The 288,358-nt window shown below is 37.4% G+C and overlaps 1 protein-coding gene and 1 pseudogene across 1 annotated transcript; both read right to left on the reverse strand.

The window, feature by feature from the left end:
• Positions 1–61,107: 61,107 nt before the first annotated feature.
• On the reverse strand, positions 61,108–224,297 carry LOC150089171 (inhibitory POU protein pseudogene; annotated as a pseudogene).
• Positions 224,298–249,523: 25,226 nt separating this feature from the next.
• On the reverse strand, positions 249,524–249,913 carry LOC150089172 (protein ZBED8-like). Its single transcript, XM_090389652.1, has one exon. It carries the CDS (start codon positions 249,911–249,913, stop codon positions 249,524–249,526), a length of 390 nt encoding a protein of 129 aa, XP_090245778.1.
• Between the last annotated feature and the right edge of the window lie 38,445 nt (positions 249,914–288,358).

Below are 288,358 nucleotides of genomic sequence, written 5' to 3' on the forward strand. Positions count from 1 at the left end.
GAATGTTACTGAGAATCGTTAAAAAAGGAACCCTCCGTTAGTTGTTCCAGTGCGGAGCACACATTCTCCAATGTTTGGCTGATTTTTGCCCGTGATTAACCGTGAACTTTCGGTTTCGTTTATTTAATTTTGTTAAATCCCATGAGTCATTCATTCTCTATGAGTGATAGTGAGGCTCCCCTTTTCTTTTTTTTTCTTTCTTTCTTTTTTTTTTTTTTTTTTTTTTTTTCGAAAGAGGAAAGCCTGGAGCACAGGATATCTGTTGCAAAACACAAAACTAGTAGTTATAATTTAAGCACACTTCATAGGATGACTACATTTAATAGGAATGCAGCTACAGCTTCTTAAAATATACCTCTCGGAGAATTCTTCAAAAAGAAGTTAAATTAGGTTTTCCATACTTTTTGAAGTGATGTTGACTCTTTTGTGAAAAAGATGTTTTGAATTCTTATTAAATGTGTTCGTTATATGCAGTGAGCCTAATATAATGGTGTATAGCAACGTTGTTGTGACCACGTCGTTGTAACTAAAGCAGTCTTTATTCTTAGTGAGGCTTGTGAGCCTATAGTTTCCTCCTCTGGGTTCATGGTATATTTTATCTTTGTTACGCTATGCATATAAAATCCATTTCCTGTTGTTGATATTCGCTATTTTTGGGGGTGAACGGTGTGACAATGTTTAGTGTAAAAATCGGTGCTTTTTTTTCCAATATATTATATTCTTTGACGAAAAAAAGTATTTTCGCTAAACTTTTCGAATGTCAGGTTATAGTAGTTATGACATATCCGTCATGATGAGCTTTAAGCTGTTATTTAAATAAGAACTTCTACCATAGAAACTGAAAATACAACTGAAAATTTTTAAGCGTAATGTAAGAGTTTTTGGTCGTAGTTTTGAGAGGTAGCCAGTGGAAATAATAGCTACTAATTGAACAAGAGCTATTATCTATTTTAAACATTTGATTACGTTCATTAATAATAATAATAATAATTTTTATTATAAAAATTAGCAAATGTATTAATATAGCTATGCGTGGTCCAAAGACATATTTTTCTTTATTCTTCGCGTTGAAATTTCTGATAATGTGCTCCCATGACAACTCGATTAAATCATTTGCACATACTTGCAGTGTATCAGTTTCTCAGAAATTCATTTATTCTACACACTCCTAAAAGATAAGGGTAACAGCGACGGAAACAGACTTAACTTTGCAATTTTCATTATCTGATGGACGGGATGAGTGTGGGGAAATCGCGCGCAACAGCTGCCTACCTCGATGGCAAAATGGCCTGCGGCACACTCTCGGTGACATATTATACCACCCAAGAGGCCATCACTCTCCCATTCCTACTGTTATACTCACCGATCATACATGTATTTTCCCCTCCCGTCCCTCTTCTCTGCAGTACTTTCTTGCCCTTCACGCTGGGCAAATACTACATGGGTTCTAAAGAGGTCGTCCCGGAGCGCGAGCTTTGTGTCGCAAATTAAAAATCGATTTTTCCGCTGTTTCCGAAACTTTGACGGCGCCTACTTGTGATGCCCATTAAAACCTGCCCCGCTCTTGTTACGAGATTAACAATACAAGCCAATTGAGCTAAGCCTTTACTTACCTTTTTGATGTCTCTTGACACTAGAGCCTTCAAATCTGTGTTCGCACATCACCGGCTCTCCCCCCATCAGGCTTTTCCCACCCACGGATAACCCCATTATGATTTAAACATAACAAAAAAAAAAAAAAAAAAAATGACAACCTTTAGTGCGCTCCACTAAAAGAGAAAGGGAATTTCCTAAAGAAGAGACTTCTTTTTTACTTGTGTCTGAACAGATTTTAAGAACTACTTCTTTTAGGAATATCCGACCCATGCGGGTAAAAAAGAAATGGCATTTCAGAAGCTTTGGCAAGTTCTGCGGCTGCAGGTATGTCATTGCGGGGTCGAAGACGCAAAGAAGAAAAATCACCCCTTCAAGTTTCTTTAAATCCAATAGAGGGGAAGCGTATCTGTCCTATAGATAAAATGCAAGGTTTCTTTTAAGCCTCTGTCTGTTTTTTTGCCTTTATGTGCTGCTGCTGCTGCTTCTGTCCGCTTTTCTTTTCTTCCTTCTCTTTCGTAACTTTTGGTTCTGAGAAGAAAATCAATCAGCAAAATTCCGTAAAGAAACAGATGATAAATATTAAATTTTCAGATTCAATTTTTATATTTGAAGGCAGCTAAATTATTGTCTATAGGTTTTTCCCTTCTACGCGCACTCTTTCTGTACCTAACTGCTCACCTATGTATGTTGAGATACTTGCCAACCTACGTACGAGAGAGAGGCTGTTCTTGTCTGACTTTTATTATTAACAAAGACTTGTTTAAGAACACATTAGTTTGAAAATTATTTCTCCTCAGTTTCGAGTGGAGCTCTACCGAGGCATATACTATCTCCTCTAGTTCGACTGAAATTTGAATAAATTAGTCCAGGTCTGATTCTTCTCATCAGCTGGACGATCGTTTGAATTTAAATATGTAGTTGCATTGCTTTGATAGAACTATTTACAAATTTCGCCCTAGTAAACAGTGATAAAATTCTAGAGAGGAAACAAATATTAAACTGTATAATATATTTATTTATAAATCTATAGTACAAGGGCAAACTCTAGCTAACAACATAGACACATAAAATTCAGTAATAGTGCAAATATAATGCATATCCCAATAATTTACCAGTGGTGCCTTGCATTTTAAAGTAGCTAAGAGAGCTGATTATTTATTAAATCTAGATATCGTATCAGATGACTTAAGAAAATCTGTTTTAAATTCGGGGAAAACAAATGTGAAGTGGGTTCTGACGTTTATTTAGGGGATTTTGAAGTTACTTTGCTCTAGTAAATTTTTCCATCAAATAATGCAATTATTTGATGGAAAAATTATTTTAAAAATAAATAAAACTCCCTGGATATCTCAAGTTTTAATTAGCAGCTGGTTGTATATTTTAGAAAGCACATTATACTGACGTCTTTTTAAGTGAGCTGTGCATGGAAATATTAATACATATGTGTTATAAATGTTTGTGTGTTTAAACATGTATAAATACAGTTTTATTGGTGAGAGCGGTTTGAATATCGGTATCGCATTGTTCTTAATTATCTTGGAATAAGATATTTCTGGTTGGGGGAACAATACTGTATCCTAGTCTTGATATTGGGAAAAGCAGCTTTCTGTAGATAGTGAAGCAAACTTCATCACATGGAAAGGTTTTATCATGCCTAAAATCGTTTAAGTATGATAGATTACATTGCTCATAATTGAAATTGTCCCACTTAGAAAGAATGGATGGATTTACGTGAAATTTTGAATGCATAACTTTAGTTCATTGGATGTGAACGATTAGCATATCAAGTTTGGAGTTGCTATGAAACCGTGTGTAACGTTAGCAAGCAAACAAAGCGATTAGCGAATGACTGTCTAAGAGTGTGTAATGCTTTTAACACCGTATGGTGACTTTTCGTACAGCTGACGGACTTAGAAAAGAGTCGGACCATTATGTTGTCAGAAGCTGGATGAGCAACTATTTTTCACAGATCAATTCGAAGCGCACATCATCTAGTCAACGTCCATTCACTTTTCGTAAAACCTTGCCTCTTTTTCATTTATCGATTCTTCTTCCTGAATTTCCTGAATATTACAATCAAGAGAAATTCGAGTCCATCACCAAAAAATAACTGTTTTCTCAACTTTCGACCTACCTATAACCATTAGGGGATTACTCTCGGGGGGGGGGGGGGAGTGTCAGAAAAAGCCCCGAGAAAGGTAACTACAGTTTCATTGCGATAAAGAATCGAGGCATCCATAATAAAATAAAATTACAAATTAAACGAAAGATTCTACTAATCCATCCACCTTGTTCCTCTCTCGTCAGAAACCACACGTTCTCGTCTGGTTTCTGAAGCGAAAGGAAGCAAGTCGCATAAGAACCACGTTACCCGGCTGAGTTGGATTAAGAAGCTGTGGTCCTATTACAGTTCCATCCGAGAAGAAACAACCAGGAAATGACCTGAAAATATAACGAAGGAGAGCATTAAAGGAGGGGGGGGGAGAACCTGTACAGTCGAACATTTCAAATCAGGCATTGAGACCGGATCCAGGCAAAAAAAAAAAAAAAAACCCAAGAAACAAGAAAAAATATTGATTTCTGTTGTGCAAGTGTGTCCTATAATGAGAGAAAGTTACAATAAAATATATACAAACATATACTTGTACATATATATAGGGCTGGATTATCATCCATTGGCACAATGAGTACAGTGTTCAGAGCTTACAAAAAGAGTTTCAGATTCCAAAAAATCTCAGTTGACTCAAAAAACGCAAACTTATTACTGTAATTGCTTCAATTGCATCAATTGCAGAACCTCTTCATTACATCTGCAGTATTCTATTTCTTCTTCTAGTGAAGGGTCAGATACAATATATACAAAATGGTAAGGAGTCAGAAGTCTGGGAACCCATCTAGCAGACATTACTCATAAGCAACTGTTGAAGAATGATATTTTCCACAGACCCTACACTAATTTGGAGCTCTGCATCTAGTTCTTTGACGCTAATTTTGCGATCTTCCAGGATTAATGTCTATTTTTGCAACTCGCTCTCTTCTGTTACAGCAGTTGCTGGGCGTCCTGGGAGTCCTTCTTCATGCACTGAGGTTCTTCCACACTTCATTTGTTTATGTAAATGTGTAACAACACTGTAACCTGGGCAATGTTGTCCATAAACAGCGACCATTTCTTCGTGGACTGCTTTGAGTGTTTACCTTTGCAGAAGGAGGGAACTAAATCACTGATTTGTATTCCACTTAATCCATTGTCACACTTCACTTCACTTCACTTTACTTCATTCAGCGCTGCAAAGAAAAGAAAAAAAAAATGAATTGTCAGATCGAAACCAAAATGTGTGTGGTTGCTATAGAGATTTCAAGGTATCAAACAAACAAAAAAATCGTCTTTTTATGACAATTACTTCTGGGTGAATACAAATATTTTTGAACCGCCCCTCATACATCTACATACATTGAAAACCTATGATATTATATTATAGGACTCATATATTTTTGTATAAATTTAAATATTTATCTCTGAATCTATCTTGTGGACCGACGATTATGATAGTGCCCAGGAACCTACAAAGACTTTAATTCAGCCTTGGTACAAGCAGTTGAACTAACACCAAAGGTTCACAATTTATTCATCAAATTTTCACCGTTAAGTTTCGATAACTTAATTGTGGAACTTTGATAAGATAAATAGCACTGGTCAACGAAATGAAGATATTTTCTTTTCATCAGAGATGTGAATACACTTTTATAACCTAGTTTTGTGCGCTGATTTCAAATACATTCCGTTTTTTTTTTTTGTTTTTTTTTGTAGCGCTTGTAATTTACATAGTATGACTGTTAATAAAGACAATTTATTCACTACACACGTGAGAGTGGCTACAGTTAATTTTTTTTCACTTTTATTGTTACAAAATAATGCACTTTGTATACACAATTAATTAAAATAATAGCGTAGACTATGGCGCACTATGGCCATGGATGTCGATGCGCCTAATAAATCCCCAAACAAACAACGTAGACTATTGTACAAAAGATATGTACACTTTAAAAATGTTGTGAGGATGGTATGTTGTCCGGCATGTCGTGGTACGCATCCAGAAGTAGTCCTCCAACATACCTTTGTTCCAGAAACCTTAGGAGCGATTTGACTTAATGCCTTGATGGAAATGCTCGTCATTCACTGTGCCAAGAATTCAGGAACGAAGACAGAATGGAAGTTCAGTGATGTCCTATTTCTATATATGCTTGGAGTTTATAAATCCATCCTTTGGTTTTTTTGTTTTTTTTATAAAATCTCCAAACACGAAAGGTATTAACTCTTAGTACTGTGCCTGGGTCGAAGTCTGAGAAGATGAAAGAAGATACTTGTTGACATTAGACTTGAATTTCTGTAGTTTTTTATGTTCGGGAAACACGTGTGAAAGGGAGATTGTTTGATAAAACTGAAGTTGAAAGACCAAATGAGGAAGAAGAAAAATTTGTTCTGTGAGTTCGAAGTTGGACAATAAATGGATGTTGACGTTGAGACACGCGTTCAGACTGGTTTGGAAGAGAGAGGGGGGGGGGGGGAATTATAGAAGCCAATTCAGAAGAACAGTGCCTATGGAAATACCAGTAGAAAAGGCATTCAGTAGAAACAGAATATCTGTGAGACAGAGAGAGAGACTTTGTAAGATATGTCATTAATTAACTTAACTGACTTTCTTTTTTTTTAATTTAATTCAGATAAAGCAAAAGTTACATTGACCCCTAGACAGCAATCAAATGCTAGGAGGGTTTTCTTTTCAATGGAGTCTAGAAGCATGAGAGAGAGGTTATGAGGGGCACCGCTCCAGATGTGAGAACAATATTCCATGGTAGGGTGAATTTGAAATTTGTACAGAGTAAACTGTCTAGAAGAAAAGTAACGCCCAGAGCTAAAGGGAAAACCGAGTTCTTAGATGCAGAGGAATCAGTATTTGTGATGTGCTTATACTAAGAGAGATTAGAATTCAGGGTAATCCCTAATACAGATATGTGATCTTGTCTAGAAATTTGAGTGTCGTCGAAGATGAGCATAGGAGGAAGAGAATCCTTTTTGCGAGATATAATACAGGACTGAGATTTAGAAGGATTAAAATTAACTGAGTTATCTTTACCCCACTGAAAAATTAACTGGAGATCATCATTTAAGAATTTGGTAATGGATGTTTGAGAAGTTGAGGCTGTTTGTGTAGGACGAGGTTTCTCAAACTGGAAGGTAGAATGACATGTCCTATCATCAGCACATCAGCAGAACTATTGATAGGATTTCCAATCGATGGAAAAAATAATTGAACCATAGGAACACCAGCATTAGTAGAGAATTTAGAAGATAGAGAGCCATTTACTGCTATTCAGACTGAGAGGTCAGAGAGAAAAAGCTGGATGCCCATTTTCCAAAAAAAAAAAAAAAAAAAAAGTGAACAATCCATAAGATGGAAGCTTATTTAGAAGACCTTTATGCCAAACACGGTCAAAGGCTTTTGAAATGTCAAGAACAACTGCATGAGTTTCACCAAACTTTTCCACTGAATTTGTCCATAGACGTGTAACATATGCCAATATATCACCAGTGGATTAGCACTGACAGAATCCATATTGGCAATCATTGATCAGATGGAAAAGGTTTCAAGTTGGTTTAGGATTTGGCAGTTAATGGATTTCTCCATTACTTTTGAAAGACTAGAGGTAAGTGCAGTGTATTACCGTTTGTAGGAAGTGACTGGATATGAGCTAATTTCTTAGCAGAAGGAAACACTCCAGCGGAATAAGAAAGTGTAAAAGACGTCACAGAACGGGAGTAAGCTGAGGAGATCAGGTTTTTTCCAGGTCCTGATGGAAGGATAGCATCAGGACCTCGAACTTTCCTGACATCTAGATTGTTCAAAATTCTTCTAGCATGCGCTTGACGGAAGACCACAGGAGGCATTTGAGTGCAGTGTATACTGGGCATGGTAGGAAGTGGTTTACCAAGAGAGTCAATACAAGAAGAAAAATTGGATGGCAGTAAGTCGGCTTTATCTTTAGCTGAAGTGGCATTAGAATCATTAGGTTTAATCAGAGGTGGGAGTACAAATGGGCAAAAGTTGCGATCAGTAGCTTTAGAAAGAGACCCGAATGCTCGAATACCGTTTTAATTAATAAATTAATTATTAGTTCTAATACATTGTGGCATTTTTCAAAGCTTTTGTCCTGTTGATGTGCTCTGATTAGATATCCTATAACGATTCTCTCTTTCACTTTCGCGACACTAATAAATAAATAAATTTTCTGTTTATACTCCGGAACGACCACATGAAGTCAGAGAAATTCACAAGGTTAAAGAGAATACAAGGACAACTCCGTATTTAGTAGTAGTCATGCGGTTTCTTTGGAATTTTTCATTTAATTAATGAAATTCTCTTGAAGTCATCTTACCCATCGCTTTCACAAACTCTTCATTAGACCATGTTTAATGTGGAAAGGGGAAAGAAAACCTTCATTGGATCCACTAATTGAACGTACTGAATACTACTGATTCCTGGTTGATATATACTTCTTTGAGACCAGTCACATTTCATATAATGGTTTGCGGTAGAACGGCTATCCGATTGGCATAGTAAACGACAATATTTTGTGAACTCTCTTTGCATACCCGTTAATATACTAATGACTGAGTCACTAACATAAAAGAAAAACTGAGAATGAATGTTGAGAAATGGAAATAAAGTCTCTGAGAACAGCAAGGAACGACAAAGCCCCGTCTTATGGAAGATCCACCTGCTTATAGATATATGTATCATTCCAATAAGAATACTTTAAAAATATTTCGGATAATAAAGGCAAAAATTAGCTGAAGAAGTGGTGCAGAAATAAAAAGTCTCGAATAGATACAAGACTGGGGATATTATTGCTGAATAAAACGCTGCTGAGATATCAAAAAGAAACAGTGACCATTGTGTTTTTGCTGCCAAGCCTGAGACTAGTTGATACAGAGCGAATATTTGAAATAAATAAGTTTCACTAGATCACTTGGGGATATTATAATGTAGGGTGGAGGTTTAGTTGTATAAATATGATCAGTTAAAAGTGTCAGCAGTAGTTTATCAAGAATTTTAGATACAAAAGTGAAAGCACAAATGTACTCAGAAAGGCTGTTCGGACGAGTACATTTCGAAATTATGGAATATTATGAGAGATCTAGTGGTATATTCAAATGATCATTAGCTAAGTATTCCTAAATGCCTGTTAATTTGAAACCATCCACACCCCCACACTTGCCACTTGTTTGGGGGGGGGGAAACTTCAAGTTATTGTTCCTCATATTATTAATGCTTCCTGTTTTAAGAAAAAAAAAATTAAACCAATAGATTAATATTTGTTGCGGTTACACTGATTTATGAAATAATTCTGGGAAATTATTTCTTCAATAATGATTATAAAAACAGGAAACGGTTGATTTAACATAATTTTAATAATTATATATAATACGGCATATTGCCCTTCGCATAATTTGTAAAAGAGGATTCAAAACTAACGGTTCAATTCATACTAACGGTTAAAAAGTCGTTAGTGCAAAACGTTAGAACACAAAGGGACCTTGACCCGACTTGGAATGACGGGCTTGCTTTTCAGGACCACTTTAATAGAGTGAATAAGCTATTCTTCGGAGTCACGTGGGCCATCCGACAGAACTGGTGGGATTGAGTCACCCAGTGGTTATATTGCAATATATTCAACAATGTCTGTTACCAGTCCCTACACATGTCTTTATTGCTCTGGTCTCCTGACCTCATACTCACTTTAAATATAGTTTGGAACACTGAAACTTGAGTTGGTTGAAAAGGGTCACGGAGAAATTCCCTCTCCCACACCATCTTTAAATGGGTATCTATATCAAGGGTGTCAAATTCAAAAAGTTCTCTCTACATTAGTGCACACAGCACACTAATGTAGCATTCTAGCATTAGTGAATGAAATATATTAAATACGAGCATTTTTACGTATCTCCCTTTGCACAAAAATTCATGAACTCTTGCTCAGTAACATTTATGAAGGTTCATAAATTTTGATTTTATTTAACAATCCTTTCACTGTTTACCATTATTATCATATAGATTTAACACTATTTACTTTTGTGAACATTGTAAAATTTTAACCTCTGTTAATCTCTGTTAAATTTTACAATGCGAGGGGTACAACAAACGTTTAAGTGCCGCCAGTTTGATATGCCTACTCTACACCGGCCGAGGATTCATGTTCTTTGGACAGCTATTGGAGACAGAAAGATGCACACCCTCACCCAGCTCGCTACAAGATGAATGGATGCAGAAACGTTGAAAGGGTTATCGACTGTCCCCTGCCTAGTGGGGGGGGGGCAGAAATCCGAGCCCCTTACGTGGAAAGGCGAGTTAGCCCGGTGAGACTATGAGCTCCAGGGTCCCTACTGGCTCTCGACCCTCTTGGATGGATGCATCTGAAATTTGGATCATAATCTCCGGCCTTAGGACAGCACGCAGAACCAATGGTAACCTGCATCTACCATTCGCTAGCCTAAAAAACATGTTTTCGGGGAATATTCTTGATCTCTTCAACATCGAGAATTTATGCAAATATATAAATACTGCGAGAACAGTATATGCAGGTCGCAAATACCAATAGAAACGTGTCCCCTGATACACTTTTATGAGTTTCATTTCCAGTGTGCGATCAAGAATTATAATCCCATGGATTATTTTCTCGTTCACCCCGAGATGACCGTCGGTACCCTGGCTGTCATTAGCTGCAAGCAATGGGCAGCAAATGAGCATCCCACAAGAGCGTAGACCGGTAATCATTAACGTTAGTTGATGGTTACATTACAAGCCGTGAGTAGTTTGCCAAAAATAACCTGTCTGTGCCCTTTTTAATATTGCTGGAGCTTTAGTTTTCTCCATTTTTACTATTTGTGCTGCATACCAACCAGTGTACATCTTTCTAGCCGTCTGGGGGTAACCCTAGTTCGTAATAAATTGATATGATAATAATATACTATTAATGTGGATTTTGAATTACCGTTCTAGATCTACACTCGTGATAATTTTTCCCCTTCCTATACGAATAAATAAAATTACCACGAATGCCTTTTCTGTATTATTTGGACTTCAAACTAACAAAATCGTTTTAGTGACAAATGGGCCTGGAGTACTGGGGTCCATAGTTTAACAGATATTTATTTAAAGTATACCCAGTAAAATAAAATAAAATAAAATAAAATATTTCCAGAAGCTTTCGGAACTCTTGTCCCTTTCTCAACTGACAGAATTTTTAAATACATTACAAGCAAACTGTGGCACGTTACTCATTCGTCATTGTTGTAGCACGGACGTGTGCTGCCTTGCGCCAGTGATCATCCATCAATAAAACGGTTGTCTCCAGGATTGGATGTATACGCATGCCTTTCTGGCGATTTAATGCCTTAGGGTTGTTCATTATGTTTAGTGACTCTAGCCATAGGCGGTGGCGAAAGTGTCGCGCGTGGTCCACTATCTCAAAGTCGCGCTTGGGGTCAAGATCGTGGTTGGTAGCCCAAAAATGTTCTGCAAGCGCGGACTGGTCAGTTTCGGCAAGCCGGATTGCTCTGTCGTGTTCCGTGAGGCGATCCTGGAGACGTCTCGATGTCTCACCTACGTAGCAACTGTTACAGGCCCTACAGGTGATACGGTACACTACATTGCTGCGTAAGACAGGTGTGACAGGGGTCTTCACACTGGAGACAAGTGAACGTAGGTTCCTACCTGGTAATTGTACACATTTTATGTTGTAACTTCTCAGGATCTTCGAGATACGTCCTGACACTCCTGGATAGTACGGAATGTAGGCGGATGATATGCCGACTTGCTTCGGAGGTCTTGGGTTGGAAGTAAGCTCTTGTGCCTGTAACAAGCATCTGTTTAGTACATGGGATGGATAACCGCATCTGGTTAAGTCCGCCTTCACACGGGAGATCTCGTTACGTCTAATTGTGTCGGTGCTGGAATGGCTCCAGGCCCTGGAGAACAGGGTGCGGGCAGTGCTATTGAGATGGCTTGGAGCGTGGCCGGACCCGTAGTTGGTGAATTGACCGCACCACATGGGTTTGCGGTATACTGAGGTCTCTAGATGTGGGCCTACGCGATGCACTAGCACGTCCAGAAACGGGAGCGAACCGTCCACCTCTGATTCTACGGTAAACTTGATGAAATTGGATAGAGAGTTGAGGTATTCTAGTAGTACCGTTTCAGAACCACGTGGTATTATGGTAAAAATATCGTCGACATATCTACACCACGTTGTAATAGGTGTAGGTGGGTTCTGGTGTATCTGCTTCTCCAGATCTTCCATGGCGATGTTAGCTACTACGGAACTGACAGGGGCACCCATAGCAGTGCCATGTACTTGTTTGTAGAGTGAGTCTTCAAAGGTGAAGATGCTGCTAGAGAGGCATAGGTTGAGGGCGGTACAGATGTCATCAGTGGATAGTGACGTCCTGGATTGGAGGCTTAAGTCGCTCTCAAGGAGCCTTCTGGCGCAGTGCACGGCCTGTTGGACGGGAATCGAGGTGAATAAAGAAACCACGTCAAATGATGCCATGACAGAGTTATCAGGGATTGAAATGTCCTTAATGGTGTTAATGAATTCACTGCTGTTTTTAACGGTGTGAGATGTATTACCTATAAGAGGCGAGAGGAGGCTCGCGATGTGTTTGGACAGTTCATACGTTGGGGCACTGCAGCAAGACACTATAGGTCTGAGAGGAATACCCGGTTTATGGATCTTTGGTAATCCGTAGAATTGTGGTAGTTGACAGCCAGTACCACGCAGAAGATGGTGAGTCGCGGTCGGGATCTTCTTATCTTTAAGCCATGCGTGGACAAGTTTATTAACATTTGCTTCCAGACGTTTCAAGACTTTAACGGGAGGATCAGGTAGAGGTTCATATACGTTAGGATCGAGTAATAGGGCCAAGGCTTTCTCTCGGTAGGCTGATCGGTCCAGCACAACAGTCCGGCGCCCTTTATCCGCAGGAAGTACAACGATGGAGTTGTCTTTTCTTATAGATGACAGGGCGGCACGTTGGCGGTGGTTGAGGTTTGAGCACGTTTTTCGAGTGTTGCGGAGGACTGCGGCAGTCTTGAATCGGATCTCGTTGGCAGTTTCTTCGGGAAGGTTGGTAATACTGGCTTCTATGCCCATAGCGAGCTGTGTGATGGGAGGTTTCGATGGTATAACGGCGAATTTCATACCGTTTGATAAAACACTCAGCTGCTCGTTGGACAGTTGTTTGTTACTTAGATTCAAGACGAAAGAAGTCGTGTCGTCTGAACGAGTGTTCGTCTTTAAGGAGTTAGTTTCTATGCTCAAGTTTATGAACTTGCGCTGTTGGCGTAAACGGTAGGTATCCGAGGTCTGACTAGCTCGATGGCAGATGGTATGTATAAGGTTTGTAAATACAATAGGCGAGACCTTACCTTGTATATGTTGTAACAGTCTGGACTGTTAAAGACGAACACTCGTTCAGACGACACGACTTCTTTCGTCTTGAATCTAAGTAACAAACAACTGTCCAACGAGCAGCTGAGTGTTTTATCAAACGGTATGAAATTCGCCGTTATACCATCGAAACCTCCCATCACACAGCTCGCTATGGGCATAGAAGCCAGTATTACCAACCTTCCCGAAGAAACTGCCAACGAGATCCGATTCAAGACTGCCGCAGTCCTCCGCAACACTCGAAAAACGTGCTCAAACCTCAACCACCGCCAACGTGCCGCCCTGTCATCTATAAGAAAAGACAACTCCATCGTTGTACTTCCTGCGGATAAAGGGCGCCGGACTGTTGTGCTGGACCGATCAGCCTACCGAGAGAAAGCCTTGGCCCTATTACTCGATCCTAACGTATATGAACCTCTACCTGATCCTCCCGTTAAAGTCTTGAAACGTCTGGAAGCAAATGTTAATAAACTTGTCCACGCATGGCTTAAAGATAAGAAGATCCCGACCGCGACTCACCATCTTCTGCGTGGTACTGGCTGTCAACTACCACAATTCTACGGATTACCAAAGATCCATAAACCGGGTATTCCTCTCAGACCTATAGTGTCTTGCTGCAGTGCCCCAACGTATGAACTGTCCAAACACATCGCGAGCCTCCTCTCGCCTCTTATAGGTAATACATCTCACACCGTTAAAAACAGCAGTGAATTCATTAACACCATTAAGGACATTTCAATCCCTGATAACTCTGTCATGGCATCATTTGACGTGGTTTCTTTATTCACCTCGATTCCCGTCCAACAGGCCGTGCACTGCGCCAGAAGGCTCCTTGAGAGCGACTTAAGCCTCCAATCCAGGACGTCACTATCCACTGATGACATCTGTACCGCCCTCAACCTATGCCTCTCTAGCAGCATCTTCACCTTTGAAGACTCACTCTACAAACAAGTACATGGCACTGCTATGGGTGCCCCTGTCAGTTCCGTAGTAGCTAACATCGCCATGGAAGATCTGGAGAAGCAGATACACCAGAACCCACCTACACCTATTACAACGTGGTGTAGATATGTCGACGATATTTTTACCATAATACCACGTGGTTCTGAAACGGTACTACTAGAATACCTCAACTCTCTATCCAATTTCATCAAGTTTACCGTAGAATCAGAGGTGGACGGTTCGCTCCCGTTTCTGGACGTGCTAGTGCATCGCGTAGGCCCACATCTAGAGACCTCAGTATACCGCAAACCCATGTGGTGCGGTCAATTCACCAACTACGGGTCCGGCCACGCTCCAAGCCATCTCAATAGCACTGCCCGCACCCTGTTCTCCAGGGCCTGGAGCCATTCCAGCACCGACACAATTAGACGTAACGAGATCTCCCGTGTGAAGGCGGACTTAACCAGATGCGGTTATCCATCCCATGTACTAAACAGATGCTTGTTACAGGCACAAGAGCTTACTTCCAACCCAAGACCTCCGAAGCAAGTCGGCATATCATCCGCCTACATTCCGTACTATCCAGGAGTGTCAGGACGTATCTCGAAGATCCTGAGAAGTTACAACATAAAATGTGTACAATTACCAGGTAGGAACCTACGTTCACTTGTCTCCAGTGTGAAGACCCCTGTCACACCTGTCTTACGCAGCAATGTAGTGTACCGTATCACCTGTAGGGCCTGTAACAGTTGCTACGTAGGTGAGACATCGAGACGTCTCCAGGATCGCCTCACGGAACACGACAGAGCAATCCGGCTTGCCGAAACTGACCAGTCCGCGCTTGCAGAACATTTTTGGGCTACCAACCACGATCTTGACCCCAAGCGCGACTTTGAGATAGTGGACCACGCGCGACACTTTCGCCACCGCCTATGGCTAGAGTCACTAAACATAATGAACAACCCTAAGGCATTAAATCGCCAGAAAGGCATGCGTATACATCCAATCCTGGAGACAACCGTTTTATTGATGGATGATCACTGGCGCAAGGCAGCACACGTCCGTGCTACAACAATGACGAATGAGTAACGTGCCACAGTTTGCTTGTAATGTATTTAAAAATTCTGTCAGTTGAGAAAGGGACACGAGTTCCGAAAGCTTCTGGAAATATTTTATTTTATTTTATTTTATTTTACTGGGTATACTTTAAATAAATATCTGTTAAAATCGTTTTATGTAAATTCACTCGAACGTATACTCGTAAATGCCCTTTTAAACAACTTGAAAGCTAGCTATTGTGCTTGAACTGTACATATGTAAGAGCGGATTTGCCGTCCTGATTCTCTGCCTTAAACAGTGCGGAGTTTCGAAGAGGTCGCTTGTCACTGCGGCAGGTCGGGCAATAGGACTCCACAGGGGTTGGGCTCTGCCTTTGCTTTCATCTTGTTGACAATGATGAAGGGACTGTTGTGGTTGTCGCGAGGGAAGATGAGGTGCTACGCTATCCCACCTGTCTCTAAGGGGATTTTGTGGATCTCAAGGGACCACAGAGCTCTAGTGTGAGGGGAGTACACGTGCATTTGTTTGATCTCCCGCGGTGAGTTTCTGTCCCGATTGCTAGAGGCGGTTTGGTGTTAATAAATGGGAAGAGTAGGAAGACTTATCATTATGTAGTTGGGTTAAATATACTTTGTTTTGGGTGCATTGTTCCGGCTTTTCGCTATGCCCTTATACATCCTTCTGTGACCGTAGTAGCAATCGTTTATTCCTTTGGAAATAATATTTGTAAGTGAAAGTCGACTTTTAGATTGTATAGCATTCTTCGCTGAATAAAATAGTCATCTGAATTGTGCGATGCATTTCACCCTTTTAATTTTGATGACCAGAAAATTTTCATCTGTTGATGGTTTTTCTCTTTTATGCAGTATTGTTTTTCGAGAAAGCTGTTTCTGGAAGAGATAACTTATCATCTGAGCAAAACCATGAATAGCAATTACATTTGGAACGATTTTTTTCTTTTATTTTCCATTATCTACAAAAATTCTTTTGGTTTGGTTACTTTAATTTAGTATAGGTTATGGCATTTATGGATCTCAGTGAACTTTTGTCTCCATTTCCTTTCCATCTGGCTTCTTCCGTTACTCTCCTCTTCTGGATTCCAGATGTTTCAGCATCGTTCCTCATGGATCTTCAAATCTCTTCTTATGTGTTCTGGTTTCATCATGGCAATTTGATGGAATAAAAAGATTGCCAATCCATTTGGCAATCTTTTTATTCCATCAAATTGTTCGTGGATTTCTGTTTTTTTTTTTCCCTTAATTCGGAAAACGCCAGTTTGAATAACGTGTGTTGTTTCAAAAATATTTTTGAATATTTAATTTTAAAGTTTTGCAGCTTTAAAATTTTGTGTGCAATAGATTGGAAACCCATTGCTCAGGTCTGTGATCCATATGTGACAACGAGTTATTAATCGTTGGGTATAACTAAACTTAGATTATGGTCATGAATCTGTAGAGTTGATAGATTTAACACTAACAATACCTCAATTGGCAAAACCTTATTTCTTTATTTCTCGCTCATCTGCATAAAATTACACGAGAATCTAAATAAAATATCTTGTAAACCGTAACATAAAATGAATTAAGAGTTATCTAAAAATGGCTAAATTAAAAAAAAAAAAAATTAAAACATCCTCAAAGAGGTGAACTGCACTCCGACCTTGAATCTTTTGCCGAAATTAAAAGTGGAATAGGAAACGAAGTTTTTAGTTTTTGATATGTTTTTTTTTTTCGGAACTTTAAAACGTTAAGGATTTAAGCAAAAGAGAAGAAATAATGGTGTGAAGAAGCAGTATCTGAAGATTTAGGAGTGATAAGAAGAGCTTTACCATTTATTGTATATTAGAGGTAGATAAAGAATTAACTAAGGAGAAATTATGAGAAGAATTGTGGTTTAAGGCTTTCATATTTTTCCTAATAGATTTCCTAAATCCGACACCTTCGGTATCCGACCCTTTCCAGATTTTGGAATTATCCGGATTTCGGATGATGATATTATAGTCATAAGAATACTATCATTTGTATACTGCAATGTATTGTACGAATGTATTGTTCAAGCGTAGTCTTCCCTTTTCAGAAAGAAATGTAACATAGGCATTTGGCTGAGCTATAAATTCTGCCTGCTTCTGCCAGATTGCCGAACGATCCCCATGTGCAACCGTACAAAATCAGTCTCCGACCCCTGATTCTTCGGATAACCTCTGGAGTGGCAGACCAAGCGGTATAGTAGTTTCGCCACTGCATACGGTACTTGGAAAAGCACTGAAAATATTACAAAATTCAGCAAATATGCAGTAGGTGTTATACATTCGCGTTGAGGGAAATGGACCATAATCTGTCACGCTGGTCCAGTGCGGGTTGGCAGATTGACTGTATTTAACGGTCAAGGGCTTGAACCCCGGTCTACTCAAAGAGCGTGTGCTACTACGCTCCCGCTGCTGACCACTCGGCTACGGAGGCCGTTTTATATTGCAGAAAATAATTTTTAAAAGATATTATACTCTGTGCAGTAGTGGTCCTGTTGTTATAGGGTTTCAGGCGCATCCTAGGTCGTATTGCGCCTATGTACTATATGTCTGTCAATTTCATGTGTTCTGTGGTCGATTTTCCTATTTCATTGGGGGGGGGGATCCCTAGTTTCTTGGAGAAAATACCATACTCTCCTCGCCCGAGATCGACTAACTCAGCCACTCAGAATAAGAAGAACACCCATAAAAATTGCTCGCATCATTAACGCAATTCGTTTTATCTTATGAACTCTTCTGACCTTATGTGGTCGTCCGGAGTATAAACAGAAAATTTATTTATTTATATTTTGAAAGAGAGAAAACGAAAAATTTCGCACAGGCGCTTCAACGATGTCTCAATGTCAAGGGTCATTAACAATACGGTGCCTCCGTAGCCAGGTGGGAAGGAGCAGCAGCGCGTAGCACACTCTTCTTGATTAGACTGGGGTTCGAGCCCGTCACCACCAAATACGGAGGATGCGGAAAGGTCAGGGAATGACCACCGCATATTCCCGGAGCAATATGGCCTTAGTTGCTAATACTCCTAAAAACTAAATAATTAATAATACTGTACAACCGTTTCTTTTTTGTGCCACTTCATTTTCTTTTAGGTGGCATATGGGCAAATAACAATGTTTGAAAGTTGCTGTGTCACTCTTGTTTACCGACAGCAATTGGTGTAAAAATTCTGAAAACATTCGCTAAACAAAACTACAGTGGCGGTTATGTAGAATATATTATTAAAATTTATACCAATATATTGCGCATTGTAATTAGACTTGTGTACTGTAATGTGTAGAAAAGTAAATAAAATGACGTTGTTAGTGAATCTCTACTTAAGTCTTAATGCCTCATGTAAAAACTGGGAAAACTGTGACTAATCCATCTGTTATTAATAATGAGTAGTTAATCTTGCTCAAGAAATACCCGTTAGACAATTCAGTGATCTAACAAATTTCTCGATGTTGGAGCGAGGCAAAAACTTTTATGGTTCTGTGATGAAATCCTTAACCCTCTGCTTTGCAAGATGTTGAGTCTAAGATCTGAGTCTTCCGTAACATGTTTCACTCGATTGGAAAGGTCTGGGTTCGAATCCCGTCGGAGACTGATAGAACTCTTACAGGCTTCTTCATTTGGAGATGTAATTAGCTATTTTCAAGAGGCGAGAAGGAGAGCAGAGTCCACTCCGCTTGAGTTTTTCCGATTTTTCAGCCTGCACAACATGTAAACCGATCTGTTAACACTTCTACAGAAATAATATACTGGAACAATACCGCTTAAGATGCTAATGCATCATGAAACTAACAGCGGCAACCGAGAAGTTAATTTTCCAGTTTTCAGCTGATTTTCCGGATTCGCCCGTGTTCCTAAATATTGCCAAAAAATAGGTGGTGCTGGATAATGGATTTCTAGATTTGGGAATTCGACTGTATAACGTTTTCTACCACGCATTAATAGATTGTTGGCCTCAGGTGAGAAATACGCTGTTACTTTTTTTGAATAAATATATTTTTGTGTATGACTACAAAAATCCCACGACTTCTGGTATGATAGGAGGAAATAGAAATGCATATGATTTAAAAATTGTTCTATTAAATCGAAGTTTGTAAGCGATTTTGTAAAGACTGGAGAATATGAAAATGAATCGATGTAGCTCTCTTACTGGAGATTTACAATAAATATGGTAGGCTCATCGGATTTAATTGTGACGTGTCGAGTGCTCAGAGAAGAAAATAGTTTCGAAGCAATCGTCATTAAGAATTGCAGTGGTCTTCAGGAATTTTCCAAGTTGTTTGTAGTTGGTAATTTTAATAAATACAATTACTTATTATGGCCTATGTTGGCCAATACCAACATAGGCCATAATAAGTTCGTAGTAAATCACTGAAGTAGATGAAATGGCATAATTTTTGTTACATCTCATATTGTGAATGCCTTCACAATGAGTTGCCTGTTATTGTGCCGCCTCGAATAAGCAACGCTTCTCCAGCAGAGAAGACTAATGTTACTTATTCTTGGCGGATACACCATCCACACGGCACCTTTTCAAGGCTTTTTGAATATGTGTGGGATAATAACTCTATTATCAACTTGTCCCTATTAAACCTAGAAAAGCAAAAAAGTAGAGGAAAGGGATAGTAGGAGAGGAAGAAGAAGAAATGGCGTCGTAAAATGAAAAGGGCAGTAATTCTTTAAACTCGCGTTCACTCAACTCAAACTCCTCGAATAGGCAACGCTTCCCCATTATGGCAGCCTGTTGCTACCCATTCTCAGTAACTTCGAGAAACATCAGGCTTCCCCAGACGGCACCGTTTCGAGGCTTATTGGCAACTCCTCGGTGGGCGGGATTGGTACCTTGGTGATACAATGAGTGACAACCCAGTTATGAAGTTTAACTTCACAATATGATAGATGCCAGGCGGTGTTCGATATGAGATGTAACAAAAATGATGCTATTTCACCTACACATCATTTCATCTTCGGTGATTTACTACGAACTAAAATGATGCTTTGCACGAACTTGTTCGTCTAGTATATTTCCCGTAGACTGAGACTTTGAGCACTAAACCCTTTTTAGTACTTTACTATCGCACACCGTTTGACATCTCTCTCGTATTGTGGAGTTAAACTTCATAACTGGATTGTCACTCATTGTATCAGCAGGATAGCAACCCAGCCGACGGAGGAAAGGCAAATAAGCTTGGAAACGGTGGCGCCTGGGCGGTGGTACCGCCGATAATAAGTAACATTAGTCTTTTCTACTGGGGAAGCGTTGCTTATTCGAGATAGTGCAATAACAGGCAACTCATTATTAAGGAGTTCCAATATGAGATGTAACAAAAACAATGCCATTTCACCTACTTAGGTGATTTACATCGAACTAAAATAACATTTTGCATTAATTTGTTCGTCTATTAAGATTTTTATACCAACCAAAGGGCATTTGTTAAAGTCAACACCAAAATAGATGCCAAAAGAACTGATGGCAGAGAAGGAAGGAAAGTGTATGGGATAATTTTGAACTTTCAGGGATCCTGAATCCTACAATAAATATAAATTGCCTCTCGAGGGATTATTCACATTTTGACAAGTCCTTTGCCAATGATATTTTTTAATACAAGTTAAAATTAAACTCTTCTCAATATTGATCAAAATTCTTCGTTTATTGGTTCTAAATAGTAATTACAAAATTGATCCAATTAATTTAACAATTCTGTATAATATGACAACGTTTCGAAACCCTCTGGGACTCGCTTTCAAGTCAAGAAAATTCGGGAAACACTTCCCTGACTTTCAACTTTTTGACTTAGCTCATTATGGCCTAAGCTGCGGATGCACCATAAAAAAATCAAATAACCAACCTCCATCTTCCTCCAATCCTTTGAAAGTCTGAAGTAAGCACAATGTGACTGACTTTCAGAGTTAGATTTCAGATGGGGTATCAAAGTCAACTTCAGCGATGGGGAAAAGAAGGGCTGGCTATGCTCCTGGGGTAACCTGCGCGGACACAACTTCGCTCATTGCGATATCGATCCCTTATACTGCCACAAAAAGTGCCTAACTTACTGTTAGTTGGTGCGCTGCTATGTCGTCTATAATGACTGATATATTAAGGAGTCCTTATGTGCTGTGATGTAATGACTAGCTATATCTACGATCTAGTCGTCTACAATAAAACAGTACAATAAAGTTATAAACGCTCCAGGCTTCAGCCGTTCAGAGTATAAACGAACATTTTTTTAAGCTAACTCAGTTCAAATTAGTTTTATTCAAGGCATAGGTTACAGTACTGTAGTCCGAACAGTCAAGCTTAAAAAATGTTGAACATCATAAATAATTTTGAACTCTTATTGCATAAATTAAAATAAATTGCTTTTCAGTTCTGACGTATATTAATTTTAATAATGACTAATCGTTAACAGCAGGTGCTAAATCAGCTTAGCAGATTTTTTAAATAATTAGTTTTTATTACTCAGTTCTGGTTTTTATTCAGTTTCACAGGATGTGTTCCGAACTGGAAGAAGTGCTTAGAAAAGTTACGGTTTCCCAGGAGCACCCTCTAGCGACAAAATACATGGGCAACTAGACAAGCATGTGCTGCTAAATTTTTATAAGTTGTCATCGACAAGTGGTACATGCAGTGGTAGTCGAGATTAAAATTTTATCAGTCCAAACAGTAACATGAGAGCTGTGTGTCGAATAGTCCATTATATATGAGCCTTCTGCCGTTGCTTGTAGTCCGCTTCAGTGGAGGTGTTCGTGGACATGCTAACTTAACCAGCGAGCCTTATTTAAAGCCTAAAATACCAGTTTGAAACAGTCTGTCCACCAGCGCCCTCTAATTTTTATCGTATGTGTAGGACAGTTTTCAGAAAATGTTGGTTAAAATATACGCATGTAGTTGAATACAGTACAAACCTAAAACCAGGGAAGCTTTAGAAAACAATAAAACGCAATTTATTATGTTTATGCAATGCAAAAACATACTAGGAATCCGAAAGAACCGAGCCTAAAAAGATGTGCAGTAATAATAAAAGTAAAAAAATCCGTCATATTTAGGAACCTGGAACTTACAGTATATTTATAGCGAGACTAATTTTCTGTGCGATAATTGCATGCCAACGCGAGGGATATATTCCCCACGACCGTGGTCCTGTAGAAAATTGGGGATTTGGAGAAAATAATAAATATGCCAATCAATATATAAAAATCACGGTAAATTTCATTTACCTTTTATACAATACAGAAACCATGAAAGGTTGACAATACAATTAGAAAGAAAGCATGCACGTTGATGGAATAATATATTTACATACACAAAATCTCGAATATCCACAGCAGTATCAAATGAAGGTGCGTTGCCCTGAAACGTGGTAATCTTCAAAGCATTATGAAAACAGGGCCAAATTACGTCCAGGAAAAGCGTAAATAGGTCAAAAACACGAAAATATACAGAAAAGCTACAACACTCTATGTATTTGGTTGGACGAGCACGTAGTTGAGAGGCACCTACTATCTGAGTGGATTCCAAAATATATTCTGGCATCTTAGTGTTTCGCGACTTTCTTGAAATGTGCCATAAGATGAGGGAAAACTCCATTGAGTTCCATGGAAATCATTCGTTATATGATGCGAATGTTGCATCGTTTAAATCTAAGTGGCTCAATGACAAAGCTTGGGGAACCACTGGAATAGAGCGTAAACAAATCCATCTCCCTCTCTTTTCTCTCTGCACTACCTGCAAAACCCACTCCAATGATTTAAGGGATGCAGGAGCAATAGTTTTTGTATTCTTTTGTGTGAAGAGACTGGATTGAACTGTATATACGTAAAATTAAAAAAAAAAGTGCAGAATATAAAATTGTGGTATCCATTGATTGTGAAATGCTTGTGATGTGATACGTAATTCGAGAAGGAATAGAGCTGTAGCTGACCGATAGCAGTGTTCACAACATGACACCTCAGGATGAGGTTTGGATTCAATTTCCTCCTCCAACTGATATCGTGAAATATTTCTTGTTCGGATGAAATTTTTTTGGGCTCTTCTTACGTCATGATCAAATCAGTTGGTGTGTTTGGGAAGGGGGTGCATCGTTTTTATTCTCCTCTAAATTTGGGTTTTTCATCTTACAGTCAGATTACTAGATCACACGTAATTTACAATATACAAGTATAAAGACATACAAGACTCCATACCGATACCTGGTGTACTTAATTTCCTCTTCATAATTTTTTTTCGCTGATATTTTAATTGTATGAATATACAGGATGTATGAGAATTATCTTTACAACTTTGATTGTAATGAAATTTTAATCAGAAGTAGCAGAACAATATTGAAGACCTCATCTTATAGAAAAACTTTCGAAGTTTCACTGATTACGCGAGATGGTAGGGTTGTCTGTAAGTTGTTGTTGTTGTTATTTGGTTTTTTAGGAGCATTAGCAACTAAGGCCATATTGCTCCGGTGCGGTGGTCATTCCCTGACCTTTCTGCATGTTCCGTATTTGGTGGTGACGGGCTCGAACCCCGGTCTAATCAAGAAGGGTGTGCTACGCACTGCTGCTCCTTCCCACCTGGCTACGGAGGCGCCTTGTCTGTAAGGAATTTGCAATCGACATGCTTGATAGGGTCGACAGGGATAACGAATTTCTGAAAAAAAAAAAAAATCATGTTCACAGATGAAGCCACATTTCAGGGACAGTTAACAAACAAAACGTACGAATCTGGGGATCTGAAAACCCACGCGTCATGACAGAGCACATTAGCACATCGTGTGATTCGACCCTTTTTATTTGTCGAATCAACGGTCAACTCTAACATCTACGTAGACACGCTCGAAAGCTTTGTCTACCCCACAGCTAGAAAAACTGCAACCTGGTTTCTTCTTCCAGCAAGATGGCGCCCTGCCACACTAAGGCATGACTGTGCTCGAGTCTCTCAACGAGGAATTCCCGAACCAGTGGATTGGGCGTGGTGGTCCCATACCTTGGCCGCCTAGTGGTTACCTGCCTCCACGGGGCGAAGTGCGGGCAACGCTGGGCCTCAGCTGGTGTCCAGCGGCTAAATGGCTAGAGGAACAACGGTACATAACATAACACACTCTCATGATCCACACACTTTTAAATCTCTGGCCTTCCCAGTGAACTGGTACACTCACAATGAAAGCAACGCGGAAATGGGGGAAACCCCTGGTGCCGTCAGACACTTAACACACTTTGCACCTTGGCAGCCTAGATTACCAGATATCACGCCCTGTGATTTCTTTCTATTGGAGTGTGTTAAAGACCTTGTGTACAAAACACATTCATTGAATATTGAGCACTAAACATTAAAAGTAAATGGTGGCCCAACACCATAATGAATATACTTGTCACAAGTTTTTCTATTATTTTGTCCACCTTTGTATATGAATAAGCAGTGCCGAAAACACACTACTTCTTAAGTTGTATAGGGAAAGGGAGAATTAGAAGTTGAAAAGGTAATACGTCTGAGATATTGGGTAGCAGGGTGGAGAAAGATACGATTAGTTTTCCAACAGTGCGATCGGCTTTTAGCAAGCCGATCGTGTGGTTGGGGATAACAATTTGTTATTCGAAAAATACATTTTTTTTTTTAAGTTTAATTTTTGAACTGCTATTATTATTATAGAAGTTCTGGAAGAATTGTTAAAATCATTCCGTTTTCCACAGAAATTTACGGCAAGCAGTGTTCGACTATATTCCTGGAGCAATATGAGCAGAAATGTCAAATTCAAATATGGGCAAGAGCAGGTGGAATGGATATTTTCCATAGACAACTTAGTCGTGCCCTCTGACCAAAGTAGCTGATGCACAAAAAAATTCCCAGGCTCAGAATTCTACATGTCTCATTCTAATATTTTTAATATGAACTTTCCTGAAGAAAATTTAAATAAATACCGGATTAAAAAAAAATGAAGTACTAAGGAAAGCGCTGTATATTTGACATATCGTGAAATTATCCTATGGTATTCCAATACTTTTAATAGCATCGTGTATATTAATCAGTTATGATATGCCAAGTATGCATGATTCTCAAATGTACATCACTATAGCTATAGTTGAATGGTCAAACGCGTGGGTACAGTATTACACGGGTTTCTGGAACCATACTTCTCACCCACGTGACTACTAAATAAGGTACTGTTCTTGTACTCCCCCCCCCTATGTGGCCGTAGAAACAGTATTTTTGAATTAGCTACATTTTTTAATCTGTCATTATTATACGGACAGATAAACTTTAAGGCACTAAAGTGAATAAAAAAAATCCTTTTCGTGTAATATGGGTGCAACTTCACTATCTTCATTACTACCCCTTGGACTCTTAAAATGTGGAATTTTTTGGATGTCTTCACAGTAGTGGTTTTCACCATTCCTTGAGTAGCAGAGCACTTTGGAATGGTAAGAAATTGGTGAAACACCAATCTCTATAAACGTTTTTCTTGTTCATTTGCTTTTTAGCTGATAACAATATCCGGTTTTGAACAACTGCAAGTAAACGACCTTGGATAGCTTTGTGAGTAGAATAAAATGCACTCTAAAGAAGACAACACGTTTGATCATTGATAAATTTCCATAAGTTTTTCCAGTAAGTTGATCAAGCATTACTGGTCCTTTGTTGGACACTGTGGATTTCTAATGCGTTGCTCTTTTCATGATGAAAACTATTAATACAGTAGTTCTTTTTTTAAACGAACCTTACACGCGTACAATGCTAGTATCTCTGTTACCCACAATTTCTGAACCCATGGATCTTTTAGGATATTATTGATTTTCTGTTTTTCAGGAAAGTCATATTGACACATAACTACTAATATTTTCTTAGTGCAGAAATTAGATCTGTTTGTTCTTTTTTTTTTTTTTTAAACTCTCTTGCATTTTTTATGATAGTCATAAAGATCAGAACCCAGAGAGTGGGACATTGAAAGCAAATTTTATTTATCATATCTTACTGCCTTTAAAATTTATAATAAAGTAAATATTAATTTCTATATTTTTTATTTAATTTCTACCACAATCGTGCACTTCGTTTGATTTCAGAAGGAGCTTTTAGATTGAGCTGCTCTTCATTCTCTGCCATCGCTGAATCCCATACGACGCCCCGAGCCATTTCTGAAACTCGTAATAATACAACTCCGCGAAATTAACCAGTAAATGGGATTAATGGATTACTTTAAGGCTTAAGCTTGTTTGTGTCGAAGTCCTTCCTTGGGCAGATTGCATGAAACGCAGTTTCTTTGATTACTTATCATAATCTAATATTGCAAAACATGTATGCAAAGCCACACAGTGATGCATTATGGAGTTTACGAGGACGAATTAAACAATAATTGTGTACCGATCGAAACATGAACTTCACGTGCTCTTTCGTAGCGCCTTTGGTTCTTTTGAGTAATTATTTGCGTTTTGTTGTGTTTATCTGGAAAATATTTACAGTGATTAGCATAAATATAGATTCTTTTATTTCGTTTCATTTCATATTGATTTCCAACATCAAGTTGGGTAATCCGATTGGTGACCCCTGTTCTTCCAGTCAAAAAACTTGCTCTTTCTGATAGACGTTGTTTCTGATTACAGTAGCTATTCGTCGGGTTAGCGAGTCGAAATTCAGAACTAACTGCAGAAAATTAGAATGTTTGTGGGCGTCTGCCATTTAAAAGTTTCTGTTTAGGCTTCAGGTCTGCACGGGATAAATTTTCGAATTTAACTAATTCAAACATGTTATTCATTCTCGAACGAAATCCGAATTGCTTTTCTTTTTTCTTTTCCCCCCCCTTCTGATCGCATTCAGATCTGAGTTGATTTTTTGCGTTATTTTGAATTTATGCCGAAGAAAGTGTGGCCATGAGGCTTCACAATATTGTGAACGTAGGCCACATGTCTTTTGCAGTCCGTTTGGCTGTTTCTCTCGAGCTAAAAATAGACTTGGCGGGGTGGAAACATATATCCGCCGCCCAAGACCTACTAAATCGCCCACGACATGACAAACGCCTATGAAAGTTCCTCCCGTCGCTGGGTTCGATTTCCCCTCACAGTACTCCAATCCGGGGCCTTTTTCCACATGGTGTGAAAGGATAGTCATCATAACCACTTTGCAAACGGCAAGAGCATTTCGTTCCGAAGTGCTTTACTATCCGATTTAAGTATGCCATGGAAAAAAAAAAAAAAAAACAGCAGTAATATCTTTTTAAGCATTAACTTAAGTTTCTACTTGATTTAGCTAATAGAGGTTTATAGAAATTTAAAATATTCAAAAAAGAGCAATACAGTACGTTTGCCTTAAACGTGGCCTTGAATACAATGAGAAATCCTACCAAGAGTGGTGCGTATTCTTTGGGCTTGAAACGCTGGAAAAAAGAAGAGATAAAGCCGACTTACTCCTTCTTAACCAACTGTTAAATGGTACCCGAATTGTCCTCACCTCGTCTCACAAATAAATTTCAACGCACTGACAAGAGCTTTAAGAAACTATCCACTGCTGAAACCATCCTATGCAAGAACAAATTATGGATACTACAACTTCTATTAACAGGACTGCAAGATCAAAGAACAAAGCAAATCTGGAGATATTTGATACCCCTGGATACTTCAAGAGGTAACTGAAAATAACTAACCTCTTCCGTTACCTGAACCTTAAAATTTACTCTTGTTGCAAGCTCTAAGACTCTGATTGTGTAATGTGTGTGAAGAAATACCAGGGCTCCTGTTCACTTAAATAGGACGGATCAGTCCTATTTTTATTTATTTAGTTTGTTTTTTTTTTTTTTTTTTTGTAGATTTCTATTTACTGTTTTGTGTTCTCTTTATGTACATTTACTTTTCGCTGTACTTTGGAAATGTATACTCCAACTCCTTGGAAGTTGTGTAATAATGCTTTGTAGCTGCACCATCGATTGCTGTTTTGTAGCTGTTAATAATAATAATAATAACTTATAGCTGTATATGCGCTGCTAACGAACCCAGTTCTGAGAAAGCCAAGTCGTAATAAACAACCTTGTTTATTGCGGCTTGAGAGTCTCAGAACTTCTCATAGTCGCAGTGGATACTAGAAATAGAGGGAGTAACAAAACCATACTAGCACCATCTTAACCCACCAAATCGACGAATGTGATACAGGCAGAAGCAGCCCTAGTGCAGTTCAAAGCAACTGGTGGCGTCCTCATCGAACCGTGCGGTCTGCGATCTCCACCCCCTTGGTCAAACCCAAAGGGTAAATGCATTCTGAGGTTTTTAGCACCCTAGCGACCGCTTATTTGACTACAGTATATGAATTCTCCGACCCCCGATCGACGAGAGATCAGCAATAATGTCCTCCCTTATTAGCTTAGTGGACAGGAATATGTTTAACGGATGATGCATAAGTACGCATGCCTGTGAGTAACCGTGGTTCAAGTCACGTGACTACTAAATACGGTGCTGCTCTTTGTCTTGTGAACTCCTCTGACCGTGTGGTTGTCCCCGGTTATAAACAGAAAAATTATTTTTAATTTATTAGAAGAACGCTAATAATCTCTTCTAATAATGTAATAAAACAAATTTTACCGCATTCATAGTTATATAGCGAAAGGAAGGAGAGATATACTTGTTTGTCTTAGAGACAAATAAGTGGGTACTGTTGGAAAAGATTGAAAGTACGTTTTGCACATGGATGTTTTTAACGAATACTAAACTGAAAACTATAATACTCAGTGTTCACGTTTACCAACATACATAGTCTCAAATATTTTTTGCCAAAATAAAATTTTCAAAAATATTTTATTTGCCAAATTAAAGATAAGAGTAATATAAAGATCAAAAATAAGGTAATATCACTTCGTTCAAATATGCGTAAAAAAAAAAAAAAAAAAAAAAAAAAAAAGAAAAAAAAAAGGGCAAGGACAGTTAAGAGGTGGGGTGGAAAAAACGAAACGCCTACTCTGGATTTAATCACGTATACCCAAATAATGAAAACACACCTGGTTAGGTTCTTTCGCATATGCCATCTTGTGAACTCCCCTGACCATTTGGTCGTCCCGGAGTATAAACAGAAAATTTAATTTAATTTTAATATGCGCCTGTTGTCTTCACCATGTCCGCCCGTCCTACCGCATGTAACAACTCAACTCCCAGTGGACAGATTTTCATGAAATTTTATGTTTTGGCCTTTTAAAAATATTTGTTGAGCCGTTCAAAACTTCATAGATTAAATGTAGTTTAATATATAAGACTTGTGAACAGATAAAATATAGATACAGAGAAAAGAGACTTATAAAAACCAGCTCTTTGTTGTTTTTGATGTGAAGACATCTTTGGCGACACCTACTAAATTTTGGACTGAAGTAAAACCAATTTGCCACAAAAATGCGACGTGGAAATGACGCAAATTAAGTCACTTCCATTAAAGTTGATTCGGTAGAGTAAGTAACGGGTGTGAGCATAAAACGTTATATCGTTCATAACTTCGGTTCTAGTTCGATTTTAAAACTGTTCTGATTTTCGTCAAAGATATTTTCACATAAAACATCTTTCATGCGTACAGGGTACACACGTACTTTTTTTTCTCGCGGCTGATTAATGCGAGTTGTGATTCGTAGTTAATGCGATAATGCGCGTGTTCTGTCGATTCGTTTTATTTATTTATTTATTTTTAAATGAAATGGTCACTTATTATTTCCTTACTTCAAGTGATTTCTGTTTATACTCAGGTACGACCACACAGTCAGAGGAGTTCACAAGATATAAAGATTTTGCAAATGACAATAAAAGCAAATGTTTTAATTAATAAATGCATAAAACATATTGTTTTGATTTCTGTTTACAAACTTGACATGCAGTTACAGATTCTAGGATCTTGACCTGTATATTGAAGTGCTAGTGAGCCTCCAAACCGATCCATAGTTCAGCTTCCCACTAAGAGAGATTCAGTGTAATCACTTTTGGGACGTTTAGCGTATTCTGTACCTGCTGGCAGATTGAACTGTTTACTATTCCCCTAGTGCTTAACGCCAATTATTGATTTCCATAATCTGTGAAAGATGCTTTTGTAGATATGCATGCGTCTTATGTATCAGTGAGAGGAAGACAGAGAGATTACTGGATATTCCATTGCGTGTTGCAGTGCGCAATTGCAAACCGGATTATCCTGGAGTTAGCTGCGAAACATTCGAGATAAACATGCCGTTTACTTTCCCAGATATTCCTGAAATGATGTGCTTGCATTTCCCGGTTTGAAATATTCATACGATAATATAGGATTGTCGAGGTGCTCTCCGATGCCTGTTTCCTTCATTAGATCACCATTGGTTTGGAAAAGGTGCGTTCTCTCCATTTTCTGCAGTTTCCAATGTCCAGCCATCTCTTACAGTTTGCATCATCTGAACCCATGCAGTGTTAAGGGAATACGAACGGACTTCAGAAGCATTTGGTATTGTCTGTATACAGCTTGATTTAATGAGAGGAAATTATGTAGCCTTCTGTTTATACTCTGGCACAATCATGGATACTCTTGAGACGCAATTTCACCTGTATGGAGCCAATTTCCAGAGTGTATAGTGAAGCATATAGCTTTAATGAGTATACAGCTTTAATGAAGCATATACCTTTAATGAGTATATAGCTTTAATGAGTATATAGCTTTAATCAAGCATATAGCTTTAATTTAAGTGAAGCATATAGCTTTTAAGAGCGTTAGTATATATGCATAAAGCGCCTGTTAAGATCACCACGTCCGTTTGCCTATCTATCTGTGTGTGGAATTAGACTTTAATGGATGGATTTTCATAAATTTTTAGATTTGGATCTTTTAGAAAAAATTGCCGAACCATCCCAAATTTCTTTAAAATCGTACCTATAAAAACTGGCAATTATTATTTCTTAGTACGTCCAGTTATTACATGCGGACGTCCGTCCGCATGTAATAACTAGACTTTGTCGATAAATTCTTACGAACTTTGTTATCTGGTCATTTTATAGCGATTTGTCGACCTATCCAAAATTTCATTAAAATCGGAATTAGTAGAAATGCGGCAATTATTATTTCTTTCTCCGTCTTTCCATACAAATAACTCAATTCTCAGTGGAGGGGGAGGGAGTTTTATGAAATTTTATATTTCATGAAAATCCATCCATTTCTAGAATGATCCGCATTTGATTAAAATTGGGCCAATAGAAATCTGCCAAGGTGTTAAGGCCCCAATAGAAATCTGTCAATTATTATTTCTGTTTTTAATACAATCTCACATAAGCTAGCCATATAATGAGTATTCTAACTGAGGTACTGGATGTTGATTGTCGCCCAGCACATAAGGAAAATGAATAGAGAATATGGTGGATACACAGAAAGGAAATGCCTCTGGTTCGCGCATAAAAGTCGTTGATTTTTGCTCTTTTTTTTGTTATAATTATGTATATTTACTATTTCTAAGGTGTCTGAAATGTAACTCACTGCGCACGTTAACTAACTTGTTGCTATTCAATTTGAAATAGGATTAACAAGAACTGTGTTAGTTTATTGATGATTGGTTTTACTAGCCACTCTCTCCACCAGGCTGGAGGAGTCTATTGTTAGGATCTCTTGATAGTTATGGAGTAGCATGTTTACAACATACATGCAGCAGTAGTAAACAAAATTGTGCCGCCAAGTCTCATCGATGCCCTTTTTGATAGGTTAATAATTATTTTATTTAAATTTCCCTATGAAATAGTTTTAATTTCTTTAAATCTATTTTTGTGGGACTTTTTCGCAACGTGGCGCGTTAGTTGGTCTCAGAAGAGTGCTGCAGTTTTTTTTTTTTGTTTTGTTTACTATGCATGATGGATCAAGAGCCTCATGTTGTTGACGCCAAATCCGTACACGACCATTCAAGGTATGGAGTAAATAACGTGACTCATCCGACCAGCACACCTTCCAGTCTTCTAACGTCCAATTTGCATGCTGTTTGCACCAGGCGAGTCTTTTACGCCTATGAACCTTGGTTAGGAGAGGATGCTGTAGGGGTCGTCTGCTGGTATAATCCATACGTGCGAGCGTGCGATGCATGGTCATGCCAGATATTGTTCCGAGTTGGTCCATGTTGTATTGGGTAGTCGACTCTTCAACAGTGCTGCGCCTGTTCGCCTGTACGAGTCGTCGGACCCGGAGCTCATCTCTAACATCAACCTTTCGCTGACCTTTGCAGTTTTGCCGTTGGGTCGTTGTTTGACCATTTTCACGCCAGTCCTGGTACACTTTAATTACGGCCACTCTCGAACACCCCACCAATTCAGTCGTTTGGGAAATCGAGGCACCAGCTCGTCGAGTACCCACAATTTGTCCTTGATCAAAGTCCGATAAATTTTTCCGCTTAACCACCACGCTCGGAATTTTGGCTACCTACTGAACCACTGACACTTTTATCTATGCTACGTAGGTCGACTAACTCCACACTCTCGTACCTCACGTGGTCAACGGGTTGCATTCAGTTTTCACAGGGGTGGTTATAATTCAGTGATCACTCAGTGTATAGCCTCTTGCGTCGCACAATTGGTATGATCACCGTGCTTCCCATACTGGGCGTAAAAGACCTGAATTCGAATCCCGTCAATGACGCGAGAAGTCGTGGCGAAGATACCATGGTTTCTCTCCTGGAACATTGTGTTTTTCGTCTATCAAACAGCAAATTGACCACATTACGTACGCAGGTCCCCAGACATATTATATATGGCGCAATATGGCCTAAGTTTCTGATGTGCCTGAAACCCTGCAGCAACCAGCCAGCTCACATATGCACTGTAGCACTTTTAAATGAATGGAATCAAATAATTAGCACTCGTGAGTTGAATGGCGGTTTGGCAAGCGATTGTAGACACTGTGTGAAAAAAAAAAAAAAAAAAAAAAAAAAAGGTAAATGAGAGCTTGGAAGATTGTAGATGGAAGTGGAGATCATTCAGATTAGAATTGAGAACACTTATATTTCTGAAATGAATTAGAAAGTTTTGGAAGGTGTTCTTTTTGCAGAAAGTTTGTTCCTTTAGTTCGTTTATCAATCAGTGTACATGAGTAAAATTTTGGAAAGATTTTAGTTGATGAAAATTTTACATATGGCCTACATACAGAAATATATACCCAGCTTCCTAACGTATTGCTGCAGTTTTGTTCTCTTCATTCACTAATCGGTCTCCCATCATCACAGTTGGCAGAGTAACCGTTTTTAAAATTAAAACCGTTTTAAAGATGATCCTTCAATACGTAAGGAACATTGGATTTCGTATGATGCCGTTATAATTTTAAAAGTCGCTATGAATGCCCTTTACTGCCGTCGGGTCCGCTCGGTAGCACAGTGATTATAATCACTGTACTCCCTACACTGGGTGGTAAAGGCCCGGGTTTTAATCACATTAATAATGCGAGGAATGGCCTTTTATGACTTTTTCTCACCCCATGGTTGAGGTAGTCAGTCTCAGGTGTGGATTGCAAGTTCCCCCACCCCAGAAACTCAGGTTTTTGTCCAGCGATCAGAGAACACATGCAATTTATGACTTGTTACTGATATAAGATTATGTAAAATTCTTGGGGACGCCAGCCAAACCAGAAATGAAGCTTGAAAACACTCAGCTGACTGTTTGTTTGTTTGGTCGGCGTCGACGAGAATTTTACATATACATGACCCAGCGTACTTGAGAGAAAAAGGTGGAAGGTTCTGTACTTTTGCTGTGGAGACAAAGCGTGCTAAATAAAAAAACAGAGAGAGTAGAGAAAGTCACAAACATCAACTTTTTGACTTTCTTTCATTGAAATTGACTTCTTGCAGTAGGACTTTCATGATAACAATAATAAAATGACTGATGAGTGGTCGTTGAGGCATTATTGGATTTTGTGGGAAAAAGTAAGCGGGTGCTTATAGATGGAAATGGAGATTCATTGAGATTAAAACTGAAACATTGGGCTCATTCTTCATTACTTCAATCTATTCCAATTTTCCAACTATCCTGACCAAGGATTCCGAGTCCCTTGCATTCACTAATGATCATTCGGAAATTTTTAATTTGCTTATCTCAGGCGGAAGGACAGACAGTAATAATGGATTTTGATTTTTTTTTTTTTAATTTACCTTCGTACTCATTGAGTACCGGAAAATCCCAGCTGATACTGCCCTTTTTTCTTTCACCAGTAAAACACGTTAAAGCGTAGAGTTAATGTCAGTTGGCTTCTGGATGTTTTCGTAGTTAACAAAGTAGTTATGGGCTGTCCTAACACACCGTATGAAAAGGTCTGGATTCGAATCCTGTCTTCACGGGAAGAACTTATGTCGCTTTTTTTTCCCCGCTGAACCTGGGCAAGTTCGTCGGTCTTGGAGGAGGGTGCCTTAGTTTTATCTCCCGGAAATTCGAGTTTTTTGTCTCGCTAACTGACAAACCGCCCGAAGAATACAGACTATTACAGACAGTATCGTGACGTCTCATAACCTTAAATTGCTTTGGCGCTAAAGGCCGACGGTACTCTGTGTACCTCAGACCACAGCTTGCTGATTCTGTCTTTTATGTTAAATCTCTTTCCCACGGCCATTTCTACTCTTCTGTCCTCTGGCATTAGAACATTGCAAAGTGGGATGTGCTGCGCGATTTCTGTTTCTTAAACTACTTTTGAAAGCTCTTTTTCCTGATACTTCTTTATCTTTAAGTAATCCTTGGTTTTCCAACAAATATGATAAGGCTGTTAAGGATAAACATAAAGCCTACCACAATAACCAATTGGCTTGTATCAAAATCTTCAGCTTTATTTTCTGTACTCATTAAATTTGTTAAAGTTTTCGGTAGTTACAGATAAGTTATTAATAAATTAAAACTCTTTTTTTAAAACAGGAAGAAACTTGACTCCTGTTCAAATGGCAATTCGACTTTCTTGTTCCGTGTTAATGCCATGGACCATAATTTCTTTCCGTTATGCTGATTCTGTTTCGTTTTCTGATACGTCCTCGTGGGTAGCACAGTGGGTAGAATCACTGTCCTCCTCACAACGAGTTGAAAAGACCCGAGTTCGCGTCCCGTCGATGATGTGAGGAATTTTTATGGACCTTTTTCACAACGTTGCTGAGTTAGTCGGTTTTAGGCGAGGGTAGCATGCTTTTTTTTTTTTTCTCTCTCCCTGGAACTCTAGTTTTTCGTCCAACAGACAGAAAATCGACTACAGAACACAAGCAATTTACAGACAGTATACACTGAGCAATTTGACCTTAGTCGCTGATGCTCCTAAAAACCTGTTACTATTGCTAATATTATCTTCTTATACATCTAGTTTTTTCTGCTTCCTGTATTGATAATGTTATTAAATTTTTTCTCCTACTAGGCTGAATACCAACCTAAATGCCTCCTTTGGATTTTGGTAGAATGAGATTAAGAGAGTCCTGAAAAATAATAAAATCAGCACGTCTCCAGGTTCTTTTCTCTGGTTATTCCTAAAACCTGTGCTCCAGAGTTAACTCATGTTGCGTCACCATGTAAATTTGCCCTTATCCATTCAATTCTTAAGATTGATGACAGTTCCGTGCCGTTTAGTTTCGTATCATTTCCTTTCTTGAATCCTTTTTTAAATAAATTAAAAAATAAATCCAACGGAAAGCAACCCTTGCACCATCTTGAAACCTTCCAGCTAATAATTGACGATCGCTAAATCGATTTCGTAAGTGTCCATTCACAAGTGGTATATTGTTTCCGGTTTGAACAAACTGTGTTCTGCACAGAGAGCTGTAGTTGTTCCAGCGTCCACTATCAGTATTTTATATACTGAACAACTTAGGTGAGTTGCAAGCGCTGTCGTACTATAATGCTTGATCTTTTCTATTGCACATAAGCGAAAAAAAACAAACCTGCTGTTGCAGTTATAGTTGTGTTCCACACCCTGACCCATCACTAAATGACTAAAAATGACAGGAGTGTCCCACGACTTTAATTATAAGACACCCCTTATCATGCGAAAAAATCATGGGACGCTCCATGACATAGACCCACAACTAAAATTAATTGGACATCTCTCCAACCCCTTTGAATTCAAGAAGTCAATGGTATTGCGTCGCAAAAATATTAGAAACACTTCTTCACTTTTTATTGGCATAGTGCAAATGAAATATATTCAAATTGGAGAATCACCCAACGTGGTATGGCATGTCAACGTTGATGCCTTAATTACTGTAAGCATGGTCAACGCCAGATATATCAGATTTTCAAAAGGACTTAATGTTGGTGTTTAAGTAGCTACAACTACAACAGAACTATGGAAATCAAAGGATTGTCAACACGAAATATTTCGAATTTACAAGTGGTGGGCAGATACGACTTTCACTTCCGGAAGGAGCATCTGTGGCAAATGGAGAAGAGATCTCAGTGATCTACTACAACCGTGAGTCGAATCACCGATCTGCTCACCAGCATGGAATACTTTGTGGAGTACGTTCATCTAGACCCATTTCTTCTCTAACAATGCAGAGAGAGAGAGAGAGAGAGAGAGAGAGATGCATTATGAAGTTTGATAGTTGTTGTCCACTGATTTAATTCAAAAATCGATAAGATTTAAGGTACAGTGCCGACCGGGCTAACCGGGTGGGTAAAGTGCCTGCCTAGCAACCCAAAGGTCGCGGGTTCGAATCCCGCCTCGGGCTTGGATCAAAGTACTGCAAAAACCTTGGGAGGTGCATTATGGCCACAGAAGCCGATGTGCCAACAACTACCAAAAAAAAAAAAAAAAAAAAAGGATACAGTGGCGGACAAAAAAACTGCATCACCTTAAAAAAAGTAACATTTGTAGTGAAACGTATAACATTTTGTGTGATTACAGTAATTTGGTTTGTCGCAAAGCAAAGGTATTGAGTCAGATAACGCTTCTATTGCATCAGCCGTTTCTATAAATACGGCGTTGGAAGGCTATACACGCTCATTAATATCCTCTTTTGCGGAGGTGTAAGCATGGCTCCATATGTTCAGTTGACACCAAGAAAAAAAGTGTAGCTGTTGCTCTGTCCCAGGAAGTGTACTATCGCTGATAAAATAGACTGCCACCAATCAACAGTATCCCAGGTGCTGAAATTAAAGTATGAAACCGGGCCGTAAGAGAGTGACTACGCCTTCCCAAGATTGATATTTGAAACGGCTATGCTTTCGTAATCGCCATGCTAGTGCTCCTGGTATAAAACTGGACCTTGAGATGGCCTCTGGTGTTGAAACAACTGCACGAACTATCCAAAGACGGCTTTCGGAATGTGGTCTGCATGCCTATCGTCTCAAGAAGAAGCCTCTGTTGACCCAACAAATAAGGTAGAAGCAACTTGCTTGGGCTAAAACGCATGTTTCTTGGACAAAAGAGCAATGGGACATCGTCATCTTTTCTGACGAATCGAAATTCTACCTGCATGGCTGGCTGGGATGGGGAGCGATATGTATATGTCAGAAGACGAAAATCGGAGGCATACCATCCTGACTGCATAACACCGACTCTAAAGTTCCCCGCCGGTCAGATGGTCTGAATATGCATAGCAAGCAAAAGGGTGTGGCGAGTTAAGGAGACGCAACAGCAAAATTGGTAAGTTTTATGCTATTTAGATTTAATGATGAGTTTGTCTTCTTGTCTCATAAGGCTTAAAGCATACTTACACCAAAGATTTCCCTCGTTTTTCTACCTTAAGGTGCAGTCATATCTCAGAAATGCTGGCATTACAGTGTTGGACTGGGCCGGCAACAGTCAGATTTGAACCCTATTGAAAATTTCTGGTACATAATGTCGTCTAAAATTGCTCAGAAGCCAGCAAGTAAGATTCAGCTGCAGGAGAGCATTGTAAGGGTGTGGTACCACGAAATTGGGCAACCATATATCCAGAAGTTGATTAACTCTATGCCAGATCATTGCAAGACTGTAATTGCAGCTCGATGAGGAACAACAAAATATTGAGGACTTATTTTGCTGATTTACAGTACATAATCCTAATACGTTAACTTGGAATTTCAGTTTGTACACGTAAATGCAATAAAATGTATGTTTGGTTGTCATGATTGTCATTTGCATGATTTCTCATATTTCCATTAATTACGCATTTTACCCTTTGGGAACCTATTTATGGCAAATAGGTATATCAGGTGGAGTCTCTTTATTGGATTTCATTCACAGAGATATATATCCCCATCTAACAAATGCATTTCCAACATTTCTGCAACCCACAATACAGCGCATCACACATGATTTTCAAAATTCACAAGTGATGCAGTTTTTTTTTGTCCGCCACTGTATGTTTGCGCCTACATGATTGGACGTGTAGAAAATTCTAAACGGCTATTACAGCATGATGAATCACTATTTACATGTTTTTGCACAAACATCTAGGCTAGAGTGTGTTGGTGACCGTATTTCACGTTCCAGTAAATTGAATAATTGTGTGGGGTTATTCTCATTGCATGGATTGAATCTATTAAAGAATTGATGACTGAGTCTATTGAGTTTATGAAATCGGATCATGTACATCCTGCAGTTCTTCATTCTACCACTGAATGAGATGGCCCCTAGTATAATAATGCGACAGTTCGTGGCGGTTGGAAGAAAATCGTTATAATTCATTTTCTCCCTTTCCAGCTCAATCTCCAGATATGAGCTCTAGAAAATCTATCGAATTAGAAAGTGGTATATTGGAATGCAGTCTGTAACCTATAACTATCACTGTAGGAACTAGAGGAGACATTACACTAAGTTCTCTAATTTAATCCCTTTGCTTACTGTATGCTCGTAATAGGGAATTGTGTACATTAGTAATATTAGTAGTAATGGCAAATGATGCAAGAAAGCAAGCTTATATAGCGGCAGCAAAAAAAAAAAAAAAATTCTACACAGTTCACTCATCAATACCCTCCAAAAATTTATCGAGTTCTGCCTTGAATTTATTCAACCCATCCATTTTCACAACAACAAATGGAAGCCTGTTTCAACAATCAACCACACGCTGGCTGAAGGCAAACTCTTTGCATATATATCTTGCAACCGTCCTTCCTCAACTTGAATTTATGCCCCCTCATGTGTGCGTGGTCTCAGCAAGTGGAAGAATTCCGTTAACATTCGGTTTACTCAATGCACTCAGGGCTTTAAACACCCAATCAGATCTCTCTGCAAGTTTCTAGTCTCGAGACTCTGCGATTTGCAAAACTGAAGGCTTTCTACTTAAAAGCCTTCTTTTGTTCCCTTCACCACTTTGGTTGCCCTTCTCTGCACCCGTTCCAGCAGATCTACATCGTTCCTAAAATGACCTCTAAGTGACCCTAAAGTGGCCTCCTGACCTGTATACAGTACTCAAGATGCGGCCTTATACAAAGGGATAATTACCTCCTTATCCCTGCTGGCAAAGTTTCTGTGGATCATGAACAAGAACCCGTGAGCTGTCCTGGCAGCATGTCTGCACTGCTCAGAGAATTTCATGTCTGACTGCACAAATACTCCCCAGGTTTTTTTTATTTTTCACTACCCTAAGTTTAGTACCACACAGTTGGCACGTTACTCTGTGTGTTACTGCTACCCATTTGTAGTACCTTGCATTTGTCAATATTAAACTTCAACTGCCATTTCTCAGCCATCGACCCAATTTTTCTAGATCTTGTTACAGTATCTCACCCCCTTATGACTGTTGTTAATCACCTTGCCAACCTTTGTGTCATCTGAAAACTTGTACGGCTGTAAAAAACATCTATTTAATTTCATTCCACGTCGAATTAGAGCTGTAAATCGGAGGTTTGGCTCCTGAAATTTTAACTGAGCATTATATCCAAGGCAATACCTCAAGGTTCTCTAGGGTATTGCACTAAATAGTCTATTACCTCGCTCACTGTGTGTTGTAAGTCCTAGGTTCGATTCACTTTCAGAATCGAGAAATACTTCCATCGGATGCGAAGGAACATTCTGCGAATGTTTTTTTTTTTTCCCTTCTCTACGCCGTCATTTGATTTGGTGAGTCAGCGGCTTGGGACGTATGCTTTATTCCCTCCTCTCTCTCTCTCTCTCTCCCGGTGTTTCATCTCGGACAACATTTAAATCTCCTATAGAATACACACGATTTGCCCACAGAATGCCGATGTCTAATGGCCTACGTTGCCTCTCGCAGATGCAAAAGAAATCGAAACCCAACTCAACTTGAATTGGCTACTTTTAAAATATACATTTAAAGTGGGCTTTATGAGTTTAGTACCTGAGTTAGTCGGTCCAGCCAGGGTGTTCCAGGCTTTTATTTATTTATTTTTCCTTTAGAAAACTGTAATTTTCTGAAACTCTCAGTTTTCAAAAATAGAAAACCAGAGAATACGCGCAATTTATAGACAGAATGCACTGACGCATCGTGGCCTTAGTTGCCTTGTCACATAATCAAACAAGAACAACAGCACTTGTTGACAAGTGCATTGCCAACTAGAGTCTTTGGTTTCCTGCTCCTCAACCCGTTCAGCTTAGAATGAATTTCTGTAGGCTGCAGTAACCTTTCGTGTTGGGTTCATTTTAAAAATTAAGTTTTCGCTCAATGATTTTTTTCTAGACGCGTTTATTTCCTTGGAATACAATACTAAGTTCCATAATTTATCTCTTCTTCCGGAAAATAACACCCACACAACAGTATTAAAAGTTTTCTTTTATGTTATATTGCAATCCATAAAAATCACGAAACATAGAAAGTGATCGTAATTGCGAGGAGTTAGGAAACCGCTATTTTAGAATAAAAAGGAAATGCACACACACACACACAAAAAAAAAAAACTTATAATGTGTATTCCTGTTCAATTTTTATGTATGATTTCATGTTCATGGTAGTTTCCTGTTATTGTTGGGGTCTTCAACTTTTCTGCAATATCCTTTTAATTTTGTCCCTGGCTGCTTTCCTGAATCGACCCAGGCCGCAGGAAATTACATTTGTGAGGCTGCTGGCTTTCTAGACCTTGCATTTTATGTTTTTCCTTCTCGCTTTCAAGAACTTGACAAATGACATAAGTGAAATAAATCTGTTCTTCAGTTGTTTTTTTTCAGGGTAAATAAATAAAAAAAAATAAAATAAAAACTGAAGAACTTTTCAAATTACATTTATGTACAGTTTTTGTATAAATTTTCTGGTATTGCATATTATACCAATTGGAGTTTGTTACTGCAGTGGTTTCCGAAGTGGGGTACCATATTCGGAGTACAATTGAAAATACTATACTACTGTCGATTTACACTTTGAAAACGTATATCCTGAAATCCTGAAAAGTTTAACAATCAATAAACCATTTGATTTTCAAACTGGTGTTCAAAGAAAGTTCATCATCCAAGAATTTCACATTTCTAACCCTTTCGCGACGGTATGTTACATTAATGACTAGCATCACAAATAGAAATATAAACAAAAGATATTTATTAATAGTTAAGGCAAAGCTAAGTAATATTTGACAGGTGCTCTCAAAATAGTCCAAAATGAGCATTTTAAACTTTTATACAACAGCTGACAGGAACTGTATAATCAACATACTACTATTCAGCAGAAGTGCCATAACAAAACCACATCTTTTAATGACACTAGGATGGTTCAACACTATATGATGGTTCATAAGTCAATCAGCTGTTTAATAAATGAACACACCAATTCAGTGCAAAACTGAGGATTTAAAACTGGTGGAACATCCTATTTACGAAACGTTTCGGCTATTTGGATCACTCTGCTGTAACTCTCAACTTGGAAAAATCTGCCTAATATTACCTTATCAGCGAAATATCAAGAAATATTTTTAAGTCACACCTACAGAACACCTTACAGACTCATAGTGAATCCAGTAGATAGTTATTTCCTATTGCGGCTATGAGTCTCTCTCCATGACTGCCTTCAGTATTGCAGCAGATTTTCCTGTTGATGAAAAATCCAACAGGACTACAAGGTAGATGAGCAACTAAGCGCAATACCTTAATCAGACTTCATCTGGTACTACATGAAAACTGCAAACATCCGCTAAGCTAACTTCGTGCATTTTGATAGTTGTTCAACCTCGAAGTTAGGCCAAAGAACTGGCGCCTGCCCAAATAATGGTTTACATTCTGTTATGTAGACCTCTCTCTCTTCAGCTTAACCAATTAACTTGTAATGGTTGTAGGATCCCAGATTCTTGGGCTAATGAGGCCGCGATGGGCTTGCTAGGAAAAAACTAATAACTCAGCAATAAATGTGTATTTATTTCATTTTATCTGTGTTTACGATCCGATAGAACTAATTTTACAGCACAGCGAGGTACTGTAGTGGAGTATGTAGAGTCAAGTTATGACTTTTCTAGTCTCATCGCCATTTCCTTAGAATGGACAAAAAAAAAAAAAAAAAAAAAAATAGTCATATTAATGGCACCCGCGAATTATTTCATCTACCCGTGTGCATTATGTCTGTAAATTGTGTATTTTCTCTGGTCGGTTTGCCTGTTTTGCTGGACGAAAAACCTGAGTTTCCCGCGGAGGGGCGGGCGGGGGCCTTGTTATCCTCGCCTGAGACCGACTAACTCCGCTAAGGAGTGAAAAAAGTGCCCAGTGTCATTGAGGGGATTCTAACCTGGGCCCTTTTCACAGTGTGGGAAGGACGGTGACTATAACCACTGTGATACTTGCGCAAACTCCTTACAGCATACAATGTAAATTATTTATATTGCTATGCACTCCATTGCCCTAAGGATCCATAATCGATAATAGGCAGCAAATCGAAATTGTAAACAGTGTGTTGTAATAGGGATTAAGGATAATATATTTTGGATAGGGGTTAAGGATAAAATATTTTGCAGGCATTTAAGAATCCAGAAGCAGTTCTGCACTGCTGAAAATGATTAAGATCGAAAATTATATGAATGTAAATTAAGTATTTTCCAATTTTTTCACTGTTTTTTTTTCCCAAAGTGCTGGAAATGGTTACGTCTATTCTTTAGTTCTCGTGTGGTGCAGTTATTTCATTTAATCACAACTTAAATAAGTTTTTTAGCTGAAACTAAAATAAGTTTAAGCGGTTTGTAATTTGTGAAAGTTTGTTAAAAAGTTTTTAAGGTGGAATTTAAGCTCAAAGAATTGCATTCATTCAAAGAGATGCACTTATCAGTTGTACTGATATGTGTGGGTATGTGAATAATAAAGGGATGGAGGTATTTAAGAAAAATAAGACACATAAGCAGCAGAAAAACTCATATAATTACAATTTTATTAAATTTTCTTCTGAATAAGACATGACATAAGTTGAGCAACACGGCAACCAGTTAGGCGCCGAAACTTTATCCCCTTAACAACCTGTACAGTATAGAAATCAATAATCCTTATGACGTCATACACAGCTGGTCGTGAGGCTGGGGTACATGACATCATTTGAAATATTTACAAAGCAAGTGACATAAAACAACATTTTTTTTCTTTTCTCCCCCTTAAATATCAATAGGCCCGGAACAAATGGATGTGTAAATGACGTGAATAAAATATAAGAGAACGCTAAAAGGCTTGTGAAACATGGTGGACCGCGCGTTAAGCATTGTCGCTAATTCATTGAACATGCTATATCGGCCTCAGAGAAACAGTGCTTAATATAATTTAAAAGATATTAAATTGTAATAGTAACATACCTTGAATAGTAACTACAAGAAATTCATGAATAAAATTAAAATTCCTAATTGAATTATATTTTTCTTGGTGAGACCAGCCCCTCTCTAAATGAACTTCACTTCTACGTGAATAGGTAAAATTGGTCAAAAACAGATGACTGTGATTCTTCTAGAGCTTTTTTTTTACTTGAAATTTATTAAAACTGTGAAGACATTCAATATTCTTATTACAGAAACATTAAAATAATATAAGCTTGCATGTCGTGATAGAATTTTAATGTCAGTTGTATTGTTTCAAGTCATTACATTGCTTTTATTTCTTAAATACTCGCATCCATTGCTTAAGTGGCTGTAAAAGGTATGGAACAGCCTAAAGAAATAGCGAGACAGAAGTAACTGACAAAACACTAGATACCATGTTAGACAGAGTAGCAAAAATTTAATGATCGTGATATTAATAATTAAAAAAAAAAAAAGGTGCAGTTTCATGTATTTAATTTTTCCCATCAGGAATATCTTGATCCCTTCTTTAAAGCCGCGTATTATTATTATTTTCCTCCATTTGGCATTTATAAAATAAACAGAAAGAGCAAATTAGTAACCCATTAAATTGGCAGTTGGAAAAACTGAAAAAAAAAAATCGGTCTGTCTGGTTTCTGAGAAGCTGCCTCATCAGAATCGCTGAAAATAATTAAGGAATGTAATCGGAAGTAGCCGCCGTTAAAAATCAGATTTGAAAAATCCTGTAATATGAAATAGAATGTTAATGTATGCACGACCCTAATTGACTGATGATCGGCTGTAGCTTTACCGAGTTATGCATGTCATGCCACAATTGGTAAAATTCTTGAAAAATTTTACCATTTCTTGCTGTGATTCTACTCTTCTGATCCTGTCTGTGTCATCACGGAATATAAAAAGAAAATCAGTTCATTTAAAATTTTAAGGATTGTTTGGTGCTAGTGCAACTGTAGATTACAATCACTGAAGAAGTGGAGGAGAAAACATCCTCGAAACATATGATTGTCAGACTCTATTAGTAACAAATACAACGAAATGAAGGGCTTTCATTTCAACTAATTTGATTAAGCTAACCTGTGCAACATTCCGTTTATACATTATATTAGTTTAAGAATTCTCAGGAAAATTTTCGTTCATTCTGATATCGAGACAGACCACTCCAATTAATACCCAGCAAAGTTTCTCCAACTTATTTTGCTGTACAGTTCAGGGATGTATTTTTCTTAATACAAGGTGTTCACACTAAACAAGATATCGAACTAAACATTAAAACAAGACTGGGGGGGGGGGGGAAACAAAATTAATAAACATAATAATCACTTGGCAGTCGGACATTGGAAATAATCAAAAAGGACAAATATGATTACTCCGGGTGAAAAAAAAATCATTAATCAAATAAACTGGGCTATTTTTAGCTGCCATAAATATAACAGCAAAGAAATTAAGCGATGAACGCTTTTTTTTACATTTAATGAGCGTTAGAATTATATTTTTATAATTCTTAATATTTTTGAATTGATACTTTTTAGCATTTACTTTTATTTGATTATTTTTGTGTATATAAACAGATGAGCTATTATTTTTTGCTCTAATAAATACTTTTAACTTTAATAAATATCCTAAGATATTTATTAAGAATACTAAGATGTAAATAACCGAAGTAATTGTTTAGAAAATGTGAAATTTTATTGAAATTTTGTAAGAGTATTTCAGCATTTTTCATTTATTATTTTGGTAAGTAAAGATGTAAATCTGTATAGAGTATTGAAAATACCTGAAAAATTAGCGTTAGCAACTGACAGGCGAGTTCCTCAGATTTGGCTAAGAGTCCCCTGTTATATAGCATATTGGGAAACAACTGGAATGATTAAGAAGGGTTCGGTGCTGGGCCCATTTTTGTCTTCTGTATTTATTAATGATATTGATGAAGGTATTTCAGGCTTAATGTTTTATTTTGCTGACGACAAAAATGTTGGCAGGGTGGTTAACGACAGTATGCTACTGGAACAAGATCTAGAAAAATTAGATAAATGGGCTGAGAAATGGCAATTGAAGTTTAACATCGACAAATACGAAGTACTGCATATGGGTAGCAGTAAACCCAGAGTACAATTGCGTGGTACAACATTCAGGGTTTACATATCTCGAAAATGAAAAATGCCCAGAAGTAATTGCGCAGTCGGATATGAAGTTCTCTGAGCAGTGCAGATAGGTTGCCAGGACAGCTCATGGGGTTTTGTCAATGATATATAAGAATTTTTCTAGCAGGGATAAAGAGGTGATTATCCCATTGTTTAAGGCATTGGTTAAGCCTCATCTTAGGTACTGCATATAGATCTGGAGGCCTCATATTAGGAAGAATGTAGAGCTGCTCGAACGCGTACAGAGAAAGGACCGAGATTAGGGAGGAAAACAAAGGAGTGCTCTTACCAAGAAAGGCTTCAATTCTGCAAATTGTAGCTTTTGGAGACTAGGCACCTGGGAGGTGATCTGATTGAAGTGCTTGAAGCTTTAAATGGATTGAGGAAGCTTAATGCTGACGGGATTCTTCCTCTTGCGCACACACGACGGGAAATGAATTCAAATTGAGGAAGGATGGTCGCAGAATAGATGTGCGGAAGTTTGCTTTTATTCAGCGGGTGGTCGATTGCTGGAACAAACTTCCATCTGTTGTTGTGGAAGTGGATATCTTGAATAAATTCAAGAACTAGACAAACTGTGAAGGAATGGATAGGTGAAATGGAAGGTGTTGTGTTCTTTATTATTTATTTATTTATTTATTTTTATTTTTATTATTATTTTTTGTCTGATGCTGTTTAAGCTTGCTTTCTTGCATGATTTGCCACTACTAATACCAATACTAAATTCTGTGGCTGTGGTTGCTGTACGTGGCAAAAAATAATAATAAATAATAATAATAATTAAATAAATAAATAAATAAAAATTAAACTTGTCCGCCTCATATTCCTTTCGTTTTGCCGCACTTTGGTACAGTTTCGCTGGTATGGCTTAATATTAAGTATATATTAGTTGTGGATTATGAATAATAAATAGTAACCACAATAATAAAAAGATGTTTAATAAATTATATTCTTATTTTAAAGATATTAAATCTGGCATACGCAGGAATGTTTATGTATGTGAAGCTGAAAGGTTCAGGTTTTTTTTTTTACAGAATTTTGAGTTTCCGGGTCTTAAGATTACATTTTAAATGTTGTAATCCTGTTTATTTAAGGCTTTTTGAGTCTTTAAAAATTTCACTTGTCTCTACTTGCTAATTAACCATGATAACAACCTACACTAAACGTTTTTTTTTTTTTTTTTTTGAAATATTTTTACAGTTTAAAAATTGCACACGATATTGCACGATATCCCGACCTCAGTTTATAGAGAATGCTTGGGATGCTTTCGGAAATGTTGTTTTGCTGTCTACCAACTTTCTCTACCAGGTGTTTAGATATGTAAATAATAATAACAATAATAATAAAATTCACAACGATGTTGCATACTGTTGATAGAGGTTTGTATTGTAATCGGAGAAGGGAGTTACTATACCACTAATTTACCATCAGCAATTGTCATGACATTCACGATTTTAATCTTGAGCAGTATATCTTCTTCCATTATTTGTTGGTGTGTATTCATTGTAATTGTACCATTATAAAATATATATAAATATTGTTATTAGCAGCCCCAAGCGTGCGCTTATCCCATCGGATTCCATGTCTGTAGTGGTGCGTGTTCACAAGCTAATTTGCATGTGTGCGAGCCGAAAAACTTGGACTAACTCACGGAAAAAACACCCTATCCCCGAGACTGACTAAGTAAAGCTTCGAATGAAGAAGACTTTAAAAATTTCCAATCGTCGACGGGGAATCGAACCCTCTCTAAATAAGTAGCAAATAGCGATATACGATCTCGTATCTGCTGAAAACTGGCACGGAGGACTATCACTTTACCATTGGTAAACACAGAATGATATTAATTCCATTTTCTGTTTACCAATCTATAGTGTATTCATTGAAGAATGGTACAACAGGAATCCCTCGCCAACCACAGGGTATACATTCCTGGGGAGGAAAAAAAAAAAAAAGAGAGTTAAAGTTCATTTTCGATTGGTAAAATATAAAAACGATGAAGTCTGTTGAGTACTTTTTTTATTCTGTTCCAGTGCCACCGTTACTTTCCTTGTTCTTTTTACTCATTCACTTTCGGCACATATCGAACATTCGGAGGCCGTAATAAAGAGTAAAATAATTTCTGATTTACAACAAACACGGTAATGTTCAAAGTGTTGCGAAAACCAGCCAAAAATATAAGGTAAAAATGAACATTATTGAAAAATACGAAACCCCTCTGCAATACCTACTAGTCCCCTACCGCCATGAACTTCGGAAGGCGGGTTTGGCGAGGGATTACAATATGGTAAACTAAACTTATTTGCAAAGTTGAAGTAGGATATTTCGACGAATTTTGGAAATATGTTTCTCTTTCGGATTGGATTATTACTTTTTTTTTTTTTTAAACCAGTAATCAAGAAGAGTTAATTAATTAAAAAATGTAAATAAAAAAAAATAAAGATAAAATAACAGCTTAAAAATATGTTGAGGAGAAATATTTATCTCCAGACGAAAGGAAGCGGATGAACCAACCAGAAAAATCACGGAAAGAAATATAAGTGGATGAAAGGAGGGGGACCCTGTAAAAGATGGTGGAGAAATTATACTTAATCATATGTGCTAGAATAGAGTTGAGAGAAAGAGAGAGCGCAGAGGAAGGTAGAATATGGAAATGGATGGCTTCAGAATCCGATCCTAGACTATATCTGAATAAAGTTTTTGAAAAAATTAACAAAGAAGGCCGGAGAAAAATATATTGGTCACGCCTTTGAAAATGATGTAAATTAAGAAGATAATTTCATTATCAGATATAGTAGGCGTCTGGTGATGAACCATTAAGTAAGCTAGCCTCCATAAATAGTGCGTATAAAATATACTTTTAATACAAAATATGATTAGCAAACTGTTCACCTCGGTGACAAATTTTACCAAACAATATTGATTTTTTTCCTCTCCCCCCTTTTTTTTCCTGTCAATGCATATAGCCATCGATCTTGAACATCATTATTCTCTACAACTTTACAAGAAAATCTCAATATGGAATCCGATGGGCAAGAACTTGACACAGTAATGCGCGATGTTCTTTTGTGCTGCAAAGAAACAAGAAAAGTCTTTTCGAGCTTTTTTGATAAGGGCAGACAGTTAATATTAAAGATGGCCAAGTAACGCTAAATATACAGTGTAATTCGATGTTTTCAGAAGTTGCAAATTTAAATTTCTTAATCCGGAAAACATTTTAAGAAAGGGAAACTTGATTTCTTTACATATCTGGGAAGCAAATAATTCAAACTTCTTTCGCGGTATAACATCTTAAATAGGATGCCCATGAACTGGTTCAATTATACTTAAATTTTCTTATCCAACCCCCCGAGCACTTGAAATAGGATTTCAGCTATTTAAATTATTCGCATATTCTCACTGGCTCGTGTTCATCGGCTATCACTAACAGATTGATAAGACTGAATATTTTCCTCCCGATACACCGTATTTTCAATCCAAAGGGTGCCATGGACCCATACTGTCACTAGCAGATTGATAAGACTGAATATTTTCCTCCCGATACACAGTATTTTCAATCCAAAGGGTGCTATGGACCCATACTGTCGATAGCACCCTTTGGATTAATACCTCAAATAAATTCGGTCGGTCTAGTGCAAAAGAATTTGTTTGTTGTTTCAGTAATTTTCAAAGATTTCTAGTGGTCACAAGAACGTAATGACTTGTATACTTTAAAACATTCTAGGTGAACATCTGAACTTTCTCAATGTAGGACGTAGTCGTTTGCTTTTTTTTTTTTGTATTTACTATCTAAAAGTAAAACGGGAAATCTGAAATTCCTTAATCTTTCAAAAGCAGCCATCTCCCCCTCTATTGTTCATGTACACTATCCATGAAAGACCTTATTTCTTAAAGAATCGTCTCTTCGCTATGCTATATGGAGCTTTTAGAGAATCCAGGCTGTAATTATAGATAGATAGGTACAGTGCCTTAACGCAAATTTCAGTTGCAATGGTAGATAGGCTAAAAGATAGAGATAGAGAGATTAAGGGGATTATTAGTTGTAGATGAGCTCTTTAGTAACTGCTTCCGTACGCCGAGCTTGCAGCTTTAATCCCACATTTCGTGGAGCACGAAATTAACTGCAGAAATTAGCATGCCATAAACCGAAACGATCCTCGCCAGCCTACCCAAGACAGGAAAGAATTTTAAAGTAGTCTTCTTGAGTCGAGCAAGGAAAGCGGCTCAAGAGAAACGGGCGTGCGACGCAGTCACACAGCCACGTAACATACGCCTTAACGCAAACCAGCGACAGAGAGAAGCTCCTTTCCGTTCGATAATTAAGTACAGCCTCGTTCCCAGACAAATATGTCATTACCTGATTACAAATCCAATAAGGAAGCGCTTCTTAAATTCAGCTGTCTGCTAACAATGAAACGATTCTGTCATTGTGACGCGAGCTCCCTCGTGACGACACAGATGCTCCTAATCTGTGCAGACGGCAGGGAACAGTGCGCCACATTAAGGGATGATAAGTATACATTATGTATTTAGTACAGAGCTCCTTCATTAATACTGGATGCGACATCTGAATAATGTATGTGACTTTCCGTGGTATTACGTAGTCGAAGATCTGCTAATCTCACTAAGCAGCACTTTCCTCGACTCTCCAACGGACCTCTGGTAAGCTCCGTAAAAGACGGGTTGAAAAGACGAGCAGGATCTTTGTAATTGCGACGGCTACGTGGGGGAATGAGGGGAGGCATTTGTTCTTAAAGAGATTTAATTGTGATATGCTGGTGAAAATATGAAGTAAATTATGCACAGCAGGTAATTGCGCTTTGTAAGGCGGCGGAAAGGATAGATTCTTCGTTAAATAGCCTACAAATAGGGCCGGACAGTTCCGGGACTTCTACAACAACTGGACTTTAATCACCGTGATTTCTTTTGTTAAATTTCTTGAGCGCCTTTCTCTTAAATTTTATTTTTATTATTTTTTTTTAAATTCCTTATAGTTAAGTACGTAAGAAGTGAATCCGGTCAACGTTGTCGTAAAGCGCCTATCTTTCCCGAAACTTATAAAACCACTACGTAATACCTTATTGTTATTCGCAGTAGGGATCTATGATTACTCCGGAGAAGGGGGAATGAGGTTGAAACACTGAATTTTCATGTGGTTCTAAATAGACTTAGTGGTCTTGGCATAAAGTCAAACTTATGCTCGTACAGTAAAATAAAAGGAGTACTCAAAGTACCCTACCTGTACGTGTCCTACTAGTAAACAAAACTTGTAGACTGTGATCTCTCCCTCAGCTCAGCTATTGGAAATTGTATATATACAACATAGCTCTACTCCCTCACCACGAGAGCTCAGCAGCTTCCACTTGAAATTAATAATCATATTTAATGTAGTCTGCGACAACTGCGTCAGGCTGCAAAATATAAAGTTATCTTTTACACTGCAGAAATAGTTTTCTATAAGCTAAAAATTATCTTTCGGAAAGAAAAAGCGGAAATTACTGCAACCCTCAAAGTTCTGAAGCTAAACAGCGTCTGTTCAATAGGTATTCTTGGTGGTGGTGTTATTTCCGCCCCCACATTCAGTTCGTATTTCCTAATTAGTACGTTATATTCCCGGCACACAAGAAATGGCCTTATCAACATCTGAGTTGCGTCTCTCTCTCTGCAATACAATCTTAGCCACAGGACATTCTGTATCCTATAAGGTTTCTTAAATAGTTTTAGTTTAGTTGACGTTCACCTGATCAGTAATCAGTACTTCTGCTTAATGAAGATAGCAGCGCCAGGTCAATTCCCTTTCCCGCTGGTGGGCAAAGTGTAGAGAGATATCATATTCAATCCTTGGATAAAAATTTTAATGTACAGTACTTTCCTTCTTGTCACACAGTTGATCGCGGGACCATAATTCCCTCTAGGTAGAGCTTCAAATTTGAACGCAACGCAATTTGGAAACAAAAATTTCCTCAGATATTTTGAGGATGTCTTCAGCTTGTCTGTGGTTAAAGTTAGGTTAATGTTCCACACTCTCCTGTAGAACTCCGGTTTCATTCGTCGTTACACATTACAGGCAAATATGAGTGTTTGAAAAGAACGGAAAAAAAGTAGTGACGTTCAAAGTAATGACATTCTATATGGGTTATGCGTACATGAGTGATTATTATTATTAGCCATATAGTACAAGGAAGCCTGAGGCTTATGCTGCACCAGCCAAAAATAAATTTCTGACTTACCCTGAGAGAGAGAGAGAGAGAGAGAGAGAGAGAGAGAGAGAGAGAGAGAGAGAGAGAGAGAGAGAGAGAGAGAGAGAGAGGTAGAAGGGAGTCACGAAGAAAGAGAAGAATGATGATACAGATGTGGAAAATAATTATTTTCATAATGCAGATAAAATTTATATATATCTATCCCTTCTTTTATATCTCCTTGCTTCTGTAAAACCCTATGCCATGGTTCTGCCAACTTCCGAATGCCTTGTTTCGATCCGCTAGTTTTTATTGATACTGGAACTGCACAACTTCGATGACTTCAGCACTATTTTCAGTGTGCTAAACTGGCCTATGAGGGGAAGGAGGAAGAAGCACCTATTCTTGCAGATTCCTTCCTCATAATAATCATTGTTACAGCTGTTGAGTTAGTTTAAAACCAAAAGCATCTGTCCACCAAGAGAATGACTTCTGGCATTCTCTTGGTGGAAAGATGATTTTGGTTTTAGACTTTGGCCTTTACTTTTCAACTACAATGTTGGCTTTACCTTATCCCTCATTTACTTTCAGTAGTAATCTACATTAACAATTTTCTTTTCCGTCAAGATACGGAATCCGTTTGCCACGTTTTCCCGGCCTCATTGGAAGTTTTGCACGCGATTATGATAAATATTCCTCTTCTTATTCATCTTTATGTCTAGTCAAAATCTTCCCATGTTAACATTTTGATTCATCCAAAACTTGTTAACAGTGTTGCGCAACAGAACTTGGCACTCCCCTTTTAGATATTACGCTTATTACGGGTTAAATTACTCTTGCATTGCCTGCTATTGCTGAAATTACACTGCCACCGGATTATGGCATCGTGGCTGCTTAGCATCGCAGTTTCGTTTCTTAATTAGGCGGGGATGAAAAAAAAATCTCATTTATATCTGAACCGCATTGTATAATGTATGTTGATCTGTTGTTGTAGTTGAAAAGGATGTCCTTATTCCTGAAACTCTATATCGTTTTAATGGTGCAAAGAGAGCCTCAAAAACGTTTAAGCTTGGATTAGTTGTGACGATCCCTGTTCTTTAGTGGAATACAAATACCTTTGTTGTTTCATATATTCCTAATAAACTGGCCAATCTCCTACAAGGCCTTGACACTGGAAGTCTAATTAAGATATCGTGAACTTTCTTTTTGTTTCCTTCACCTCAAGTTAAACATCGTTCTTTCTTACTTCCTTATTCAGTAGCTCTTTCTTTGTCTTTTTCCTCGTCTTAATCTGATGATTAATCTGAAGCTTCTGTAATTAAAATGTCCTGCAGGGAATTTATAATTAAACCGTCGCCAAGGGCAACCAACAACTGATGAACACTTACAGTTCCGTACGTGCCTTCCTTGCTAAGACAGTATAAACGAGATTTTCAAGACCATTTAAGTAACGAAGATTTTTTAGTTCTTTGCTGAGTGACGGTTGGAATTTTTTATACTCTGCATTTTCTGAAAGAGTCAGCTCACTGAAGCGTAATGCTGTTTAACTCCATGGTTGCATCAGAGACCAAGTCCGAACAATTACGTATCTTGATTTCGAGATGTGTTGTTATCCGATTATCAGAAAGTTCAAAAGAAAAACCAGTAAATTCACGATTTGCCTCTTATTAGACTCAAGGTTTTAGAAGCGGTGATACGAAAATGTCCAGTAAAAAACGAATAAGGAATGTAAACTTCAGGATTTATAAATAAGATTTAAACCTCAAATACCTCTTTAAAAATGAAAGTGCTTCCTGATGTAATCCGTTACTGTTCTTACCAAATTTCACAGTTGATTCTTTGAATACACTAGACTGTAATAAGGCAAATGTCACTTGTGCGGGTTTGCAGGAACGGCTTCCACACTCTTAAATAAAAATCCACTGTGAATAAACGAAAAAATTGGATTGACATACAATAATAAAGAGCTATTAGAATTGAAAAAACATCGATGGTTGGTAACGTGAAACTACAGTATGCTGCGGAAAGAAGAATAGACAAAATGAATGTCAAACTGTCTCATTCGGCAGATAAAATAGGCGTAAAATCACCGAATTGAAACAGTTTATCTGCCGTACGAATTTGTACCAGGTGTAATTCATTGGGAAGAAGAAGAAATGAAAACATTCACTTTATGAATAAAAGTGTTCATCTGCTTCAGAATCGCAGTCATCACAGCAACAGCACAAAACTGCATAAACTTGCATTCCGATTTACCTGACTCTCTGTATTAACTGTCCTCCTTTATCTTACAAATTAAACCGAGGGCATGTCAATGCATATCACTCATAATATATTCTGGGATAAGGAGCAGCCTATATTCATTATTTATTTATACATTTAATTTCAAACAAGCTGGTTTACCTATTCAGTAAAATTCAGATTTCAGAAACCTCACATTGAAATTCCGCAACTGCTAGCTCGCTGGAAGACGACTGCCATTCGTAAGCAGCACACAATTCATAACTTGTTCCTGAATGCCATTTCAGAAGATTTGTTGAAAGAAAATGATATATGGTAATTCTTACATTAGAACAGCTCCTCAGCCAAAAGTACTTTGAAATAGTGAATATTTTTGGTCTCTAGAGATTTTCATTTATAAACTTAATATTTGGTTACTCTATTCAGACTCAAAATGAAGCTAAGCGATAAACTTTTTAAAAAAAAACTATTTTTATTTATTTACCCATTTTGAAGTGTACATTTTCATCCCGGGATGAAGATGTACAAATGCAAACGGAAGAGTGAAATACATACAATGAATTAGGTACAATATAAATTGACATTTTCGGGGCGGCAGCACCCTAGATGTAACTAGGCTCTCTAGGACTATAGGCCGGATCCATCAGCTGGTAGGTTTGCTGAAATATATATGACTTTAATTATGTAATTTTTCATTTTCTGTAATTTTTTGTTTTCCGATTCATATATTTCAGCTCTTTAGTTTACTGAAAGCGATTTTTTTAACATACAAAGTAATATGTGCACAATCATGTACGTACACTTTGTTATTAAAAGTATCGGGATACTAACGAATAATCAGATTTTATGCAAATTATTGGTTATGCATATATTACCGAGGCAAATGCGGAAGTATAAGCATAAATGAAACTGCAGGATATAGAAATGTTATTTACAGTCGACATGCCACGTACAAACGGGGCCTCGGTTACTTATGACAAATTTTGGAGAATCTCAACGTTCTAAAGACCCTCGTCTGAAACAGTGTACACAAATGGAAAGTAGCTGATTTTACCAAATTTGATTATTACATGTAAGACGGCGTACTTTGACAAGAAAAGCTCTGCTGATAGCTGGTCGGGTTTCTTGGAAATATCACACCCAAAGTTGCCAAAGTGTTACCCCAAGCGGTCCGGAACGTACAGCAGCTATTAGTGTCACTAATAGCTGTGGCAGTAGGGGATCGAAGGACAGGTTGCCTTTCGTCATGCAAGTTGACGTACATATATGGGTACAGTAATGTTATGCTCGGAGGAATTGGTTCCCGGAGAAGAAAAAAATATGCCATGGAGTGTCGTATCTCGATGTACACTATTTTCATCAGATGGAAGAACTTGTCTGTGGCGACAGCTCGGAGAAGTTTGATTTGTTTGTGCCTGCTTTTTGTGATATGATCTTGGACCAGTTGTTTTCGTACGTGTCTTTTCAGGAGGATCTTGAGAGATATTCGATAACGTTGTTTTTCTAACATTTTTGCAGTTTTTGGTTCCGACCCTTAAGTTTTTAAACAGAGTATTGTTGCCTGTCTCAAAGTTTGATATATAGGAAGCTTGGTTTGGGGAGAGTAATCAGACACTGAAGGAGTTCTCCACTCAGAACTCAAATCAAAGTCCAGTGAACCATTGTAGGACGAACTGGAAAGACATAATAAATCAATATATTTTCTGTTTATGCTTCAAGACGGCTAGACATAGTCAGAGGGGTTAATACATTTTCCGTTTACAGTCCTGGACGGTCACAGAGGATCTTACGCGTTCATAAGATAGAGACTACCATAATATTATTTTCGTTGCAGTATCACGTGAATTTCAAAACTTAAGTCTGTACTTGAGCTGACTACTCTATTAATTCATATTTGGAGGGAAGTGATTTACAGTCCAGGTAAGCTCAGCAGGTCTACATGAATGGGGACTACTGAGGGAAAAAAATAACGTTTCTTTTCGCAAGTAACCTGGCGTTCTCGGACTAGAATGCCATTATTATCGAAGAACTCTCCAGGTTAAAGAACAAAGAAAATAATTCCTATATCAGTTCATCAGTTTATTTCTTTCTGTCTCTAGCATTTAGGTTGTGATGGGCTTGCCTGTATTCTTTCTGGCAATAAAATGAATGTTTATTTATTATGTGACGAGTTTTGTGTGAATAATAACTCTAGGTGTTTCACATTGTAAAGCAAAATCATTTTGTCTGTCGTAGTTACTGCTAAAAGCGAATTGCTGATATAGCAATGGTATAAAGGGGCTGCTAGTTAGGTTTTATTGTCACAGAAATGTATAAGAACAATCGCGACTACTGACAATTTAACGTACTGTTCTGAGGTCCGCTCTTTTCTAATGACTTCTGCAACGTGATCACTTAGTTTGAAGCGACTGGATCTCTCATCGAAAGAAGGGTGCTAAAGCTATTTATTGAAGGAATCGCTGTAGCAGTACAGAACCAACAGACGGATAATTCACATTGAGACTGCATTGAAAAAAGGATTTTAATGTATAAATAGCAATTAGGAAACTGTAGGGCTACCCATACAAACTCTTCAGCACCCAACAGTTATCAGCAAAGAAACAATCAGCGTCCACTAGATTAAGCGATGCTGACTGGTAACGTAACATTGTATTGCGATGTAACACATTTTCTCTTAATTGGTGCGATGGGCCCATGGATAGGATCAAAAACATCATCAGACCTTTTTCTGCAATGCAAGCGAGCCCTTCGTTGCAATAACGTTAATGCCTGGAAAGCAGTTACTTCACTGTGTATCATGCAATAATTCAGTTTCAACCATTACTCGTATAGCGACTTACCACAAAGCAGTTGGATCCCTAATTAGCAGCTTCATAATCACATCTTGACAAGTCTTAGCACTTTTTTGTGTACTTCTGAATAGTGCCGGTTTCACATTTTCCAAATATCTTGTGTCTCCGCTGTGTCGCTTGTTCTGTAAGAGTCTCAAAGTTGGTTTAATTTAAATTTGTTCACTTGTACAGTAATTCAGAAAAATCACTGAATTCTTGAATTTTAATACCCTCGGGTTGTATTTAAGTGATTTTGAATGATTATTGTTAATGTATTTTAAATAGTTAATTAGTGCATTTTTGTTGTGTTAGTATTAGTACTAATTGAGACAAAGTGATGCAGGGTTTGGCATCAACCTTAAAAAAAAAAAAAAAAAAAAAAAAAAAAGGAAAGAAACGTTACTTTGTTTCATTCAGGTCCCTGTTCAATTATTCTTTAAATTTTTTAAATTAAAGTTCTTTATCGGTAAAAGATTAAGTGAAAGTTGTTCCAACGGTTATAAGCCCTTTGGCATAAAAAGTTTCTTATATCCTCCAACAACTCTCCTTCTTTAATTTAATTACAGGTATTCTGTTTTGTCTTGCCTGAGAAATAAAAATATATTCCCATTATTTATTGAAATCTTTGAGGACTTTAAATATTTCTATCAGATCTTCACGAAGACTATCGAGGCTCTGCAACCCACTGAACTGAAATTTCTCTGTAGGAATACTTCTTTATACTAATAACTAACCTCATTACGCTTGGCTGAATCTTTCACAGCAATCCACATCTTAAGATGTGGATTGCTGTGAAAGCCTTCATTTTCATTAAGAAATATTAGAACTGATAAGGGGAATCAATAACGAATACTGCAGGATCCGCTCGTGACCTCCATCCTATCCACTTAGGGCAAATTAGCCATTTTAGCTAACATTTTTCGTCGCAGTATGGTGGGTTTACCTCTTCTCACTCGTGTGGAGAGGTTTGTATTCAAAGTCATGGACATTCTTAAAAATCTCTCAGTTAAGGAAGTAATTAGTAGGGCTATACCCCCCTGAACTCCGTGTTTTTCAACTCACGTAACATGCAAATCGGTTTGTGAACATGTACAGATACGACAATCGGTAAAATTGTATATGAACTGGCACCGTGACCAAAACAGTTGATGCAGCAAAAATTGCTAAACAACAGCAGCTTTTTCTTCTTCCATTTAATTAGCCTTTTATTCTTTGTACGAGTAATATCTGCCCCCCCAATAGTGCACGATTATGCAAAAGGTGTTGATGTAGACTGTATCAAAACTCCTCTCTACAGTCTGGAAATACTGTCAATTTTGTAAAGCAGTGCTATCGCAAACGAAATCAAACATTTAGCATAAAGGGCATTTTATTTATTTCATGAAGAATTCTGACTGATTATTTATCCCCCCATAGTCTTGCGAATTGTGTGTGTAAATTTAAGGAAAATCTGTAAAAAAATCTAAAATTGGACATGTCTGTAAAATGTTCAAGTGTTTTAAAGGGATTTATATGCCTGAGAAATTACGAAAATTAAACTGTTTCCTTATAGTCGACAGTAAATATACAGGGTGGTTAAGATGATGAGATTTTATGGAATTTAAAAGAATCTTTTAATGGAAACGAGTCAAAAAATTAAACGAAATGATAAATAAGCACTGTGATACATTATTTTAAGCGTGCACACTCCAACTCGTTGGAATGTGCACTGCACATGATTAAGACCTACATCCCTCATCCTCTATTATTTTACCGATACTTCAGAGTTCCTAACTGTTAATTACAAGCAAGTATCTGGAGGCTAAATATTTCTTTTCGTAATTTTTTTTTCAAAAATTATACCGGTAAAAAATTTAAAAGGTTGCATCCTTCTTTCCGTCTCTTGATAATAATTGTTAAAACATATCCGTTAAAGCTTTTAATATGAAACTCATTAATGGTCATTATTTTTGGAGTGGTGTCTCTTTTTGGAGTGATTGTTGAATACTTTTCAAATCCTAAATAACTGCATTAATTATGTTGAAGTCGTATTTCGAAGGGTTGAAGGATAAAGCCGATTGAGACAAATGCATTTTCAGAGGATACTGCGTTCCATACAATTCATCCAACTGCAAAAGCGTATAAATTACCAAGTATTTTACGTAATACTATAAATACTGAATGTTAAAAAGCCAAATCGTCTCCTAGCAGTGGATATTGCTTTCTTTAAAAAGTATTCAAGATTTAGTCCACCCCCGCTTCTATTCTCTTCAGTGTTTCTATTTTTAAAAACTTTCTCGCAGGGCTTATCCACTCTGCTGACCTATTTTAATTTACACGTGTAACTTAATTTACATTATATATATATATATATATATATATATATATATATATATATATAGTATGCATGAATAGGAAATGTGAAGAAAAAGAAAAAACAGGATACAAAAGTATATGGATGAAATTAGAAAGAATTAATAGAAAATACAAAAAAGATGGAGAAGTATTTAACACAAGGTGCGAGCCTAATAGAAGAAAAGCAAGAAAAAGAAAAGAATGAAAAATATTTCTCATTCTTATCTTTTTCTTACTTTTCTTCTATTAGGCTCGGCACTTTGTGTTAAATACTCCTCCATCTTTTTGTATTTTCTATTAATTCTTTCTAGTTTCATCTATATATATAGGCCATTTAAATACCGTATTATTTTCATCACGTGCATATTAGCAAAAATGGAGGAGGATAATAATTCCAAAATAATTTTAATGTCTCCTCATATTTGTTTCTCACCGAGATGTAATCTATAAGTGTACTATGCAAGTATTAATGTAAAAAAAATTACTTTACGATAAAATTTCCATTTTATATGCCGAGTTCGCTTTTTCTCTGTTGTATATCAAATGAATCGTTTTGTTATCAAAAAGAGTTCAGCTTTTTAAGAAAAAGCTTTAAATTCTAACACCTTAATTTTAATGCTGAGGTTAGAAGTATAAGTAACGGAATAAATCTGTTGCAGCTACTCTGAATAACACGCCCTGAAATTCCTAGTAACGTTAAAGTCAATCATTCACTTACGTGACTCCAATTTTTAACCTTTTATTAGTAGTCTCTATTTATCCTTAAATGAAGATCGTTAAAGCAGACGCAGATCAATGAATGCCTCGTTGGCTTAGTACTGGATTCATTCTACTTGGATGAAAAATTATTATCAATCGATATTTTCGAAGTCAAGACTATATCGTATTCTGCTAGAAATTTCCTTCTTCATCCTCGAATTCTGATCATCCGCATCGCATATATTCAGTATCAGAATTTGCAGAAGTCTCGGCTGAATAATTTCATTCCATAAATGGCAGATCTGATTGGAAACTGAGACACAATCAAATATTTTAAAAGGGTAAAATAAATATACTCCAGGGAGACGAATTATCTCAGTTATTTGTTATTCGGAAAATTAAAAATAATTACAATAATATCATGGAACGTTATAAATGCCGAATGGAAGAAGAGAGGGATAGAAAGAGAAAAAGAACGCATCGAAATCATTTCTAAATATTTAATTTTGTTATCAGTACTTTAAAGAGCCGAAACATCTTTGCTCGTTATTATCTTCAATAGAACACGTGCCACAGATCAAAGGTCACAATTACGTGGAGCACGATTCCGGACGGGGTTGGGTGGGGGGATACTCATTCAGAAAATAATGCATCTACGATGACAGGCCGCGGATGGAGAAATGCCTGCTTTTCGGATAGTTTCCTCAAGAGTTGCCTTTTATTTGTTCCACAAAATGACTGGATTTGTTTCGTTTGGTGTCCACAGCTTCACCGCGGATTTGAAGTAAACAATAACTGCCACAACGTCTTTCAGAAAGTTAAAGCGCATGGAAATTACTACTCATTATCACTCGCTGGCGAGCGACGTGCTGCGAACACAAATAATGAAAGGAAAATGTCACTGCTTAAACAAAGAAAGAAGCCGATGGAAAGTTTTAAGTGTTGTGTCGAAGGTCAAAGGTCACAATGTTTGTACTCGGGAATTATACGACGGTGACGGCAGCAGAGTGTGGCTGGGCCGAATATTTCATTCTCTTTTGTTTCTGTCTCTGATTACAGAACCACACCCGCACTACATTTTTCTTGAGGTCAAGCTTCTCCGCAATAGCGGCAATTTTCTCCCCCGATGGCCGAGGCTGAACGGCGAAGTAGGCCTCCAGCGAACGCTTCTCCGGTGCGGCGATGGACGTGCGCTTCCTCTTTTTCTCACCGGTCGGAAGCACGCTAAGACCGTCCTGCTCTTGTCGCTTGTTCTTGGCCTGTGTTTCGGCAGCTTCCAGCCAAGCCTGCAGGATGGGCTTGAGGGCAACCATGTTGTTGTGGGAGAGGGTCAGGGACTCAAACCTACATATAGTGCTCTGAGACAGCGACCCGACCCCTGGCAGCTTCAAGTTAGCGAGAGCCTTGCCGACGTCTGCCTGAGTCACTCCTAGTTTGATGCGTCGCTGCTTGAAACGCTCCGCGAACGCTTCAAGTTCGCGGGGATCTGTGTCGGCGTCGTGCATCGCCATCGAAGGATGCGGAGCTAGCGGATGATGAGATCCCATCATAGTACTCATACTGTGCGAGTAGATAGGAGCATGTAATTGCGCGTGCGAGTGGGAACTCACCGAATTTGTCTCTGTCGCCATGGTCAGCGGAGGGAGCGAGGAAGGGCAGATAGGGTCAAGGAGGTCCATGGCATCCATTGCAGGATGGGCCATCTGTGTGTGGTGGGGACGGGCGTTTGTTGCCGCATGACCGGTGCCCATGCCTGGATGATGTGCGTACATCATATCGTGCTTGATGTGAATTCCCGGGCCACCTCCTGGCGCATGTTTACTTATGTCCATCGCCGTCAGCCCGTCCGGTCGACCCATTAGATTGTCGTCGAAACCAGGGAACAAGTTGCCCTAGAAAAAATAAAAGGATAAACAATAATTAGAATGGAGTCGAGCAGTAAATAATCTTAAACGATATAACGCGATAGTTCAGAATAATAATCAACGTATATATGTAAAAATGTTTCAAGAATGAGCAGATATTGCTGAAATATGCACAACGGTCATGACCTTCCACTGTTATTAACGATATTTCAGTATGCGATCATTGGTGGTATCGGATCTATTCAAACTGTACGGCAAGGATCTTGTTTATTTTTTATTTTGACATCATGTAAGCTGTGTGCGATAATATTTGATGCGATTGTTATGGTAATACAGGAACTGGAACTTCAAAAGTTCTCTCCTTTTCAAAAGGGTATTGAATTATGAAATTTTCAGCACTATTCGCATAATTACGAATTATGCATATTTTAGATGCCAGATTTGTCTAAGCAAAAATATTTCTGGCATGATCTTTGAGTGCCATGTTTCGCAAGTATAATTTCAGTGGGGGTTTAAAGTTAAGAAAAATGGGAAAAGGACAAGGAGAGGAAAGGAGAACTCATTGGCAACTCTCCCTTATCTTCCTTACAATAAGTCATTAGTTGACTGTATCACTGTACGATGTTCTCATCGCTTTCTGCTGATAGTGATTGATATCTGTTGTCACTCTTAAGTATCATTACTGACAACTGCAACGAATCAAACTTTATATAATAGATTTCAAGTTTTCTCACCATTCTAGGAAAGCCAACCGTATTAATAGCATTAAGTATCTTAGTTTATTTAAAAAACTAGCTAGTAATCATCCTATTTTAGGTAACCTAATTATTAAATGAGGTTATATTACCCTAAAATGCAATAAACACTAGGTAGTTCTTAATTAAGTATTTATTAAGTAAGGTTAGATTATCTAAAATTATCATTATCCAAGATTGTCAAGACAGTTTGATTGACAACGGTTGTCAGTCATGATCATTTTAAAACCAATGAGAGACGAATATCATGCAGTGAGATTGTCAAGCTATTGACCGTATGGAACTTATGGGAAAAATTTCGATAGAGTTTCCGTTCTCTTTCTTCGCCATTTTTCAAAAATGGTCATTCTTTCTACATTACAACAAATTTAAAAATTTATATGAAATATAGTGAAATATTGCATTGAAAAAGAAAAAAAGTATACGTTATTATTATTATTATCCCTTACTCTTCTACTCATGTGTTTTTTTCTATAACCATAAGTAGAAGAATATGGTAGCAGGTGCGTGAGGTGGTTGTTATTCCCGGTTACTGTTATTGGCTGAAAAACTCTCTGACTAGCCTACATGTGATGTGGATTTCTGGCATTCTGGAGTTCTTTGTGGGTGTTCTCTGGGAGGCCTATTGCTACTCTTTGGCACCATCTGTTGGCATAAGAAACAAGTAACGACCATCCCGTTTACCGTGGTTAACACTGCGATTGGGATGGTCGTTATTTGTTCCTTATGCCACATCTCTTTGATTTCCTGTGGAAGATCTGTGTACTCAGAGAAAATCTATATTGCAACCTAATTACTGATCTTCTCCTCATAGGTTTTCTGGAGGTTGCTGGTGTTAGACACTGCTAAGTTGATCAGGTAGTTGATCTTTTCCTTTCTGTCAGCGAGGTTGATATCCGGTGTATTGTGGTGAGGGTCTCTAGTACATCAGCTATGCCTGAGTTTCTTGCTTGTAATACGGTATACTTTTTTGATCAACTGGTATTCCTTCTCTAGCTTCTGATGTACTCTCCTGGCGAATTTGTCGGGTCCGTCTGGCTGATCACCCTGCATCCCGCGGTGATGTGCTGGATTATTTTTGGGGCAAGGTAGTATCGTCAACATGTGTCGACTGTCACTCTGAAGTCATTGGCGAGGTATTTTTTGTAGTTCTTTGTGTTGATTACCTGATTTTGGATAGAGAGCATGGGGTTCAAGGAAGAGCATCCGCTCGTGAGCCATGCGTTCTAAGCCATTTTATACATTTGATCGTGATTGGAGTGTAGTGTCTTCCATGGACTCCCTGCTTTGCCCATCTTTCTACCTTCGTTTCTTCTATCTTTCCGGGAGGTGTCTCCGCGCCTAGGTTGAGCATGCCGCTTGTCTGTCTGTCTTCCTTATGGCCTGGTAGAGTGGCTCTGTTTTTTTGGAAGTGATTCTTCAGGTTTTCAATCGCTATCTTTTGTTGTTCGATGAGGTCCATCAAGCCCGTTGCAACCTTTTTCTGGCTATGGTCAGTCTGTGCACGGCAGACTTCGGATGCTGTTGGCGGCTCTTGGTCATCATTGTTCTCGTTATTCTCATGATATCCTCTGATTTATTCTGTGTCTATTCAGTATTATTATAAAAAAAACCTTTTCTCCTTTATGGGTTTTTTTCGCCCCATGACGGGTACAAGGTGCATGGGGGTGATTGGTTGTGTCCGGTTATTATTATTATTATTGCTCTTATATTATTTCTCCCTGATTGGAGGTTCCACGTCATGACGGATATTGCTACCAAGTACACAGGGTGGTTATTTGTTATATCTGGTGTTACTGTTGGTAGAGGAACTCTCTGACTATCCTACAGGTGTTCAGGATTGCGACTTTCTGGAGTTCCTTGTAGGTGTTCGCTGGGAGACCTATTGCTGCTAGGCTGCTATGTAGAGTCTTTGGCACCATACCTGTGGCTGACACGATGATCAGGATGGCCGTAACTTGTTGGATATGCCACATCTCTTTGATATGTCTTGTTATTATTATTATTATTGTTGTTGTTGTTGTTGATATTATTATTATTGGTAGAGTGGCTCTGTGTTATTGTTATTATTATTAAAATAATTTATCACATACCTAATACCGTGTTGTGCCACTGTTCGCATGGATAACAGCCGATATTCACCTAGGAATACCATGCTGCCTGCAAGGCTTTCCACAGTGTCCATAGCTTCACTTCCTGTTCCAAAGCATCCCACAGGTGTTCAATTGGATTGTCGTCAGGCGAATTTGGAGGTCATTCAAGATGGGTGATAACTTCTGGTTTCTTCGAACCACTAGCGACAGTGCCGGCCTTATGATACGGCTCATTATCTTCTTGGAAGATAATGAGCCGTATCATTAAGATAATAGCTTGCCTCCTAATCGCTGCCGTTAAGTCTTGCCAGTGAAACGTTGGGCCATAGGCACCAGGGATCCTAGTTCTTGCGAGCAACACATGCCCCATATTAAGCAAACACCGCCATCTGCCTGAATAGCCACCATGCACGATGGCTTCATGGACTCGTGTTGCTTGTGCCACACATGAAGGCGTTTGTCTGCGTGTTGCACTAGGTATTTGGACTCATCCGTCAAGCATACACATTTCCAGTCCTCCGGTGTCCAACCAGCTTGTTGTTGACAGCACGGTATTCACCGTCGACGGTGATCAGCGGCAAGGAGACGGTGTCGTTCGAGTCGTCTGCTGTGGAATCCAGTCCGAGTGTCGCATTGTCGTATGGAATGGTGTTCTTGCATTCCTATATTGTATTATGATGTCAGCTTCCCACAGTAACCTGCCGTTGAGCTCGTACAGCGCGTTTTGTCCTTCGCTCACCATTAACAACCACTTCGCGTAATCCTTTCAGTTCTGTCGGCGGGAGGTGGTTTGACCCATTCTACAACCTAATGCAAATTACCGATGCCACTGCGAGCTGTGAGCCATGGTTCATATCGGATGGAGTTGTGACAATTCAGTGATCACTGAGTATGTTTGGTAGAAATAAAACACAAATTTGCTCTAACCCAGGAATAAGTCTTCATTTTCTTAAATTTAAGAGTGTAGTATTAGTATTATCCATATAGTGCAAGGAAGTCACAGCCTTTTGCTGCACCAACGCAAAAACAAGTAGAAACATTCTAGAAAAAAAAAAAAAAAAAAAAATACAAATTATGTGCTCTTCTCTCTCTCTCTCTCTTCACGTACATCTTTGAATTTCTTCAAACCTGTTAGCTTCAACTGCCTGTGGAGGCAACTTATTCAAGTAATCAACGGCTAGCTAAAAGAAAACTTCCTACAATCTAGTCTAAACCTCTTTCCATGTAATTTAAGTTTATGATTCTTAGTACTGGAATACTTAATAACAGTGAAAATTCCGCCGTCATTTATTTTAAGCCACTCTCAGAGCCTTATAAACCTTAATCAGGTCCCTTATAAGGTGCCTGGTTGCTAAACCCTGTAGCCCACATAATCGAAGTCTTTCACATCGTACGGTCGCCCTTTTGCCAATCTCACCATGCGAGTTGCCCGTCTTTGGACCCTTTCAAGGCGCTTAGTGTCGTTTTTCGGATGAAATCTCCATACTTGGACAGAGTATTCCAAATGCTGCCTTACAATTGCTTTATTCAGTGGGATTATGACCTCCCTATCTGCACAGGCTATTGTTCAATGAATCATCGATAAGACACCATGGACTTTCCCGGCTGCCTGTTTACACTACTCAGAGAACTTTATATCTGCCGGTATCGTAACTTCCAGATTATTTTCCCCCTCTGCTCTTTTTAATTCAACTCCGCCAAGTGTATAAGTTATCTTGGGAAAGAGCAACCGGAGGTGAACACTCGGGGTTGCTATTCCACAAGCATTCACCATTCTTGAAGTTTGTTCAAGTCGTCCTGAAGGAACGCTGCTTAAAACTGATCATTAACTAATCTTCCGATCTTTACGTCCACTACGAATTTTGATATCAAGCCCTTTTTTGATGTCGTTTATGAAAATCAGAAACAACAGTGCTCAAAAAACTGGTCCTTGGGGGCCCACTTCGGATGTTACATCAAGGTGAAGAATATTCAGTAATCACAACCTTCTGCTCTCCAGCCACCCTGCAATTCATCTTACAATCTTTCCCGTAATTCCAACATATTCCAGCTTATACAATAACCTCTCATTTGGGACTGAGTGAAATTCCTTGCTAAAATCAAAATAAACTATGTTGAAATTGTTCGTAGATCCAGTTCAACTGCGCCCAAATAAATTGCTAGGTTATTAAACATTATTTTATATTTCTGATATCTTGAATGAAACAAAAATACTATCTAAAACTATTTAAATTATGGAAAAAAAAAAAAAAACTGCCTATATATGTTACACGACTACACATAACAAAATGTGCCTCCGAGGGCTTTAAACCTCTTATTCGTGTTATGTGGGTGCGCCTGTGTCGAAACCGATTTGTGCACTGTTCTAATTATAAAGTAAAATATAAGTAGGCTATGGCATGCATCAGCTAGCATAATGAGTAATGATTTTAATTATGTATTTTTGAAACATTGGTAACTGTGTTGGTAAGGGAGCTAAACTTACCCTTCCTTTTTGTATAATTAGTGATATATATAAAAAAGCTAAATTGTAAATACGTACACTTGGATAATAATATTTTAGCTGATTTATCGAACAAGAAACATTTTGTAAGATAACAATTCTAAAGAATAATTAAAGTGCATTAATATCCCGTCCCCCTCTCAGTCATGGAAATCTTTTAATTTATCATCAGAATATTCAGATTTCTTAATAGCATTGGTAAAAACCACATGAAACAGAAAACGATTCGTTTTTTTTTTTTTTTTTTAGTTGCGTGATTTCTATGCCTTAGTACTGGATGCAGAAGTTTTTACTCTTCAGTATCATGCAATCAGAAAGGTTCAAAGTTCTTTGGGAGGTGAATTACTCATATTATGACACTGTGATTTATATTTGGCTTGCCATAGTTTCTTTATTCCTTTGAAGATTGACCTGTTGAATTTAGTACTTTAAATAATCGGATCATGATATTATACAATTTTCCTCCGTTTACTTTAGATGCAATTCAGCAACTTGAAATGCCGATGCTAATATCGAATGTGCCTCTTACTACCCTTCAATAATTATAGGATAGGTAATGTTTAATTTGCCCAGGTATTCCTTCTTTTCAGTTTCACAGTTTTGTACATAACGGTAGTTTTCTGATAATTACTGGTTTTAAATTCCCGCTCCCTTATGCCTACTAGCAGATTTGAATGTTCATAACCTTGAAATCCATTCACGCGGACAGCCGTACAACAAATAAAAAATGAACATAGTTATTATCTTCCTTCTTAATAATAGACAACACCTATTTTAATTTTCTTACGTGTACTTCATCAGCAATAGTTTTTCCAATCTGTTCATCTTTGCTTCTAACTGATACCTGGGAGGAACGTGAAAACCCTTTGACTAGCGATCACTATCAAGTGATTACTACACTAACAACAAAAACCGTTTGTGCGCCTAACAGACCTACAGGTTTGAAATTAAAACAGTCTGACTGGAACACTTAAACTAAACTGGCCCAGTTCGATCCAAACCACATTCACTGTGAAACAAGAAATGATGCAGTGAAACGCGTCCTGGAGGGAATAATACAAGCTGCAAACCGTAGAATACCGAAAACATCGACACGTTTTTTTTTTTTTTTTTTTGTATAATTTGCTGAAAGCCCTTATGGATGCCGGAAAGTACCGAAGCATTAAATGCAAAGAATAAGGCATGAAGTTGTTTTCTCCGATATCCTACCAAATAAAAACCTAAGGGAAAAAAAAAAAAACACGAGCGAAAGCAACATATGACGCAAAAAGTTAGAAAAAATATCTGGATTGCATTTACTTGAGTGATCACCTGATCTACCAGTGTAGGTGCAGTTTGAAACAAAATCCTTGTAATGACTGGCATATATACAAATCATCTTCACCAGTATTACAGTAAAATTACCAAACAATCGATGAACCTATTGCACTTGCATATGCTCTAGTATTTGCTCGCGTTTCTGCAAAAACTTCCTATTCTCCAGACTTTCTTCTGGTAAAGAAAAACGTTTAAATTTTACTTTGATGGGATTAGAGCCATAAGGAAAAGATAATTGCAGATATTTGTAGCTCTAACCTCTCAAAAGCGAGAGCTGTTGGACCAGATAGCTTTCATTATGGCATCTTAACGCATCTCATGATGTCACTGTGTGAACACATCCCCAGCTGTAAAACAGGATATTTATAGAATAATGTTTTCCAGACTCCGGACATAATAGCGGTAGTCCTGGCATTTCCAAAACTAAGCAACTTACTATTTTCGATAATTACCCTCAAATAGCTTTAACTATTTGCTTATGTAAAGTCGTACAAATAACGGTGAACGTACAGTTAACTTCGTACTTAGAAGAATATGAACGTTTGATTAATACGCAATGTGGTTTTAGATATGGTAGATTTATTCTTGATCATCTGGTGAGAACAGAAACAGATATACAAGAAATGCGTTTTTATTCTCAGTACATCTAGTGTCTGTCTTTTTTAATATAAAATGGCTTATGGCATAGCATGGAGAAATAGAATCTTACGAGATCTTTACAAAATTGGATTAAGAGAGGTCATCTCTCTCTTTTTCTCGTTTATCAGTAACTTCCTATTTGATAGGGTATTTCAAGTCTTTGCGAGATCTCACTAGTCTCGAATTTTCAATCAAGAAGGTGTTCCCCAGGAAAAGTGCCACGTTAATTGAATACGAATGAACACGATTACTACGCAATTACCGCTATCCATATCTATCTAATGCAGTTTACAGATGATTTTACCTCTCGTGCCACTCCTGCAGTGAGTGAGACTAATAGAAAAATAGTTGCGGATCGTTATTAATCATGCAATGAGCGTTGGATAATCGTTACAGAATATCAACACTACAAACGGTCTGTGTCCACTTTCGTTGTAAAAAGGAATCTTCATTCTGATTAACAGTTAAAACTTGACGGGAAAGCGATTCATGCCATTGTAAACGTAAAATTTCCCGGATTAACATTAGACCGCAATTTAACATTTCTCGGACATATCAATCAAATAAGAATACAAGAATTATCTGCACGAAAAAACTCAACATATTGCGAGTTATCAGCAACTTCTTGGGGATGCCGATCGATGGACTTTTCTTCGCTTGTATCGAACCTTATTCGTTCCAAACTCGACTATGGAGTCCCTATCTATGAGTGTGCCAAGAAAAGCGCTGTCTGGTCGTTGGATCCGGTTTCCCATAATCTCCTCAGAAACATATTTTACAGTTCTACATACGAGTGGAGATTACAAAAGCATATTTCTTTTTACTGCCTTCCTTTGAAAAATAATGTTTCCTGGAATAAACAAAATTCCCGCAGACTGTATCAAAGTGCCCATTATTGCACTGTGTGGGATTCGAGTCTCTGGAAGTGCGACAAGATGAAGTAATATTAGCACGGCTTAGAATAGAATACAATAATTTAATACACTCATATTTCTTAAAATCAGAAGACCTTCCCACATGTACCTCCTGATTTGTACTTTCTCAACGTAATACAGACCATACTTGTAGAAAGTGTGGTTATGATTATAACTACGAAGACAATACTCATATAAAATTATATTGTAATTCGTAACCTTATGGTTCAGGCATTAAGATTGTTAGTTTTATAGACAGCCGATACCTCTGAAAATTTTTTTTGCCTGCCTGACTTAAATTTAAAATAATAATAATAATAATACAGATATAAGCATGGAAAACGGTGGTCCACTTTAATGGTATCGACACGTAAATTTACTAAAAACAAGTACCACCACCATAGTGGGGGAGGGGATGCCGACGGAGATAGCTGCTGCTAGAAGCAGATCTGCAATTTACTTGCTAGACTTCCTGATAATTCTTTAATGAGAATTGTCATTATTTACTTAATGGTAAATAGTTTTTTTCATTAAATGTTTTTTTTTTCGAAAAAGAAATGAAGTGCATGTACTGAATAAAATTTTATACGGATATCACTAGCTAGTTCTGTACTTATAGCTTTCCAAAGTTCCATGAAATGATGGAGAAAATACTAGTTTTTAAAATGTAGTTGAAATTTGCACACAACCCGTTTTTTTTTTTTTGTAATGATATTTTGGGGAACCACCCTGCTCCTGTAACGCGTTGTTACATTTTGTTTGATCTCGATCAGATTTATTGTTGTTTTTAAAGTTCTGTATTTTTAGCGTTTCAGATACTTTGGTTACGGTGAACCAGTTCCTGTGGTCTTTATTATGTCTGTATAAGTGTGCGTTCACTAAAAGAAAGAGTGGTCAGTTGCATGCCATACATGCTGAAAACCAGGGAATAACTGAGTGGCGAAAATCCATACCTCCTTACCACAAGATTAGATAACTATAGACTCTTTTCAAGAGAATTTTAAGGATCATTGAAGTGTCTGATAGAGTTGAATCCTCCCCTACACCTTTGAAAACTGTAAAGTCCACTTTAATGTTGAGAAAACTTTTGCAAGGGTTTGCAAGGGTTCTCGAGTCCTGTCAGAGGAGCAGAATTTTTAATACAGGGCCGAATTAGTTGGTCTTGGACACGTGCAGCACTGTTTTTGATTCACCAAAACAGGCAAATTGAACATAGAATACAGGGTGCATCATTAATAGCATTTTATTAAAGTTATAAAAACACTCTTCTAATATATGTATCATATTCAGGAATTGGAATACCATGATAGCTTTCTGCTGTTTTTCCTTTGTTTTTATGACCAAATCCATGGTTTATACTCAAAAATGAAAGATTTCAGCGATGAAGGAAAACATTCGCAGTGCATGCTTTCAGATCAGATTTTTTTAATGACACCTTGTTATAGTAATCGTCCTTTTTCTATCTTATTTTAATTTTAAAATTAGAACTAAATTAAGATGTTATACAACTACTTCTTAAAGCAGATAAAACCATTTTATATAACATAAAAATACTATATGCACTGTGTACAGGTTTAACAAATTAAATAATGAAAACTAATCTTGAATATTTACAGAAAAATAGTGCTTTCCCTTAATCTTGTCTTTAAAAACGAATACCAGAACGAAGTCACTATGCAAGTATTTAGGTAAAAACAGATTTCGGCAGATATGTAAATTGAATCGCCTCTCAAACATAAAAAACAACATACTTTAAACCTTTAACATGCCCCGCAATTAATACATGTGATCCAAATAAGTTAGAAGATGAAATACGCGATATCACTAAGTTATTCAGGAATAAAAGTTTTCCTGAAAATCGGAAAACAAACAATAAACGAGTACAGGGAAAAACATAATCCAGCTAGTTCAAAATCCAATAGACACGATGATTCTAACAAATTCAAGAAAGCACTTACGATTATATGCATTAAAGGTGTCTGTGAGGAAATTAAAACAACAAACCTATAAATCCTGTGAACCTTTAAATAAAGGGGGCAACATTGTTTCCCTCGTGGTTAGCACCGTTGGTATAATCACCATCCTCCCCCACACTTGGATGGAAAAGACTTCAGTTGAATTCCACCAATGACGCGGATAATTTTATGGGCCATTTTTCACAACGTGGCTGAGTTAGTCGGTGCCAGGAGAGTGTAGCATGTTTTTTCCCCCTCCCGGAAGTTGGTGTCTTTTGTCCAGCAAACAGAAATCAACCATGGAACACACGCAATTTATAGACATAATATATGCGGCAGAATATAGTATAAATCGGTGACGCACCTAAAATCTTACAACAACTAACCAACCAGCAGCGTTGTCAGGGAAGGAACACACAATACAATCACACACACACACACACACACACACACACGGCATCATATTTTCAAAAATAATTAGCATAGCCGAAACTGGCAGTGGACTAGAAAGCATGCATACGAGCGTGAAGTAAGATTAAATAACAATTTCAATATTGTGGATGGGAGGAAAGCGATTTAACAGGAAAAATTAAGAGGCCATGTACATAAAAAAATTCAGTAATTGAAAAAAATAAATAAAAATAATAATAATAATAAATATATAATAAATAAGGAAGTTGATTATTCACGGGTTCCTGACCCTAATGATGTTGTTTGTTACAACGAACGACATATAACAGAGATGCTTTGTAACCGTGTTTAGTTATCTTGCATGTAATCGAGAAACCGGTTTGGTTCTGAAATGTTATGGTTTTGAATAAATTGTTTTATCGCTGAGGAATACTCGTGTAATTGATTTAGTCAGTTCTTAATGGGCAGCCTTTTTTCAATTGTGATTTTTCTATGACCCGATTAGAATTAAAACAAAAAAGCCTGATTACCCACCTTATATCAGTCTGCCATGCGTCACCGCATTCTGTACAGATGCCATATTCTTCTTCCTCCGTCTCCAAGACTTATATTGATATTCTATAAACCATCTTCTAACAGGCCAGGCTATCACTTTTAGGCTCTTAACCATATTAAAACAAATGAATCTACTTGTTTTGTGATCTTTTTTGTTTTCATATCATGCCATTTTTGTGCAAATGCACTATTTATTTAGAAAAAAACTATTTAGGGGCCATTTGAGCTTGAGGTCCTGGCCAAACCCTCCCCTTCTCTCATACAACTTTTAATTCTGTCATAGATATTAATAACGCAAAACGTTATTTTATCCGTGACTTAATAAAAACTCCCCGTATTGCTGGAAGAAGTCAAATGGACACAAGGCTTCCGCTGAACATCAGTTTCAGCAACCTCAAAGGTCTGAGACGCATGTTCCCAGGAAACACGGTTGATTTGATAAATAGTGTAACCATCGACCTGGATAAATTCTGTAGCACATCTACAGACGCCAGAAACTAATGACATACACAAATCCCGTTATGACTCACAGGAACAACACCAGAAGGAAAATATGGACAGACTCAACTAAGGAAATACCTTTTTGTACATACATTTCACGTTTTGTCCAGCATGTTTCATCAAATATACGGCTATGGCCCGATTAGAATACTATTAGAATTGTGGAATACTACTGTATTCCACAATTTTCAAGTATGCAATTAAATAATTCTGTAAATACTGTTCCTTTCAGGTTAAGCACGCATGTGGCTCCATCTAACCGCGGACACATGTCCCTGCCTTTGAATGTAATAATCACCCCTCTATTATTAATACAATACAATACAATTTATTTTTATCAAGAGAATTTGTTTACAATAAATGAACTTGTTAAGAAAAGTACATTTCTTGACAAGTTGTAATTCTTCATTTACAGCAAATTTTGCATACAAATTTGTTATCTAACAGAAAGATAATGAAATCACAACACATAATACATTCCGCACTGCAAACAAAGATAGCAATTCTAATCTACTGTATCATTGAGTATCAAATTTTTTCTTATTAAGAATTTTAATTTGGAGCTAGAATAACTTCTCCTGAGCCTGAAGTCTACACTAGCCAACAAGTTGTTTATTATATTCATTGTATGCCTATCTCCAAATAATAATAATAATTTTCAAGAACAGAATGCATGTGGGTACTGCTGCGGTAAATCATTGCAATGTGCTCAGGTAACCAGAAACTGGGCGGTATTCGCAATAAGGTTAAATCGCAACCACTAGTTTACAGCGCAGACGATACAGTAGAGTACCCGAAATGCATGCGAATTGCTCCCAATTTTACTGTGTAAAAAAACCTGCCATATTAGGGCCACTCAAGAGCTGTCTTATGTGCCCAAATGTATTATGTCCATGAATTGCGTGTGTTTTTATTTGTCTCTGGTCGAATTGCCTATTTTTCTGGACGAAAAACCCGAACTTCCTCGGGAGGGGAGGGGAACATTACTGTCCACGCCTAAGACCGACTAAGACAGACACGGAGTAAAAAGAGAAAAAAAAAATATAGAAGTCCTCGCGTCACTGATTGGATTATTTGAGCTCGGTGTGGGGAAGAGGTGTTTATAACCACTGTGCTAGTAGCAGCGTATACCGTTTCAATGCGATAGTGAAACTGGACGTAATCTAAGTGAGCAGAACTGACGAAAGTATTTCCGCCATCCAGCGGTTGCCGCACATTTTCTTGTAGGATAACGTTAAACAGCTATTCCACTTTGGTAGGTTGCAGTGATGGCATCGTCGCATGCAGATTGAAAGTTTGGTGCACTGAGTATGCATCTTGTTCTCGAGAATATGGTTTTGGGCACTGCCACTTATGGCATAAATTAAACTGGTTCTTCATTACCTTCATGAACGTCATCATCAGCCATTTTCAATTCACTGCTCTCCAGCAGCTTTGCAGTTCCTTCTGTTTTGTGCAATGGCCATCCATTTACTACCCACGAACTCTAATTTCATCTGTCCATCTCCGTTATTGTCTTCCTGGTTTTCTTTTAGCTCCTCTTGGGTACCATGTTAATTTCTTAGTCCATCTGTCGTTATGTCTTCGAGCTATGTGTCCTGCCCAAGTCAATTTCAATTCTTTAGTTTTGATAAGAATGTCCTTTACTTGAGTTTGTTGCCTAATCCATGTGTTTCTCTTCTTATCCAACAGTCTGAATCCAAATATAATTCGTTCCATTCTTCGCTGTGTAATTTTCAGCTTCTCTTCCATTCTTTTGGTGTGCACTCACTAAATTATTTTACGCTTCAGACAAATTGGAATATTGCTCCTCAATACGTGACTATATTTCCTGAATGCTATCCATCTGAAATTTATTCTTCTCTTGACTTCCTACCATTTATCATTATTACAACTATTGACTTTTCCAAGATAAATATATGAATTCACCTTTTCAATTACTGCTTCAATCATTATATCCCTTTCTGTGGCATATTTGTTCGTCATTACTTTTGTTTTTACCATATTCATCTTTAGTCCGAAATCCTTACTAACTCTGCATAACTAATTAAGATTTTCCTCTAATTCTTCGGGATCGTAGCTTACAATCACAATGTCATCTGCAAATCGTAAATGGTTTAGATACCCTCCATTCACATTGACTCCTTTCTGCTACCAGACCAATCTTCTAAAAGGTTCTTCAAGGGCAGCAGTAAACAACATTGGAGATATTGTGTCTCCTTGTCGAACTCATTTCTCAATTTTAAATTTCATGTTGTCTTTGTCTAGTCTAATAAAGGAGGTAGCGTTCTCATATATTTTCTTCAAAATCCTAGTGTATGGGATGTCTATGCCTTGTCTTTCCAATTCCCGAAACATTGCCTTATGCTTTGTGGAGTCAAATGCTTTTCATAATCCACAAATGCCAAGCATGATGGTGTTTTATATTAATTTGCTTTTTCCATTAGTTGTGATATTACAAAGAGTACTAGGAAAGTTTTGCAATACAGCTTTGTTTATTTAATTTTTTCAAAGTAATTTCCTCTACATTCAATACACCTCTCCATCCTCCGAAACCAATCTTTAAACCAGTTCTGCCAAGTTTCACTAGGGAGTAAAGCACACTCGTTGTCCCAAGCCCGTAGAAGGTCCTCATCACTGGAAAACCGCCTCCCTTTTAGCTTCATTTTCACATGCGGGAACAGTGCAAAGTCGCAGGAAGCAAGGTCTGGCCTGTAGGGAGGGTGCTCGAGAAGTTTCAGTCCTGTTGTGGTCAAATATTCGGTGCAGGCTTTGGCGCGGTGAGCTGGAGCATTTTCGTGATGGAGGTACCAGGTGTCCATTCTTGACTTTGGCCGCAGGTTCTTCATAGATCCAATGACTTTAGGCAGGCATTGTTCAGTATACCACTTAGCTGTGACTGTCTTCTGCGTGTCCAAAACGACACGTTCCACAATTCCACTCGATTTGAAAAATACAGCTATCATTTTCTTCTTTACAGATCGGGATTTTCTGACAATTACGGGTGTGTCGTCATCATCAAAGACCCAAACTTTGTTTTGAGCCTTGGTCGGCAGATCGTAATAGTACAGCCAAGTCTCGTCACCTGTCACGATGTTGTTCACATACCGAGATTGTCCCTTATCAAACTTTTTAACATCTCCCGGCACCAAGTCACACGTCGTGTCATCTGCTCTTCAGTCAGTTGATGCGGCACCCAGAGAGAACAAAGTTTCTTCACGTGCAAATGATCTTGCAGAATCGAACGAATTGCTGGTGCATTTAGGCCCAAAGTATCCTCTATCTGTTGGTAGGTCACTCGCCTGTTTTCGTCAAGCATTTTCCTCACAGCAGTAACGTTTTCCTCCGTAACTGACGTTCGTGGCCTTCCCGGCCTCTCAGAATCCTCCAGAGTGAAATTTCCCCTTTGGAATTCTCTATACCACCTGAATATCGTTGTACGATGTGGACAATCATCATCTAGTGCAAGAGTCATTTCTTCTAAGCACTGGTCTATGGTTAAACCATGCACGAAATTATACCGCAAAACTGTCCTTATCTCATTTCGTGACCACGATGCCATCGCAAGCACTTTACACTCTCACTACTAATGAATAACTGAGCCCATCGACTTGGCGCGGCAGCTACTATGCACGTATGAACATGTCTCAACATGCAGCAACAAGCAGCTTCCTGTGATTCATTGTTGCGTCATATTGCAAAACTTTCCTAGTACCCTTTGTACGTGAAAGTGATCCATAGTTGAGAATTCTGTCCTAAAGCCAGCTTGCTCTAGCGGTCGATTCTCATCAAGTATTCTTTCTAATCTGCTAGTAATGACCCTTGTGAACACCTTGTAGATGTGGGATAACAAGCTAATTGGTCTATAATTTCTAATTTCTGATTTATCTCCTTTCTTATGCAGCAAAACTATGATTACATTCCACTCCTTAGGCGTTAAGCCTTTCCTAATGTATTTTGTCAAGAGTCTTGCTAGTTTCTGTGCCGTGTCTCTTCCTCCTAATTTTAAGAACTGTACAGTAACTTCATCTTCACTTCGGGCTTTTTGATTATTCATTTCTTCAATGCATGTTCCACCTCAGGAAGGATATCGGGTATGCTGTATGTATTTCTAATTTGTGACCCATCTTCCCCACTGCTGCCATCATTCCCTTGCTCCTTATATAATTCTTTATAGTAGTCGTTTTCTACTTGAATTATGCCTTCTTTGCTATTTATAAGTGCACCATCACTATTATTCAGTTTCAATATCATTTGTCTTTCTGTATTACTGCTCATGACTGCTGATTTAAGTCTTTGTTTTCCCTTAATGCTTGTTCTACTTTTCTTATGTCTTTCTAAGCCTCTTTCTAATGGCTTTGCATAACTCAGTATACTAAATTTTGTCCTTGTCAGTGTTTATCTTGCTCTTCATTTGTCGTTCTTGGTTCATCATGACAAGTGTTTCTTGACTAATTTTTTCTTCTTTTAATTTCTTTTTACCTACAGGTTTCTTGGGCTTTATCACTTTCAGAAAGTTGTTGTATTCCGCGTCGTTATCTTGGCTCTGAAATGTCTGCAGAAGCTAAAACGTGTTCCTAAGTTCGAGTACATACTGCTTTTTCTCCTCTTCTCTTATCTCAAAGACACTCGTATTATTTACTCGAGTCAGTTTTTTCCTTTCTTTTCTTACATCTATATCAAATGTGCATCTTACCATTCTGCGATCATTCAATATTTACTTTGTTCAGGACGGTAACATCGTTCACAATATATCTTCTGTTAGTGAGGATGAAGTCAATTTGTTAATCCATTTGAGCTCTTCCATGTCCACTTTCTTTTCACCCATTTCTTGAAAAACAGTGTTCAATACTGACATTCCTCTACATTCTGCAAATTCCACAAGTCTTTCACATCTTTAATTTCTTTCACCATTTCCAAACTTTCCTATAGTTTCTATTTGTGTGCTGTTTTGTCTCTTTCCACCCTTACCATTGACACTTACCTTACCACATCATGCACATTGTGCATGATTTGTGCATGATGCCTCCTTAGCCGAGTGGTCAGGAACGGGAGTACAGCAGCACATGCTCTTTAGCGGTGATGGGAGAAATCCCAGGTGCCGTCTGACACGAACATACTTAGCACATGCTCTTTGAGTAGACCGGCGTTCAAGCCCATGACTGCTAAATACGGTCAATCTGCCAACCCGCCCTGGATCAGCGTGGCAGATTGTGGTCCATTTCCCTCAACATGAATGTTTTAAATTTTTATACACTGATCGACAAAATTAACAGAACGAAATTTTTTTCATAAATATTTTATTGCACACAGTGTTGCCGAAGGCGAATATTTGATATAAGAGGCAGCTTGACATGCAAATTCTGAGTATCCAATATAAATCGATCTGCATACCTTATAGAGCTACACATTGTGCAAATTATTCATGCCTATAAAAACACGGGTAGCAAGCACATCACTTCATTCCCGTTTTTTGGCATGCTCAGTGGGATAGTCACATCTCCAGTTTTCAGCATAGCAAGTCAGCCCTGGTTAGATAATTCTTTGAGACAGTGTACCGTTGGACGATGAATCCGGGCAGGCGGAAGTGGTTTTTGCGGTTTCTTGAAGTTTTTGCGGCTACAGGTGAAAACATTTCCAACCGGTTTGTGTTAAGAAGGCTCAATTCAAGTGGACTCTACACAAGGAAGTCAGTAGTCTATATCCTTTTAACATTCTGTGTATAGGGGAACCCTGGAAACCACCATACAAACAAAAATACCTTAAATCCCATTAACCTCAAACTACCGCACATCTCGTCGAAATTGGTGCCATGAACATGTGACTAGGAGCCCTGACAAATGGGGGTTCGGTTCTGTTCTCTGATGGGTCTCGTTTTAGGCTACAAACAGATTATAGACGTTATTTCAACTGGAGAGAATGAGGAATGCGGTACCATCCCTCTAACATCAGAGAAAGGGACACTTTGGGTGGAGGCGGTGTTGGGGCAAAATAATGATCAACGGCCGCACCCCTTGTCATGATTTTAATAGGGGAACCGTAACTGCACAAACCAAATTATGATATTAGGGTCCCTCGTAACTGATTACATCTACCCATATATTTATTTTGTCTGTAAATTGCGTCTGTTCTCTGGTCGATTTGCCTGTTTGCTGGACGAAAAAAACCCCAGTTTTTTTTTGGGGAGGAACCTAGCTATCTACGCCTGAAACCGACTAACTCAGCCACTGAGTGAAAAAAGCCCACTAAAGTTCCTCACGACGGGATTCGAACCCGGGCCTTTTCCACCCGGTGTGGGGAGGTCGGTGACGATACCACTGTGCTACCGCGCAGACACTGTACCTGCACAGAGGTACCGAGAACAGATCTCGAACTCTATGTTCGACTTTTTAGGGGTACCGTTAGCCCAAATTTTCTTTTCATGCACGACAACGCCACTGCACATAGAGCTCAAGGTGCAAGAATATCTTTAAACTGAAAATATCGAACGACTGCTGTTGGCCATCAAAATCATCACACTTAAATCCCATCGAACATGTGTAGGACATCCTTGGGCATCGCATTGCATGCCAACAGCCCACTCCTTCGTCACTTGGTGAGCTAAGGTCTGCGCTGATGGAAGAATGGGATTTACTGCCACAGAAACGACATTGATGAAGGGATAGAGGGCGTGATGTCTAAATTTGCAGATGATATTAAAATTGGAAGAGTAGTTAATGATCACTGTCAAGCTGAGCTTCTTCAGAGAGACCTAGATAGACTTCAGGAATGGTCAGAAAAATGACAGCTATGCTTTAATCCAACAAAGTGTAAGGTATTACACCTGGGAAACAGTAATCCGAAAATAACTTATTCACTTGGTGGAGTTCAACTAAACCCAGTACTGGAGGAAAGGGACTTGGGTGTTACGATACGGTCAGACATGAAATTCTCTGAGCATTGTAAACAGGTTGCAAGGAAGGCCCATGATGTCCTATCGATGATCTATCGAACTTTTGCAAGTAGAGATAGGGACGTGATAATCCCATTATATAAGGCTTATGTTAGACCACACTTGGAATACTGTGTTCAAGTATGGAGACCGCACCTAAAGAAAGACATCGAGCTTCTTGAAAGGGTGCAAAGACGGGTAACTTGCCTGGTGAGATTGGCAAAAGGGCGTCCTTATGAAGAAAGACTTCGAATATGTCGGTTGCAGAGTTTGGAGACTAGACACCTTAGAGGAGATTTGATTGAGGTGTTTAAGGCTCTGAGAGGCATCAGTAAAATGAATGAGGACGAAATTTTCAAGATTATAAATGATGTTAGAACTAGGGGACATAAATTCAAGTTACGGGGGGAAATGTTTAGATTGGACTGCAGGAAGTTTTATTTTAGCCAGCGAGTTATAAATTACTGGAATGAGTTGCCTTCATGGGTGGTAGAGGCCGACAGTTTGGGGAAAATTCAAAGGTCATCTGGATAGTACTTTCGGGTAAGGAAAGTGCATAGGATGATAGGTTTAATTTCCTTTTTTTTTATTAATTATTATTATTTTATTTATTATTTATTTTTTGTTTGGTTTTTTTTTTTTTTTGGCTGGTGCAGCATAAGCAATAGGCTTTCTTGCACCTTGCGGCCATTACTAATACTAATACTAGAATCTTGTAGACATCCTTATATCGGCCATGGTTCACCGCTGTTAGGCCTGTTTAGCCGTTGGAGGGGATCATACGCCGTACTGATGTCATGTGACCTTTTTGGTAATTCTTATGCAACCCCTGTAAATGTCTGTTATACCTGTCCGAAGTTTCTCGCTGTCCCGTCATTTCGTCGCTATTCTATGATACTCACCATACCAAATTTTGTCCCGCTTCATCGCAAGCTGCACGAATTACACTACGTTTTCTACGTGTCCTGTTATTTTTTTCGAGCAGTATATTTGTGTTGCAATACACACACATACACACACCTAACACTGCTTCTGGTGCCGTAAACATAGAAAAATAGGTTAACTGCGTTAGCACACTGCCTTTGAGTTCTTTATCTGATTTAGAATTTCTGCTTTAAATAGAAAAGGTCCGATCTTTCAGCTCGGACCTTTTCGAGCTAATGAAAATTAGTTCGAAAAGGACCGAGCTGAAAGATGGCTGAAGATTTTTCTCCCAAAATTGCCGGTGTTTCTGTTGTCATAAAAATGGTGTGTATCGTGTGTTCTCACTCGGTATGATCTGCTCTGACAGTTTACCATGCCAGGTGCTGGCTGTGGGTAGTCTTTTTGGTACCCACCATATTTGATCGATTTGATTTAGGAGTGGAGTGTGCCTGTCTCGTTATGAGTTCGTATTCACTGCAGAAGGCGTCTCTTCCAATTCAAGACAGTACAGTGATTCTGTGGACAAGCAGCGCTGTGCTCCTTGATCTAAGTTATCGTTTAGAATTCATTGTGAGCACATTACTTTAAACATTAATTGGCCGTGAATAATTGTTCCCACTCTCAGAATTCATGCATAGCCAGAATGCAATACGCCGCACTGTGACTCACTTGTTTTCTAAAAGGGCATCAGCTTAGCAATTGTTTGCGCTTTATCATGTTACCTGAACATGAACATACAATCTATTGGCAGCAATCAGATGAAAATCCTGAGTTTCCGGGAGATACAAAGCCTGCAACTCTCACGTAACTAATTTTGCTGAATTCTTTTTTTCACATCGTATAACTCAATAGATTTATGCCAATAAAAGTTCCAGCTCTCTTGATGGGATTCGACCGGATCGTTTCTACATGGTATGGAAGGACAGTGATCGTATCCATGGTGCTACTCCCAAGTGTAACACTTGTTCGTGATGAGATCTTCTTTTGTTCTCTGCAAATAACCTTACTTCCTCCCCACACCGGCTGGAAAAGACCCTAGTTCGATATCCGTAAATGATGCGAGACATTTATTTATTTTTTTGGTCTTTTTTGTAACGTGACTGAGTTAGTTGTCTCAGGCGAGGGTGTCGTGATTTTTTCGTCCAGCTAACATCACATCGACCATAGAACAATCGCAATTTACAGACATTATGTACGGCCCAGTATGGCTTAATTTGATGATGCGCCTAAAACTCTACAACAGTCAACCATAATGCGCGAAATTAAATCAGTGCCGCGTCTCTCCATGATAACGGTTTTGTCATACTGTTTAATTTTTCTCTAAAATAGTGAATTCCAGAACATCATTGAACTATTTTCCTATATAGATAAATGATTAATGTATTTCAGTTACATTAATGTCATGGTGAACATGACCACCCTGTACGGCTCACAGGCCAGATGGGCTTTTATTATGTTAAAGTAAAAATTTTAATTGTAGCTGTAAAGTGTTCATTATCAGCCCATCTGGCCTGTGGGCCCTGCCATAAATCTAAAAAATTGCAAATCACATTACGTTCACATATTTCGTAGAACATAAAACTGACCCTGATTTACCTGCTTAATACACCTGTCGAAATACGAGCTATTACACTCTCGTACATTTTAAATATATATTACGAGTATACATTTACACATATAATATTAATGACATATAAAATTACGTATCAAGTATCTTTGCAACTACAAGTCAGAAAGTATTGTTAGTATATCAAAAATATAAATATATTCAAAAGCAAATTAACTTTGTGTTCATTTCGATTATTTGTATTAAAAATAAATGGATGTTCGCAGTTGGATTTGAATTCGAAGCAAATATAAAATAAATAAACAGAAAGGACGCATACTTTGCCATTGAAAAACCCGACTATTTGCAAGCAATTGTCCAACTTTTTACTAAGGTTTCGGCTGTCGGTTTTTTGTACATTATTATATTGATCAATTCGTATTAAACTTCTTAGGATTTTTTGTTTAATCTACATAATTCAAATGTCCATTTAAGACCTTTTGCAAAAATACCGGCGCAAACGAAGTGCAGCGGTCTTGTTGCATAAGGGAAGACCATATTTTATGATAAGCGCCACAAAGTATATCCTTCCATATTAATATACACGAGATGCAAGCACTTTCTTTAATGATATATACCCAGTAATCACTGATTTATGACCACCTACTTAATACGGTGCTGTGCCACCGTTGGCACGGATAACAGCCGCTATTCACCTAGACATTCCCTCCATCAGATGTCTGAAGACGTCCGTAAGGATCTGCAGTATAGACAGGTTGTGTCCATATGCCACACTTCCTATTCCAGAACATTCCACAAGTGTTCAATTGGATTGTGGTCACTCGAATTTGAAGGCCAATCAAGATAAATGAAATCTTCATTGTGTTCCTCGAACCACTCATGCACAGTGCGGGCACGTCGCATTATCATCTTGGAACAACCTGTTTCTTACCGGTAAAATATCTCTCCTAAGAGCGGCTGGTGGATCTCACCAGGGGTCCTAGTTCTTGCCAGCAAAACATGCCCCATATTCACAACCACCATCACCTGCCTGGATAGTGGGCACCATTCACGATGGGTCCACGGACTCGTGTTGCTTGCACCATACACGAAGGCGTTCGTTGTCATATTCCATTAGGTATTTGGATACATTGACCAGCACGCTCGTTTGCAGTCCTCCATTGTCCAACCAGCGTGTTGTTGGAACTACCCGACAATGATAATAAGCAGTGAGGAGTAGGTGCCTATCGGGTCGTCTCCTGTAGAACCCCATACGTCTGATAAATCGCCTGATGCTGGCCACTCAACACAACAAAAATAAATAAATAAATCACACCTTTACATATTCCAGCACTACCAACAAACGGCTGGCGATTGCGCTTCCTCACCACAAGACAACAAAGCGGCGAATGGGGGGGGGGGCCTAGAATCCCAAAAAAAAAAAGCACTAACAATAATAATAATAAATACGTCTGAGCATGCGGCTCATCGTCATTTCTGGATATTGTTCTTGCATTCCCTGTATTTATATAATATCGGTGTTTAGATACACCATAGACACTCTTAAAAAAACTACAAAGTAGTTGTTGTGGGCATCATTTGCTCTTTCTCATATTGTGCTCTGCCTTCACGACGAGTTGCCATGATACTGCACTACCTCAAATAAGTAACGCTTCACTAATAGTGAAGACTATTGTTACTTATTCTCAGTGAGTACCACCACTCAGACATGTTTCAAGGCTATTGGCCTATCATCAGTGGGTGGGCAGGTACCCTAGTATTGCAGACATGACGACCCAGTTGTGAAGTTAATCGCACAATATGAGTGATGCCAAAAGGTGTATAAGATAATATTTAAAATAATTTAAAATAAGGCATCTCGTCGTGAAGGCAGAGCACAATATGAGAAAGAGCAAATGATGCCCACAACAACTACTTTGTAGTTTTTTTAAGAGTGTCTGGTGTATCTAAACACCGATATTATATAGATACTAAACTCTTAAAGTATTATGCCATGTGCATTTAATTATTTTAAATATTATCTTATACACCTTTTGGCATCTCTCATATTGTGCGATTAACTTCACAACTGGGTCGTCATGTCTGCAATACTAGGGTACCTGCCCACCCACTGATGATAGGCCAATAGCCTTGAAACATATCTGGGGAGCCTGGTGTTCACGGAGTTTCCGAGAATGGGTAACAACAGTCTTCTCTACTGGGGAAGCGTTACCTATTCGAGGAGTTTGAGTTTTTGAGTGGTGTGAGTTGAAGGAGTTAGTCCCTTTCATTCTTCTACATGTTTCTTTTTCCTCTTCCACTCCTACTATTACTTTCCCTCTACCTTTTTTGCTTTCTAAGTCTAATAGGGACAAGTGGATAGTAGAACTATTATCCCACACATATACAAATAGCCTTGAAACATGTATGGGTGGTGGTACTCACTGAGAATAAGTAACAATAGTCTTCTCTATTAGTGAAGCGTTACTTATTTGAGGTAGTGCAGTATCATGGCAACTCGTCGTGAAGGCAGAGCACAATATGAGAAAGAGCAAATGATGCCCACAACAACTATTTTAAGAGTGTCTATGGTGTATCTAAACACCGATATTATATAGATACTAAACTCTTAAAGTATTATGCCATGTGCATTTAATTATTTTAAATATTCCCTGTATTGTATCGTGATATCAACTGTGGCACAGTGATTGCCGTTGAGTCCGTACAACACGCTGCATCCTTCGGGCCCTCGTGGGTAGCACAGTTGGTAGAATCGCCGTCCCGAGTTCGAGACCCGTCAATGACGTTAGAATTTTTATGGGGCTTTTTCACAACATGGCTGAGTTAGTCGATCTCATATTAGGATAGCGTGGTTTTTTCTCTCAGGAATTCGGATTTTTATTCCAAAAGACAGAAAATCGACCATAGATACCTGCAGTTTACTGACAGTACATATGGAGCAATAATGCCATATTCGCTGATGCTTCGCATTATTTATTTGATTTATTAACATGCTGATTGCGAGGAAATGAGTAGTCAGCTCCTCTTTAAGTTAATCTTACCGGGAAAATCAGCAATGTGTAAAGTCTAATTTTATTCTCTTTCAATTCGTAATACTATTTTCTTTAGTATTACGAATTAATAGCAGAGAAGTAAAGGCATATAAAGACGTTTCGAAAAGAGAATTCTATTTGGCATTTTTTTAAAATGGCGGATAGGAATAATAAAATTTGGAGAAAGTGTAACTTTCTTTGACTTCCCAGGAAAATTTTGATGTGATTGTTGACAGTTTAAATTGATAATGATTGATTCATAATTGTGATAGCGAATTTCGGTTTATATCTTATGACAGTATAACGGTTTAGCCCCTTGCTACTCGTTTGGAGAGGTATGGGTTCAATTCCCATCGATGACTGGAAGAATTTCTCAAGTCTTCTTCATTTATATTAAGAGGGAGGAGTTTTTCCTGGAGTTTTCATATAATAATGTTTCAGTTTGTTGTTCTTTATTGGAAACTATTTATAAAGCCAAATCTAATTCAAGTTAGATACAGTCAAGAGGCCCTTTTGGTGCCAAGATTAAAAGGAAAATAGATCCAAAGAAGACTAGATACATAGATTCTTAATTGTTTGATAATTCAGTTTCTAATGGTTACTTTGTTTAACTAGATTATGCTAAGAATGAACAAATGTTGAATTCCAGACTCCTTAGATTTAAAATGGAAAATCTTTAAAATTATTTAAATATACACTTTTCTGAAAAAAAATAATGCAGGATTTTCCAGTTATGAAAAAAATCTAATTTATATCTTACTCTTTCTTTCTTTTTTAATCTCTCGCTAAAAGAAGTCAATGAAATGAGAATAGTAACTTTGTATGCAAAAGAATACTAATAAGAAATAAGAGTTAACTTGTATCTCATTAATGAAAAAAATGAAAATGAAATTAATAAAATGAAAATTAAACTTAAAAAAATGTTCATCGTGGATAAAATTAGTGATACTTCAAGTTAATATTCTTAAAATATTAATATAAGGTTACAGCTGATGGAACAACAATTATTTAACAACAGTTATTTATACTTGATAGTCGAATAACAATTTTGAACATCTCACGATAGTTCAAACAGTTACTCGTATTATCAGTACTTTGTTACAGATCCCTTATATAAAATAAGAATTTAGTTTTATCTTTCAGAAAAGCACGTTTTGTTTTACACTCAATTAAATTAAAGATGAAATGCTTGAGAAATCAAGTAGAAAATAATTCGCTTGAAACGATATCTTACAGTATCAAGCGAGGTGTAAGGTGATCAGTCATAAATCTCTGATTAGAAGATTTATGACTGATCACCTTATACCACACTTCAAGGCAATATTTGAGAAGATTGAACAGGGTATTGAAGAATTTTAAATGCACTTGAAAAATGATTGGAAAGATATTTATGAAGAAGAATACAGTACTGCAAATGCAGTAAGAATCGTAAGTGAAAGAAACTAAGTTAATTTGAAATGCAAGTTGACTTAACCCGGTTTACCGCCTTATAATATTTTTAAAGCACTGTCTTGTGATGATTTAATATGATAATAAGTATTTTCGAAGCGTCTACTGTATTTGAGAATCCGACGAATGTCTTGGAGGTTGGTTATAAAGGTCAAAAATAAAGTTCCAGTTTAAAATTCAGCGATTAGTTTGTTTAATCAGTGAATTCCCTTCTCTGTAGTAGGCTTTTTTTTTATTTATATCTGCATTCATATAACCTCGTTTAACGTTCTGTCAAAATGGCTAAGGGCAAGGGAAAAAATGTCTCATATATATCTGAAGTAATAAAAATGCACGTTCAAGGTTTAATTTATCCATTGATTCAGCTGCTATCGTTGTGCTTATAATGTCATCCTGATTTACAATGCCAGTTAGTCATTGGCCGCATCAGTTACTTGATTTTATTATTTAATTAAAAGTAAGTTGATTAAAATTTGGTTAATATCGTCAATTTGAGTCCTAGTTGAAGCTTTTCGCAGGATATATGATTTTTCTTTATAGATGTAGAGCTCGAGGCCAATCTTTTGAACAAACATTTATTCAAGAACGGTTTTGATAATGTGTAATAGATTCTTCTGGCCCTTCCCTGCAAAGATCAGACAAACCACGGATGAAGGTAAATGAAAATAAAACGAAGTTTATGATTACAGGTGGGAGGGAGGTAGAGACAAAGCACCCAACTGATCTGTGAAACAGCGAAGCATAGTTTCAACAGAACAGAATCCTTCAAATATCTGGGAACTATGTTTCAACATGATAGTAGTAACACCCTAGAAATTCAGGCTCGTCTTAATGCTGGTAATAGATGCTATTTTTCCCTACAGAAACACTTTCGATCAAAAAGCCTGCTATTTTCCCTGCAGAAACACTCTTGATCCCTAGAAGAACGAAATTAGTGTTATACAAAACAGTGGTACGACCTGTCGTGACTTATGCTAGTGAAACATGGATGCTTAAAAAGAAGGACGAAAAATCTTTAAATGTGTGAGAAAGGAAGATATTAAGAAAAATTTTTGGCCCCGTAAAAGTCGGGGAAAAGTTAAAAATAAGAACAAACCAAGAGCTGAAGAACTGTATGGAGAACCCGATATAGTAGAAATGATAAAGAGCTCAAGACTTAGATGGGCAGGCCACATGATACGAATGGATGAAGACAGGTGTCCAAGGAAAGCAATGGAAGGGCAACCGAGAGGAAGACCGAGAAGGAGGTGGGTGGGTGGGTGACATAGAGAACGACCTACGACACTTAGGGTGAGGCGATGGAGAACAGTGGCCAGGGAAAGAGACAGCTAGAGGAAAATTATTGAGGAAGTTAAGGTTCTACAAGGACTACAGCACTGTGGAGTAAGTAAGTAAGTAGTAGATTCCTATTAATCTGTCTATTTATGCATCAAATCGGAATGGTGCATCTAAAAGATGCACCCATGCCTTTTTAATTAACAAAGATTTTAAAATCTTCAGCAGTTTTATGATAAACCGTTTAAACAGTTGAAATAGAGTATGTGAGCAACAGTCTTTATAAATCCTAATGTTTAGCATTAAGATTCTTCAATTTTTCAACTTAATTAATTTGACACACGAAGATAGATTCCCTACTGCACGAATTTATGTAGATTTAAAATCGTTTCAGACTTCAATCAGTTTTAAAGCATGCACACCCCTGGCTCTTCTCTGCAAAGATCAGACAAACCACGTATAACTAAAGAAATTGAATGTATTATTATTGAAAGAGATAAATCTTAAGTATTTTAAGAATTTTCTTATTAAGGTTTTTCTCACTGTTGTACGCACAAGCAGTTAAGAAATAAAAACAATACGCTGTGAAACTCTATATTGATAATAAAAAATAGTTCTCATAAAAGAAAAATGGAAAATAAAATTCTAACTATTTCATTAATAATAGAACTTAGCTTCATGCTAGTGGTCATTATATCTTCCTTATTAACTTCTTGTAGGTGAAAGTCAACAAAATTTAATTGCAAATAGATTTGCCAACATTTTTACTGATTCTTTGTAAGTATAAGAAACATTTCTATAATATTTCACTTGTATTAAGTAGCAGTGAATTTCATTCTTAATTCTTGTATGATGTAATCTCCGGTTTCAGAGCTTATTATCAATATTATTGATAATCTAAAGAAAAACCGGAGGTTAGTTAATTGACCTTTATTTTTTTAACTAAAGACAATTATGTTTATTCCCATATCCCTTTTTTGGTTGAACTTATACACAATATTATCATCGGGTTCCTATCCTCTCGCTTTCATGACATTCTGAATTTATGCTTATCACAAACAATGTTCTGACTGACTCTTCTATCTATAGACCATTTAGTTTGCTACTTTGTCTGTATCAGCCCGAAAAGAAAGTTTGACAACGTTCATTTGATGAATAAGAAAGAATGAGAAAAGATTTTATTCCAAGAAAAAAAATTGAAGGTTCAACTATTTAAACAAAAGTTAGTAAGAAACACAAATACGGCAGTTGTCGTTGTTGGGTTTTAGGAGCATCGGAAACTAAGGCCATGTTGCTCTGTGTATATTGTCTGTAAATGTGTAGGAAAGGAAGATATTAAGGAAAATCTTTGGCCCCATAAAAGTCCCCATGGAAAATAAGGATAAACCAAGAGCTGAAGGAACTGTATGGAGAACCGGATATAGTAGAAGTGATAAAGAGCTCAAGACTTAGATGGGCAGGCCACATGATACCAATGGAGGAAGACAGTGTGTTCTGAAGTCGATTTTCTGTTTACTGGACGAAAAACCCCAGTTTCCAGGAGGAAAAACCATGCTACCCTCGCCTAAGACCGACCAACTAAGCCACACTGTGAAAAAAGACCTATAAAATTTCCTCCCGTCACCGACAGGTTTGGAACTCAGATCTTTTCTACCCAGTGTGGGGAGGACAGCGATCCTACCAACTGTGGTACCCACGAGGGCCAAATACGGCAGAGGCAGAGTCAAGGATAGAGTTCGCAAGCACGTTCTTTTTTATATCATAAGTAATAATTCAGTTTTATGTGATAATCCACGTATGTAGAACAATATATAAAACTGTGTGCTTTGAAGAGCTGTATGTGAAGTTGGTTGGTTTGTTGGTTGTTGTAGGCTTTTAGGTGCATCAGTAACTTACGGCATATTACGCTTAGGGTGTATATAATATGTTTGTAAATTGCGTGTGCTCTGACCACACACATGGTCTGTTTGGTTTTTGATAGACTAAAAACAGTGGTTTCTTGGAGAAAAACCATGCTACCCTCTCCTGAGACCGACTAACTCAGTCACCCTAAGAACAAAGACCTAAAAAAATTTCTAGCTCCATTGAGGATTCGAACTCAGGTCTTTTCTTCCAGTGTGGGAAGGATGGTGATTATAGAAATTGCTGCCTACTAGGGCTGTATTGTTTTGAAGAACTGTCAGTGCCATGGAGGCTCATTGAAAAAGTTTGGATGTTTTAGTTTCCTTTTAGAGGATGCTTATTCCGACAGGTCTGTGCTTTTGTAATTGAAGCCACGGAAGTATTAACTGTGCTTTTCGCCCGTGCTGCATTTCTGTATGGGTGTACCCCGTAAATTCCTGGGAACCGGATTGTAAAGACTTAGAAAAGTCGACATTTTAATTGATAATTAATCTAGACTAGCGATGAGTAGATGTTTTAGCATCAACCTAGCAGAAAATTATAGAGAATAATTTATATTTCGTAATTATGCTCTAAACCAGTGTTTTTCAATATTTTTGGAATAACGGAATGGGTAAGAAATTTGCGGAATACCATATATATATTTATTTAGTATTGGATGTATTAATTGAAATTACATTAAAACATTGAAACTTGAATAAGTATCAATTTTGGTGAAACATTTCATGAAGTATTTGGGAAATTTTTACACAGCATCGAATAAAAAACGCAGCTCCAAACCGCTTGTTAATATGGTGGAACATTTCACGAAGTATTTGGACAATTTTTTTCAGAACATCAGATAAAAAACGCAGCCCCAAACTGTTTCTTAATATCTCATCAAGTCTAACAATAGGACATTTGTTCTGAGAACAAGTGTTCTATTTTTTTGATTTATGTGATCGTTCCCCCAATGAACAAAACATTTTTTTCTGACTGAGGAATTCAAGATGGCGCTTAACTACCGTAGAAAAAGTAAATAACACTATATAAACAAGATTGTAAATAACACGCCATTCTGGCACACAGCCTTCCCAGGGTGGTTTGCATTTTTGGATAAATAAACAGATAATGAAGTAATATTCCTGATTGTTTGGGGGAGGGATTCATATCTCTTTTTCCTCGTTGTACCCCTGAATGAAATCTTTCAGATCTTTTATAGATAGATACCCTGTATATATACAAGTTATATCTGTTATTATTTTGTTAAAATAATAATCATACTTTATTGGAAGTTTTTCAAACTCTTCACCAATGAAGTATTTTAAAAATTAAGAGCTAGTTTGATGTAATTATTGACCCTTTTGGTTGGAGTTTCGCTTGCCTACTTGGTTGTTTCGTTGTCCTATCAGTCACAAATAAGAACTTTACGAATGGGAAGTCTGAAAGAAAGATAATTCTACCTAAAATTAGAATGACTAGCTTAAAATTTGTTTTTCATTTCAGTTAATACTCCTGCTTACTTAGAACATTCTCAATAGCTCTGTATATCTCGCGATTTTCATCATTGTAGGTATTTAATACATTAAATTCCTGCAATGATGAAGATCTTTTCTTTCGAAGAACACATAGACATAGACATAGATAAACGTTCAAATGTATTCTCGTTTTTCTCAAGTATTTAAGCTGAATTAATATATCTCACTTCTGATTGTAAGACCATGGAATATAGTAAATCTTTCATAACGTGAGAGTTTGTATTCTTGCCTTGTTTATGGATCTCATGAGATCTATTTATCTATATATATATATATATATATATATATATATATATATATATATATATATATATATATAAGAGGTAAGCTCTAATCAACGAAAAATTTAGTGAATATTCAAGAAATTGATGGTTGGTAAAACGTTTCATATTATATAATTAAAAACATTAACCTAACTAATCAAAAACTAATTAAAAAATTGAAAATAATTCATGATTTAAGACTAATCAAGAAGTTGATGGTATAACAAGTTTCATTACCATCAGCTTCGAGAGAAGTACTTCCCGGAATTCGCTCTGGTCCTACAATGCACAACGCCTTTGTAAATTATTTGTTTAAAGTTGTATACTGTTATACGATTATCGTCTATGCAGATGATACGATATTCTTTTATACATTGCAAGAAATAACATTGAGCATATGAATGTTTGTTTTCACAGACACATTCTATTAATATACAGAACTGAGCACATAATAATACGCTTTCAGTAGGCAAATCAAAGCGAAAATATTACTAAACAAATCTCTGTCAATTTATTCCTTCGTAAATGGTAACGAACACTTGAAAACGTCTTCATTTTGCTTTTCCATTTGGAACTACGTGCAAAATCCTAACAAATACGATTTCAATATAGCGAAGAACGAATAAATTCCGGTTTGGAAAAACCAAACCGGAATTTATTCGTTCCGGCTTGGTACCGAGAGCATTCCCAATCGTAAAATACGGCTAAGGAAGGGATAGCGAAACGAAAACGAAAAAATATAAGTTTGGAAAAACCATGCTCAAATCTATTGCTTTTATCCTTCTTTATTTAGTGGTATCGCATTCGTTAGCACCTTTTCATTAAAAAATAAATAAATAATAATAATAAAATTAAATCCGATGGCGTGTGATGATGCACTCCATGAAATGACCAAATTACTTATGGATACGATTCTTTTTTTCTCTAGAGGAAAGAAAAGTATTTCTCAAATGGAAGAAACAAATGTAAGTTTGGAAAAACCATGCTGAGATCTATGCTTTTATTCTTCTTTATTTAGTGGAATCGCATTCGTAGCAAATATAATACCACAACGAAAGAGGCCCATTGTTTTTGTGATTTCATGTCTTTCTCTAGAAACATTTCTGAAGCGATCCACTTACATTTGACAAAAAAGGGTTTGGAATTAGCAATCCTCCTTGTTCAATACAATCTGAAATCATGCATTTTAGATTGCACTAAAGTTGAATTTGTGTATTAATGTGCAAAAAATAAAGTGAACATTGTAAACAAAATTCAATGTGTTAATATGTGAAAATTAACGATAATATTAACAGAAGTAAAATTGCACTGGTATACATAATTTTTGTTGACTGAAAACTGTGGGGACACTTTTTCCCCCTGCCTGATGGGATTGCCTTAAACCTGTAACGTTTTACCGATATGTCAGAGTTTTCAAAAAATGGCATTACAACATTTTCTGTGTCGCGCCCAGTTGATATGTATTATAAGAAGAAGAAGAAGAACTCTTTATTGTATATACAACACTATTCACGCTACAAGCTAGAGGTTTACATGAATAAACAATATATATTAAACATATACTAATAAATACATGAATAAACGCAATACACAAAATAAATACAATACATGAATAAATAATATATAACGAATTGTATTTTCTACTAACGAAATAAGCGTTGTGGGTGTTTTAACTGTTAATTTATCATTAATATGGATCATTATTATTAATGTAACGCCTATTTTGAAAGGCGAAGCCAAAAAGGACTAATCTCACGCTTCGAAGCAAAAATATCATCTCGTATTTCTGGGACTAATGAAACAGTTTGTTGAGGCCATGCATAAAGAGGAAGGCTGGTTTTCGTTACGTAGTTTAAAAATTTCCTGAGATTTCGACGGACTACAAATCATAGAACTGCTGAAAGATGATAATTTCACAGCTATGTCTCAGAAAGAAATGGAGGCTGTTAGCATCCATGCTGCAAAAAAACTTCAAATTGAAGGACTACGAAAAAATTGCCATCAGTCTTACGAATTTCAAAAACCAGGTTGCAACGTTATTGTGAGGGTCAATTTTCGGCAGAGCCTTGAGTACTTTCCTTGGTGCTGTGTGCAGAGCAGGGTAGAGTGAAAGGTTGCATCGGGGGATCAAGAATAGGGGGGAAATAGATAAATAGAATGTGGCAACAATGGCAAACTTATCTTGTTGTTTGAAAAGGGAGATCGATGTGATGAGCGCAAAGGAGCCTAATAGAGCATAAATTCATCTATGGGCAAAACGAAATGTCTTGCTCCTAAATGAAGCATTAATTGATTTAGTGAGATGGCTGACCTGTGTACATTACATTTGTTTCCTGTACTCTGTACTGAAAACTGTCTGCCGAATATTCGCAATTTTTATCTATTTTACTATAGGTAGTACATTTTTTTAAAGTTTTCCATTCTGTTCAAAAAATTTACGTGATAAAGTAAAATCAACTACAGATTTGGAATCAGCACCTAAAAATTAAAAGTTTTCCTATTTGCATTAAAAACAACGTTTTTTTTTTTTTTTTTTTAATCTTGCTTTTTAATGCGAATAAGGGAACTACTGTATTTCTTATTAGGGGAATTATTGTATTTCTGATGGGGGGAAATACTGTGTTTCGTTTAGGGAACTACTGTATAAGTGAAGGGAAAGGCTAAATTCTAATTTTTTTTTTCTTTATTTTACTTTATTTTTATTTATTTCTTTTTTGCTAAATTTGCCATACTATCAATTTTTATTTTATTTTATTTTTATTTTATTATTTATTTTTTATTTTTTTATTTTTTTTTTTTATTTTATTATTTTTTTTTTATTAAAATTTTGTTAATTTTTTTTTTTTTTTTATTTCTTTTTGCTAAATTTGCCATACTATCAATTCTTATTTTATTTTATTTATTTATTTCTTTTTTTCTCATACATAAATATATTACTGTATTATTATAATATATTACAATGGATTACTTTTATTATTATTATTATTATTATTTATTTTTATTTTTTTTTTTTACAACTTGCACCACTGGTAGTTTTTTTTTTTTTTTTTTACAACTTGCACCACGGGTAGTTTTTTTTTTTTTTTTTTTTTTCTCTCCTCTCTTCCCTCTGGAATGGGCCCCCAGAGGTTCCTGGCCCATCTGCTGACAACAGCAGGTGGGTCAGAGTCTCTTTCGAGACGGTACGTGTTTTACTGGGACTGGCCCACCTTCCCGTGGTGTGGACGAGTACCCAGAATCATCTATCCAGGTGACTGATGCTTCTGGGTAGCCAAGAGGCCAGAACAGAACAACAGAACACACACATAATACACACAAACCGACGTCACACACATCTGGCCCATCTGTAGTGATACTGTTCTTCACAGAGATACGAGGCGGAGTTGAACAAACGTTCTAGGTGCCGCCCTTACATATACACATGTCCACATGTCCATGTATTTCTTATAAAAACTCCAAACTGCACGTTTTGTGTTGAGCGAAAGAGTGAGTATCTAAGGCAACTCTGCATAATTGCGTCTATTCTTCGGTCGGTTTGTTGGACCAAAAAAAAAAAAAAAAAATCCCTAGTTTCCGGGAGGGGAAAAATCATGCTGCCCTCACTTAGATAGACTAACTCCTCCATGTTGTGAAAAAGAGAGTATAAAATTTCCTCGCGTCATTGAGAGGTTTCGAACTAATAGCGTTTCCGCGGGGTTGAGTGTAAGCACTGTGCAACCGCAAGGGGAACAAAAACGTCTCTGTATGCGTTTACTTATACAAAGAAAACTTGTGTATTAGTATTTTTGCAATGCGTATGTTGTCGTTTTATTTATTATTGATTTTAAAGTCTATATTTAATTAAAATTTAATAGAAATTACTATTTCAATATATGAGCCCTCGTGGGGTAGCACAGTTGCTAGTATCGCCAACTTCACATACAGCTCTTGAAAGCACACATATATTGTTCTGCATACGTGGGTTATCACATAAAACTGAATTATTACTTATGATATAAAAAGGAACGTGCTTGCAAACTGTATCCTTGACTCGGCCGTATTTGCCCCTCGTTGGTAGCACAGTTGGTAGGATCGCTGTCCTTACCACACCGGGTGGAATCTTTTCCAATCCTGTTCGAATCCTGTCGGTGACGGGAGGAATTTTTATGGGCCTTTTTCACAATGTGGCTGATTTAGTGGGTCTCAAGCGAGGGTAGAATGTTTTTTTTTTCCATCTTTGCTTTACAAGATTCTCTGTTTTAAGATATACAGTAGACTGTCAAAATAACGGCACCCCAAATAGCGGCACATTGAGATCGGATCTATACATACAGGCAGTGCCAGGAAAAAGAAAACGGCAAGTCACGTGATTACGATATTTGTTTACGTTCGTCATTTTCAAAGTGAATTCTGTACTGATATCATGGATTATACTGCTGTTTTACATTTATTTTAAATTAAAAATCCCTCACTGTGACTCCTAAAGTTAATAAACCTCATACAGAGAAGAAAATAACAACATTAAAGCTTAGTGACAAACTTGATATAATCCAAACTATTACATTAGGGTCTCCCGGAAAGTTAATTCCGGGAGACCCTAATGTAATAGTTAATATACTCATGTGTATTGTGTCTGTAAATTGCATGTATTCTCTGCTCGATTTGACTGTTTTGCTGGACGAAAAACCCCAGTTTCTGGGGGGAAAAACCTTGCTTTCCTGCCTGACACCCACTAACTCAGCCACAGAGTGAAAAAGCCAATAAAACTTCCTCACGTCATCGATGGGATTCGAACCTGGGCCTTTTCCAACTGTTGTGGGGAGGAACGTGATGATACCACTGTGCTACCGCGCTGACTAAACTTAATATAATACAGAAAATATAACGGGTCGTATGCAGAAGTGTAGTATTAATGGCAGAATAGAACATAACATTGGATCGTCAACATGTTTTTTTTTTTTTATGTATAGTTAATAAATTGCATTCCTAATCTTTCTATTTCTTTTTTGGCCTCATTATTTCTGCATTAAATACATACGGAAAAAATCGAAATAACGGCACCTTGAATCCCCGAAGGTGCCGTTATTCTGAAAGTCTGCTGTAAAAAGAATCAAATGATGTTCATGATAGGATCATTTTTCCAATGGCAAGAAGCTAAAGTTTAGCAAGAAGCTTGGCATCGAAAATATGAGTGACTTCGCCTCCAGCGCATGGATGGATCAGAGAATCTAAACAAGATGGATCTTGTTTAGATTCTCCTTTCAGAGTCATCTGTCCCCGTAAAGCATATTCCTCTATTTTATGGCCCTATCGATGCTATTTTGTCAAAGATCATCACCAAACCTGATAACTCTAACAGTGTGGCACCCTCCGCAGTCAGTGGAACCGATGAAATATCACAGTTTCTGGTAAAATGTCAGCCACGTCATAGTTCAGTCCCTCAGGTCAATCTTCAACAAGATATTTTCAGAATACATCTTTCCTACTAATTGACACAGTTATCGAATGAGGCCGTGGCCCAAATTCAAACTGCCAACTCCCCGAGTATGCTCAGACCAATTTCCACTCCCTTAACTCTTCCAACGAAAAACTCTTCCCTTCTGGAGGCAATCGAAGAGAACTCAGAAATGGCCATTACGTATGTCGCATTAGGCTGCGTTTCATGCTGTTAATATCCATTTGTATGTGGATTTGCTTGAGCATCACTTCTCTGTTCATAGCGACCTTCTGTGGGTTTTGAATACGTTCTTCCCTGAGAGAACTGTTGTCCTGAAATTTGGCGACTGGACAATAACCAGAACCGTTAATGTACCAGTTCCACACGGCGATGTCCTCTCTGGTCGTGGCCGCAGTCGTCCCAGTTATCTATGAGTGGCGTCTTGTTGTGTCATACTCTGATGATCGAACCCAATTCTTCGAGTGTGGCAACTTTAAGCCTGATTAATAGTACGCTTGCTGGCCTTCAGAACTGCCTGTCTTCGTTCAGCCTCTTCATAAATCCAGATAACTCGCACAAGTTGTCTATTCCCTCTAACTGGATGCAACAAATCTTCACATCCTGATTGGAAAGTTATTCCAAATGGGCTAACCTCAGATTGTTAGGCTTGTACAACGGTATTTTTCAATCTCTTCTTGTACAATCAAGAGTATTTATTTATGAACATAAAATGGGCACGAACGCCACACAAAGCAGCTCGTAAGATATGCATGGCATTCGGAGAAGTTGCTGTAAGTAAACACAATACTCAAAAATGGTTAAAAACCTGAAAGCAGGTGCTGAGTTGCTTGATGGCATGCCCCTTAAGGGACGACTGGCTGCCATTGGTGAGGAAGAACTGAAGACTGCCGTTGAGTCGGATCGAAACCAAACAAATGCCAGATGCTTTGGGGAAAGATTTAATGTGAGCAATGTAACCGTTTGTTTGTATTTGCGTCGAGTGGAAAACGCATGCAAATTGAGCAAATGAGTTATACATAAACTCAGAGCCCACTGCAAACTTCAGAGACTCAATTTTTGTCGGTGCTTTCGCGTCAAATAATGAACCTTTGGACCGGTTGTTGACTTGCGATGAAAAGTGGCTTACGTACAACAAGAGAAAGGTTATATCATCCACTGCAAGCTTCTGTTCCTCTGGCCGAATGATCAAAGGAAACATAAAGTGTTTTTGTTAATTTTTTATGTACGTTTTCATTCATACAAAAAATCTGCACGAATGTTTTCAGTTTGAACCAACTGCACTTGTACCGACGAATATCTGAACCCTTTTAACTGCAAGGTTATTGTAGCAGGTCAGATTAAGGCACATGTGTCATTCCCCATGGATATAAAGAGAATAATTTTATCTTAATTTTCTTTTAAGTTTGTTCCATGAACAATGAACTTTTATAATGTATTGTAGATGTATCTTTAATGTAATAAGATGTAACTTTAATAATAATATCAATTATAACAACATATAAGGGTCATTACTAACAGATTAGAAAGAATACTTGATGAGAATCAACCGAAAGAGCAAGCTGGCTCTAGGACAGGATTCTAAACTATGAATCACCTTCACGTAATGTCACATACAGAATTCACCAACCTCTCTCGTTCACAAAATTTAAGTTTCTGTATAATATATATGGAGAGAAAGTAAAAAAATATATCAAAACGTATACTACTTACAATAATAATATAGATTTACTTCTTTGTGCACATATTACTGTAAGGGATCTAAACTAACTATAATATTGATTTAATCATTTGTACATTACTTAATCATACGCTAGTGGACAAAAGAGTAACAGTGGAATCGACGAGGAATATTACAACTTTCTGAAAGTGATAAAGCCCAAGAAACCTATACGTAAAAAGAAATTCAAAGATGAAAAAATCAATCAAAAAACACTTGTCATGATGAACCGAAGATGATAAATAAAGAGCAAGAAAAACGCTGACAGGGAGAAAAATTGACTATACTGAGTTATGCAAAGCCATTAGAAAGAGACTCAGAGAGGACATAAGAAAATTTAACATATAAAAAAGTAGAACAAGCATTAAGGGAAAACAAAAGATTTAAATCAGCAGTAATACAGAAAGACAAATGATACTGAGACTGAAGAATAGCGATGGTGTACTTATGAATAGCAGAGAAGGCATAATTCAAATAGCAGAAGACTACTATAAAGAGTTATACAAGGAGCTAGGGAATGATGCCAGCAGTGGGAAAGATGGGTTGCAAATTAGTAACACATACAACATACCTGATATCCTTCCTCATGAGGTCGAACATGCGTTGAAGAAAATGTGAAGAATCATAAGGCTCTGGGAGAAGATGAAGTTACTGTAGAGTTGTTAAAATTGAGAGGAAGAGACATGACACAAAAACTGGCAAGATTCTTCACAAAATGCATTAGAAATGGTGTGGCGCCTAAGGAGTGGAATAATACAATCATAGTTTTGCTGCATAAGAATGGAGATAAATCAGAAATTGGAAATTATAGACCAATTAGCTTGTTATCCCACATCTACAACGGTCATTACTAACAGATTAGAAAGAATACTTGATGAGAATCAACCGAAAGAGCAAGCTGGCTCTAGTACAGGATTCTAAACTATGGATCACCTTCACGTAATGTCACAGCTAATGGAGAAAGCAAATGAACATAAAACACCATTATGCCTGGCATTTGTGGATTATGAAAAGGCATTTGATAAGAAAAAAGCATAAGGCGATGTTTCGGGCACTGGAAAGACGAGGCATAGATATCCCATATATTATGATTTTGAAGAAAATATATGAGAATGCTACCTCCTTTATTAGACTAGACAAAGACAGTAATAAATTTAAAATTGAGAAAAGAGTTCGTCAAGGAGACACAATATCTCCGAAGGTGTTTACTGCTGCCCTTGAGGAAGCTTTCAGAAGCTTAGACTGGTCGCAGAAAGGAGTCAATATGAATGGAGGGTACCTAAACCATTTACGATTTGCAGATGACATTGTGGTCATAAGCCACGATCCCAAAGAATTAGAGGAAAATCTTAATCAGTTATGCACAGTTAGTAAGGATTTTGGACTAAAGATGAATATGGCTAAATCAAAAGTAATGATATGATGAACAAGTATGCCACAGAAGGGGATATAATGATTGAAGTAGTAATTGAAAAGGTGGAGTCATATACTTATCCGGGACAAGTCATTAGCTGTAATAATGATAAATGGATGGAAGTCAAGAGTAGAATAAATTTTGGATGGATAGCATTCAGGAAATATAGTTACATACTGAGGAGAAATATCCCAATTTGTCTGAAACGTAAAATAATGAACCAATGTATACTCCCCACCATGACTAATGGAAGTAAAACTTAGGCACTCACCAAAAGAATAGAAGAGAAGCTGAGAACTACACAGCGAAGAATGGAACGAATTATATTGTGAATCAAACTGTTAGATAAGAAGAGAAACACATGGATTAGGCAGCAAACTCAATTAAATGACATTCTTATCAAAACTAAAGAACTAAAATGGTCTTGGGCATGACACATAGCTCGAAGACATGATGACAGATGGAATAAAAAAATAACAGAATGGTACCCAAGAGGAGCTAGAATAAAACCTGGAAGACAACAATGGAGATGGACAGATAAAATTCATGAATTTGTGGGTAGTAAATGGATGGCCATTGCACAAAACAGAAGGAACTGAAAAGTTGCTGGAGAGGCCTTCATCCTGCAGTGAATTGAAAATGGCTTATGATGATGAAGTGACAAAAGGAGAAACAGTTTTTGATCAAAATAATTGATACACGTCAGTGAAGTACATTATGTTGTGCAAAACCAGTACCTACGGATATACCTACGGATAAAGCGTGTATATACCTACGGATAAAGCGTGTTATTTTGTTAAAATGTGAATTAATCATGATTACCTGAGAATGAATATATAGATATCCCTGAGAACCAGGTATTTCTCACAACAAGCTTTATTGCTGTGAATTTTTAAGAAACCTGGTGGTATTGTAACTTACTCTTCCACTTGAGTGTTTATTATTCGTACGAGGTTCTGAGGTGGAAATCCGATTTTTACTTCCTAGATCAGCTCATACATTCCCAATAGTCTCACGTTTTAAGAGTTCGGTAGCCATATCTTTCGGAAAATCCTCAGTCTGCAGAAGAATTCTCCACCAGTTGCGCAATATGGGTGGGAGCAAGGATGTACTGGAGGGGCTCTTAAAGACGACTCGTACGAGCCCCTTGTTAAATTTCTGTAGATTATACGAGCACCTTGTTAAAAATTAATTTGATAAAATTTAACAGACTATTTTAACTGCGGATGATCGGTAGCTGAAATTCTTGAGGAGCTCCCTCTTGTTAACAAATTGACAGCACACCCATGGGTGGGAACATAATCGTCTATTAGAAGGAACTGAGGGTCTACTGCTCGTAAAACGTTTGGCATAAGATTGTAGAATTTAGTCTTCCTAACTCCACAACAGTTACCTTCCTCATTCAGAGTTGTGAAACTCCAAACGGATTTGTTATGATTTACCCAGACCACCTTTTCACTGGACTTTTTTTCCCTTAATATTTCAGTTTGCGTTGAGTCTCTCTCTCTCTCTCTCTCTCTCTCTCTCTCTCTCTCTCTCTCTCTCTTTTCTGACGCATTATACAGAACGATATAGCCTTCATAGCCGATGCGCCGTTAAACCCAAAAACTATAACAATTTCTCTCTCTTCCCTCCACCTTCCCTCGCATCCTAGTGGGCACTGGATAGAGCCCGGTGGTATCTTAGCCTATTCATATTTCGTTTGGCGTATAGGACCAGATATTGGTCATCTGTTGATGTTGTCCTTGGTCGATCTTGTACAGCCCTTCGGGATACTCCTTGTATCTTTTGGAACCGCCTCTGCTTGCTTACTTTTTTGTTGCCAGTGAGCCACAAAAAGAGAAAAAAAAAAAAATCTGAATGTGCTGGGTGATGCACGATTAGACCGCACTATTTGAAACAACCCAAATTTGCATATCAGAACGATATGCACATGTTCTCATATGCAGTTACATCAATATGTATGTCTACGTGCTTAATTTCAGTTCTATTTACATAGCTTAATTGTATCTCAGATCTTGTTCACTTTTAAATCATTCCACTATTAATTGTACTCTTTACTTCAATTCACTAAAATTTTCATTCATTTATTTATATTTTTGAGATTTAAATGTATCGGAATGTAACCTCATTTCTTAGTGGTGGTCAATAACGAACATTTGGACGGATAAAGCAATCCGAAAAAGAGACTCAAATAATTAGAACTAATAAAATATAAACTGTAATTATAAACTAGAAATTCAAAAGAAATGCCAATAATTAGATTCAAATAAATAAATAATAAAGTGAAACCTTTATAAGGCAGTCACAAATCTAGTATTGATACTTCTTTGCACTGCAAAGATATGCAAGGTCAAGATGTAATTCATTTTTTTAATTACGATTACGAATAGAATAATTTCTTGTTCTGCCTGTAACACCACACCCGTGTCTCGTGAAGTGAGTTAACACCCTGTACGAGCAGTATGCACAGGAAGGTCAAATGACGGCACTGGAAAGGGCGCTGAGATAACTGACTCTGCGTGCGAGTGACGATGGTATTCCTAATGTGATCGTGTCATTCCTTTTCTTTGTCTTAGTTGCTCTTAGGCACGAAGTGAGCTTCGTGTTATTGTATTGATTCGTACAGCGTGACACGGGATTTAGTAACTACGATTGGTAATAAATATCATAAAGCTTATCCCCGAAGTAAATATTATTACTGAACTACTGGTTTGTGTTCGTTTTCTTTATTTTGTCCCATATCGGATAATTTATTTTTACCAGATGTTCCATTAATGTGCAACACAATCTCATCATCATGTTATTATTGTTAATATTACTATGACTTTTTCTCCTTATGGGATTTTCCATCCCGTGAGAGGTACTTGTACCAATGGCATGTGTTCTGTTACTATTATTATTTTTGCTATTGGCCGAGGAACTCTAACTATTCTACATAGGTGTTCAGAATCTCGGCTTTCGGGAGTTCCGTGTAAGTGTTCTGTGAGGGGGCCTATTACTGGTAGGTTCTTATGTAGGCTTTTTGGCACCATGCTGGTGGTTGCAGTGTTCTGGATGGTCATTACTTGTTTCATCGCATTTCTTTGATTTACAGTCTTAGATCTGTGTACTTCCTGATCTTTTCCTCTTAGGTTTTCTGGAGGTTGCTGGTTGGGCACCGCTATGTCGATCAGGCAGGTAGCTATTTCCTTCTTCTCGATGAGGGTGATATCTGGTCTGTTTTGCGAGATCGTGTTGACCGTTATGGCGCGATCCCAGTATACCTTGTGAGTAGGGGTCTCTAGTACCATCTGGAGTTTGTACTTGTAATACAGTATTTGGTATGTTTGCGCTATATTTTGATGTATTATCCTGACAAGCGACCCGCGGTGATGTACTGGATGGTTTCCAGGGTTGGCCCCAGAAACAGTTTTATTTCTTCCCCTCCCCCCCCTTATTCTTCCTTTTGTTCTTATTTCTCCTTGATGGGGGTTCTCACCCCTTGAAGGGTACTGGTACCAAGAGCGTAGCAGAAATAGGCCTATCAGAGAACACCTACAAGGAACTCCAGAAAGTCGATATCCTGAACAAGGATTGCGACTTTCAACATAACAACCAAGTGCAGAGGGTGGTTGTTATGTTTGACTGTTATTACTGTGGGTCGAGAAACTCTCTGGTTATCCCACAGGTGTTCAGGATTGCGACTTTCTGAAGTTCCTTGTAGGTGTTCTCTGATAGGCCTATTTCTACTACGCTCTTGTATAGGATCTTTGGCATCTTGCCGACGGTTGACACAGTGATCTGGATAAAGGTATTCATTTCTCCTGATTGTGATTTTTTGTAGAGAATTCAAAGTCAACTTTCTGTGGTTAGGTGAAGCAGTTAAATATTTCTTCGTGAGAAAAGGCTTATCCTCTAAACAAGATCAGCTTTAGTGCGAAAAAAACTGTTTCATTGATATATGAACTAATGAACTGACATACCTTTCAAAAAAAAAAAAAATAATAATAATAATAATAATAAAATAACAAAAAAGAAATAAAATAATAATAAGAAGAAAAAAAATTTTAAAAATAACAATAATTAATAAATAAGAGAAAAGGAAATGGACAACCTAAGCATTTCGCTCCTCCCGTAGGTAATTGTCCAGTTGACCCTTGAATTTCCCCAAACTGTCAGCCTCTTCAACCCATGTAGGTAACTTATTCCAGTAATTTATAACTCGCTGTCTAAAATAAAACTTCCTGTAATCCAGTCTAAACATCTCCCCCCCCCGCAACTTAAAATTATGGCCCCTAGTTCTAGAATAATTTATAACCGTGAAAATTTCGTCCTCATTCATTTTTCTTATGCATTTCATAGCCTTAAACACCTCAATCAAGGCTCCTCCAAGGTGCCTAGTTTCCAAGCTCTACAATCCACATATTCGATGTCTTTCCTCATATGGACGCCCTTTTGCCGATCTCACCAGGTGAGTTACCCATCTCTGAACCCTTTCAAGAAGAACAATGTCTTTCTTTAGGTGTGGTCTCCATACCTGAACACAGTATTCTAAGCGTGGTCTAACAATAGCCTTATACAATGGGATTATGACGTCCTTATCTCTACTAGCAATTGTTCGATACATTATCGATAGGACACCATGGGCCTTCTTTGCAACCTGTCTACAATGGATTGTAGTATGACCGTATCGTAACACCCAAGTCCCTTTCCTCCACTACCGGCTTTAGTTCAACTCCGCCAAGTGTATAAGTTTTTTTTGGGTTTACTCTTCCTCAGGTGCAATACCTTACACTTTGCTAGATTAAAGCATAGCTGCCATTTTTGTGACCATCCCTGAAGTCTATCTAGGTCATTCTGAAGAAGCTCTGCTTGGCGGCGATCATTAACTACTCTACCAATCTTTACATCATCTGACATCACGCCCTCTATCCCTTCATCGATGTCATTTATGAAAATCAAAAACAACAGTGGTCCTAATACTGATCCTTGGGGAACCCCACTTTTTACATCAACCCAATCTGAGGAATAACCATTTATCACAACCCTCTGCCTCCTGCCCAGCTATCCGTCTAAGGATTTTCCCTGTGATTCCAACCTGTTCCAGCTCATGTGGGACTGAGTCAAATGCTTTGCTGAAATCCAAATAAACAATGTCGAAATTATTCCCTGAGTCCAGCTCTTGAGTGACCCTGTCAAAATAGCTAACCACATTAGTTAAACATGATTTTCCCTTTACAAAACCATGCTGGGTATCCTTCAGAATTCCATTTCTATCTAAATGATCCTGAATTTCAACTTTGATCATTATCTCCATGATTTTCCCTACTGCTAAAGTTAGACTAACCGGCCGGTAATTTCCCACTTCACTCTTAGAACCGCCCTTATGTATTGGAAATACAGTGGCACTTTTCCAATCCAACGGAATCACTCCCGAGTCCAGTGATGCTCGCATAATTAGCCTCAATGGTTCAATGCGCTCACTTGCCGCCTCCCTTAAGATTATAGGGTATATGCTATGTACAGTATATAAATTACTTGTACAGTATTGCAGTGAGTCCGGTTGCCGTGAAAGCTGGCTGGGACCTCCTTCTTTAATAAATAAATAAACGACCTTCTCTCTTAGATCTGTGTGCTTCCTGATCTTTTCTTCATAGGTTTTTTAAAGCTTATGTTGTGCAACGCTACGTTGATCTGAATGCCTGTAAATGAGTTGATCAGAATGCCTTTTCCTTCTTGTGGACGACGGTTATATCTGATCGTGTGTGCGAATGTACTCCGTCTGACTGATCACCTTGCATTCTACGGTGATGCGCTCGATTGTTTCTGGGACCTAATGGCATCGTCGACATGTGTCTTGATGGAGGTCACTGTAGTGTCTGCCATGGAGTGCCTTCTTTGCCAATTTTCTATCTTCGTTTATTCTGTCTGGGAGGGAGGGGTCTCCTTGCTTAGATTGAGTGGGGTATGCCGCTCGTCTATATCCGTTATGGCCTGGTAGAGTGGTGCTGTGTTTTTTGGAAGTAATCCTTCAAGTTCTCAAGCGCTTTCTTCCGTTGCTTGTTTTTGGCTGATGTAGAAAAAAATATCTCTATTGCATCATTCAGCTTTAGTAAAATACTAATACTAACATACACCACTGATTGAGCAATAGGTAACGTATTTTTTATTTTATTTTATTATTATTTTTTATAATATTTTCAATGTTATTTCTTGATTTCTTTTGACTTCCAATATGCAGAATTATATCAATGCATAGCTTGAGAAAGCTAAACAATGAAATTATTTTTCTTAATTCATGCCTTTCATTTTGTTAATTACTTGGAATTAAATGCTGAATGCCTTTTGTAGTGCAAGAGATTAATACAAATAAAAAAATTTGATGTTTAAAAATAAAACAAATAAAAATACTGATGTTTTCTTGAGACATACTCATGTACACTTTAGTTTCAATGGTTTATGATTTTTTGAAATTACCATCGGAACTTTACCCACGAAAGATTTTATTGCAGATCTTCTCTCCTTACATGTAAATAGTTTGCTTACTTGCTTTGTGGGGAGGGAGATTTTCCCTGTGATTCAGGGAAAAAAGTATGTACTGTATTTAAAAAATAATAAATAAATAAAATAAAATTAATCTGTAGCATTCATGACACTTCCAGAATTATAATATAAACAGAGGATAAACTCAACCCGCCTGTTTCTGTTTTAAACGACATAACATGCATATAGCACCCCCCCCCCCCACACACACACATAATGTATCGACAAGCTACAGTGGCTGACAAAAGAGCTGCATCATCTTAAAAAAAGTAACATTTGTAGGAAACGTATAAGATATTGCTTGATTACAGTCATTTTGTTTGTCGCAAAGCAAAGGCATTGCGTCAGATAACGCTTCTATTGCATCAGACAGCAATTGTAAGGTATTGCATCATTCGTTTCTATAAATACGGCCTTGGAAGGGTATACACCCTCAGTATCCTCTTTTGCGGAGGTGTAAGCATGGCTCCATATGTTCACTTGATACCAAGAAAAAAAAAAGTGTAGCTGTTGCTCTGTCCCAGGAAGGGCTTTCTATGCGTGCTATCGCTGATAAAATAGGCTGCCACCAGTCAACAGTATCCCGGGTGCTGAAATTAAAGCGTGAAACCGGTAATGTGAAGAGAAGACTCAGATGGTCTGAGGATGCATAACAAGCAAAGGGGTGGGGCGAATTAAGTTCATTAACGGAACGGTGAATGCAGAAACCAACACTGCTATCTTGGAGGAGGGCCTGAAACCCGCCCGTTATTAGGGATCACCACACAGATGTCCAAAACTGCATTTTTCAACAGTTTTGTTGAAAAATGTTTTCAACAGTTTTTCAACAACCTTTCCACACAGTAAAATTTGTAAGTTTTATGCTATTTAGATTTAATGATGAGTTTGTCTTCTTGTTTCACAAGGCTTAAAATATACTTACACCAATGTTTTCCCTCGTTTTTCTCCCTTAAGGTGCAGTCATACCTCAGAAATGCTGGTAGTACAGTATTGGACTGGACCGGCAACAGTACAGATTTGAACCCTATTGAAAATTGTATGGTACCACGAAATTGGGCAACCGTATATCCAGACGTTGATTAACTCTACGCCAGATCGTTGCAAAGCTGTAATTGCAGCTCGAGGAGGAACAACAGAATATTGAGGACTTATTTTGCTGATTTACAGTACATAATACTATTTACGTTAATGTGTCATTTCAGTTTGTACATGTAAATACAATAAAATGTATGTTTGATTGTCATGATTGTCATTTGCAAGATTTCTCATATTTCCATTAATTACGCATTTTACCCTTTGGGAAGACATTTATGGCAATTGGGTATATCAGGTGGAGTCTTTTTATTGTATTTCATTCACAGAGATATATATCCCATCTAACAAATGCATTTCAAACATTTCTGCAACCCACAATGCAGCGCAAAACACATTATTTGCAAAATTCACAAGTGATGCAATTTTTTTGTCCGCCACTGTAATCCCAATGAACTTACATGCTGTGACCTAAAGGTTGTTGAGGAGCCAATCATCCAATGAAATAAACTTATAAAATTACCGCTTCAGAATTCAGCGAGATAAGCTGCTCTGTTACTTTTTTGTGCTGTTTCTTTAAATTGAAGATTATGTTGTGTTTGAGGACACCATTGCGAATATTTGAAATTTATTCTCTAGATCAAAACAAGAAGGTTTGTTCGGTACGAAATATGCTAAATTTTGGCATCATTGGACTGATTCCTGTTAAATTATTCTGAAGATTTTCTGTCTCCATTGATCAGATGTAGTTGTTGTTGCCACAGGAATTTCTTGAAAATGGAAAGACTGAGTACGTCTTGTAAGGTGGTTTTAAGGCAAACGAAAAAGCCATCCAATGCCTTCAAAGAGTGCTTACTGACAAAGAAATTGAAATTTGTTCTTTTCACATTACAAAAAAAAAAAAAATGTTTGCCAGAGGCTGGAATGTCCCTGAGTGGTAAATGGCAAAAAAAGCCAGTTATTTCATGTGGTGCAGAAGTGATTGTCGTCACTCTGAATCCGTTGACCAATCACAACTTGGCAGCAGGGATCATAGCGTTCCATATAGAAGCAGACGTGACCAGTTATTCCTTAATTCATTATGAATAAGATGAGAAAGATTCATTATTTCCCATAATAAGATACATGTGATACAAGAATGTACCTAAGCTTGTCGATCTCCGTGTTTGAGTTAGCCGTTTCCAACTCGTGGACACAATACACATGGGCAGTTAAGAACATTCCCGGGTGGCTTTAATATGACAGTTTTGTTTTAATCCCTTAGATGTTTTCGCGATTAGCACAGTGGTTATAATCACTGTCCTTCCGACAGTGATTATAACCGCTAGTACCTGGTGGAAAAGGCGCGGGTTCGAATCCCGTCAATTACGCGAGGAACTTTTATGGCCCTTTTTCATTCCTTGACTGAGTTACTTGATCTCATGCGAAGATATCAATGTCTCTTCCCTGGAAACGGAGAGAAAATGTCGGGTTTTTCGTCCAGCAAAAGAGGAAAACCGAACCACAGAACACAGCAATTTACAGACATAATACATACGAGTAAGTGAGATAATTCTTGGGTTTCCCTAATAGGATTTTTTTTAAGCCCGCTATGTCTTCGCGTGTAACACAGTGGTTATAATCACCCTCCTCCCGACGTCGGGTAGAAAAGACCTTCTTTCGAATTCCATAAATTATGCGATGGGCATTTTTCACAACGTGGCTTAGTTAGCCGGTCTCAGGCGAGGGTAGTATAGTTTTCTCCCTGATACTGGGGTTTTTCTTCCAGAAAACAACAAATCGACGACAGGACACACGCAATTTACACTCATGTTATATACGGCGCAATATGGTTTTGATTCTCCTAAAATTCAACAACGTCCCGCTGTAATGAAATCTAGTTTGATGCGCGTATTCATCTGCGATCCTTAATTTTTGCGGATGCCGTATTACAGAAGCTCTCACATTTCTCTGAAAATATATAAGAGAATATCTGTCAACATGTACTATTGCACGCTTTCTTTAAAGCGATGTGATTTCTTTTCTCCAACAGCTTCGATTTATTCATGTATTATCTTTCTATGTAAGGTGGTTCGTAGCATATCATTTTATGCGAGGTTGTTGCAACGATGGTGTATTGCGAATGCCTCGTCTTCTCCGGATTTAACCCCCGTGGCTTTGCTGCGGAACACATTTGAGGGACCACGTCTACCCTGCTGACATTACCGCTAGTACCATCACTCATCATAAGACTGATGCAGCTCCCCCCTTTTTCCGCAGGTGTTGCAGTAGCTGAGGTATATGTAGAAAGGATCCTCCCCCACACATACACCTCTTTAACATAAAAATTCTGCTTGCAATTAAGTAGCGACTACCTTTTGGCTTTCCTACTAGGTACCTTTAAAACAATTTCCATTTCCACTCTTGGAAGCATGTAGATTATAAATTTGAGTTTAATCTGGTAATAGATCTTAAATTATGGATGACATATATATCCAGGAAACAATTTAAAATTTTGCTTTGTTATATTAACTTTTCAGATCCACTTGTTTTGTTTGGAAGAAATAAGGCACTTCGTATAAACTATATGCTAAATGTTTTCATTGAACAACAAGATATTGTAAAGAATATCAATCACATTTTACTATAGCTTGTATTTCCCTTCTCTCTCTCTATTTAAATCCACGAATAGTTTTGCTGCTGAATATAGTAAGTAAATTATTGAAAATTCTTCCATCATTAAATATTGCTCGTTGTCCAGCAACTTTTCTCTCTGTTGTTTGTGGGGACTTCAAGTTTGTTTGCAGTCAAATCTGCTGCTACTCAATGGCCTGCATTTTCTATGATTTTCTTTAAATCGCCCATCCCACTGCCATTCATTTTTTTAGCGCACTCGCAAACATTACCATAGCATAGACCATTCCAGCATTAGAACGATCAGTCATGTTGACAATGGTAACTTCCTACCTCTAATACTTGTTTATGAAATACCGGTCTAATATATCGTTCATTTTTATGTTTCCCATCGCCATTCATATTTTATAAAAATTGTTATGGTAGTTGAATTACATTTTGGAGCATTATTTTGCTTTGTTCTGGTTTCTTTTCCATTTACAAAGCAGCACTTTTATCGACTTACATTCGTGATGTGGTTACTAAGTATAAAATTTCAGAAAATGCGTCAGTTTATATAAAAACGAAGTATTCAGGGTTAATCAGAATGAGTTGCGCATTAAATTGAAGAACCATTATAATAGGCATAAAAAGGATATGCAAAGGTTATCACTTCAAAATGGCTTTGTATGGATAATGTTTGAAGTTAAATATTCTTTAGCGGCATGGTGCACAAGTAGATCAAGAACTGGAAATTGGTGAAATAAACGAGCACTTAAACCTGCTTTGAGTGTATTCTGCCTTTAATTTCTTAAAGAATTACAGATTTTTCTCAGATGTTTCGTGGTCTTTCTTGTACCATTCCTTCAGTGAATTCCTGTAATGCTATCCTTATCGAGGCTGATGGTATCGTAAGAATTTAAAACTTTAAACTTTAAAGACCTTAACAGTGTTAAACCTATATTCATATAGCTTTAACGCTGTTAATTTGCGAAACTTGGAGGGCCGCACTACAAACAAGCCGTCAGTTTGACATGCCCGATATATATATATTTGTGAAAAATTTTGCTTTCTAAACCTTGACAAAGTTTTAAAACAATTTAGTGTATGGATGAAATAGCTATATATTTATTAGACTGAAAAATGTTGCTTTCTAATATTTTGACAAAGTTTTCAAACAATTTAGTGTATGGTTAAAAAAAATATTATTAGGCACAAGTAGCTGAAAAGTAGGCAGAATCCGCACAAATTTTAGTATTAGTAGTGGAAAATTATGTAAGAAAGCAAGCAAGTTTATAAAGCATCTGTCAACACAAATGAGAAACGCAGATTAGAAATAATCTAATTTTTCCCTAACAAGCTGCTCTGAAACTTTTTCTCAAAATTAGCAATGATCACAAAAAAACTACCGTTTGAACTACACTTGTGGCGCAGTTGAACATAGAAATTTCAAACCGACACTGATAAAGGGAAAATTTGCAGAGAAATCTAATTGTAAGAATCAATATAATTTATTAGGCATACTATAGAACTAATGCGAACGAAAATTGTGGGGAAAAAAAAAAAACTGGCGCATAATATCAATCAACGTTGGTCATATGAGGCGTGAGTGTTCTTTTTATGGTCAGCGTTTAGCACCGGTGCAAGCATTGTTCTTGAAAGTCCCAAGTGAAACGGCCCTGTGGTTCAAAGCAGGCAGCCTAGGTGACAATTCATTAGTGAAAATTGACTGATAATGCGCTCATTGATGATGCTTCAAAAGCAATTGTGCGAATCAAGAGGACAACAACTTGCATAAAATAGTCATTTCGAATCTTTTTTTTTTTCTTTTCTTGTGTAAACGACCATCGGCAAAATATTGTGGGGGGGACAGGGACTACTATAATATGATGAGCCTAATCTATCTTTTCTCAACTTAAACTCGTATAGGGACTACTGTTGAGCCAGACCTAAATTTAAAATGCGTACTGGGTTGTGATTATTGTCAAAAGAATTTTTGCTGAGTTTATTCGTTTGCGCTACTTAAATTTTTTCTCAATTACTTTGGGTAGAATAATTTTTGTTAGCTCATTTACAATGAAATTTGGATAATTTTTAATGTATGAGAGCCATCTAAATTGTGCGTTTTTAACATTGCTCATGAATATATGATTCCTGGCACAGAGTTTAGCGTTGATGTATGAAATTAAATCAACCGTGCGCTTAATTGCTCTTTTAAGGTAATGTCGTGACTTTTATTATTTTCGAAAATAATGAATTCAGATCACAAACCACAGCACAAATTTCTGTGTTGTTTTTTTACGAAACAATTACAAACACTTTAGTTCAAGAAATGATTGAATTTCCCTCAATATTTCCTGTGAAATTGAAAAGTAGTATAAGAGTTGCTCTTAGGTATTTAGCCTAATTCTGCCTTTTAATATCTCCTGAATTCTGCCGTCGGAACTGAATAAACAGGAAATAAAGTCCATCTGGAAAGTTACTTATTGAAGATAACGCCCTTAAAGATATAAAATACGATTTTCGGACATATGAGTGGATGTCTGTGTATTCGGAGAAAAAAAGGAGTTATTATCTTCCTTAGATGAAACGATATGTCGTCCATATATCGTCATCAATCATAACACGAATGTCACTTTGAGTTATCCGTATTTTTTGACATATTTTAGTGATTATTGGGTTTCTTTTTCTGCCTTCGATTTATAATGCGATCTTTCTAATTTATTGTGTGCCTGTGTGATTTTCCCGACGCTTGTGTGTTATATCTTCTGTACTAATCTTTATAATCACCAGTTTAGTTGGAAAAGAAATGCTGTCTAAATTAGTTTTCGTGATTGCATTGGATGTTTCGAGTTTAAGGCAGAATATTTTACTCTGAATGCACAGCGCAGTTTAGCCTGAAGAAGTAGAGGTGTAATCTTGAGAGCAAATAAATGCAATTCACTTTGGAATAATGTGTTACTTCATGAATTTTTCTATTAAGACAACAATAAATAAAATCGGCATTAAGTGCAAATTTAGACTTCACTCTTTTGCCCACGAATTGGGAGGTCAGAGTCCTTTATGTTGAGAGTTTTAAAGATTTAAGAAAAAAACAAATTAAGAGTGAAGTAAAAGTTACTGAAAGCAGTTTAGCTGGAATCTTTATGCCTTATTACTTTATAAAACCGTTTTTACTCTGAATCGATCTAATTCCAAGTGGAGTCCGAAAGATTCGAGACTTGCTCAAAATGTTCGCATTTTAACTGTTAAGGAATTAACACATCGACTTTAAATTTTATGTGCATTAACGTCTATATACGTGGAACTGAGCACCACTTTTTTTTCTAATGGCTTCTTTCACATAGGCATCTGTGCGAAGTATATCTACAAATGACCCAACATACATCGTATCATGGTCACAAAAATGTTTTGATCCCCTGAGTTTTCTCATGGAGCACATGAGAAAGTAACTGGAAAATACGGTGTTATTTAAGAGTCAATTTAGACTTGTGGGCTGGCATTGTATAATCTTCTGTTAACATCTTCACACAAATATCGATGTAAAAATATATAAAATTTCTGTTATACCCCGGGGCGGCCACATTGAGTCATAGAAGATCACACGATACAGAAAGAGAATATAAGAACATCATAGTATTTAGCAGTCATGTGGACTTGAGCCACGGTCAACTCAAAACGCATGTAATATTGTATCCTCGCGTTTGACCGCTCCGCTATTGCCCTAAAGAAGATAATCCGTATTACCTGAATATGAAGTTTAGCTAATATCCTTAGTAGTCAAAACAGGGACATTTTGAATGACCGTAAGGTATTTAGCTGAGTAATATATGTTCATATAAAACGACTAGATGAACTATTATTATTATATACACTCCTAGAAAACATGGAATTAAAGAAGAAAGTAATGTTTCTATTAAATCTTAATACAAATGAAGGATAAAGTATCGTACTTGGATAGTTTTCTTTTCTGGACACGGAAGAAGAAAGCCAGGCCAGGAATGTACCGATGACGATGACTAAAAAAAAACAAGAACAAGACGAATATTTCCAAAATCATCCTTGGCAATCCAAATTCCTTAAGAGCTATAACCTATTTTAACATATATTACTCAGATCCGCAATAAACATAACCCCAAAGTTCCCCAACAGACAAAATTCAAAGTTCTCCATTAAACATGTTCTCCAGTTAATTGTAATACGAGGCGTTCTTTATTACATTTGCACGCGCAGCTTAAACACGATTCAGAATGTTTATATTATTTTCCTCAATATGTATTACGACTATACACTCACGAGTGGGGAAATTATGAGGCTTATCACGCGACAAACTTACCATAGCAACAGCATGCCCACATACCTGTACTTGCCTATATGTCATGGGAAACTGGCATTCCTGTCAAGTTCGTACTTCTCATTCTGTTCAGTGATATGCCAATGTCCTACTGGCATAATTGAATTCAGTATACCCGGAGGACAAAGTTGAAGCTTCAGATAACTTATGTGCACACGAAAACGCACTTTATTCTAATTCATATAACAATCTTCATCCTGTGCATAATATTCAAGCCTTTATGAAATTTTCTTAAAGTTTTCTAGAGCTGATCGCAGTTGGATGTCCAGACCGAGTTCTGTTTTGGTTTTAGTGTTTCGAATATTTATGGTTTCGTTATGGTTCACTGAATGGAAGGAATCTATGGTATTAATGTGGAAATTTCTTCCCAAACCACAGGAGAAGCATAATTGCAATGATGTCCCAGCAACTGAATATTCTGATTTCACTTATTTATACGAGGGAATTTCAGAAGTGAACGTAATTTGCATATTAAATACTGGTAACATGTCACAACATGCTTTTGTGGACGTAAAGCGTGCTATACTGAGAAATTTAAACAGGACATTGGGTTGCAATACATTTAGTCTCTTCGTTCGAATATGTCATCTGTGCTTTCATTTTGCACTATCGGCCAGCGAATTATTACGAACTATTACGTAAACCGAGGGGTGCGAGTGGGTCGGAAAACAAGTTGTTGACGAAGAATTCGTATTGCAGCATCGATCTTTGAAATGATTTAAAAATTGAAATTCAAACATCAGTTCACCGTATAGTTCGTATCTTGCCACGTTTGAAAATTACCTTTTTTTGGAGCGCGCAAAGAAGCATACTTGCACACAGATTTTCAGGTACTGAAGAGGTAAAAGATTCAGCGCATAGTTGGATTATCTTCAGGTACAACCGGATGCCTTCTCTGTCGACAGCATCAGGGAGATGGTGGACGATGTAAAAAAGTGTTTAGTCAGAAAGGAAATATCAAAAAAATGTTTTTCATTGTTTTTTAAAACAATATATGTTTATATTTTATATCGCCTTTACTTCATGAATTTCCCTCATATAGTAATAATTCAGGATTCATGATAAAAAAAAAAAAATAATAATAATAATAAAGCAACGACTTTTATGCACGAACCGGAACATTTAGTTTCTGCGCCATATTGCTCATTCTTTCCTCCAATTAGGGCACAGCAATAAACATAATTTCCAGTTAATAATCTTCAGCTACAATATATGGTATAGGAATCCTATGTGATATTTTACTATTTACTGTATAGCCAATGTGATATTTTACTATTTACTGTATAGCCAATGTGATATTTTACTATTTACTGTATAGCCAATGTGATATTTCACACATTATGTATTAAAAAAAGTAATTGCCGGATTTCTGTTGGTCCGATTTTAATGAAATTTGGGAAGGCTCCACAAAAGTTCTAAAAGCGTCAAATATAAAATTGCATGAAAATATGTTCCACTTGGAGTTGAGTTATTACATGCTGAGGCATGGACAGACAGATATAATGAAGGCAATATGCGCTTTACGCATATAAGGAAGTTATTTCTTATTTGCTTAAAGAAAGTTTTTCTCCTTGTCGCCTAGATTTGTGGGTAGTGAATGTATTTGGTAGCAAGAATCTTTGCTAGTGCACATTACTTGGAAATAACTCATAACTCAGAAATTTTTCCCCAACTTATTGCGGTGTACACATAATTTGTAGATGCCACAAATTTAAGTGTATTGTATACAGCCTTGCCAGCATAGAATTTTCCATCCAACGGTTTCCCATGTCTGGAATCATTGAAAATGTTTCATAAACGTGTTAAATATGCGCCCATAGTCACGAATACAAGAGTGCGCTCATTTTACTTTCCCTCCCCGTTTCTGGAGAACTGTATGAATTGCTTGAGCCAGATCTCTCTCTGCTTGATTTAGTTCTTTAAGATGTTTGATAATGCGTATTTTCATAACGTACACTTTAGCTTTGACCTAGCACTACAGGTGTAAAGTCAGGGGATCGCAGTGACCACTTAACCGTTCCGTGCTTTCCAGTCTGATACAGAATGAACCTAGTCATTCTTTTACTGTACAGCTGAATAAGCAGGCGCGCCATCTTGCTAGAAATATTCTGGATTAGTACAAGCACATGATGCAAGAAAGCAAGCTTATACAGCATGAGCCGAGAAAAAAAAAAAAAACTCTTCCATTTTAACTTTTTTTTTTTTTTTTTTTTGGCGCATCGGCTTCTGTGGCCATAATGCACCTCCCAAAGTTTTTTTATTTTACTCTGATCCGAGGCGGGATTCGAACTCGCGATCTTTGGGTTGCCAGGCAGGCTTTACCCACCTGGCTAGCCCGGTCGGCCCTATTTTACTAATCCATTCATTCCAAATGTTTATCTAGCTCTGCCTTGAATTTATTTAAGCTATCAACTTCCACAACAACAGAAGGAAGTTTGCTCCAGCAATCAACTACCCGCTGGCTAAAGGCAAACTTCTGTATATGATATCAAAATTATTTTTTGCCTCAGTTCCTTTTGGACCACATCATAGTATCCAATCAAATTGGTCAGACAAGACCTCTTTGATAAACCCATGTTGAGTCCGAGCTGTAACTGAAGTCTTGTGTAGATGATCCTGCAATGCCTCTTTAACTAGTGACTCCATTTCTTTCCCTGGACATAAATCAGACTAACATGTCTGTAATTACTTGTCACTCTTTGTCCCCCTTTGTGAATTGGAGATACATTTGCACATCTCCAGTCCGTGGGGACTTCCCCGAGTCCAAGGATGCTCTCATAATTATGGCTAAGGGTTCGCTAACTTTCTTTGCGACCTCCTTTAATATAACTAGATAGATCCTATCTACCCCAGGTGCCTTTTTTATGTTTAACTTCAACAATTTCTCCTCCACTTTGCTCTCGGTTATTACAAAATAATTTAACTCCCTGTTAGAGTTCGATAAACATCTGGCCCTCTCCTCCTTGAATAACTACTCATGTGTGAATTTAGATGCAAAATACTCATTTATTTCGGCATTCATACAGAGATGGTTAAATGGTTCTATTCCTATGCGAATAGAACTATTAGTCCACCTGTTAGTCCTTGTATATTGTTCTCCTGCTAGCCTTAGACGTATACTCCATAATCTTGTACTTTTATTCTTGTGGTGCTTCAACGGAGAAGAATAAATAACGTTAAAAAGAACAAGTTTCCAGAATTTTGCGTATCGCTTTTCGGTCCAGGTTTATAAGGGTGGTTTTCTAATAACTGTTGAATGAAAACATCAAAATTTAGCTACTTTATACTGTTATTTTTTTTTTAAATAAAGCGGACATTCCTGTAAAGTCAACATACTGAGTAACTTATAAGAGTTAATTTATGTACGCTGTGCGTTACATTTCAGGCGTTCGATTTTTTTCTTAAATTAATTAATTTTTTTTGACAAATAGAAGTTAAAAGTAAATATAGTTTTTTCCTTATCAATTAATTACTAAGATTTTAACTTTATAGAACGCTAAATAAAGCTGTATAGTTTTATGTTCTCTAAACTTAGCTGTTCAGTTTAATTACAGTTGGATAATATTTATTGCTATCCTGCCGTATACTCTTTTTTTTCCAAGTCCCCTTTCTCTCGATGTATACAAGGTGTGGCAATAAAGTTCCCGAACTGGGGCTGTTGCTGTCATGTTTGATTAGTTTGAAAATAAACGGAAGTGGTATGTTGTAGCTCAACTACTTCCAACAGATGGTGGTACACAAGTTGCAAATAACAACCAAAGTAACAACCAGTTTCGTTAGTGGCATTAACATTCCGTGTCACGATTTAGCAGTGGAGCAATGAACTAATATCAAATTTTGCTTTAAACCGTGAAAATATGCAACAGAAACGCATGAAATGTTCAAAATTGTTTTTTATGATGAAACGTTAAGTTGTACCAGTGTAGTTAAATGGTATAAACTGTTCAAAAACGAACGGACTTCAGGATGTTTGCGATGACCAAATTAGTGGACGACCGTCAACCTCTCGACATGAGGACAGAGTTGCAAAAGTTCGGGAAATTTTGACAAAATATCGTCGTCCGTTAGAATGATGGCTGATGAGTTGGATATTAGTAAGGAGACGATTCGTAAAATTCTGCATGAATATTTAGGGTAGGGAAAAGGAGGGTTTATGCTAAATTTGTGCCGCACAGCCACGTGGATGAGCAGAAGCAAAAAAGAGTGTCGTCATGCGAAGACTTCATCCATACTTTTCGAGACAATCTTAATTTCCTGTATTGTACGAGGGGTTATCAAAAAGTTCGTATTCGTTCTCTACATATTCAATAACTAACATGTGAAATTTCATTCCCGTAGGTGAACGCACACCAGAGGTGGAGCCCGGAATCTGAAGAAGGACAAAGTGTAGTATCGAGCAGTGATCAAGTTCCTTCATTTGCAGGGCAAGAAAGCTCAGAAAACTGACGAAGAAATGAAAGGTGTGTATGGGCAGAATTATCCATCCTGTGATGCTACTATAAAAAATTGGAAACGGGAGTTCCAGTGCGGTCGTACAAGTCTTTGACGAGCCAAGAGAAGGAAGGCCATTCACATCCACAGACAGTGAGACGGTTGCAAAGGTTGAGCAGCTGGTGATGAATGACAGACGTGTGACAATTCATTTAATCGCAAATGCAGTGGGAATTAGTTATGGGTCTGCCCACAGCATTTTACATGACCATCTGCATATGTCTAAGGTCTCCGCACGATGGGTTCCAAGATCGCTGACGCTTTTACAGAAGCCGTTGACACCACCAACTTTGTTGCCCAGTGTGGGTTCGAACTACTGCGGCACCTATCCTATTCTCCTGACCTAACGCCGCCAAACTTCTTGTTTCGAGAAACGAAGAAACATCGCGTGGTCGCCGATTCGATTCGTCTCAGGAAGTCATTAATGAAGTGTAATCGTGGTTTCGGCCAAAAAAGTGCAGACTTCTATGATCAAGGCATTAAACAACTGATCCATATATGGGAGAAATTGTTACTATACATGGAGAGTACATAGAAAAGGATTAAAGTTCCTGTGAAGTTTCACCTTTCTAGGGCTATTATTTCTAGGTAAGGGTACGAACATTTTGATACCTTCGTGTTATCACTGGATATGAGTGTTGGGTGTTTCAGTACGATCGAGGGACGAAGCTTCAGAGCATGCAGTGGACTTCAAAATCATCACCACGGCACAAAAAGTTTCGTTTACGGAAGTCCAGAATCCAGGCGATGCTGATCATGTTGTTCTACAAACAAGGTGTGTGATTTGTACCTGAAGTGGAGAGAAGAGTCAGTGCGCATTTCCTGGGTAAGGCCACAATTTAGCGAGAAGAGCAGCTGGTTCTTGTTATCCCACAATGCCCCCGCCTATCCTACAATTGTTGGGAGACGTTCCTGACGAAACATAGCATTGCACAGATCAACCATCCACCCTAATCTCCCCACCTAGTACCAGCGGACTTCTTTCTTCTCAACTGCTCTCAAAGGAAAGAGATTTCAGGATGTTGAGGACATGAAGAAAAATGTAACCGGCCAACAGAACATCATTTCTTTGGACTCCTTCGTTGACTCGTTTCAGAATTTAAAAGGTGTAATAAGAGCATTCAATCGGGTGGTTATTACTTTGAATGAAAATATAACCATTTTTGAGCTATTTCATTTTGTGTTCTTTTTATTACACCACTCCTCCTTGAACTTTATTGCCATACCTCGTATATATACCTCTTCAAAAGCGATACCAGAGTTACCAGTATTGCATAAAAATACACGCGAAGTGTTCATGCATTGTCAAAAGCTAACAATACTGCATCAGAATTACATTTCTTTCTATATATTAAAATAATTCCCCTCCTAGTGATATTCATTCAGCCAATGGGAGAAGAGAGTGCGAATTACGTGCAATACGTAACAAATACAAAAATACGTAACAGAAGCTTGTTTTACTGTGGTAAAACAAATTTCTGTTTAAGCGTGGTCACGCGCTATGTTTATCTAACACGGCCACGCAGTACCATTCTTGATTTCCATATGTTTTTAGATAAACTAAATGCAACAAGGCATAATATTCTAATATTTTATATCTATATAATATCGGTGTAGATACACAATAAACAACTCTTAAAGAAAAATTACGATCGTAGTGTGAAAGTCACCCACCGATGAAAAGCCAACTATCTTTGAAACGGTCCGTCTGGATCGTGGCAGCCAACGAGAATAAATAACAATAGTCTTCTCTATTAGTGAAGCGTTACTTATTCGGGGTAATGCAATACTTGGTAACTCGTTGTGAAGGATGAGCACAATATGAAATAAAGATGAAATGATGCCTTTCACACTACGATCGTAGTTTTTCTTTAAGAGTTGTCTATGATGCATCTACACCGATATTATACAGATATCGTATCGTATTTATGTATTCGTAGCTGAGGAAGAGACACACATAGCTTCTGTATTTTATTTTATCAAAAGAAGCGAGCGCAGAGAGCAGGGTTCGGAGCCCCCCCAGCAATCTATTAATTTCTCTTTCCCGTACAGTTTGTATGGAAAATAATACTAATTGCCAGATTTCTATTTGTCCAATTTTAATGAAATTTCGAATGGCTCAGCAAATATTTTTTAAAATGCCGAAATATAAAATTTTTGATAAAAATTCGTCCAGTGGGAGTCCGTCCGCCGAAATGGTGAAGACAATATGCGCATGTGCATATATGTATGCGAACGCGCCTAAATGAAAGCGTGTTTTTTTTTTTTTTTTTGCAGTAGGTAACAAGCCCATTAACAGTGAGAAGTATCTGAGCATGTACAGTTTAATATTTCTTCATAGTCTAATTCACAGCATAAATAATAATTTTTTAAACTCCATGCGATTCGAAACTCGTCGGAATCCATATTGTTTTATTTTATCCTGTTGGTGTAATTTTAGTTTATCTTTGTCTGTTTTGCATATTTATTCATATTATTTTATGTTAGATTATGTTGATACTGTCTTTATTTATTTTCTAATGCACACCCCTGGCTTGTAGCCGTAATGAGATTTGTGTGCTGATGTACTAAACGTTCATGTATACAAATAGAATTATTTATTTGTTACCTTTTTTTTGTTAACCCTACCTGAAATGTAAAATTGGTCCGTAGTTTCCGTCTTAAATATAAAAGGGGTTCCTATTTGAGAAAAGATTGGGATCACTGGTACACACAGTAAGGCTAATCTATATGTTGAGTTTAGATTCGAGGCAACTAAAGTCATAAGACTTTAGTATATTGTCCGTTAATTGCATGCATTCTGTGTTCGGTTTGCTTATTTTTGCTGGACTAAAATTATAAGTTTTTCGGGAGCTAAAATTTTTAATCCCTCACTGAAGACGGATTGACTGGGCTGTTTGACTGTTACTTATTTGTAAAAAGCCATTGAAGTTAACCAAAAACGTTTATAGGGAATCGAGACGAGGCCTTTTCCCACGACGTCGATAAACATTGGTCATAACCTCCCCGTTATCCTAGAGGACGTCCATTGAATTCCTTGTATATCAATTAAATCTGTTACATTGAAAAGTTCTTTGAAAAAAATAAATAATATAAATTACATTCGTGCATTTGCTTAAGTTTAAAAACTATGTAGTTTAAACATATTTGTTCTATCTGGCTTAGCGAATTTCTCATCCCACTTTTGTCAATCGTTGTCTTCGTCTGTAATCGAAAGCATTCTCGAGCTGCTTTCCGACTGCCATTTCACTTTAATAAAAATCGCCAGCCCTCATTTGTGACACTGATAGATCCCCTTTAAGTGAAATCCTAATGGTCCGAGATCGTACTGAACGTCACAAATGATCAATCGCCTATGCATCTACTCTTCCTTAATGTCCTATGTAGCCTGCTAAAGTCAGCTCAGTGTATTATGTAGTTGCATGTGCCAGGATATATAACGTCATTGTGTCTAATGCCTCAGAGTAGACTGCACTTCACGTTAAAATGAGCTACTTTTAAAATCCAACCTTGAGCAATATATGAGGGAGACACAGAAATGGAACATTTGGAACAATTAATAAGAGGGATTCGAAACGACATTACTTCTACTGGATACTGCAAGTATTCCGATGTGATACGTGCCTATTACTCGATGAGAAATTCCATTTTTTTCCCCATGGGCAGCTAGACCTCGTCTTCGAAATCTGATTTCAAGAACTGGCTATAAAGATTCTATACGAATATCAAAGTGATTAGGAAATTTAAAATAGGCAATGGAGTTCTCGTATGCATCACAAACAACTATAAACTATTTAATATTTGAAAAATCCTGTTATTCCACTGATCACAGCATATTTTACAAATAGTAAAATAACTTCTAGTAGCGTTTATTTAATATTCTTATTGTTTATATTCTAGTAGCATATTAAATAATTCATGTCTTAGTGGACTCATCAGTATTAGTCCACTAAGACGAACTATTTAATATGCTGCTAGAATATAAACTAGAGTATTAGTATACTAATCACTAATACTGTGATTTGTCCACTAAGACATGACCGCAATTCATGACAGTAGAAGGTTGAAACAAGGGGACTCTTGCCTTTTCGTTTAATAGGATGCAGTATTACTTCATTTGAACGATACCTTTTGATATAATGATAAGAAATGAAAGATTCTTGTAACAAATGGCTTGTCTCCCCTTCCTTCCTTCCAGAACTCTTTACAATATTTGTTTCTGCCCTGAATACGGCAGTGTACTACATCGGAGTTGAAATAACGTTCAAGGAGCCGTCCTACGTAAGACCCAACACATGTCAACATGTCTTTCTTATACCGTAATTTATCGACAGATTTTACAATTTACAAAGCTTACAGATTTTATTAGCTTCACCTTTTTAATTTGCCCATCTAGCCATACCCTAAAAGAAGAGGTGTATTTATTACTACTGTTTATTAAAACGAGACTTTGCAATGTGTCGCTGAATAAGGCTGTTTCTACACACGCAGATGCGGCATGAAGTGGATGTTGGCAGTGCTTATTGACCCAGCCAATTAAAACTAAAGACCTTTCACGCCTCTTTAGTTTTGTTAAAAGCAACCTTTAAGAAATGAATATTCTTGTTTGCTAGCAATCAGGTCTTGCGATTTTTTAGGGAACTGAAACAGATAACACCATATCATTCACTGTTCTGTAGAAATTCAAGGTATTATTGGTTAATGGGACACTTACATTTCGGCAGATGTTGTTTGGTCTACTTTGTGCAACTAGAGATTTTAAATTTGGCTTCGTTAACTAGTGAATGTAATCTCTTGGGTATTTGTGTCTATGTTCTCCTAAAGATGATTACTGAAAGCATGCAACTACGATCTTTCATGTTTACTGAAAACTGAAAATAATTCGAAGCAGAAAAATCTGAAATCGTGCTGCTAGTAGAAAATAAATTCATGGCTTCAAAAATGAGCATTTGGCATATTCAGTGACGCTGAATATTCGAGTAAAAACAGTAATGGCGAACAAAAAATTAACTTATGGAGTTCTAGAACGTAATTATTGAGAAAGCAATGTTTCACCCTGAAAATAATGCATTGTTTCAAGGGCGAAAATATTCATAGGCCTATATATAAACCTGTTATTTATAATACAGATCTATCGTCCAGTATGTCAGTCGTCAAATAAATAGTTCGTGTTCTCATTTTGAGCCAAAAACTTGTGAATTAATGATATTTGGAGCAATGTGAAGATTCCTAAACGAAGGACTTTAACTGCATCCTCAAAAAAAAAAAAAAAAGAAAACCAAAAAAATTTTCCATCGCCAAAAAAGCCATTATCCAGTTCTTCTTTGAACTTCACCACCTTCCATTCTGACGCCTATTACCTCGGTCGCGTGCGCAGTAATTTATTCCAGTAATATACAACATATCTTACTCTTCAACGCTCCAAAATCCTGGAAATAACTATGCTGTCTGTCTTAACGAACCAGTTGCTTGGAGATAACCCTCCACAGATCCACTACGCCACCCGAAACGGATCCACGATAAGGAACCTCTTGCAACTACCCGTGCTATACGAATATTGTCTGTTTTTTTTTTTTTTAACTGCATGAGGAATTCGCTATCACCTACCTAGATATTGGAGCTTCCTTTATTGGCATCATCGTCTCGGCACATCTTTGCTTACTTGAACCCCCACTGTCTACGTCAGGTTAATTAGTTGGTTTAATGGTTTTATGAAGCATCAGCATCTAAAGCTCTAGTACGCCATCTAATCCAGGGTAATATCCTTTGGTTCATAGCATCTCCTGACAGGGTATTATAGGTTGATATTCATGGGCAATCTCATGTGTTGTTCTCCTCCCAAGGAGGGGAAAAACTATCTGTCCGGCTTATTATTTACCTCCGTCATCGCACCTCTTTCTGGTTATTATGAACAACCAGAAAATCTTTTCTTGCCCATACGATATAAGGATTCTGACACCTATTACTCCCAGCAACAACCTTGAAGCCACCACATATATATATATATATATACAAATATATCTATGGCATCACCTCATACCTCAAGCAATATGGATTGTCAGAATTAAACTGGTTTCAGAAGTGTGGGCATAAAGAAGCCCATCCTTGCTTCAGAGTTCTGGCTCTTTAAATGGGCCATCTGGATAGCTTGCCTCCCACTACAAGACAGAACAATAACTTCAGCTACCTTAATAAGTATGCAATGCCTACCTGATATTATTGAAAATCAGCGCCTAATAGCCATAGTTAAATTGGTCACAGACCAGATCTCAATACCTTCCATATGGGATTCGTGTTACTTGCGAATACCCCAGCCAGAACTCTGGACACCTCCGATGCCCTGCACGAAGATCGGAGACACATCTATTAGGCTGCTTCCTCCCAAACCAAATTCTAACTCAAGCACAGCACCTTGATGCCAACTTGAATAAGTTTGTAACCTATAAAACGTACAGGAAATGAATCTTAGTATTTTCTCATCGCAGAAGTAAATAAAAGTAATGACGTGCTCTCCCCTTTATCACCAGCCAGGTTCTCTGTGTGTGCTATTCTCATATGCCATACTTATAAGTCAGCGAAAAATAGTAACAACAGACTAACTGCATGTGCCATAATGTTGTATACAGTCACGAATGTTCTGCTTTGCTTGTGCCTTATGCATTAAGTAGTACAGGATAACACTTCACCTCTACCTGACAAGCGCTAACCATGATCCACGCTGAAATGCAATACTGTGGTGAGCCTTAGACAATGTTATTGTTGCTCCTGGTACCAAATTTGTTTGAATCTAGATGAAATCTCACCATATCCATGTTGATCATGGGTATTGTCAGGTTTTTCATCATGTAAATATAACCTTACGTGATGCAGAACTGTAAATAACACAACAATAGTAAATACTTAGCATCATACGAGAATCATAGCATATTAATTCTGTTCTACTTTTATTAATTAATGCACTTAATTAATTCTGATGTGAGCCTTTGCTTCTGGCCATGATGGGACAATTGCAATACCAATCCTGTGTTGTGTTCATCTAGTTGCAATAAAGATTCTCTCTCTCTTTCGTGTACAGGGGTTAAAACTGGATACATAAATAAGATCCAGCTATTTGTTACTCCCTAAGATTTTATATTGTCTCTAGGTTCTTGTCTCCCCTCTCAGTGAGACATATATCTCAGTCATTCATTTTAATGATTTATTTATTTTTTTGTTGTCTAACTTCGTAGACCTCATCTTCAAATTAACGTCGATTGGCGCTGCTCACCAATCTGGCGCCTTCTCTGAACCTTCTCTAGAACCTCTATCTCTTTTTTTTAAATCTTTCTCTCTCAGATCTGACAGTATTTCTTATATTTGTTCCCAATATCGTTGGGTTCTTTTAGAATATGCTCTGAGGCAAGTAAAATATCACTGTACCGTGTCTTTAAACTTCCTACATTCTGTGGTTTATTTGTATGTTTTTTCAGACTGAAACAATGGAGAGAGAGAGAGAGAGAGAGAGAGAGAGAGAGAGAGAGAGAGAGAGAGAGAGAGAGAGAGAGAGATTGACTAACTCCAGTACAGAACAAATTCTATAGTGTGGTTAATCAATGCATCGTTTTCTTTGAAGGCGACTCAGATGTTTTTCAAAGCTTCATCGATACTATCCTCGACGTAGTTCCAAAAGCTAAATGATTGTGGAATATGAACATTTCGTCATAATCTTATGAATTGATGGTTTTCTTGTGCATTTTTTCTCATTTCTTTAAAAAAGAAGAAGATTATTAAAACACTTCCGCTTTTGTTATATCTCCGCGGGTAGTCCAGTGGTTAGAATCACTGTCCTTCCACAACGAGGAAAAAAGTCCCAACTTCATATCACATCAGAGCTGAAGGAACTATTATGCGCTTTGCTCTCACTGTGGTCGAGTTGGTATGTCTCGTGAGATGCATCGTTTTTCCTTCCGGTAACGCAGATTTTTCACCCAGACAAATCGTCCACATAAAACCAGCGATTTATAATACAATACCAATTGTGTATCGCCTTAGCTGCTGCACGATTCGTAAACACTAATGAACACTAACAACCAGCTGCTTTCGTTAGGGAATACTTTTTTAAAAACAAAAAAAGTTACGCATTCTGAAGGTTAATGCTGAATAATGAAATGCAAGTTGAAGTGCTTATTTGAAGTTTAAGTTTAAACATGAGAAAAATTCTTTACATGATTGATTTCCTATTTTGGTAATTTCTTAAATACACCACGCCTTCCGCAAGTGACAAACATGCGATAGGGTGTTTACTTTTCAAGTTAAGTACACATATTGATAGTTGTTTTATGTGTTATTTGCTTTAAACGTCATATTTCACTTCAAAATTTCAAAGTTAGAAGTGCATATGGTTAGAGTTACATACGGTAGAAGTACATTATGGTTTTCCAACCGTTTTTTGCAATTGGTTATCCAGTTTTCTCTCTGACCGCTCACTGAGGGTGATAGTCGATGGCTCTCTATCTTCTAACTTCTCCACTAATGCTGGTGTACCCCAAGGTTCAGTTCTTTCTCCCACCTTTTTCCTCTTGTATATTAATGACCTTCTATTGACCGGAAATCCTATCCATAGTTTTACTAATGATAGCACACTGCATTCCACTTTCCAGTTTGAGAAACCCCGCACTGTTCAATCAGCTTCAACTTCTTGAATATCCGCTACCAATTCCTTAAATGCCGATCTCCAGGTAATTCTCTAGTGGGGCAAAGACCCACTAGAGACTTATATCTCGCAAAAAGGATTCTTCTGCTCCTATGCTTATCTTTGGTGTCGATTTGGTATCTTTGGTCCGATTTCTAGGCAAGATGATATATCTCTTTTGGGGATTACCCTGACTTCTAATCTCTCTTGACACAAGCACATTACAAATATTGCTTCCTCTGCATCTAAAAAACTTGGTTTTCTCTTTCGCTGTTGGCGTTACTTTTCTTCCAAACAGCTGTTCACTCTGTACAAATTGCAAATTCGCCCTACCATGGATTATTGTTCCCACATCTGGGGCGGTGCCCCCAAAATCTCTCTCAGGCTTATAGATTCCATTCAGAAGAGGGCAGTTAGGTTAATTAATGACTCATCTCTAACAGGGGCTCTCCACTCCCTGTCTCATATACGTACTGTTTCTTCTGCATGCCTTTTCTACAGATACTTCCCTGGGCACAGTTCTGAATTGGCTTCTATAATTCTCGCTATCTCTTTCAAATTGAGAGAACATGTGCCGCCACCAGCCAATATCCATTTCCTGTCCAACTTCAAACTCACAGAACCAACTTTTCATCTCCGTAGTTTATTCATTCAACTGCTCGTTTTCTGGAACAACCTTCCTTCATACGTATTTCCTGAAAATTACGGTCTACAGAAGTTGAAGTCTAATATCAAAAAATATCTTCTTTCGTCTTCTCAATCTCCAACCCATGCACGCTACTAAGTACTATAGGTTCTAATACCTCTCTTGTTTGGGGTTTTCATATATATATATATATATATAAAAAAAACATATAGATGAATATCCCATGGATTATTTCGATTTTTTCAGTTCGTAAAGTCAAATCGAACACACTTGTAGGATCGCTTCTGATATTTATATGAATTGCCCACTGTGACCAAATTAGTCGATGCGTGAAGGCACCTCCAAACTAACTTAGTACATGCCGCGTATTTATTTTACACTACATTGCGTTAAGATTTGATAGAAATTTTAGATGGGCTTACGAAAGTAAAACAAAGATTGCTACCAGTGCGTTGTTTCTTTTGCACACAGTGCTTTCGAACGTTACTGGAATTATGAAATAAAATGTCAAAAAGGATGAAAATTAGAGTCGAATTCAACAGAATTAAAAAGTATTTCTGGTTCCGGGCACTGTCTCGGCAAGACATGATGCGACTGCGGCTGAAAAAAACTGAAGGATAGCATTTCAGTGACCTCCGAATCCGTCATAGAGCTAGGTTGAAAGAATTGTAAATGTGCTATATCACGCAGCTAGAAGCTGTATCACGAAATCAGAACTGAATGAACACCCAGCTGGACATCCTCTTCGTAGGAATGACTGCACTGATCTGAAAGCAAACAAACTCTCACACTACTTACTGTACCTAACCACTTTTGCAGACCTCTCTTGTTCTGCAAGCTGTCTTCCTTTCCCTAGCCTTCGGTGGGCTCCCGCCAGGAGTTATTCCTACTTCTCCCTTCCCACCTCTTCTTTCCGCTGCAGGATGCCTTCTTTCCTCATCCGTCATCCTCCTCCCTTTGCCTACTTTGATGCACCACTTATACTATCTTCCCCACTGTCTTCCCTTTTTTTTTTTATTTGGTCTCCGTCCGGAGAGTTCAGGCGACCCTGGCGGAGACTGGCCAGAGTATGACGTGCAGCCTGGCTCACTTCCCAGTGGTGGTGGCGGGCAACGTAGGGGCCCTGCGGCCAAGCAGCCAGAGACATAACAACATAACAAAACACAGTACTGCATAAACCAGACACTACACTTTTGCCTGGATTTTGCAGTAGTTCTGCATTCCATCACAGGCTACATACGACCCAGATGTGAGAAACCAACGGTTGCAGCTGACCCTAAATACTATGCCACCATCAGGAAACTAGATTCGCGCGAAACACTTTTCAAGTTGACACTAAACAACTAAAGAAATCGGCGGAATGCAATAGAGAAATGCTCCCAAACAGTATCCTCTTATAGGAAAATACAGTCAGAATATTGGAACAAAGATAGTGGAACGGGAAACAGTTTTTTCAAAAATCATTATAAAAATAAATAAGATGAAATATATAAACCTGTAATAGAAATGTTCCTCCATGTTCCTAAGTGACTGGAGAAATAATTACATCTGCCAGTACTAAGGGAAGAGTGATAATGGCTCTAACGTCTAAAGCTGTTAGCATCAGGTAGCAACAGACTGAATAATTCTACTAAAGATATTTCCTAAATTAAGAGAATTAACTACTATGATTGTGTAACCGAGCACGTTTCAAAGGCCTACAATTGCCGGGAAGCCACAGTTTTCCCGCCACTTAGGGTAAAAAATATATTTGCTAATTTCGTATAATAGCTCAAGGGTAAAAACACATACCTGTTTCGTCTCATGTACCAGTATCTAGGTAACGGTGAAAGTACACAATGAAAGAATGGAAATGGAGAGAAAAAGCGAGAGATGTGCGTTTCGATAGGATGTGGGTAAATCAAATATATGAAACATCCAGAACCTGTTAGGAATTTGTTATGGTTGCTCTGGAAAGCCTCAAACATATAAATTGAATGCTCATCTGGGATGAGTGAAAATAATGTTGACAATTGGAGAGAGATAGGACAGAGCGCAGGGGATTAAGCCCAAAAACTATAAAATATGCATTTCGAAAGGTAAATATGCAAAAATTGCGAATGTACTTATTTTATTCTGAACTTTCTAAAATATCTTACTGTACATTTCTGATTACTGTCACTGTTTTGTGGAAAACAATATCGCAAATGTGGCTTGGCAATTCCCTGTTCCTACTTGAACCACTACAAGAACCCAATTGAACTAATCTAACCTGTAAGGTCCAAACAAATATATTCATATACGCCAACTAATTTGCATATATGTACTCCAGGAAGCAATGGGTCTCTCTCTCTCTCTTTCTCTGTACCGTGTCCGTTAAGGACTTTGGTGATCATGGTCTTCCACATCTCTCGATCTTTTGCTGTTCTCAGCAGTTCTACGCTCCGTACATTCATCCAGTTGGTCAGACTACTCATATAGTTTATTCTTTGTCTTCCTCTGCTTCGCTTTCCATTCACCTTGCCTGTCATGATGATCTCCTCCAAACCTTCCTTCCTCATGATGTGCCAAAAAAATTTCAGCTGCTTTTCTCTTATGTTCCTCAATAATGATCTCTGCGTTCCTGCTCTTTGTGGTACCTCTACATTCGTGATATGTTCAGTCCAGGATATTCTGAGCATCCGTCTATAAAACCATATTTCTGTCGCCTCCAAATGCTTTGCCATTTCTCAGAAGATTGTCCAGCATTCACTACCGTACATAAGGACAGGTATGATAATAATAATAAAATTCTTTATTCATAAAAATGTAGGACACGATTCCCGCTACAGCCAACCAGAGGAATCTCACAATTAACGGTACACATTACATTCAGTACATAAAAAACTACGTGGATCCACAAATTTCATAAAATACACAGAAAGTGTTAATAGATTACATACAGCTTACATTGCATTATATACAGTGAAACTTCCCTTTAACGGACAGCCATGGGAAACGAAAATGTGTCCGTTAGAGAGAAGTGTCCGCTAACAAGAAGTCTGAGGGAGAAAAAAAAAAGAAAGAAAGAAAAATCGTTAAACGTTTAATGTAAAATTAAATTAAAATATATACAGATTTTGAACAATATTTTTGTAAATAATATACAATTACATACACAAGAGATAAAGAAAAATCGTTAAACGTTTAATGTAAAATAAAATTAAATTATATACAGATTTTGCACAATATTTTTGTAAATAATATACATACAATTGTGCTATGCATATTATGACTTTATCTTAAGAAAAATACATACAGTAACCACTTATTTTCTTCTGCACCTTCTTCCGGCTGATAATTTTGTTTTCAACATTTGTTTGGAGTGAAGAAACCATCGAAAGTCCTTCAGTATCTTCTTCAGCGGCGAAAAACATTTTTAAAGATTGATTTGTATGAGCGCTTCTTCTATTTTCATCGGTGGTTCGTCGTTAATATGTTCTTCGACAGAATGACCTCCTTCCATTTCTTCATCCTCATGAGGAACTTGAAAAATATCGATGATAATGTCGTTGATATCTAGAGCACCATCTTCTGTAGTGAGGTTCGAGTCTATATCTTTGTAGCCAGGGTCACTTGTAGCGGAAGTATCGTACATTATCAATAGATGTTGAAGTTCTTGTTCTTCTTGGTACGTACTCCACATTGCTGTTCACAACTTCAATTTTTGCGTTTTGAGAAGCCAGACTTTACAAAACAGTTCACGACAGTTTGTTTTCTAATTGCGTTTACTGAAGAGGAAATCCATTGAATCGCATCTAGGATGCTGATTTTCTTTGCAAGGTCACTCGCACATGTTACATCGTTCATGTTTGCAATGAGATGTCTTAAAACACGTTTTCTGTAGTGAAGTTTAAAATTTTTTATTATCCCTTGATCCAAGGGCTGACACTCTGCAGATGTGTTTGGTGGCAGAAAAACGATTTGAATGTTGGACAATTCAATGTGCGGGTGAGATGCAGCATTATCCATGAAAAGAATAATTTTTCTGTTTTGACGAATCATGTTTTGGTTAAAGTCGCTTGTGATATCTCGTGTCATCCACGCTTTTTTATTAGACTTCAAGTCAACATTCAAAAGATTCAACTTTATGCCCTTGAAACAACGAGGATTTTGTTGTTTTCCTATAACAAGAGGTTGTTCAAAGTCTCCCAGCATATTTGTACACAATAGTACAGTCAAGCGTTCCTTAGAAATTTTTCCGCCCTGGCACTTTTCGTTTTTTAGACTCATTGTTTTTTCAAGAAGAGCTTTAAAAAACAACCCTGTTTCGTCACAGTTGTAAATATCCTTAGCTTCAAAATCATGACATAAATCTTCCAATTTGACGGTCCACTCTGTTACAACCCCAGTATCAACAGATCCACCTTCACCACTTACGGTTTTCCAAGAAATTTTATGCCGAGTTTTGAACTTGTCTAGCCATTCCACAGAAGCTTTGAACTTATTTACTCCCATAGATTTCGCAACCTCCGAAGCCTTTTCCCTAATAATAGGCCCATTAATGGGAATTTTTTTAGCACGTGCGCGACAAAACCACTCATACGTAACATTGTCAGTTTGAAGTCCAACAGTTTTCGGGAATGATTTTTGAACCTGATCATTTCAGTGTTGCCAAAATTGTTCGAGCAGTTCATTTTTTTTCTTTAGGATGTCGCTTACCTGCGTCTTCCGATTTTGAATTTTGCAGCGAGATTGCGAACACTATTTTTTTGCCCATCATACTTATTAATGAGTTCGACTTTATCTTTTAAAGTTAAATGTTTACGAGAAGACATTGTGCACTTCACACGACACTGAACAAAACTGAAAAGACGAAAGGCCGACCATATCCCCCCCCCCCCGCACACACCGAATTCATCAGAAGTTTTACACGTGCCTTAAAATTCTTGAAAAAGGGTTTATAACCGCGACGTAAACCTTGATAAAATTCAGAGAATTGGAAATAGAAAATAGATTGAGGCAATATGTGGAAGAAAAGTTCCTAGAAAAAAAGGGCCGTGAGCTCTCCCGCAGTCCGTTATGGGGAGATCAAATTAAGTGCTAATCTGAACGAAACAGTGCAGATTGCCTGTCCGCGTCCGTTACAGAGAATGTCCGCTAAACAGAAGCTGCAAACACGTTAAACAAGTTAATTAAAACCAACGGAGGTGAGTTGGGGAATTTGAAAATGTCCGTTGTAGAGAGGTGTCCGTTAATGAGAGGTGTCCGTTAGGAGAAGTTTCACTGTAGTTATTATACAGAGCTTATATTGCATTATATAGATTTTACAGTTATTATATACAAGCTGCAACACATTAAGCCAGTCTGGTCTGGACACTTTCACTGGGAGTTATTCCGCTAACAATTGCGGGAATGCTGACTGCACTTCACTATGAATTTGCGCTTTGCTTCTGTGTAGGCAGAATCTCTGGACCACACATCCAAATCAATGTTTGCGGAGTTCAGCGCGCCGATGATGCTGTTTGGGAAGTGCCGCTTGAAGGTCGAGAGCATCTTCTGGTTATAACAGAGCACTGGACGGTTTCTGAGGGCTCTACCAGGGATTTTCCAGCCTACGATTTCCCAGATATTAACGAAGTCGAGAGCAGCGAAGTCGAGAGCAGCGGAGCACAGATTAAGCGCCATTGTGAGCTTTCTCGCATATGCCAGGTGCTGGGTCGGGGTGTATCTCAGATTTATGCAGAGCTGTGATTTTGATGTTGTATAGGGTAGGTGAGCCCAATTGTTGGTCCACTTTAGGACCCAGAATTCCAGACTCCAGAGTATCTTCAGACTGGACATAGGAGCAGCCGACCAAACTTCAATACCATAACTGATGACAGAACTAAAATAGTAGAGGAGAAATTTTCTGACTGTTTCCTTGTTGTGCGCTCTACAGAGATCAAGTATAACATAACAGTTCAAAATTCTGTTTTTCGTTTTCATTGACAATTTCCTATCTTTTAGTTTGTTGCCCAGTTTCTGAAACGTTGCCTTGGCCATACCAATTCGTCTTTTGATTTCATTATCTGATCGTCCATCTTATGCAACACAACTCCCTAGATAACTGTATTTCTCTACTTGTCTTATAATTTTGTTCCCTATTTTCAATATACATTTGGGCACAATTTTCTTTTAAGCAATGGGTAATAATAAATATTACCTAATGTTCACCAAAATATGCTCGTCCAAAAATTTATTCATGTGACTGCCAAACACAGAATAATACTCTGTTAATAATGGGATTTATAGATTGCAAAATTGGATAATTGTATATAGTACTAAGTTGTATATTGTTTATTTCCCAATACTGATACTGTTAGTAATACCGTATGTAGTTAATTTAGGTGTGACAGTAAAGTCACTAGACTAATTCTGTAAAAGAGAAAGTATATTTTATCAAAGTCTTAATAATAATAGTAACTAGAGTTTCAGCGAGCATGGGGCAAACTAGAGTTTGCCCCCTGCTCGCTGCGCTCGCTTCTTTTGATAAAGTAAAATCAAATACTTACAGAAGCTTTCGACACTGTGTGTGTGTGTGTGTGTGTGTGTGTGTGTGTGTGTGTGTGTGTGTGTGTGTGTGTGTGTGTGTGTGTGTGTGTGTGTTGAATACATAAATACGTTACATAAGGAAATCAAGCATGGTACGGCTGGTTATGTTAGACAACCATAGCGCGTGACCACGCTTAAACAGAAGCTTGTTTTACCACAGTAAAACTTCTGTTAGGTATTTTAGTAATTGGGACGTATTACCACGTAGCCCGCATCTCTCTTCTCCCATTAGCTGAATAAATATCACTAAGAGGGAAATTATTTTAATGTATAGAAAGATATTCAGTCGGCCGACACTACCAGCTGCAGACAGGTAAAGAGATCGAAGCCATGACAGAGGGGGAGACCTATAAATACTTGGGGATGGTGTTGGTTCAGCAGTTAGATCACAAGGAGGACAAGGCCTGCCTGACCAAAAAATACCATCAGACTCAGAAGCCTGCTTAAAGCAAGGCTGAACTGAGGGAACACAGTTAAAGCCACAAACACCTGTGCAGTCCCAGCGCTAACGTACTTCTTCGTGATCATAGAATGGACTAACACCGTGCTGGAGGAGATCATGAGAAACACAAGGATAATGATGACCAAGAGCCGCTAACGCCATCCGACGTCGGCCCTGGAGAGTCTGATCATAGCTCGGAAAGAAAGAGGAGGAAGGGTCTTGGCAGACCTAATCAAGAAACCTAAGAAAGCGATTGAGAACCCGAAGGATTACTTCGAGAAAAACACAGCGACACTCTACCAGACCATAAGGAAGATAGACAAGCGGCATACCCCACTTCACCTAAATCAGGAGATCCTTCCGCCACGACGGAAGAAACAAAGATAGAAAGATGGGCAAAGAACGCATTCCATGGCAGACACTACAATGATCCTCATCATGACAACATAGATAAAATGGCTTCCAATAGCCTCCGCTTGTGAGCGGGACTCGAAATGTCCGGCGCTTACGAAAATGGCTTCCAGCTCAAGAGCGGGACATTCTTCACCGAAACTGAAGGATTCATGCTCGCCATCTAAGACCGGGTAATCACCACTAAAACTACAGAAAATGCGTCGCCAAGGACGCCGGAGTAAGAAATTACGCATGTGGACACACGCCATCTAGCCCCAGAAACAATCCAGCACATCACCGCAAAATGCGGGTTGAGAGCCCAGACGGAACAGACTCATAGACACGACTAGGTCGCCAGAATAATATATCAGAAGCTAGCAATGAAGTACCAGTTGATTAAAGAAAGTACCGTTTTCCAAGTACGATTACAGGCACAGGCTGTACTAGAGACCCCAACCTACAAGCTGTTAGTGGAACCGCGTCATAATAACAGACAAAATGATCCCGCACGACAGAACGGACATAACTCTTGTCCACAAAAAGGAAAAAGCTAACTATCTGATCGATGTAGCGAGCCCAACACTGGCAACCTCCAGAAAACCTACGAGGAAAAGATCAGGAGGTGCACGGACCAAAGACGGGAGATCAAAGAGGTGTGGCATATGCAACAAGTAAAGACCATCCCGATCATCGTGTCAACCACCGGCGTTACATAACAGCGTAGCAGCAATAGTTCTCCTAGAGAACACCTACAAGGAACTCCAAAAAGTCGCAGTCCTGAACACCTGTAGGATAATCAGAGTTCCTCGACCAATAATAATAATAGCCGGACATAACAACCATCCTGTGCACTTTGAACTTTTACTAGTCACTTGGTGGGAAACCCCCCATCAGGGAGACATAATAATAATAACCTTTAGTGGATGTGATCACCTTTCAGTAATCTTCTTATTACTTTTACATATACATTATTCCAAAGTCTGTCATGCTGTGAAGCATTGTTAGAAATAATTTTGGACGTCCTTTCGATAGTGTCATTTATTGGTTTGATTGTCGTTAAAAATCAGGTGAGTATGGCCGATGTTCTTACGGTAATTTTGGTAATTTCTTGACCAAAATGCATTAATGCATTTTCATACTCAGTTCTTTTGGTAATATTTGGTCAAATTGCCTAATTGTTCCCCATAGGGGCTTTCAATCCTCGAAGTTGAAAAATTCCTTTAAATGATTCGAATCAGTTGAAGATCTTCAGGGAAATGTGGTGGCTCTATTGAAAGGATGCCCAGAAAATTATTTTCAGCGATGTTCTCATGCAAGGCGGATTCGCCTGAATGTGTGCTTAAAATCAGGAGGAGAATAATTTGAAGGTAATCACAGCAAAGGATAGTCAAAAAATTTTATTTCATATTTTCACAATTAACTGGTTACTTTATTGTTAAACCTAGTATACTACGAGATTTGTTTCACTAACTAATCAGTTCTCCAAGGGCAGTGTTCATTACCACATCTGCACAACGGCAGTGACGCTGCATGGAAGAGTAACGATTCTATAGACACGGATTTGACTTCTTCAACTATGCTTAAGATTTCATTAGGTGTTTAATTATAAATTCTATGGCTTGGGACTCGCTATTTTTGTAAGTTAACAACTCTTTAAAACCGTCTAGTACCACTTCTTGATCTGTCGTGTTTCAAGATAGGTTTTTATTTCTCTCGTGAGTTCCGTAATAAGATAATTCTAATATAAACGAGTAGCGATCAACTGGCTGTCTTGGGGGATTATGCAAAAAGCTTAAAGTCGGGGTCAGAAATTATGTGTGTGAAGGGATTTGAATTCTATCAGAAGTAATCGTACATGGCTGGCTGTTACTAGATCACACTTGAATATACTGTAAGTTTCGGTAGTTAAACTAAACAACTAAAGAATTAATGAATGAAGTGTGATTAACTTCCTTTCTTCTTTGGTACACACAGTTTTTACAAAACATTACTCTCGTCATTTCTATTTACTGTGATTCCAGGTCTGAAATGAACGAAGATCAAAATAGCTAAAAAAAAACGTTTTGATGTTGAATAGAGTTAAACCGCATTGCCACAAACACTCTCCATCTGTGCGGTAAAAGCACTAAAAAAAAGGATGCAAATTTTGTAAAGAATCGAAGCTGGACTCGATAAACATAGCCACTATTTTCACACCAATTTCTGAATTGCAAAGATTATTCTGAAAAGTACTGAAGAATATTTTTATTTTTTATTTACATCAAATTGAAGTCACTGCTGCCTGAGACGGCAAGATGTACAATAGTGTGAGTTCGTTAGTTTTGTAAATAGTTCATTCCACAACTAGTACACTAACAACATGCCGAGAAACAGGCCCTTTATAACAATAAGAACCATTTACTTAATAATAAATTAATTAATGATCATTTTATTTCTGTAAAGATACAAGCCACTCACGGCTCTGGGGGCTAGGGACAAGTTAGTATAAAAAAGAAACGGTTATTGAATGGGGCTTTTGAGTCTCGGGACCTTGAATTTTGGCTGGTGGGCTGAATTATCTGCTGTTGTGAGTTGTAACTGATTATTCACTTTTTTCTGTTATTGCACGTTGCGCTTAATCGGACAAATTGTTCATAAGCAGACAGAGCATTTCTTATCGTTAATTTTTCTGTTTAGATACTGAGGGCAGTCAAATTTGAAGTGATTTGAATTGTGGTTCGAGTTGGGAAACAACCTATCAATGTGGTGGACTCTTGTGAGGTTTGTTTTTAAAAGTAGGTGTCTACGTGACTTGTGTCTGGAATGAACTTTGGAGATGATTTGACTGATATTTTGTACGTTGATTGTGTAAGCAACGAGATTAGCCGGATGATATTAGCTTCCTTGATTCTTAGTTCCACTATTTTAATTTTTGGGACATTCTGTAGATTTTTTTCTGGAGGTTGTTAATGGAAAGCCAAGTTTTCGTTCTGTCTAAAGATCCAGTCTTCTATGACAAGGAATCTACAGATTCCTTGCCATAGAAGACTGTTCTATAGATTTGCATCTGAGATAGCAGTTTTTGCTTCATATGCAAAAACTGATATCTCAGATGCAAATCTATAGATATAAAACAAATAATACCAGCGGAGATTAGATCCGAAACTGATCTATTCGCTATCCATATCTTCCAAACGAATATGATCAACCTTTTCCCCAAGAATGGAAATGTGTGCAGGCCAGTTTCTGTATCATTCACACTACTGAAGAAAACGTTTTTAAATTCAGATTAAAACAATACCGAGATTCACATCGTATAAGGAGCTTTTAGAATTATTCTTCACTTAAATTTAAGTTTCAACTAAAACTTTATATGCTCTTGTAGCACATAAAATTCAAAAAATTGTGCGGGTCATTTCAAGAAGAAACGAGCAGAAGTAAATAAACGTGTCCAGCACTGCATCTACTCCTTTCTAACCTATTACTGTAAAATATAGTCGGGTTCTTCATAATGCACATTTAGCGAATTCATCACCACCATAGAATATTGGACCTTCAGATAGCTCAGTCTAAAACTTTCCATTCACAGTCTCCAGAACAAATCTATAAAATAACCCCAAAATTAAACCAGTAGAACTAAGAATCTAGGAAACTAACATCACCATCTTGTTCAGGCTTGTCTTTCAGGTGATCAACGCATCAGCCTGTCAGTCTGGGTCCCTAACTTAGCGCTACAATTCATAAATCTCTTCAAAATTTAAATCTCCTCAGCACATAATCAGCAAGGTCTATCGACAAGAAATATAAGGCCTGCTTATGAACAGATAGTCTTATTGAGGGATAAACACAAAATGACAGAAAGATATGAACAACCAATTAGAACTCAGAACAGTAGATAACCCAGCACAACCGCTAAAAATCAAGTTCTGGAGTTTGAGTCATCGATCATAATCAAGTCCTTATACGAAGAGACTCTTGGTATTGGCTTATTGTGGATTTAAAAAATATAATGGTTTTGGTTTCTTTTTCTTTTTTTCTTTTTTTTTTTTTTTTTTTTTTTTTTGAAGAGAGGGAGTGAGGTGGGCCGATTTGTTAACATTGACATGAAGATACTGTATATCTATAAACAAACTATCTAATCATCAGTCATCACGATAAGACCGTTGGTTATTGTAACGATGCCCTCATTGCATTTGCCGGAGATTAATATTTTTATGTCATCTGCATAGGCGATGATTTTGTATTTTATCGCGTACCTCAAGGTGTAGTAACATCCTGCGCTGTTTTCTCAACGGCTCGAATGCTGTTTAGAAAATAGCGCAGGATGGTACTACACCTTGAGTTACGCGATCGTAAATTGATATATCGATGTCCGTTGTGGATGTTGTAAAGACCAGTGTTTTTCATTATAGCTGTGCTGGAGGTATTTTGCGACATTATTTTCAAGTTTGAAATGCTCATTGAGGGATTTTGAGGTGTAGGCGTTTGGCGCAATTATATCATGATATTAGTACCCACATTGTTTTGTCTTGAAGGGATATTTGTATTCTTATGATGGTATCTATTAGGTTTGTAGTTGTAGAGCTTCCTTTCAGAGTGAAATGCCTGTTGGTGGATATATTGTTGTAGAGAGTTTTATGTAAGGCAGTAGTGTTTTATGAATTATTTCTGTAATGTGCATGCTTTAGCTATGCGCCTGTATTTCGATTGGGTGTGCACATTTCCAGGTTAGGAAAAGTTTTATCTCACGTACTCATCATTACACTGAATAGTTTTGCTGGGTACAGTACCTTCACAAACACAAGGCATGCTTTAGCTATGCGCCTGTATTTCGATTGGGTGTGCACATTTCCAGGTTAGGAAAAGTTTTATCTCACGTACTCATCATTACACTGAATAGTTTTGCTGGGTACAGTACCTTCACAAACACAAGGCAGGACTGGCATTCTCTGGCTCGGGACCGCCCTCACAAACACACACACAGCGAAAATGCTGTGTCTGTATGATATATTTTGCATGTTATTGTACGTCATTTTCTGTAACATGATATATGTAAAATTTTAAGCCGAGTGGTATTGTCTGTATGATACTGTAAATGTGTGGCTGGGCTCTCAAAGATTGGATGGGACCTCCTAGTACAGTAATAATAATAAATGCATTGGTGTTATGTTCTAGCGAGTAGCACAGTGTTTATAAACGCCCTCCCTTTCCATAACAGGTGGAAGAGTCCCGTGTTCCAATTCTGTCAATGACGTGAAGAACCTTTATGGGATCTTTTCACTCCAGTGGCTGAGTTAGTTGGTCTTAGTCGAGGATAGCAAGGTTTTTCCGACCAGAGAACACATACATTTTATAGACAGTTATAATATACATGGTTAGATGATATTGTTCTCGGGGGCCCTAATATGTTTTTTTTTTGCTCTGATAGTAATTTGCACTGAATTTTTGTTTGAATTGCTTCTCTGGCGAGAGTTGCATGGTCTTTCGTCCCTAAACGGTTTTTTTTTTTGCATCCGTGCAATTTACAAACATTATACACTAATGCCTAATAGCCTTAGATGCTTCGGTGCAAAAAGAAAAAAAAAAATAGTAAAACATTCACTGTTGCTCTGTGCCTGCCTGTATACCGTGAAAAAAAAAGTGTATTAAAGTTGCTTCCTCCGCTGCTGTCTAGGGAGGCTGTTCACCATGTGTGCAGACGTATCCTCTGCACTTCTCTGTCATATATCCCACCTTGTCATATTTAACTTCAAAAGAACCTCGCTCTGGTGCCCTCGTGGGTAGCACAGTTGGTAGAATCGCCGTCCTCCCCATAGCGAGTGAAAAGACCTGAGTTCGAGTCCCGTCGATGACGAGAGAATTAATGGGCCTTTTTCACAGCATGGCTAAGTTAGTGGGGGCTCAGGCGAGGGTAGCATGGTTTTTCCTACCGAAAACTCACGTTTTTCGTACAGTAAACCGAAAATCGACTACAGAACCCGCCCAATTTACAGACAGCATACAAGGAGCTATATGGCCTTTGTTGCTGATGCCCCAAATACCTTACAACAACCTCTCTCTGAACAAGTTGATTTCCCATAGGATAACGGTATCTTCCTTGATGGAGATAATTTGGCCATCCAACTAATTCAAAACATTATGAAGTGACTCAACGTAGATAGAAAGCGCCTAGAGGGACTTCAGGAAGATTCCAGCGGATGCTCCTGTATAACGATTTCGATACCTTTATCCAACTCTGGGTTTACTGCTCGCGGATATGTTAAAAAAAAAAAAAAAATACACTTCACAAGTATTTTTCATTGAAGACACTTCCTTATGTTCAGCCAGCCCCAAGTGGATTCCGAGCGTAATATGGGACCAAGGACGGACGACGAACTAACATTATCTTTTAATTCCGCACCGGTGACGACCAAGTTTCCTCGAGAAGTTAACCATGCCGGACATTGCTACAATAACTGTGCCTTTGTAATTATTATTATTAAGAATTACTGTTGAGATTTCAAACATATCAGTTAAGATGCAGCGACTCCTAAAATGTCAACTTCAAACCACCCACAACCACATAGAAGTTTTATGTGATTGTGGGCGACCTGAAGTTGAAAACACGCTATGAATTTACCAAAACGGGCGGTTTTGTCTGTATATTTATTTGATTCGTGTTTTCAAAACCGCTATACTCAGCATATCCCACTAAATGCACAGTAACACCTCCATAAGGTGCAGTCTTCTTCTCTTTGCTGTGTTGGTATGGTGAAATTCTTAAGACGATGTTACAGTATGGCATTCATTTCTCCTCCACAGTAACAATTTGTTCAGAAAATCTGCTTGATAATGATAGGAATTCAGTGAAATGCAGTTATTTGAACAGTTCATATGGGACCCATTATCGAAGTTTTGTCACTTTTGGCAGTCGCTTTAAATTCCCATGGATATAGTGTGTAATATTAATTGTAATGCTGCTCCAGGGGTTCCCCCAACTCCGCATCAAGCAATGTGATGAATACAAAATTCTGTAAAGGCCAAATTTAAATAAATAATAAATATAATCTTTATTGTGTACAAAAGGGTGTATACAATTTACCCTTCACGGCAGGAATGCCAGAGGCTTCACATTGGCTGGTGGACAAAGGCCTTGAGGACGCGCGGTCATATTATGTAAATAAGTGAGTGTTCATGTAGTATGGGGTTATGTTGTTGTTCATCCGGTCTCTTAGCCTGGGGCCTGTGTTTTCACACAATAACTTCTAGTTTACCGTCCAGCGCCACGAGGAGGCAGTCCGGGCAGTAGGGAGTGTAAAACACTGGCGGGGCGAACCCTGTGGTAAAACAGGAAGTAACAGTGGTAGAGAGGAAGAGGGGCCAGTAGTAAAGGTGCCCGCCTGATTGAAAGGGGGGACAGAGAGGCCCCCACGGGGAAGAATGCCCATCCTACCATCCATCCGGGGATGGAAAATGGCAGTGGGTTTACTCACCAGGCGAGGTGGGGGGGGAATTGTTGTTGTTGTTGTTATTTGGTTTTTAGGAGCATTAGCAACTAAAGCCATATTGCTCCGGGGATATGTGGGGGTCATTCCCTGACCTTTCCGCATCCTCCGTATTTGGTGACTCACGGGCTCGAACCCCGGTCTAATCAAGAAGCATGTGCAACGCACTGCTGCTCCTGCCCACCTGGCTACGGAGGCACCAAAGGGGGGGGGGGGAGTGAGAGAGCAGCCAACCAAGGTGGTAGGAATGAAGAATCATAGGGAAAAGGGTCCGTATGTTGGGCGTCTGCGTTGGTACTCTATCTCACACTGGCCAAGAAGCAAGTCCTGTTGGTCAGTGTCAGCGCCCCACACCACGCTGACTAACTAGCAACGGCATAATGTTTGCTTGGATAGGCAGGGACCACTATGGCCCTATGCCCATCATCCATCCTAGGCGGGAATGGGGGAAGGCAGGCAATTTTATCCACTCATAATCCTCATTCACTCTGCTCTTATTCTGGTTTTATAGTTTTTTCTTACATTTTATACTGTTTTTGTGCTTTTTTTCCCTACATTTTTGTTAGGTTATAAATTTTTGTCCCCACACATCCATCTTCTTTCTTACACCGCGGGGGAAATGCAATGGTATGTACTATACTTACTATACTAAACATCTAATAATTGAAATTTAGTGGCTAGAGACTAAGGGATAGTAAATACTTTAATTAATCAATATATGGTTTGCGCCCTTTCACACTCACAGACATACGCAGATTTGTTCTGGCATTTGTCTCATTTATTCAGTTCTTTCTTATTGCGCTGTTTTCCCCGAGCACTTTCCCGACTGCAGATCTAGCAAGGCCGGGGGGGGGGGGGGCAGTGTTTGTGTTGTTGTTGTTGTTAGTATATAGTCGAGATTGTGTTAGTATTTCTAATAATTATATTGTTGTTATATGTGTATATGTGTTCTTGCAGCCAATTTCTTTCATTCCTTCACACACTCCCATTTACCATAACACTCATTCATTGTCTCTTGCTAGGCCACTCTCTTCAACCAAAACTAAAATTTATTTCCTTCTACCACAATTCCTATTTTAATCTATCATTCAGTGCCCAGCCCAGTCTCTCAGTCTTTCACACTCTTTCATTCATTTTGCTTTCATTCTACATTGCATCCCCTTGCTGCTAACTTACTAATGTTTTTCAGCTAAGTTGCTTCCCTGGCTGCCTGTACATCTTCCTCCCCTACATGTTTACTTATTTGGTGCGAAGCCCCCCCCCCAAGGTCCTCCACTAGTGGCAGGATAATCCTGGGGGCCCTAATGACTCCGGTTTAGTCAAATTTGGGTATCTGTCAGGGAACTGGATACAAGCTACCATGTCAGTTTAAAAAGTTATCATCTGGGCGTGGTGAGAGACTTGGGCACTTTGGCTATGGAATGTTGTTTTGCTGTGGGGACTGTAAGGCCCGTCTCTGGATATTTCTTTGTGTAAAGCTTCTGAAAGCTTTATAATTATTTTCTTCTATTATAAATAAATGTTCTTGTTCGCTGAATAAGGACCAGTTTTTGCTATTAATTGGGTTCTTGGTATGTCATAAATTATACATTCGTAGAGAATATGTGCCCAGTCTTCAATTTCGCCACAGGTACAAAATGGGTCATCAGTCAACCCTAAGAAGTTAATTTAGTCTTTAGGAAGCCGTGACTCTCAATATAAATGTTGTGAAAAGTCCAGGGTCGTACCACTTTGGTGGCTTTGGACTAACCATTGCCACCTGTGGGAGAAACCTTTTGGTAACAGTACCTCTGATTCCCTGCTCCTAATTTGTTTGCCATAGCTCACCGAACTTTGTGGCTATTTTCTTTCTTTCAGCCGTGATGGTGTTGGCTGTGTCAAGGGCTATCCCCAGAAATTCTGTTGGCATGCCTTTTTTAAGTCTGTCATATAAGCCTCTTTTGGCTACTTCCAAATAAAGTGGGAGAGCACCAGACACATGTGCTTACAGTGAAACATGCTCTGGTAATAGTGAGAAGTATTTTTCTCTGAATTGTCTCTAATTTGTTCCTGTTTCTGACTATGGCCATGCGGGTAAACCACCCACCGGCTCCATAGGCGATGAAAAAATGAAATAAATATGTCGAACAACGTTACTGAGCGAGTTCTGTAACTGTTACGATATATTTAAGCTGTGACTTTCAGATTGCTGTCAAATTTAACAAGTCTTCACGATTGGGCATTATTGAGTTCACTGTACTGGTAGATCTGACTAACGCGCACTTCCTAGCATTTGTAGTGGCTAAAAACATCTTTAGTGTTTTTCTCACTGCACTCGCGTTATCCCGTTTATTGAATCAAATTCACGCAGCATGCTCCTTTGAAACTTCGATATTGTTTGAAAGTTACTGAAAAATGCAGCGCGTCTCACTAACCAATATTTGCTGAAGACTGCCAATTCATTTCCATGTAGTAATACTACTGTTTCAACGCAAGCGCCTCTTGCCGAACGACGTGCCTTTCCCTGGCATAAACTTTCTGGTGTACATAGCATCTATGGTTACCTACAGAGATGTTCTCGTGGCCGCGTTGAGGTCCTAACATAGTTTAAATGGTGTTGTCACTTGTATTTTCGAGCCAGCAGTCGTAGGGATCTGTCTTCAGTCAAGGATATTGCTCTGTCATCACAAGTCCTTTTGTTTTCAATCCCTGACTCTTGAAACCTCAAGAGTCCGTCGACAGCTGCATACAAACGTTGAGCTACGCCGTTGTGCCATCCTCGCCTAGAGTATTTGGCATCAAGTCTTTCTACAAGTGTTTATCGTAGGGAACGATTTTAACAGGAATACAATGGTTGCTCTCTGCCTTTTTCAGGTTTCTGTAATTTGTACGTTGCAATGGAGGCAGATCAATTTTATTAACATATTCTTAATTTTAATGTAAAATTGCATGTTGTAAGTTATTTTGATGGTCCACTTTATTATTAAATTAAAATATTGACGAAAAACAGTGCGTTTCTTTAATTTTGTCCACTAATGTATTTCACTTCCCAAACTTTCCCAGTGATTATTCTCTGAGTTTCACTGAAAATTAAAATACTCCGTTTTAGTCTTCAATCAATTTTTATTACTTGCTTATCATGTGCTCGCCGCCTTTGCAATATAACTTTCTCCTGTGCTTTTCTTAGGGAGCTAACTTTACGGGTATTAAATATATTCGAGAACGAGTTCCTTCGTTGTTTTAATAACCGCTCGCTGTACACTTTTCTTTATTACTCTCGAATCCCGCCGTCGAAGATTTCTTGAGATTATACTGGAATCGGTTACGAAACAAGGGGCTAAGAAAAGCTGCTTCAAAATATTTCAAAATCAGGAAGGAATTCATAAATATACATTGTTTTATATTGATTTGTACAGTTTTATTTAACTTGCATCTTTTCATAGACGGGAGCAGCATTTTTCTCCCAGCTATAGCAGGGAGAAAAATAAAAGGCGGCTGAGGGTCACTCACTAGGCCTTTTCTTCCATAGAGTAAGTACGGAGTGGGAAGCCAAGTGAATGACTTGCCGCCTCTTGTTTTTCTCCTTACTTTATTATTATTATTATTATATTTTTTCCTTATGGGATTATTATTATTATTAACAATTTTATTTTACCTGTTACAGATGTTTTTATAAACTGAAGTCGGAAATCTTCAGCTTGTATATTTAACGTTGAAGCTACATGAGACATGGTAACTACAAGCGTGCTTCAAATATTAAGGTAAATAATGTTTTTAACTTGAATAAAGTAAAACTTACATCATTTTTTGCGCAGATTGAGTGAAATATTATTAAACGTTTTTTTTTTTTTTTTTAATTCTTGGGCTGAATCGATCCTAATTGTCCCGTGAGAATAATAACCGCAAAAATTGAATGAATCCGTTAATCTGAATACAGATATACTTCTTAGTTCTAAAATATTTGAATAATTTGAGTTCGCTTTCATTTTAATATTTTTATTCACATCTCAGACCCTGCCAATTGTTTTGGATAGATTAGTATTGTCAGTTTATTTTCATAATAATTTCAGTTCGGCCGTTGCTTGATTTCTTGATTATTTGCTTTATTTTACTTAAAAACTATCTTATCCTATGCTGTATAGTTGCAAAAAGGCCAGATTATACACTCAGAATATACGACTTTTATGAAAGAAATTTTGAACCACTGACCAGAAACAAGCTGGCCAGTCAGTAGCATTCACCACGTCAAGCATCAGGCCAGTTTTGTAATTCGAATAATTGAACAGTCATTGTGATAAAACTTCAGTTAAGTTAAAAAATAAAAAAATTCTCATTAAAATAATTGCCTAGAGCTTGTTAATGCATAACTTCCAGAGCTTTTTGATAACCATTCTCCTTTTTAACTCAACCCCCAGTAATTTACTCTTTTAATCACCAATGGATTCTTTACGTTTCTATTTGAGTATGCTGTTTCTCTCTCTCGTTTAACATATACACTAATATTATTCTTCAGTGCAACAAAATATATTGTAATCTTTGTTCTTGTGAATTTTTTTAAAAATGAGCTTACGGGAGTTCTCAGTTCTGTTATTTATGTAAGGTGTCCCTCGATTTTTTTTATGAAACAGGCAAATGTGAAAGTAGGGCAGTCGTTTACGTTAGCCAATTCCATAAGAAATAGAAGCAATTCTTATTATAGAAACGCTCTCGTTCTTGTTATTATGTTCTATCCTTTTTTAAGTTATCCTTATCTGACAGTGTCTACGTATCCTTATCAGTGGTTTAAATCAGTGGTTCTCAACTTTTCTCTCTTTGCGATCCCCTTGATGAGTAATAATAGTTTGCGTGCCAAACTCCTAAGACGTGGTAACTGTAAGCTTTTAATTCTTGAAATAATAATAAAAATAATTAAAATAAAACCGTTTACCTGAAACTTATGAGACTTCTGAGCTTTTGTTTTGAATAACACGGAGCTTTAAAGTTGGATTCAATAGAAGTGAGAACATAGTTTTAAGAAAGTGGATGGAAAATAAAAAATAATGGTAAGAATTGTAGTACCGGGAATGGAATTATCAGTTTTTTCCCACTAGTCCTAAGAATGTTTTCGGGTTGGGGCTGGGAAATTCGCAAGCTATTGTTAAAGAAATGACTGGTTTAAATTAATAAATAACACCAATGACTCCAAATTTGAAAATAGGGAGATACAGATATCACTTAAGTTTATGTTAAATTTAGATTTAAGAATTCTTAGTATTTAAGACTTAATTAACAAACACAAAATCCAAATATATAAATTACCAAAAAAGAACAAATATTATATATATATATATATATAAATAAAACCTTCATTGTGTCTGAATTAATGTTAAGAATTTGATTACTATGATCAGTTGTTGTACAAATACTGCACCCTCATTCTTTATTCTGTGCAATGTGACATTACTGTGTTTAACGTGTAGTCATAGCCAATACCGGATTTGAAATTCCACCACTGGTTGCAGAAGTTTACTCCTTGTGTTTAGATAACGATACGTCGATAATCACTATGCAGGCTGAATCTTAATTCTTAATAGGTTGTGGTACTTACAGGAGGACTCAAGACTTCTTCATTCCTCCTGCAATAGTTTATCAATCAAACGATTGAAAGTTTTCAATCGTTGGATTGAAACTTTCAATCCAACAGTTAACTCATGAAGGGCAACATAAAGCCCGAAAGCTTTTTGTATTACTGGTTACTGTATGTATCTACATATTCTGTTTTTACTGTTTATCGTATGTATTTAACATTAAACCTAGTTTAACTACAACTAGTCATTTTATTTTACTTTCTGTTCCACTCTGTGCTACATAATAGAGAATATAGAATAATGAATCCAGAGCGCTAAGCCTTTTTACCTAAATCCTCTCTATGGCAGTAGTTAATTTTAATCTAAATTTGATTGTATATATCGTATGTCGGTATAAGCTGTATGGCTGTATTGTGCAGCAATTGTGGAAATTGGTTTTTCGGTAACAAAGTGACTCCACGATGACCTTCGGTTGAAATTATCTCCACAGTCTGCTTGTTTTAGTATCATGTTGTACTGCAGATGATATCTAGTTACTTTCTCATTTTTTGTATTGTGCTGTGATTAATTTACTTTAACTCGGCATGGGGTTACCAATATAATTTAAATTTCGTTAGTTTTGGGCACCAGTGTACTCCTGAATATATTTTAAGAGCGAAATTATTTGGACTTCCGCTGTTAGTTTAAATATTATTATCATGACAGTCTGACTAAAAAAATTGTAGAGTAATTCTCTCTCTCTCTCCAAAAAAAAAGAAAAAAAAGTTATCTTACAAGACTTAAAATGTTCACTATAAATTCGCAATTTGCTTCTTTTAGAATCTTCTCCTGTAGCATGGCATTTGTACCAGAACTACTGTTAGGTTAGTATTCTCTGGGCTGTCTATGCATGGTGTGGGTGTATGTACTTAGAGATGCTCACTTTATGTTCGTAGGTGTCCAAGAATGTTTCCTTTTTTGAAAGTCCAGCAAAGGAACATAGAAGCCGTGTTCGTGGTAAATTCTTTATTACCTGCCCTGTTCGGTACTCTGTGCATTGTATGCTACCTTTGCGTAATGTGAATTGTAGGGTTTTAGCTGTAGTGCAAGGGGCGCGTAAATTAAAAATATGTATGTCTTGCAACCAAAAGAACCCGTTCTTGTTCTTTTACTGAGAAACAGCTTAGCCTCTTTCTTGGAATCTCAGCATCCGTTTTGCTGTGGACTCCATGCATTGAGCATCCAGCTGAGCGCAATTCAACATATATGTGTACATAACATAGAATGTAATAACAGAAAACACTGCCTAGAGCGTTGTTCTGTGGCTGGTATCTTATTCGCTGGCATGTTCATTCTGTGGTTACATGTCATTTTATGTAACTATTGTTCACATAAACATCGTTATGTTTTACTTAGTTTTCAACCATATATAAAAATATATACGATCAAAGAAGACATTTTCCTTGCAGAATATGTATGTTCGGCATAATGCAGCCACTCGTGTATGCATCAAACTAAGAATTTACGATTTTTTTCCAGTTTTCCCCTTTAGTATAATCGTCTACCCAAATCTACACTGAAAGTTTGGTCATTATTACTGAGTTTCATCCAAAAGAAAATACATAAAACGCATCTATATCCTTCTTCATCCAGTGTAGTCCTGCCATTTTTCCTTCGTGAATTATCAAGCTTGTCTAAGCCATTTTTATAAGAAATTCTGTTCCAAGTCATCCAGTACATTTTTTTACTGCTTTGTAGTTCTTTTTTCTTCGTATCAATTATTAACTTATTTTTTATGGTAAATATTGATAACTACCATGGAACACTCTGCACAATACAATTGTCCCGCTTGGCGAATTTAACAATTATAGGAAGTGCTTATTTTGTGACTCGTATTATTTTATGATGTGAATAGAGGTGAATTCGCAAATGGTTTAAAAACCTATAATAACTGCTGTATTTAACTTCGAATTTCTAATGAATAATGCTCTCCCTTTCTGTAGACCGGTTGCAAAATTTTCTTTACTTGATTAAATAAATAAATAATTTCCGCATTTTGTAGACGTTCATTAAGCATGCAAATAGCGATCAAAATAAATGTGTTCTCCAACACTTACCAGTATTATACATTAAATATTTGAAAATAAATACATTTAATGTAACCGGAATAGCTAATCGGTGATCAGATATTTGGTAGTACAGTGATACACTCTTGACGATTCATGAGAGAATAAAAATGTTTTGTGATTTTCTGGTTTGTTTTGAGAAGTTGCATCTGTATGTGTGGAATGGGGCAGATAGTCGAGTAAAATGATTCATGAAATGGATCGCTTGTGGATTTAACAACTCCATAACTTTTTTTATCAAAGATAGTAATTGATTATGCAAGAATCAAATGAAGAACTGAGATGTTTATTGTAGCTAGACAATTTTGGAATATCTGAGTCTGGTACCATAATTATTTGTCGAGAGAAAGATTAATTCAGGTCAGACTCCCCACAAAATGTTTGCTTCCTATTCCAGAACCAACCAAAGTTTTAATTTTCTGGTTGAGGTATTTCTTTAGAGAAATATAGATTTCCAGACTCGAAGCGCTAAAATATTTACGCATTTCTTTGCAATAAAAAGATAAAGAGAAACATTACTGTGGAAACGTGAGGGTTATCCCACTTCGCAGTTGAACATCTACCTGAAAAGTGATAATCAGTATATCTGAAGACAACGGAATTCTGATGGATTTTATGGCTTTTAGCAGTACTACTACAGTTCAGTTCAGATCTTTCAGTATCACCATGCATGCAGTATAGCAATACCCATATCATTGTTCCGAACCAGTAAAATTAAAACGAAATTATAAGGTGCCGCCGCTAAAAAGAAACGGCAAATATTTTTAAATCATTTATTATTTTAAATACAATTTCAATATTTATCCCCTTCAAAGTACTCTCCAGCCTGTAAAGCTCTCCATTCGTGATTTCAAGGATCTAAAACAGCAGCGGAAGTTCTCGGACGACCTCACCTTTAATTGCTACGTTGTATTCTTCGAAATGTCTGCTAAATCCTCAAATCGTTTTCCTTTGAGGTCGATTTTAATTTTCGGGAACAGAAAAAAAGTCGCACGGCGCCAGATCGGAAGAATAAGGCGGGTGCTCCTATGTTTGATCTTGTTTTTCGTTAAAAACTCTCTCGCTGAGAACCATTCACGCACATACCTTTCTCATGTCCAACCGCTTTGTAAAAATTGTTCTTACTGTTTCTTTGTCAATGTGTAACTGTTATGCGATTAGTCAAATGCTCATCCGGCGGTCCTGGCGCAGATCTCTCGAATGTTTTCAACATTCTTGTCTATCGTTTAAGATGGCGGCCTTCTTGACGTCGTGGAGATCTTCCTGTCCCTCATTGAACCGTTTGTGCCATTCATACACACGTGGCTGACTCATGGTTTCGTCACCATATACACTTTCTGTAACACCTCCAACGTTTCTGCACCATTTTTACGGAGTTTCACTACAAATTCAATAACGAAGGGGAAAAAACACTGATTCACTTAAAGAGGCACATTGCGATCAAAACCAAACCGATTACAGCGAAACAAAACTGATCTGTACAGAAAAATACAAGCTAAAGCACGATATGAATGTTGTTGACAAGCACAGTAGTAAGGTGTTGGTAAGCAAAAATTCTCGTTTCATTTTAGCCGCACCTTGTATATAAGGCATTCTTATGTTGCATAGGTCACGTGTATCTCATTCAAGCATCTGAGCATGCACTCATAAGAAAATGAATCATCCGTCTTACAGTTCTCAAATGAAAATTGAGATGTCGCTTTTCGAGTGATACATAAGTTTAAAATTCCGCGACTGAATGGTGTGTGACATGTTAATTTGAAACTTTTTGTCTTGCCAATTTCAACTTGAAACTTGTAGTTGGCAGGCTAATATGTGCAATATATATGGAGTACTCGTTATATATCACACACATCATCCTACCAATTTATGTTACTTACCTGTAGGTCTTTGATAAAAATAGTTGATAGAAAACAAAAACCCAAGTATTTCTGTGGTGGACCGTAACGTTTCCTTTGTGGTGGCACAGTCGGATAAATCGCTAACTATGTGGGAGAGGCTTGGGTTCGATTCCCGTTTGCGACTGGAGTAATTTGTTAGTTTTCCTTAATCGCTGCTGCAATTAAGTGATCTCAGGCAGAAGGAACATGTTTTTTGTACTTTCCCTATGAATTATTCCGGACTTTCTGCGTCCTCACAACATACAAATTGGCTCGTGAACGCACACGCATGTCGTACAGCCAAAAGATGTTATTTTATTTTGAAAGTTGTACAGAAAAGTGCCTGTTACATAATATTTACTTACCTATATAAAATATTTTTTGAAGAAATATAATTTAAATTTTTGAAAAATGTAAAATTGTATTTTGTGCAACTTTGTTTTTCTCAAGCTCCTGGCTGGGATTCCTTCTCTTGACTTCTTCAAATGAGAAGGTTAGCGATTTATACGTTTCATGTGTGTGATTTTATTACTCTAGATACATGTGATGAAATCGCGCCCTCAGTGTTTTTTATTTTCTTTTTTTTATCCCCTCTAATTGTTCCTTGATTCTTTTGACAGAAAATGAAACGAGGTGATATAAGTGAGAGGTATAAACGTGAGAGATCAGTGGCACTGTGTATATGTATATATACAGTGGTATTCACAAATTGCATTACTTGCAAAATTCACCAGTATATCAATATATTTTGTAATAGCATTATCCTATTGCATCATCCATCTCTATCAAGTTCTCTTACATGATATCACGTGCCATACATGATTGCATCACTCTAGCGGCAGTTTAAATACAGCTCATATGCCACGAGCCCAACTCTACTGCGTTGAATGCAGAGAAACATTCTACGCATGAAATAGCTAAAAGGAGTTACTGTAATCAGTCAACAGTGGCACATTTCTTACGAAAATTATCAGAAATTGGAAGTCTGAACAGAAAGAAATGAAGTGGACGTCCAGGAATACCCTCTGTAGCGCAAGGCAGATTTCTGGTCTGTCTGTGTGTCCGAAATAAAAGATCCTCATTGACGTATCTCAAAACAGCATGGGAGGAGGATATAGTAGTAAAGGCAAGTACTACTACTACTACAGTACATAGACGCCTTTTCTCATCAGGACTAGTAGCACGTCGCCCAACAAAAAAGCGATTTTGATGCAAAAAATGAAAGCCCAGCATCTAAAGTGGGCAAAAGAGCATGTTAGTTGGTCTGAGGAACAGTGGAAATGTGTTATTTTCTCTGATGAATCAAAATTAAACGTGAATGGTTTGGACAGCCAGAAAATTGATAGACAAAGAAGAGAAAAGAATTTTATCCTGACTCTAACGTCTCCACAACGAAACATTCTGCATCTCAAATAATATGGGGCTGTATTTCACGTAGAGTAGTTGTGTTGAATTTGTGAAGAGTACAGTGAATGCTGAGGTGTAAAAGGACATTCTTGTGGCAAAATTACTTCCCACAATTAGAGATCACTATGGGGAATATTGCCAATTGCATTTTTCAGGACGATTCTGCTGCATGTCAGAAACCGGAACCCAAACGGTAAATACTACTTCATAAGAACAAAAGTTTAGTTTTATATTTATGAAACGTCGCACTCTTGCTTCAATAAATGCAATTTATTTCGCCGTCTTTACTGTCCACAAGTGCGAAAATTGTTGGAGGATAAATCAATTCGCACAATAACATGGCCTGGGAGCAGGCCAGACTTCAATCCAATTGAAATTTGTTGGAACGAAATGGGTGTTTTAGTAATGCAGAAGAAACCAGAAACACTTAATAGAGCTTGCAGGAGACGTTAATCAGTGTTTGGTACCGTGATATTTCCCAGGAATACATTCAGAACCTTATCCAGTCGATGCCATGATGATGTGCAGCAGTCATTAAACCAATGGTTGGGCCAACAAAATATTAGTGTGCATTTTGTTGTGTTTTTTGGTTACATAGTTGCCTGTCGTCCTAGTATCAAAGTAATGAAAAAAAAAACCACTACTTTCGTAGAACTTTTGTTGTAATATGAACCTAAGTAACGTGCTGTTATTTTGTAAAAAAAAAGGTGTTTAAATGTATATTACCCATGTGGCATAAAAGTAAATTTTTCTGCAGTTAATTTTCGTCAATATATATATATACTGTATATATATTTAGTATTCTTTTTGTATGCGTTGTTGTAATATATCCATACATCATATCTGTATGTTGGTGATCCATGGCATTACTGTCATGCCATGGATGCTTCTAAAGCACCATTAAGAGGTAGCCATTTTCGGTTCTCTTTATTCACCTTATTGCATTGACGGAAGATAACTTATCCATGCTGCTGATGAAAAGCATACTCGTTCGAGTGTTCACCGTTCAAACTCGTGTGATTGCTAAAGACGGTTGTTGTATTCGTTGTCAAAATGATTAATTATTAACTCTTCTGACCTAGTCGTTGTGCAGGTGTGTAAATAGAGTGGTCAGACTCTAGAGTAGAATAATGTCCACGCATATCAGTGGACTGTGGTTCATGCTCACGTTATACTAACTGCAGTTAACGATTGCATTCATTACCAAAATAATTTAATTGTAAACTCCTCCGACATAGTGGCGTGTAGGAGTATAAACAAGTGGAATATCATCACCCGAACAAGTCGTTCAGTAATGAATATAAATATAATAAGCCTGGAAGGATTTTCTTGGTTTAGATGAATTCGAATTCTAGTTATTGATGTTGTTCTAATTCAGTACGCTGAATTAGAAAGCACCAACTGTATATTACGAGTTTCTTGAACTTGATTAATATTGTGGAGAGGTGGCGGGAGGTACTTTGAAGTGAAAAAAAATCCATTAAATTAATGAAATTGTTCTTGCGACACTATTATTCCTTTGTGCAGTAATGATACAAGGTATCCATAAATTATTGACCACATTACAAACGATTATTAAGCGCAAACTTCAGCTGATATATGAATAATGTTTATGTCATGTGAAAGAGCTGGTCAAAGTGTTTTATATAGCATCGTGAAGATGACGGTGGTGTTGATAACAGTTGCGCCTCACAATAACCATTAAAGTGGAGACGGTACAACAGTAAACGATGTGTGTGTGTGTATCGTGGTTTGCCGAGTTGAAATCGGTATTAACAATGCAAAGGCGGAACTGCCGGGAACATGAAGGTGAGGTACCTCCAGGAAAGTCCATTAAGCGATGGGAAGAACAATGAGTACTGGCAGTGTCCAGTGCGGGTCGGGCTGCGGTAAGTGTTGAGAATGGCGAGTGTGTTCGTGAAAGTTTTACACGCAGCCCAAGGAAATCTATCCGTCATTATAGCAGAGAACTAGAAATGCACCGATCGACCATTCACAAATCCCCCTCCATTGCATGAAACTTTATGCATACAAAATCCGTCTTTTGCAGGCATTGACACCGGACGATCCGCTACGTCGGAGAATGTTTGCCGTGGATATGCTCAGTCGGATTGAAAATGGCGACAACTTCCTGAACAAAGTTGTCTTTAGTGACGAGTCCACCTGAACGGGTACTGGTGGAAGGTGGACTCACCTAGCGTCACAACTGCAGGATCTGGGGGTAGAGAAACCTCTCATGTCTTTAGTGAGCATGAACGGGATTTCCCAAAATTGAATGTGTGGTGCGCCCTTTCTCGTAACCAGGTGATTGGACCATTTTTCTTCGCTGAGGATACCATAAACAGTAACGTTTACTTGGACATGCGTTTTGCGATTCCGCAGATAGCAGATCACCCGAACATTATGTTTCAGCAAGATGATGCTTCTCCTCATTGAGCTTTGCCTGTGCGACAATTTCACGCTGAGCATTTACCAGGACGATGGATTGGAAGGGGCGGACCAATTCCCTGGCTCCCCCGCTCACCGGATATAACCGCACTGGACTTTTTTTCTATGGGGTTATGTGAAGGATCGGGTGCATTGTATGCCCGTTGCAAATCTGGATGAATTACTGATGCAGTTGCTTTCTCAAATGCTAGAAAACGCTTGACGCGAAATTGTAAACCGTTTGGACAGCCTTTCTGTTACTAATGGTGCATATGTGAAAACTTGTTAACGTTTTGAATTGTCATTTCCATTGAAATAAACTGTCTACCGATATCTCTTGTATTCCTGTTATAAATTAATTTGTAATGTGGTCTATAATTTATGGACACCCTGTTTTTTCCTCGTTTCTTGGATCTGCCTGAATTTTCAGTTTCAAGAGAAAGGTAATTACTAACCTGAGTAATAAGATTGAACGTATTACTTTACGTATTCTAGACTAGACTAACTATAAATTATATAATTTAGGGGATACTTTTAATCTTGGTGAATAACGGTAATCTTAATTCATCCTGAAACTGGAAGCTTTGAGAATAACTTTCAAAGTTATATAATGCTGACTGCTTATGTTTTTATTTTGATATTGAGTAAAATCTGGTATAATCGATTTTGAAACTGTATTAAAAGAAACAAGTTGACCTAACCTAGAGTACTGCCTTGTGATGATTCAATTTTGTTATAAATGTTTTTGAAAATCAATTGCATTCAAAGTGTTAAGAGTTCGTACGGTGAAACCTCCCTTAACCTTAATTAACACCTCTTTAAAAGTGACACCTTTCGTTGTGGACACTCGGGCTTGGTTCCCAGCCAAAAGTATTACGTGTTAAACGACTTCCGAAATGGACACTTGATGATACGGACGTGGACACTTCAATAGGTATCCTTTATAAACTTTTTTTTTTTTTAAACCTCCCTGGATCCGACTAAGATTCTTTCAAGAGTAATATTTGGGATTGACATGTTCACTGTTGGTGACAAACACGCATTTTCGTAGGTGAATGGGCACTTGCCGTGAAAGCAACTGATGATCAAGGTCATAATAGTAATAGTGGAAATTTGTGATGGCTATACATTATTCACGGAGTAGATGGCAAAATATGTCTTTAATACACTTACCGTTGTTGGTACAGAATGTTTAAAAAGTTCATTTGGACTGTCCAGTTCAGTTCTACTTGGGCGCTATAGCCAGAATTGAGTTCGATTAAATAAATAAATAAATAAAGTATGTATACAGGATTCAGTTTGCGTTATATTAATAAAAAAAAATTGGAATACAGCCGGAATAAATTTCTTTCAACAAATAAAAAGATAAATAACACTTTACCGGTGAACTGCATAGGTAATTTTGGCCAGTAGCCCAAGTGGATTATCCGGATACACGAATAAACTTCGATAAATACGCATAATTGTTTTAGCGACAGCGGTGTTCGCCTTTTTGATTGACCGGCGATGACAATTTTCTTGTGCTGCATATGAAAGTTTTACCGAATACTAGTCGAAAATTTCCTATCCGTTTTACATTGCGTGTTATTTTATTAAGAAAGGAAATTTCTTGCTGTTTGTAGCAGGCCGTACTCAGAAATTTAAAAATGGAAGGGTTTTGACATCTTCAGAGGAGGGAGGTTATGACTATTACTTAAAAATATTCTATGCGAGCATAAACGCTGAATATGGACTAAAACTAGTGAGTGATCTAATTATTCATAACGAAAATGAAATTGTCAAAATGAATTTTGCTCTCACAAAAAGAAATTTAATTAATTTTTAATAAAAGTTAATTATGTGTTACTTATTAAACCTAAATTTATGTTTTTTACTAAAGTTAAGTTACTGAAACACCAATACATAAAATGATAATCAATAAAAAAAAAAAAAAAATCATGTCAGCAATTTTGTTTTTCCGAATCATTGAAACTGTCTACACTAACCTCTTCAGAGGAGGACACCTCTATATAGTGGACACTTCCAAGATGGACCCTCTCTAAAGCGGACACCACTATGTCCACTTTAGAGAGAGAGAGAGTTCACTGTACTGTGATTACACCTTGGTATACTTGTGCAGCACATATGCGGAATAATAGTTTTACTTTACCCGGATTCTTCTGTGATAATTGCAACCCATTTGAATCGCAAACATCACACACAAAGTTGGCTATAAAGATTTCAGTTTAACATTCAGTGGTTATTTAATCAGTAAATTTCCTACCTGGCGACATGCTTTTTTATTTTATCTCTCATTTATGCCCCTGCGTTTATTTTTTTTTCTGTCAAAAGAAACTTCAAATTGTGAGGAGGAGCCTACATTATGATTTGATCACGTGTACCTGGAATAATAAAAATTCACACATGGCTCTCTTTTACCCATTCCACTGCTGGTTCGACTGTCACCACCGTGTTGATGTCATACTAATTTATAATGTCAGTTATTCATTTCTGTAAACGATTCAATAATTTGGTATTTAAAAATTAACTCATTAAATTACTGTTTTTATTAGTAAGGCCAAATGATGCGAGGAAACGGACTTTTCGGTATAAGTAAAAAAAAAAAAATATATATATATATATATATATATCTGATAATTAATATATATATATATTAATTTATTATATTTAATTTATTATATATATATATATATATATATATATATCTGATAATATATATATATATATATATATATAATAAATAGAAAAAAATATATAATAAAATAAAACATAACTATTCCCATTCCAATAAGGTAACCACCGAATTCTTCTTTGAACTTAGTCATACTTACTTTCCCCCACGCACCGACCGGGCTAGCCGGGTGGGTAAAGTGCCTGCCTGGCAACCCAAAGGTCGCGGGTTCGATTCCCGCCTCGGGCTTGGATCAATATACTGCAAAAACCTTGGGAGGTGCATTGTGGCCACAGAAGCCTATGCGCCAACAACTACCAAAAAAAAAAAAAAAAAAAACTTCCCCCCCACGCCGATGTGGGAAAGTTTCCCAGTGTTCGACAGTCCACTTCCCATAGGTGAACTTCATGAGATCCAGCCTTGTGTTATTCCCTGCGATTTTATACTTGTACCTCATGATTCTTGTCTCACCTAAGGGAGGACAGATTCTCATTCATTTTATTCAGTTCAATTCATAAAGCTTCAATGTTTTATGCACCTTAATCAGATCTCCCTTTACATGTTTAGTTGACGGACTTCGCAATTTTCTCTCATCAACCAACCTGGTTGACCTTTTTTGAACGTTCTCCATAAGTTGTTCTTATTTTCAAGTGAGGTCTCTAGATCTGAAGATAATATTCCAAATGCCGTTTAACTATCGTCTTGTATAGAGGAATAATGATCTTATTTTCTCTCATTTTTTCTAGTAGTAAAGGTCCTATAAATCATGGAGAGGACAAAATAGCTTTCCGAATCGCCTGTTTACACTCCATGGAAAATTTCATGTCAGATTGAATTGTAACACACGTAAGTCTTTTTCGTCGTGAATAATTTTAGCTCCTCTTACCTGGTATATACGTAACTCCAGTATTTTTATTCCCCACACCTTACAATTAGAAGCACTTTAATCGCCATTTTTTGGACCATACATGCAACCGATGCAAGGTTTTTTTTTTTAATCATCAACTTCTGGCAGGAATTATTATCCACCCTTCCAACCTTCATATAATCAGAAAACTTTGACAGCTTTCCGTGAAATTGTTAATTGTATCGAACTATTTAATGAATACATCAGTGATTTATTAGATGTGTCAGGCATGACCTCCCCTTAAAGAGAACCCATGCTTGTACCTATTCAAGGTACTATTCTTGTTTAGATAGTCCTAAATCGCATCTTTAACCGTACAATCTATGATCGCCCCTACTATAAAAGTCAAACTCGCTGGATATAGTTACTTCCCCTTTCTTTAGTATAAGTATTAAGATCTTAAAGGCTGAATGATGAAAGGAAGAGGACTTTTTCTACATCTGCTAAAATAAATCATCTTTTTTTTTCTTTCCTTAATTAATTATTTAGTATTTTGGTTGGTATGTTAATTAGTTGTTTTTCCCCTCTCCTCTTTTATGGCAAAAACAGTTACCTAAATATGTAATGCGCTGTGGCCTTAGCATTATTACTTCACTTGGTTGAACAGTGATTAATTTAATTGAAATGCTAATTTATTGGTTAAATATATCATGGAAGTTTTCCTTCTTTTTCTAATTTCAAGTTTAAAAAGATTTCTATCATTTATATCTTCCTCGTCACCAAAAAGTACCTATGCAATTCCAATTTGAACTTCGCCAGTCAGTTAGTCTTGGCAATGGAAATTAGTTCATTACAGTGACCTATAACACTCTGCCACCCGACGGTAAAATTAGTGAGATCCAGCCTTCTGTTACTTCCCAAGATTTTGTATTTGTTTCCACTGGTTCTCTCTTCTTCCAGTGAAAATATACCTCCATCCTTCATTTTACTAATTCCCTTTAGGGCCTTATATACGTCTTCCTCCAAAAATGTCTTAGTTGCCAAGCTTTGCAGTCCGCACCTTAAGTCATTCTTCTTATGAACACCGATTAGTACTCCTTACCAGTTTCTGCGTGCCCTTCTTTAAACCGTTTCTAGAAGTTCTATGTTTTTCAGGTGGGGTCTCCAGAGTTGAACACATTCTACATGCAGTCTGACTAGCGTCTTATACAAAGGGACAATGACATCCTATTCCCTACTTCGAAGGCTCTATATATATCATAGACAGAACATTTTCCTTTCTTTTCTAGCTGCCTGTGTACACTAGCGTGGAAAATTTCGGGTCTGATTGAATTGTAACTCTTAAGTCTTTTCATCCTGGACCACTTTTAGGTTCACTTGCCCTAGCGTGTAACTTCTGAATTTCTTCTTCCTAGGTTTAAAACCTAACCGATCTAGGTCATTTTGATATAAAATGGCCTGGTTCAAATCGTTAACCACCCTTCCTACCTATAAATCATCAGAAAACCTCTCAAAATGAGCAAAATTATCGGATGGGCCCAGTATGATCGATGTTTTTGTTGTTGTAGTAGGGTTTCAAGGGCATTAACGACTAAGGCCATATTGCTCCGTGTATATTGTCTCTAAATTGCGTGTGTTTTGAGGTCAAATTTCTGTTTGCTGGACGAAAAACCCGAGTTTACAGGAGAAAAATCCGTGCTACCCTCGCCTGAGACCGACTAACGCAGCCACGTTGTGAAAAAGGCCCATAAATATTCCTCCCGTCATCGATGGTATTCGAACTCAGGTCTTTTCCACCACTGTGCTACCTCGAAGGGTAGAGATAGTAAACCAAAGTGCCTAAAAAAATACTCAAGTAGTCGGTATGATGGTGGATTAAGTGCGTAAGAAAACATAGGTATTTAACAAATTTACGCTAAACATTTTCTGTGTGTTTCAGGAGCACATATGTTTGTTTATTAAAGGCCCATTCTATTTTTTCTCTTCTATTTGTTTCGTTTATTCTAAATTAATATCTCATTACGAATGGGAAGAACTCTTTTTTAAGAGAATAAGAGCTTGTTGAAGTAAGTTAAGAAGCAAATTTAAAATAGGGTCGATTTGGTGCTATTTGCGAATAGCACCAAATCGAGGGTACGTAAATAGGAAGTATGAGACCCGGTTGGGGAGAGGAAGGAGGGTTCCGAAAAAATATATAGAAAATATATATATATAGTATATGAGTTAGGGAACTATAATTTGCTTTGTAAAATATCTGGACCAAAACTAGGAAGTGAGCATCGACTAGTTTGCCGTGTTCCACAAAACACAAATAGGAGTTATGCGTGGAAACAGCTCAGTTTGTGAGTTAGAGTTTGTAGTTTTGTATGTCGGAGTTTTGGCATGAATTAGAATTGAGGAACAAACAGATGGTTATGAAGATATGCATTTAAGTTATTGTATACTAGTGAACCAAAGTCTCTGTCCATCACGTTGAGAATATTAATGGGTCTATAGTTTTTTTTTTGGATTATTGGAAAGTCCACTTTTATGGTTGGAACTGGATGGACTGTTTAGAGCCTAGATTGATGAAAGTAATGGAGGGAGTACTTTACAAGGTATTGCCAACGTAGTATCATGGGTGCAATCTTTCTATAGGTTTTGTGACTCTGGTTAAGTTCATTACATTAATATCTAAATTAGGGATTTTTTTTCCAAAAAATAAATAAAACAAAATAAGAATAATTCAGTTATTTCGCTTTTTTTAATTAAAAACATGAAAGTTGATTATTAACAGACAGGTACTGCATTTACCTTTGTATCGTTGAAACGTAACTTGAAGAAGCTTTAAATCTAGGTTAATACTCGTTACAAGCTGCTATAAACATAAGGGCTTTCTTCCATTCCCCCCTCCACTTAAAAAAATGGAAAAGATTTTCACTGCATTGTTTGGTCTCTTATTTTTTTAAACTACCGCAATACTTTCGTGTGCACTATAAAGAAACACACCGTTTCAGAGAGAGAGAGAGAGAGAGCGTGATGCTGCTGCCTATATTTAGCGAAACACTGAAACAATTCTATTACAAGTTCTACAAATATTTTATTGAATTAAATTACAAACATCAGTATTTTTCTTCTTTTTAGTTATATCATCACTGAGCGATCAGGTGTTGTAGCGATAGTGTAGATTCCCCCCCCCCCCACACACACACACCAATGAGATGGGCAATAGCCGTCAAAACAGTTATCTGGAGGTTTTAATGCTATGGAAATGACAAGTGCAACACCAAGGCAACTCATAGTGATAGCTTTTGCAAAATGAGAGCTAAGTGCCACTTTGAAAAGATAGAACCAAAGTTGGACCTAAGTCCTGCTCTTTGTAATATCCCCTTGTACGCATTTCATCCTCTTTTGGTATCACTGGAAGAGGTTCCCATCGCATTCTGGAGAAATCATCTGTAGATCCTCCCCCTCACCTCGGGGCTGTAATTATCCAGTTTCTCAAGTTGCAGGGTACATACAAACCAACCTAAAATACATACTGTTTACGGAAACACTTTACTCGCTCCTCAAATCCTTGGTAATCTCTGGCTTTTACCATAAACAATCCAACCGAGATCATCTTGCCGTTTATTCCGTAACACTTTTCCCGCTTTCCTTATCAGTGTAGTTGTACTCACTGCTATTTAATATCATATTTAGTTACAGCCAAGCTCTCCAACGTAATCAGTGTCCCATTTTCAGCATTTTGTCTTGTTAAGATTACTTTCAATTTTAAAAATTTACATTTTCAAGTTAAAAAAAACGATGTTGGGTAATGTACGTGTGGTTAGGCACGTTAGAATCATTATTATTTTCTTAATTTAGCATTGTTTTTTTGTAAATGCATGCGTTATGAAAAGCAGTGGATGGCAGTTGTAAAACCTCTAGCTATATAGCCAGAGTTGTAAACCATAAATGAATAATCCCAGATATGAATAAAATATGCTCAAAGTTCTGTCTATTTTAGTTCTATTTGTCCTATTTGCTAATGGCTCGACAAAAGAGCAAAATACACAATCCATCCATTGCATCCATACTCCAGTTGGTATATATATATGGATTGAACGGATAGACATGATGAAGCTAACAGGAATTCACTTAATTGGGAAAGGACAGAGTACTAGAAGCGCGACAAGCTTAACAAATGAATTCTGCTGAAGACAGGAATGAGGTATAATTAAATGGTGTAAAATGTGAGTATTGCAGAATGTGGAAAGTCTAACCAAGAAAAATAAAATAACTCTTGCAGTTACAGCAGTGGATAGTGTTGCTGGCCGAAGTTGACAAGTAATTCCTATCAGAACGTGAGGAAGTTTTGTGTGCTCCGTTTTCAAGATTGTCGGACAAGTATTGCACAAGTTTTCCTACCTGAAAATTTTGCGGTTTTCATCTTGAAAAAACAGAACTACCAGCCACATCATACACACAGTTTTAAAACACGTTATATTAACCCCACATGGCCTTTTTGTTGACCCGGGGCAATCTCTAAGAACCCAACCGAACAAGAAAATGAATTTGTTTTGTGCAGGACATTAAAAGGAAAAAGCGCTACCACAGAAAACATGACACAGAAACTTAGTCACAGATAAATAAATAAATATAATTAAGTATAATAAAATATTAAAATATCATTTTGATTCTGATGATAAATTTGATAGAGTTGTAATCCTTACAGATGTTTTTAGTTAAGAAACAATAAATTCCTGGCTCAGTCTTCCCTATGACACGTGCTATGAAACGAATCAGTGGGTGAGATTAGCTTGTTGAACCAAGAGTCGAGAGGAATAAATATATACAAAAACCGGAATTTTCTTCTACTGGCAAAAAATTAACTAATTAATTAATTAAAATACAGTAAATATAACAAAGACAGTCAAGATAAACTACGAAGTTATTCTACAAAAAATATCCATTGAAGGAATTTGCTGACTAGTTAACTATTATACTTTTTCATTTAGATATACATGACATGTTGAACAGACAATTGTGTGATCGAGAACCGCTATTAGCGGGTCTCGATCACACAAAAATTACAAAATACCTACTTTGTAATTTATTTTGGTCTTCAGGGAGGAGATGGGGAATGCTTCTTAGATATTCATTTAAAATTTTGCATAATTCAATTTGATAGAATTCGAGATAGTCCGTTATGGCAAAAAAATTTGTTTTAAATATAAAAAAAATATATATAATACTATTATTTTCTGAAGTGACTAAATGCTGTTTACCTGTTTTGCATTTTAATGAAAGGTGTAGCTGACTGATACGGTATTTTTCATTAAAAATATGCGAATTACTTCGAGGATTTTGAGATTGCATAAATAAATATATTTCAAACAGTGTTGCATTTGAAATATTGGAAAGGAAAGGTTGACACCTGGCTGTGATAACAGGGAACCTTAGTTTTTATTTTTAAAAAGTTAATATTATATACTCAGTATTGCTCTAAATATTTTACAAATTTATGTACAAGTATGTGCCAATTATATTTTTATGATATGTATATAAAACCTAACCTATATACTGTATATATATTCTTATTTATATTCCGTATGTGATCAAGGGAGTGGAAGGAATGCGATGTTCTCCCTCGGAAATGGCACCAAATTAACCCACTCATTACTTATTTTGAGAAGTGAATGCATTTTGGAATGACATCATTTGTACATCAGTTTAGCGTCATAAATGGTAATTGCTAATATAATGCGTCAGTGGTAGTCATTTGCATAGGAGGAGAGGGAACGAGATCCAAAAGGACGGGGTTTTCTTCCTGGATTACGTCCATATAATGTACTGGTTAGTTTACACAATATCAGGAGAATGCTTATGCTGGTTTTATACACATTACAAAACAAGAATAAGTATCATGTTAACGAAGAAAGGAAGTATCCGGGGAAGTTTGTGAAGAGAATATTGCAACCTGGAGGATATTGACTTAGTAGAATAAATACTGATCTCATCAAAGAATAGCTTGTAAGAAGAAACAAAGAGAACGTATATTGACAAGAATTTGGACGAAAAAATGCCATGAGATTTAAGATAAAAGTGCTCGAAAATTTGGAACTCAGTTGTAAATTAAATACTAACAATTTTGATTGCTACGCAAACTAAGTCAACACTGATGTCTCTTCTCGAGATTTTTCTGCGATCAAAAACAAGACAACTTGAAATTCATGAATAAAAAGATAAACATTGCTGTTTCCTAGAAGCACTTCTAGAAATATTTTCTAGGTCTATAATTCTAGTTATCCGATTTATCTCCAAAATCCTTGAAAACAGATAATAAACTAATATTCCTTAAGCGCATTGGAGACACTTCTAAGGCAGAAATTAACGAATTAATAAGATTTTGGCATTAACTTACTAGGGCATTGTTTTTAAATAGTGTGTCAGGTAAAACATCCAGTGCGATCACTGATGTTATTAGAAATATGAGAAATTATATCATCAGAACAATATTCAGTTGTATTCAAGTAATGTTGAATATCCGCTGTGGGACTGGTAATTGGTCCACAGCAGAATCGAAATTTTGGAATTAAGTTGCGAAATCTCCTGCAATACGGTTAGTTCTGTTGGAAGAGAAAAGGCTGAGATGAAAGTCATCAATGAGATGGGGACCGAATTTCTCGTTGATAATACTTCTGACAATTCTTTAGAATGGTTTAACATTGCAATACTGCAGTTTGAAAACGGTACATCCGTTAAATCTCTAAAGAACCATTATAATGTTGGTGACCAAACCATACGCAACATCGTAAAAAATAAAGGAAAGCTATTAGACTTAAAATGAACATCGCAAAAAATAAAGGGACGCGGTGTTTTTTCGTTTTTTATCTATCGACATATTTTTTACGTAGGTTGCTGAACATTTTTCATTACAGTAAGTCCCCGACTTACTCAACTACGGATTTACGTAAATTTTTTTTTTGTTAGGATTGTAAAATTTAAAACAAAAATAATAAATAAATAAAATAAGCAATCAATAACGACGATCACGGAATGCAGAAATTGCACAAGTGAGATACGGAGTAACAAGCAAAAAAGGAAAGAAAATAAGGTTCTTACAATTTATTTATGGTTTTTTTTTTTTTTTTTAATTCGACTGAAGATTTCAGTGAAGGGGACAGACACATTTCACCATAATAACGTAAAATCCCACACAATTCCAGCTATCGGTATTTACGCAAATGCAATAAGATCGAGTTTACCCGTTTATTTGCCGACCGGGCTACCCGGGTGGGTAAAGTGCCTATCTGGAAACCCAAAAGTCGCGGGTTCGATTCCCGGCTCGGGCTTGGATCAAAGTACTGCAAAAACCTTGGGAGGTGCATTATGGCCACAGAAGCCTATGCACCAACAACTACCAAAAAAAAAAAAAACAAAAAAAAAAACTACCCTTTTATAATTAGATGCAAGAACAGAAAAGCCCAGTAACCCGGAAGGTGCCAATTGTTTAAATGCAGTGACCTCCAGAAATGTGCTTTAGTAAAATGTAAGTTCGCGTGAGGTGATAATAGTGAGTTTCCGCTTTAACCCTATAAAGTTCTTTTCAGAAAATTTCGTTTTGACCGTTATCATGGTGCCGACTAAGAGAATAAGTGACAGCGCTACTACAATCTACAAACAAAAAGGAAAGCCATCGATTTGGATCAGAAAATCAAACTAATAAGGATGTATGAAAATGGCCAATTAACAAGTATCGCGCGGAATTCAGATTAGTCAATAATGATATAGTAGCAATATGTTATTGGTCATTCCCGAGTTACGTAAAACTCGACGAAGTAAGAAGTCCTGGTATGTATCTCTTACGTATGTCGGGGGACTTTTGTATTTTTGGATTAACCGGGAAATCGATTATCCGTGATTTGTTTTTTACCATCTATCCCGGAAAATCGAGAGTCTACTGTATGTATTTCCTTATGTTCAATATATTTGGAATATCGTGAGATCGGCCCTTCTGCCGATCTCACTCGCCTGGTGAGATCGGCAGAAGGGCGTCTATATGAGGAACGACTTCGAATATGTGGGTTGCAGAGCTTCGAAACTAGGCACCTTAGAGGAGACTTGACTGAGGTGTTTAAGGCTATGAGAGGCATAAGCAAAATGAATAAGGACGAAATTTTCACGGTTATAAATGATTCTAGAACAAGGGGCCATAATTTGAAGTTACGGGGGGAGTTGTTTAGACTGGATTGCAGGAAGTTTTATTTTAGCCAGCAAGTTATAAATTACTGGAATAAGTTACCTACATGGGTGGAAGAGGCTGACAGTCTGGGGAAATTCAAAGGTCAGCTGGATAATTACCTAAGGGAGGAGGGAAATACATAGGTTGTCCATTTCCTTTTCTCTTATTAATTATTATTATTATTTTAAATGTTCTTCTTGTTATTTTATTTTATGCATTTTTTGGATTTTTGTTTTATTATTATTATTATTAGGGTTTTTTTTTTTTTTTTTTTTTTTTGCTGGTGCAGCATAAGCCATAGGCTTCCTTGCACCATGTGGCCATTACTAATACTAATATCAATGTTCCCTATTTATTATTGTTAACCCCTGGCCTGGTGGCAATGAAGGGAAATATTGCAAAAAAGCGAATTGCATTATTATCATTATTATTGTAATAAATATTCCTGTTAATTTACAGCTTTACTTATCAAAAAGAGCTTTTTAGTACGAATAAATTCTGAGTCAAACCTGAAGGAAGGTTATGCTAGCCATATTTCATAACAGTTGTTGTTGTAATTTATGTAGCACATTCGCATCTAAGGCCATACATATATTTAAAGCAGTGCATGTTCACGGACTGATTTGAACGTTTTGCAGGCTGAAAATACCAAACAAGGAAACTCTACTTCCTCCGACTGTTTTTCGCTAGCTACAGCACAGATTAGAAGGCCTTTAAGAATTCATCCAATCTTTGATGGGATTCGAAACCTTGTCTTTCTGAATGAGCAAGAAATGGCTAAACCACTATGCTGTCACGAAGGACATCAGTGCTTCGCACCAGGATATACTTAAGAACCAACTGAATTCTGCAATCAGGACCAAATGTTGAGGGATGAATTCAAACCGGATTTGTTTACAACATGAAAATCCATCTTGAGCTACCAAGTGTGTAGTAAGCGCCAAAACAACTAAGACTATGCAGCTTCAGTAACTGCATATGTTTTTCTGTCGGTTTGCTGTTTTCTGGACAAAAAAAAAGCAACCAAACTCGAGTTTCCACGAGAAAAACCATACAACCCTTGCTAACTTAGTCACATGTTGAAAAATTCCATAAAAATTTCTCGCGGACAAACCTGTTGGATGATTTAAAAATCAAGCAACTACAAAAGCATTTCGACAAAAAAGGAGCAGAATGCTCTTTCATATGGATAAAAAAAAAAAAGATGGTGGATGTCTTTATATATTTTAACGTGATTTTCTTTAGTTTTAATCAGATTATCTGGAATGAAGGAATGATATGTATAGTTTTGGATTCTCTAAAGATATTTACCATGTTGGACCTAAGTATCAAAGGCGAGGGGGACTCTTTAGTTTTAATTTATATTTACACTTTCATAAATATTTAAGAAAAGCTAGGGAAAAAAAAAAACCCTCGTTTTATTTTTAATTGGGTTCGTTTTTGGAGATCTAAAATGGATTTTTCATTCGATGGAACCCGACACCAGAAACGAACAAAAAAGATCCATTTCCTTCTTTCCACATATTTCACTGGAGTGAATTTAATCAAGTTTTTATTTGAGTGACTGGTGCATTTATTTTGTGTATTCATAGTTTCGAAATACAGTTCATTGCTTTCTTACATTTTGGTATTCAAGTACTTTCATCATGAAAAACGAGCGTTGTATAAACACTAATCTTTTTCCCATAAACAACAAACATGGACTGAACCATATCACGTCGGGTTTACTGAGATAAAATTTTCATAACCCACCCACCCAGCAGACGTAAAACGCCTGCCTAGGAAATGAAGAACCCGTTGTTTCTTCGCGCTGCGGCACGTGACTCGCACTTGCCTGCGAACGCTGAAGGTGATCCTCGGGAAAATTGCATCAACCTAATAGTTAGGGCGATATGATGAAGAGTGTCAGAGAATAATCCCGCACAGATTTGCAAATTTTCTTGCCTCTTAGTTACACTGTAGGATAAGGAGTGAAATATATAAAGAGCTTTGACACAAATTTCTGTTATTTTCTTAGGCTTTCTTCTAAAACAGCGTCGTTATATTTTAAATCATTTTCTTCGAAACTGCAATGTAGTTTGAATCTTATCATTAATAAGATATGAGTTATCTGCGCGAAGAACAGGGGATATTTCGGCAACCTCTTTGACTCTTTAAAAATGGAGAACTGAATATTCATCAGCTTTTACGCTCACAAATAGTCTGTGGAGTTGGCGTGCACGCATTCTCGACTAGAAAGGCAAACCCAGCTGGTGTGTCATTATTAAGTCATTTATATTACAGGTGTGTTAGGAGAACCAACATTTTAAAAATACAAATGATTTTTGTCAACTGAATTCGGTTAAGTTGAGAACTCTAAGAGAACCGGATGGATGCTGCACTTTGTTATCAGTAATTAACGTTTTACCAAGTAACGGTGTGTTTAATAAATAATTTTGCACTCGTCAATATCTTTGGCTATTTCGCTCTCCGCCTAATTCCGTTATTTTACTAACGGATTATCTCGTATCATTTGCACTAAATCATTTATTAACAAGAGTGAATTATCACCATCAGCTACCCCTTCCTCCTCTTCACGTTTAATCACATGATACTTATATGGCAGACTATTCACTTCGTGTTGCAAAGAACCCTGTACATAATTTTAATTCGTATAAAGTCAACTTAGCATTTGGCTTGGCCAAATTTAGAGGAAAACACCATACTAAAATACTGAAAATTAATTTGTATCTTTATTTCCATAGTTTTAATTGTCCTCGCGGGTGGCAAGTGGTTATAACCACCGTCTTTCTAACACCCGCTGAAGAAGGTCCCGGTTTGAATCCGTCAACGACGGAATCTCATGACTCGAAGAACTAATATATGCTTTTTTTTCAGTCCTTGGCTAAATAAATCGGTCTCAGGCGAGGAGAGCCAAGGTTTTTTCCCTCCCGTAAGCTCGGGATTTTCGTCCAGCAAAACAGGCAAACCAACCAGAGAATACATGCAATTTATGGATATAATACACACGGATGGATGGGGTTGTTCTCGGGTAACCGTAATATGATTTTACAGGTCCCCCCCCTCCCTGTTTTAATTGAGTATACCTCTAACTTTATTGTTAAAGTTGTTAGTAATTGAACATAATTACCACGAAAATAACTAGTGTATTTTTATTAAAAGGACGGATAAAACATTAAGACCTTTGTAATTTTTTTGAACCATTCTAGCGCTGTTATTTTCCTAAATGTCATTTATCACTGCATTATGTTGTTGTTGTTATTTGGTTTTTAGGAGCATTAGCAACTAAGGCCATATTGCTCCGGGATATGCGGTGGTCATTCCCTGAATGACCTTTCCGCATCCTCCGTATTTGGTGGTGACGGGCTCGAACCCCGGTCTAATCAAGAAGCGTGTGCTACGCACTGCTGCTCCTTCCCACCTGGCTACGGAGGCGCCTGCATTATGGAGGAAGTTACTCTCCAATTATTCGAATGTAACTCCCTGCTCATCTACATCCATGGAGTTCCATTCGAATGACTTTACATTAGTGTTTAGAACAACGCTAAGCCAATTAAGGCTATTAGCCTTATTGTATCCTGTTTATTCTATCGCGTTTTTTTATTACTGGATGAAAAAGCCAAAGTTTCTGGGACAAAGAGAAAAAGCGCAAATCTCTTTTTCGCAAGTGGTGTGTAAAAAATTCTCAATGGGAATTGAACCCATGTCTTTTCCACATGATCTCGAATAATAACTGTCGTACCAATGTGCAAACAACGATCGATACACAGAGAGGGCAGTACATATATCCAAGGATAATTAGGCAATAGCCAAAGGCTGTTTACGTAGGTAATAATAATAACACATTTATTTTTCAGTTTATTTCTCTTACCTAGAACTGCGTGTATTGTCAAGCATAGCGTCGTAGACGAAGCCCTTCTAAATATTACATTCATTAATTTTATTAATTAGGTGGCTGATAATTTAATTAACACCATCCAAATTGGGGCACCTAATTGATTATCAGGTCCTGACAAGGTATTTACAAATTATTTTCGCCCAGTGTTCGACGATACGTTCATCTTGTCCTTTATATATCAATGTGCATGTGCGTACCCTTATGCCTATTCCTGAAATGGCCACAGTGAGTCCTTTTTAAGTACACTATATAGAAAAGTTTTCTCATTTAGCCTTAGCCTCGCGGTAGCACAATGGTTACGATGATCGTCCTCCCTTGTGGTAAAGGCCTATGTTCGAATCCCTTCCACGGGCGGAATTTTATTCGGTTTTTCACACCGTGACCGATTATTATGTCTCGATTGAGGACTGCATTCCCCAAAACTTGAATTTTCATCAAGGAAAAAGAGGCAAACTGACCTTAGAGTACAAGTAGTTTACAGCTTACAGCCATCACACACAAACGCAGAAGTACTTGAAGTGCTAAAATAAACCAATAATTTATCTTTCAATATTTGGAACGAGACAGCATTTTTCAGTAATCTGAACGAAAGTGTTTTTAGGATCTTATTATACTTATATGCGAGACCAGTTCATTGTACCCAGAATAACAATATCACTATAAAACTGCCACTGGTGTGCTATATCGTAGCTATGTGCCATCGTTTATGCTGAACAGTCTTGTGCGAGGTTTTTTTGTCTAATGTTTTGTTAAACTCGCCTAAAGGGCATGATTAGTTGTAATTATTAGCAGAAAAGAAAGTCAAAATAGGTCATACAAAAACGTATGCTATGATGAGGCTGTAATAGATGACCAACACGTAATTGTACTGTCATATCACATGGAATTCAGCCTCTGCAGGACTCAAAGACTCAGAAATCACTGTCTTTCGAAATTGGATTCTCGGACTCCAGAAATGGACTTGTGTTTACTGTATTTAGGGTTATACAAAATGGCCTCTGACATATATTCGGTGTCCCAACTGTGATCCAATTTGAATTTTGACTTTTATATCATGTTGAATGGCTTTCATATATGCCTACATATACCTAAAACAGTCATCTCTCTAACCAACTTCATGATAGCTGATTGTTTTGATGATGCCCATCCTTCGGCCATTCGGCCTTGCATAGTTTAACCAACCAGCCTTGGTTAAAAGACGTTCAGGATGTCTAGACAGACCTCAGCGTTCATGGTACAGTCCAAAAATCAATGGCCTGAGGCCACACCATGAAAAACAGCCGCAGACCATCACGATGCCTCCACCAAATTTAATTGTCCGGACAATACAGCCCGGCACTCAGCTTTCTCCAGGTATCTGCCACATACAGGCCTAACCGTCGGACTGGTAGACCATGTACCTTGATTTGTCAATACAAAGCAAAGCTTTCCATTGGTCTACGGTACAAGAATGGCAAGCCTTACAGCAAGCTAAACGGCGTATAGCATCAGTTGGGGGTGATTAGCAGCATGTGGACGATTTCCCGACTACAGTAATCCATAACATGCAGTGTTTTGCGCACTGTACTGATGCTGATATATGTTCCGATCATCTCATTGAAGGCCTGTGTATGCTGCGACAACGTCGACATTCGTTCCGAGCAGACAATTCTTTTCGTGGCGTTCTTTCACATTCTGTCAGCTTTGGAGGTTTTCCGAACCGTTTCCTGACAGTTTCGGCACCAGTCCTCTTTCATTTACAGATCGTATCATCAATCGTCGACCTGGGGATCTTCACTGGCGTTGCAATGTCACTTACAGACATTATGATTTTGCGCTGGGAGTCTGTTAACTCCATCGATCGTGGAATCTTGCATTCACAATTGTACTACTATTTCCTACGAAGGCCTATAGGCATATTTATAGTTGTCTGACACGTGGCGCTTGGTAGAAAGTGACCATCAACGGAGGGGTGTTCGTATGTTAATGGTAGAGCAGTGTATACTTCGTTCAATGTTAAGGGCTTATTTAACTGCTTATGTCAATCAACATTACTAAGAAACATGTTAATGAAGTATAAAGGCAAAATTTTACATTCTTCGGTAAAACATAAATATTTGAAATTTCTTATTAAAAATAATAGTAATCACTAGCACTCATCACACCAAGTTATTTATTCAAAACTCTTTATGCAGATTAACTGCTGACTTCAGATCGTCTGAAAATTATAACAAAATAACGTTTCAGGGTATCTGCATTTGTGTAACTGGACACTCTCTTGCATCTCATCCTTCTTCTCCGGAATTGCATCCTCAAGGATAATGTCGCCATTTACGTCATATAACCTTGTGCGATGGTATGTTGTCTAATCTTTCGTGGTTAATCTTTCCAACAGGGTAAATTAAACAAAGTTATAAAGTTAAACAAAGTTTAACTTTATTTCAACTTTGTGAACAATTTATAACTTATTGAACTATCTTATAAAGTGAAACGATATTTTTACAAGTTATAAATGAATATCTTATGAATTATGAACAAGTTATGTAGTGCATTACATTTCAGGTGCGTTCCAAATGTTTTTTTTTCGGTTAATGAAGTGAAAAGTAAATAACTAATTATCATGTTACTCATTAATTACTAATAATATATATAAAAAAATTAAGACTACTTATTTCCTCTGGCTTAAATAAAAACTGAAATGCAACACGCATTTCATGGATAATTTTTGGTTTAACAAAATAAACTATTGGCAACAAGCAATGCAGATCGTAATATGCAGTCAACATTTTTGTAATGAACTTTACTTATTTTCTATTGGATTTTAATAAAAATTGAAATCCAACACGTATTTCAAGTTTGCTGTGTTTAATAATAGAGTAAATTTCATTATTTATACATTTAGTAAATTGATATCAAAAAAAGTCATTGCTTTTTGAAGCTGCTTCAAAGAGCAATGACTTTCATGTGCTCACTGTTTAAACCAAGAATTTTGTGCGCTTCCCCATATTGTTCGTTCATTCATCCAATAAGTGAACGGCAACAAACATAATATCGAATACTTTAGCTTAATATATACAGCACACAGATAAGCTATGACATGTAACAAAATAATAATAATTACCAGATTTTCTATTTGTCCAATTTTAATGAAATGTGGATGGTTAGACAGATTAGTCTAAATGAGCCAAATATAAAATTTCATGAAAATCCGACTTAATTGGATCGAGTTGATACATGTGGGTAAACGCAGAGATGAACGGATATGGAAAATAAATAACGAGCTTCACGCATATGCGAACATGACTAATAACTTCCACGTTTAAAACCTTTATATCTGTAAATAAGGTTCCGTATTTGAGTAAGTTAAATTTTTACTTCTTTTTAATGTTAACTGCCTATATTGTTAAAAATAAATATTATTATCAAATCATCCGCAAACAGCTATTCAGCCAGAACGATGTACTTTTACAGTTTGTCAGCATCAATGCCCTCCCATGTGCTGTTTAACATGAATTACAATTCTAATATATACAGTTTAACAAACAAACGTTTAAATTACTATTTACACATATTGCAGTTCTGATGAACATATATAATTATAATACAAATAGATGCTGGATGTACGTGTTTGCCTGTCTAGTCAAAGTGAGTTAAATGTCCATAAGATGATCAATTCAAAAATCTGTATGAGCGTAAACGTTAGCTGTGTTACATTTATGAACATGACAAAATAAAAAAAATGTATGAGATTCTTGCGCTATTGATTACTGATTTCTTATGTTACTTTAAAATATTAGAGATGTGTGCCTTTATAGATGAAGACCTTGACATTGTAGGTTTTGCGTTGTAGGTTTTTCCTTCTGAAATTAAGACTGAAAACATTGCGATTTGTTTCGAAAAAAGTATTTATAGACATTATAGATTATCTAGTGTACAAAGAAATAACACACTTGGATTCGCGTGCTTTTGCCATGTGTGTGGATGATGAGGACGAGAGTTGATGTCTGTTATCTTGAAAGCAACCATTCGTTTGGAGAACAGTTGTGCGAGGGTTCCGGCATTCAGGCCTGTATACATAACCTACTATCACCCCTTTCCACGTGATTTTCCCGTGATTCCAGGAAATTGTCTCCTACGAAATATCTAAATATTTTTCCCTATACATGTCATCAGTGGTTAGCCTGAAATTCATTTCAGCCGTGCACGCCGAACGATGAGTACACTGAAAGAGCTGAGTTTCATAGCAGAATGACAGTTAGTGGCTTTGTGGAGAAATGTTCGTGTGTGATATTGCTCAGGAATTAAAGATTTCTAAGCAAGTAGCACGTACAGTGATCTTCCCATTCACAAGTCTGCAACGTGCTGTGAAGAAATGGAAGTCCCGAGGTGACAGTGAGCCAAAAAATCGACCAGGTAGGCGTTAAAACGACTGGCTGACGGGAATCTCATTCTCGCCAACAGAATTGGAGTTTCGATCTGCGAGCAACCACAGGGAAACCTGCAAATGTTGGACCGACACACTGAACGCTACATGTCGCCAATTTTCACGAAAGAGAAAACTGTGAGCCACAGATTGGCTCACAAGTCTTTGATAGTAAAAACAAATGTATACCGAATCTGGCCTGTGAATTAATCTACTGGTTGCAAATACATGTAACCATAAACACTGTCCACAAAGATGTTCTGGACAGTTCTAGGCACCCTGAATTTTGGCAATTTTATGAAAGTGACTCTAACGCCTTCCAATAGGATATTGCTCCTTGTCACAAAACAAGGATTTCTGAACGAGTGATATGAAGAGAATAACATCGGAAGATTCTAGTGAGCGGCGTAACAATCTGTCCTCAACCAAGCTGATCGTGCGTGGAGATATATTGGAATGTATAACTGGAGATAACATAAGATGGTCTCCATTGTCAGTGGGACTCGCGAATGCATAAAAAAAAAGGATTTCAGGCAAATACCACCAGCTTCATATCAGATATCAGTAGAAAGTGTTTAAAGACGAATTAAAAACACTATCAATTTATCAAAAAAAAAAACGTTTTTTATAACTATAAATGTCATACGACTTTTGCATAGGCCAATGCATTCAGAGATGATGAAAGCCTTTCATGGAATTCGATTCAGCCATTCAAAATCCAGTATTCTAGGCGGTACAGTTTTTTTTTTTTTTTGAAGCAGCGTGTCTGGGAGAAGGGGTGGATATGACGATAATATGATGGAAAAAGGATACAGCGAACCAAGTATGAGGCATATCTGCCTATATTTTATAAGGAGTTGAGTTTTGAGCTGCGAATTCTTGCAGTTCTTGCTTTGTGGCCAATATTCCTGAGTATACTTTAATTTTCTGCTTGGCAAGAAGTGAGCCCAATATCTATGTATGATTGAAATCTGTTAACTTTTGTTCCATACACAACCCACACATATTGACACCATCATTTTTCCTCTTGGTAAATGTAAATCAGACTGCCCAGTTACAGGCCTTGTAGCTTGAGAGATACCGTTCAAATTTCTGGATTTGCTGTGAACCCTGGTGGTTGAGCTTGGAATCATACCTGATGTATGATTCCAAGACCGCCGCAAACAGCGTTTTTAACAGAACAGGAGTACTAAGATTCTAAGCAGCTGCACTGATGCTACTGCTCATAGATCGCTTCGAGAATCCTCAAGACGTTTCCTCTAACGCTGTAATGGGTTTGAAGTATGGTTATTAGGTTTGAAACTGAACATCCTTTCCTATTCTAACAAAATATCTAGTAATACTACATGCAGTGGTACTTTGATTTTTGTGGTGTACTTGAATTTGAAGGGTATCTAGAAGATTACTTTAGGTTTATCTGTTCTTTGATGGTGGAGGCTCTATGGCCAAAACACTGCATTACGTCTAGCATTATACTGGCCTTGCAAAGAACTTCCGAAGGGAGCGTTTTATTGTATGAAAGTTTTCGGGCCTTATGTATATATTTGGGTACTGGTCTGACAGACATTCTGCTCGTCGGAAGCGTTCCGCTGCTGAGAAGCCCTCCGAAAATACACAGCATGAAGCCAGCAATGTAGAAGCTACGGAGTTTCAGGAAGAACAGCAAGAAATTATTAGACTAAACTACTGCTTTACTAGCTCGGCTCTTTATGGCTATTGTGAAGTTTTCTTGGGTTACTGGGTAAACAGTCTCCTTGTTTCCCACTGTTCCTTTCTTGCTCGCATCACAGAATTTTTATTCTGTTAGCAAAAATACCTCTTTGGAAAACTACTGCTTGTATAGTGACAACTGACTGTTTTGTTACAACTTGCTTTGGAGGAGTTAGAATTGTTCCACTCTTTATTAGGCGCCTTACTTTAAAGCTAAAAATACCTCACCCATCCATTCAGTATCATACCGAATGAGCAACACAGCACGCATCTGCTCGTCGTTGTTTCAGGTGTATGAGTGATTCTGCAAGCTACGAAAGAAATTATTTTCTGACTGCAACAAGAGATGGATACTATATTGAAAAAAAATACGGTTTCTTAAAGAATCGTATTCTGCACTTAACTTTTTCTGTTTTCATTTGACCGACCCTTACAAACGCAGTTTCTGTTCGTCCATGTGGTCTCACATAGAAATAAAATATCCGCATTTCTTTCTATTGGAAGAGGTGTGAAGTTCGATTTTCATAAAAGATCCGAAGAATGATATAGCAAGGCTTACTTTTTCACTTTAGATCAGTGTAACTGATCTGAGATAGGTGTTGGATTAGTGCTTCACAATTCTGATTTTTCTGCTTGTGCGTGTATAAACTGGTACAATACATGCAATTTACAGACAATGTCCTTGACGTATCTCTCTCTCCACACACATCGGAGTCATCATCAGGCTAGCTAATTATACGACTCTTCAGTAATTTATGTACTGAAAAACAAGTTCAAAAATGGCATCCATTTTTCACCATCACATATAGATTTTTTTTAAAAACAATATCATAATTTTTATATATTTTTTGAATAAAATACGCAAACATGATATTGCATTTTTATTATTACAACGTCGATTATTTTTTTCTAGTGCTGTCGCGAAGAGAGAACCTTCCAGAAGAATCAACTCTTCAAAACTCTGGTTTGTTTGCAAGATGGTGTTAGCATATAACTGGACAACAAATTGCTAAGAAGCGTCATTCTGCCTACTATTTTACTTCTTACAAAACAATCCAAGAGAAACCTATTTATATTTCTGGGTTTTTTTTAAGTTTTGAAGCGCAGTATCAAAACAAGAGACTGCATAAATAAACCCGATACATTTTGTTACATTTGTTGGTTGTTTTTGGGCGAATTTTGCGTCATTATAGAGTCGAGAAAAAAAAATAGTGGTAAGTTCAGGGTGGCTACCCTCATACTCATAATATAAGTGAGCGACCTTGAGCTGTGTACTATTTTTCTACCTAATTATAGAACCGTGAGGCGTGTTGTGCTTTTAAAATGCTTCCATTCTTTGCTCAATACTGCGTTCTATAAGACGCTGACCCAACTGTAATTTAAATTCTGCTCTTTGCTTTAGAATAGCATATAAGTTGTGTTAGTCTCTTATGAAACAGTGTGCTTTTAACTCTTATCTGAGAGTATTCTTTCAACACTTATTCTTCAGTGAGTTTGGCTGTTTTTCTGGATGAAAAAATTTCGAGTTCCGGAGTTTAAAAAGAATGCGACTCTCGCTCCCACGCTGAATAACTCGGCCATGCTGTGAGAAAGATCATTTAAGTTCCTTGAACACAAACCATTTCTTCCACTGTATCGAATAGCAGTGATTATATCCATTGTGCTATCTGCGAGGACTATTGCTACATTTGTGGTAGCTATATTCTAAAAAAGCGAAGAAAATACATTACAAAATTTGTCTGAAAAACTTATTGTGCGTATTGTATTTCTGGATGAAATTTGGCGGCAAAAATAAGCAGTGGACTCCCACAAAGGTTACCACATTTCGTTGAATAGTTGAGGAAATGGAGTCAAGGTAAGAAAAATTATCTGACTTTTGCTATTGCTGTAGACTGTGTAATGAACTGAGAAGTATCTCATCTATCTTTATCAAAATATATTACACGGACTTTTTTTGAACTGGTGTCCTTCTGCCTTATGGACCCTCTGATAAAAATCACTTCTTGAAATCTATTAATATAATTGTATTATTAGAGTTGCAGTTTACATGTTGAAGCAGGAATTTAATCATTCAATATTTGGCAAAAATTTCTCATATGCATGACATGGTAATTTCAGAACATACTGAGGATGAGTCATTTTTGTGTTCAGAAAAGTTAAAACGGTTTTCATCCGTAACTGCACCGACCACATTGACATAGAATGCAAAGACAGCTTCTTAACTAGGATATTGGCTTGATACTCTTATTGGGATGGACGTCTGTAAATCTCCAGATACGCCAAGCAGCTTACCGGGATTGCCTTTCAAAACTGTGCGAGCGCTGCCCATATATTACTTATTTAAGGTTAAAAACTAAAGTAATCTCCCTAAACAAAAGTGCAGGAAAAGCTTAACATGTATAATACACTAAAAGAAAAAGAATGAGAAGACTAATTCTAATCTCTTTATACTCAGAAACAAGATGAAAGTTAGTTACAGCATGATTGATGTCATTTTGTCCTCCATAAAAATTAAATCCTTAAGTTGCGTGCGTTGTAAGGTGATCTGCACTTGTTTCTGTCAATAATAAACTTCACTAAAACGAATATGAATGACAACTTTAGTGTTGTATCAGCGTATATCAAACTACACTGGTGTGCAAACCTTAAGGACCAACACTATTTCTAAAGGTTACAACCACAAAATCAAAGGAAAAGCCTGTCGCGATTTGCATAACTGTGGCCGTTCAGTAGAAAGCTGGTGCACATGCAAAAATTTGAATCGTGATGAGAGGGCTCACTTAAACATTTAAAAGAAGCAGTTCAGCAGTTATGTGTAAATTACCGAATGGTGAGCGCGATGATTACAGACGTTCGATTGGTTTCGTACAGTGCTACAGACAACGAAATGGCCAGTAAACAACATCTGGGTGAGTTTACCCGGGGTCGAATAATTGGGAAGGTCGAAGTGCGAGGAGTGTGGCTGCAGAGTTCGGTACGTTGTTGTTGTTGTTGTTGTTGTTGTTGTTGTTATTTCGTTTTTAGGAGCATTAGCAACTAAGGCCATATTGCTCCGGGGATATGCGGTGGTTATTCCCTGACCTTTCCGCATCCTTTATTTGGTGGTCATGAGCTCGAACCTCGGTCTAATCAAGAAGCGTGTGCTACGCACTGCTGCTCCTGCCCACCTGGCTGCGGAGGCGCCTAGAGTTCGGTATCGCCCATAGCATCGTCTCACGTGCGTGGTCGGCTTTCAGAACGACAGGTACACTGTTCGAAGGACCGGTGGTGGTCGTTCACGAAAAAAACAAAAGGCCAATGATGACCTCTATATACTCCTACATGCCAAGAGGGACCGACACCAGACAGCGGGATCCATTGCAAACCCGCTGCACAGGAGCACAGGACGCAGGATATCGCGGTTTACTGTGGCCAGGCGACTCTACAAAGGTGGACTGTTTGCCCGACGGCCAGTACACTGTGTCCCTTTAACACCTGCCCATCGGAGACACCGTTGACAGTGGTGCATCGAACACAAAGACGATAGCAGCGCAATGGGGTAAGGTACTCTTTACTGATGAGAGTAGATTCAGTCTCAGCAGCGATTCTGGACGTCAGCTAATCTGGCGAGAGGCTGGCACACGGTATCACCCCGCAAACATCACTGAAAGGGATCGATATGGCCGTCGAGGTGTTCTCGTCTGGGGAGGCCTTATCTTGGATGGACGTACACAACTCCAGATACTGTGAGGCGGTACTGTAACCCGTACACGTTACTGTACTGAGGTAATCCTTCCTTATGTGCGTCTGTTCCGAGGTGACATTGGCCCCGAGTTCGTGTTTATGGATGATAACGCCACACCCCATCGCACTGCAGCTGTTGATATGCTTTTGGAAAGTGAGGACACTGTTCCTATGGATTTTTCCTGCCCGTTCCAAAGATCTAAATCCCATCGAACACATATGGGACGCACTGGGGAGACGCCTAGCGGCACATCCACACCCAACAGAAAATGTTCACCAGCTGAAGATGGCGCTGACAGAGGAACGGACGATGTTACCGCAAGAACTTATCAACAACATTGTTCTAAGTATGGACAGGCGGTGCAAAGCCTGCATCGACATTAGGGGTGGCCATATTTCCTACTGAGGACCACCTCTTCCCTTTGTTCCATCTTTGGCAGTGATGCATCTGTATCATGGCAGCCAGTGCTATGTTGCCATTTTTAAATAAAATTCCTCTGTGCCGTTTTGTTTCCGTTGTTGTGTCGGTGTACCAAAGCATACCAAAGGAACCTCGTGAGGTACAAAAATGATGAAGGAAACAGTATGTCTGTTTCCTTCATTATTTTTATACCTCACGAGGTTCCTTTGGTATGCTTTCGCCATATCCAGGCCACTCCTATGAGAAGCTACAGGTGAAAACCTGACTGGTCCTTAAGTTTGGCACACCAGTGTATAATCTGGAAGCTATCCTCTCCGTTTTTCAAACAAATATTGAAGGGGAAATAGCATAATTTCCAAAAACTATTATAGTTTTATATTAAAGAATTTTGATTGTGTGTAATACGTAGATTCGATTATAATATATTCCATTCACTCCTTTCAGCCAGAGGATTGACAGTTATTAGTATGAGTCTCTCTCTCTCTGTCGTATCTTATATCTTGATAATGAAAGAAAAGAAAATACACAAGTAGAAAATTCCGAAGCTAGATATAACCTTAATTGTGTCTTTTGTGAGTCTTTTCAGAATTATAGAACGTTTCGAAGCACTGAATTTTCATTGGGTTGAACTGTTTCATTGGCGTGTGAAAATTGTGGGTTTGGTTCTTAAGGCTTTACAGACATGCTTAAATGTGAATACGTTTCCAATAAATTCATTAATTTCATTGTCATCACCGCCACAACAGTTTATAGTATGTCATACATACTATAAATAATTGCGGCCGAAAAAAAGTGAAGAGATGAATAAACATTTCTTCACTTTTTTTATATATGTATAGGAAAGTTTACAAATAAGGAATACTTTGTGAATAATTGGGAATACTTTCTGAATAACTTTGTGAATTTTCTGCACGAATTTATTTTTCCCTCAACCCCGTGTGAGGAATCCAGCTTAAGAGTTATTCTCAAAGGCCTTGAACATTTTTTGGAAACTTTACAGACGCATAATGTACATAGAACTTGAACTGTGCACGATACTTGTTGCAGTTACACGTCCTAATTGTATTTCAGATTATCTCTCATTGCATGTGTATGTTCTCTCTGAAAATTTTCCTTTAAATAACAACGATGAAGATTCATTCGGCATCTTTGAGATACCATAGTTCTATTGTATGGTGCCGATGATAGACATATTTCGTTCTGAACACCGATTGATTGACCTGAAACGTACTTATGTAATCCGATTAGGAGATGTTTGAATCGGCTCTGAGAGGATACTTATTCTCCTTAAAAGACAAACACTTCATATTTATCCCTTTCTGCATCGAGTGATTTTAGGTTATCTGCTGTTATAGATGCTCAAAGATGTGGCAATTGCAGGAAAAGAGACTTCCGATATCGCATTCCACGAAACGAAATCTCTCTTCGTTGGTAACCTGTGTGACGAACGTTGTTTCGTTGTAAGGTAACCTGCACTTGTTTCTATCACTAATTTCATTTTGTTCTTGTTGAATCAGTTGCTTAATAAGTGGCACTTTCTTTTTTTCTTCTCCTCCTTACTCCATTTTAGATTGGAATTGCGAGTTTTAACGCTGAGTTTTCTGCCAACGGTCCAGATCGTTTAGAACCAAACTTTATTAGTTTTAATATTTTTAATATGTTTTTTCTGTTAAATTTCGTGTATATCAGTTCGCTATACGAACTTCTCTGCCTTTTCGAATGAGTAATATTTGTTTCCTAAAACAGCATTCTATAGCTTCACAAGATGACACTTTATGGAAATGAATACGTACCTTTAAACGAACTGGTGTATTTCCTTTACATTAACTTTCCTTTTATCAAACTGCTATTTTGAATGTTTACTGTCTGTCATCGACCAGCTCATAAGTATTAAAACTTCAAATGAATGTATAATTTGGTTTCACAACTTTAATAGATGTGGCCCTTTACAGGCTGCTGACCTTCGTAGTTTAGTTGATACGTGCCGTTCCTTCCGAGTGATCGATGTTTTCTTCGAATTCCATCGAAGAAGATGAATCTTTTATCTAGGATTTTATCATCGTTATTGTCAAATAAGGATGGGGGTAGTCCTTCACACTTTGAAGTGATTTTTATCCTACATAGCAGATGAACTTCATAGTACATATTCAGTTAATTGACATAATATGCAAAATGAATCGTTATTTTTCCTTGTTTAGTAGACATTGTAAAATTGTCACGCTACGTAACTATAGCAATTGTGATCGATTCTTTTTCATTCTGACTCACGAATAATTTAAGGTACTTGTAAGGATTTGGAAGAGTAAAGGAAGAATACTCTAAATATACGGTATTCTTTCTTTACGAACCGTATTGTACATCATGGGATAAACAAATTTTTAGCTGTTGAGCCGTCATTAGAATAAAAGAAAATTTAGTATATCAGGTTTAACAATTTAAGTTCCAGGAATCATTGCAACCTGTCTTAGCAGCTGTCCTAATTGACTGCTTCCCTCTACATTGCCATTGGCATATCGTAAATCATTCTTACGCAGTGTGTTGTTTAAGGCGTTATCGTTCTATTAAATGATAAAACAAAGAACAAACGTTAAATTTGTTTCAAGTTGGGAAAGGTGCGAGTGTAACCTACAAATTGGTAAAATTAAAAAAAAAAAAAAAAAAAAACTGTGTGGTAACGATGATATGGCTTCGCGTGTGTTTCATTGGTTTGCAAGATTTCGGGATATCCATCAAGATCTCGAGGACGACGTGTGCTGTGGATGTCCAATAGCACTTCTAACCTCAGAATCAGTCAAAATGCCTTGATTGATTGCCTGTTATCGTCGAATGACTCTTCGAATGATAGAAGAATAATTTCACATTAACAAAGAGACAATTTGTGCAGGTCTGCCATAAGATTTGGGCAAACGGAAAATTTGAGCTAGGTTCGTTCCGCACTGTTTGACTGATGAAAGCTGTTCAGACTTGAAGCATTCGAAGAGCTTATTTGGTTATTGACGACCCCTCCTTGCTCGATGTGATCATAACAAATGACGGGGTGCGGTGTTTCAAATACGATTCAAAAGGAGACAAAGCATGGAACGGTGATCATCATGCTCTCCGAGAGACAAAAAATTTCATTTTCAAAAGTAAAAAAAAAAAAAAAAAAAAAAATCAGTGATGTTGATCAGACTTTGATATTTGACACTGAAATCGTCAAGGAATTTGTTACGCTAGATAAGATTGTGAATAAAGTGTACTGTGCATATGTTTTTGGTCCTTTGTTAAAATTCACCGAATAAGGTCTCAAGTTTCGATAAAAAATTGCGGTCCTGTTGAATGACTGTGCCGCATTTTGTGCTGATTATCTAGGAGGTTTTGGCAAAGCGTGCGATTGTGGAGCCAGCCCACATCCTTATTCCCCTATTTATTTCTCTAACTGTTTGTTCCCAATATAATATTCACGCTGCTGAAAAGAACACACTTTTACGGTGTAGAGTCTATTAAAAGAAATGTTACAAAGGAATTGGTAGCAGTCAGTTTAAATATGTTTTAAAAAATGTTTCTCCATATAACAAACACTACCTTGATAATCAAACGCTCCTGAGTGTAATGCAGCGCAGCTTGTTATTGTTTTATATCTAAAACTGCGTTTCCCAGCCGGTGGCAATTCAGAACTCTACTAGTTCGCTAGCAAAATTTGGTAATGGCATCTTTATCACTTTCTGGCTCTATAGTTTTTACTAGTGTCTTAGCTTTCCTTCTAATTTATTAAAATATTTACTCAAGGAAAGTAACTTTCTAATCTTATTTTATAAGAAAACAAGGCTCTTCGTTTCTTAATTCCCCACTCAAGATGTGAGCTAGAATTAAACTCATTCTTCTCGTTCTTATATTTATAGATATGCTCCATCATGCTGCCTACTTATATCGATACCCATTAATTTCAAACAACGGTGTCAGGTGAATTACTGGCACTGTTTCGGAATTGCTTCTGTTTGGCGCAAAATTCAATTTTGTTGTTTATTTTATTTAAATATAAATAGTTTATTTCTGCATTTGCCATGGTTCGTTATTTGGAAAAGTGGAAGTGTTTTCCGAATACTAATGTTAAAATACAAACTGAGAATTCGATCCATAAACCTTATTATTGTAGTTCGTCATGCAATCTTCCTAACCATATGGGGACTGGAACCGTCATTCTGGACTCATTTATAGTAAAATCAGTGGCGTAATGGGGTGAGGCAGGTGGGCACGTGCCCTAGGCTCCAAATATAGTCTCATTTTTTAATAATAAAAGTGTATTTTGTTTTTATTATTTGGTAACCGTTATTATAACGAGTAATCAGTTTGAGTACTATTATAAGAATTCAGCCAGAATTTTAAAGAACAGTTTTCATGGGACGCCATTTTTTTTTTTTTTTGCTCTGGGCGTCAATCCTAGTAACGTCTCTGAGTACAGTACAAATATAATGAAGAAAACGCTGGACATTCAGAAACAAATATCAAGAGAAGAAACCACAGTGATGATTATGCCAAGTTATTTTTACATTTAATGGGGATAAGAGTCTCTTCATCTAACAGTTACCGTAGCAGCATGAAACCTTCCCTTTTGTTCCGTCATTTTAATTAAAAAATAGTATTTTCACAGTAATGAACTGTGTTTGGCGTAAAAAATAAAACTAAGCTATTTCAACTGATTTTCGATTGGAAACTTAGTTCACGACTCTAATGAACTTTTGGTTAAATTTTAAGGAATATTATCTATTCTCTTTGAAAATGCTGTTAAATTTCTTATTTCCTTTTCATTTACGTACATATGAGAATAAAGTGTCTTAAGTCTCTTTAAACTCAAAATTCCCGTAACAGATTTGACTGAAAACCATATTTAAGACTAGTTTTTGCTCCACTGAACAGAACTTTAAAAAATGGATCTTATTATTTTAGTTTAATGGATTTGTTTTCAGTTTTTTATTATGTTTTAAGAATTGTTTTTAACTGTGAACTGCTGGAAATATTATAATTCTGATTTTTATTGTAAATATTTTTATATATTATGTGTTTACAGAAGTTTGTTTTTAATAATTCTAAATATCTAAGAAATGTTTATTTAAAAGGGGTTTGTTAAAAAATTATTATAACCCAAGGGTTTCGGCAATAAAAAGGTTGGAAACTGCTAGTCTTGAACAACTTTGTATATAAGAAATATGTTTTAGTCATTTCATATTAAAGAGAGATATCTGTGTGCAAGGTAATCATTCAGGCAGAAGTACTTCTTCATTTCACATAACTAGTTTTTAGTAAATATAGATATTCAAATTATTTGGTGAATAATCAGTTATATAAGCTGTTGGGGCTAGTATTGAAGTTACTGAGATATTATCCATCTAAAAAAAGAGAGGCATGTTAAAAGGGGGCCATAAACTTATCAGGAAGGAGTTCCAGACGATTTATAAATGAATAAAAAGCGCTAACCACTTTTACAAAGTCAGACTGTTTAGTGATGATTTACCACTATTAATCACTTTTTAAAGTGGTGATTTAACCAGTTAGTAAATCACCACTTTATAAAAGCGAATTAACAAAATTACAACTGGCAGGAGTTGTATTGATAGCGTTTATGAAACTGTACACTTGTATGTTATTTTATCAAGAACCGTGAATTCCGTACATAGTGATTTCCCGATCTACTTAACAGCTTAATTCGTGTATGATAGTGAAGTGGATATCTGAATCTGTTTCGGATTTTTTTTTAAATTTCGTGCACTAAATTTAAATAAATTTTGCTACAAAAGTTTCTCAAAATATTATTGAGGAAATCCAAGGACACAGTAAATAAGGCTTGTTAAAGAGTTTCTCCCAAAAATTCGGGTGTTTCATCCAGCAAACAGCAAATGGATACGGAACTCACGAAATTTACAGACATAAGTCGCTGATGCCCCTAAAAATAATAAAATCCCTACAACCAGCTGCTTCTTAAGGAGTATTTACTCTATCAGCAAATCAAAGTATAACAAATAATTGTGGATTCTTAGTTAGGGCCAAGTATATTGTATGTAATTAAAGTTAAATAAATTTTTAATACATATGCAAACACGAAAAACAAATCCACAGCTGAAAACAGTTTCAAAATATCCGATCACAGGCAGGAATTACTGGGAGTAATAGCATTTTTGCGCATTGAGTAATTTTATGTGAGATGTGCTAAAACAGTAGGATGTCTGCATCGCATTTCTTGAAGGTGGGTTCGATTCTCATGGTGAGTTTTTCATTTTTGTTTTCGATAAAATACGATTGATGGGGAATGTGATTGCATAAAAGTCACACGAGTCAAAAAATAAATCAAAAATAAACATTCATTCGTGAAAATTTTATGGTCCTTACATAGTTAGAATAAATTATTTTAATATATTAAATGCTATGTGCACGGTGGCGATAATCTGCTTTATGAAAGTACATATAAGAATACGCCTCTTTATAAATTACTAGTCCGTATCTTAAAGGATATCCAAAAAAATCTGTTCTTAGTTCCATTCTTTGGATATTAGCAAAGACATTTTATGTGAAACTAAATCATATCGTCCGTTGGTTTTTTTAATATCGTAATAACATCTAAATCTAATAGAAACTGTGAAAGAAATTAAATGAAACTTTTATTATCGATAATAGAATCTCGTTTAATGAAAACTGTAAAAGAGCTGCACGGAGTCCGGATCCTCTTTAAGCAGAATCAGACAAATTAATCGAGAAAGAACGATGCATAACAGATATTAAGAATTCATAACTGTTTTAGATGCCAGTGCACCAGGGGAGGTTTTTTTTTTTTTTCAAATTGGGTTGTTGATCATTCATTTGTAGTTGCTTATTTCTGGTTCTGTAATTTATCAGATGAATATTAGTTTTTCTGATCATGGTTACGGTGCAGTTTCAACAAAAATAATTTCGCTTTAGTATCAGTAGGAATAATGGATTTGTCTTTTTGACATCTGTTAATCGGCTTAAGCAAAAACAAAACTAGTTTTCAAAAGGCTTTCTGATTAATATCAGTCCGTTACCTTTTATTAATAAGAGGGGGAATGACTTTAAAGTTTCTCCTCCTTACATAATGCGACCTAGAAGACAAATTTCCATTGTAGTCGTACAGATAGTACAGAAGTACGTTTATTGATTTTATATATTTCAAAGGGAAAAATCTTTGAAGGTATATTAAAGGATACTTCTACCGCGAAAGATTCCCCTTCTGCAAATTGCAGCGCTAGAAAACTAGACACCTGTGAGGAGACCTGGTAGAAGTATTTAAGATTATACTGTAAATGAATTCGGTAAACTATGCTGATGGCGTCCTTACTCTCTCTCTCTCTCTCTCTCTCGGGCAAAACACATAAGGGGGCATACCTTAAATTGAAAAAGAATAACTGCAGGATAGATGAGCGAAACTTTTCTTTCAGCCAGAGAGTAACTTATTGTTAGAACAAACTCCCATCTGGTATTTTGTGAAAGTGTGACAGCTTGAATAAATTCTAGGCAGAATTGGACAGTTTATTAGAAGGAATGGACAGATGTGTTGGGCAATGTCTTTTTTTTTATTTTATTTATTTTTTTTTTTTGGCTGGTACTGTATAAACTTACTTCCTTGCATTATTTACCGCTATTAACACTGATACTGAAGAAGATTTTTGACGGCTTTTGTGGAAGCCTTTTTATGGAACCCTGAAGAAAACTTTTATGGAAGAAAATACCACTTTCATCTTTGTAGAAAAACTCGGTAAAAGTTTATGATTTTTAACGGAATCAAGTTCTTGATGCCTCTCTCCTGATATAAAAATAAGATTTTCCTATTGACTGTTAATAATTCTAGTAAGGATTTATAACTGTTATCAAATTTAGTTAGTATGCAGCATTAATGCTATCGAAAATCAATTAGCCAATATTCGCAAATGTAATAAGACTTTGGTAGATTTACACATTAATATCTATATCTGCGTAATTCGGTGAGGTCGAATGGATTGCACAGCTGCATTACAGGCAGGTTTATGCTAGATTTTGCTAACTAATGATGTAGGGGCCATTGGTATATTATTAGCTGTTTTATGCCGATGTACGTGTTAATCTAATAATTAATTATTGATTTAATCATTATCCCATTCATCTTATGTGGACATTTCTCCTTTACTCCATAGGGACTTTGAGTGCACAAATGTCTAGTCAAATTAATAGCTCATGCATTCCCAATTCTGTTATTTCACTCAGTTTTACTTTTTTTATAAATTTTGAATGGTGGTTAATGGAACCAAATATTGCCATTTTTGAGAGCTAATTAGTGGCCTAATAGTAATTTTATTGAGTACTGTTTTAAATAATAACAATAAATAGGCCTCCATAGCCAGGTGGGCAGGAGCAGCAGTGCATAGCACACGCTTCTTGATTAAACCGGGGTTCGAGCCCGTGACCACCAAATACGGAGGATGCGGAAAGGTCAGGGAATGACCACCGCATATCCCCGGAGCAATATGGCCTTAGTTGCTAATGCTTCTAAAAACCAAATAACAACAACAATAAATAGGCAAACTGGGATGGGAACACAAAGTCAAGTCGGACTTTGTGTTCATCGGACTGGTGTACATCGGATATACAGTAATGAGCTTCATTCATGACGGAAGATCTCTTTTGGGAAAGTCTAGCTTAGTACATTTTTTTCTTATATCTGATGTATACCCGTTGGACTTTACGTACCAATCCCAGTTTGCTATTTTAATCATTTAAAACGGTATCGCTATAAAATTACCATACAGTTACTAATTATTTCTCGAAAACAGTAATGTTTGGCTCCATTAGCCCTACTCAAAATTTAGAAGAAAGTAAAGCTGATATTGGAACAACAAGAACGAGCATGCGTGAACTTTTCATTTTGATTGGATATTTGTCTGTTCAAAGCCCCCGTTGAGTAACGGAGGAATGTCTATATAAGAGGAATGGGATGATTATTAAATGAGTTATTGAATGAATATGTAAATAAGCACAAAATAGCTACTAATTAACCGAACGGCTCTACATCATTAAACTGACATAAACCTGTCTGGGATGTAGCTGTGTAATCCAATTCGATCTCATGCTGAATTAAGAAAATGTCTAATGGAAATACCTAAATTATAGCTAAATAATGTTAACGATTGCATTCATTGTGAAATGATTAATTGTGAACTCCTCTACCTAGTGTTCTTACCGGAGTATAAACAGAAATTTGAAACTGACTTCAAGGGATTTTAGTAACACTTTTTTTAAAATTGCTTGTTCCCAACCGGGACATCCTAGTTGAAAGAGAGAGTATGGTTTAGTTTTTAATATTTCATCTGTAGTTACAGTTGTGAAAATTTAACTCACTATTTCTATCGTTAGTAGTTCAATAAATATTCATTTATTTTGTCCCTGTGCGTTTTGAGTGTCTCTGCATCATTCATCATTCTGATTTATCCGGTTAAAAAGTTTGTGTAAACATGCGTTTAAAAATAAAGTTAAGTAAAAAGTTCGTTGTTTTGCGATTAATAAATTATGCATTCTTTTAACTTGCATGATTTTGTGGGCAGCATTTTTTATCATAATTGATGTCTTTCCAAAAATCTCTGTTAGAACGGTATTGACTGTTGTATCACTTCGTGATATTAACCGTTCGAGTGAATTGGCGCTCACAAACATGCTTATTTTCATTACATAATGGTTCTTAACACGTTTCTGCGATATTAATTTATTCATGATGTCCTCTGAAGTTCTGTGTTTCGAAAATGAAAACAAAAATCATGTACATTGAATTTCAAGCAGATATAAGAAAATTGGTCAGTTTAATTGTAAAAAGATCCAAAGCAAAGGAGTACGTCTTAATTATAATATACGCAATGCAGTGTTATTCCCATTTTTATTGAATGAATGAATAGTTTTTAATGAAGAGGAAAATTGTATGTATATCTCTGCAATAAGAAACATTTGCATAAGAAAATTCCTTTAGGCAAAGTGTTCTTAGCTGTTGGAATAATTCACCATCTTATCTTGTATAATTAGAGTGCTTATGCAAATTTAAAGAAGAATCGAACAGATATCTGGATGCATTCAGGTGATTTTTTTTGGAAAGGCTCATTCTGAATATGCCTGACTTCCTCGTATCTATTTTCCTTTATGAATGCTAATAATACTAGTGATACTTAGAAAGGTTACATTCCGTATCAGGTTTCACAGGACGATAGCCGAACTTCTAAATTGCGAGAGATAATAAAACTAATAGTAAATGCCGAAAATATGCCCATAGAAAATATACAAGATGGTAAATCTGCGCTTTATGTGTTGTAAATATGCTGTCCTGAAGTACGACCAAATATGCACCATTCATCCCTGAATATGGGCAATGTACGAAGAATCTAAATTAGTGAATGTAGCAAATCAACAAAAAAATAATGACAAAAAAAAAGTACCCCCCGTTTCCAGGAGAGAAAAACATACAACCTTACCCTGAGGCCGACCAACTCCACAACCTTGTGAAAAAATACAGTAAAAGAGATTCCCTTTTGGAATCTCTCATATCGTGTAAATAAGCGATAATTGGGTTGTCAGTTCTTATGCCTTGGACTTATTGGTTATTGGAAGTTTAATGGCGCATCAGCAACTAAGGCTATGGTGCATGCCTTGGACACCTATCTACTCACCCATAGAGGGGGGGGGGGGGGTAAGAAACCGCAAAACGTTGTCTTTTGTTGACGTTTCTCATTGTAGAATAAGTAACAGTTGACATCTCTACTGAGAAGAGGTACTAGACATAGGCAACTCATTGTGAAGCATTTCACAATATGAGATATACAGTATAATGATGCTATGTATAAAAAATTTGGTTTGTTTCTATAAACTAAAATGATGCTAATGAACTGATCTGTACGATAAAAATAATAAATTATTAATAAATAATGGACTCCTTTGATGTGCCGGATATTCTTTGTGTTATTGATGGTTTTTAAATCCCCCTACCTTCTTTAAGGAACTATCAGTTATTTGTGGGATTCGATGTTCAAGAATTAATAAATGATTAATTCTTGAACGTCGGCCGAGTGGGTAAAGTACCTGCCCGGCAACCCAAAAGTCGCGGGTTCGATTCCCGCCTCGGGCTTGGATCAAAGTACTGCAAAAACCTTGGGAGGTGCAATATGGCCACAGAAACCGATGCGCCAACAACTATCAAATCAAACTTGAACGTCGAATTCTTGAATTGAGAAAATTCAAGAATTAATGAATTTATTAATTATTGAATTTACTTAATCAGTAAACCATTCTTTTATTCAAGTATATAGAGCACTTAATAACCTGGATGCTAATATCTTCTTGAAGGATTCAAGACTTAAGAAAGAAATTAAGGATGCCCTATAAAATTTTGATTTTACAAAGTATAAATTCGAAATATTGTACGATCTTTTATAAATTATAAGGGTGCGTCCGTAGTCAGGTGGGCAGGAGCAGCAGTGCGTAGCACACGCTTCTTAATTAGACCGGGGTTCGAGCCCGTGACCACCAAATACGGAGGATGCGGAAAGGTCGAGGAAATGACCACCGCATATCCCCGGAGCAATCTGGCCTTAGTTGCTAATGCTCCTAAAAACCCAATAAATTATAAATCAAATGTTTTAGCTTATGACATTTCATAAGCCCAAACATCTGGTTTATAGTTAACCATGATCATTTAAATTCTTTAATGGAGGGCTGGGCAAACAAAAGCGTTGCCACTTAAATATAATGGATAGAAAAAAAATTTGTTTCGTTTAGGTGTTAGGTCAGTTAACCATTGAAGACCATGCTGTTTTTATAGAAAAACTTTTAATAATAGTAAAAAAAAAAAAAAAAAAGAGGTTTCCGAGAGAGGAATTTTTACGGGCCTTTTTCACAACGTAGTTGAGTATGTCGGTGTCAGGCGAGGATATCATGTTTTGGTTTGTTTTTTTTTTTACCGGAAACTCGAGTTTTTCTTCCAGCAAACAGCAAATCGGCCACAGAACACACGCAATTTATAGACTTACGGCGATTAGATTTTAAATAACTTGTTTCTTATTGAAGATATCAACCTTGCTATAATTAATTATTACTATCTTAAGATCGACCTTAGTCTAAAACCGAAAAATACTTTCTTAATGGATTTCAAACTAAATCCATAGACACAGTAATTGTTATAGGCATAGTTTGTTTTTTTTAATTATGATTAAATAAAATACATTTATACAGAAATAGTGCATTATTTCATTTGAAACTTTAACTTATTTATTTGTTTGATATTCCTATTATATTGCTAATACATTTGTTGTTTTTATTATTGGTAATCAATAATTTTCCTTTAATCGATACAGATATGTATCTATTAAAAGTAAATTATCAAAATTATTACTTATTTAAAATTTGGAAAGATAATGAGCGACTCACTGCTTAATATTTTGTAGAAATGGACTTGGTCATTAATTCATTGGGCAGCCAGTTAAGTTCTGCCCCAGAGAACTGGACTCGAGTATTTGTTGGTGCCTTGTTGAAGTGTCCATTGCTCATTTTCAATTTATGGTTATCGTTTTTTTTTTTTTTTTTCTCTCACCGCTTCCTTTGTAACTTTCTTAGAAAAGAATGACCAAAATACAGAAGATTTTTTTGTATTGAAAAAAATAAGAATGAAACACTTTTTAAACTGCATTGATATTAAAACTGAACTTTTAGAATATAAAATAAGTTTGTTTTTTTTTGGCGATATTTGGGTATCGGGAACAGGCTATGTGGGCGAAGTCTTCAGAAGGAGAGGGCGGACGGTGTCACTGATTTCCGATCAGGGGCCGGAGTCATTAGACAATGACATCGCTCTTTCCTCTCTTGTCGCGCTGTTTACTCTTTTTACATAAGTAATTTTCAAATAAGTTTTTATTTTTCCATGTGTGAATTTCATGAAATGCCTATTTTTCTTTTTAATTTTCTTATTATTTTTTCTGTACTGGCTATATACCTTATGAGGTAACACTCCTTTGGGTAATTATATCAGAGGTGTCTTTTTTGTCCAAGAAAATGAAATGTTTTGTTATTTTTCCTTCTTCAGAATTACCATCTTTCATAGCTGACTGTTTTTTAATTCTTCCTGTGCAACGCCCAGGAAAAAAAAAAATAATAATAAAATAAATAAAAACCGAAAGCTTTGCTTGGTTAGCTGTTAAACTATACGACCAGTAACATGGTTCCCACTGCACATCTCGATGAATAATTCATTTCTTGCTTATAATTCAGGACACTTCGGTTGTCCTTTGCGATTTCCATAAAGTGGAAGAAATTCATGATTACCAACAAAAGAACACTCACGATAACACTAAAAACACACTAAAAGATCGAAACAAATGAAAAGACGCCATTACACGGAGACTATAAAAATGCACCGAAGCAGACAATCATGCAAAAAAAACAGGATTTAAATGGCGCTACAATCACTTTGGCAATGGACATCATAGATCATTTACATGGTAATTCATTGATCCCGGCAACGGACATCAGAGATAAATGAAATGCATCCTGGTGGACTACGTAATACCAATGCACTCTAATATCCTGTTATAAGGAATACCGTTTTAATAAAAATTTCACTATGACTAAAATATTTCCAGGTATCAGATTTCCTTTATTAGCAATGCTTTGAAAGTCTTATTTTAATGAAATAATTCATTGTATACTGAAATTATTCGTCAGAAAAATTTAGCATACAGAATTTTTCTGACGGAAAATTCGATACAGCGAATTCACTTATAAAATGTTTGGTTTCAAAAGAAATAAAGTGTATGTGAAAATCACGAAAGGTTAGTGACAGAACATATAAACATCAGTCGTATCAAAAAGTCATTCTTAGTAATATTGGGTGAGTCCAGACCATATTGCCATACTACTAAGGCGAAAGAGCAGCTCCTCTATTCTCAACCCTCTGATCGGGAATTAGTGACACCGTTGTCCGTTCGCCTTCCGATGACTCCGTCCTCCAAGCGTGTCCCCGAAACCTGAAAATCGCTAGTTTTTTTTTTCCCCTCCTTAAAGGATCGACAGAATATTGAAATTCAGTATTATCAATTTCTTATAAAATACTTTTATTTAATAAATTTTCTCTTTATTTTCTAATACAATTATATAATATAATATCTAATGTACTGTATAGTCTAAATTCAGATACTTTCAATATCGGCATATAATCGCTTTGAATAATAGCGATTATATGCCAAGCCTTTTCTTTTTACTTATCAGTTGTCTTTACAAATTCAAATTAATGAAAATGCAATATATTTATTTTATTTCAGTGAGGACAATTCTTCCCTTTCTCGCTCGTAATGTCTCAAAAATATGTATATTTGCTGCTCACTTGGCTCCATGTTTAGCTGTGCTGTTCGTGGATACTTTCCATTTCAGGTGTGGATTAATTTTCTAGACTTACAAAGTAAAATTAATTATTATGCAATGCTTATAATAAATATTTTTGAAGGGGATTATAACAATGAATTTTCTTTTTACCTAGCTGTTTTAAGAAAAAAGTCTTCTTGTTAGGGTAGCTGGACACTATGAATCAGTCTGTAAAAATACTTTTCTATTTTGAATGTAAAACAGATCCATATGCATTATCATAGATGATCTGTTCGTTCATCCTTGATCATCAGTTATGCCCAAAACATTTTGTATTTCCAGAAGTGTCTGAAATTTGGTCAAGGTTTATAGTCGTGCATTTTTTAAAGATTCATTTAACGCATGGGTAAGAAATAATTTCTTTTAATTCAACCTTGGCCTTATGTAAGGGTTTTTTTCACTTGTAAAAATTAAATTTTCTCACTTTTATAAGCCTCTGTATTTTAATTGTCACTTTAGGCTTACCTGTATGTTAAATAACTCTTGAATCATAAGCAGGCCATAGGTCACATTAAAGTTTTACGGAAAATCAATGTTCTGTGTGCATATCCTCATTCATATTCAGCATGCTAATAATTTTTGAAAAAAATTTTGAAGTGTTGCGTAAATCTGAATTTTGTCTATAAGAAAAATGACTTATGTATTCTCTATACAGATATTAAAGATCGGAAAGATCCAGTATAATATTTACCTCAATAAATGAACAAATATTGTGGGCGAAATCTATCAGTAGTATATATGCATTTATGTTTAAGCATCCATATTCAATTTTTCTTAAATCGTAGATATAGCTTAGCTTAATTTTAAAATATAAAAATATTTCAGAAATATGCGGCTGAAAGTTCCGGTTTGCAGGTTCGATTCTTTAAGTGCAAATACAAACTTCAATTTTGATTATACTCTCTGATCTGCTTCATTTTGTTCATTTTTAATTTCTTAATATTCGAATGTATACTCCAGGTTTGGGTCATTTACAATTTGTGCAATGCAACTAAAGCCTTGAGGCACTGGCATATCACGTTTGTCTATTCATAATCTCTGGTCAGCTTGTCTATTTTTTTCCGAGTTTCTCTGAAAGAAAAATCACGAAAGAAAAAAAATGTTTTCCCACTGCGCTACCTAGGTGCTGTATACATCAGATCGTGTGACATCCGTTGACAGCATTTGAGCAGGATCCAGATGTTTCTAAAGGTCTTAAAGAATAATTGATATTTTACTTAACAGTGTATTATTCTGTTAACTCCTGAGTAAAAGCCTTACTGGAGTCCAGATTTACTTTCAAAATACAGACCAAACAATGATCCTTAAAATGAGATATTAGTATCTCAAAGACACCTGGGAACAAGCATAACAGCTGTGAGTAAAAAAATTAATATTCCTAAAGAGATATATCACGAATGGATCAGTTTTACTTTTAAAGATTTAATGGCAGTGAACAGATTGAAATATTAAAAAATTGGAATTCGAAACCCATTGTCACATTTACCTTTAACCATAGAACACATGCAATTTACAAATAGTATATATACTGAACAATATGGCCTTAGTTGTCGATGATCCTAAAACTGTATAACAATATCAACCTATAATTTTCTCAAGAAATGATTATTACAAGACACGACACTGAAATTCGAAATGGGATATAGTGATAATGACCCTCTTTAGAAACTCACAGTGATTCTGGAAAATGTAGAACACGGTTGGAATTTCTTGTACTAGAAAAACTTTCTATAAAAATGATACTGCTGATATAGTTAAGGATTTATCTATGCAGTTTTTGATATTCCCTTAAAAGGTCCACATTTTTAACACACCATTCTGAGTTTGTGAACTTAGCTCCTCTTCTGAAAAACTCCTGTAATAGAACCAGTAAAGTGAAAAGATTTACTCCTTTATTATAGACTTGATACTTCTGTGGGCAGAATAGTGGTGAATCAAAAACCACAAAACGACTATTCACTGAGCATGCAATTAGGTCTACTTCAGTTGTAATTTTTTGAATTGTAAGAAACGTCTTCACATTGTAGACGTTTGGTTTTGAATAAGGTTTACAGCAGAATATTTCTTCACTATGGCTATTGTGGGTATTCTTAATCGTAACCGTAAGAAGTCACACCGCTTGTAATCATTGACACAACAGTATAAATAACTGTAGGATACAATGGCATTTAATGTTCAGTTAACTACTACTTCTCACTCAATCATTTCGGTTTGAATTTTCGACAGTCATGTTTCCCCTTTTCTCTTAGAGCAGTCCATTTCTAGTGTAAATCAGCCCGCTGTTCGCTATGTGTACTTGCCATGAATGATTTTGTGGAATAGGATCGCTAACCCTGTAAACGATCCCGACTTACTGAAAAGATATTTTGGAATCCTCACCTGAAACAAGTGAAACATGCTAGCTAGGATCCTGGAAACGGGCCACGAAGAACAATTTTTTGATTCCTTTCCTCAATACCAAGGTAATATAAAAAACTTCTTCGGAATCGATAAACAGCGTCTTAAATAGAAAAGAAAATACACAATGGTAAACCCACAGATGCTCAGAACAACAGAGGAATAACACTATTAGCACATAAAACGAAACAATGTGTCAAATGACTGTTTACAAAGGATATCAACTTCTAAAATCTAGGATACGATGATGAGAATCTAAGCAACAAAAATGTACTTTCTTCCAGTCTACTTTTAATAATACTCCATTGTAGCAACAACGAAATTTATATTTTCATAAAATCCTCTACTTGTAGAGCAAAAAGAATCCGAGAGAAATTTCGTATCATGTAAAGGAAGTCATGTTTGAAAAAAAAAAAAAAAGCGAAGAAATTCTTCGTTCAGTCATCTTCGTTTGTTGAAAACTGGGACGTCCACTTAGAAAATTTTCATGATTGCCATTCCCTTGTCGCTCGATATGTATTTGGAGAATAGTTGGGTAGACGAATTACTTAAATTAATGATAGAGAAGCCGTAAACATCCTGCTTGACTTTGCAATGTTTTTAGATGTGTATAATAATTTAATCAAACTCCCTTTCCACAAGAAAGAATCTTAAATGTCAAATATACGAGTACAGCAAGATTCTGACATTTATTGTATTTAGAATTTATATCGTTGAGATAACACAATTCTTATCGAATTCAGTAGAAGCCATACAGTTCATACAGCGTCATATTCACATCCTTTATTGAACTTTATCGAGATGCTCGAATTATTGTAACAGTTTCTGCTGACAAACATACCTTATTCTCTGCAAGAATTAGTTATAGTCCATGGGCTCAATCTTTGTTTATTTACTATAATGAATTTTGCAATTACCAACACTCCTAATAACTCAGAAATCCATAGGAAACGTATGATATGGTTGCTGTGTCAACATTCTCATTAGGAACATGATTTATGAATTGAAAGACCGTCTCAATAATGTGTAAATTAATTTACAAAGCTGTCTGCTCAGTATTCTCTTTGATCCCTATTACCAGTTCGTAGATGTTCGATTAATATGGGAGACCGTGGTATTTTGCCGATAATTTCAGGTGTGTGCTTGGGGGGGGGGGGAGGGTGTTATTAAATGATAATGTTGTTTAAAACACTCGAGTCCTATATGAATATTCACAATTCTCGCTCCTTTAAGTCTGTATGTGGGTGATGCAATTAAATTCTTTACGAATTTTTGAGCCGTTCGGGGAACAGGTTCCTGATTGATTCCCCAAAACCACCCCGCTCAGCACTTATAAATCAGTTAATTAGAATGGCTCCATCGTAAGGATATAAAAGTAAAAGAGGCAAATTCCACGAGTTAGAGATCAACATTAAATATTTAATCTGCAGCGTCTTCGAATGCATCAACGAAGGGATTTCTATAAAATTTCCAAAATAATCAGATCAGCGACTTAGATACCTAGTGATTTTATGGAACTCTAAGCCTCGATGTAAATCTAATAAAACTCTATGAACACTAAAACTGTCCGAAATATAGACAACCATCCCAGGGGAAACAGTATACAAAATAGTAAGTTCATTTCTAAAAATTTATACTTAGTGATGAAATTATCGAGCATTTAATTGAAATTATCAAACAAACATTTTTCTGCAATGTTATCAAAATTAGCCACTACAAAAGTTTTACATAAAAGAAGTTTTGTGTGCATCGCTATATATATATATTTTAAATTATGAAAATCAGCAATTGATTTATGCGACACTTTTATGCGCTTTACAGATTATATGAAATTTGTCATCCATAAACATTCGTGTTGTAATTCAGTTATTTTGTTATTGAGATCAACTTTGTCCTTCACCCTCTCAATTATTTTGTTTTTGAGATCAGCTTTTTTATCGGGATCAACTGAAGTCAACCTTTCCACTTTTTTTTTTCACTTCCACAGTCACCAGCTAAGTTTCTGTTATGTCTGTGGGACACTTCTGAAGGGAAGGTCAATAATAAACGTTGCTGAGCTCCATAAACGATTGTAACAGTGTGTCACATAGTTGAACTTTATTCCTAAGAACGTCTTCTGAAGTATTTATGGACTCCACCCTTCATTCCATTTCTGCCGTACAGTAGTTCAACGTGCTACTCTTTCTGGTACGGCAGCTATTCATAATTTATTCAACCCGCGTTTCTCGATATATGACTGGTTTATTTATTAACTTTATGACAAAACCTTAACACCCTTGTACATTTAAGCCAGACGTTAAAACATTTCATGGATGCAATAAAATATGTAAATCAAATGCAGGGTAAATGCTATAACAGTGGAAGGGATTGTGCGCAAATGCAACAATTGGAAATCAATAGACACACTTGTTAATCAACATATATATAAAAAATTGACAATGTCAACCATAACGGAAATTATTAGATCCCTAGATTTGGTCAAACAAGTCAATCAACACTTCAGAGGAATTTGCAAATGCCTTTCAGTTACTTTTTATTCAACAGTAACATATCTAAAGGATATTTTGAGGGGAAGCGAAAAAGCCGAAAAATTATTATAAATGGATTGCAAACAAACAAACATTGCTTAAGTGAATAAATATGTATTTTGAAATTGGCGTATCGGGCCGGCTGTGGTACAGTGGTTAGTGTATGTGGTAATAAGTTGGGAGATTATGGGTTCAAGTCCGTATGCTATCGCGATAAATGTACAGCCCATTGTGAACAGTAGTGCCATGAAAGAAAAGAAAATCTGGCCGTTTCTTAAAATTGTACAGTCACAATGAAAATGTAAATATTAAGCCGCCTAGGAAGATTATGGGAAATTAATTTATTGTTAATTTACAGGGCCTCCAAAATAGTACAGTGGCTACACTGTTTTTGGCCTCCATTTGGAAAAGTCTAGTTTTAATTGGAAGAAATTCTTTGGAGAATTGCATTAGACTGAAAGAAATTCTTTGTAAATATTTTCTCTTGAGAAGGACGGGAGGTAGTACTGTAGGTATTCAGGCCACGGTGGAAGTGTGGATTAACTGGAAATTCTGGGTTTAGTCAGTGTAGTGTGTTTTTTTCCACATACATGTAAACGCGCTAAAACCGAACTCCAATTCAAACTTCTAATTGTAATTAGAAATTATTCTGATTGTCCGAAGTAATTTGCAAAAGTCAATACCGAAACAAACTTCGAATCGCCCTAGGTGTAGGAATGGCCCTAATTCGTTGTTGGTGTGATGTTGGTGGTTCAATAGCTGTTTCTTTTTGCGCCAATGCGACTAAGACTACGAGTCGTCAGTGTAATGTGTTTGTAAATTGTGTGTATCAGTTGGCTTTTCTTTTTGGATGAAAAGCCTGAGTTTCGGGAGTGGGAGGGATGTGCAATCCTCACTGAAGACCGACTAATCCGAAACTAGTATTATATATTGCATAATACAGCAGACATCAAATGAGCAGAATTTATGCAGTATGCATGCCAAATTTAAAAAATAAATAAATAACGTATAGGTCCAAAACTGGTCACGGAGAAATGGCTGTACTTGTCATTAGTTCTTTATATTATTAAATGCTCTTTTTGTTTTGCTCCTGAGTTTTATTTTGTGAGTTGGACACTATGATCCATTGGTATAAAATAACTGTAAGGGCTGTCTCATCTGCAGAGAACGGTTGCGTAATAATTTTAGATATTTATTTACAGCAACAGATCTAATAAAAACTCGAGCTAGGGGTGAATATAATATTAATTAGTAGGATAAAATGGTTCAGTTTTTAATCTTAGCTTTATAAAAAGATGTTATTTAAAAAAGAATTCATGCCTTAAGACTAACGTATAGAGCACACCTTAAAATTCAGGTAGTACCACGCCACAAGCTATGGCGAGACCCGGAAAGTGATAAAATACATCGGGTCGGAGAGAGCCCACCTAAGATGCTTTCTTGAGCTTGGGTAACCAGCCGTTCATTATCTGAAACTTAAAGTATGCGCTGTCTGCCAAAAGTAACATAAATAAATAGATAAATTAGATCGCTTGCACAATAAACTTTAAAATCGCTTAAAGTCATTTCTGCCCACAGAATTAATATTTTAGCAGATTTTCTATTATTTCTACAGAAGAAATTATATTGAAATGGAAGTGGTGAAATCCATGTTTGGTTTTCGAACAAAGGTTCCAGCATCTCCCCATCTCCTATCGTGCAGTTTGAGTTGTATATTATGTAGTCGTATAGGTTATGATGGCATCAAAACGAAATAACGTAGTCGAGTGATCAGGGGCGCGAGTGCCGTATCACACGCTCTTTGAGTGGACCTGGGTTCAAGCCCGTGACTGCTAAATACGATTAACATTTGTATTGATTGATTTATTGTAAACTCCACTGACCTGGTGGTCGTGCCGGAGTATAAACAAGAACATAAAGTATTCGTTACATTTGTAAATAAATAATGTATCTTTATTGTTGCTAACCAAGATAATACACAGTAGTCGAAACAATATTATTCGTCACAGCAAATGGTCAGGTGTACTACAATTAGATATGATAATTTGAATAATGATGTATATATAACCATAGAGTAAAGCACAAATGAAACAATATTGATGTGGTTATTATAATGGAAAAACCTATGGTAGTGACCATGACCAGGATTATCACAATGAGACAACGGCCAAGAATATTTACATTTGTATAAATTTCATTAATAATGCATATATAGTAAAGGTAAAACACAAAGAGAGCAGTATTTACATACGTTATACATTAAAACGAAAAAATATAACTGTGTAGTTGAATAAATAATCAAAACAATGATTTTGATTTGAGTATAATCTGCTGACATACAGTTGACGTTAGGCTATCTAATTTCTGCGTGGCTCCTACGAGTGATGTGGATGACTGATTTCTTCATCAAATATTCTGGCACAGTTTATACCTAATAATTAGCACAAATGATTCCAGCTGTATTGATATTATCCACTCTAAGAGAATACGAACAGTATTTCTTATCGGTAGTCATCTTCTGCAGATTAATTCCAAGAACGAGGAGTTCTTGTATTTTTGGAAGTGCCTGGGTGCAGGTAAGAAACGATCACATAGCTTTAGACGATTTTTTTTTTCAGGATAAGTGTAGGGTTAGACCTTAAGTATGGCGGAGGTTTGGGCCCCTAACAGATATCCCATATGTTTGGGACAGTTATCGTGCCTGTGAGTGTTTCGGCAGTGGTAATTATGCGTTTGAAGTCGTTTGAATTTGGGAGCCTGGGTACATTTAGCTGCTCAGCCATGTCAGTGGTTCTCAGTTTAGGAGATCGGTTGCTTATGAGTTGTCTATTTGAGACCAGTATTTGGGGGAGAAGCAGATGTCAAAATTTCAGGAGCATACAAAATTACGGGATAAACTTTGGTTTTCAGATGTTGGGTAGTGAATGCAGCATCGTTGATATGGAGTAAGTGCTATTTTCACATGATAGACAGTCTCATAGTCTATAAGACCAAACCTGTTGGTAATGCGATAGGAGGCTTTCGGATCTGTTACCACAGCTAACGCTCCTAATGCCTTATGTTCATATGACTGGAGGGCCCTCGTGGGTAACACAGTTGGTAAGATCGGCGTCCTCCCATCGCCGGGTGGAAAAATTTTGAGTTAGAGGCTCGTCGATGAGTGCAGAAATTTTGATGGACTTTTTTCACAACGTGGCTGAGTTAGTTGGTCTCAGGCGAGGGTAGTATGGTTTTTTTTCCCCGGAAACTCTGGGTTTTCGTCCAGCAAACAGAAAATCTACCTCAGAACACACGCAATTTACAGACAATATACACGAAGTAATATGGCCTTAGTCGCTGATGCTCCTAACCTTATTACTACAACAACATGTGACTGGATCGAGTCCGAGTAGTATGTTTGTGGTGGGGACTGCCGAGGACATGTTTTGTTAAAGAGTTGGATGTTTTTTGTTAAGTATATTCCATATATAAAAATTTCATCAAATTTGAAAAATTGGATATAGCAGAATTTCGTGTGGGGTGCCTGCCTCTGAGTTTCCGGATTTCGTCTCGTCATTTTCGGCCTTTTCGGTTAGCACAAGGGTTTATAATCGCTGTCTCGTACACCTCGTGGAAAAGTTCTGAGTTAGCAAAATATGTCAGTATTATTAGAGGAAGTGGGAAATAGGTAAAGGAAGGTCCTTCCTACATTACAGGTAGATACAAAAATGCTGATATGCCATATTATTGTGACCTGGCTGGTTTGTATATCTCAGGCGAGAGAGCGTCCTTAGTACTCGTGGAGAAGGATTGTAGACTACAGCAATAGACAAAGAGAGAGAGAGTAAGAAGGGGTCATCACATTCTTTGAACGTAGAATTTTCGTGAGAGTTGGTTGTTGTTGTAGGTTTTACGGCGCAACTGCAGCTAAATGCCATTATGCGCCAAAGAAGTGGGAGTTGGAGGATAAGTGCATATTTCCTCATGTGACCATATTTCCAACCTTTTCAGTTTAGGAGATCGGTTGCTTATGAGTTGTCGATTGCTTATGGAACTTTTACCTTCCCTAGTGCCACCACAGTCACCGGACCTGAATTCCATAGCTGATCTTGAAGTTTTGCATCCATGAAGCTTACAAAAAACAAAGCAATAAACGATTGAAGTGCATGCACTTATTTGCGATCAGTTTTTTTTTTAAAAATCGCCTGGTTATAACAAATTGTCTGCGAAGAAATAAGTCATGATCATTACAAACATTAGAAGTGTATCAAAGAATGACTGTGCGAATAAAATTATCGTTCCTTAGTTGTAAATAACTATTTGATTAAACGTGTGTGTAATATCTAGAAAAACTGCACATTTTGATGTTAAATATAAAGTAATCGAAAAGAATTACGGTATTAAATGAAGCTTTAACATTTCTAAAACTTTTCGTAAACGGTTGCATTTTCATTCTTTTCATTTAGTATTTTATAAGGATAAGAATATATAAGGATTTTATATTTGAGTGTTATCAATGTTATTGTTTTCCTATTATTCCAACATTCTTTCTTTAGTACCGAAGATAATATCCTAATTAATCGCTGATTTAAGGAGTATAATAATACAATACAGTATAGTAGTAGTAATAATAATAATAATAATATTAAAGCACAACAGTAAAAACAATGAACAAAGTCATTTCTTAAATGGATAATAAAAAGCGAAATCAATATGATGCTTATTTATGATCAGTAAAATTGGCTTCGTATTAGGTCATTAGTTATAATGACTGTTTTCCCGCAGCGTGTGGGAAATACTTGAGTTTAAATCCTGTTTAGAGGGGAGAGGGGAATTGTTTTTTGCATGCCATCGTTGAGTTAGTAGGTCTCGGGAGAGGTTTGTATGAGGTTTTCTTCCAAGAAACTTGATTTTTTCAAACAAAACGGATAAACCTAGTGTGAAATATATGAAATTGATAAACATGATGCACTAACACCGTGTGATCTTAGTTGCATTGGTGGAAAATTCCAAACAACCAACCTTTAAAAAGCGAAACAAGGGGCTAGCTGTTAAAGACTTTGTGCGAAGTATGGGTAGGGAGAAATATCAGTGATGCTTAGTATTAATACTCGCTATTACAGTTTTGAAATCAGGTAAACTCTGCGTCGTCCAGCTATGTGAGAAACGATTTCCGTTCAATGCGTGAAAAGGATTTTATCAAGGAATAGTGAAAAATATCACTTAAAACTGATGGAAGAAGATTATACCCTGTTGGCTAATCTTCTGGAAACATAACTGATAAATTTGATTTGAATACCCTTAACATTGTACAAGAGATATGATTGAAATGGTAGCATCGTGGCTAAATCGCATCGCGATAGTCAAAAAAAGAGAAGTAAAAATACGAAAAGCAGATAGAAGCATAACTTCTAAGGCTTTAATAATACTGTAGTTACAATGAAAGATCTTCCTATTAGATATTGGAAAATGATGGTCTAATCATACGATTGGAGGAAAAAGGGCGCGTGCATTTCGAAGGATTTAGAAAAGGATTTAGAAACAAGCTTATGTTCAATCATAGAGAAAAAAATCGAAATAAGGTTGAAGTTCTGCATTGTGAAGAGATGAATCAATAACTTTACAAAGCTTTAGATAACCCGCTAAGCTGTCACTCAATCTGGAACAGGGACGACTAACAAATTGTATGGATATGGTATAAACCGAAGAAGAAACTCGTAATATGCAGTGTACAAATACTCCTCGTGGGTAGCACAGTTGGTAGAATCGCCGTCCTCTCCACACCGGTTGGAAAACACCTGAATTCGAGTTCTGTCGATAACGGGAGGAATTTTTATGGGGAATTTTTCACAATGTTTCTGAGTTATTCGATTCCATGCGAAAGTAGCATGGTTGTTCTCCTGGAAATTCGGATTTTTCGTCCAGCAAGCATAAAATCTACCTCAGAACACATACAATATACACCAAGCAATATGACTTTAGTTGCCGATGCTCGTAAAATCCCACTACTACTACAATGTACAAATATATTACAATGTGTCAGGACCATATTAGGAAATTCATAATTCTAATTTCCCTCAAAGAAAGTGGAGAGGTAGCACAATAAAAATTATTTGATATTTTTGATATGAATAAAATTTTTACTTGCCATTTGTGGTGTTCACAAATGGCAAGTGAAATGGCAAGTACTGTTTCTCTGAGAATAGTTCTTTTTAAATATATAACTGGAGATGTCCTAATAAATGGACAAATTTTGAACAAAATGTTTAAAGCCACTAAGGTTATGATGAAGTCCATAATCAAACCATTCTCTTCTCTATTAAAAAAATGGAAGCTATTCCTACTTGACAGGAAAATATTCTTTTGTAGTAGAAAAAAGGAGAATATGTAAACATCAAGTGCATGATATGGTAGTTGTTCCCACAAAAAAATAATTGAGCATGGAAAAGGGGCAACATGGTTTTCTTTAATTCAGAAATGTTTGGTTCCTTTGACAACCTGCAGTGAGGGCACAGGCTAAAAATTTAATCTGTGCCGTTATTGTACATTTTCTTAAGAGAACAAAAATTTAGCCATTCTGCTGATTATAAACACTGGCAAATTGAACAGTATTGTACCACGAAACTATAATAGACAGGAAGTACTGCAGTGGATTATGGATGTAATGTTTTCTTTACTCTGTGAGCTTCGTTTTTGATTATGTATTTCAGGTGCTTGCTTTGTGACTGCTGGCAAACCTACTTTATTCTCAGAATATTGTGCACAGTATCGTGTAACCGTTTTTGAATTTTTTCAGATACTGCATTTACTACAGAGTATATAATGCAAGGCATATGATCGTTCACAAAGAAAAAAGAAATGCATACAAATCGTGACATAAGTGGCTCATCATGTACGAAGATATACTATCCTGCCAAAATTTATGGGACACTGTAATTATAAACAAAACGTGTAATTATTCAACGAAATTATTGGCTTTCCTTTGACTGTAACTCCAAAGTGTTTTCGACGACTCTTCTGCTGCAGTGCGTTATGAAAGACTTTCCTACTAATTTATAGTAGAAACCTGGTTGTATTGTGCTCTTTTTCTCCTATAGGATATGAACTAATGAAGCGGGCCATCTTGGCCTTGCCATAATTCTGCGTTCCATTTCACTCCAGTGATGTTCGCCTGAGTTGCAGTCATCGCTCTATGCTGCCGGCCACTGTAATGTTCCGGTGTTATTTTCTTCAAACCAGGCGTTCAATCCTTGCCTGGTGGCTTGGAGTGTTGTCGTGTTAGATGGCCTACGGGTCTCTTCTATAAAACTGCCACAGAATTCTCCAGATTATCACTAATAGGAAGCATGATTCAGGTTCCATACACTGTGACCAATGGATCTAGTCAATACTTCGAGACATGCTCAGGCCGCAACTCCTCCTCCTCCATTCCTAACACGTCCATAAAACTACAGGACCGTGTAGCGTGACTCATTGCTCTACTGGACGAATGGAACGCTCAGATTTGTGGAACCACAAGTTTGCATGTGAGCGCATTCAAGAATCTGAATCTGGAGATTCAGATTCTTGAAAGCTTGATAATCGAGGTGAAATTGACAAGCAGTCTCAAAGCATATCGACTCTTGTCAGTCAATATTTTACACCCACCGTGTCATATCTTGGGATTGGTGTGCCGCCTGGGGCCTTTCATTTCTTCAGCATATTGTCAGTTGCAGAGTTTATAATATTTAATTCTTGAGCAGTAGCACACAGAAACGTTTTCATTTCGTTTCACATGACATTCGGTTATCAATCCCTTCTGAAAGTTCTGTTAGCTCTTTCCTTTCTATATTCCCATCTTTTGGCGTACACTTTTAAAATGAAATTCAGGCCAACCTCCTATCACCTGTATAGACCAAAATATTTGCATATTTTTGTAGTCCCACAAAATTAATTAGAGGAGTGTTCCATGAATTTTGGTGTATAACGTCAAAGTTAGAATTCCCTTCAGTCTCCCAATAAGCTATTCTGAAAATGTCATTAAATTTACTTTAGATGAGCAAAGTTTTTCCCTAAAAATTCACAGTTGTTGCTAAGAATCCCTTTGATGTTCAATTGGAGGGGGACACGCTGTACTTTAATGGTCCTTGAGCATACCATTCTTGAAATCCAATCAACTAGCCTAACGGATCAAGTGTGTATCTGATTCACTGTTCTCCATTTGATTAATCTGGTGGTGTATCTCAGACAATGTATCTCTTACTGTAAGACGTAAGGGATACTAGTTTGCCTGCAGATCTTGGAAATAATGTGATTATTGATTTATTTACGTGATTCTTTTATGAGCGGAATTTGTCACTCTAAACATATTTAGTAACTCATATAAATTTTAGAGTACAAGTACAATGCGAGGACCGATCAGACAACGACTGGTCCACCTATTGGCAGAGATTTTCGCTAGTTGTTTAGAATACCTGATTTCCTTATAAGGTTAGCACTACTCATGCGAGTCATGTATTACGTTATTCTTTATTTACTTACAGCAATTCCACGTAATGTTTTTTGCACAACGCATTCAGAACGAAACTGTTTTCGCCTCATTTAGTGGGTCACGGTGGCTAAGAACTTAAATAACACAAATGAACTCTTTGTCAATCTTTTTTTCAGTTAGGGCCAAGCTAATATAAATGGCGATAAAGTCGAAATATTGTTTTTGTGTTTAATGTCCTAATTATTTGTGTTCACCTTTATTTATAAAGGGAAGGAGCAAACTTTAGACTTCAAATTGTTTTAAAACAATGAAAGATGCTCTGTTACCACCCAAGAATATACCCATTGAATATACACGCAGTCTGCTTCATCCGAAGATAAAGCAGTGTATTTCTTAACTGAATACATTCCTTTTGATGATTCCAGAATATCTTGAATATCTTTGTTGATTACATCTTTGTATAATCAGTATAAGTCCTCCATTGAACCTTTTTTGTAGTAGACGACGTTCAAAATTTGGGCTGCAGATAGTCACAGTATACAATAGTGAGATATAAAAACACTATACAAGTTCTACGCATTATTTTTGGCGGTTTTAGAAGCATCGTTGACCGACCATATTGCTGCAAAATCTGGAATAACACACGGGGAACCCTACTCTCTTCCCCTGAGATTGGCTAACTACAATCCTGATTGAAGAGACCTTTAAAACTTTCTCTATTCATCGACGAAACTCGAACCCAGACCTCTCAAATGAATGAAAAGTGGTGAAACCACTATACTGTCACTCTGAGGACAAGTTGCACATATTACCTTTTATCCATATTTTACGACTTCACTGCAAACTATTACACTGGGTAGTCAGAGTGACTACAATTTTTGCGTACAGACACATTGGAGCGTCAGTCACCCTCGTTGCCCTTCTCTGTCCAGTGAAGCAGTCTTGCTGCATCCTGCATTTGTTTCTATATGTCCACATCAGTACGCACTTGCGTGACATAATTTATGTCCTTACGCAGTCCTACAAATAAAAGTCTAGAGAGTTCAAGTCTGTTAAATGTACTAGCTGTGTGAGCAAGGCCGGATTTACGGGAGTTTTGTTGCTGTTGTTATTTGGGTTTTTAGGAGCATTAGCAACTAAGGCCATATTGCTCCGGGCATATGCGGTGGTCATTCCCTGACCTTTCCGCATCCTCCGTATTTGGTGGTCACGGGCTCGAACCCCAGTTTAATCAAGAAGCGTGTGCTACGCACTGCTGCCCCTTCCCACCTGGCTATGGAGCCGCCGATTTACGGGAGTGAAGTGGCGCAGTTTCTCTAGTTCAGTAAGGTCAGGGGAAGATCATAAACAAATTCAATACTGTGGACGCAGGGGCTTCTTCGACCTTGTTTTTTTAGGGCCTCTAAATTTATGTACACTACTGTCCAGACTGCCTGAATCCAACATTGAATATGAGCTTCCGTCTAAGCCGCTGTTGTGATACTTCATGCATTACCGATATATGAGCGTGTCCAATAGGAGAACCTCCAGAAACTCTGAAGCACGTGCATGTAGATGCAGTCCTTAAAACAAGTACCATGTGATAACCGATCAGACAACGACTGGTCTACCTGTTTGAAGAGCTTTTCTGCTAGTTGTTTAGAATTTGCTTTGAGGCGTGAGTATATTTTGTCTGTAAAGTTTATACATTCTTTAGAAACTTCTTTTAGAGAAACTCCAAGTTTCCTTGTGACAGGAACATCCAGCCTTTGCCCGAGACTGACTGATTTGTTCATCATGATGTGAAAAAATTCATTCATTCGTCTCCTCCCGACGGGAGCTATTTCTAAAGATAGTCTGGAATCTAACTGTAGTCTTCGCCACAGAATATGAGAGAGAGAGAGAGAGAGAGAGAGAGAGAGAGAGAGAGAGAGAGAGAGCAAAGATTCTCTCAACTGTTCCACCTACCTAGGAGTCTTGCAATATTTTATACTTGGTTGTGGTAGAGGGAATGTCGTTGGTATTATGTGATTTCATCTCGGAAACATGTTTCATGAATGACAGAATAATAGTACCCTAAATATGAAACCTTTGGGTTATAAGTACCTTTATAAGTACTTAAACCGTTGGATTATAAGGAGTCGTATTGGGTGACTATCAGTTTTCGCAAAACTTACATTAAAAGGCACTTTTCGTGGAAAGACGGGCATACAGAAAACTTGAACGGCACTGTATATGTTGCTTTTCCCCCTGTGCTAGTGTTCTGATTATTCTGCAGTCTGTTCAAGATTTTGTCCGCCGTTCTCTGCATTCGCTGTACACAGAGCGAATGCAGAGATCAACATTGGCTGAAATTTTACCCCCCCCCCACCCTTCACTTGTCGACGATCCGTACTAAAAAATGTGCACTGCCATGATGCATGCTTGGCGATTGGGAAACCCACACACACACACTCGTCCCTGCTGTGTTGTTCTAATACTGTTCGAGAATGGTCAGATTTATGTCAACGTACTCTTCGTATGGGCTTCACTATCTTCCATACTTCCTTTCTGAACTGCTAGACAGCAAACACCAAACTAATGAATACGCACTCGAAAGATATTTGGAAAAAAAGAGTGCGTTAGATGTCTGGAATTATTTGCACATTATTGCTGTTTAGACATTTCACCAAAGATAATTTTTTTTTTTTTTTTGTGTTTGGTTTTTGTTTTCATTTCCAGTCAAATTAGGAATTTTAGTTGCACTATCTGTTAACTATTAGATCTTTTATATATCATTTGTGCTGCAACAATTTAAATTCTCGACGCTGCATTTCTTTCTGATACATTTTCTACTTTGTACAAAGCAGTTTTGAAGATGGAAAAATTTCTATTTATCTGATCTAGATAAATTGAGCACCCTCTTCATAAATTTTAATGACTGCATGGAACAGTTTTAGGACAATAATTATTCTTATTTGTACAATTTCTGTTTGTTTTCTAATAAAGCAGTGTTGGTATTCAGAACTACTTTCGGTTACAAGATGTGAGTTTGTTTTCACTTGAGTGCACATAGAAGTCTGAATGGTTATTGGATTTCCATGTCACACTATAAGCCAATTATTTTACAAAGTGTACTTATTATTTATTCGAAATGAAATTTAAAAGAACTATGCAACTAGCTAACACTTTCTATAAAGATGTAAAGGAATATGTGGGACTGATTACAGAAGAAATCATTCACCATAATAGAAACCTGGATGCGGTGATTACTGGTGGCTATTAACCCCTCCCCCCCTTTGCGAAATAATAAAAGAAGATTATAACTGGCTGACAGTTACCGTGAATTTCGATTTTTGTGATAATAGATTCCGCGTATCTAATAAATAGTGAATAATCCGGTCTCATTTCAGCTCAGCTAACATTTTAAAGCTCAGTAAAACTTTTAATTCGGAAGTATATGTCGGTTTTGAGTGTAGAGAGAGAGAGATCAGATGGCTATAATAATAATTTCGACTGTGTTGTGAATAAAAAAATATATATTTGTAAATTAAAGAGACATCGAAACCTGGACAGTATCGAAAACGGGGCTGTTATATATTAATTTAACAATTATAAGTTATTCATCTACTTTGCCCACAGTGGGTCTAATCACCGTCTTCCCACACGGGATGGAAAAGGCACAAGTATAAATCCTATTCATGACGCTAGAAATTTTTATTGGCTTTTTTTAGTTGGTATCAGGCGACGGTTTCGTGGTGTTTTTGTCCAGCAACAGCAAATCGACCGAAGAGTACACGCAGTTTCCAAAACAATACTTAGGCCTCATAGCCTTAGTTGTTTTTGCACTTAACACGTACTGAACCTAACCTACCCGTATTTACAAAAACAAAAAAGTCTTGCCTCAGCATCGCCATGTTATTTGTAGACTAAAACAACTCGCAGACTCTTCGCATATCTCAAATGTGTTATTCGAAATTAGATATTTTTATAGCGCTTTCCTGATCGTACAGTAATTAAAGGTTTCTCTGTAAGGCACTGACCTTCATACCACAGGATGCAATAAGTATAATAATGACAATATTTTATAGCAGCCAAGCAATATTTAAAAAAATAAATTGTTCAGTTGATTAATCTCACAACATAGTTCCATTCTGAGTCGTATGACAAGGAAAAAGCCAGTTGAAAATTATATACAACCGCTCCATTAATCAAAGCATAACTAAGTTGGAGAACTTTTCTTTGATAAACAGTTCGCTTTAACTCACCACAGAAAATTACTTGTATATGTACATAACTAAACCAATCCACTCTTCTGCTAATGATGTCAAATAAGTTATAATATTTATTAGTCTTAAATACTAAAGTGGGTTGAAGCTGTAGCACTCTAAAATCATGGAAGCAATGAGAGTTCCTCAATAAACTGTCTTTTATAACAAGAGGACTTAACTCGTTTAACCGTAATTGGATGAGCTCTGGTTTATACATTGGTATTTAATCGATATACATGTTCTCTAACATACTTAGAAAATAAAATTTGCAATCGGAGACAAGAAGAAAAAAATGTTACAAAAATAATTTGTGTCATAACGCGAACCAAAGCACTCTTATTGATTAATCGCTTTTGAACGGTGTCATGATTTTAAGATTTTGGAGGCGCTATTCCATATTGGAGAAACTGTTTTCTAGATCCAAGGGAAGGTGTGAGATTTCTAAGGGATCAGTAGTTTTTCCCCTGGCAAAAAGAAAGACGAGTTTATGGATACTGAAATCTGTATATGTTATTTAATTATTCCTAAAGTTATGAGGCAGTCTTATTCCGCGCAAGGACACACAATCTTGTCTAGAGACCAGACTATTATCAAATGCAGTAATAGGTGAAAAATATAGTTTTACGAGAAATAAGAATTTCTCGAAATATGTATCTTTTTCACCTATTCCAAATTCAATGTTTACAAGCATTGATGTTAAGTTATCAACTTCGAATAGAGAAAGTGTGAAGATATTTATTGATGCTGGATATTTTAGAAGCTTAAGTTGCATATAGAAAGTTTGTCAAGTGAGGACAAGGTGTAATCATTGGAAGAAGACAGCAGGAAAGAATTACCGAAAGAGAAAAATTCTGAGCGAAAGACCAAATTTCAATTCCTACTTCTGCATTAATCGAGATGTTTGAGATTAAGGAACCATCCACCACCAGCGAGTAAAGTGTCCGCTCAATTGGTTGCGGACAGTTTATTAGACAAAGTAAGATAAGCTTCCATGAAATAGGAGAAATCTTGAAAGCCTTTGAAATGCTAAAAAGCTTGCTTGAGATTCTCCAAGCTTTTGTCTTGCGTTAATGCATAAGCGGGCTGCATAAGAACACCTCTGTGGATTGACAATGATAGAATCCATATTGTTGATTAGATCGGAGATTTTAAATTCGAAAGTTAGTTGCTATTGCATTTTCCTGTTATTTTATAATGAGCAGTGCGGGAAATAGAAAAAAAACGAACAGGAAAAGTTCCCTTTTCGGTAAGCTGAATTGTCCAGTTATTATTATTTAAATTTTCAGAGAAAACTCCAGTCAAATAAGAGCGTAAAAGTGACACAGAAGAAGAATAAGCGATGTGAAATCCTGAACTGATATAAAAAAAATTCTTTTGATCTCATTCTAGCGGAAAATCAAAGAGGGAAGTGGATGTTAAATCTTTATCTAGAAAAAAAAAGAGGGGGGGAAAAAGAAAAAAAATTAAGGGCGCATAATGAGCAGCAAAGAAGAAAATTTGTTTAAAAGGTCAGCCTATTGACTTATAATAGGAAGATTATGATAATTTTAGTGACTTTTGCGATCAATTACGCAATAAATAAAATAAAATTTTCTGTGTATACTGCGGGACGACCACACAAAGTCAGAGTAGCTGAATACAAGATACACAGCACGGTATTTAATGAAATATGGTCACTCATGCGCGTGTATCTATGTGCCCTCGTGCTTGACTACTCGTCTTCGACTGCGAAGAATTTCATAAAGGATTTTACAGTGAAGATTTTTACTCTTCTGCTCCACTAGTGACGTAGGATTATTGTGGATCCATGTGATCATTTCTGATAGATATCGTCAGTAAAGAGTAGCAATACGACTTGCATTTTGCTTTTAAGAGTTGTGTTCTACGTTTAATGTCATTTAGTAGCCTTCCTTTCTTTCACATATAATGTTGTTCTCACCTAAATGTTATCCTGAAATATGTAATTATAGTTTAAACGATAAATTAGCCTGTTGAACCGACCTACATTTTTATGTTTTTTGAAAAGAATTCTGACCAAGTTTATACATAGATATGGTTAGAAAAATTACTGGAAGTCATTCGATATTATGAAGATTTTCATCTTCCTTGCACTAATATTCACATCGCTGTATTACTTACTAATCGTTCTTTGTTTGTTAAAATAGTCTCTAGAGCTACATCGAGGTTACTAATTAACAGCTGAGCGCCAGCGATACTCATACAAATATCAGTGAAAGAAAAGTATTATTCGTTTAATATTTGGACAAACTAATCGTAATGGATCGGCTATTAATGAAATAGGAATTTCTGCAATAGAAGATTTCCTTCAGACTTTGTTTACCAACTATAAGAGGACATTTCAGTTTTACATAAAGTGCATAACTACTCTGAAAAGAGTAGTACTCGCTGTACAAATATTTACCCTTACTAGTGTGTTACATTACGAGTGCGCTTAAATTTTAATCGCCATCACCCAAAGATTAAACATTATCAGTAAAAGCAAGACTAGACTACAAACAGTAAATAGTTATAATCCATCCCTTTGCAGACTTATTCAAATAGAACTTGCATATTCGGTTGCCATGGAATCAAACGATCTACTGCTCTGCAATTTAAACATTAGTGTGAAACACATCTTAGTGTAATAAATAAATTTATTCAAAGCTTATTTTTAAACAGATACGTAAACAACGTGGGTTAGTCTTAACTTGAAAAGGCAGTATTCTATCGGATGTGTAGGACGATTACCCACTTTATGTTTTTAAATTTGCTCAAACATCATGCTGTGATTAATAAATAAGTTATTTTACTTCTTTTAATACGTTAATAAGTATATAGCAAGTGTTTTCTTACATTCATTTAGCAAAATCTTCACCATCTTTACCTGATCGAAGGACGATTTCGACATTATACCGTTTTATTCTTAAGTCGATATCTAGATAACAGATAAAAACTCTTCGCGATACTAGCTAAGCTTTTCTTGTTATGTAAAATAGATGCATAAAAATATACCTGAGTGGAAGAAATGGTTAGCTTTAGGTAGGTTTTAAAATTTAATGAAATATTTAAGAAGTGTCAAAACATCTGAGAGCAGCTCAATCAAGGGGAAGAGCACATGTCGAAATGAAATTTGAAAAAATATGTAATTCGAATAATATTTCCTTTGTATAATATTCAATTCGGTTTCAATAACCATCAACCCCCGTAGTTTTGTGACTAGTACAATTCAGTAACATAATTCTTGTTTACCTTCATCAGGTACGTCTTAAAATTTAAATACTTATTCCGACAAAAATGCACATACACGACTTAACAATTTTAAAAGGAGGTAAATTGTATCTTGAAAACTATGTCAGCAAATTTTCATTACCGTGCGATCTGATGCAGTCTACACACACACGTGTGTGTGTGTGTGTTGAATTAATGATGAATGAAAACGTTTTGCCAATGATTATGAATATTTTAACATGTTTGTGAATTTGTCTTGACGGTTTCAGAGCTCTTCGGAAAAACGACTAATATTCATTAGACATATTAAAACAATAAATGAAGTAATTAGTTAAGCATTCTGTTTGTTAATATCCGTTTTTCTTTCTCTTTACAAATCAAGTAACATATCGCAAACTGTTCGTTACCTAAAAGTACGTGCCATTTTTAAAATACGCCGGACTATCTCATTTATATTAAGCGGGTTCGCTCACATAAAGTTAAAATAATTTTTTCAGTTTCTGATCCTTACTCTTCGCACTCTCAATAATGGTTATCTTAGTTAGTCAAGGAGATGTATTGCAGAAAGCAAATGTAGCCATATATTCACCTCACGTTCGTTGTAAATAATTTTTTCCAGCGGAATTCATTATACTGAGCGTGGAGTGAATAGATTGCTAAAATAAATTCACTTCCCTACGTACATTAAATGAACTACCAAAACAGTCTTTTTCACGAAAAACATAGATAATACACGCATACTCACATACACACATATTATTCTTTAATCTGTGTCTTGCATATCCTTTTGAAAGAAACGGTAAAGCGATCATGTGTAAAAATTTATCGCCAACAAGCAATACATTTGTACATGCATAATTGAATAAACAGCAACGCTCCGTCTTTTATTACTCGTTAACTTCCCCCTCTCCTCCAAAAAGAAAAACACAAAGATGATCCATGTTTTATGCATTTTCAAGTGGGTTCATTCGTATTAACTTACCGCAGGATTTCCCATGCAGTGACGACGCATAGGATCTGCTGTCCGATAGGTAGGGGAGTATCGTCCAGGGAAGCACGTTCCAGTTCCCGTGTTTATAGGCGGGGGCAGCGGCATGGGCTGTTTCCCGTTCATGGTGGACGAGATGCAAAGCCACTCGCCCTCACTGTTCAGTTCTCTCTTTGGAAAGGCCAGGATCGCAGTTCTTCTTCAGTTAAGCCTAACACACCAATGTCCGTAATGTCAAAACACCAGAAGCGATGTAGCCGTCTCGATTATGCCTTTCACATGTGCACCTGCTCTCGGCAACGAAGTGACGTCATGTGATTTATGCTTGCGCATGCGCATTTGCGCAGGCATAAATCGCAGGCGTATTTGCGCAGGATTGCCATTCCTCCCGTTATCAACCACGGAGAGCTGTCACGAGGCCGCAAGGGACGTATCGAATCGAACAGACGGAGAATGAGTGACTGCAAGAGTCAGAAAGGAATAAAACAAAATAGAATTACAATTAAAAGCAGCTGCAAATATTATATAAATTAAAATTATAATAATTATTTTTTATTTTTTTTTATACGAAAGGCTTAGTTGTATGATTTCTCCTGTAGAAGTAGTTTCCCTGCCTCACAGTAACGTCATGAACGGGAGTTAAATAATTTAGTATTTTAGAAATTCTCCCACAGAATAACTACTCTACTATACTTTGGCCATGAATAAAACGTTTTATTGCCTAAATTTTATTTACTAATTCGATCGATCAAAAATGCATTTGTTATGCACAGAATTCATTAATTATAATCTGGCTAAGTTTTATGGAAAATAATTCGCAAAAATTTTAAACTTGCTAGTATATTTGAATAAATGAAGTATATTTTACCAATAGCAGATAATATTCCTGCCTGAAGCTATATAAATTATCTACTACTTACAGAATTAACTTGAGTTTTTAGATTTTTGTCCTAAATCGAGGTACAAGTGTGCACTACAGGACCTTATCTTTGTTATTAGTTTAAAAACGTATAAATGCATATATAGTTAATTATAATAATTTCAATTAACTGTTGCGCTGATTCTAAATGGACACGATAGTTGTACTACATAGTTAATCCCCTCTCTTTCTCTAAACGTTGCTATATTATTAATTTGATTCCTTGTTTACTTCCTTGCTTCTTTATATACAAAGTATGCATTATATCAATCCTTTTAGGTACAGCACGTTTTCCTCTTCCATTTGCCTGTTCCATCTTAGCTCTTTAAAAGTGTTATTTTTTGTTTTGTGTTGCATTAAGAAACAAATATTGTGGTAACACAGAATGCGTTTTATGTCATCCATTAATCTTGTAATGCTCATTCCGTTATTAAACAGTTAAAATTCGCTTATTAAACTTAGACACTAAGGGTAGCATGCATCTTAAATTATGAAATTAAAGGAATTTGAATAAAACGCTTTATGAATCCCACCTACGAAAAGAGTTACTGTCAATAAAGAGCACTTGATACGAAAATAAAAATTGTATGAAATGTTATGCCCATGTGTTTGATGACTACGCTTAAAATACGCATGGAATGACCTGTAATTTAATTTTAATTAAAAATTTAACCTGCTGGTGATAATTATTAAAGGTAACTGCAGGGAGTTTCTTTTGTTTAATTAGAAATTGTTTCTAAAGCCCATATACCAAAAAAAAAAAACACATAAAACCTGTTGAAGAAAATTTCTTCTACTTTTATTATTAGGAAAAGGATAAAAAAAACTGATGTCATCACTGTATATCAGTGACTTGGTCCAAGTTGGTCTTAACTGGAAGGCCAGGTAGTTGCGTACACAGTGAATAAAAGATGCTTAAACAAACAGGACCTTTGAGGAACACCCGAGTTCAAATTTTAGAAATGTCTCCATTATGTGCAGTCCTAGAAAAAAATCAGCATAGATATTAGTCAGTCTCAGATGAGGGTAGCATGGTTTTTCTGAGCATGAAAAACTCAGGTTTTTCATCTAGTAAACAAGAAAATCGAACACATTCCAGAAGTACACTTCGAATAACATTGATATATACCAGGGGGATAAAAATAATGGAAACACCTGCGATAAGAGTTACAGGTATATGTATTAATTTTGGTGGCCCAACACCATATGTATTAATATGGTGTTGGGCCACCCTTTCCTTTTAAAACAGCTTGTATTGTACGTGGAATAGATTCTTATAAATCTTGAACTGTCTTAAGAGGAATATTGGACCATTCTTCATGGGGAAAGGTTTCAAGTTCCTTGAGTGGTGAAGATGGAGGAAATATGCTTCTCAATCTCCGCTCCTCTCCAAATATGCCCACAGCGGCTCAATAACGTTTACGTCCGGTTATTGTGAAGGCCATGGGAGATGCTTAGCCTTAGCTTAATGCTCCTCAGACAAACAGTGGACACATCTGGCTGTGTGTATTGAAATGATACATGGCATCGTTTGTGGGAAACAACGTTTGCACTATGGGATGAACCTAGTCACTCAGTATCAAGTTAATCAGTGGAAGTAATTCTCCCATTCAGGGTGATAATAGAACCTAAAGAATGCCATGTACGGCTTCCGTTTGTGCCCCCCCCCCATGTCTGTCGGATAGCACAAGGTCAGGATGATGTGCTTCCTTTGACATCCACCAAACGTTAACTCTCCTACTGACGTTGGAAAAAGTATGAATGATGATTCTTCTGAAAATATAATATATATTATGTTTCTAATCATCAAATGTCTAGTTTAGTGCTCCTTACACCACTACATCATTTTTCTAGCATTACCAGTAACGACTGGCTTGGCAATAGCGGCTCTACCATAAATTTCAGCTTCATGAAGTTCTCACCGAACTGTTTTGCTACAAATTGGATTGCTGAGACTCACATTACGCTCTGCAGTTACTTTTGTTAGGCAGTAGTTTTATGCTTTTGGACTACAATTGTTTTCAGTGTCTGTCGGTCTCTTTCAGTCAGCTTTGATTTTCAGCCACAATTCGTCCACCTGATTTTGTTTTTCCATACTTGGTGAATGCTGACATCATTTTCAATACAGTTTCTCTGGATACATTATACAAATGAACAGTTTTAGTCACAATGCCCTGCTAAACGTGCACCAACAACTTGATCTCTTTGTAATTCGAACAGGGTGGTCATTTTCTTCATATATCTTTTTATATCACCTCTAAATAAAAATCGTCCTCCTGACAGCAAATAATAATTCAACAGCATGAAAAAAAAGCAAAAAGGTTCCTCCTTCCCTGACCGGAAGTATTTCTAACTTTTAATCGTCAAAGGGAATCAAACTCAATCCTTTCCCAATGCAGTGTGAAAGAGTTGGGACGGTGCCTACTGTGCCCTACCTATGAACTAGTCAACCAGTAGCGCCCTCGTGGGTGACACAGTTAGTATAATCACCGTCTTCCCCGTACCGGGTGAAAAAAGATCTGAGTTCGAATCTCATCAATAACACGAGGAAAAATTTATTAATCTTTTTCAAACGTGGCTGAGTTAGTCGTTCTCAGGCAAGGTCGGCATGTTTTTGCTCCCGGATACTCATATTTTTCGTCCAGCAAATAGGAAATCGACCATAGAACACACACGCAGGTTACAGAAACTTAGACTATATTACAATATAGTCTAAGTTTCTGAAGCGCCTAACCCCTACAACAACCAACCTAATCAGTAACTTTGAATTATGAATCTACCCAAACATTTTTATAATGATTGCAGTTTAAAGTATATAGGATGGAGACGCCCTCAGTAACATATTAAAGAAATAAATAACATATTAAAGAATATTTTTATCGGAGCACTGCGAGACTTGGTCCAAAAACTAAGCGGATTTGTTAGAAATTAGCGCGAAGCTGTTACGCAGGTGTTTAATGATGACTCATTTAGTATCGTAAACTGCCCACCAGGATTAAAAATTCTAAAAGACTGTTGGTCTGTTATTAGTTGATTCAAAATAAACAGAAAAAATGTGAACAATTTCAAATTGATTATAAATAAGAAATCTTTATTACATTAATGATAATACAATTCGATACATTGCCCTTCGTGGCCACCAGGCCAGGGGTTAACAGTAATAATATAATATAAAACATAGGAAATGCATATGTGGAAGTACAACTCAAAACTCCAAATATCATACAGTTATTTATATAAAGAAGATATTGGCGGAAACAAATAATTTCATATACATATGGTAGTATAAATAGGCAACGTTCTTTGCACTGAACAGAAGTAGTTAGTCCATCATTACTAACTGTCATACTGAAAAGTTAGTATGCCGTCTTCACATCAGGTGGTATTGATGGCTTGCAGCATTAAGAAGAGCCTTCAAGTAAAAGGATCAGGGACAGGGAAGTACAATTCAAGAACTGGGCACATGAAAGTAGCTGAAAAGGCGGGGACCTATCGGATAGGTGGAGACGGCTGAGATGTGGGCATAGAGTTGGAGTCGCTCTGAGGGAAGGCTGAGGGACTCTCCATGAGCACAGGTCCCAGAATGATGGTGCCGAAATCTCGCCAACCATCATTTTGATAGTCGTGGTAAGACGCTTCACCCTAATTAGCGTGGGGAGCCTGTGAATTTGAATCAAGCTGGCCATTTCAGTTGTCCTTAGCTGTAGAGGAAGTTTATGTTTGTTTATGGCCCATTTTAAGAGCCAAAACTCAGCAGAAAAAAGTGGCCTGATTGTGCTAGTGGCAGCTGATGCCCATACCTCTGCAGCATATAAAAGCGGAGAGTATGCAGTGGTTTTTATATATTTTCTAGTAGTTGTGTCTTCATTGATATAATGTAGATGCTGTTTGGCAATCCATCGGAGACGAGCTGCCAGGGTGAGGAGCTTGTGTATGTGGTAACTGAAGCAGAGCTTAGGATTAAACACAACCCCGAGATCAGTATGCTTATTGACGATGGGAATTTGAGAATTACACAGAATGGGCTGAATATAAGAAGGCGTTTTCTTTAAAGAAAATATCATAAATTCAGATTTTTCTGGGTTTATTTTTAATCCGAACTGGTTGAGGTAGTTTTCAATTTCGTGAGTGTATTATTAATTGATCCTGTTATCGTGAGAAGATCGTCGTATGGAGATAAGTATGGTTATTAAATTTAAACCTAATGGACATTTTCCTGTTTTGCAATCATTATGTTTGATGCTTATCAATCGTACTTCCGAATGGATACAAAATATTTGTTATACTCAGCATGGTATTAGTAAGTTGGGCAAATAATGCAAGCAAGCGGAACTTTTCTTGAACAAAAAAATAAAGAAATAAAAATAATAATAATTAAAAATGACAAACAGGATACTCGTTTCATTTCCCATTCCATCCAGTACCGCTTTTAATTTCACTGTCTGTGTCACTTTGGGAGGCAAGTCCTTCTAGTCCTCGACAGTTCTCTACCCACAGGCGAATTTCATGAGATCCAATATTCTGTTATTACCTAAAATTTCATATTTGTGATCCTGATTCTTGTCTCACCTACGAGGGAGAACAAACTTCCCTCATACATTTTACTGAACCTGTGTAGCACCTTAGTAATGGCAAATAATGCAAGAAAGGAAGCTTGTATACCATTATTAACAAAAAAAAACTACACAGTTCACCCATCTCTACCCTCCAAGAATTTTTCTAGTTCTTCCTTGAATTTATTAGAACCACTCGCTTTCACAACAACAGATCGAAGTTTGTTCCAACAATCAACCACCCACTGGCTGAAGGCAAACTTCTGCACATCCATCCTGCAACCATCCTTCCTCAACTTAAATTTATGCCCCTCATGTATGTGTGTATTCTCAGAAAGAGGAATAATTCGATCAACATTTATTATACAAAATCCAGCAAAAAAATCCTCAAACGGCTCAATCAGATCTCCCAGCAGGTGCCTAGTCTCTAGATTCTGCAGTTTGCAGAATTGAAGCCTTTCTAGGTAGGATGACCATTTTGTTCCCTTCTCTGTACTCGTTGCAACAGTTCTACATCCTAAAGTGAAGCCTCCAGACCTGTATATAGTGCTCAATATGCGGTTTAACCGTTGCCTTGTACAAGGGGATAATCACCTTATTCCTACAAACAAAATTTTGTATATCATTGACAAAACCACATACGCTGGCCTGGCAGTTCGTCTGCAATGCTCAGAGAATTTCATATCTGACTGCGCAATTATCCACAGGTCTTTTTCCTTTTCCACTTCCCTGCGATTAGTACCACACAGCTGGTGTGTTATTCTGGGATTACTGGTACCCATATGCAGTACCTTTCATTTGTTAAACTTCAAATGCCATTTCTCAGCCCATCGACCTAATTTTACTAGATCGTGTTGCATAGTTCACGCTGTTTACTGTCATTAACCACCCTGCCAACCTTTGTATTATCTTCGAACTTAGACATTACTCCTGATATACCCTCATCAATATTATTAATCAATACAGAAATCAAAAATGGACCCAGCACTGAACCATGGGATATCCCACTAATAACATTAGTCCACGAAGAGCAGTGCTCACTGAAAACTACTCACTGTCTTCTCCCACACAACCATTCCTTTATCCATAGCAGTAACTTGCCCTTAATACCACATTGCTCTAGTTTGTACAGCAATCTTTTATGTGCAACAGTATCAAAAGCCTGCTTAAAATCCAAGTATATAACATCAAAAATAATTTTTGCATCCAATTTCTTGGTCACTGCATCATAGTGCCCAATCAGATTGGTCAGACAAGACCGCCCCTTCAAAAAATCCATGATATGACTTCCTGTCTGGATGATCCTGTATTACTTTTTTAATCAGTGTCACCAATATTTTCATTGAAATAAAAGTTAAGCTAACAGGTCTGTAATTATTCATGTCACCTTTTGATCCCCCTTTGGGAATTGGGGATACATTCGCATATCCCATACAAAGAGCAGTCCATAGGGATCTCTCCTGAATCCAAGGATGCTCTCATAATTATGGCTAAGGGTCACTGCATTGGGTTTGTTTACCTCCTTTGCTGCCTCCCTTAAAATTGGATAGATTCCATCCACCAACAATTTTCTCCTTCACTTTCCTTTCAGTCACCACAAAGTCATTTAGCTCCCGCCAGTGTTTGATAAACTTCTGGCATCCCTTCCCCTAAATATTTCTCATGTAGATGCGAAAAACCTATTCAATTTGTCAGCAACCTGAGAAGAGTCATCAAGAGTTAACCTATTGACATCAAGTGGCCCAATGCGTTTCAATCCCTTCCTTCTACTGTTAATCTAAGCATAGAAATATTTGCATTCTTTGCCTGAGGCTTCTCATAATCTGCCTTAGCTTGCCTAGCTTCCTTTTTAAATTTATTACAGACTAATTGATATCTATCATATGCTTCTGAACCACCTGATAAGTTATATGCATCCTATGCACTTTGATTCTCTGCCACTTGTCTCAATAGTTCATCTGACCTCCATTTAGGTCTAAGCCTTGAACAGTATTTCTGAATTGGTATGAAAAGCGTAGTAGCTTCTATGATTTCTTCCCATTTAGAATTTGCTGTTAGTAACATCATCAGTTGGTCCCACTGCATAGAATTTAAAAACTGTCTGATACCATTGTAGTCACCTTATGAAAGCAAAATGCCCTTTACCCTTTCCAGTAGTTGTCTTTAATTAAATTCCACATTATTACCATTATTACACTGTAATTACTGTCACTCAATGGGTCTTTTACCTGCAGATTCTTGATGCACGTAGAATCACTGCTGATAACCAGATCAAGAGTAATCCGTCCTCTTGTTACCTCCCTTACATGCTTCTGTAGAAAACTCTCATACAATAAATACACAAAATTCTTGGTAGTGTGTAAGTGACCAGTCCACAAATCCCACTCAACGTCTGGAAAGTTAAAATCTCCCATTATGACGCATTCTGATTTGCTTGCCACTCTCTTTCTCTGTATAGCCGTTTTGTGTACTCATCACAGTCATTAGGCCTATAACACACTCTTACTCTCATTTTTTTTTTCACAGTGGCTATATCACATCAAACTGACTCGGCATTGCACTGATAACAAAGTCAACTGGACACTGCCTTAGATTTAATATTCTTCTTAACTAAGAGAATAACTCCCCCCCATCCTTCATGTTCTGTCCGTCCTTCCTGTATGCATTGTACTCGCCACATTCAAATTCAGCATCGCTTATGTCTGAGTGACACCATATCTTCTCTATGCCTACAATGTCTGCATTTCATGACTTAATCAGTACTTCAAATTCATCAAACTTATTCACAATGCTCCTAACATTAGAGTACATGCAAGTATACATGCACGTGTTCTTACTCTTAGTTAACCTAACATAGTCGATGTATTTACTTGTTCCATGATGACCCACAGCAGGGCTTTAAATCCCAGACACCTTGCTTTCCAGGCTGCTCCATGTTCCAATAGAAGCAGCACAAGAATTACTTTCACCTTTGCCTGGGGCCCTAGTTAATCTAGATCAGTGCTTCTCAAACTTTTTTGGATCACCGCCCCCCTAAAAAAAAAGCCCTCGCCAGGGCAATTTTTTAGCCCACAAATATAAAGTGAAGCTAAATAACTGAAATGAATATTTGTCTGTTTGCCTCCAAAAACTTAAATGCAGCCCTGCATGTATGTGTGTGAATTATAAAGAAAACTATTTACTGCACTTTATTCCTTCTTCGTAAAAAATTACAACTACATAAATAAAGTCAGTTATAGTCACTTGAATTAAGTCATAAAAATTAAAATTAATTACATAAATAAGTCATGATATTAATGGAAATAGTTAATTATATTTTAATAGTTAATGCAATGGATGAGATTGGTGGAGATTTATTAGCTTAATATTAGGTTTAATATCTGTATGTAGAAATCGTAAATCGCCACGTTTAACAACATCCAGACAATTTCTTTGTTTTGTCGGCAATTGAGATACAGCACTGAAACCGGTTTCGACTAGATATGATGTTGGAAAAGAAATAAGTAATTTTTTTACAATTCCCCACAATGCAGGATAATGGTCAGGGATTTTCTTTTGTAACCAAAATTCCTGATATGAATTTTGAAATTTTGGCTTCAATTCAGCTTCATTTTGTAACTCAATCAATTCTTCTTCTACAAAACGTTCACCATCGTCATTATTTTAAAAAGGATTTATAACCCAATCTGGAATTTTCAAATTAAGGAGATCTTCGAACCTTTTCTGCATATCTCTGCGCAACATTTCTAGATGATTACAAAAAGTTAGTAGAGTTTCATCAGCTATTTTTTCTTTTTTCTCTATTCCAACAGATTTGGAAATTGATACAATTCATTGATACAGTTTTAATTTTGAAATAAATGCTGAAATTTGAGTTTTCTCCTTAATAAGAGTTACATCTTGTCCTTGTAAATGTAAGTTCATTGAGTTGAACCTAGTAAATAAATCTGCAAGATAAGCAATATCAGTTTTCATTTTCTTGAGGTCATTACTAAGTTCGTTGTTCCTATCTTCAAAGAACTCGACAACAGTATCAAAGAGTTCATAAAATCTGTTGAGACAGTTGCCTTTCGACAGCCACCGAACCTCGGAGTGAAGTAGTAATCGTTCAAAATCTTCACTGTTTTGATCACAAAGCTTTCGAAATATACGATCATTCAACGAATGTGCTTTAATTTTGTTTATAGCAGTAATAACAGTTTGTAGAGAATTGTGCAGTTGATCACCAAGTTTTTTCGCAACTAAATGCTGACGGTGAATGACACAATGAACAGTAATAATATTTGGCACAGAATTTTTTAAATAAGCCATAAAACCCTTGTAACGACCAATCATTGATGGTGCTCCGTCCGCCCCCTGTCGCCCCCTTTCATGCCTAACGCCTCCATGGATAATTCAAACGCCCCCTGGGGGCGATATAGCCCATTTTGAGAAGCATTGATCTAGATAGTCTTATCCCCAAGCTAGCAGTTTTCCAACCCACCTATCACTGCTTCGATAGTGTAGAGTGTTAAGGTCAAACGGCACTAGAGGTTTCCCCCATCTCCGCGTAGTATACATTGTGGGTGTGAAGCAGAACACTGTGAATGCCAGAGGTTTAAAAGTGGATGGATTTTGTATGTGTGTAGTGTACCGTTGTTCCTCTCGTCATTTAGCCGCTAGGCCCCTAATGGGACCCAACGTTTTCCACACTCTTCCCCGTAGAGGCAGACCAGGTACGCCAGTATTATAGTTATTTACTCTGGTAGGTCCTGCCACATAATTTCCTGAGATTTCAGTGGCTAAGACCTAAAAAAAAAAGGGGGGAGTGGGAGAAAAAATAGGGTTATCCGAGGTAATTAAAAATTGTGTTAATTAAATTTTTGAGTGTGGGGTACGATTACAAGAGGTTGGTTTGAACGTTAGTCATAAAAATTTTTAAGAGAGAGCAGGGGGAGACTGAAGGCTGGGGGAAAACAGACAGAAATATGGGGTCAGTAGAGAAGGCCCATGTCCCACCAGAGGGAAGGAGGGATCAGCGGGGAGGAGACAAAGAGACCGTCAGCTCCCCCGCTAGGAGGAAACGGGAAGAAAGGATCATGCAAGGGAGCATGGTTCTGAGAGCCAAGATGGCCTTGAACAGCAAAGCTGTGACGAGTCTTCTTAGGAGTACCTGTTCAGTGTATTCTATTCGGTCTAAGAAATGTCGCTCATGGGGAACGGTGGCCCATCTTCCAGTTTGTCCGAGTTACGGTCTGAGTCTGTGGTCACACTTGAGATGTATGGCCCGTCCAATTGCCACTTAAAATGTGGAGAGTCCGTGCTTCAGTAGTATCAGCAAATATGCAGTCGTTTATTTAAGTGCATCCTATTCCTGTAAAAACAGTCTCCCCTGTTAACAAACACAGATCACACCGAGAAAAATTCTACCTCGTGAGCCTTGCGCCTCCTCTCCAGGGCCGAATTGATTGACAAGGCTCTCAACGTGGTACTCCCTCCTGTCATGCCTATGCAGAATTGCAGACACTTTCAAATTCAATCCTAACTCGCGACTTTTTTCCAACGTTGACTATACTTTTTAAGTATGTCCTCAGATCTCCTACTCTTAATATCATTAGTGTCAACGTATACAACAGTATCACCTTTTGTGCCCATAAAAGATTATATCTGCTCTACAAAGTCATCTGCTTTTGCCCCTGGCAGACATACCCTCGTCGTAATTCATCTATCCTTCTTGAACAAAAAACACCCATATTATGATACTAGGGTCGCCCGTAAATAATTACATCTATCCATATATTTATTTTGTCTGTAAAAATTGCCTGTGTTCTCTGGTCGATTTGCCTGTTTTGCTGGTAAAAAAAAACCGTTTCTGGGGGGGGGGGGGAGAACCTTGCTATCTACGCCTGAGACCGACACTCAGCCACGGAGTGAAAAAAGCCCATTAAAGTTCCTCGCTTTATCGACGGGATTCGAACCCAGGCCTTTTCCACCCGGTGTTGGGAGGACGGTGACGACATCACTGTGCTACCGCGCAGACTATCCTTCTTGCAAAATATATTTCTCTTTTCCCTGACAATAGAGTCACCAACAATACCCACCTCCAGTGAGACCAGCGCATTCTACCTTGGGGACTGCCGCTGTGTTGCCTTACGTACAACTGATAGCTCTGGCGTTGAGATGGGCAGCTGTGAGAGCTTGATGCCCCCTTCCCCATTTTAATTCCTTCCAGGCATCCATGGTACACTCAAGTTATGAGAGCATCCACTGTGCTCTCATAACGCTGAGTTTGCGCCTGATTTCTTCACAGTCTCTGCAGTTAACACACAAATATTTCCACCTTGGCTGTATTATGACCTGTTTCTGCAAGTCCGCAAGCATTATACAATTTTCACATTTTGTTAGGCCATGATTCATAGAGTCGCCCTCTTCGGTTCTTCCTCAAGCCACCGTACTCCAGCTACTTTGTGCATGTTGCTTTGCTATTCTAGTTGGGGCGCGATTTCTGTTTAAATGAAATTTAATCGATTAACAATGAAAATTAATTTAATTTATTAATTGACAATACTACAATAAGCTTATAGATTCCTAAATACAGTGATATGTATTGTACTATCAAGTTTACGTTGTACCTTACACTATCAAGTAAACGTTATACGTTACGCTGTACCGTAACGTTCGCAGAATTTTAAGTTAGCTATATCCTAACTAAAAGTCAAATTTCTTAGCTAAAAACAAAAAGATATATGCCAAATTACGTGACTAGCACCTTCGAGCAATTCCACTGCACGGCTGTTTACATGCTATGATATTCGCGTCAAAACACCGATACAAAAGCTCTATTAATATAAGTCGTAACGTACAAAATCTGTAGCTAAATTTAAAAATAAGCTAAATCGTGACTAAGACTATTAAACGATTTGTCAAACACAATTTAATATGTTAATTAATCAAAAAAAAAAAAAGACTAAAATTTCCCAAAATTCTTATCCGTTCCCATGAGCTCAAAACTTTTCGTCTGTACACTGTTTTTCAACACTTTTTATACACCTCAGTAAGATATCCCCTCAGATATCTAGTTGTCAGACCTTGCAGTCCCCACCCTCTAACTCGTTCTTCATGTGTCCAATGCTTCGCACTCATCACTGATATTGTCGCCCTTCTTTGAATCCTCTCCAGAAGTTCTATGTAATTTTTATCTGTTGGCTCCAAACCCGAATACAGTGTTCCAAATGCGAGGCTAAGCATTGTCTTGTATAGAGAAATAATGATGTCCTTTTCCCTACTACCAAAAGTCCATAAATCATGGACAGGACGTGATGTGCCTTCCTTGCCGCCGATCAAATCGACCAGAGAACACACGCAATTTACTGTCATAATACATATGGGTAGTTGAATTATCATTCTAGGTGACCCTAATGTAATATTTTATGTAATATTTTTTCCTAGCCGCTGGTTTATGCTGCATGGAAAATTACATGTCAAATTGAATTGTAATGCCTAAGTCTTCTTTTGTGTTGAACCACTTTTAACTTCTCTCCTCGTAGGTTATAGGTGACTCCAAGAACAACTTTATTAAAAAATGTTCTGTTAATACTCCTGCACAACCAACAAAGTCAGAGGAATTTATAACTAATCAATTTAAGAACAGAAGCATTAAACTTTAGTTGCTATTTTCAAGACCATATATGCAATGAATCCAAATCATTTAATCATTAGGAAGCAGCATGTCCTGGCTCAAATGGTTAACCACCCTTGCCACCTTCAAATGCCCTTCTCTGTACTCGTTGCTAGACCAAATACAGAGAAGGATAACAAGATTGGTGAAGGGAACAGAGGGGTGCCTTGAATGGTTTGAGCAGGATCAGTGCTCATGGGATTCTTCCTCTTGCTGAGATGTAACCTGAGGGGGCATAAATTAAAATGGAGGAAAGACAGTTGTAGAATAATTGTGCGGAAATTTGCCTTTAACCAGCGGTTGGTTGATTGCTGGAACAAACTTCCACCGGTTCTTGTGGAAGTTGATAGCTTAAATAAATCCAAGGAAGAACTGGAAAACTTTTGGAGCGAATGGATGGGTGAAATGGGAAGTTTTTTTTTTTTTTTTTGCTGATGCTGTATAAGCTTTCTTTCTTGCATCATATGCGGAGGAACCCCTAGCATTGTCGCTGTTGTGGGTATTATTGCATAAGGCAATCATATAACCAATCACTGCCTGCAATAAAGATATTCATGCGTCTACTAATGCTAATGTTAAAATAATCAGAAAACACCGACATCATCCCGATGTTCTTTTAAATATCATTTATGAAGATTAGAAATAGGAATGGATCCAGTACCAACTGTTTGATCCTAAAGATAATATAGACAAACCGAAGTTTGTACATTGGCGTTATTATTGTAACATCTGATACTGTTAAATCCTTCACAACCAGTTGCCCTCATTATACTTCAAATAAGTAACGCTTCCTCATTAGAGAAGGCTACTTAAATAAATAACAGTAGTCTTTTCTAATGGGAATAAAATTATTTTTTATTTTTATTTGAAGTATATTTATATTTGATATTTCTATCTGAGATTCTTATGGTATATGGAGTGAACCCTGAGTTTAATACGTCATCTACTGTATTTAGTAAATATGTCATTGTGATACTAAATATTCTGAGACTTGGCGCATCATGGCCTAAGGAAAAAACAACAAATCATCATCATCACTAAATATTTGAGCTTGCACACTGAAATTAATTAACAGTTGTTGCTTTTTAGGGTCATCAGCGACTTAAACCATATTGCGCCGTATATATGTTGTCTGTAAATTGCGTGTGTTCTCTGTCAGTTTGCCTGCTTTTTGAACGAAAAACCGAGTTTCTGGAGAAAAACCATGCCACCATCGCTTGAGACCAACTAACACAGCCACGTTGTAAAAAACGCCAATAAAAATTCCTCGTCATTGACGGGATTCGAAACTCGGGCCTTTTCCACCAGGGCTGGAGAGAACGGCGATTATATCAACTGTGCTAACCGCGAAGGCTAAATTTGCAGTGAGCGTTCCTGTAAAGAATTTATGGTGTCATCACAAATCACATAATGACAATATTTAACTGTATTAACCCTCTCCCCTGACAATTGTTTTATTGTGCCTCTTCATTATTACGTAAAAAAATTCTAATATAAGGAATGTTATTTATTTGTATGTAGCATTTCCCCCCACTACAAGTCGATCTGTATTTTATTAAAAATATAAATAATTTAATTTTTTCGATTTTTGTAATTTATTTTGGGAAAATGACGATTTTAAGGAAAAATATGGATGTTTTAAAGGGGTTTTGAGTTTTCGGGTTTACAGAATTGTACGTTTTCCTTAAAATCCACATTTCTATACTACTAGCTTGGACGTAATGATTAAAAATATAGTACAGGATCTAAGAAAACAGCATGATTCTGTAAAGGGGAATTTATTTTTAACCCAACTGGTTAGCTGTTTTCACTGATTTACTCATGAGATGGCTGTAGAAAATAATCTCGATATTATTTACTTGGATTTCTTGGATTTCAGCAAAGCCTTTGACTCAGTTCTTCATGAGAGGTTACTGTGTAAGCTTGGAATCACGAGTAACTTTCTAAGATGGATCACAAGGTGCAGGCCAGGCAGCAGAGGGTTATAAGTAATGGTTTCTCTTCGGATTGGGTTAATGTAAGACGTGGAGGCCCCAAAGATTGGTACTAGGACTTCTGCTACTTTCGATTTTCTTAAATGACTTCGATATCAAAATTTACAGATGATGTCAAGGTTGGTAGTTAAGGATCAACGCCAAACACTGCTTATTCATGATGACTTAAATAGTCTTCAGGGATGGTCAGAAAAGTGGGAACTACGTTTTAATGCGAGGTAAATGCAAGGTCTTACACTTGGAAAATAGAAACCCCAAAATAACTTATACACTTGAATTAAAAACCGTAGAGGAAGAAAGGGATTTGAGTGTTACGATACAGTCAGACGTGAAGGTGGACTAGAGAGCTTGGTAGCTCTCTAGTCCACCTTATAGGAGACTTCATTGAGGTGTATAAAGCTCTGAGAGGAGAAAGCAAAATGATTGACGGTGAATTTTCAATTTTATAAATGGTTTCTCAACTAGGCCAAAAATTTAAATTACAGAGGAAGAGTTCTGGACAAATAATAAATAAATTTTCTGTTTATACTCCGGGACAACCAAACGGTCAGAGGAGTTCACAAGATAGACAGATTAGAAGAAACAGCACCGTATTCAGCAGTCACGGGCTTGAACCCCGGTCACTCAAGGCACGTATACACATGTACTCTCGCGCCTGACCACTAGGCCACGGCGGCACAAGATTGCTGTAAGTTTTGTTTTAGCCAGCGAGTTGTTGATTACTAGAATAAGTTGCTTCCACGGGTAACTGAGGCTGACACCTTGGGAAAATTCAAAGGTCAGCTGGACATGCGTAAAGGGGAATTCAGATAGGTTTTTTTTTTTTTTTTTTGGTTTTTTTTTAAATTTTATATTATGTATTTATTTATTTTCTTTTGGCTGGTTCAGCAATAGTCTCTCTCCTCCTTGCACCATATGGCTAATAGTAACAGGCTCTGTCATCTTCTGTCTGCATGCCACCTTTTGAGTAAGACTGACATAATAAATATATAAAGATTTTTTTGGTGAGGCGGGCGTGACATATCGAAACCGTGTGCTATAAGTCTCATTAAAAATAGAACTGGATAAAGGCAATGGCCTCTTTATTTTTAGTGATATAATCATGTACCCTGCATCAACGAAAATAACAGTCAACTCCAAGAGAGTAGCATGCCAAAAATACATGGTTATTTTATGCTTTTGATCCCATGTTTCAAGGATTATTTAAAGAAAGAATGAAAACCTTTGTGAGAAATTTATGATTGTTTTCGTCCTCGAGATTCATTTCATCCTATTAGTATAATAGTAGGCATAATATCGCAAACATCTTCAGAAAATGAACATTTTCACAGTGTTTGTGATATTTTTCTTTTTTTTTTTCTTTGAAACATTGTTGTTTCATATATAGCAAATTCGGGTATATCAGGATTAGTTTCATAGTCACCTGATCCCATATTAGTGAACTTCTGAAATCGATAAAATAAAGTTATGGCTTTATTGTTAAGTTCCAAACTTAACTTCTAAAGATAGTTACAACCATAAAAACTGAGATATCAAGGAAATAAGCACGGGATAAAATGACGAAATTCTTTCATATCTTTGGTGGAATTTATTATAAGACTCGATAACGTTGAATCTTCTCTGAACGTTGAGGTATTTTCCTCCCGGCGTTGAGAGGATGGCGATTTTACCAACTGTGTTATGAGGCCCCTGGTGGTCGTGAAGGGCAATATTGCAATGTTTCGAATTGTATTATTATCATTATTATTGACACCCTTTGGTCAAACGCCGTTTGATCTGTTATGGTGGTCTAGTTTGTTTGCTCGCTTACGTGCTGCCGATTGTCCTCTTCCTCTCTATAACCTTTTAAGAAGTTATTTTGAAAACCGTACAGTTTCTGTTATTTCTGGATCTAACTCCATCTCCCGCTCTGTCACTAGGGGCTGTCCCCAAGGCTCTGTTCTTGGACCACTTGTCTGGAACATCGTTCTTGACGAATGGCTCCTTAAAACTATTCCTTATACTTCCAAATTGGCCTATGCAGACGATCTCACCCTGCTGATCCAGGGCAATTCCCGTGCCTCCCTTGAAAGCACTGCCAACTTAGTCATGTCAGATCTCTCTCAATGGTCCACCACAAATAAGTTATCCATATCCTCATCGAAAATATTTCACGGCCAACTTTGCTCAACAGTTGGCCGTGAAATATTAAGGGTTCGCTTAATATTTCACGGCCAACTGTTGTAAAACTTCAAAACAAATCACTTTCCATGGTTTCTTCTCTAAAATTTCTTGGTCTGATCATTGATAGTAAACTTACATTTACTAAACACTTGGAAGATCTCTCAGAGAAAGTCAAAAAACTTACCTTCTCACTCCTGCGTCGCTCTAAACAATCTTGGGGTCTTAATTCTCGTTCTCTACGGTTATATTACAAAGCTGTGTTTCTACCAATTTGTTCCTATGGCGCGGCCGCCTGGTTCTGGCATGTTAAGAAGGTTTCAGTACGAAAACTTCACAGCATTCAACGAAAAATGCTTTTAGCAATGTGTAGGGCTTGTAGGACTGTGTACTCCTGCTTTGCAGGTCCTTAACGGCTGTCTGCCCCTCGATCTCTTTCTTATGTATCGAGGCCTGTGCTTCTACATTAGGCACTCTGTCCCTGTCAACTTTCTTGGCATTACCATCGATGTCACTGTGGATCCCAAGGCAGAGAAAAGACGCTGTTGGAATATTTTGATGCAGAGCTGGCAAGACAGATGGTCCGTTACCTCTAAGGGTCTTGTTACTTTAAAGTTCATTCCTAACGTCACCTTTGCCACGTTAGAGTCCACTCAGAAATGGTTTCATCCTGGTCTGTACACTCTCTACTTACTCTCTGGTCATGGCTCCCTTAATGCCAAACTTGCAACTTTCAACCTTGCTGAATCACGTCTCTGTTCTTGTGGTGACCCAGAAGACTGGGAATATATTTTATACCACTGCCATCAATACCAAGATCTTCGACAGAACCTTCTTCTCTCCACCAGTATCACTGTCCCCGGAAATGAGCCGGACTTCCTGAGCACCACAGAAAACTTCCAGTCCCTGCAAGAATTTGCTCGTCATGCTTTTGATCGCCGGAGACGTCTTCACATTCAACTACGGAATACCTCCTAGCCTTCCTAGTGGAGACCCCTGCTGGTACTGGCTTTTGGCCAGTGCGGGATCAGATATATATATATATATTTTTTTTCTTTATCTTCAATTTTATATTTTATTTATTTACTTTCAATTTGTATTTATTTATTTATTAATTTTTGCTGGTTCCCTGGGTTTGGGCTGCCCGATGGACAGGATTTTATTATCTAGTTTTTATTATTTTCTTAGAGAGGTATATATATATATATATATTTTTTTTTTTTATTATTATTATTATTTTTTTTTTATTTTATTTATTTATTTTTTTTTGCTCTGATATTAGGGCAGTAAGAGCTGGTAAACCAGGGAGGTCGCGATACATGTGTAGTTGTGGCCTACCTCCCTGTGGTGTAGACGGACACTGAGCAGGCTTTCCAGGTGATCGCCTGCCTGGTGACAAAACGGCCAGAAACAACTAAACAACACAACAACACACACAATGCACGAACATAACGTTACACACATTTCTGGCCTTTTACAATGCTTTCTGTAATCATCACAGTGTACAAAGGCGGAGATGAATTGACGTTCAGGTGCCGTCCTACATAAGATACTATACATGTTTACATACATGACACCCTTTGGTCAACACTGTCTTTGGCCCAAAGGATCTCGGATTGGCAGATTAAAACTGATTGGGTAATAAATGACCATAACGTTATCAAGTTTACTATGACAGATATCGTTTCTTGTTCTAGATCGGATCCTTTTGATGTGCCTCATTTTCACACTATGTCTGCAAAGTGGCAGGTCTTTGACAAGGTAATAAAAGAAATGTTTACTCCTGAGCAGATGGGTATTATGGAATCTCTTCCTTTGGATAATCAAGTTGAATTTATACAGAACACTATTATACAGGCTTGTGAAGCCTCGATGAAATTTAGAAAGCGCAAACCATATCACGTTCCTTGGTGGTCTTCAATATTAACTGATTTAAAACAGCTTATTAGAAGGACTAGACGTGAATTCCAGAGGGCGAAAAGAAATCCATCGCGTACGGTACTTGAATTGACGGTTTTACAAAGTAGATACAAACAAGCAAGACGGAATTATTATAATGAGATTCACAAACAAAAAATGACTTCTTGGGAGAGTTTAATTAGCACCCAGGGAAATAGTGATCGCTGGGGACTTACTTACAAGCTTGTGACCAAAAAGATTCCACCAAGGGAGATTTTCACGTCTGCCGCAACTTCAGAAGGTCAAAGTACCCTGGTATCTTGGTCTTCTACTGTAGATAGAATATTAGATGTAATTATACATCAAGACTCTGATACTAATATGTCACCGGAACAAATTGACATCGTACATTTAAATTCTAATTACACAGGATTGACTGAAAAACCTCCATTCTCTCTGGAAGAGGTCGAATGCGCAATAAAATCATGTGCTCAGGTAAATCTCCTGGGTATGATAAAATTGAAGTAGATGTTATTAAAAGAGTCTGGAAATTTGTACCAATTTCAATATTAATTTTGTTTAATTCATGCCTACGAAGTGGTGAATTCCCTAGAGTGTGGAAAAGAGCTTTGCTCAAAATCTTGCTTAAGAATCCTAAAAAACCGGCTGAGGATCCATCATCATATAGGCCTATAGCCCTTCTCCCAGTTCTGGGAAAGGCGCTAGAGAAGGTTGTTGCCCGTAGATTAACTGCAGCGTATGCCGACAAAGGACTTGCTTCTGGAGACCAGTTTGGGTTCACCAAAGGACGAGGGACAGAAGATGCATTAGTTAGACTTCTAGCTTTTCAGGCTGATACAGATTCCAAGTATTTGCTCGGCCTCTTTGTGGACTTCAAAGGGGCCTTTGACACCCTTCGGTGGCAAAGTGCCCTGGCGAGGTTCCGGGAGGCCGAAGTGTCCATAAATATATATAAGCTTTTAAAGAGCTATTTTTCTAATCGTACAATTTCTGTCAAATTTGGACTGGTGGAGGTCTCTCGCAGAGTTACAAGAGGATGTCCACAGGGGTCAATTCTTGGTCCCTTGTGCTGGAATCTGGTTTTTGATTCCTTATTGGTTGAGTTTTCCAGCTATTCATATGATCGCATACGCTGACGATCTTACAATATTAATCCATGGTTTCTCTAGGAAAAGCCTTGAAGAATCAGCAAATGCTGTGCTGTTGGAACTCTCCAACTGGTCTTTAACACATAAATTACAGGTTTCTATTGCAAAAACGTCTCAGATGTTGCTTAAGGGAAAGCTTGACCATGTAAGACCTCCGGTTATTAAATATAAGGAACAAGCCATTAAGTACTTATTGAAGACTAAATACTTAGGCATTTATATTGATAATGCTCTCAGTTTTCTACCACATGTTCAGTATGTTAAAGAAAAGGCTAAATTGTTCCTGAGCCGAATTAAACAGATAACAAGACAAGATTAGGGTCTTAGAGGTCAAACCTTACGACTTCACTATAATTGTGTGTTTTTGTCGATAATTTCTTATGGAGCTGGTGCATGGGTCTTTAGAGCCAATAAAGTTGCTGTAGTAAAGCAACTGTGACAAGCACAGAGGGCTGCCCTGCTGATCGTGTCAAGAGCTTGTCGAACTACCTCCACCATGGCTCTTCAGGTTTTGCTTGGAAAACTACCTGTCCATTTTGAAGTTCAGTACCGCTACCTTAAGTATCACCTTATGAAGAAAATACCATTGACCTATGATGACATCCAATTAGATCTAAGTGCCTCCATTAAGACTGAGAAGACAAGATTAAGGCAAATTTTTATTGCAAAATGGCAACAGGACTCGTCTTCATCTGATATTGGTGCAGTCACAAGGGAAATTAAAAAGGAGGAGTTAAAGTGGTTTTCGCCGGGCTTATATGGTATGTTTATATTAACTGGCCACGGAAGTATAAATACTAAACGTCACAAACTAGGACTTTCACCAACAACATCTTGTTTGTGTGGCCAGGAAGAAACTGTTAACCATATTCTTCATCAATGTCATTATTATAACAATTTCGACGTGACCTACTTAGTGTAGTTCCTAACTTGGACTCCAGCAACAATAAAATTCTGGTTGAATCTCAGACAGCTTTTAATGCTTTGAATGTGTTTTCTTCTCATGCATTTAAAATAAGAACCGAAATTAGGTCCTAGTTTTACTGTTCCTGTGATTTCTTGGATCCTTTATTGGGTTAGGAAAGAAATATCTCTCGTTTTTGATTGGATTCTATAGTTGCAACTGATTAGTATCATTAAGTGCTACACACTTTCCTGGATTTTATAATAGACTTGTTTTTGATGTGGAACTGTTTTCAGCAGAACAGGTATTTACTGTATAAGGAATTTTGCTCTACTCATCGAGATACAATTTGGCCTTTAGCGTTTTAGAGTTTTTGGAATTAATATTTCTTTGTGAGTGAATACCACTGTGCCATTTCATATTAGAGACATTTCCTAGTAACTCTGTTATTAACTGTCTTGGATGATTATCTTAGACTTTTTAGGCTCTCTTAGAGTTCGTATTTAGGCAAGAACTTTTGAAAACATCATAATTTTTTGAACCCTGCCTAATGTGATCTCATCTAGGATTTGGACATGTATATTACTTTTGCGTTAAACCTGAAACCTTTTATTTATTGGGCCATGTTATGGCATTACCCTGGCATTACATTGGACGAATTTGTACATAGTGTATATTCTGCTGTGTTCCTGAAGAAGAGGATATTGTACATATTGCACATAGTGTCTTTCTGTGGAGCTTTTCAGAATTCGTGGAATTTGCTTTCACTGTGTTTTTTGTTAGAAGATCAATTATTTCTTCAACAACTGAAGACAAAGACAGTTTTTAAATTCTGTACAGTGGGATCAACTGACGATGTTACCAACAGTAAATTCTAAGTGGGAAGCATTCAAGGAATTAATCGTGGATGCTACTAAAAGTTTCATACCTATTAAGAAATATTGTTCAAGGTTTAGGCCTAAATGGTTATCAAATGAACTAATGAGACTCGTGATAGAGAAGAAAAATGCCTGGGATGCATATAAATTATCAAGCGACTTAGAAGCCTATGGCAGATATAAGCTAGTCTGTAATAAGGTCACAGAGGTTAGGCAGGCGAAGGCAGATTACGAGAAATCTTTGGCAAAAGATGCTAAGAAAAACAGCAAGGATTTCTTTACTTATATAAACTCTAACAGGAAGGGGATGAATCTGATTGGTCCACTTGATATCGATGGTTCGACTGTTGATGATCCTGCTCAGATAGCAAACAAACTGAATGAGTATTTTGCATCTACATTCACACATGAGGAGTTATTAAGGTTTGAAAATGGCAGAAGGTTATAAAATTGTAGCAGGGTGCTTCATGATTTTGTAATAACTGAGAACAATGTGGAGGATAAATTGTTGAAGTTGAACATAAGAAAGGCACCTGGGGTGGATGGGATCTATCCAGTTATATTAAAGGAGGCGGCAAAGCAACTAAGCAAACCCTTAGCCATAATTTTGAGAGCATCCTTGGACTCGGGGGAGGTCCCACGGACTGGAGATGTGCAAATGTATCCCCAATTCACAAAGGGGGATCGAAGGGTGACACGAGTAATTACAGACCAGTTAGTTTAACTTCTGTTCCCGGGAAAATAATGGCGTCACTGGTTAAAGATGCATTGCAGGATCCACTAGACAAGACTGCAGATAATTCAGACACAGCATGGGTTTGTTAAGGGAAGGTCTTGTCTGACAAATTTGATAGGATATTATGATGTGGTTATAAAGGAACTGGATGCAAAAAATAATTTTTATATCATATATTTGGATTTCAGGAAAGCTTTTGACACTGTTGCGCATGGAAGACTATTGTACAAATTGGAGCAGAATGGTATTAAAGGTAAGTTGCTACAATGGATAAAAGGATGTTTGAGTGGGAGAAGACAGAGGGTGGTAATTAATGGTGCGGCTCTTCGTGGACTAATGTTATTAGTGGAGTCCCACAGGGTTCGGTGTTGGGTCCTCTGTTGTTTTGTATATTTATCAATGATATTGATGAAGGTATATCAGGCTTAGTGTCGAAGTTTGCAGATGATACAAAGGTTGGCAGGTTTGTTAATGACAGTAATGGCAGTTTGCTATTGCAACAGGATCTAGATAATTTGGGCAGATGGGCTAAGAAGTGGCAACTGAAGTTTAACCTTGACAAATGCAAAAATACTGCATATGGGTAGAAGTAACCCCGGAGAAACGTACCAACTGTGTGGCACTACACTTAAGGTGGTAGAAAATGAAAAAGACCTGGGAGTAATTGTGCAGTCAGATATGAAGTTTTCTGAGCAATGCAGACAGGCTGCCAGGGCTGGTCATGGGGTTTTGTCAATGATTTATAGGAAGTTTGCTAGTAGGGAAAAGGAGGTGATTGTCCCTCTATAAGGCAATGGTCAGGCCACGCCTTGAGTACTGCGTACAGGTCTGGAGGCCTCATTTTAGGAAGGACGTAGATTTTCTTGAGCGTGTACAGAGAAGGGCAACAAGATTGGTGAGGGGACTGAAGGGATCCTCTTACCAAGAGAGGCTTAAATTCTGCAAATTGCAGTGGCTAGAGACTAGGCACCTGCGCGGTGATCTGATTGAGGTGTATAAGGCCTTGAATGGATTGAGCACGCTGAATTCTGATGGGATCCTTCCACTTGTTCAGATTACGAACCTAAGGGGGCATAAATTCAAATTAAGAAAAGTCAGATGTAGAATAGATGTGCGGAAATTTGCCTTTAGCCAGCGGGTGGTTAATTGCTGGAACAAACTTCCATCTGTCGTTGTGGAAGTTGATAGGCTAAATAAATTTAAGGAGGAACTGGACAGGCATTTGGAGGGAATGGTGTGTGTGTTTTTTTTTTTTTTTTTTTTTTTTTGGCTGATGCTGCATAATCTCATACACTTGCTTTCTTGCATCACATTCCACTACTACTACTACTACTAATACTTGATTTCTAGTCGACTTATGTGAGAAGAAAAATTGATCAACAGAATTGATATTTCTTCTCATTAATATGTTCAAAATTAAATCCTTCAGTTTGTGGTGAGTGGTCACTTTAGGCTGTAGAGCTTAATGCTCCTTTATGTCTTCTGTTATAGTTACTGATGCGTATGTTCTCGCATACGCATCAGAATGTGGGTGAAAAGACTAATTAATAAAATTAAATGGGCTGCTATGGCTGATTAGCAATTACACAGTGGAAAAATTAATGCTCTTCTGAACGTTCTAGAATTTGCATATGCTGTCTATCTAAATATTGTATATTCTAAAAAAAAAAAAAATGGCTGCCCTCTTTCTTTCAATAACTTCTGATTTAATGAAGATTGGGTCGTCATCACTACCAAATTCAGCTTAAGTGAAAGATGATAATCCTTTGACTCTAACATCTAACTCTCTTCCAATCCCTCTCCCCCGCATACACACACACAAAAATAAGACAGAAGAATTGAGGCACATCGTTTGAATCATTAAATATGCATTTTGTTCAACTTCATTTGTTTTTATTAAACTGATTTCGTATAATACGTTTCATTTAAAAAATAGTATTCGTGAAATTCTTTAACCGATGTCATGTTATCTACTTCATTTGCATAGAATAAAAAGAGTACTTTACTCGGTGGGCGTTGTCTGCCATTGCTGTATTCACTCCGTTTCGCATATCACCTGTGGAGCTACACGTAGCGGAATATTATCTAGGAGGAAAGAACGATGCCTAAAATTAGATACGAGCAGATCACTCTCTGAGCAAGCTTGCTCCTACACGCCGTGTTTCTATTCTGCTTATTCCTGCATAATATCTTCCCTTAAAAGGCGCGTTTATTGGAAATTTACTCTGGAATAGTTTTTCAAATATCAAGAAACTTATGTTAACGTTAGAATAAATCAGTTTCACAATAAGCTGTTCTTGGATAACCTAATATAGTTATTAAAAATAAGTGTATTTGCTTGTTGATCTCGTATCATCGCAACTATTCTGCAGTTACCGTAATGCCTTGGTATCTTGCAGCTCTGGTTTACGACTGGCGATGACAGTATCTTAATATTACTCTTGCATATTGTCAGAGACATAAAGACCGCATTTCGCGATAGCTTTAATCGAAATATTAATCCATTTTAAATGCGGTTCACATGATTACAGCCTTCTCGCAGCCAGCCCAGGAGGGAGAGTCGGAGTACAGCACAGAGGTAACACTGCCCACGTACGGATATGTCCAGCCTCTTGGCTAAGTAGTAGTTTGCCAATTACTAGTGAAGCTATGTCTCTAGGCTCACTATTAATTACATTACATCACCCAAAGAGCCATCTTTAATTTGTTATAGAGGATATATCTAATTAAGAGTGCTTATGGGAGCTGCATTCGCCTAGGGAAATCATGGTCATACCATGTGTCGGTTTCCGAATGTTGCATAATTTATGTCCGGTTGATCATCTAGGCAAAGCGTACGCTTTAAACTGGGACTGGCCAGTGCTGGCACGTTTGTCTTTGGGGGTGTGTTGGCGTAACTAGCAACACATCTCAACTCTCCCGCTGAGAGATATATACCGTACCGCTACATCTATATTAGCTCGTGAACTGCTATAACGTTTCACAAAGGAAGCACCAATCAGATCAATGTCTGATTAATTCCCCGAAGTGGAGTCACTTTGTAGTTATGCAAACTTTTCATGTTCATTATAGGCCTCCTCCTCCACTCGCCCCCTTACCTTTAGGCTATTTCTGTCTGATGTCAAGCCTTGTATTGCAGCAGTCTTGTTCTAGATCTGCGCTACTGTTCGAGCAAAAGGGTGCTGATTTCCTTGGTGACTTCGACAAAGAGGTCAGGAAATTTCGACTGCCATTAGTAGGAATGTATGCGTCCAGTCGTCATTAAACAATAAAGCTTACCTGCCAGTCAGCTTCCATATTAGAGTAAATTCGGACGAACAATAGACTGAATCCGTTAAGGATTTTTTAAAGTTCATTTCGCGACTTGCTGCTGCTTTTTATAATGGAGGCGCGCGCGCACTCCCCTCACTAATTCTGTGACAATTCTTTCATCATCGGCCACAAGAGGCCTATTCAACTTAAAAAAAAAAAGTGTTATTCTGGGGTTGAAATCAAACTTTTTACATTAGTTCATTACGAACCGCTGTTGGTTATGAAGCATTAGTTTACGTCAACATCTGTCGAACGTTTAACTCCTTTGGAGAGGTCTGGGGTTGAATCCCTTCAGAAACTGGGGGAAATTCTTAAAGTCTACTCCATTCGGAACTGTGCATTTGCGTGTATGATTAGTTTCTTTTTTGCATACAAAAGGCACTCAGTACATACTCATATTGCATGACCCTCGCCAATAGCACAGTCGCAGATAACTGTCCACTACTGTTTAGAAAAGGCTTAGGTTCGAATACCCTCGAGACGGAAGGAATTTTTGCAGTTTATTTTTCACCGGACAATTCTCGCCCAACCAACTTGTGCGCGAATTGCGCGGTCTCCCTTCCCTCCCCCGATATTCGAGTATCTGGGGGCGGAAGAAGAGATTTTGCCCATCAAATAAAGAAACCGATCATAGCATACTCGCAACAAACAAGTTGCAAGCTGCTTCTCAAAGCATGGAGAACATAATAGCCGACCTGGGAGGAGAGAGAAGTAACCCCCTTCCCTCGAACTATGCAGCGTTCCTCATCCTACTGAACACTCACACACCTTTGTGCACATTATATATATAATGTTTTTTGTTTGTGTCTACTCAAACAGTTCGTTTCAAACCGATGTGCTTACAGTCCGGTAGAGGACAAACAAATTTTAAAAGAGTATGGGAAGTTAACGAAGTTAGGAATAATTTGTGCAGACAGTTTATCCTCTGTTCTTATGTCAGGTACACATAGATGCAAGTTCTAGTACAGTGGTACTGCACTAGAACTTTCATCTATGTGTACCTCACCTGCAAGCTACCGGTTGACCCACGGCGGAGTGGAGTGGAGTGGCCCACAGATAGTCGTTAGCTATGCAGAAGCATTTTAAGAGCATTTGAATATCTGTACTTTGGTGAGCATGATGCACTTTAATATATAAATAAAATAAAAGATTCATCCAATGTATTTTAGTGAAGAATAAAATGTTCTTAATTTTATTGATAGAATTTTTTATTCTAGGGGGAGAAAAAATTTAGCCTAGAACTTGAGAAAGGCCGATTCCCACCTTCACTCTATCAGAAAATTATTAATGACTGTTGGTATGTAATCTGAGGCCATCCGAATTACAAATAATATCGCTAGGCACATCTTGTGATTTGCAGGTCTACGTAAATAAAATTTAGAGAGAGAGAGAGAGAGAGAGAGAGAGAGAATGTGCCCAGCACGGTACTGAAAATGTTATATCATTCAAAATCAAATGGCTCTTTAGCTTAGTTGGTAATAATATGTGCTTGCCGAATGGAAATTTCCAGAACTGACACTATAAGAACTTTTTAAGCTCTCCCTCTCTTTCAAAGTGTTATCTTTGTTCCTTGAAAAAAAAAAAAAAAAAAAAAAGTAAAGTGCAGCCATTATCACTGCAGGATGGAAGCCTCCTCAACAATTCATGCTGAAGGAAAGGAAGAAGGAGGAGATTACTCGATTGCTGTCCGACTTATCGCTGTTAGTCACTTTTTTTTGTTTCCATTTCTGAAGAAAATTCTGCAAGGACACTAGTTTGATTTTATTGGATGCCGTGTGGCCTTTGCTGATTTAACTGAGCATCGATGGCTGATTGCAGCCATGGGTGCTCCTAACTAGTCGATGACAAAAGCGCATTGGTCTTGCTTGATAGGTACTTTGATGAGGTGGTTAAAGCGTGGATCTTTCAGCTGAGTTAAGTGCTGTTTAAAGTAATTATAATCTCCACGAAACAGCTGGTTAACCACTGCTTATGAAATCCTGCTGTGCATCAGATGACTGTGTGGGAGATTCATGTTGTTGTTCACTACCATTCTCTTGAATTTTGCAGTCTTGAAGTCATATTTTACAACCTCTCAATCAACGAGAAAATTGTAACTTGTGAATATATATTTTTTTATATATTGAATGTTCTTTTTCCTTAATTGCTCCCATTTCGTGCCGTATTCAAGTTAGCATATTGTAGAATTTTGGACACCATGACACATTTAAATGATTTTACTAATTCTAGATTCTGATTGAGATGCTTTTTAATAAGAATAAAAAACAATGTTTTGAGTATTTATTTAAAAGCAGTGCAGCTAACTTTATAATGAATTCTAACTGGAATATTTAGAATTCTAGATAGATTTCGTGAAATTCTAGAAGGGCTTGATATACGAAAAATAAAATAATGAATTCAATATAATTTTCTTGTGTTATATGAATTTTTATTGTATTATTTACTATCATTCTAATAGTGACTGCGTGATTTTTGCCAAGGCAGGATACAGAATAAAATATTTTGTTTTTGAAAAAAAAAAAAAAAAAACGATTTAAATCTTTCATTTTTTGCCATTATTTGGATCAGCTCGATGTAAATATATTCCCATAATCTTTAGAAATCAATGTGCAGTGCAGTAATTCGAGAAGATGTTTATAATAAATCGCTTCTAACCAACAGCAAGTGAAACAACCACGAATTTCTTCACATTACCTTGTTAAAGTGAATTTTGATTGTCTTCCGTCTTAAGAACAGGTTGTGAATGTTTTAAAAGGGCACCTGACATTTTAATGATGAATGATGTCAGGATTAAGTCATTAGGTTGTCATTTGTCATGTAATTATCTTGGTCTTTCATTTTGAAAGATATAATTACAGAATCGATCTGTCTTCTCCACTGTTTCTTTGCTTTGATTTTGTTTCTTTCTTAAAGTGTGGATTGGACGGAAAAAAAATAATTTCAGTTTTTTTTTTTATTGTATTGAATTCATTTTCACAGTTTTTGTTGTTTTTAGAATAAAAGACCGAGCAAGCTTGATACACTACACAACATATCAGAAATCTCACAATCTTGTATCTTATGTTTTATTTAGACTTTAAAAAAAATACACCCAACAAGATACTCAGGATTTAAAAAGAAATTAATAAAGGTAACTGTTATAATTTATCCGCAGAAGTACGAAGCATAATTACTTATATTAGGAGCCCTCGCTGGGAGCTTCTAGTATGGCCAGTGGCTCCGTTGATCTGTGTTCGAAACCCGCCTGGATTGGATAAATTTTTGAACTTTTTCTTACTATGACTGAGTAAGTCGGGCCAGGGTTGTATAGTGTTTCCAGCAGGAAAAATAGGCCTACACGTAAATTACAGACACTTATATACTGATTCCCCATGATCATAGTTTTCCTGCGCAATTTAGATTATCGGTTTAGAGCAGGAGTTCTTAACCTTCTTAGTTCCACGGACCCCTTTGCCAGTCAGGTGAATGCCACGGACCCCTTCTCAGAATAATGTTTTTAAATGCATAAAATAAAATTACAAAAAAACCAGTTTAATGAAATAATTACCAAAATTTTAAAAATATATGTGTTTCTTTCTTAACACATTGAATAATACAATACATTTAAAATATAGGAAAGTTGAAGTTAAATTTTATTTTTTAAGGACATATCAGTGTGAAGACTGTTGTTTATCTTGAATAAGAACATTAAACTGTGGTGTGGTATATGACAAGGCAACACGCATGTCATGTTGGACATCTAATCGATTTTTTGTTTTCATTGTTACAAGTGCTGAAAATCCCGATTCGCACAGATATATTGTTGCAAATGGTATCAAAGCTTCCATAGCTCGCTTTACAAGACGAGGATAGGCTTCTCTCGGGGAACACCAGAATTCTCCAAGGCTTTTTGAGGTGAACTCCAATCGTAGTAAGTTTTTTGACCTAAGATTAATAAGTTCATCTTTGGTTAAGTCAACATCTTCGATGCACTTTATATCAGAAAGATATAAAGTGCATCGAAAAAGAAAAGGATTTCGGATCCATGGTTCAATTTTCATGCCATCAAGATAGAAATAACTTTTAAAAGAGTTCTGTAATGTTTCCAAGTGTTCGCAGATATCTCTTTTCAAAAAAATTGAGAGAGAAATTTGCATTTCAACTACGTCTTGGTAAAGCACTTCCTGCAACAGTGGAAAGTTTGCAAGAATGTCGGTCTCTACTCTCTTCTTCCATATTGATAACTTAGCCAAGAAAGCTTGTAATGCCGACTGGGCTGGCCGGGTGGGTAAAGTGCCTGTCTGGCAACCCAAAGGTCGCAGGTTCGAATCCCGCCTCAGTCTTGGATAAAAGTACTGCAAAAACCGTGGGAGAAGCCGATGCGCCAACAACTAACTAAAAAAAAAAAAAAAAAAAAAAAAGCTTGTAATATTTCAGTTGCATCCACAATGGTGACTTCATGACCTTGAATGGAAAGATTTATCTCATTCATATGGTGAAAAATATCTGCCAGGTAAGCCAACCCATGGATAAATCCTTCCTTTCAAAATGTTCCAAGAGTGGGTTTTCTCTTTCTTCCAGAAAAAGTGAAACTTCTGCCCTTATTTCGAACAAGCGCTTCAAGACTTGTCCTCTTGAAAGCCAGCGCACTTCTGTGTGGTAGAGAAGCACTTCATATTCTACTCCCATTTCTTGACAAAATCTTTTAATGTGGTGTTAATACGATGATTCAGAGAACTTCTTTTAATAAAGTTGATAACTTTTATGGCTGTTGGCAATACTTCTTTCAGGGTTGTTGGAAGAGTCTTTGTTTCCAGTGCATGTCTGTGTAAAAAGCAATGAGTGACGACGACGTGAAGAGCTTCTGTTTTCACTAAAGTAACAAATTGCAGGATTTCCATCAGTGCAAAAAGAATGAAGTTTTCCTTTCCATTCAAAGTTTCGTTTGTAAAAAAAAAAATTTACCATTTCGAAAACGTCGACGGCCTTTGTAGTTTCCGAAAGAGACTCACAAAATAAGAATTCTTCTTTGATGGCGTCAGCATGCACATAGCGAACAAAACAAGGAGCTGGCTACATTGAGAAATATCTGTAGTTTCATCCAATTGCATACTGAAGGGGAATGGCGAGGCTGCCATTTCCTCGATGACCTGCTTCAAAATATTAAGGAAATTAATGAGTTGATTTTTTTCCCATCCAAGCTCACGGACCCCCTGAAATCCTTCCACGGACCCCTGGTAAATAAACCCTAGTTTAGAGGGATTTTTTAACAGTTAATTGCAAAGTTATGTATATCGAGTATATCTAGATGCAGCTGCATAAATAAAATAATGGAAGAGAAATGTATGTCCATAGCCTTGCTGCAGGAGCCTTACTCAGTACAGTCACACACAAGGGGATATCCACAAAACTATAGAATTATATCTGAAGGCAATAATCCTATGACAGCTATTGTGGTGAAGGATAGAGATATCCAGACCTACCTGAATACAGTTTATAAATTAAACTGTGTAAACCGTGCAGAATAAATACAGAACAAAGATCTCTTTTACTGAAATGTTAAGAATATTCTGTATGTAAGTTTTCAGTTCAGCTCATCGTAAACATTAACTAGTGCAGTAACGTAAACATAGATGCGTTGATGTTTTTGTATTTCTTTCATAAATTTGAGCTTTGGGTGCAGTGTAGCATTGGTTTTGCTGTACAATTACGACATTGAATAAAATCGAGCATTTTTACATCAAAATACTTAAAATGCATACTGTATAATTTATTGATTTTTTATGGCCATGTGGTTTCTGCGTGTGGTATCTGTAATTTCGTGGAATGGGGCAACCTTTCACCCACATCCCAAGGGCGATTAATTCGGGCGCAGTGTGCGAAATAAATTTAACAATTTCTTCCATGTTAACAGGACTTTAACTCACCTTTTCCACCTAGTGTGGAAACACAGCGATCGTAACCGATATGCTGGTCTGTGAGTTAGTACATTGGTATAGTCACCGTCCTCCCCACACCGGGTGGAAAAAGCCCGGGTTCGAATCCCGTTGATGGCGCGAGGAACTTTAATGTGCTTTTTCACTCTGTGGCTGAGTTAGTCAGTCTCAGGCGTAGATAGCAAGATTTTTCCCCCAGATTCTAGGGGTTTTTCGACCGACAAATCTACCATAGACCATACGCAATTAATAGACATAAGACACACAGCACGGCATATGAATTTAAATATTCGGGTGGCCTAATATAATAGTTTAGTAACCACTATACTATCCACAAGGTTTCAAATGCAATTGGTGAAATTATAATAGTTTTGTTTGGTTTCAAATGTTGTGGTTACCAGTAAAAATTGAAATATGGAGCAAAAATCAAATAGCATAATTTGTGCAGAGCTCTGAATAATCGGTAAGATGGTACATTAGATGGGTACTAAAGCACAGGTATTTAACAAATTTGTACCGCATATTTTCTAACTAGATTTCTAACCCAACTATTTAATAATTGATGGGGTCAGATTATGACACAATAGTCAAGAATGGCGTGGCATTTTCTAGATGTTTGTAGGAGAATAAGGGAAATAGTTTTAGGGTAAAAAAAAATGCGTTGTATGAACATTTGATTAGTCTCTTAGCTTAAAAGAACAATTCACTTCGCACCATGTTGGGACTAATGAACCAATTTATCAAAATGTTTAGGTATTCAGCCTATATGCTTATTATTACCACTACTATTGTTTGATGCTAATTAAAATTAAAAAGTTCATTTTTGGTCACTTAGGCAGATTCTGGCATCTTTCTTCGTTATTTTTGCACCTAAGCGACTATGAGCCTTCAATGTATGTGCTCTGTAAAAATTACATGAATTCTGCGGTCTATTTGCTGGATGAAAAACTATTTTCCCTGTGGGAAAACTGGGCAGTCCTCTCCCGAGACAGAGTAACATGATTAAAGTGAGAGGAAAAAAATCAGTACTGACGAAATTCTATCCCTAGCCTTTTCCACACTGTGTTCCACAGGTTAACCTACCCGCGAGGATCTTCTTTCCCCTAAAGCCTGGAAGATAAAGTAACTTCCATCGAAAATACTGTGGTAAGCATTTAGATTAACAGCGCAAGGCTTACAAGGATGGAAACTACAAAGGATTAATTCAAAATTTAGTTGAACAGTACCGAAAATTTAGGTATAGAACGTCCCCTTAGACTACACTCGCACTTGGATTTTTACAGTCCAAATTTTGGTGACAAATGAAAACTTTTGCTGACTTGCAACGTAGAAGTGCATGGGAAACGTTCCCATCAGGATATTGAGGTTGTGTGGAGAAGAGTTATCAGGGAGGGAGGGATATAAATATGATGGGCGACTGTGTCTGGTGATGGTTAGATGGTTAGAGGTGATCAAAAAAGTCGTATTCATAATTAGTATATTAAAGTAATGAGGAACGTTTCTAAAAATTTACTACTAGAGTAATTCATGTCTTCGTTATCATGTCCTTGACGTAGCTCCCACAGAAGAGAAGTCGCCAACTGATTCTCTTGTGTCCGGTGATGTCTTGTGAATGCAGTAGCCGAGCTAAGCAAGTTCAAAGGGTAATCCTCCATCTTATTGAAAACGATATCGGCTGTAGTACCGCAAGTTGTAGATCACGAACACCTACAACTGAACGGCCGCCGTAGCAGCGAGGGGATACATTGGTACACGCGTTTCTATTTACCACTTTCCAAGCCCGCGAGAAACTCGGTGATGTACCTTGTCAACTCCTCTGTCCCTATATAACCATCTCGGAGTATAAAATGAATATTTATTTATTTATATCACATAACTGTTGCAATACGCGCACGCTACTTAACAAACAAAAATAGGGCAATCAATGAGTATGAATCATACTACTGCAAACTTTCACATTTGGACCGCCTTCTATATGTTCTCATAAAATATGGGAAAATTTCTAATCTTCGCCTTTTTAAGCAAATGAAAGGTAGCTTAGTGGTTTGAAGCGAAACGTCTGAGAAAATATTCTTATTGTGAAGTGAAATTCTATACGCGTTTGAAGGTCATTCGTTAGCTGCCTTCTCTGTCATTGCGTATGCCTTTCATCCTCTTAATTAGTGGTATCCAATGCTCTCTAAGCAGTGCGTGTTTTAGACCACAGTTTGTTCATGAGAGGGGAGTTGGAATTCTAGCATAAATGCCGGAATAGCTAGTGGAAGACCTTGACCCGCCTATTGACTCTAGCAGTTGTTGCGTAGATAAGCTTTCGCGTCTTCCAGTCTAATACCTTGCATTTATCTCAAAAGCCAAATCTTTTAACTTCGGTCTATTAATAAAAATTAAGAGCACTGTTTATGCACACTAATACGCACTGTTTTTCTTCGTTTATTTATTTTTTGTTGGCCTTTTCATCCTGTGTGGAGTTTAATCACAATATTTCATCTTTCTGGAGTTTTCTCGTTTGAAATTTATGGAAGTAAATGTTATCTCAAGTTAACTCGGGCCTACACGTTTTACTGGCCAACGGTTGTGCTGAATTAATCGAATACGAACAAGTGTTGTATTTTTCCTGAATTTATCGCAGGAAAAAGTGTAAAGGAATTGGTTAACTCACCAAATAACTATAAACGTTCGGTGAGTATATTCAATCCCCGCATCGCTGCTCTCTAATTTTAATATCGCCAAATTATGGCATTCTAAAAATCAAAAACCTGTTTAGAATCCTTCCTAAGAAAATAGTCTGATTCTCCAATGCGGTTATTTAGGGCCATTCTATGGAAAGTGGCCAGCAATCCATTGCACTTTACTTGTTTGCTCTTATTCTCTAACATCCATCATATGCTGCACAAGTCCATGCAAAGAAGCAATTTAATCGGACACTGTGTGTTTGTTCATCGGAGCGGCGTAACACTTATTTCGCGAACAGAGCTTGTCAATGGTCGAAACGTGCATGAGGGCCACGTGCCACCATATTCATGAACTGCTGCAGAGCTCAATTACTTGACATTTCCTGTGTTTTAGTGACACGATGCTGTTTCTGTAGTCCCATCGTCGAATGACCAGATGGCACGTGGCACTGCTTAGCACGTCACTGTTTTTCCCATTCTGAACTCTTTCCGACTTCCTGCTTTTACTTTATTGACATCACATTAGCTAGAGGAATGCTATATGTTCGCTTCTAAGTCTTCATAAAACGATAATGGTGAATATAGTTTTTGGTACAAAATACGGATAGTATAATTTACTTTTGGTATTGTAAATAAATTGCGGCTTACTCTAATCTTAAGTACACAACGATTATCGTCAGATAGTTTATGCATATGTTTTGAATGCATCTACGTGTCTCTCTTGACTAGAAACAGCATTTCCAATGTGGCAACTTTTTTCTCTTCGAACTTTTTAGCACTTCCGTTTACGATGCATGGGTTCAGAACTGCCATATGAAATGCAATATTATGGGATAGTATTGTATGTAGCATAAAGCAAAATGCACATCGCGGGATAGTGTTAGATACCCCAGCTGATGTTGCGGATGAACTCAACAGTTACTTTACATCTATATTTACAGAAGAAAAGCGCTTTATGTCAAAGAGAAATTATGGGAGTGAAGTTGAAAAATATGTAATTAATGATACTGAAATTTCACATGATTATTTAATGAAAACACTTTCGAGCTTACAGGTCAGTAAGGCTCCTGGGGTTGATGGCATATACCTTATAATCTTAAGGGAGGCGGCAAGTGAGTGCATTCAACCATTGAGGGTAATTATGGGAGCATCATTGGACTCGGGAGTGATTCCGTTGGATTGGAAAAATACCGATATATCTCCAATACACAAGGGTGGTTCTAAGAGTGAAGTGGGAAATTACCGACCGGCAGTCTAACTTCGGTAGTAGAGAAAATCATGGAGGCAATGATCAAGGGTGGAATTCAGGATCATTTAGATAGAAATGGAATTTTGAAGGATACTCAGCATGGTTTTGTGAAGGGAAAATCATGTTTAACTAATGTGATTAGCTCTTTTGACAGGGTGAGCTAGATTTAGGGAATAATTTCGACGTTGTTTATTTGGATTTCAGCAAAGCATTTGACTCAGTCCCACATGCGCGGTTACTTTATAAGCTGGAACAGGGTGGAATCACAGGAGAAAATCCTTAGATGGATAGCAGGATACAGAGAGTTGTGATAAATGGCTGTTCCTCAGATTGGGTTGATGTAAAAAGTGGGGTTCCTCAAGTATCTGTATTAGGACTACTATTGTTCTTGATTTTCATAAATGACATCGATGAAGAAATAGAGGGCGTGATGTCTAAATTTGCAGATGATGTAAAGATTAGTAGAGTAATTAATGTTCACCGCCAAGTAGAGCTTCTTCAGAGTGACCTAGATAGACTTCAGGGATGGTCAGAAAATGGCAGCTATGCTTTAATCCAGCAAAATCTAAAGTATTACACTTAGAGAAGAGTAATCCCAAAATAACTTATACACTCGGTGAAGTTAAACTAAAGCCAGTAGTGGAGGAAAGGGACTAGGGTGTTAAGATAAGGTCAGACATGAAGTTCTCCGAGCATTGTAGACAGGTTGCAATGAATGCCCATGTGTCCTATCGATGATTTATCGAGAATTTGCTAGTAGAGATAAGGACGTCATAATCCATTATATAAGGCTATTGTTAGACCACACTTGGAATACTGTGTTCAAGTATGGAGACCGCACCTACAAAAAGACATTGAGCTTCTTGAAAGGGTCTAAAGACGGGTAACTCGCCTGGTGAGATCGGCAAAAGGGCGTCCATATGAGGAAAGACTTCGAATATGTCAAGGTTGATGAGCTTGGAAATTAGGCACCTTAAAGGAGACTTGATTGATGTATTTAAGGCTCTGAGAAACATAACTAAAATGAAAGAGGGCGAAATTTTCACAGTTATAAATGATTCTAGAACAAGCGGCCATAATTTCAAGTTACGGGGGTAGATGTTTAGACTGGATTGCAGGAAGTTTAATTTTAGCCAGCGAGTTATAAATTACTGGAATAAGTAACTTACATGGGTGGTAGAGGCTGACAATTTTGGAAAACTCAAGAGGTCAGCTGGACAGTTACTGGAGGAGGAAAACGCATAGATTGTCTGTTTCCTTTTCTTTTATTAATTCTCAATTTTAATTTTGTTCTTCTTATTTGTTATTTATTTCTTTATTTATTATTATTATTATTTATTATTTTTTTTTTTGGGTGGTGCAGCATAAGCCATAGGCTTTCTTGCACCAAGTAGTCATTACTAGTACTAATACAAGAGAGAAGTGGTCACTAAAAAAAAAAAAAGCATGCGTTCTCATATTGACAATTTCACTCATCCAGTGTACTGTTGCATCAGGGCTGGTGCTGGATGGCAGAGAATGCAAGGAACCCGGCCTACTATTTACGGAAGGCTCAGGTATGTACAAAAATAGACATATAATTCTGTGAGACTTGTCTTCCCCAATACCAATGTTTCCACGCAGACATCTTATCGAAGCTGTTAAGGAAGGGCACCATTTAATGCAGGTGGATCGTGAGTATACTGTACTAGTTTGTAAATCACTTTGAGGTGTAAAATCCCCATCCTTTTACCTTTTTTTTTTTTTTAGCATAAAATAAGTATTAGCTGTAAATTCCATATGTCTAGAGGTGAAATAAATTCTACAGAGGTCAGTTTTTTTTTCTGTTACCGCTTCCTAAAACGATTAAATCAACACTAGCTTAGAGGGAAGGACAACATTAGCTTGCAAGCCTTGGAAGTTTTCCATTTATGGGTGGAATTCAGATTCGACACAGCCTGCACAGATTGTTACACGCTAGCCTAGCCATGGAGGGCAACTCTCAGCTGCCTTAATTTGACTCGAAGTATATTCTGTAAGATTAGAATTGCAGTGCGCATTACAGTCATATTGTTGTGCAATTATAGTGAAATCAGGCGTCACATTTTTATGCTACTCTCTTTTGAAAACCCTGTTTTCGGTGATGGTCTTATTGTCCGTCAGCTAGGCCACCATTTACAATATTGGATCCATCAAACTATATAGATAAGTTTTCATCATTCTAACAGAAACAGATCTTTTAGTAAGAAAGGTTTGTAAGCAGTGTTACATGCAGAGTTTTTTAATGGTACCCCTATCACTAAAATGGTTATATTAGTACAATACTCTGTGCTGCGAGTCGATCGAGAATTAGAACAAATAAATTATGAATATAGAAATTATTGACAGTGGACTTTAATTTCTTGAATATTATGATATTGGTTTTAGAAATTAAGCTCTCATCTCCTTTCATTTGATTTCGCACCCAGTTAATATACCTCTTTTTGCAGTCTCGAGGACGGTTGCTTAAGCTTCACGAGCTTGAACTCACCCCCCCCCCTTACCACATCTTCACTACAATGCCTCCAACAGAAATCATTCAGGGTTTTTCCGAGAATTTAATGCAAACGAGGTCTGTTCTTTGTGTGAGTGACGCAGGTTGTCACGTTCAGAATATTATATAAAGAAGTACTCCCCCATTTTATGGTTATACCAAAAGGATGGACTTGTGTTAATTGGTGCATCGTTTTTGATGACTTTGGACCAGTCAATTTTAGAACGGCTTTCTATATCCAGGCACTCATAATAATTATCTCTATTTCCCATTGGAAAATGGTAGCCGGAATCATTTCCGCAGTTAAAAGTAAACATCATTAAAAATACTAGGCATAATGGAATATAAATCCCCTTGTAATCAGTAAGGATTACGTTGAGGGTTTTATGCCTATGTTTATATTCTTGTGATACTTTCCTTATATTCATGCTTTATGCGTATATACTATCATCGCTTCTTTCCTTCTTCAATTTTTTTTTCTCTCATACAGAACTTTAAAATACTTATATATATTAGTAACTTTATTTCTCTGTAGTGACAAATTATTCGTACACCAAATTTTGTTTCAATACACGTTGGTATTACTTTTGGTCATAACTCTTAATTTAAAAATCACTACGGGAACTGTGGCCATAAAATACTATATATTTTTGTAAAATTAACTTCTTGCTCGTTACTGCAGATTGGCTTTGTTTAAATCAGGCATGCAAACCGTGGCTTATTTGTAAAGCCTTTCATTACAAAGCGATCAGCGGCGAGAAGCGACCGATCAAGTGTAGACCTCATTTTACTCTCCTCAATCGTCTGTGTGGACAGTGATTATCGTATACACTATGGCATCATCATATACTCTGCTGCACGCGTTTCTCCGGAACGCGAGTTGCTTGCGCTATTCTAGTCAGTAATTATGGCCATTAGATGCACTACTAGAGATACACCGGTGCCAATAGGTCAACTCCCCTTCGCCAATTTCCCCGTTTCCCTCTCTCTCTCTTAGGTACTCCCGCCTAGCTCATCGATCATGGCACGAGGATGACCCATAGGTCTTGTCACAGCTGCGGTATCGTTCTGAGGCGGGGGGGACTGGGGGAGGAGAAGTGCAGGACAGCTGTTTAGAAGCCCATTATTTCTCTCTCGCTTTAGCAAATTTACCCTCGTGCATTCGGAAAGCCAGGTCTCACCCTGACATCGGAGATCTACACTTGCTGGTGTCGGGACACGAGATGCGACTGTCGTATCGCTTTTGTTAAATTCCCCACTGTTCCTACCTCAGCATTGTTCGTTCACCACTGTGGGTTCATGTGCTTGGCTCAGCATACCCGAGTATATATATAGTTTGGTCTTCTGATAAGAAACCACATCATTTCTTATTGCTCTCTTTTGCAATAGCCTTCCTAGTTTATGTAGAAATCGGTTAGGTTTATAGAGCTGTTTGTTAAAAAGAAGTTAAAAAATTCTTCTTCCAGTTATCATCTCATTGCACTTACCCCAATTCTTTACAAAGTAATGAAGATATCCTTCAAGCGCCAATATGGATTCCGCCAGTGTCGATATACTCGCGATGTATTGACTTATGTTACTCATAGTTACAAAGTTCGAATAAATAACAGTTATCCACATGGTTCAAAAATGTGTTTTGTTATGACCTATTGTCCGTCCACAGTTTTTAATCTATAAGAAGTAGATTGAAATTGCCCACAATGAGGACTTGGAAATCCTACTTGGCTGCCCTTTTAAGCCGCCTATACATATTTTTGTCATACTCCTCAGAGTCGTTTGGGCTCTACCATACCCCGACTATTATCTTTACTGCATGTCATCTTACACCACACACTCAATCTGACTCTGAATAGTCTAATCAGTTTCAGAGAGGTCGTGAAAGGGGAGGGGCACTCGTGCATCTTGATAAGCGGTATGATTATCCCTTCTAATTGGGCCTCCTCTCGCTCCTGAACACACTACATTCACCATAATAAAATTCTTCGTCCCCTATCTCTGGATGATACTATGTCTCTGTGGTCCTATTATATCAGATTTGATTGACTTAAATAAAAGATTAAATTCTTTTAATTTATTTACAATAATCCTGGCATCACTATATAAAAAAAATTATATTTTGTACCTTATTGCTTTTTTACTACCTTGGCGCACCCCTCATGGTTGCTTAAACACGATTTACGGTTTGCGACTAACTGCTGGTAGTTTTTGAACTTATTTCAATACCCATTGATTAGTAATTGTGGCTGCTAGATTCAACGACTCTCTAGGCCTGTTAGATTCAACGACTCTCTAGGCCTGTTCTCAGGGTTGCCTTAGGGTTCGGTCCTTTGACCATTCTTCCGGTGTATCGTCCGGGACGAGTTCCTTGGGATGGACCTCGAGTGCGTGACATCCTTGGCTTTTGCTGATGACTTGGTCCTGGTCCACGCTGACACAAGGGCTCAGCTCGAAACCCGCGACAAACAAACACAAACTACAGCAGTGGGTCTCCCTGCACCGTCTGCTTATTTCTGGGGAGAAAATCAAATCAATTCTCTTAAAGGATCTCTCCAACTTGGAAGGCCACCAACAATCAAGATAGACAATGCCCCGACCAGATTATACCCGGAGGTCTAATACCTTGGCATAGTAATAGATATGAAGCAGACCTTTCACCAACATCTGATATATTTATCCACTAAGATAAAGAAGTGTACGGCTATGATTTCCCGGATCAGCAGAGCAGACCAGGGGCTCAAGAGAAGAACACTTGCGTTATCTTTATTGCAATCAGCGAAAATAAGTAAATTTTACATGTATGCCTGATGCAATGCCCATAACAGCAAAAATGCTAGGGGGTTATAAAATAAATACATTTTCTGTTTATACTCCGGCACGACAACCAAGTCAGTAGAGTTTACAATAAATCGTCAATACAAATATTTATCGTATTTAGTAGTCACGGGCTTGAACACCCGGTCCACTCAAGTAACGCGTGCTATGCACTCTCGCTCCTGACCACTGGGCTACGTCAGGCTGTTACTATACAAGACAATTTTCTTGCCAATAGTTTTTCTATGGTGCAGCAGTTTGGTGTACCAAGGCCACCCTGGATAGAAATCGAAGAAAGCTTGATTCAGTACAACGCTTTACGCTAATTACAATCAGAGCTTGCTGCACCGTAAGCACCCCTGTCCTTTAAGTCTTACCTGGGTTTATGCCTTTGTGCCTTGAAGTCATCAAACAAGGAATCTTCTACAGAATGAAGAAAGGCGTTCCCACCGACGTCGCTGGTATCCAACTGGACCTGTAAAATGATCCCAAACGGGATCATTTGGGGTCCAAAGGTTACGAACAACATAGCAAGAATCCTGGGATACCATCGCTAAGGGTGTTATCACCAGGAACTTTATTCCTACCGTGACTCCCACTAACCCAAAGCCTCCTCCATGGTACGCCCCAGGTCTCCAGATAACGTTTCTCCTTACTGGGCATAGGCCCTTTAGACGTAAGTTAGCAACCCTTGGTGTTGAGAATGCTCCACTGTGCACTTGTGGTGAAGACGAGACCTGGGAGCACGTCATATACCTCTGCCCTGAATATGACGAATAACGGACCAGAATCCAAGATAACCCACGAAACTCTGAGCACTTATTCCTCAGCCAACCGGGCTAGCCGAGTGGGTAAAGTACCTGCCCGGCAACCCTAAGGTCGCGGGTTCGATTCCCGCCTCGGGCTTGGATCAAAGTACTGCAAAAACCTTGGGAAGTGCAATATGGCCACAGAAGCCGATGCGCCAACAACTACCAAATCAAAAAAAAAAAAAAAAAAAACTTATTCCTCACAGAAAAACACCACTACTACTACAGAGCCCTTACAGAGTACTCTCAATCTGTTTTTAAAGGAGATAAACTATCCACCTGAGAAATATCCAAAGTGCAAACAAGAATCAAGTTCTGTGATGGGATCTTGACCCAAATAAGACTAACTGGAGTACCGAACAACTCTGAGACGACAGTACTGTCCACCTGATGATGAAAATTGCTGACATTTCGATCATAGTGTGGGATCATCTCTTCCAGACTTCTTTACACAATCTTCTGGACGGCAGGATGGACATCTTGTCCGCTATCCACACAGTGTGTGATAGACCCCATTTGCTAACTCCAACCAGGGTAGGATACGAGTAACCCTTCTGGGGCAATTTCAGCCGCTAGCCCCTTCCGGGGTGGAATTAACTGCAATCCCTTCTGGGGTAGGATCAATACCTCGCATGTGAGCCTGGCGCTCCCACGGGATCTTCTGCCTTCCATGACTTTTCTCACTGGGGAAAATCCCTTTCTCCTACTGCTATTTAACCACATTGTGACCAACCTTTCTTCACTATTTCCATACTTACTCCTTTCAAACTTTTATTTTTTATTAACTTGGTCTCCGACAGGAAGCTCTGACAAAACTGGCGGAGGCTAGTCAGAGTATAATGGGACCTCCCAGCGGTGGTGCCAGGCAATGCAGGGTCACACTAGGGGCATTGCAGCTACGCGTAAGTAGCCAGAGACACAACTAAAACATAACACTGCTTTATACAAACAAGACATTACACTTTTCTGGCTTTTACAGAAGTTCTGTACTTCTTCACAAAGTATTATGGCACAGATGGGGGAAACCACCGGTGGCACCTTCCACAAAACACTATGCTACTATAGGGCAATTACAGGTCGGACTCAAGTGCACACAGAGAGGGTGCAAGTATAATTGTAACCTACATCACTAACCTGTATCATTCCAATGGCCCTCCTTAACGTCCAGGTTAGCAGCTTTGCTGACTCCCTTAAGACTTTCATGGATGCTAGCAAAATCTCTTGCACTTCCTCTTTCAAATTCCTTGAATCTTTACAAAATCAATTTCTTCTATTAACATTATTACGTATGGAAAAATGAAGTATGATCTAGTAATGACAAGTAATATGCATCAGTTGATAAAAAAAATAGAATAATGTATCCAAAAAATTTTCTTTTGCAAAGTGAAAGAACACTAATTAGTAGAACTGCGAAAAATCATAAAAGAAAAGGCCACCAACAAGCGACAATAGCTACGTAGACAATTATAGTTAAACTGCAAAGGAATTTTTAATCCCGGCACATTTATTAATAACTGTTGGGCTTTTATTCTCAGCCGAATTTCTTTCTTGTGACACATTTGCAATCAATTATGCATTTGTTGTATGCAGTCAGACAGAGGCAGGCAGTTTTGTCTTCGTCGTTACAACAAATGAGATATAAATTATGCATATGAACACAACACTCGGATATATTTGCCATTTTAGCTACCCTTTCGGGTTATAAATGTGAAATATGTATAAAGCAAATCACTTAAAAAAATACAAAGATCCAATTAGGTGTGCCATATCTTATTGCTGAAGAGTAGTACATTTTTAATGTTATCACGGCAATTCCATCTCTTTGTAGGTATGGCGATGACTGTGACCTTATTATAATTGCAGATAATAGGCACCGACAATTTTCTGCTTATTCCTCAAATCATTTTTTTAGACAAACAGTGTTTATTTGTATTAATGTGATTTATAAGCGTTCTTTCTGACATGATATCCGTTGTTCATAACTGCTTTGAACCGCCATTTGTTCCATAAAGAGGAAATTATCGTTTTACTAGTGGACATTACAGGATTTCATAGTTGGTTAGCTAAATATTGTGTGATAATATAGAAATGCATTTCTCCAAATTACGATAAATTATGACTGTTCTGGTATTGATGAATAAACAACAAAAAGGCACGTTTTTGTAACTTGTTTACTTACCACATATGCCAATTATTGACTTTTATTTTCCTGTTTACGAGGGGAATTTCAAGAGTTTTCTGTATGACAGCACCATTGTTACACTAGTATCGACTATCCTTTCGATACTTGGGGGGGGGGGGTAATTGTGCAGTCAGATATGAAGTTTTCTGAGCAGTGCAGACAGTCTGCAAGAGTAGCTCATGGTGTCTTGTCAATGATATACAGGAATTTTTCTATCAGGAATAAGAAGGTGATTATCCCCTTGTATAAGGCAATGGTCAGGTTACACCTTGAGTACTGTATACAGTACTCAAGGTGTAACCTCTGGAGGCCTCATTTTAGGAAGGATGTAGAATGCTGGAACGAGTACAGAGAAGGGCAACAAGATTAGTGAATGGAACAAAGGGTTGCTCTTACGAACAAAGGCTTATACACCTCAATTAGACCACCTTGGTGATCTAATTGAGGTGTATAAGGCCTTGAATAGTTTGCGCAAGCTCAATGCTGATGGGATTCTGCCTCTTGCCCAGATTAATCGCCTGAGGGGACATAAATTCAAATTGAAGAATACATGTGCGGAAATTTTCCTTTAGCCAGCATGTAGTTGATTGCTGGAACAAACTTCCATCTGTTTTTTTTTTTGTTGTTGTAGAAGTGGACAGCTTAAATAAATTCAAGGCAGAACTAGACAAACATTTGGAGCGAATGGATGGGTCAAATGGGAAGGTGTATTTTTTAATTTAATTTTATTTTTTTGGCTGATGTTTGATATTTTTTTGGCTGTATAAGCTTGTTTTCCTGCATCATATGCCTCTACTAATGCTATATCAACGATTTGGGAGAAGTGTGCCATTTCATTCCTCAGCTATTAATTAAAATCCCATACCAATTCATATTGGTATTCCCATTTGTATGTATGTCTCTCATATTTGGTCGTTTGTTCCAGATTCTTGCTGAAAGTCTGTCCTTTGGATTAATCATCGTCTGTCTTACAATGTTGAGATGGCTTAACAGAGCAGCTGGTCACCCTTTCACTGTAGCAAGGGCCATTCTCCATTCAAACCTTAACATTACACTGTGGATGGACCAGTGTTGCGGTTCGTCACACACATTACCAGTAATGCGTGACGAATATTGGTAAATTATTAAAATTAAGATATTTTATTAACGTGAGTTTCGTTTCTAATCTCTTACATTTTAACTCCAGAATGCAATGGTTAATCAGTAGGAATATTCAAATTACCCTGTGAGCATTTGTGCTCACAGTCAAATTAGACGTTCCTGTACCGGAGGAGGTTGTTGCTAAACCCCGTATCACAACTATACGCCGTGTTGGAGAAAATCGCAACTTCGCACAACAGTCAAAAATCTTGGAAACCCTCGAAGTTTCCTCCAGAAAATACACTCGAAATGTTTAATTCCTTACAGATATACACGCAGAAAAGCTTGCAACGAAGCAGCATACCCGAAGAGAGAGATCTTTTGAAATTCTTATAAGCTTACGAATATGAACTGCAAGTAACGCCTTACATTCTTCCATCTACAAATGTTTATGCAAGTTTAAGAGCAAATATTAAAAGCCACTCTATTCCTAAATCTGTTCTACAGACCCTGTTTCAAATACTTGCAGACTGTGCATAACAAAAGTGAGTTATCACAGAATGGGAGCGTTTTTCAAATTCCGTGAACTCCAAGTTTTTCCTTTTTTTTTAATAAAAATAACACGTATAAAATAAACAAATTAATCATACGATGTTATACCACGTGAATATATTTTAAAATTGTATTTATTGAAGCGTTACCACATCAATCTACACTTAATATATTGGCAGTGTTTCGAGGTCTTACTGAACCCCTACTTCAGGCATCTTTAGAGAAGGAGTTACTCGTCTCAAGTATGGTCGCTTGAACTGGAACTACCAACCCTCCTCCTCTAAACAGTCCTGAAGAAGGAGTTCAGTAGGACCATGAAGCGTTGTCAGTGTTTTAAATGTAGATTGATGTGGTAACACTTCAATAAATATATTTAACAAAAATACATTCATATAATATAACAGTATACTTAGTTGTCATTTTATCTAAAGGTATGACTGATACCCCATTTCACGCAATAAGGAAAATAATGTTAGAAAATGATAAAATATTAACTGTTACTTTTAAGCATTCATTAACAGTTGCGTAAATAAAGTGCATATATTATTTTGGCATCAGAATACATCTTCAGGGCTGTGGTTGTTCGTCTACCTTACAAACAAAAGTGCGGCGACTTTGATGGTAAACGATTAAGTTTCTTATGGATATAGCTTTCTTTTGATTGTTTGTGTACGCAAGTTTGTGTACTGACCACATACAGAAAACTCCTAAAATGACCCTTGTAGTTATAAAAAGTTACCAAGTTTGCACGTTTCAAAACAGCAAGAAATCTTAATCAGTCAGTAATCACTAAGTTTAACTAGCAGCAAACCCGTGGGAACTAGGCAAGGGATTTCAAATGCTCTAGTAGTTTTCATATTAGTTATTTCATGTATAAGGCATAAAAATCCTATCTATTAATATAAAAGTAGAATGAATGAGGAATCAATGACTGAAGTTTAAATCTCCATTAGATAGAATTTTTAATGCTGCTAAACTAGGATTATCCATATATTGCGCAACACAACTGCATGATGTCATTGACTGTGGAGTAAGACATTTTTATACAGCTGGAAGAAGGCGGTTTCATTGTGAGAATTGATATTTGTGGAGCAGTGCACTGTGTAAAATGGGTTTTCCACCGTGATATACTTGCGTTATTTTGGAACATTACCTTGCATCTAAATCATTTGCAATGCTATGAAACGTTCAATAAAAATTCTAAAGAGGCTTCTTCCAAATAAGAAAACCATTTATATCGCGATTTACTGGGATGAACTGGAGGAAGTTGGAGAAACTCCTTTTTGATCTGGAAAATTTTTACCGAATCCATGACAACAATATGAATCCTGCTAGGAAGTGCACATTGAGCTATACATGCAATCTGAAATAGTAGAACTCGTAATCAAAAATATATGTGAGTAATAAGTTCACACCTAGGTTTTGCGTGAAATACAGTAGCCTGTAAGGTACTGTCTCAGAGAGGGATGTGTTTGTGCATTTCATTTTGGTTCGGTTCTGACGGCAACATGTGAGTATTTTTGTTATTTGGCAAAAAAATTTGGTAACTGTGTTACACGAAAAAGTTCGTTATTCTTAAAGTAGAGCCTGTCCTTTCTGTCATTTTGTATTACTGCATTTTCTGTGACGATGAAAGACTCTTGCATATCGAAGGCTGCCATTACAAGAGCACAGTGGAGGAATCAGAGATTGGATCACGAATAAAGAAGCCTTATGATTAATTATTTTCACGTAACATGCTCTACTGGGCATGTGGTTCCCCCTAACTATATGGTTATCATTCTTTAGGAAACTGAATAAGTCACCCACATTCAAAGAGAGATAAAATATTACAAGGCACTGTCTCATATTGACTTGTATACATAACCGTATTGATATTTTCATCCGTAACGTGTAGTTTATAATTTATTATTCTATGTCCACACTCGCTTATATTACCTGGTCACTGGGAAACAAATGCAAATTTCAATATGCATGTTCTATGTAGTACAAAATGCATATTTCAAACTTTATATTCTAGTGGTATCCTATTTTCTTAGAAGGCGCATTCTACAGAATTCATCCAGACATACCATGAGAACAGAATCAGATTATTTCGTATGCATACAGAGTAGGCCATCTTTCTGCTGCGATTGTCGTTGGATGCATGGCTGAAAACTTCACTGCTGTATTCAGTGTGGTTTCCGAACAGAGAACTTTACAATTCTTGCAGTTAGACATTTCATATGATCTTTTGAGAGTTTCAATTTTTGAGGTCCCTAATTTTTGAGGTTCCGCTTTTCTGTTAACTGCCGCCTTAGATTTCACCAAGTTCGCGCATGAAGCAAATATTCTATTCTATACGTAATTCATTTTGTCCTTATCAAAGCGATCTGTTCATGCCTTTCTCCTTCTCTTATCTAGACATCACATTGCATCTTTTCGCACGTTTTCTTCCGTTTCTACTCCGCTTCACGGAACGCTTCCACTCTCTAACGGAGGGCGTTGTGTTGAATGAAGCCAGCTAGTCAATTAGGAATCACTCAGAACTACCTGGGAAGGGTGGGACCTCCGTCCATCATCAGGGATAGAGAAGGGAGGGGTGTCAAGCGAAAGAATATGAGTGGCATTTTCCTGTGTTCCCCAATCACACGCACAAATACTTTTTTATAGATCTGACGGATCCTACTTCATGCTTTTTTTTGAACTGTGCTTACAAAAAAAGACTATTTTAACAAACGTATCTATACTTTATTGCAATCAGTAGTAATATTAATGAAAGTTACATTGAAGTCACAACACCCATAGCAGTAATGCCATTTATATACGCAAGTACGTTAGAATATGTGTATAGTTATAAAGATGTAGAATAATTAACTAGTTCAAAGGAAACTCCGAATATCAAATAGAATACTCCCCCATTAAAAGAAAGGGATTTAAGAATCAAGTATAGAATGTATTTAATCACCTAGGTGCTGTACGCCACGTCTCTCTAATATTGATTAAACTTGTCTGGACTTTTTAACGCACGTGAGGTCCACGAAGGAAATTGCAAAACAAATTTTACCCATCTGAACAAAAACAAAGCAGGTTGTCTCCTCACCATCAGTGAATACGTACTCACCTTCAACATGTTAACTTTCAAAATTGTTTGTGTTTAGTGGACAAGAAATTAACTGTATAAATGCAGCACACCTCATTGACCATAATGCCATTATCTGCCGTTATCCTACTTATATTATGTTTTCAAGTATTTAATAATTGCCCATAAGAGATAAATAGATATTGTTATTCTTGGGGGAGGGGGGAATGTGAATAGAAAGAAACTGTAAAGGGCTCTCTGCCCAGAATTTGTGCTATTGCATAATGCTTGAATTATTTTATTATATTTGCATATGGAATGCAAATAGATTTTTATATCTTGAAAATGTATTTGCTATTCATGCTTAATAATAAGGATGTATATAATATCAATCCCAACTCGACGTAGTGTTCTTTGATATATAAAGACTTTATGATAGCGTTGATATTCCAGCTCTAAATCACATACCCCAGAATTTGTTTAAACATTACAGCGAGCACTCTACAAATAATCCAGTCAATCCTGAAGCCTATTATCAAGCATATACCTAATCATATACCTGGTTTTGACGCATTAGAGCCTTAGTTTCTGATATACCCATAAAACTCGAAACAACCAACCAACCAACCTACCTGAATCCTAGTCACCTCATCATTAAGCATCAGAACTATAGTAGTACGCACACTTTTAACAGTGGCCTATCACAAGGTGTTTGTTCTGTTCTCCTGTTTACGGCAGCACTGGAACCGTTCTTGGCATCCCAACTCGATTTCCAGTCCTGTGCTGACAATTTAAAACTATATCACACCACCTGATCTAACACAGGTTCTATACGTTACTCTACTGGCTAACAAATAATCCAGCAACTTGAAAGTTGCCTAACCTTAACTGGACTTGAAATAAATCAAACTAGGACTGAACAAATGTCTCTCACCATGGAGAGAAACTACGCAACAACATAACGGTAAACATTAATGGCGTAACTGTTAGAAAAGTTACATCTCATATAGATTTAGGTCGACATGGGATGAAGTTCTAACCTTCAGTCAGCATCTCCTCAACCCAGATCAAAAACCTTCTCCTAATGTGGGCTATACGATTGCTAATTGGCACTCAAGACGCAAAGTTAATCATAAAATAAGTTCTTCTATACGTATACCTGATATCACTTTATGTATCTGCCATGTGGTTATCTACACCAAAGACGTATTTTAACAAATTTCTGAGCTTAGAATATAGGCTTCTGAAATGACTCGACAAACACACATGTAATGAGTACTCCTTTAAAGGGCGGTTATATATGTTAACATAGGAGTAACTCCGTGGAAACAACAGATAACAGCTGACAACATAACACTAGCTAGCTCATCACTGGAAGACTCGACCCACCCGAATAATGGAGGTCATTAAAAAACCCAGCGTTTTTGGTGAAATCAGTAAGATTTCACCAAAAAGATTTCACCTAGGCTACCGCTGCAGCATACACTGAACATTCTTAGTCCTTTGAAACATATGTTGCCGGAAAATACCACGGATCTCATCAGTAACCTAGGGTTTGATCTAGACAAATACTGCGAAGAGAAGACCTACAGAGCTGCGAATCTGACGGAAACGTATACTGTTATGCACTTCTAATATTGACCTGTCAAAAATGAATGAAAATAATAATAGTGCATATTTTGAAATCGGATACCAGAGAAAATGTGCATTTAGAGAAACCGTAACACTCCTTACTTGCAACTTGTTCTTACCTCACACTTTGAGTTTCTGTTATCTTCAGTTTAATTCGTTTTAATTTTATTAATTAAGAAAACTATAAATTTAAATGTTTCATTCCTCCCTTCACTTCACTTTTCTCCTCAGTAATCTGTGTTCGTCTTTCTGAGCTTCGTCTTTCGAACTCTAAACTCGACAGCGAGTTCGAAACATTATTATTATTATTAACATAGTTTTGTTTGCACATCAGTGGGCACCCCCGGAAGAATCTGGTAATTTCTAGTTTTCTTGGTTAATCAAACTTGATAATATGCTTTTCACTCAAGAAACCAGTTTATACTTTTTATCGCAGAAAATAATCTTTTTAAAACCCAAGATTCTAGGCAAGACCAAATTTCTCTCCTTAAATTATTCTAATGATTCCCTTCTCACTTATCCCACAAATTTTCGTAGCATAAATACAACATCGTAGTTTTTTTTTTTTTTTTTTTTTTTTTTGCATTCACCAAACTAGTTTTTTCTTCGTTTGCGTTATTTTCCTTCTTAACAAATAATAAAACTATATAAATTCCGAATGCGTTCTACAGTGGAATATTGTTACTACAATAGTCTACTGTAGAACGTCTCCCTCCACTCTCTCTCTTTTCTGTAGATAATCCATGAGCACTGGTCTTCTGAATTAGCTTCTATAATTCCCTTTCTCTCTTTCAAACCAGTCAACATCCTTTTTCTGTCCAGCTTCAAACTCACTGAACCAACTTCTCTTCTTCCTAATTTATTCCTTCAACTTCCGTTTTCTGGAACAACCTCCCTTCACCTAATAAACGAATTTCCTGAAATTACTATTATGGAAATTCTAGTCTAATATCAACAAGTGTCTTCTTTTATCTTCTCAATCTTCGGTACTAAGCACCGTAGGTTTTATTAACTCTTGTGCTTAGGGATCTCATAAAAAAACCCCACAAAACGTACAACAGATGTTTAACCAACCAACTAACCTTCCTGCACCACGTTTTAAATGCAGTATTATCTGGTTTCATATTCAGCTTCTTAACGCAATCATGATACCAGATTGCAGCACTCTCAAAACTTTCGTTTTTCTGGTTTTAAGGACTCCCTTGTAGCTTGGAAAATATGACATTATCTCTTTGTACCCCAGTGGTCCACAGATCACGGGTTAAGGAGCTCTGGTATAGATAATTCTTTTAATATAATGTGTTATTTACCTATTAAAATAAAAATCTTAAATTTGGTCATAACTTGTAATTTTATTCTTAGATTTTCCATTTTTTTTTTCAATAATCTTTCATGACTGTGGACATTTTATGCCATGAACATTCTACATCATAAGTGTTTTCACATAGCTGCTACTTGAGACTCGTGCATTTCCTTACAAAGTCATGTCGTTATTAGTCCACTGAGCTGATTAGATTTCTACAACTTGCTTATCCGACACCCAAACCTAATGCCCTACCACTTTACGATCTGGTAATTAACGATACTCGACGCCTTCAGTAGCTACTCCCAGTAAATTACTTCAGGGAAGTGAACAAATTCAGCCAAAACACACATATCTACTTGAAAGCTGCACTATCAGTCGTTAAGACTGAGAGAAAGATAGAAGAAAACAGCGAAAAAGCAATAGTTTCCTCATGTAGTTCCCTCCAGAAGCAGCAAATAATTAGACAATATAGAACCAATGAAATATCAAAAACAGATGCGCTTTGTATGCCGATAAAATATTTGGTTAAGGTTTTGTTTTTACCTACAGCTGTAGTCTTGTATTTAATGGGAATTTTTGCTACGTATGTGCCACATAATACGCATCTCTATTCATATGGTCCTCGCGGGTAACAGTGATTATAATCTCCAGCAGTCGAGACATGGTGGAACCTGGGCTCGAATTTTTCATTTTTCGTAATCATATCTTAAGTTTACATCCGAGTGCTAAGTCAGTGGCACATGAAAGATGTACCTAAATACTCTTAGACGCATCACTTATTTTTGAAGTTTATTATTTTATGTTCTCTGTATGGTCTGCACTCTATTAATAATTTTACAGTGGTTTGATAGGTTTTAAATACGAAATTTGTTTTATGATAATTTCATATATTTCAAGTGGCTGCACGATAAAATGACAAAAATGTCTTTGTAAAAAAAATGTCCACTGACAGTATAGAGGTTTCATTACATGTCGTCACTCCTTTGGGGAGATCTAGGTTCAAGGACTGTCGATGATTTGAGAATATTGTAAAGCTTTTTCAATTGAGGCTGTAGTCAGCCGATTTCGAGTGGAGAGAGTAAGGACTTTACTCCATGTTTTTCCCAAATTTTTCAGTTTGCACAACACGCAAACCTTCTCGTGATCACATATTTGTAAAGCCATAGCACACAATGGTGCAATGTAGTCTAAGGTGCTGAAGCACCTAAAACCAAGAACAAGTTTGCGTCCAAGTGGTAAGCAGCCAGCAACGCGTCAGTTTTTTATTTTATTATTTTTTTTTATTTGACATCTTGCTGACTGCTACAGTTCAAGTAGTTTTATCTCGATAGGATTTTAATATTTAATTAGTGCGAGATTTTGGGGCCAATATAATTTTACTCTCTTTAATTTTGTAAACTGTTGTATGAAGGAGCGATAAAACGAAGATTGTAGTGTTATTTGTTAAAAAAAGAAATTAAAACACTTAACTTTTCTCCTTATTTAGTTCGGCTACTTGAAATTTACCCGAGTGACATGAATGGATTATCCAACGATAAAACGTTGTGACATAAAACGATTATCAGTACTGAACAGAGCGGAATCATATTGGGACCCAAAATCTCTCACTATTAAATATTAAAATCCTTCAATCCAATCAGGAGAAAACTACTTGAAGTGTAGCAATCAGTAACAAGCTATTTTTTTTTATGTGTAAATCCTTCTAGCCAAGCGGCTATAGGGAAGAAATCAAGATTAATAAAAGTGTTAAAAATATTTTGTAAAGGCGATCAATTAAAATGCTCTTAATAGAAGTCTAGAAGAAAAGAATATATATGTAGGTGCCTTCTTTCTCCAGTTTATCTCTATGTATCACTAATAATTCGCCTATTATCCGTAATAATGCGCCTGTTTTCTTCACCATGTCCGTCTGTTAGTCCGCATGTAACAACTCTACTCCTATTGAGCGGATTTTAACGAAATTTTTATATTTGTGCCTTTTAAAAAGATCTGTCCACTAATCTGCTTCCCGAGAGGTACAGTATCAGATAAATAAACCACACAACCAATACAGTTGCATACGACCCATACGTGATGTGCTGACTCTTCATGACGTAGAGAACTAGCCGATAAACAGCCCAATCCGTAATTTTTACAACTAGAATCTGTCAATGTGTGCTGTAAAATACAAGTGCTTTGAGTGCTCAAGCGTGGTTCACGCTTGAGCACTCAAAGCACTTGTATTTTACAGCACACATGTTTCTTGTGTTCGGTCTTTCTTTTGAACTCCGCTGACCAAGTGGTCGACCCGGACCATAATCAGAGAATTTATTTTATTTTTAATTAAAGGCGAGTCTTAAAGAAATAGTTACGTCACAAGCCGTTACTTCCGCTAGAACGGCCGCCGTACTAAGTGTTCAATCATGAAATTGCAGCATCGTACCGAGTGCTCGTCGCAATAGGTTTTTTGTGATAAAGAAAATTAATTTTTATAAAATAATAAAAAAACAACCTTTCTCCTTTATGGGATTTTTTTCCGTCCCATGACGGATACTGGTTCAAACTACATGTGGTGGTCGGTTGTGTCCGGTTACTATTATTATTGTTACCCTTGGTCGAGAAACTCTCTTACTATCCTACAAGTGTTCAGGATGGCAGCTTTCTGGAGTTGCATGTAAGTTCTCTGGGAGGACTATTGTTGCTGGGTTCTTATGGTGGCTCTTTGGCACCATGCCGTTGGTTGACACGATGATCGGGTTGGTCATTACTTGTTCCATATTATTATTGTTATCTTATTTCTACGTGATCAGGGTTCCACTCCGTGACGGATACTGCTACCAATTGCACAGTGCAGTTGTTATGTCTGGTGTTATTGTTGGTTCGGGAGAACTCTCTGACTATCCTACGAGCGTTCAGGATTGCGACTTTCTGGAATTCCTTGTGTTCTCTGTGAGATCTATTGCTGCTAGGCTGTTATAGTGCCAGTGGTTGACACGATGATCGGGTTGGTCATAATTTGTTCCATATGCCACATCTCTTTTATCTCCTGCCTTAAGTCCTTGTACTTCCTGATCTTTTCTTGTGGGTTTTCTGGAGGTTGCCAGTGTTGGGAACTGCTGTGTCAGTCAGATAGGTAGCCTTTTCTTTCTTGTCATCAAGGGTTATGTGCGGTCGGTTGTGCAGTTTTGTCTTGTCCATTATTATGGCGCGGTCCCAATACAGCTTGTGGGTTGGGGTCTCTAGTACGGCTTGAAGTTCGTACTTATAGTACGGTACACTTACTTTGATCAAGTAGTATTTCTTCGCTAGCTTATGATGTGTTATCCTGGCGACCTGGTCGTGTCTGCGATTGTACTCCGTCTGGGTAATCACCTCGCATTCTCCGGTGATGTGTTCGATCGTTTCTGAGGCCAGGTGGCATCGTCGACATATGTCATTTGACACTCCGGGCTCCTTTGCGATGCATGTTCTATAGTTCCTGGTATTGATTACCCGTTCTTGGATGGGAGCATGAATCCTTCAGTCTCGGGAAAGAGCGTCCCGCTCGTGATCCGTGCATTGGAAGCCATTTTATATATGTGGTCTTGATGGAATTATTATTATTGTGTTCGGTGGTTCGTCACTATATCAGATGTTCGGTCACTTGATATAGTGACTCTTGAATCGCCAATTTATCAGCCTGAATTAAAGGAGCGTTGAATAGAAGCTGTTTTATGTATTCCGTTGCATTTTAAAATGTGTGATGTTACTGAGCAGCAAATTTTATTTAAAATTGGGGAAAAGTTAATGTTAAAAATCGCTTTCCCTTAAAGAGTTCCCTTTGTCTGTTGAAGATGATCCTCGCTGTGGCCGCCCTGCAACTTCAAAAACTAATGATTCAGTTTCTCATGTTCGTGATCTGATTAGAAGTGTTCGGCGTTTAACTAACCGCGAAATTCCTAATGAAATGGGTATTTCTTATGGGATATGTCAATCAATTTTAAAACAATATTTGGATGAATATGCCTAGAAGGATAACTCTGACCCACGCTTTGTTTCTTCCATCATTACTTTGTTTTTGGGTAATATCCATGCACCACGAATTGTAGGTGAAGACTATGACCTGGAAACAAAGGCTCGGTCCTATCAGTGGAAGATATCATCTTCTGCAAGGTTTCCTAAATAAAGACAATCTCGAGCAATTGTGAAGATCACGTTTATCATATTTTTCGACACATATGGCACTGTTCATTATTAGTTTTTCCCGCATGGTCATACAGCGTATCAGGAATTTCACAAAACAGTTTTACAGCGATTGTGCGATGCTATTCGGAGAAAACAACTGTGCAGCATAATAACGTCCCTGCACACTCGGCGCTTTCCATTCAAGAATTTCTTGTGAAGCGCTCCATCACTGTAGTCCCATCTTCCATACTCACCGGATTTAGCTCCCTACGGATTTTTTTACGCTTCCGAAGCTTAAAGCCCTTTCCCCCTGCAGATCTCAGTTTTGCAACGATTGAGGAAATTATTTAGAACGCGCCACAGGAACTATTCAATTCCAAAAGAAACCTATCAGGAATGCTTCCAGAAGTTGCAGAAGCATTGTAATAGGTGACTTTCAAGGAGACTGCTTGGAATGGGATCCATCTGAGTGGTCAATAAACTTCATTTCCCAAATATTAGTTCATTCCCCAAACTTTTTGGTCACCTTTTTGAGTACATGATTGGCTTTACTAAGTGATTATTTTATGCAACAGCTACTCGGCGGATATTAGGAAGATCTCGGGTGCCCCTCGGATGTATCCCGGACAGAGACACTGCCTTTCATCGCCTGAGGATCTCATTTAATCCTTGTTTTATTTATTTGCTTATAATCGTCACACGAATCGGCATATCGCAATAGTCTAACTATCCCGTTTCGTTTTCTATTCCCTAATTAAGTCTTTCCGCTTTTTCTTGATCTATATCGTTTAATTTATAGTCCAAGAAATATCTCATGCGCTGTAGCCCCACTCAGGGAAATTTCTGTGGATACTACAAGTTAGGATCATTTCAGTCGCCCCTGTAATTTCCTGCACTCTGATATGTTTGATATTGCCAGCTGAGAAACAGATCAAAGTTATTTGAGCGCCCTCATATCTTCTTTGACGTGCTGGAATTGTCTTCCCCCTTGGTTCAGAAATGTCGTCCCACTTGGGGTAATTGCCACTTCCCGATTTCGATAATGAGAAATAAGTTACAGCCATCCTCATAATGAGACCCCGTAATTATTATGTTGCAAGTGACGTAGCGAGTGATTTTTCAGTCATTTGTTCAGTTTATGAAATGTTGCACACTCGTACTGGGAGTGGGGGATAAAGTAGGCCTTCGTTAATGTCAAAATGTATTAATTCTAAAAATTTCTCTTCGATGAACTGAAAAACGTATTTCTTCGATTGTAATCAATGTTGGATTTCATGCGAAGGTAATACGGTTTGTTCGACTAGAGTCCCCACCTCCTCCTAGCAAACAGACAACCCAAAGAACAAATACAGTTTACAGCCATAGAACCTAAGACGCGTTTATCAATGTACACAGATAACTCAGCCTCAAGTTGTATACGAAGTTCTAAGTTTCGTTCTATGTTATGTATATGAATTTTCACACGGCACCGGCTACTTTACAACCTTTTTTTTTTGAGACAACTTGGAATGTCGGTACATTCTGTTGCGCTTGCTAAGAATTTTTTAACATTGAAATGTTTTTAATTAAAAAGTCGTCTCGCTTGTAAACTAACTTATATTAAAAATAAGATATTTTCAGGATCATTCCAGGAGTCTTTCCACCTTCTCCTAAACCTGATACCGGAAACAGTTTTTCGTTACCAATAATATACTGATATGGGGTTACTTTGGTCTGGTACGCTAGTTCACACAGAATGATCTTAGGTGTATGTCTGTAGAAGTGTCTGCTCGAGCATTCGCCTGTTTTCACTGTCCGATTTTTTCCGGGATAAAAAATCCAGTACTCGCACAATTTGTCTAATATTTTTATCCCCATAATTCTTGTAATTAGAATCAGATTAAGCGTATGTGTACACTAGTCTCATTTCATCTCAGTGTAGGTATCACATGATTTTCTTAAGTTTGCTTCGTCTAATTATTCTATTGTTCTAATTATCACTCTCTGATACTATCGCTTCCTCCACTATATGGTTCTGAGTGGTTTCGCTTCTTGCGCATAGCTGGAGAGACTACGACCGTTTCGCAAATGATTAAAATTCGTTTTACACGAATGAAGTTACCGATTTTATATATGTTCTGATCTATAGAACGATTTTCCTTATCGACATTTAAAAAAAAAAAATGTGGATTTTTTTTACTCCTTTATATTTTTATCTTTCTTGGAGATGTTTGGTAATAAACAGCATTAATGACATTTGGAAATAGTTTTTCAATTACAGATAAACATCGCCATTGTCAACTTCTTTACACATCATCGAAAGGCTACCTGCGCCCCCGAATATTCAAATCGAAGCTTATTCTTCTGTACGTGTTCAGAGTAACCCACCATGACGGAGCGAGGGTGGTTAACTCTAGACGCCATCGTTAGCGATCCACAATCTAATTTGCTCTGATTAAATGCCCCCCATGGGACGACCTAATATTTCTAATAGACTGTACGATGTGTTCTGGGGAGCTGCTACACCATTAACATCCCCAGGTACGTTTTGTCCACCTGGCCACCTGCCAGTTCTCTGTCGCAGCGTAGTCGTGGGTGAATACATACGGGGGTGAAGAGAGGAGGGGGGGATAGGGAGTTGAGAGGTAACTGTGCTACGTGACGGCGTCAAATGACTGACGCTCTCAATAGCTACACTGCATTACAATCAGCAGAGAGCAGGTGTTATTCCTGAAACCATTAAAGAAACAATCGAATTTTTAAAGGGGAAAGGATACCCCTGTTGTTGACAATTTTTTTTAGAAATAATAGAAGATGATTCTAATTGCGTATTATGTATTGATTAATAACAATATATGATTTTTAATCAAACGTATAAACAGTGAAAATGTTTCCAGCGAAAACCTCAGCAACTGAATGTATCTAATTGTGTCTCAGAATTCTGCTTCATTTATTTTAATGTTTATTTATCTCACCGAAAATTATTTGAAGTGCTTGGGGATATTAGATACGCGAACCTCTAATTTTCCATGATACTAGAGACCACTTCGGTAGGCACTGAAAATAACAGTTTTGGTTTTCTTTGTGATTACCTTGCACAAATGGTAGTTATGAATCGCCCACTTTTACTTTCTTGTCCACATATAGAGAATTGAAATTTGAAATGTGATTGATATTTTAAATGTACCACCAACTTGTGATGTATAAAATGTGTGCATATATATGTGCACAATTTGTTGTGCATTACATTTCATGCTAAAACTACAGAAAAAGTTTAGGTCTGACGTAAAGAGTAGTCAGCACAAGGGTGCAGAAGCACAGACGCTTTGAATGGATCGTGGTTCAAGTCCCGTGACTGCTAAATACAGTTAATGATCGTATTCATTGGCTAAATAATTAATGTAAGCTCCTCTAACCTGGTTGTTGTGTCGGAGATAAACGAGGAATAAAAAGTTGAAACATTTTTTTTTTATTTATTTATTTTCTTTTTTTTTTTTATTTCGTACGGACTTATTTTTATTCAGTATCAATTGTTTTTCTAATATATCTTTATCCTCGATTTAAATTATGGAAAACTATCTTTCCTTGATTTTAAACGCATGTGATGGAGGCGCTCGCATGTGGAATAGTCTTTCAGCCGCTGATGTGCCTGTGAATACATTTCGGTTTTAGTGGCTGATGCACCCTTAAAAAAAAAAAATATATATATATATATAGACGTATGTGTGTGTGTGTGTGTGTGTGTGTGTGTGTGTGTGAGAGAGAGAGAGAGAGAGAGAGAGAGAAAAGAGGCGGCTAAAGGAAGGCAAAATCAAGGGGAAAAATGAGCTTCTTCGTTTACCTTTCCAAAAAAAAAGAAAAAATGTTTGTATTAAATTGTTTTTTCACATTTATGAACTTTTATTTCATTTTGAAGGTTCTCTGGGCAAATTTATTTCCCATCCACCCGAATAATCGGGAATGTACAGTATTGCCAAATTTAATCTTGCCTGTGATATTGATAATCGCAATTGTTTTGAAAATTTCTACTAAAATTTCTTTCCACACTTGCTACTGTTATTATGGAATTGTTAGCATTAACATCAGAACTACACATTAATTTGATGATATATCTTGTAATTTGTTTCTATTTATAAATTTCAAAATACTTAAAGCATTATCAGGCAATTTTCGGGCCAACAGCCTATCGCAGTTGCAAATCTTTGATATAAATCCATAGCTTTTAAATCTCGTCCATTTTATACTAAGTTTACGTTCAAATTCATTACTTTTTTTTTTGACAAATGTTATGGTTTACATTTTTCTTATACTATGCAAAACCCCTATATATATATATCATCAAAATTTTAGCAAATCCTTTCATTTTCTTAAATCTTCGGATGACAGAATAATTTTACTTAGTTTGAAGTATACTCTGTGGCTGATGCCTTTGTACAAAGGGTACTAGGAAAGTTTTGCAATATGACGCAACAATGAATCACAGGAAGCTGCTTGTTGCTGCATGTTGAGACATGTTCATATGTGCATAGTAGCCGCCGCGCCAAGTCGATGGGCTCAGTTATTCATTAGTAGTGAGAGTGTAAAGTGCTTGCGATGGCATCGTGGTCACGAAATGAGATAAGGACAGTTTTGCGGTATAATTTCGTGCGTGGTTTAACCATAGACCAGTGCTTAGAAGAAATGACTCTTGCACTAGATGATGATTGTCCACATCGTACAACGATATTCAGGTGGTATAGAGAATTCCAAAGGGGAAATTTCACTCTGGAGGATTCTGAGAGGCCGGGAAGGCCACGAACGTCAGTTACGGAGGAAAACGTTACTGCTGTGAGGAAAATGCTTGACGAAAACAGGCGAGTGACCTACCAACAGATAGAGGATACTTTGGGCCTAAATGCACCAGCAATTCGTTCGATTCTGCAAGATCATTTGCACGTGAAGAAACTTTGTTCTCTCTGGGTGCCGCATCAACTGACTGAAGAGCAGATGACACGACGTGTGACTTGGTGCCGGGAGATGTTAAAAAAGTTTGATAAGGGACAATCTCGGTATGTGAACAACATCGTGACAGGTGACGAGACTTGGCTGTACTATTACGATCTGCCGACCAAGGCTCAAAACAAAGTTTGGGTCTTTGATGATGACGACACACCCGTAATTGTCAGAAAATCCCGATCTGTAAAGAAGAAAATGATAGCTGTATTTTTCAAATCGAGTGGAATTGTGGAACGTGTCGTTTTGGACACGCAGAAGACAGTCACAGCTAAGTGGTATACTGAACAATGCCTGCCTAAAGTCATTGGATCTATGAAGAACCTGCGGCCAAAGTCAAGAATGGACACCTGGTACCTCCATCACGAAAATGCTCCAGCTCACCGCGCCAAAGCCTGCACCGAATATTTGACCACGACAGGACTGAAACTTCTCGAGAACCCTCCCTACAGTTCAGACCTTGCTCCCTGCGACTTTGCACTGTTCCCGCATGTGAAAATGAAGCTAAAAGGGAGGCGGTTTTCCAGTGATGAGGACCTTCTACGGGCTTGGGACAACGAGTGTGCTTTACTCCCTAGTGAAACTTGGCAGAACTGGTTTAAAGATTGGTTTCGGAGGATGGAGAGGTGTATTGAATGTAGAGGAAATTACTTTGAAAAAATTAAATAAACATAGCTGTATTGCAAAACTTTCCTAGTACCCTTTGTATAAAGATAGAAATGGACAGTCCACAGCACCCCAAAGTCCCTGTGCCAGCTCGCCAGTAGCTCGTGCTGGCACTGTCCACAAGCATCCGAAGTAATAGATACACCGTACCAGAAAACAAAACTATCATTCGTTTGATAAATTTCGTAATTTACAGCTGTATGAGTCAGCGAAAGATGAAGTTCCAATCAATTAGTAGTATCCATACGGCGCAAAGATTTTCCAGGCTTTTTCTTCACCAGCAAAAAAAAAACATCTTTTTCCCAAGCTATTGCCCTCGTCTGCCTACGGAAACATCCCATATTGAACAACTCACTGGTTAATAGAAAAGTTTTTTACGATTCAGTATATCACTCAACCCTCTGATTTGAATTTATGGCCTCTAGATCTACCATCATTAGTACAGGTGCACTGTGACAGTATAGTGGGTTAGAATTCCGTCGAGACTGGGGAAATTCTTAATGATCTCTTTAGTTGGGTGGGGGTGTAGTTAGCCGATCTCAGAGGGAGGGAGGGAATAGAATTTTTCCGGTGACCGTTCTATTTGCATATCAGCACGATGTGCTCATTAGTTCCTCCGACGAACACAGTGATTATCATAGCTGTTCTTTCACGCCGTGTAGAAAAAGCATTTGTTCGAATCCCCCATCAATGGACGCCTTTACAACATGATCGAGTTAGTTGATGTGGGTGATGGTTGCATAGCTTTTCCTCCTTACTCCTCATGGTCTTTGGCGGAAATTCTAACAATCAGCGACTAACTCTGTGGTCATTTGCATCTGAAACTCTTAATTCAGCCTTTTTTCAATCATTTTTTATAACGCAACCCACATAACTGTAAAAAAAAATAATAATAATAAAAATCTACGATCCAACATTTTAGAAGTTGCGTTTTACAAGCGTAGAAAAATTCATCGTGTTAGTGTCTCTCAGTTTATCGCATCCATAATTAACAAGAAGAACGTTATTACACATTATATTTTATTTTTAATGCGATCAAAGCTTTATCAAACTTGTTTTCTGCGACCCGCAGATTGACATAGGCTGAGGTAACTGATTTATGTGAATTTATTATTTCAGTTCAATTTACAACGGATACGTAGCTAAACTTCTATACGTAAATTGTTTTTTCTTCCACAGTACTTTTTTGTACACCTAGAATTGTTTAGAAAATTGTGGCAGCATGGATGCTTCAAAAAAAAAAAAAAAAAAAAAACACGAAAGGAAAGGTAGAAAGCTTTATCTACATGTATTTGACAGCTACTTCAACGTAATTACCGAACATCTAAGTAACGTTTTATACAACTCAACTGTAAATAGTTCATTTTAAATTAATTTATGCATGATATTAGTAACTATTTTGTGCTAAAATCAATTATGTACTAGGTTGCTATGAACCAAATTTCAGATGTCACCGTTTTGGAAATAAGTAGGTTGAACTTCCTACAACTTTCAAGCTTGGTCCCAAACATACTGGAGGTATGTGAGGTCATAAGAAATATATTTTTGTTGAAGAATGGCGGTAAAGCGATGTATGCATATCTTGTTTGTCCGAAAGCGTTGCCCTCTGAGTGGCTCCTCCATCTTACGGAACAAGGCAAAGTCACGAGAACTCGTATCTGCAAATAGGAGGATAATCAAAGATTTTCATTTGTCGACACTGCAGTAACACCTTCACAGCACCAGCCGCATGATATTATGCATTGTCCTGCAAGGTGGTTCACTATAATGGCTCTTTCGTTGTGTTGTTGGGTGTAATGCATCAAGCCTTCTTGCTGCCTGCAAATTACGGAAACATCCCTTTTGTATTTTGCCCCTGCAATCTTTATCGGAAAGTGCTGACCTTGCTTAGTAAACATTATTGAGAGCACCTGCAGCACGCACTTACCGCTTTTCCCCTCCAATGAAACAACTTTCCCATCCACGTGCACTTTTGAAATTGCTCTTGAATTACAACTGCCTTGTGTCCTTTATACGTAGACTACGCCACACGTAATTCCTGTTCAAGAGTGTGTGTACACGGAAATTTCAACTAGTTTTGAAACGGCCCTCGTGCATGACCTGGGAAAAATTTATAGAAATAACAGAATGAAACTTGTCAGGTAAGATCCATAAATGTATTCATATTTCGTCAAAATATGAATACATTTGTGTTTCATCTTATTCTGAGTCTAGAACGTAATGTCTTGGAATAGTTAGGTCAGATAAAAGTACGAATATTCAGAAATGTCAGTGGAATTTTAAAAAAATCCAAAAAAGAAACAACGCTCTATTTGGAAATTCCTTTTTCTGGTTGAATTTACTTTCTCCAGTTCGATGCTCGTAACTATAAACAGTAGGAATATGTCATAATATGACTAGTGACAGCTGATATTGCCTTTTGGTACCACCTTTCCTTCAGATAGTTTGATTAAGTTAATCTTTCGATGGCTTGGATTAAAGCAAGTTACTTTTGATTTTGATTAAAGCATATTACTCTGTTAATCTTTAGATTAACAAAGTCATGTGCGTTAATTTTCTCATTTCGTTTTCGGTAGACGCAGTCATGCCATTTGTTTTCTTCAGTACTAAAAGGGGTCGTTCTTGTTGATTACCTGGAACGTTTTACCATCACAGGCACCTATTACGCGTGGTTAATTGGGAGCTGCTCAAACAGTCGAGGACAAGAGGCGCGGGAAATTGTGATGTAGTGTGCTCTTTCTAAGCTAAGTGTTCACCCACACCTTTTCATTTGCAGTGACTGCAATCAGGGATATATGTTCGAACTACCGCACTCTGTTTATCAGATTGTTCCTCTCCAAATAGCAATTCCCTAGGAACTGATGTTTTAGGGAGAAGCACTGTCTGACAGCGTTTCTTTTAAATAATAAAAATTCCCATGAGCTGCTGTTTAAAACAAAGGTTGGAAGACCCAAATAAAAGTTAACTGCTGTTTTCCTCTGGAACCTAGTGTTAGATGCCACTGAATCAAGAGCATTTTAATTCGAAGGTAAAATATCAGTGGTTTCATCCTAAAATGGAAAAAATTCTCGCTACTTTTTTCTCAACCAGCTAAACATAAATTATTTGTAATTATGATTAACATGACTGTGACTCATTTCATTTTGTACAAAATTTGAACAAATGTAGCTCTTGTATCTCTTGTCTACTCGATTTCTCTTGAGCCATAATGTATTTCAGTCATATGAGACTGGGAGAAGTTTTAGATAGTATCAATACATGATAAAAATTATCCAATATTACTGTTAATTCAGCTGGTTACCTATTTACACCTTCATTTGTTTTTTGATTATGTTCCCCCATACCCGTTGGATATGGGAGAAACCATATGGGGGCCTACCCACTTATCAAAATAGATATAAAAGAAACTGAGTCCTTGTTATAAATAAGAAGATCAACGAAACAGTAGATGGGTCAAGGCGTCGAGCTTAGTGACTTCCAATGAAAAGTCATCATGGATTGCCATACTAACAATTATTTTGTCGTGGTGTACTAGATACGTGGTCTCCAACCCTTTTCCTTTCTTGGAAGCTTATGACTCCTCTTCTTCCTCTTCTATATTCCGTGCTGATTATGTCTCATATTTGTTGAATTTTTTTAATGCAAGTTAATAGCATCTCTGTGAATACAAAAACTGTTATTTGATCATAATTTAATTTAATCAATAATCATTAAAAATTTAAAATTTATTGTTACAAGAATGTGACATGAATATTAAGAAACGTCATTGGGAGGCTTATTACTGACGCAGTCCTTCATTCCTGACGAGGCTGGATTTACCGAAGTACAATGTCGCAGTTGCCGAAGGCTCCGAGCTAAAAAAAAAAAAAAAAAAAAAGGTAAAGTGCAGCCATTATCAACCCACTGCAGGATGGAAGCCTCCTCAACAATTCATGCTGAGGGAAATGGACCATAATCTGCCACGCTGGTCCAGTGCGGGTTGGCAGATCGACCGTATTCAGCAGTCAGGGGCTTGAACCCCGGTCTACTCAAAGAGCGTGTGCTACTGCACTCCCGCTCCTGACCACTCGGCTACGGAGCCTGCAGTAACTCTGCGCTGGCCCCAAAGACTGCCTGAAACCAGCATTCAATCCTAGGTCCGACTAGTTAGGCATATATAGACGTCTTCTGTATTATCGTGTAATGTTGAATAACTTTTTGGCTTGAGTGTTTTCACTGTAAAAACATCGCAGTCTCGCATTGATAAGGAATTGAAGGTTAGTTATCATATCAATTCAAGGTATTGCAGCATGTGCTTCTTCCACGGACAGCCAAAACACAGATAGAGAACGATCTCGAAATTTCATTTTAAAATTGCGTGCAAAGATAACTATATAAGCGTTTCCATTTCCATAGGACTAAGATTTGATGCATCGTTGAAGAGATCTATGGAAGAACCATAGAATCACCCATTTCTTCCTTCGTAAAAATACATGGAAAGTAACTGACGAAAAGCGGACTGCAGAACAGACAAGTGTATAATGACAAATTCTTTTAATGGACTTAAATCAGCAGTGTTTATCTAACTCCATTTTCTTTATCACGAACCTGTGTATGACAAATACAATTAGAACATGGGGAAAAAATCAAGAATAATAACGTTTCTGAACTTCTGGAGGCTCACTAACGATCCTAAATTTCTGTCTTTCTCTTTGCAACACTAATATCACAAATAAAAAATATATGATTAAACATACATTCACTGCTGCTCCCAGAATTAAGTACTTTATATTCAAGATTGCAAATTGCGCTGTGTTGAGTCATACCACCCGTGGGCTCTTAGAACAGGAGCTCTACATCAGCAAAACTCAGTAGGAGCTGATTGTGTTAAAATTTTTCTGTACACCTTTGAATTTTTCGCGGTACTCCAGTTGGGAATGTCTGTCCAAAATCAATGGTGGCTAACATAATTACTGAATGGAAGCGCCATTGGGTATGTAGAAATTGGCCGAAAGAGATGGAGATGTCTCTCGGAACAGTGTACGGAGAGCCCTTCAGTTTTCATCGAATCTTGACGAGGGGTTCTGGGAGGCCACAAGAACTAATATGACTACAAGAACCATACGTAGACAACAGCACAGCTTCGGATTTTACGGAAGAGCTGCAACATACAAATCAGGCATTATCACAGCACCCTGTGTAGATTCCTAGCATCGACTTGCCTGTCTTGTGCACGACCCATCGCAGTTGGTCCCAGGAACGCTGGAGAGCCGTATTATGGTGTGATAAATCACGACACACATTTTCCGATCTGGTGACCATGTGTCGGTCTGGGTGATTTCCTGAAACTTTTATTTACCAGAGTGTATCGTCCCATTTACGGAGTGTGGCGGAAGTGCTTTCACCATCTGAGGGGAGTGTTTCTTGTGGTTTCGCGTTGGACTATTGATTGTCGTTCCTGGAAAAGTAAATGCTATGCGGTACAATGATAGTCTGCGCGGTAGCACAGTAGTATCGTCACCGTCCTCCCCACACCAGGTGGAAATGCCCCGGGTTCGAATCCTGTCGATGACACGAGGAACTTTAATTGGCTTTTTTCACTCCGTGGCTGAGTTAGTCGGTCTCAGGAGCAAGTTTTTTCCCCAGGCAACTCGGGTTTTTCGTCCAGCAAATCGACCAGAGAACACACGCAATTTACAAACACAACGCACGGCAGATGAATTTAATTATTCGGGTGGCATAAAAATAATAGTTTGGTACATATGAGAGGGCTGGGGCCCTTTTCTGTTTACAGTACGCGTGTTATGCTGCACAGCCTTTATGACTTGAAGACGTGCCGTGTAGAAGCTTCACTAGCCTGCCCAAAGATCCAACAGTGACCCCGTTGAGCATCTTTGAGGTGATCTGGAACGTCGGCTTCACAGGCCAATACGCTAGCACTCAGTATATGAATTGATTACTGTTTTGAAGGAGAAATGAACCAAAATACCGTCTTCCTGTAATCGAAAATTGCTGCCGAGTTTGCGACTAAGTCGACACGTTATTAAATATTATATCAATCAATGTTCTCTGAAACATGCAGATGTTCAGTTGCTTTTGGCAGTATAGGTCATTGGTCTATCTTTTAAGCATACCACATTGGTTTCATAATGATGAATTAAGAAGTTGTCGAAATCGAATATTTCGTATACGCAAATGAATTATAGATGACTTACAAACTATCTTATTTCTTGATTAAATAGTATATTACTTTATTTTTCTGCCTTTTTTCTCGTAATTTCTTTTCTTAATCTTTAAACAACGGATTTGCTTACTAAGTTCTATATATCCACCCAGTTTCACCTGCTTATGTTCATCTCTTTCAGAAGTTGGATACTACACCGTTACCACAGTTGCTTCCCTTATGTTCTACTCTCCTGTAAATCAGATCCATTCTTTTCTTTCTACCTGTATGCAGTTGGCACATTTATTGTTATTTACAGTTTAAGTACTTCCGTTGAATTAGTGGTTGCACAAGCCGAATTGAGAATCGCTTCTGACAGTCGAGGAAGCGGCGCTGATTTTCAGTACATTTTGTAAATTGCCAAGTTCATGCATATTTTAATTATTAGGTCTTTTCTATAGAATAAATCAATGATTCGGCTACTATCCGGGACTGAAACTGGATGAAATCGGTTGACTTAGTTTGAGTTAGTTGTTAATTTAAGAGCTTTTACTGTTCTTCTTAGTTTTTGCCTTTTCGTGGACTACTAGGTGTTAACAGCCGATCTTTGTTATTGTTCTGTATTGCGGTTTACGAACCACTGTGCCCATCATTTAATGCGAGATAAGTAACGCGTATCGTGTAAAGGTTTTTCAATTAACACGTTTAACTTATCACATATACAGGAGACTGTTTGAAAAGTACGCTAACAGAGTTTTGTTTTTTTATAGAAATTGTGCTTT

This window comes from Mastigoproctus giganteus, chromosome 2 (assembly GCF_048544385.1).
Source record: "Mastigoproctus giganteus isolate SK-2022 chromosome 2, ASM4854438v1, whole genome shotgun sequence".
Taxonomy (NCBI): domain Eukaryota; kingdom Metazoa; phylum Arthropoda; class Arachnida; order Uropygi; family Thelyphonidae; genus Mastigoproctus; species Mastigoproctus giganteus.

What these genes read in the sequence shown, in the direction of transcription:
- LOC150089172 (XM_090389652.1), bottom strand. Translation starts at nt 249,913, where the DNA reads ATGAAAATTGAACCATGGATCCGAAATCCTTTTCTTTTTCGATGCACT.